Source organism: Mesoplodon bidens (assembly GCF_964165515.1).
Source record: "Mesoplodon bidens genome assembly, chromosome: 7".
Classification (NCBI taxonomy): Eukaryota; Metazoa; Chordata; class Mammalia; order Artiodactyla; family Ziphiidae; genus Mesoplodon; species Mesoplodon bidens.
This window is the reverse complement of record NC_138164.1, coordinates 105,644,813-105,933,170: the sequence shown is the minus strand read 5'-3', so window position 1 is coordinate 105,933,170 and position 288,358 is coordinate 105,644,813. Positions and strand designations below refer to the sequence as shown.

At 41.6% G+C, this 288,358-nt stretch overlaps 8 protein-coding genes, 2 long non-coding RNA genes and 2 pseudogenes across 17 annotated transcripts in view; 5 read left to right on the top strand and 7 right to left on the bottom strand.

Moving 5' to 3' along the window:
- Nucleotides 1–135, bottom strand: part of MS4A1 (membrane spanning 4-domains A1) — a 6,443-nt gene extending 6,308 nt beyond the window's left edge. The window contains exon 1 of the mRNA XM_081241403.1: nucleotides 1–135. This exon is cut by the window's left edge and continues 148 nt beyond it. The gene's annotated coding sequence lies outside the window, so the exon portion shown is untranslated.
- Nucleotides 136–38,156: 38,021 nt separating this feature from the next.
- On the bottom strand, nucleotides 38,157–44,706 carry LOC308620720 (high affinity immunoglobulin epsilon receptor subunit beta-like; the record flags this gene model as incomplete). The annotated part of the gene is made up of 7 exons (XM_081240636.1): nucleotides 38,157–38,255; nucleotides 39,121–39,219; nucleotides 39,580–39,735; nucleotides 40,262–40,318; nucleotides 41,922–42,056; nucleotides 43,395–43,518; nucleotides 44,645–44,706. The coding sequence occupies 7 exons, from the start codon at nucleotides 44,704–44,706 to the stop codon at nucleotides 38,157–38,159; spliced, it is 732 nt and encodes a 243-aa protein (XP_081096762.1).
- A 30,400-nt stretch (nucleotides 44,707–75,106) lies between these two features.
- LOC308620842 (oocyte-secreted protein 2-like) lies at nucleotides 75,107–79,072 on the bottom strand (the record flags this gene model as incomplete). Its single annotated transcript, XM_081240731.1, has 3 exons — nucleotides 75,107–75,311; nucleotides 77,109–77,212; nucleotides 78,827–79,072. 3 exons carry the CDS (start codon nucleotides 79,070–79,072, stop codon nucleotides 75,107–75,109), a joined length of 555 nt encoding a protein of 184 aa, XP_081096857.1.
- A 24,340-nt stretch (nucleotides 79,073–103,412) lies between these two features.
- LOC308620492 lies at nucleotides 103,413–202,496 on the bottom strand. The gene is made up of 5 exons (XR_014016323.1): nucleotides 202,365–202,496; nucleotides 154,805–154,938; nucleotides 131,977–132,109; nucleotides 131,821–131,874; nucleotides 103,413–111,979 (listed from the first exon to the last, which is right to left on the bottom strand). It is a non-coding gene; the product is annotated as an uncharacterized lncRNA (long non-coding RNA).
- On the top strand, nucleotides 150,759–164,341 carry TCN1 (transcobalamin 1; the record flags this gene model as incomplete). Its single annotated transcript, XM_081240082.1, has 9 exons — nucleotides 150,759–150,870; nucleotides 153,633–153,812; nucleotides 154,835–154,975; nucleotides 156,344–156,499; nucleotides 157,777–157,964; nucleotides 160,343–160,529; nucleotides 161,839–162,025; nucleotides 163,992–164,110; nucleotides 164,280–164,341. 9 exons carry the CDS (start codon nucleotides 150,759–150,761, stop codon nucleotides 164,339–164,341), a joined length of 1,332 nt encoding a protein of 443 aa, XP_081096208.1.
- Nucleotides 177,201–192,377, top strand: CBLIF (cobalamin binding intrinsic factor; the record flags this gene model as incomplete). The annotated part of the gene is made up of 9 exons (XM_081239438.1): nucleotides 177,201–177,279; nucleotides 177,977–178,153; nucleotides 178,881–179,018; nucleotides 179,410–179,550; nucleotides 181,397–181,578; nucleotides 185,685–185,862; nucleotides 187,234–187,435; nucleotides 189,579–189,697; nucleotides 192,316–192,377. 9 exons carry the CDS (start codon nucleotides 177,201–177,203, stop codon nucleotides 192,375–192,377), a joined length of 1,278 nt encoding a protein of 425 aa, XP_081095564.1.
- A 77-nt stretch (nucleotides 202,497–202,573) lies between the features above and the next one.
- MRPL16 (mitochondrial ribosomal protein L16) lies at nucleotides 202,574–206,757 on the top strand. Its single transcript, XM_081240086.1, has 4 exons — nucleotides 202,574–202,742; nucleotides 203,108–203,173; nucleotides 205,082–205,230; nucleotides 206,073–206,757. Exons 1-4 carry the CDS (start codon nucleotides 202,688–202,690, stop codon nucleotides 206,556–206,558), a joined length of 756 nt encoding a protein of 251 aa, XP_081096212.1. The 5' UTR covers nucleotides 202,574–202,687; the 3' UTR covers nucleotides 206,559–206,757.
- Nucleotides 206,758–207,092: 335 nt separating this feature from the next.
- STX3 (syntaxin 3) lies at nucleotides 207,093–250,706 on the bottom strand. Of its 3 annotated transcripts, none has more exons than XM_081240084.1 (11): nucleotides 250,481–250,706; nucleotides 233,745–233,828; nucleotides 223,338–223,437; nucleotides 222,674–222,748; nucleotides 221,475–221,542; nucleotides 218,187–218,295; nucleotides 217,266–217,339; nucleotides 217,020–217,154; nucleotides 215,156–215,266; nucleotides 213,533–213,646; nucleotides 211,657–211,741 (listed from the first exon to the last, which is right to left on the bottom strand). In XM_081240084.1, exons 1-10 carry the CDS (start codon nucleotides 250,508–250,510, stop codon nucleotides 213,563–213,565), a joined length of 870 nt encoding a protein of 289 aa, XP_081096210.1. In that variant the 5' UTR covers nucleotides 250,511–250,706; the 3' UTR covers nucleotides 211,657–211,741; nucleotides 213,533–213,562. The 3 variants fall into 3 exon arrangements, with proteins under 3 accessions (XP_081096211.1, XP_081096210.1, XP_081096209.1); XM_081240083.1 differs by having other exon boundaries at nucleotides 211,691–211,827; XM_081240085.1 differs by lacking the exons at nucleotides 211,657–211,741; nucleotides 213,533–213,646; nucleotides 215,156–215,266 and adding exons at nucleotides 207,093–209,379; nucleotides 214,924–215,034.
- On the top strand, nucleotides 250,323–256,989 carry LOC308620493. Of its 4 annotated transcripts, none has more exons than XR_014016325.1 (4): nucleotides 250,323–250,536; nucleotides 250,936–251,182; nucleotides 252,636–252,801; nucleotides 255,513–256,989. It is a non-coding gene; the product is annotated as an uncharacterized lncRNA (long non-coding RNA). The 4 variants fall into 4 exon arrangements; XR_014016326.1 differs by lacking the exons at nucleotides 250,323–250,536; nucleotides 250,936–251,182 and adding exons at nucleotides 251,193–251,503; nucleotides 252,119–252,284; XR_014016324.1 differs by lacking the exon at nucleotides 252,636–252,801.
- Nucleotides 256,990–261,279: 4,290 nt separating this feature from the next.
- On the bottom strand, nucleotides 261,280–262,269 carry LOC308620488 (olfactory receptor 10V1-like; annotated as a pseudogene). Its single transcript has one exon. The product of its transcript is annotated as an olfactory receptor 10V1-like (transcript).
- A 15,227-nt stretch (nucleotides 262,270–277,496) lies between these two features.
- Nucleotides 277,497–278,395, bottom strand: LOC308620204 (olfactory receptor 10V1-like; annotated as a pseudogene). The gene has a single exon. The product of its transcript is annotated as an olfactory receptor 10V1-like (transcript).
- A 5,209-nt stretch (nucleotides 278,396–283,604) lies between these two features.
- OR10V1 (olfactory receptor family 10 subfamily V member 1) lies at nucleotides 283,605–284,518 on the top strand (the record flags this gene model as incomplete). The annotated part of the gene is given in 3 exon segments (XM_081239781.1): nucleotides 283,605–284,326; nucleotides 284,328–284,456; nucleotides 284,458–284,518. Coding segments are annotated over 3 exon segments (912 nt in total).
- Nucleotides 284,519–288,358: the final 3,840 nt, after the last annotated feature.

Below are 288,358 nucleotides of genomic sequence, written 5' to 3'. Positions count from 1 at the left end.
TCACCCTCAAAAGTCCTAAAAATAAAACAAATAATAAAAGGAGGAGAGAGAGAACAGGATTCTTGGCAGTCTTTTATCTCGTGTTGTGCACCTGAATACTTTCCTCTGTATTCTCTCTGTGGGTGTCACTGATGGCAGACACGGCCTCTTCCTAGTCACTTTGGATCTAAAGCAAGGCCTCCTGCCATGTTCTAAGACAGGATCCAGAGGGGTCATCTCATGCAAGGGTTTATGGGCCCAGGGATCCCTGCCAGTATTCTTGACAGACACATTTGGGACATGTTTTCTCTTTGTAGAGAACATCATGCTCATATTCTGTATGTTCTGTGTGTCTGTCATTTCTGGATGCTTTTCTTGTGCTTTCATATTGGAAAATGTGTTTTGCATGGGCTCGTCCTTGTCCCTTTGCTTACATGCTTTTGTCCATTGAGATGGGCCAGAGTCACCATGATGGAGGATGGTGAAGACTGTTGGAGTCGAGAGGGGCCGAGTCCATCTTCCCTCCTCCCACTAACTCTGCCACCTTGAGTAAATCACTTCAAGGAGGCTCTTGAAGGTTCTGTGTGAGACTGTGGCCTCTGAATCAGACTGCCTAGGTTTAGATCATGATTCTTCTATTTGCTGTGAAACTCTGGGTAAGTTCTTTAAACTCTCTGGGCCTCAACTTCTTCAACTGTAAAATGGGGATAGTAATAATTCTTATCTCATAGGGTTGCTGTGTGACTTAAATTGGCTGATGGTGTGTGCATGGCTGGTTTCTTTCTGTTCAGGGATAGCTCAAATGTCAGCCTCTCAAAGAAGCCTTTCCTGAGCCCTCAATCCACAATGCATCTCTCTCACAACATCCCATTTTATTTATTTGGTAGCACTTATCACTGTGAGGAATTACTGTCAGTCTCTCCCCACTAGAATGTAAATTCCTTGTGTTCTCTCTTGTTTAGTATTCAAAATTATGCCTGGATTTAGTAGTTTCTTCATGAATATTATTGAAGAAGTAAATGTATGCAAAGCACCCATGTCTGAATCATTACTAGCTGCTTTTGTTCCTGTTCTTGTTCTTAATATTTTTACCTTTAGGAGCAGTAGTTTCTATTTTTCCCATCTGAAAAATGAGAACAATACCCCTTTCAGAGACATGTTGGGAGAAATAAATAAGTTAACATAAGTGAAAGTGCCTAGTACACAGCCAGAAAGTACTAAATGCTATTTGTACTTCGTCATGATCAATTTCTGAATAGAAATGTCCCTTTCCAGCTCTAACATTTTAAGACTGTTCTACCTTCTTCATCATGTGTTTCCCTTCAGTATTCATTTCTTTTTTTTTCTCCCGGTACGCGGGCCTCCCACTGCCGCGGCCCCTCCCGCCGCGGAGCACAGGCTCCGGACGCGCAGGCCCAGCGGCCGTGGCTCACGGGCCCAGCCGCTCCGCGGCATGTGGGATCCTCCCAGACCGGGGCACGAACCCGTGTCCCCTGCATCGGCAGGCGGACTCTCAACCACTGCGCCACCAGGGGGGCCCCAGTATTCATTTCTTTATGTCAATTACTTACATGAATTCTATTGGGTCTTTCCTGGGACCTGGAAATCTCTCTTTAGGGACACAGTTTTGGTCTTGTCTTTACTGACTGTAAGTCATGTAAGGGGCCTTGGAGGCCAAGGCTGTCTGTCCAGCTTACTTATCTTCCTGAAGTCACGCAGGGCTGGGCACCTGCAGGTATTATGGAAGACAGGGGCTCGGGAGTCTCCCAGGCCTCACATCTGTACCCACTTCCTAGTAACAAAGACACTTCACATCTGGCATGTCATCTGAGCCTCACAGGGTGGACAAGGGATGAATCGTTGCCTCTGTTTTGTAGACAGGGTAACAAGGGCACCGAGAGGTTAGGTAACTTGTTCAAAGTTACACAACCATCAGAGATTTAAAATGAGGGCTTGGACTTAGCAAACAAGGTATCTGTGGTAGCAGACTGCTTTGTCCCCCGTGGGGAATAGGAATTCAGCCTTTCTCTTATGAATCTCTTCCTTTTCCTTCAAACAGATGTGCAATTTGGATGACTATAAATCAGTTGAAAACAGAGTATCTGTCTGGGCCGTGGCTGAAAGCGAAGAGGGGAGGCTGTGGGTGCTTCACACCTGATTTTGCCCCAGCCCTAGATTACCAGCTGTCGTGTGCTCTTAGGGATCTGCTTTGCACCACAAACCACCCCACAAGACCACCAACAGGAGGGAATATTTTAATAATAGACCACTAAGGTGTTTACAGACAGATTCAGGCAGAGTTTTTAGGGCCAGTCAGACCTCAGAAACCATTCTGTTGATTTGATAAATGAGGAAACTGTGGCCCAAGGATGAGACACGCCTTGTTAAAGACCTTGCGCTTAGTGATGGAGCCAAACCAGAAAGGCAGCCCCTAGGGCTCTGAGGCTCGTGCTTTTTCTGCTGCACCTCGGGCTGGACCACATAGCTAGAGTTGTTCACTGAGCACCCACTCTGTGCTACTTAGTTCCCACTCTGCCACACCTTCCCTACTAAGTGGGCAGTTTCTTTTTTTCTGCAAGTGTGGAAATGGGGGTTCTGAGAGGTTAATTAATTTTCCCACGGTAAGTAGGGAATGAGCTGAGGTTACCACACTCCCCTCCAGAGGGCTCATTTTAATGAGGACAACTTAAAAAGCAAAGGTCATCAATTATCTGGACGGAAGGAGATGATTGGACTACCATTGTTTTAATTTCTCCTCACTTGTCATCTGCCTAAGGCTGTGTCTATATTATTAGTCAGATAAACCTTTTATGTAAACAAGTCCTACTTGGGCTTTGTCTGCCATGACTAATGGCAGTAATGACCATTGGAGGGGAGTATTTTATTTCTCTTAAAATGATGTCTCACTATGGCAACTATATTTCTACAAAGCCTTCAACACATACTACTATAAAATAGTTTATAAACACAAACATACTTGTTTCTCTATGCTACTTCATTTTTTATGGCATGTGTGTGTGTGTGTGTGTGTGTGTGTATGCATGCCAGGTCATTGTAGACTGACTGGGTAATGAAAGATTTTATTCATTTTATTCTATGGGAATATATGAAACTAGACCACACACTCATCAGGTTATTGTAGATTTGTAGCCTTACCCTATATATTTTTTTTCTTTAATTGTTCACCATGACTGTTTGTCCCACCTGTGTGTTTTCCAACACACAGTTATGCTCAAAGACTAGTTGGTACACTAGTAGTGGTTACTGATCACATTGGTCAAAATGTGGTCATAAGATTTTATTATCACTGAACTATACCAAAATCAGGACTCAGTTTATCAGCCACTGCCCTGTTTTATTACAGCAATTTCTGCAAAACTTCTTGGGTTTGTAAAAGGCACCACTATTTCCATGTCCTTCTACTGAAGAAGATCTAACAGCGTTTATGGGCTTTGGTTTGAATAATGACTTTTAGGTCTAATAATTCCATCATTTACTCAGAAGTTCAAAGCTGCCCAGCTTTTGTTACCTCCACTTCCTCCTTTGCCGCTCAGATAGTTTTGCATTTTCATCCCTTGTGGCCTCCTCTGCGCTTGTCTCTGAGGAGTAATGTTCTTAATACTTCCTTTTCCTCTGCCTTTGTTCTACAGCCCGTCTCCTTCTACTGTGACGTTAGTCCTTCAAAGAGATTGGTTGCATCTTCAATCTCTTGCTATATTTGGGGAGTATGGAGCAGAAAGAGCTAGTCCTAGCTCTGTTGCTTGCTACCTTTGTGATCTGATCTCTCTATTCAAAGTTTTGTTTTGAGAACATGAGATAATTTGCAATTTATAAACTACTAAAGGCTCAAAGAATAATTATCATCACTGGAACCTTTGTTACGATTAAAATGTGCTGCGATGTCTCCCCAGTCCCCAAACCCCTTCCTTTAACCCAGGACTGTCCCAGCCACTGCCCAGTCTCCCCAGTCCTATACTCCCAGCGTCTTAAAAGCTTACTCTCTGCTTTCACTTCCTCACTCCCCACTCACTCCTCGACACTCGGCGGCTGCTTCCTGCCAGAGCCACTCAGGTGAAACTGCCTTCTTCAAAGACTGTGCTGCAGGGTCTTCCCTGGCAGTCCAGTGGTTAAGACTCTGTGCTTCTACTGCAGGGGGCACAGATCTGATCCCTGGTTGGGGAACTAAGATCCTACAGGCCACCAAGATCCTGCATGCCACTACGACCCCGCATGCTGCGAGGTGGGGGCATAAAAGCTCCATGAGAGAAAGAACGTGCTACAAAGCCAGGCATCATCCCTCGGATGGCTTCACCTCTGTATCCCTGTCACCCAGGCTTAAAAAGTTGGAGCCGTATTCCTCTCCAGCTCCTTCATCTCCCACATGGAACCGATGGCTAAGTCAGGCAGTTTCTACCTCTGTAAAGTATCGTATTTTGCAGGTGCCAGTGTCACCTCATGAGTTTGATTCTCATTTCCTCTCCTCTCATTTCCTCTACTGGTTTAGCACAGAAATCTTGCTTTTCTGCCTTCTGTCTCTTTCTTTTCTAACCCACCCTCCACAAGGTAGCTAGATCAGACTCCCTTAAATCTCTGCTGAAGTTACACTCTTCCTGAGCTTGAACTCATCTCTGATCTGTCATTGCCTGCCGGGGAAACCCTCTATCTGGTCGCTCACAGCCTCTACGTAATTTCTTAGCCCACATCCCACTACTCCCCACGGAGCCACTGGTCTGGATGCGTCTCCTGCTTTCTTCTTTGAACCCTCTCAACTTTGAAATGCTTCTCCTCCCACCCCCTTCACTTTCAGTGCCACTGCCCATCAGACATTCACATTACCCGAGGCTCTTCCTGGCCAGGAAGTCTTCAAAGCCCACAGCTCTTTGCATTCCTTACTTGTCACCAAGGGTTTTCTTTCTCAAGTCATATTCTTAGTCCCTCGAATGGAGTGTAAATTCCTTTTGGGAACACCTTACTAGGATTACACAGGGAACCTGTTTCCTACACACTATGAACTCAAGAAATGGTAAACTGAACGGTAAACTGAACATAAAATTGAACTACTTCCTCGGGACAGGTTTAGAGACACTCAGGATGTCGGACCAAAAGGTGATTAATTTCATCTCACCGGTCAATCAGTGTGATCAAGCCATGTTATGGGAAACAGGGGAAGGGAATGTTATAAACTGGTTTCAGGAGACAAGGATGGCAGGGTTAGAGGTCGTCTTTGTCAGCCTTCATCAGATCTTCCTCTAGTCTCCAGTGCCCATTCTCTCTCTCGGTTTCTGTGATGGATTTGAGGCAGGGTTTTGTGCTCGATTTGGTGTCCACCAGTCCCCTCCAGAAAATGTTCGCCTGAGAGGCTTAACAGCTAGGGGTATTCACATTTAGTGGGATAGCTTTGGAGACAAAAGCATTTAAAGCGAGAGGCATGGAGTTATTTTCATTACAGCCGTGACTGTTTATTTTCTTATTTGGTTCGAGGCTGTTCTAAGAGTGTCAGGATTTTAGCTCATTTATTCTTCATAACGCAGTGGGTATTACTATTGCCCCCACTTTATAGGTGAGGAAACCGAGGAACATAGAGGTTTAGTAACTTGCCTGAGGTTATATGGCTTGATGATGGTAGAGCTCAGGTTTGAGCCCAGCAGGTAGTAACCATGCTTTAATCTACATGTGGCAATTTACTATTTTTGTAGATTGGCCAGGGTCATTCTAGAGAGAGAGAGAGAGAGAGAGAGAGAGAGAGAGAGAGTGAGTGGCTAAGGTAGTAGGTGGACAGCAGGCCTTGGTATCGCCTTTCCTCAAATGATGACACTATCAGAAGACCTGACCAGGGAAGCCCTAGAATTAAAGCCAAGAATCTCCAGTCTCCCAAACCATCCTATGCCTTATCTGTCACTCCCTTTTAGTCACTTAAACAAAGCAAATGGATTCCTTACCTGAGTCTCCAAGGTCTTAAGGCTCAAGGGCTGACGTGGATGCTTGCTGCTGAGTTCACTTAGACAGCTAGGTTCTCAAGTACACAGCGGGCGAGTGAGATGGACCAGACCTGGGATCGCTGATAGATACCAGGTGACAGGAAATCAGTGACTTCTGCTACCTTGGGTTTTGCCCCAATTACTTTAGTTTGATACACACTTATCAGAGCTGGAGAGGATATACAAAAAAGTTTCTGCCTTACCAGGAGGTTTCACTTCTTGAAAAAGATCCCAGGGGACTGCCGGGCGTAATTTACACTGCCTTAATTAGAAGAACTAGGTAGGCCCCCACCCTATAAGCAGGTGTGGATGGGGGGGTCCCCAAGGACATGAAGGTCTGTAGAAATTCTGCAAAGATGGGCTGTTAGGACTTTTCCCTTTTTTCTGTTACTTTTTTAGGAGTGGGTAGGTGGGAAGGAGGCATCCATGCAGAGAGATTCAAGAATTATTAAGCCCGTGCCCTTGGAAGTGTTGTGTGTATCCTCTTCAGATGGCTTCCTCATTTGCCCACACTTAGGGTTCAAGTGGGGCCATATGTCTCGTGTTGAATTTAGTAGAAATGGCCTAAAAATATATTTTGGTGCTGTGGAACATGTCCCCAGAAGCTTGAGGCAAGAGTTCCATATTTTGGGAGGTACATTGAAATAGTACTTTTACCTACAAACCCACCTTTTCCCTCCATCTGTCTAGTACCCTGGTGTCCCCTCTCTTTTCAGTCGGGGCCAGAGCTGTGTGGCCATCAAGCCCAGCACTAGATCAGGTGAGGAAATGGAGGAAGCTGGTGGCCAGGAGAGTAAACATTTGGGAGACGAATCAAAGAAAGTTTTGCCCAAAGGTATTGTATCCACTGCCCTACCATATACAACCTTTATGTTCATATTTTGGATGTTTCTTACTTTGTAATTTTCTTATCCATTGATGTATTTCATGAGTGACCCAGGGCTGTAGTTAGGTAATCGTTTGCCTAGTCTAAAGGGCTGAAACATGGCAGCTCTGTTGCTGAATCTGAGGTTAATTCATATCTTCTCTCTCACTCTCTCTCCTCTCTTCTCTATTTCTCCCTCTGCCTCTCTTTTCTTTAAGATGGTTTGGAATCAGAGGGTTAGAACCAGTGGGTAAAAGTCATTCTGGAGAGGCTGATTTGGGGGCAACATAGAAAAAAATGCCATCTCCCCACCCACCATTGGAGCAGTTCGTTAGTGGAACAGGCTAACGTTTGAATAGAGAACTTGCTGTCATCAAGTATACACAGGTAGGAGCCAGGGGGTCACCTCTCATTAATGCTATAGAGAGAAGAGAAGTGGAAACATAAGATCCGCCACCCATTTAAGGTTCCGGTTGTGGGTCTATGAATATCTGCTGAAGTGCTTGAATGGTTGGTGGTGTAGGGATGCTTATGACACAGGGTCTGAGTTGTGGATGATTGTGAGGCCAGAGGTCTGAGTCCTGGATGACGGGTGGCTGGAGGAGTGTGCCTTCATTTTAGTGACTGTGGGAGCAGGTCAGAACTTGGCAAACACATGGCATTAATGAGGGTTGAATTGGGGTTTCACATCCTTATCTCTGTGTAGGCCCTGTGTTTTTCCCCAAGCCTATCTTGGGGTGTTTGCTACTCTGGTTTGCTGCAGTGAGATCACGTAGGTGGCTTTATGTGTGATTCTTCCTGTAATAAGCTTGCATTTGAATTTATATAAACGTTCACCGTGCTGCCAATTTGGATGAATTGACCTTTCAGTGTTTGTGTTGAAATCCTCCTATGGTCTGGATTTGGATTCAGTAGGACTATCTTTATTCCATCTTTTTTTCCCCTCTGTAATGTTTGAGCATATTTTATTATGTCTATTACACATTTAATATTTCTCTCTCTCGGTTAAACCTCTTGTGATTGTCTAGTGGCTTTCCTGCTTCCAAAGGATGATTGCTTCCTTAAAGTCTACATCGAAGTTTATTAACTAACCTTTTAAGTTAATATTTGCCTCATAGGAATTTGTCTTTCTTTTATTCCCCCCACCTCCTAACACTCCCATCTTTTTTATCCTTGAGACATTTTGCCACTCTTATGAGAACTACATTCTACATCATAATTGTTTGTGTCCTTGCCCTACTCCACCATTGTCCTGTGCGTCTCTGGAAAGCAGGGCTGGTCTTTCTGACTGCCATGTTCTCTGCGGTGCTGTGAGAGCCAGTGGTCCTGATGTGGGTTTTTTTTCTCCCATCCAGATGACTATCACAATGCTACCCAGTATCAGAAAGTAATATTATGGTGTGTTCCCAACTGTTCAACAAGGCATTGGCACCCAGAATCCTTTGGTGTTAGAGGGTTTTGGTTTCAGAGAATTGGTAAAGGAGACGAAGGGTCCCTCAGAGGTGAAACTATAAAGATCTTTTTGCAAATAGAACTTGGTTATAAGTTGGAAAGTCCCAATGTTGTATTTATAAAAAAATAATTACTACTAAGGAAAATATAATTTCGAGTACCTAAGAGCTTTGTAGTTTATGAGGCCTTCCTTCTGTTCTGAGGGACTACTTGACATTAAAAAAATAACATTAGTTGAATATCTGCGTATATGCCAGGCACTGTCCATATAACACCTACAGTGTTGTAATTGTGGAAACCAAAGTTCAGTGGGAACTTCAGGGGAAACTGGCTCAAAGTCACACAGTAAGTGATAGTGACGTTTGGGAAGCAAGAAAACTTCAGTTATAAATTTAAAAGAAAACTTACCATTTTCTGAGTGGTTTTTTAAGTTCCAAACATTCACAGCATCAGTTCACATGTTTCATTTAAGGCTCACAGAAAACGCATCAGGTAAGTGTTATTATTACATTTTAGTGTAGGAATATAAGGCTCACAAAGGTGAAATAATTTGTTCAAGTCACTTTACTTTAAATGGCAAAACCAACATTTAAACCCAGGCCTGACTTAAAAACCCTTATTTACCATTAGGTGACCAGGCCTCGCACCCTTAAATATATCTCAAACCCCACCCGTCAGGACCTAACTGAGCTGCCAAATATTTTTCATAGGAACCCCACTGCCCCCCATCCCCTGCCTTCACTTATGCAACTGTAGGCCTTTCTCCTCCCAGTTTGTAGCAGAAATGAAAGCCTGCTAGTTTATTCTTTGAGTGTGCTGAGTTTTTTCTGTGCCAAAATAGGCAGAGGATAATAGGATTTGGAGGTAGGGATCTTGAATCACATCCTTGTTCTCAATCATACTCGCTTTTGTGGTCTCAGAAAAGTTAACCACTTTGAGCTTCAGTTTCACGTCTGTGCCATGGGCTAGTTATACCCCTCTCAGAGGGCGCTCATGACAGGTAACTGAGATGATGATAGAGGTAAGATCCTTAACACTTCTCCAGTATTCTGTCAGTGGAAGGCAGTATAACATCAGGCAGCTGTTCTTAAAGGGTGGTCTGGGAATCTCTGGGCGTTCTTGAGACCCTTGTAGGGGGTCTGTGACCTCAGAACAATTTTCATCATAATGCTAAGACCTTATTTCCCCTTTGCACGGGCTTACAGCAGCATTCTCCACGGGCTACAGAACATGAGACACTAGGACAGATTGAATGCAAAAGCAGCCAAGAGAATCCAGCTGTCTTCTGTTAAGCCAGAGTGAAGCAGTGGTTTCTAAGCTTTGCTCTGCATTGGAATCACCTGGGAACCTTTAAAAATTATTGATGTTCGGCTCTCACCACATTCTGATTTAATTGGTATGGGGTGGTGTGCGGTGCACTGGGCCTTCTAAAAGTTCCCCTTGAATGTGCAGTCAAATTAGATGTGGATTTGTTTTTCAGTGGGTGTAAAGTTACACAAGATGAGTCAATTCTAGAGATCTGCTGTACAGCAGAGTATTTATAGTTAATAATTCAGTATTGTGCACTTGAAAATAGGTTAAGAGGATAGACCTCATGTTAAGTGTTTTCTACCCAAAACCAAAACCAAGACCAAAGCCCCACAAAAGAACACAAGGAACATTTTGGAGGTGATGGATATGCTTAGTACCTTGGTGATGGTACCGGGGCACATGCACACATTAAATGTGTGCAGTTTTTTGGTGAATAAACTACAACTTAATAAAGCTAAAAAATAAAAATAAAAGTGTCAAGTAACCTAAAAAAAAGAGATTTGCAAAACTATATATCAGTGCCACTCTCCACACTAAATTTTTTTATTTTGGAAAATAAAGTTATTTTAGTAAAAATGTTACTTGTATTAATGGGTAATGAGTCGAATAATTTTTCAGAGTGTCAAGGGGTTCTGAGACCAGAAGTTTAAGAGACATGGGTATGTTGGTATAGAGAGTAAGATCTTGGGATCTGGAGCCAGACCACCTGTTGATACCATGACTTTGCCATTGCACACTTTGTGACCTTGGGTACATGACTTACCCTCTCTGTGCTTCAGCTTCATTGCCTGTAAAATGCGTATAATAATAAAATTTGCCCCTTAGATTTTTGTGAGATTAAATGAGCAATTTACCTAAAACGCTTAGCGTGGCACCTGGAACATTGTAGTGGCTTCCACCAATATTTGCCCTCATTATTGTTAACGATTCTAGTTGTTATAAGTGGCTAACATTGATCAATGTAGAATCTGTGGGCCAAGCCATTCTTCCAGCCAACTCATCTTTCCACACAGCAGTGGAGCAGGAACCCCTAGGTCTCTTGGAGAAAGCAGCAGGAGACATCTTGGACCTGGTCTCGCCACACCCTGGGTTCTGGTTCATTTCTCTGTTTGAACAGTGACAACCAACCCTACGTTGCTGTCCTTTTGTTCAGTGAATGCATGACTAACAAAGGAGTTGACACCAAGGCGACCATGTGATTTGGGGAGAGGAGGAGATGGCCTTAAAAAGGGGCAGGATGTGTTTTATCAGCCAAAATGTTCCCAGACCCCACTCCGTTGAGTCACTCCCCTTTGCTTCAAGGAGTTGCTGGCCTTAAGATTCTATGTTCCTCCTGGCTTTTCCTCACAAGCATAATTCATCTCTCAATAATATTATATCATGTCTTTATTCTCACAGTGCTAGTCAACAACATTCCTCACAATCACCATGGTCAGTGGGTCCCCTCAAAATTGAGAAAGACAGGGAAATGAATAATTCAATAATGCTGAAGGCCATCAACATAATCAAAATTCCCTGTAACAGAAGAAGACAAAAGAGTCCTGGTATTAGTACAGTAATACTCATGTAATAGTAATTTCTGATGATGATGAGGTAGCAGTCAGTGCCCAGGTAAGAAGAGCTCTTCCAGGTGTCTCAAGTGTATCTGACGCTTAGGAATCAAATTACTGGAGGATCATGAGAGCATGTAGCTATTTTAGCACACTGTGGTACAGCATGGCACAGCAGAGCACAGTATAGAACAGCATGTTATTTTCTAGAGAAAGTTATACAAAATCATCTACTTTCTAAATTACGTGTAGGAAATACTCCATTCCACAAATATATGCAATACAAAGAAATAATATTTAAAAAGTGGTCTGTTGGGGGCTTCCCTGGTGGCGCAGTGGTTAAGAGTCCGCCTGCTGATGCAGGAGACACGGGTTCGTGCCCCGGTCCGGGAAGATCCCACATGCCGCGGAGCGGCTGGGCCCGTGAGCCATGGCCAGTGAGCCTGCGCGTCCAGAGCCTGTGCTCTGCAACCGGAGAGGCCACAACAGTGAGAGGCCCGCGTACCAACCAAAAAAAAAAAAAAAAAAAAAGTGGTCTGTTGAAGGAGAAAGAAAGAAGATTAAGAAACATGAAAAAGGAGCAAAAATAGAAAAGGAAAGAAAAAGAGGGGAGAAGAGAAAACTACAGGCTCAGAAAAAGAGGAAAATACAGAAGACACATCAAAAGACGCTAATAGTAACTTCTTGTGTTCTTTTTGTTACCACTAAAGACCTTTAAAATATTTTGTATTTTGATAACTAAGAGCGCCTACAGGGACACACACCTTGTTAGTAATCCAGAGGCTGGACACACTTGTATTTTGCTGGCAAAGGTTTGTAAAGGTGAATATGGTTAACATTCTGTTCTGCAGTCATATTTGCATGTTTTGACTCTAGGTTGAAGAATTGTTTATGTTAGAGTCACATAGTATCTCTTGGTGTGGTTACCATAATTCATTTATTCTTTAGTGACAGGAAATAATTTATTTCCTCTTTCTCCTCTTCTTTTCTGCTTTTTGTTTGTTTGGGTGTTTTTGCCTGTTTTTTGTTTTTACTACTCTGAACAATGCTGCAATAAGCATTCTTGCGCCATATCCTTATATATAGGTGATGTAATTGCTGCGGGGATGGCTACCTGGGTTAAAGTTGTGTGTATTTTTCATATAAGTGAATGTCTCCTTGCTTTTCAAAAAGGTAGTAACAGTTCACATTTCTACCACTTATATACAATACAGGAGCATCCTTTTCACCATTTCCCTGCCAGTGGTAATTTTTTATATCTCTTTAATTTTTGCCAATCAAGTGTATGTAAATCCTCGTCCGTTGTTAATTTACTTGGCACTTCCCTACTATTGAATTTGAGCATCACTCTGAGTGTCTTTGGCTGCTACATTTGCATTTTTGTTCCTTCCTCATAATCTTTGCCCATTTTTTCATTGTTCTTGACTTTTTGTCACTTCTATTTTCTCTTTGTATATAAAAACATTAAAACTTTGCTGTTGTCTGCTTTAAAGAGAGTTTACCAATTCTTTTACCATGCCAGAGTTTTAACGTAAATATATATATTTTTTACCCTTTTTAGCTTTCTAGATCAGATATATCATACATTTCCATCACTTCAGTAAGTTCTCTAGTGTCCCTTCCTAGTCAATCTCCCTACCCCCTCTAGAGGGAACCACTATTCTGATTTCAAACACCATTTGTTAAATTTGCCTGTTAATTTTTGTATCTGAATTTGCTTGTTCAGTATAATGGATTGAATTTCATCCATGTTGCTGCATGCATCAGTATTCTATCGTTTGAATAGTCACAGTTTGTTCAGCCACTGTGTTGCTGATAGACATTTGAATTGTTTCAGGTTTTTAATTGCTATGAATAGATTTCCCAAGAACATTCTTGTATGTATTTCTGAGACATAAAATAGGTCTATGCTTAATTTTGTTAAAAGCTACCAAATAATTTTCCAAGGTGGTTGAACCATTTTACACTCCCACCAAAAATGGATAAGAATTTCATTTGCTTCACATTCCTGTCAGCACTTGGTTTTGCCAGTTCTTTTCTTTTCTTTTCTTTTTTTTTTAAGAAGATGTTGGGGGTAGGAGTTTATTAATTAATTTATTTATTTTTGCTGTGTTGGGTCTTCGTTTCTGTGCGAGGGCTTTCTCTAGTTGTGGCAAGCGGGGGCCACTCTTCATCGTGGTGCGCGGGCCTCTCACTGTCACGGCCTCTCTTGTTGCGGAGAGCACAGGCTCCAGACGCGCAGGCTCAGTAGTTGTGGCTCACGGGCGGAGTTGCTCCGCGGCATGTGGGATCCTCCCAGAGCAGAGCTCGAACCCGCGTCCCCTGCATTAGCAGGCAGATTCTCAACCACTGCGCCACCAGGGAAGCCCGCCAGTTCTTTTAATTAAAATCATTCTGGTGTATGTGCAGTGGTATCTTAATTGTGATTTTAATTTGCATTTCTTTGGTAATTAATAATGTTGAGCATATACTTACATGCTCACTAGCTATTGGTATGTCTTTCTTTGTGAACTGCTTCTTCAGGTCTTACTCATTTATTTTTTGGTCTTTTTATTATTTATTTTCTGGAGTGCTTAATATATTCTGGATATGGGTCCTTTGTCAGATATATGTATTAAGGAGATTATCTCCCATTCTGTGCCTTGCATTTTCACTTACTTTTTTTAAAAAATGGAGATATAGTTGACATATAACATTGTGTAAGTTGAAGGTGTACAACATGTTGATTTGATACATTTATATATTACACCTTAGTGTTCGTTAGCCACCACTTGTCACATCACATAATTATCATTTCTTTCTTGTGATGAGAACATTTACAATCTAATCTCTTAACAACATTGAAGTACGTAATCCAGTAGTGTTAACAGTAATCACTATGCTGTGCATTAGATCTCCAGAACTTATTCATCTTGTAAATGGAAGTTTATACCCTTTGACCAATATCTCCCCAAATCCCCTACCCGCCAGCCCGTGGTAAACACCATTCAACTCTGTTTCTATAAATTTGACTTCTTTGGATTCCATGTATAAGTGATATCATACCGTATTTGTCTTTCAATGTCTGACATACCTCACTCAGCATAATGTTCTCAAGGTACATCCATGTTGTTGGCAAATGGTAGGATTTCTTTCTTTTTCATGGCTGAATAATATTCATGTGTGTGTGTGTGTGTGTGTGTATCATATTTTCTTTATGCATTCATCCATCAGTGGATAGTTAGGTTGTTTCTATGTCTTGGCTATTGTAAATAATGCTGCAGTGAACATGGGGGTACACTTCTTGAGTTACTGTTTTAGTTTACTTTGGATAAATACCAGAGTGGAATTGCTAGATCATATAGTAGTTCTATTTTTAATTTTTTTTTAGCAACCTCCATACTGTTTTCTATAGTGGTGGCACTAATTTACTTTCCTACTAATAGTGCACAAGGGTTCCCTTTTCTTCACATTCTGGCTAACACTTGTTATTTCTTGTCTTTTTGATAAATAGCCATTCTTCCAGGTGTGAGATGATATCTCATTGTGGTTTTGATTTGCATTTTCCTGATGATTCATGATGATGAGCATCTTTTCATGTACCTATTGGCCTTTTGTATGTCCTCTGGAAAAAAAAAGTCTATTCAGACCCTCTTCCTATTTTTTAATTGGATTTATTTTTTGCTGTTGAGTTGATTGGCTTTTCAAATATATTTTCTATATTAGACCTGTGTCAGATATATTATTTGCAAATATTTTCTCCTATTCCATAGGTTGAGTTTTTATCTTATTGATGGTTTCCTTTTCTGTGCAGAAGTTTTTTAGTTTGATTTAGTTCCACCTGTTTATTTTTGCTTTTGTTGCCTTTGCTTTTGGTGTCAAATCCAAAAAATCATTACCAAGACCAATGTCAAGGAGATTACCACCTATGTTTTCCTCTAGGAGTTTTATGGTTTTAGGTCTTTCATTCAAGTCTTTAATCCATTTTGAGTTTATTTTTGTGTATGGTGTAAGATAGTGGTCCAGTTTTATTCTTTTGCATGTGACTGTCTGGTTTTTCCCAACACCATTTATTGGAGATTGTCCTTTCCTCATTGTGTATTCTTGGCTCCTTTGTCATAAATTAATTGACCATATACGTGTGGGTTTATTTCTGGGCTCTCTATTCTGTTCCACTGATCCATCTCTCTGATTTTATGCCGATACTGTACTGTTTTGATGACTATAGCTTTGTAATATGGTTAGAAATCAGGAAGTGTAATGCCTTCAGCTTTCTCTTTCTCAAGATTGCTTTGGCTATTTGTGGTCTTTTGTGGTTCCATACAAATTTTAGGATTTTTTTTTCTATATTTGTGAAAAATGCCATTGGGATTTTGGTAGGGATTGCATTGACTCTGTTGATTGCTTTGGGTAGTATGGACATTTTAATGATATTAATTCTTCTAATCCATGAGCAGGGGATATCTTTCCATTTCTTCATGTCTTCTTTAATTTCTTTAATCAATGTCATAGTTTTCAGTGTACCAATCTTTCACCTCCTTGATTAAATTTATTTCTGTACATTTTATCTTTTTTGATGCAATTTTAAACGGAATTGTTTCCTTAATGTTTCTTTCTGATAGTTTGTTATTAGTGTATAGAAATGCAACTGACTTTTGTTTATTGATTCTATATCCTACAACTTTACTGAATTTGTTTCTTAGTTTTAACAATTTTTTTTGTGGAGTATTCAGCGTTTTCTATATATAATATCATGTCATATACAAACATGCAGTTTTATTTCTTCCTTTCTGATTTGGATGCCTCTCTTCTCCCCTCCCCTCCCCTCCTCTCCCCCCTTTCCCTCCCCTACCCTCCTCTCCTCTCCCCTCCCCTCCCCTTCCCTCCCCTGCCCTCTTCTCTCTTTTCCTTCTTTACTTCTAATTGCTTGGTTTCTTTGCATAAAACATACACTGTATGACTTCAACCTTCAGTATTAATCTGTAGTTGTTTTATTTACCAATATATAGTCATTTTTATTGGTATGTGCTATAAAATGTGCATTCTATCATTGTTGGGTAAATATATCTATTAGCTCTAGTTTCTTACTTTTGATGATATCTTAAGCATTAAAGCATACCAAAATCTAAAGTTCCTCAAACCTTTACCCTCTTCTCAGGTAAAACTAAAGCCCTTAGCAAACACAAATAGCAAAAACATCATTTGCTCCCATTTCTAGTTGTATGTTAATGTTGCCTGGTATTTTAAATACTTTATTTATTTATTTATTTTTTTAAATAAAGGGTTTTGATTTTATTTATTTATTTATTTTGTGTGGTACGCGGGCCTCTCACTGCTGTGGCTTCTCCCATTGCGGAGCACAGGTTCCGGACGCGCAGGCTCAGCGGCCATGGCTCACGAGCCCAGCCGCTCCATGGCATGTGGGATCTTCCCGGACCAGGGTATGAACTCGTGTCCCCTGCATCAGCAGACGGACTCTCAACCACTGCACCACCAGGGAAGCCCTAAATACTTTATTTTTAATCCTAGTATATATTATTATTACTGCATTACACAAGCAGTATTTGTTTGTGAGTGTCCACATATTTATCCCATCCTTTGTTCTTTATTTCTTGTTGCATCTCATTGTGCTATCATTTTCCTTCTCTTTGGAGTTCATTCTTTTTTTTTTTTTTTTTAAGTTTATTTATTTATTTTTTAAATTAGTTTCTGCTTTATAACAAAGTGAATCAGTCATACATATACATCTGTTCCCACATCCCTTCCCTCATGCATCTCCCTCCCTCCCACCCTCCCCATCCCACCCCTCCAGGCGGTCACAAAGCACCGAGCTGATCTCCCTGTGCTCTGCGGCTGCTTCCCACTATCTATCTACCTTACGTTTGGTAGTGTATACACGTCCATGCCTCTCTTTCGCCTTGTCACAGCCCACCCTTCCCCCTCCCCATATCCTCAAGTCCATTCTCAAGTAGGTCTGCGTCTTCATTCCCGTTTTGCCCCTAGGTTCTTCATGACATTTTTTTTTTTAAATTCCGTATATATGTGTTAGCATACGGTATTTGTCTTTCTCTTTCTGACTAACTTCACTCTGTATGACAGACTCTAGGTCTATCCACCTCATTACAAATAGCTCAGTTTCGTTTCTTTTTATGGCTGAGTAATATTCCATTGTATATATGTGCCACATCTTCTTTATCCATTCATCCAATGATGGACACTTAGGTTGTTTCCAGCTCCGGGCTATTGTGAATAGAGCTGCAATGAACATTTTGGTACATGTCTCTTTTTGAATTATGGTTTTCTCAGGGTATATGCCCAGTAGTGGGATTGCTGGGTCATATGGTAGTTCTATTTGTAGTTTTTTAAGGAACCTCCATACAGTTCTCCATAGTGGCTGTACCAATTCACATTCCCACCAGCAGTGCAAGAGTGTTCCCTTTTCTCCACACCCTCTCCAGCATTTATTGTTTCTAGATTTCTTTTTTTTTTTTTTAATTAGTTTCTGCTTTATAACAAAGTGAATCAGTCATACATATACATCTGTTCCCACATCCCTTCCCTCATGCATCTCCCTCCCTCCCACCCTCCCCATCCCACCCCTCCAGGCGGTCACAAAGCACCGAGCTGATCTCCCTGTGCTCTGCGGCTGCTTCCCACTATCTATCTACCTTACGTTTGGTAGTGTATATATGTCCATGCCTCTCTTTCGCTTTGTCACAGCTTACCCTTCCCCCTCCCCATATCCTCAAGTCCATTCTCAAGTAGGTCTGTGTCTTTATTCTCGTTTTGCCCCTAGGTTCTTCATGACATTTTTTTTTTTTAATTCCGTATATATGTGTTAGCATACGGTATTTGTCTTTCTCTTTCTGACTAACTTCACTCTGTATGACAGACTCTAGGTCTATCCACCTCATTACAAATACCTCAGTTTCGTTTCTTTTTATGGCTGAGTAATATTCCATTGTATATATGTGCCACATCTTCTTTATCCATTCATCCGATGATGGACACTTAGGTTGTTTCCAGCTCCGGGCTATTGTGAATAGAGCTGCAATGAACATTTTGGTACATGTCTCTTTTGGAATTATGGTTTTCTCAGGGTATATGCCCAGTAGTGGGATTGCTGGGTCATATGGTAGTTCTATTTGTAGTTTTTTAAGGAACCTCCATACCGTTCTCCATAGTGGCTGTACCAATTCACATTCCCACCAGCAGTGCAAGAGTGTTCCCTTTTCTCCACACCCTCTCCAGCATTTATTGTTTCTAGATTTCTTTTTTTTTTTTTTAATTAGTTTCTGCTTTATAACAAAGTGAATCAGTCATACATATACATCTGTTCCCACATCCCTTCCCTCATGCATCTCCCTCCCTCCCACCCTCCCCATCCCACCCCTCCAGGCGGTCACAAAGCACCGAGCTGATCTCCCTGTGCTCTGCGGCTGCTTCCCACTATCTATCTACCTTACGTTTGGTAGTGTATATATGTCCATGCCTCTCTTTCGCTTTGTCACAGCTTACCCTTCCCCCTCCCCATATCCTCAAGTCCATTCTCAAGTAGGTCTGTGTCTTTATTCTCGTTTTGCCCCTAGGTTCTTCATGACATTTTTTTTTTTTAATTCCGTATATATGTGTTAGCATACGGTATTTGTCTTTCTCTTTCTGACTAACTTCACTCTGTATGACAGACTCTAGGTCTATCCACCTCATTACAAATACCTCAGTTTCGTTTCTTTTTATGGCTGAGTAATATTCCATTGTATATATGTGCCACATCTTCTTTATCCATTCATCCGATGATGGACACTTAGGTTGTTTCCAGCTCCGGGCTATTGTGAATAGAGCTGCAATGAACATTTTGGTACATGTCTCTTTTGGAATTATGGTTTTCTCAGGGTATATGCCCAGTAGTGGGATTGCTGGGTCATATGGTAGTTCTATTTGTAGTTTTTTAAGGAACCTCCATACCGTTCTCCATAGTGGCTGTACCAATTCACATTCCCACCAGCAGTGCAAGAGTGTTCCCTTTTCTCCACACCTGGAGTTCATTCTTTATTATTCCTTTAATGTGGGTCTGCAGGAGGCAAACTCAATTTTTGTATCTCTGAAAATTCTTCATATCACCTTCATTCTTGTAAGATATTTTAATGGGTAACAAAAGATGATTGGTTGGCAGTTATTTTATTCAGCATATTGAAGATATTGTTCTGCTGTCTTCTGGCTTTTACTGATGCTTTTGGGAAGTTAGCTGTCCATCCAGTTGCTTCAACTTTCTCCTTTTTGTAATTTTCATATTCTTTGAATTTTTTTTTTAGTTTTAGTTATGATTACTGAGAATTAAGAAATGAAAAGAAACCATGATTTGAAAAAAAACTCAGCAAATTGATAAAGTGCACCAAAGCATGGTGTGCAAGACTATTATCTAAGTTCAAGGTTTTAACATAAGGTTTTTCAGAGCCTTATTATTATTCAAGATAAGACCACAGAGAACTGTTTTAATGGCAATTTTATGTTAATTCATGTTTTCCAAAAATAAGACCATTGACTGTCCCTGCAAATCTTCTAGTTTGCAAATCTAGCCAGTTTCTTCCTAGACTACTGTTACTGTCCCCTAAAACCACCTTATGACTAACTCCAGCTGATGAAACCCTATTAATACCCTTCCCTACTTTCCCCTGTTGAGTCTGAGACTCTGTACTCTCCTCTGTTAACAAATTTAATAAATTAAGCTTTTAATTGTCATAGATTTTTCTAGTGGTCTTTGAAGGTGCCAGATAGTCATGGAGGCCCCAGAGGGGTCTAGCCAGACCCCTCACCCTTATGGTCCTGGTCCTTTGACTCATCTAGTGCCTATTTCACTGGATCCCAGTGAGCCTCCCTGTCTGGGGTTTGCATATCCATGCTGGTGAGGTAAGTGTAGCACTTGTCACTGATCAGGGTTTATTTGTCCTAGGACTCTGGTCTCCCAGGACTTTTTCATTATCTCTTCAGATTTGTTCTTGTTTTCTTTTTCGTCTAGTGAAGTTCTGCCAGACCTTTGCCACTAGCCATCCTGTCCACCCATCTGCGTTTTATCTATATTTTTGTATATCTATAAAAATAAGTCATAGGGCAGGAGTCATGATAGATTTTATAATTCTGTCTTCTTAGGCAGCTACAGGGACTAATGAGTGAAAGGTCTCTTTGACCAGTATCTGTTCTAGCACCAACTATCTTTAATTACTCATTAAGATCTTAGAAGACTTTTTTTAGTCTTGTCTATGTATGAGAAATTGGCTGTCAGAGAGATTCTTTTTCACAAATCCACCTGTCAGAGCCAGCTGATTTCTGATGTCAGCAGGCAGGGGCGGATTTCCAAGGCTCTCACTATTCCTAATATCTTCTTACTTCCTGGTTCATCATTGACTGAGTCCTTAGAAATTAATTCTGTGTTATATTTCAATGCATGATTTGACTCCCATTCTGAGAATATGGATTATGTAATAAATTTGTCAGTTTTTTCCACTAACAGATATGGACTATTTTCCCTTGACAGCTATTTATCATTCTTTGTCACCTTAGGCAGGAGATTGGTTATTTTGGATACTTCGTTAGAGAAAGAGTACACTTGAGCCTTGTTAGATAAGATCTTACTAACACCACCACCATCACTACCACCACATACCTTTACTGACCTAAAGCTGTAGTCCTCTAGAGTTTCTGCAGAAGTAAATGGTCCAAAAGATAGGACAGCTAAAAGACAGGTGGCCCAAGCACCTCAGAATTACCAAGTAAATTGCTTTCACTCAAGACTATTGGAACAAAACTGACACCCCCCCCCACAACAAATGACAGATGCCTTTGATGGTGATGTGCTTACCCTCTTGGCTATTTTCTCCTCTCTGTGTTAGTTCAAGGTTCTAGAATATTGATAAACAACCCTACAAACATGGTACTACCAAGATGGTCTTCTTTGAAAATTAGTATTGGCATATTTCTTCATTCATGCATGCTGATAATAAGGGACAAACTCCTAGAAAGACCCAAACCACTGAAACTAACTCAAGAAGAAATAGAAAATCTGAATATACCTATAAAAAGTAATTTTATAAATTCCCACAAAGAAAAGCCTGAGCCCAGATGACTTCACTGGTGAATTCTTCCAAACGTTTATAGAAAATTTAATACCATTACTTCACAAAATCTCCCAAAAAGTATAAGAAGGAAAGAATATTTCCCCAGCTAATTCTGTAAGGTCAGTTTTAACCAGACACAAAAAATCAAAGACATCACAAAAAAGGACAACTATAGGCCAATATCCCTTATAAATATAGAGGCAAAAGTCTTTAACAAAATACTAGAAAACTGAATCCAACAACATTTTAAAAGGGTCATGCACCATGACCAAGTGGGATTTATCCAAGGAATGTAAGGTCTATTTAAGATAAAAAAAATAAATCAATGCAATACACCATACCAATAGAATAAAGGACAAAAACCGCAAGATCATCTCAATAGGCAGAGAAAAGCATTTGACTAAATTCAACACTCATTATAAAAATGTGCAATACACTAGAAAGAGAGGAGAATGTCCTCAACCTGATAAAGTCCATCTGCAAAAAGTCCTTAGCCAACATCCATCATACTTAATGGTGAAAGACTAGATGCTTTCTCCCTAACTACAGGAAAAAGATAAGGATGTCTGCTCTTGCAACCTCAGTTCAACATTGTGCTGGATGTTCTAGCCAGGGCAATGAAGCAGAAAAAGAAAGAAAAGCATCCAGAGAGACCTTCAAGATGGCGGAGGAGTAAGACGTGGAGATCACCTTCCTCCCCACAAATACATCAGAAATACATCTACATGTGGAACAACTCCTACAGAACACCTACTGAATGCTGGCAGAAGACCTCAGACTTCCCAAAAGGCAAGAAACTCCCCACGTACCTGGATAGGGCAAAGGAAAAAAAAAAAAAAAAAAAACAGAGACAAAAGAAAAGGAATGTGACCTGCACCTCTGGGAGGGAGCTGTGAAGGACAAAAGTTTCCATACCCTAGGAAGCCCCTTCACTGGCGGAGCCGGGGGTGGGCAGCGGGGGAAGCTTCGGAGCCACAGAGGAGAGTTCAGCAACAGGGGTGCAGAGGGCAAAGCAGAGAGATTCCCGCACAGCGGATTGGTGCCGACCAGCACTCACCAGCCTCAGAGGCTTGTCTGCTCACCTGATGGGGTGGGCGGGGGCTGGGAGCTGAGGCTCGGGCTTCAGAGGTCAGATCCCAGGGAGAGGACGGGGGTTGGCTGCGTGAACACAGCCTGAACGGGGCTAGTGCAACACAGCTAGCCGAGAGGGAGTCCGGAAAAAAGTGTGGACCTGCCTAAGAGGCAAGAGACCATTGTTTCAGGGTGCGTGAGGAGAGGGGATTCAGAGCACTGCCTAAACAAGCTCCAGAGACGGGCACGAGCTGCAGCTATCAGCGTGGACACCACAGACGGGCATGAAACGCTAAGGCTGCTGCTGCAGCCAACAAGAAGCCTGTGTGCAAGCACAGATCACAATCTACACCTCCCCTACCAGAAGCCTGTGCAGCCCGCCACTTCCAGGGTCCCGTGATCCAGGGACACCTTCCCCAGGAGAACACATGGCGTGCCTCAGGCTGTAGCAATGTCACGCCAGCTTCTGCCGCTGCAGGCTCCCCCCACATCCATACCCCTCCCTCCCCCCGGCCTGAGTGAGCCAGCTGCTCACTCCTTTAACCCAGTAAGCAGCTGCTCCTTTAACCCCGTCCTGTCTGGGGGTGAGGGGAACAGACGCCCTCAGGCAACCTACAGGCAGAGGCAGGGCCAAATCCAAAGCTGAACGCCAGGAGCTGTGCAAACAAAGAAGACAAAGGGAAATTTCTCCCAGCAGCCTCAGGAGCAGCAGATTAAATCTCCACAATCAATTTGATGTACCCTGCATCTCTGGAATACCTGAATAGACAATGAATCATCCCAAGATTGAGGCAGTGGACTTTGGGAGCAACTGTGGACCGCAGTGGACTTGGGGTTTGCTTTCTGCATCTAATTGGTTTCTGTTTTTATGTTTGTCTTACTTTAGTATTTAGAGTTTATTATCATTGGTAGATTTCTTTATTGCTTTGGTTGCTGTCTTCCTTTTTTTATATATATATAGATTTTTTTTCCTTTTTCTCTTTTTGTGAATGTGTATGTGTATGCTTCATCGTGTGATTTTGTCTGTATAGCTTTGCTTTTACCATTTGTGCTAGGGTTCTGTCTGTCTTTTTTTTTTTTAGTATACGTTTTAGCACTTGTTATCATTGGTGGATTTGTTTTTTGGTTTGGTTGCTCTCTTCTTTTTTTATTATTAATTTTTTATTTTTAATAATTTTTTATTTTAATAACTTTATTTTATTTATTTATTTATTTTTTTCTCCCTTTTCTTCTGAGCCATGTGGCTGACAGGGTCTTGGTGTTCCAGCCAGGTGTCAGGCCTGTGCCTCCAAGGTGGGAGAGCCGAGTTCAGGACATTGGTCCACCAGAGACCTCCCAGGTCCATGTAATATTAAATGGCGAATGCTCTCCCAGAGATCTCCATCTCAACGCTAAGACCCAACTCCACTCAATAACCAGCAGGCTACAGTGCTGGACACCCTATGCCAAACAACTAGCAAGAAGGAACACAACCACACACATTAGCAGACAGGCTGTCTAAAATCATAATAAAGTCACAGACACCCTAAAACACACCACCGGATGTGGTCCTGCCCACCAGAAAGACAAGATCCAGCCTCATCAACCAGAACACAGGCACTAGTCCCCTCCACCAGGGAGCGTACACAACCCACTGAACCAACCTTAGCCACCGGGGGCAGACACCAAAAGAACAGGGACTACGAAGATGCAGCTTGCAAAGAGGATACCCCAAACACAGTAAGTTAAGCAAAATGAGAAGACAGAAAAACACACAGCAGATGAAGGAGCAAGGTAAAAACCCACCAGACAGAACAAATGAAGAGGAAACAGGCAGTCTACCTGAAAAAGAATTCAGAGTAATGATAGTAAAGATGATCCAAAATCTTGGAAATAGAATGGAGAAAATACAAGAAACGTTTAACAAGGACCTAGAAGAACTAAAGAGAAAAGAAACAATGATGAGCAACACAATAAATGAAATTAAAAATTCTCTAGAAGGAATCAATAGCAGAATAACTGAGGCAGAAGAACGGATAAGTAACCTGGAAGATAAAATAGTGGAAATAACTACCGCAGAGCAGAATAAAGAAAACAGAATGAAAAGAATTGAGGACAAGCTCAGAGACCTCTGGGACAACATTAAATGCACCAACATTCGAATTATAGGGGTCCCAGAAGGAGAAGAGAAAAAGGGACTGAGAAAATATTTGGGAGATTATAGTCAAAAACTTCCCTAATATGGGAAAAGAAAGAGTTAATCAAGTCCAGGAAGCACAGAGAGTCCCATACAGGATAAATCCAAGGAGAAACACACCTAGACACATATTAATCAAACTATCAAAAATTAAATCAAAGAAAAAATATTAAAAGCCACAAGGGAAAAACAACAAATAACATACAAGGGAATCCCCATAAGGTTAACAGCTGATCTTTCAGCAGAAACTCTGCAAGCCAGAAAGGAGTGGCAGGACATATTGAAACTGATGAAGGGGAAGAAACTCCAACCCAGATTACTCTACCCAGCAAGGATCTCTCATTCAGATTCGACAGAGAAATTAAAACCTTTACAGACAAGCAAAAGCTAAGAGAATTCAGCACCAGCAAACAAGCTTTACAACAAATGCTAAAGCAACTTCTCTAGGCAGGAAACACAAGGAAACGAAAAGACCTACGATAACAAACCCAAAACAATTAAGAAAATGGTAAGAGGAACATACATATAGATAATTACCTTAAATGTAAATGCGTTAAATGCTCCAACCAAAAGACATAGACTAGCTGAATGGATACAAAACAAGACCCATATATACGCTGTCTACAAGAGACCCACTTCAGACCTAGGGACAAATACAGACTGAAAGTGAGGGTATAGAAAAAGATATTCCATGCAAATGGAAATCAAAAGAAAGCTGGAGTAGCAATTCTCATATCAGAAAAAATAGACTTTAAAACAAAGACTATTACAAGAGACAAAGAAGGACACTACATAATGATCAAGGGATCAATCCAAGAAGAAGATGTAACAATTGTAAATATTTATGCACCCAACATAGGAGCACCTCAATACGTAAGGCAAATACTAACAGCCATAAAAGGGGAAATTGACAGTAACACAATCATAGTAGGGGACTTTAATACCCCAGTTTCACCAATGGACAGATCATCCAAAATAAAAATAAATAAGGAAACACAAGCTTTAAATGATATATTAAACAAGATGGACTTAATTGATATTTATAGGACATTCCATCCAAAAACAACAGAATACACTTTCTACTCAAGTGCTCATGGAACATTCTCCAGTATAGTTCATATCTTGGCTCACAAATCAAGCCTTGGTAAATTTAAGAAAATTGATCATACCAAGTATCTTTTCTGACCACAATGCTATGAGACCAGATATCAATGACAGGAAAAAATCTGTAAAAAATACAAACATACGGAGGCGAAACAATACATTACTAAATAACCAAGAGATCGCTGAAGAAATCAAAGAGGAAATTAAAAAATACCTAGAAACAAATGACAATGAAAACATGATGACCCAAAACCTATGGGATGCAGCAGAAGCAGTTCTAAGAGGGAAGTTTATAGCAATACAATCCTACCTCAAGAAACAAGAAGCATCTCAAGTAAACGACCTAACCTTACACCTAAAGCAATTAGAGAAAGAAGAAGAACAACAAAAAAAAACCCAAAGTTAGCAGAAGGAAACAAATCATAAAGGTCAGATTAGGGGCTTCTCTGGTGGTGCAGTGGTTGAGAGTCCACCTGCGGATGCAGGAGACACGGGTTCGTGCCCCGGTCCGGGAAGATCCCACATGCCATGGAGTGGCTGGGCCTGTGAGCCATGGCCACTGGGCCTGCGCATCTGGAGCCTGTGCTCTGCAACGGGAGAGGCCACAACAGTGAGAGGCCTGCGTACCACAAAAAAAAAAAAAAAAAAAAGGTCAGATCAGAAATAAATGAAAAAGAAATGGAGAAAACAATAACAAAGATCAATAAAACTAAAAGCTGGTTCTTTGAGAAGATAAACAAAATTGATAAACCATTAGCCAGACTCATCAATAAAAGAGGGAGAAGACTCAAATCAACAGAATTAGAAATGAAAAAGGAGAAGTAACAACTGGCACTGCAGAAATAAAAGGATCATGAGATTACTACAAGCAACTCTATGCCAATAAAATGGACAACCTCGGGCTTCCCTGGTGGCGCAGTGGTTGAGAGTCCGCCTGCCGATGCAGGGGACACGGGTTCGTGCCCCGGTCTGGGAAGATCCCACATGCTGCGGAGCGGCTGGGCCCATGAGCCATGGCCGTTGAGCCTGCGCGTCCGGAGCCTGTGCTCCGCAACGTGAGAGGCCACAACAGTGAGAGGCCTGTGTACCACAAAAAAAAAAAAAAAAAAAAAAAAAAAAAATGGACAACCTCAAAGAAATGGACAAATTCTTAAAAAAGCACAACCTTCCAAGACTGAACCAGGAAGAAATAGAAAATATAAACAGACCAATCACAAGCACTGAAATTGAGACTGTGATTAAAAATCTTCCAACCAACAAAAGCCCAGGACCAGATGGCTTCACAGGCGAATTCTATCAAACATTTAGAGAAGAGCTAACACCTATCCTTCTCAAACTCTTCCAAAATATAACAGAGGGAGGAATACTCCCAAACTCACTCTACGAGGCCACCATCACCCTGATATCAAAACCAGGCAAAGAGGTCACAAAGAAAGAAAACTGTAAGCCAAAATCACGATGAACATAGATGCAAAAATCCTCAACAAATACTAGCAAACAGAATCCAGCAGCACATTAAAAGGATCATAAACCCCGATCAAGTGGGGTTTATCCCAGGAATGCAGGGATTCTTCAATATACACAAATCAACCAAGGTGATAAACCATATTAACAAATTGAAGGAGAAAAACCATATGATCATCTCAGTAGATGCAGAAAAAGCTTTTGACAAAATTCAACACCCATTTATGATAAAAACCCTCCAGAAACTAGGCATAGAGAGAACTTACCGCAACATTATAGAGACCATATGTGAGAGACCCACAGCCAACATCGTTCTCAATGGTGAAAAATGAAACCATTTCCTCTAAGATCAGGAACAAGACAGGTTTGTCCACCTTCACCACTATTATTCAACATAGTTTTGGAAGTTTTAGCCTCAGCAATCAGAGAAGAAAAAGAAATAAAAGGAATCCAAATCAGAAAAGAAGAAGTAAAGCTGTCACTGTTTGAAAATGACATGATACTGTCCATAGAGAATCCTAAAGATGCTACCAGAAAACTACTAGAGCTAATCAATGAATTTGGTAAAGTAACAGGATACAAAATTAATGCCCAGAAATCTCTTGCATTCCTATACACTAATGATGAAAAATCTTAAAGAGAAATTAAGGGAACACACCCATTTACCATTGTAACAAAAAGAATAAAATACCTAGGAATAAACCTACCTAGGGAGACAAAAGACCTTTATGCAGAAAACTATAAGGCACTGATGAAAGAAATTAAAGATGATTCAAACAGATGGAGAGAGATTCCATGGTCTTGGATTGGAAGAATCAACATTGTGAAAATGACTATACTACCCAAAGCAATCTACACATTCAATGCAATCCCTGTCAAACTACCACTGGCATTTTTCACAGAAGTAGAACAAAAAATTTCACAATTTGTATGGAAACACAAAAGCCCCTGAATAGCCAAAGCGATCTTGAGCAAGAAAAATGGAGCTGGAGGAGTCAGGCTCCCTGACTTCAGACTATACTACAAAGCTACAGTAATCAAGACAGTGTGATACTGGCACAAAAACAGAAATATAGGTCAATGGAACAGGATAGAAATCCCAGAGACGAACCCACACACATATGGTCACCTTATTTTTGATAAAGGAGGCAAGAATATACAATGGAGAAAAGCCGGCCTCTTCAATAAGTGTTGCTGGGAAAACTGGACAGCTACATGTAAAAGAATGAAATTAGAGCACTCCCTAACACCATACACAAAAATGAACTCAAAATGGATTAGAAACCTAAATGTAAGGCCAGACACTATAAAACTCTTAGAGGAAAATATATGCAGAACACTCTATGACATAAATAACAGCAAGATCCTTTTTGACCCACCTCCTAGAGAAATGGAAATAAAAACAAAAATAAACAAATGGGACCTAATGAAACTTCAAAGCTTTTGCACAGAAAGGAAACTATAAACAAGACGAAAAGACAACCCTCAGAATGGGAGAAAATATTTGCAAGAAGCAACTGATAAAGGATTAATCTCCAAAATATACAAGTAGCTCATGCAGCTCAATATCAAAAAAGCAAACAACCCAATCCAAAAATGGGCAGAGAAATAGACATTTCTCCAAGGAAGATGTACAGATTGCCCACAAACACATGAAAGGATGCTCAACATCACTAATCATTAGAGAAATGCAAATCAAAGCTACAGTGAGATACCACCTCACACCAGTCAGAATGGCCATCATCAAAAAATCTACAAATAATGCTGGAGAGCGTGTGGAGAAAAGGGAACCCTCTTGCACTGTTGGTGGGAATGTAGATTGATACAGCCACTATGGAGAACAGTATGGAGGTTCCTTAAAAAACTAAAAATAGAACTATCATATGACCCAGCAATCCCACTACAGGGCATATACCCTGAGAAAACCATAATTCAAATGAGTCATGTACCACAGTGTTCATTGCAGCTCTATTTGCAATAGCCAGGACATGGAAGCAACCTGAGTGTCCATTGCTCTAGAATAAAAAGATGCAAAAGGCTGGGAGTAAAGAGTTTCAAATCATATTTAAGATAAAGGACTTGTATGTGAATATATAAAGACCTCTCAAAGTGCCATAATCAGAAAACAAACAATTCAGTCTAAAAGAAGTCAAAAGATTAGAACAGATACATCACCAAATGATGACATGAAAAGAAGCTCAAAATCATTAGTCACTGGGTAAATACAAATTAAAATCACAATGTGGTAATACTTCACATCTATTAGCATGGTAAAATTTAAAAGACTGGCCATACCAAGTGCTGGCATTGATGTTGGGAAATGGGATCTTTCATACACTGCTGGTGGAAATGTAAAATGGTACAATCACTTTGGAAACCATGTGGCAGTTTCTTAAATGTCAAACATCTTCCATATGACTCAGCCTTTTCACTTTAAGTGGAAAGGAATTTACCTAAGAGAAATTAAAGCTTGTATCCATATAAAGACTTGGACATGAATGTTCATAATAGTTTAATTTGTCAGAGCCCAAACTTGGAGGCAGTCCAAATGCCCATCAGTAGGCAAACTGATAAACAAATTGTGGTACATGCATACAATGGAATACTACTCTGTACACACAAAAACATGGATGAGCACCAAAATAAGTTTGCTGGGTGAAAGCAGCCAAATAAAAAAGAGTACCTACTTATTATAAGAGACTGCATATCTTACTACATTATGACTGGAAAAGGAAGAAAGGCAAGAAAGATAAGGTTGTTTTGCAGAGAAGTTCTCCTTTCTGCAATAATCTGTGAGGTCACCTTCTCCTACACTGGAAATGAAATCATCTTCAACACCATCACTGGTAACATACAGAACCAATATTTAACAATAACCAAGAATAAAAATTTGATGTTTAGTGACTAATCTCTGAGATGTAAATGTTGGGCCAGACATTAGGTATAGCACTATAGATCCACAAATGTAGTTGAACACTTTCACAAAGACATGGAAGAAAGACAATATTGAACCAATAGCTTGTAGTTGTACTTCCACACATACTGAACCCCTCAATTTTAGTTTTGGAGAGTCATCTCTGGTGACAGACATCTTCTTCCACCCTAGCACCCTGTTCCATTCTAAATTTCCTTCTTCCTGATAAAAGGGAACATAAATTAATGAGTAGAAAGAAAAGATGAAGGTAGTCAAAAGGTACAAAGTTCCAGTTATAAGATAAATAAATACCAGGGATGTAATGCACAACATGATAAATACAATGAACACTGCTGAATGTTACATACAAAAGTTGTTACCACAGCAAATCCTCAGAGTTCTCATCACAAGGAAAAGCTTTTTTTATTTCTTTAATTTTGTATCTATACGAGATGATGGATGCTCACTAAACTTATTATGGTACTCATCTCATGATGTATGTAAGTTGAACTATTACTGTATGTTGTACACTTTAATCTTATACAGGGCTCTATGTCAATTATATCTTAATAAAACTGGAAGAAAAAGAAATCTTCAACTCCAGAGTTTCTGTTAGGATCTTTTTTTATGATTTCTATCTCTTTGTTCAATAACTCTTTTTGTTCATGAATTGTTTCCCTGATTTCATTAAATTATTTTTCTGTTTTCTTGTACCTCCTTGAATTTGCTCAAAACAGCTATTTTGAATTCTTTATCAGCTAAATCACAAACTTTCATGCCTTTGAATTCAGCTATTAGAGGATTCTTGTTATCTTCTGGTGGTAGCGTATTTCCTTGATTCTTGATGTACCTTGGAGTTTGTGTTGCTGTTTTCTCATTTGAATCAGCAGACACCTCCTCAAATCTCTACTTGTCTTCAAGAGAGAGATACTGTTTTCTTGGTTCTGCTTGTAGCTGGTATTTCCTCCAACCCTGTGTGGATACCTGCTCCACACTTCTTACTCCTTGTGGCAAAATTCTGAAACTTGTTTGTCTTCTCTGGTTGTTACAACTCACCAAACTGGCTACTGGAAACCTCCCCTGTGTTTTTTCACATGGTGGTGCTGCAGCTCAAGTTTCAGGGTCTCCCTTGTCCACAGACCCTGACCTGTTTGAGAAGACTGTTTACTGGGGCTCTCTTGCTGCTGCACACAGTGTTGGGGAATGGGTGGATTTAGCACTTGGGGCATTGAGGTTACCCACGGGCCAGGTGGGGAACCTCAGATGAGGTTCTCCCAGCAGTGTGAGCGGGCTTCCTGCTGAGTCTAAGAGGCAGTCAGCAGGAACCATGTTCCTTAAATGCCCTTTGATATTCTTATCTATCTCTCCTGATCTCTTCTTTCTCCCAGTTATGGAGGTCCTGCCTTCATACTCAGGGTGCTGCAGGAGAGAAACAGGTTTCTCCAGCAGCATCCCCCATAGCTGTGGTAGCTGGGAACTCACTCACTGCTCTCTCTTTTTCCTGAGGGGAGAAGTCATCACTGACTACTTCATCCCCATGCTGTGCCACCTCCAGGAAGGGGCACCACTAGCAAAGTTTCTCTTGCCCTCTTCAATGTGTCCAGTTCATTTTTTTTTTTTTCTCTGATGGAAAGCTGGACTCTCTCCTTGGGAAGGCTGGACTTCTACAAAGTCTCTCTTATCTATGGATGTCTTCCCAAGTCAGCCCTCTTTTGCTTTTCCCCTGCTGGGGCTGAGAGGGACTGTGGCCAGTTAGCAAGCTCCTGCTAGCTCCACAGCCCCTACCAAGCTCAGTCTGCCTAATATCTGATGCATGGGTGGGTGGGTGAGACTCCTCCTGGGTCCCTTGGTGTATGGTGCTGAATCCCATAACTCCCTTAGAGGTACTTTTGTTCATGGATGGATTCAGAATTCGCTGTTTAAAAACGGGGACCAAAGGAGGACTGTCTTATGCTGCCATGATGCTGATGTCACTCCAACTCTCATGTTTTCTGTAGCAGGAATGAATGACCAATCCCTTGGAAGATAAGACTCATTTATTACACACTTCCCATAACTAAGCGAGGTAGTGGAGCCAAGTGGAAATAACATGGATACGAAAGACAAAGTGGCCTGGATCTAAACCCCAGTTCTGTGACCTACTGACTAAACAACCATGGGCAACTTGTTTTTATCCTTGTTGTGTAGAGAAGCTTACGGCTTTAAAAAAAGAGATATTTGCTTACCTCAAAAGTTTGTTTTAGGGCTTCCCTGGTGGCACAGTGGTTGAGAGTCCGCCTGCCGATGCAGGGGATACGAGTTCATGCCCCGGTCCAGGAAGATCCCACATGCCGCGGAGCGGCTGGGCCCGTGAGCCATGGCCGCTGGGCCTGCACGTCCGGAGCCTGTGCTCCGCAATGGGAGAGGCCACAACAGTGAGAGGCCCTCGTACCGCAAAAAAAAAAAAAAAAAAAAAGTTTGTTTTATAGATTAAGATGAAGTAACACCAGTTAGGCTTCCAGCAGAAGTCAAGACATAACAGAAGTTCAATTAAATCTTAGCTTTATTCTCTTTCTTACTCTCTTATAGGATTTAGAATTCCAGTTCAACTTTTTAATTTAATTGTTAATTTTCCATGGTGACTCCCCATCCTAGAGGTATTCTTCCTCTATGTTCTAATACAATCTTCTATTTGCCAAGTGAAACTTTCTCTATATATATTTGAATATGAACTCCTAAGAGGCAGGATTCACAGCATATTCATAACTTCCTTCCGTAGAGTGCCTTCCCTGGTCTCTTCCATGGTCCCATAACCACTTCCTCCAACCAGGAATAACAAGGTATTGTTACATCTTGTCAAGGGCTCCTGAGGAGCTGGGATAGGTTCAGGATTAGGCATCAATATTTATGCATATGCAAAAATATGTCCCATACACCAGTCTAGGCACTGGCTACATGATCTATGAACATGCATAGTACCTTTGAAGTAATTATAGTTAATATAACCATTTAAGAGATAAGAAGAATGAACTGAGATAAAATGTAAAGGGTTATTCAAGATCATAGAGCTAGTATCTAATGTAGCTTCTACAATTTGCTTCTGGGTATATTACGTTCCACGTTCACATTCTTTTTTTTTTTTTTTTTTGCGGTACGCGGGCCTCTCACTGTTGTGGCCTCTCCCGTTGCGGAGCACAGGCTCTGGACGCGCAGGCTCAGCGGCCATGGCTCACGGGCCCAGCTGCTCCGCGGCATGTGGGATCTTCCCGGACCGGGGCATGAACCCGTGTCCCCTGCATCGGCAGGCGGACTCTCAACCACTGCGCCACCAGGGAAGCCCCCACGTTCACATTCTAAACAATCCCTGCCCCGCAATGCTTTTCAACACAACCCTATGCAGGGGGCCCCAGATGCAAGTTGTTTGGGAGACGTAAGTTGAGCCCACTTGACTGTGGAGTGAGCAGAGGTTTTCCAGTGACGGGAAATACTCATGAAACACAGATGGTGACTACCAATGGCCTCTCACACCCTTGTACATATAAATTTACTTCAACACTCTAAACCAGGCTGAAATTATGAATATGGTACCCTGTTTTATTAGAAATTTTTGTAAGTAGAGCCATACCTCATAGAATGGGAATTATTTGGGAATGTTTTTTTCTGAGACAATTTTTAGAAAGAGACCTTTGATTAGCTTTTGTCAGGAGAGTTTAGAATGAATGTTGTTGTCCCAGATGTCTTTCTGGACCATACATCAAATAGCATCAAATAACTCTGATTGCTGTTGCTATTCCAGTCACAAACCTAGTAATTGTGATTACCAACAATCTTAAGTATCTAAAAGCAGGGAATATGGAAGCAGGAAGTTCAGCTGGGATTTTTTTGTTTCAAACTGCTCATTTTCAGATGGAAAAACTGAGGTCCTCGAAGGGAAAAGATGGTCCCAAGTTCACATAGCATAACAAATAAATTAGAGTCAGGGCTAACTTGTAAAATGTGACTCATGGTCCAGGTTCCTTTCAACTTTATCCTACCATTTATTGACGAGATGGCTGATAATTCTTTTTACAATCTGTTTCCTGTCTATGGGGTTGTTTATAGATTATCCCATTTGATAAAAGCATTGTTTAAAAGGAGGACTCTAGAAACTGTTCTTGGTCCTTAGCATCACTGAACTGATGCTTTGATTCCCAGTTATCCTTGATCAGTCCCCCACCCTCATGTACACACACACACAGACAAGAAATCAAGTTAAATGATTCCGATTTATTGAACAAATACCAGTGATGGAGGATACATCAAGGAGGTCATAAGTATACTAATAATACATGATAATAAATTGAGTCATGGGATAAAGTGATTATGAAGCAGGATCTTATGACTGGATGAATATGTGTGCATCAGGCCATCTTCATGGAGAAGATAACCTTTAGGTTGACATTTTAAAAAAGATAATTTGGGGCACTACATATGTGAAGAGCATGCTATTTGTGTTCTCAGTGTGTGCCTGAAGTGAGCATGTGATAAAAAGCAGGCAGGGGCAGAACAATCATCAGAATGATCTTGAGACAAAAAACGTGTGATGGGGCTTCCCTGGTGGCACAGTGGTTGGGAGTCCGCCTGCCGATGCAGGGGGCGCGGGTTCGTGCCCCGGTCCGGGAGGATCCCGCGTGCCGCAGAGCGGCTGGGCCCGTGGGCCATGGCCGCTGGGCCTGCGCGTCCGGAGCCTGTGCTCCGCAACGGGAGAGTCCACAACGGTGAGAGGCCCGCGTACAGCAAAAAAAAAAAAAAAAAATGTGTGATGTATATAGAAATACAGTCAAAGATGTGGTTAAAACATGAATGGAGTCGGGGAAAGAATGGCGTAAAATATTACACAGTATGAAGATAGACTGGATTCACTTCTAGAGGTCCTGGTGGGCCAGGTTTAGGAGTTTGGATTCGAATACATATGCCACGAAAGTGATGTGATTATAGATGATCAGTATGGTGATACAGCTGTACAGTGAAAGGGTCTGTTTTTATGCTTCTGTCAAGTTTGGAGAAACAAAATTTTAATTCCAGAAAAATGAAAATAGAAAACCTAGGGGCCTGAGGTCAGAAAAACATGACAACTCACTTAAATCATTGGTTGTGTGGTTAGGTGATCACTTTCATAATCTGGGGAAATGAACATCTACTTATCACTTTTTTATTTTGGCATCCCAAATAAATAAAATGTACTTAATTATTTCAGTAATTAATTTGTGAATAATACCCCCAGCTGATTTTTTTCAGTCCCTCCACAGGACTCTTTTACTTAGGCTAAAGGTGTGAACTACTTTTTCCTTCTCTTAAAAATAAAAATATCAACAATAACAAAATCAGTTGGCTGAACTTAATTTTTCTTCGTTATCTTCTATTCACAATCTCCTCTCTTTATTTCTTACATCACATATACCACCATAATCTCTCTCTAAATACCTCTGCAAATATTTTATTCATTTACTCATCACCAGAACCCTGTTTTGAATTTCTCTGCACCTTTTGCATGCATTCACTACTGCTATTTCTTTGCCCGATTTCTACATCTTAACTGGAATTGATTTATCACTATAGACTTTTCTCTTACCCAAGTCAGCAGATACTGTCTCTGATGATTATTTATTCTCTGTTGTCTAACCTCTCTCTACTTTGGGCTGCCTGCTATCTACTGTTTCACAGTGCATTTTTCTGCCTAATTCTCTTATATTCTACCTTACATATTTTCTTTCCTTTTCCCCTCTGATTACAGGCATGTACAGGTTAACTTGGCTTTACTTTTATCTCAAAATAATTCTCTTAGAATGTTAATCTGCTTCATTTAATAATGATCTGTCTTATAACAACACTAAATCTCTATTACCAAATTCCATCTTTACCAGCACTCTACATTGGATACCACCAGGCACTCTTAAGTTGCATTTCTCTTTGGTCTCCTAAAAATGACAGTCTAAAACTGAACTTAATCTGGGTCTGTCTGTACTCCTCACTTACTAATTCATATTTCTCACTTCCTATCATTTCTTTCAACATTACCCGTTGTTCTCTGATATTAGACTTAAACACATAATGTGTTAATCAACCAGTTGCTTCTCTAACCTTATCCTTTAATTCAACTTGTTAGCAAGAAGACCAATTACTCTTTCTCTCCGTGTTTTAGACACAATCATTTCTCTCCATTTCCACTGACTTCATTTTAGCTCATGTCTTCATTAATTTATTCTTCTTTCAAGTTCTTCATTAAGTGATCTTTCCATTATGGTTTCCATCTCACCAGATACTGAGTAACTTAATAAAACTCCCTACTGCTTATTCATCAGTCTGCAAACTACTGAACAATATTGTGTCAGTGAATGTGTTGGTGATTCATGCAATATACAGATTTTTATGAGACTTTTTGCCTTTGAAAAAATATATTATCATTGAGGGGACATAAAATATTTGCATATAGAAAGTTATATAGAGTATAAGGGGTGTGCGTATTTGATTAGAAAAACTTATCTTCTAGAGAGAGGAGCAATCAACTAGAAAAACTTAAAGAATCAGGTGAGATTTAAGATAAGCATTACAGAAAGAAGAAATTCAAGCAAGCAGAAAAGGGAAGGCAGAACATTTGAAGCTATAGGATGTTGACATGAGGTGGTCAAGCACAAAGCATTTTAAAGAGAAAGTGAAGTGGGTTTAGAAAGTGGAGACTTTAAGATAGCTTATGGTTACCAGCAGGGAAGGGTGGGGGAGAAGTATAGATTGGGAATTTGGGATTGACCATACGCACTGCTATATTTAAAATAGATAACCAACAAGGACCTATTGTAAAAAATAATAATAATAATAATAACATATGGAGGACACAATTATTTCAAAGGTAATGACATACTTTTTTCATATAGAATTGGTTAAATTTTTGTTGTTGTTTAACATAGCTGATTTCATTGAGCAATGTGGCCTTGTTTTCACTGACTACTCTTGACAGATTTGGCTCTTAGGATTAAATTTTTGTTTAAAAAAAAAGTGGGGCCTTTCAGATAAAATGGACTTAAATTTTATATCATTAGTGAATACTAAGATTTGTAGATTGCTTTATGTATATAAGAATTAATTAATTTATTAATAATTTCTTGCTCTTTTAGAGCACTTTTAATTTATACTGTGTGTGTGTGTGTGTGTGTGTGTTTCCACACACACTTTTAGTACTGGCAGGTAAATTATTCATAATATGTTAATTTTACTGATGAGAAAACCCAGATTAAGTAAAAGGTTAAATGATTTGCCACAACTCACTCAACTAATAAGCAATAGGCCTGGGATTCCAATGCAGACTCCCTGTGCTTTATAAGATCAGTGATCCTTCTAACATACCACGTTGTTTTGTCCATATAAGACCAAACACAAGCAGGAAGCATCCATTGCTAACCTGATACGGATCCACCAAAATGTTTAATACATACCTGAAGAATCTCTATTCAAACCTCCATCTGACTGTCCTCCTAACTCTATTCTTAATATATGTCAATTTGGTCTTCTTATCACCTCCAAATTCCCTTCAGAATCATTTCTTTCTCCTTTTCTACCCTACCTCTGTCTTGACCTGGTGATATACCCTCCCTGAATATTCACCCCTACACTCCATAAATTCACACTGAGCACCCACTATGGATAAAATACTGGGATACACAAAGTGAAAGAGACAGATGTGAAAAACTTTACTTAGTTGGCTCTCAGTTTATGTTTGCTGAGTGGACTTTGCCCTCAAGGTGCTTATAGTCCCGTAGGGGTGGGGGGCATATATCACATACATCTGCAACTCTTGTAAACTCTAAAAAGGGCTAAGAGACAAATATTACCAAACTGTTAAGTTTAACTCAACTCTCAACCAGCCTTCCTCTTGTTTTCTCTATTTGCACAGTTCTAGGCACAGAGTAAATGCTTATTTTTCTTGTTTTCTGTTGACGTCCCAGAAGGGGTGGGTGTGAAACAGCAACAGAAAACAAGAAAAATAGGAGACTATCGTATTTACAAATGGAGGGGGATTTAAGTGAATGGAAACAACAAAAATAGAATTTTGTCATCTGGAGAATAAATCATAATGTAAAATTGGCAGGTCACAGAAAGAATTGAAATTTTGCCAGTAGTCCCTTAAACAAAGATCTTGGCTTTCTAGATCCTTTGCTATGAATCAGAATGTTCTGGACTCATGATTCTTATGAATCAGTGGGAGAAGTTGTCTCCCCTCCATGTTCCAACTCACTGTAAATTGGTGCATAGATTTTTACTTCTTCATAAATACGATCTTCTGGAATCTGATGAGGGAAAAAATCATTCAGTATCAATCACCAAGAATTTCCTGCCACGAGAAGACTTTCTTAAGAGGCATATCTCATCTCCTTTTGCCTTTGTGAATCTCACCATCTCCCATTACACTGTAATTAATACCTCCATCTCTAACAAACCAAGCCAGATCGTCTGGCCAAGTGGGCTCAGAAGAAATTGTCAGTCATTGAGAAGTTGGTGAGATTATTTTGTGTCTGAAATTTGGTATATCTCTTGTCTTATCTCTGGAGGAAAGTGATCAGAAAAGGCAGCCAGACTTGAATGCTTCAGGCAAGTGGACAGATGGAGAGAGCGTGTTTTATCTGGAAAATCTGAGTAAATGTATGTGCATCAAGTATTGGTAATTCTTTTTCATACATCAAAGGTGTAAAATGGGTAAGACAAGTGGAAATGCAGTTGGTAGTCATGAATTAGGGAGGAGACAAGCTTGAGGTTTCAGAGCAAGTGGGAAGGTGAAAGCCAAGAAAAAAGAGCAGGAACAAATATAATGGAACTATTCTGGGAAAGCAAATAAGCCCAGATACCTGAGTGTTTCCATCACTTGCTACCTGTATATTTATCTCTCATGCTCATCAACTTCAAAGCATCTACATTTTCTAAAATGATGAAGATCCTATTTTCCTAAACTTCTCAGTCACAGGAATATACCATGAGATTTGTGAGTGGAAAATTTGATTCAAAACTTGAGATTTGGAAATCAAAGTACTGAAACTTGGAGAAATGGAATACTGAAACTGGAAGAAATGTTGCAGGAAACCCAGGCCATATTTTTAAGCAACAAAGCTCAAATTCTTTAGCTTATTGTTTAGGATTTAATATCAGGCCTCTGCCTACCTTATTTCTTTCAATTACTTCTCCAATCCCATAGACTGTGAGTGACACAGCACTGCAAAACCCCAGAATGGTGAGAAACAGGATCATTGCCACAATTTCCTGTTGAATAACAACCAACAACAACCAGAAAGACAAGTAGAGTGAGAGGGTAGGTGTCCCAGAAGTACTTTCCCTTACAGCAACCCTTGTTTTCATGACCACCCACCCTCAAGACCAGTTCCTATAAAATGACACATGGGAAAACCAGGAGATGGTTACTCAAAGCAGATGACTCCACCCTTGCAGAATTCAGCTTGGGGGGCAGGGGAAGGAGGCTGGCACATCTCTGGGTATGAGCCTCCAGAACACTGCATTATGTGATTGAGGTTTCAAGAAAGGATTGCGTTCATGGAAAGGAAAAGAAGGCGTCTTACTGAGATTAAGACCTAGAATCTTAGTCTTCCCACAAGAAATACATACAGTGGAAATAGGAGCCACAAAGCAGAAGTCTTTCTCATAAATATCCCGGCAATGGTAGATATTAGCTGAGTTCTTCTTTAGGTTAATGATCAGGATGATGATTCCTATTCCTCCAGCTATGCTGCTGACAGTGTTTGCTCCCAGACTTCCTCGTAGCTGATGACAAAGAACAACATTTAGACTTGGTCCTGCACCTGCCACAGTACTCAGTAAACCTATCTGCATTTCAGGGCTGGAGATATCCAATAAACTCTGCATTTATTTAAAATATAGATGAAAAAGGGAAATCTTGAAAATGTACTTGTGTAATAAGGACCTATAACTTTCTTGCTAGGACTGCATTCAGGAAAAGCCACATGGATACTCATAGTCTCTCCTCAAATAGACTCCTTAATTGGAAATGAGTCATTTATTTGATCATAGGACTATATTATGAGGACAGAGCATGTGTGAGGATATTTTTTCAACAAGTGTCCAAGTAGTTACATGTATTGTTTTTAAATGATACAATTGGTATTTTAATGATTTTATTTTTAGTGATTACATTAAATACAAAGTAGATTGGAAAAATATCACATATCCACATTCGCTCATAAGAGATGATGCCATATCTTTTTCAAGACTCTCAAAATTAAATTTTTCTTACCTTCTCAAGGATGGACAAAGACAGAATGCAACTCACCAGATATGTTGCATGTTTCTTTTCAGACATGACTGACAAACATCCAGAAGTAGCAAACTGTTCAAAAGGGAGGAGGAAAAAAAAAAAAGCACAGTGGGTCTCTGTTCTCCTCTGTGTCCCTTTCACCCCCATCCTCCAAGTAGAAGGTAAAGTTGTGGGTATTCTATAAAGGTCTCCTTTACTTTTTATTTATTTTTATTTTTAAATTTTATTATTTTATTTCTTTATTTCCTATAGAGAGCTTCTCAAAATTGAATGTACATATGAATTATTCGAGAGTCTTGAGTGTGCTCTTACTCAGTAAGTCCTAGATGAGGCCTGAGAGTCTTTATTTCTAGCAGGCTCCCAGGTGATGCCAACCCTGACAGTCCATGGGTCACTATTAAATATTGTAAGTTCCAGCAGCCCTGGTGCATGATTATAACACTACTCTAATTTGTTTGTAGTCATTTGCTTTCATGAGCAACTTGTGTGTTATAGTTGTCAGCTCCTTTGGGCGAGAAACGTGTGTCTGTCTCCAGAGTCTGCCATGTATCATATAGACATATAGTAATTATGAAAATGCATATGGTGAAAGATCTAGTGAAAATATCAACTAATAGCACAAATTAAAACAGGATTCCAAAGATTCAGATTGTATGATGAATTGAGAGACATCGAATAAGCTGTTTGAAATGAAAAGACAGTAAGGAAGTTTCAAATAAAATATGGCAAAGGTTCAAGGAGAGTCTTGAACGAGTGACCAGAGACCTAAGTATTTAGCAGAGTGCCAAGCCAATGTGATTAGGGTTAAAATAATATATCCTTGTGAATGAAGTGTTGATACAAAAAACAGCATGGATTAATTGAAAATAATTATGCAACTGCAAGAAGCCAGACAGTAGACAGAACATGGTGTATAATTCCATTTATATAAAACTCTAGGAAATGCAAACTAATCTATAGTGACAAAAAACAAGTGATTGCTTGAGGATGGGAAGACAGGGGTTGAGGAAGGGAAGGGTTACCAAGGGAAACAAGGAAACTTTTGGCAGTTGTGAGTATGTTCATTATATTGATGTGGTAAGGTTTTCACGTGTGTATACATGTGTCAAAATTTATCAAATTGTATACCTTAAAATGTGCCATTTATGGTATGTCAGTTATACTTCAATAAAGCTATATATTTTTGTGAGCTCATTCAGCCATCTAGTTTCTAAATAGTACAATGACTAAAAAAGATACAATGAGAAAGCACCTAAAAGAGTTTCTAGGGCACAGTAGAAGTTCCTCAGATGTCAGTCTTGTTCTCCTCACCTCAGCAACCTCTTCCCCCTCCCTTCACTAAGATAACTTTATTGACGGATAGTGTTAGGGAAATTTTCCTGAAATTGATTTCTGAAAGTTTAGTTTCAATTTTTATTAGCTAAATGCCTCTTGGGTAACATGTTTAACTTTTATTAATCCCAGGTTTCTCATCTGATAAACATGTGTTAGCATATTCAACCCAAAGTGCTTCGTAAACTGCAAATATGTAGGTATATTTACATATCTCCATCTACATATTAGAATATATTCATATATTCTAAATACTAGAATAAACAATTGGTCAGATCTGATCTGAATAAAAGAAAAGCCATGTACAGTGTTATTTCAGAGACAATTGTAGACATATACTCACAAATACTGCTCCCCAGAATGGGTAGCCTACTTTAAATGATGAAAAAAAGTCTTCTTTAAATTCTGAATTATTGAACACGGAGCAGATGATTATTCCAAAATAAAGGCATATCAAACTAATCAGAATTTGTGTTACCTGTAGAAAAATGCATAAGTTTTGTGAAATAAGAAGACGTTTTCCTAAGATTACATCAATTTCCTTATAATCAAGGCGAAATGTAAGAAATTGCTTTGGTGTCTAAGGCAGTCCTGAGAAAGTATCCAAATGCAATATTTTCCACTATCCTCTGTCCACTCTAAGAATTTATGTAGGCACGACTTAATGAAGGAATAGCCAGTACATTTCTCCTGTGTCTTTATTTACATTCTCATGGTGGACATCAATAATGGCTCTTTCCATCTAAGAGAAGATAAAGATTATAAATCCTTCACAGGATGATATTAATCAACTGGGTGTGGAGAAAAGGGAACACTCTTGCACTGCTGGTGGGAATGTGAATTGGTACAGCCACTATGGAGAACAGTATGGAGGTTCCTTAAAAAACTAAAAATAGAACTACCATATGACCCAGCAATCCCACTACTAGGCATATACCCTGAGAAAACCATAATTCAAAAAGAGGCATGTACCAAAATGTTCATTGCAGCTCTATTCACAATAGCCTGGAGCTGGAAACAACCTAAGTGTCCATCATCGGATGAATGCATAAAGAAGATGTGGCACATATATACAATGGAATATTACTCAGCCATAAAAAGAAACGAAACTGAGCTATTTGTAATGAGGTGGATAGACCTAGAGTCTGTCATACAGAGTGAAGTAAGTCAGAAAGAGAAAGACAAATACCGTATGCTAACACATATATACGGAATTTTAAAAAAAAATGTCATGAAGAACCTAGGGGTAAAACGGGAATAAAGACACAGACCTACTTGAGAATGGACTTGAGGATATGGGGAGTGGGGAGGGTAAGCTGTGACAAAGCGAAAGAGAGGCATGGACATATATACACTACCAAACGTAAGGTAGATAGATAGTGGGAAGCAGCCGCAGAGCACAGGGAGATCAGCTCGGTGCTTTGTGACCGCCTGGAGGGGTGGGATGGGGAGGGTGGGAGGGAGGGAGATGCATGAGGGGAGGGATGTGGGAACAGATGTATATGTATGACTGATTCACTTTGTTATAAAGCAGAAACTAATAAAAAAATTAATTAATTAATTAATTAATTTTAAAAATATATAAAAAAAAAACTGGCAACTGACCAGAGTTGACAGGTCCTATTTGCTATTCTTATCCTAGTCTTCATGAGGAAATGCTTCTTTTTACCCAACAGGGTGCAGTAAGTGTCAAGTTTTCGTCTACCAGGTATTTCACTCCTCATGAGTCTGAGTGGGGAAACTATGTGGATGCCAACAAATACACTTTCTTAGAGCCAGTCTTTACTCTGGTTGAGATTAGAGGAGGCTCACTCACCCCCAGGAATTCCAGCTCCTTCTTCAAAAGAGTCAGCCACGTTTGGCGTGGTGGGGATGGAGCAGCTTTCTCCAGTAAGTCGTTATCATGCAGAGATACTACTGAAAGTTCAATTTCAGGCTCACTATGAAGTTTAAACAGAAATGCAGCCATGAGAAAATTCTCTTAACTCCCTGTGCAATGCTCTCAACTGACAGCGGAATTGTGCTTGTTTATGTTTCAAAACAATCCTGCAATGAAAATCCTCATTGTAAAGTACAAGAAATTTTGAGGCTCAGAGGGTCCAAGTTAGTGGCCAAGATTACTGTCTCATCAATGATTAGATGGAACAAAAGGGAAAAAAAAAAAACCCAGGCCAAGTCTTAATCTAGAATTATTACCAGTTTCTTTCTCATTAATCTGTATTGATGCGTACAACTAAAAACAATCCAACAGACATGTTTACCTATGCATCTCTCAGTCTTTTTAACGGAAATGTATCTGAAAATATTTTGTCAATGACACACTCAATTTCATGTGCATAAAGGAATGGTTTTGAAGGATTTGTTGATCTCTATTCCTATTTTCATCCTCAGAGGAGGCTAACTGGAAATACTGTGTCTTCAGAGTCTACTCAATATTTTGCAATGATATTCAATCCAATATTGATTCCCAAAGCTCTGTCTTTAGTTTCTCCTAAAACCTTTAAGAAGAAAGTCTTAACATGTGTTAATTTTTGGTATTCGAAGGAAAACTAGACTATGCACATCTCCACCAGATTTCACTCTGGGAACATTTCCCCTCTAAACAGTGGGGCAGGATCCCACAGCTTGAGATTCACAAAGACTAACCAGAAAGAAGCCCAAGGTCATTTTGAAAAGCTTCTCTCCCTTAACACACATCAGACACATAGGCAAGAGATCGCTACTGATAGTATGGGTTGGCGAAAAAGTTCATTCGGTTTTTTCCATAACATCGTACAGAAAATTGGCCAAACCAACACAAACTCCCCTACCCCATCCCAGAATATGAACCTCTTTTGTTAGAAAACTTAAGTTGTTCCCAATTTAAAAGCTAAGTAAAAACCTTCTTCCCCATCAACCAGAGAGAACTAGTGAAAAAGTATAGCAAATAACTTCTTTATACTCTATATTTTAGTTAAACCTGATGGGTCCATGCCTATGTTCATGATTTGGCATCTCCCCAGCACTGTGACTACCTCTGGTTCACTAAGTGACTGGAAATAGAAAAAAATAATAACCTGTACCTACCTGGTGGGCCCTTGTGGGTTTGGGAGAGCAAGATCTGTTCTGCTCCCAATTTCTGTGTCCATTTTTTCATTAACTGAGCTCTATGGTGGTGAAGAACAGTGTTACGATGAGCCTTGGTGGGGTCCCTCTCACCGAGTCTCCGGATGGTCAGTTAAGATGGGTTGACTCATGACACTGATAACTATCTTCATGCTTAAGACATTGGTCAGAAAGATAATTTTCCTGGCTAAGATCAATAGGGCTTTTCTTGTTATAAGGAAGAGCAAAATTGAGTGGGCTACTGAATAGGGATGAGAGTGAAATGGGGAAATTTGAGACTCCTGGAAGATAATTCTGCCTGAAACCAGCAGGATTTACAGAACCTAAAAATGAGTCGGTTTAGTGGGGACTGAGAAGGTGAGAGAGAACCGCAGGACATAAAGAGATTGGCTTCTCTCCTGGTGCTTTCTCTGCTTGTGACCTGGTTCAGCCATTCCTATGCCAGAAGTTCTCCAATTGTCCTTGGAAGACTTGCCTTCACACATAATCTAAGGCTGAAGCACAGTTTGCAAGTATGACTGTGTCTCAGTCTCTGAATCTCTGGATTTGTCCTTGACTTCAATATTTATTGTCTTTCTCTTTCTTCCTGTCTTTTGGACAGTGTTTATATGGCTGTTTGTAGCAGATGGTCTCAGAAACTGGACAGGCAGAGTTCTAATGCCTGGGAACCATTCCTGATAGTGTGAAAGCTAAGAAGTTTTCACACTGAAGACTCCGTTGTCTACTAAAAAGTTAGGTTGACTCTCTACTGCCTTGATTTTTGTGATGGCAAGGATGGGCCTATGGAAACACTGAGGAGCATGAACTTCATAACAAATTCTATGAGTAGATCTAAGCAGCCTTGGCCTGAGCAATATGCCTAAATTAGGGTTGGAGCTAAACTGACGTGCTTATTTTAATAGCATATCTAACTAGACCATAGCAAAATGAATATACAGGTGAGATTCACAGATTTGGGACTCTTTTTTATTTCAGTTTGATTATAGACATAATCTTGAATGGCTCTTTATTAAACTATAAAGATACTACAGATTTTACCTCTGTGCATCTGTACTGTCTCTCTGGTTTGTGATAAAAATTTCTTCTCTTTCTCTAAGAAACTTAAGATATTTGTGTGAACAGGGGACACTAAAAGATATATTAGCACACCTTTCATAACAAAAATGTATTAACCCACGTGCCATCCTCCCACTGTGTCTTCCAGAATTGGTGGGCCTGACCAGTATGTTGTTGAAATTAATGAAACTCATTCACTTACACATTCCTCCAAAAGGGACTTAATGCTCCATGTCAGGCACTGTGAGCATGCAGAGATGAACACCATGGTCCCCGCCTTTGTCTGGCTGATTATCTGGCAGAGTAGAACAAAGATAAATAATATATTACCAACATGTCAGAGGCTGCTGGAACACACAGGAGGATGTACAGTTCTACCTCTTAGAGGGTATGTAGAAGTCAAGTAAGAGATTCCCAGAGAAAGTTCACATCTGAGCCAAGACTTCAAATGGTAACCTCAGGAGTTTTCATTCATCTGCCTCTCCCTCAGTGGAATTAACACCACATCTGCTAAAACAGGGCCTGAAAAAATGCCTGTTTATGGTGTTTTCTGGGAGTAGTCTATAATAGTTCATTACGTTTGCAGAGAATGATTAGAAATTAAACTTGAGTTTTAGACAGGAAACATTGAGGATGGTCTGTGGTGTTTGGACACAATGCTATTTTGTGAGAATTTTCAACAGAAGCTTGCAGCATGCAAATCAGTAACTGAGATGTATCTCGTGATCTTCAACTTGTTTCATATCTCAGTTTTCACCAGCATCTTCTTCTTACCCCCTGCTGAGATGCTTATCATCTCTGTGCCCTCACTTTTGGTCCTTATAGACATACTCTTTCATCTTTCACAATAGTAAACATTGAAACCTATGACGAAATGTCTTTTTTTTTTTTGGTGGGTGCAATATTATCAAGATGAGTTTTAACCATGCCTCTGACGGAAAGGAAGCGATAATAGCGCTCACACTTCCCTCCCACTGCATGTGTTTCCTCCTGTTGGAAGCACATCTGTCCATGCTTTTCACCCAGTCATCATCTGGCTTCCTCTTTGACAAGCAAAGTTTCTTCTCTCAGATATACACTGGGTTTACTTCCCCAAACTCAAAAGAAATTTACTTTGAGATCCCATCTGACGATTTTTTTCTCAAACTGAATGCTCAATTCACTTAAACATGCACGAATTTACATGTTGCAACTTGAAAGTTGCTATGTCTTCGAGGTATTTTCTGATACTCCCAAAGGAATCCCAGTCTCTCTCTCTCTCTCTCTCTCTTTCTCTCTCTCTCATTTCTACATCCCAGAGCCAAGTATGGCTTCAATAAATATGGTTAACAGGTGAGAGAGGCTGAGACTGATACAAGCTCCCAGTGTTCCATGGGAAACTTGGTTATTAAAACGAAGGAAATGAGAAAATATTATTTATGAAACAAGATGAGTGTTTCTCAAAGGCCTAGAGCTGAGTTCAAACTTGAAGAGAAAACCTCTGTCTCTTCATTTACATGACTTCGGAAATAGAGAAATATTTATATAAACTATCCAAGGGCTTAAAATCTTTTTGATCTGTTTCTAAAATTGGAGTTTAACTGTTGTCTCAGCCTCTAGGGCACTTAACTGCCAAGGTCCAGCACATGTTAATTCTTTATTTGCTCACACTCCTTCTATTCTCCAAAATGACACTTTTCAACAAGGAAAATTATAGGTGTGAACTGTGTTTGTCCACTTGTGACGAAGAACATCTGCTCAGAGAGGAAAATTATGAGACCTCTAGGATCATAGACAAAGTGTGGACATTAACTGTTGTATTCTTTATTATGGATCATTAGCATGTTAGCTTTCTTAAACCCATTCTTCCTTTCTACCTATCCTTCTAATATAATTATATCTGAATGTTTGTTCAAATTCATTTTTACTATTTTCAGTATTATTTCACAACTTTTAGTGATTTCCTATTCTTTATTGGCTTATTTTCTAAACATAATTTCATCTTCTAATACCTTACACATGTTGCATAAATTGCCTATCAATCCTTATTTTGCTAACCCTGGAGAGTGATGTATCACATGTTTCTTTTCCTGGAGTCCCCTGTGTCACCTCATGCTTCAGTCTGGACTGGTTGTCAGTAAACATGCCACTCAGGAATGATCCTAGGATTTCCCATTGCCCTGTTTTATACTGGATTTCCTATTTCCTGACCCCACCTTTGAAGCCAAATCCAGCCCCTGTACCCCGACACGGAATTAAATCTCAGAGACAGAGTTTTGGGTGAAGTAGCAAAGAACAGCTTCATTGCTTTGCCAGGCAAAGGAAGCAACAGCAGGCTAATGCTCTCAAAACTGTGTGTTCCAACCTGGAGGGGGGTAGTGGGGAGTTTTATCCTAATGGTTCAGAGAGGGTGTGATCAGCCCGTGGACATTCTTCTGATTGGATGGTGGGGAGGTAAGTGGGAGTCAACATCATCAACTTTCAGGTTCCAACCCATCTGGGGTCTCCGAGCTAGTGGGCAGCACACCGTTAACTTCTACCACCTAGTGGGGGTTTCAGTATCTGCAAAACAGCTCAAAGATATTGTTGTGTGTATCCCTTGAGGGGAATCAGGACCCTGCCCCAAGGCTGCACTATTGTTTCTCTTGACTGCTCCTCCCTTGTCCTGCATCCCCTCCCTTCTAATTAACAGCTGTTTGAACCTGCCCAGCTGGAACTCAGGGAAGGTCTTGGAGGCTGAATGAAGTCTATTTCCTAATCAAAGAAATGGGGGACACAGAAAGGCTTTTGTGCTCAGAAGCCCCACAGGGTCCTGTTCCATATTACCTTTTACTCTTTCTTAGTATGCTATTGCATGTTGATAGAATATATTCCCTGGTCACATGCTGAGAAACAGTATCTAGGTGGTATTTTGAGTCTTTGTTGGCCTGAGCATTTCCTTTCTCTAATACCCTTAGACTTAATTGAAATCTAAAGAGATACAGAGTTTGAACCAGAAAATATTTTTTACCCAGAATCATTCACTCCATTTTCTTCCAGCATCTAGATTTCATTTTGAGAACTTCACCATAATTTTTAATTCCAGATATTTGTATGTGCCATATATTTTCTCTCTGAAAACTTTTATAATGCCTTTTAATCCATAGAGGTAAGACATACCTAATGTTAAGATTTAATGTAAATCTTATGCATTAATTTTACTGGATAGCCAGTAACCATTTTCAAACTAGAGAGCCATGTGCTTTGTTTTAAAAAATGTTCCCATGGGGGCTTCCCTGGTAGCGCAGTGGTTGAGAGTCCGCCTGCCGATGCAGGGGACACGGGTTCGTGCCCCGGTCCGGGAAGATCCCACATGCCACGGAGCAGCTGGGCCCGTGAGCCATAGCCGCTGAGCCTGCGCGTCCGGAGCCTGTGCTCCGCAACGGGAGAGGCCACAACGGTGAGAGGCCCGCGTACCGCAAAAAAAAAAAAAAAAAGTTCCCATGGCAGTGAAATAAGTCAGACAAAGGCAAATACTGTATGATACCACTTATATGTGGAATCTAAAAAATACAACAAATTAGTGAATAAAACAAAAAAGAAGCAGACACAGATATAGACAACAAACTAGTGGTTACCAGTATGGGGAGGGGGGCAATGCAGTGGGGGGAGAGTGGAAGGTACAAACTATTGGGTGTAAAACAGGCTCAAGAATGTATTGTACAGCATGGGAAATACAGCCAATATTTTGTAATAACTGTAAGTGGAAAGTAACCTTTAAAAATTTTATAAAATATTTAAAACTTTTTTTTTTTTTTTTTTGCGGTACACAGGCCTCTCACTGTTGTGGCCTCTCCCATTGTGGAGCACAGGCTCCGGACATGCAGGCTCAGCGGCCATGGCTCACAGGCCTAGCTGCTCCGTGGCATGTGGGATCTTCACGGACCGGGGCACAAACCCGTGTCCCCTGCATCGGCAGGCGGACTCTCAACCACTGCGCCATCAGGGAAGCCCAGAAAATCGCTTTTTGAACATCACAGTAACAGTTGCCCCAGGCAAAATCTACATGTGAATGCTAAAATTAGTGGGTGAAACTTTAAGGAGAAATATGATATTTGCATAGCCTCAAAATATTCTCTGTAAAATATTTATTACGGTTGTGGTGTCAACATTTGTCTTGATATTCTTTTCTCCAGGAGGTAGAGCTCATTTCTCCTCCCCTTGAGTATGGACTGGACATATTAACTCACTTCTAATGAATAGAAGATGAAAAAGAAATAATAGTGACTTTACAGTGGAGACACCTGGCAGACCCCACCTTAATCAAGTAATGATGGTTAATTTCACCAATGATGTCATGTTGGTATCATGAATGTACTGGATGTCCTGATAAGGTGTGATGAGAAGAGCTCTTACCTATGTGGAATTCTTCCCCACCAAAAACATAAATCTATTCTAATCATGGGATAGTATCAGACAGATCCAAACTAAAGGGACATTCTACAAAACATCTAGAGAATGTTTTTCAAAAATGACAAAGTCATGAAAAGCAAGAACAGTCTTAGAAACTGTTGCAGAGGAGAAGAGACTGAGGAAACAGGACGACTACCTCCAATGTGGTACCCGGGATTGAATCCTGGGACAGGAAGGGGTCATTACTGGAAAATTTGGTGAGGCCCTAATAAAGTCTATGGCTTAGTTAATAGTGTTGTACAAGTGATAATCCCATAGTTTTGATAAATGTACCATGTTTATGTAAGATGCTAGTATTAGAGGAGGCTGGATAAAGAGTATATGGGAATGTTGCACTGGCTTTACAACTCTTATGTAAACCTCAAACCATTACAAAGTAAATAGTTAAAACTAATCAGCAATAGAAAATATGTTCAATGGTGGCCTGTACTTCCTTAACTCTTTTGCATTAAATATCTACAATAATAACTCCTCTCTCTCCCTCTTTCTCCCTCTCTCGTTCTCTCTCACGCACATATGCTCAAGAGCGAACAACATACAGAGATGAAACAGCAAATATTCTTCCTCTTTTCAATGTTGTAGAAGTTATCCATGCCAATTCAATGAGAGAAAAAATATGTAAGGACATATGTTGATCTTTAAAAAAGAAATGAAATTCCCTTCATTTGCAGATGTAAATATAACCAAGGATGAACAAGCTCTTAAAAGAAAAAAAAGTATATAATTAAAAAGAATAAGACCTGAAGGAGAAAATATAAACAATACCATTTAATATTATAAATTAAAAATATATTTCAATTCCCACCAAATTGGTCTATGATTTTAAATCAAAATTGCAAAATATTTTAGAGCTTTATAACAGGAAAAGTAAAATTAAATAATGAAGAATAATAATACAAATGTTCCTATAAATACCTTTCCTTCTACTGACGTCTATTCACCGATTGCTTGGTTTACTGTATCAGACTCCTAACCAACCTTCTTCTCTTCACTTACTCCTTCCACAACACTCTACATTGCAAGTGCAATGATATTTCTAAATTCCAAGTAAGTACATGGCCCATTCATACTTATCCAGTGGTGTGCTGGTAAATATTTAACAACTGGCTTTCCTGCACTGGAGGGTGGAGCTGGGTAGAGGAATGTGATTTGTGGTCTTTGCCAAGCTCTGTGGTGTAAACGCTTCCACCGTAGCCCACTTCAAGCTACCAAAGTTATGTTGACCTATTCTCACTGAAAATTAAAAATCAGCACTCACAAGGCAATATAAGCCAGTTCAACACCACTGCATAAATTTCCAATTAGTTGTTAAGATTCACGGAGCTGCTCTGTCATATAGTCTCCTGTGATGCATACACTTCTTCTCTCTCCAGATTGATGTCTTGCCATCTGCCCCTCACACATCAAAGTCAGACAGGCTAAAGTCTCTTGCTTGTTCCCTGAATCTCCCCAATTCTCTCTAGCTTAGAGGCTTTTGCATATATCCAGCTTCTTTTTTTCCCTTCATCGTGCTAACTCCCAGTCATCTTTAAGATCTCACTTTGGGAGAAAAGTCTTCTGAAAGATTGTCACTGACATCCCCTTTAACCTGAGTTAGAAACTCTTCCTATGAGCTTGCCAAGATTCCTACACTCTTCCTATCATAGCCCTTATGGCTCCGTGTTATAATATGTTTCTGTGGGTCTGTATCTCCCACAAAGAGCAATTGGAGTGGAGACTGTGCATCATTCTCTATTGTATGCAGAGTACATGGCACATAGTAGGCACTTTCTGAATGATTGTTGAATGGATTGAAAAACAAATTATATTTAATGTATATGTATATATTTCTTCATAAATTGTATATATTTTAGAAATATATATGTATATTCTGAAGAAGAGAGGCAAAAATTAGTAGACTATGGAAAAATCTTTGCACATTTGGTAAACAAGGAGCTGAGAGTAACTTGTGCTGTGAATTTATGGGTGTTGTGGATGGCTCAGTTCCCTATCAGTAGAAGGAAATTAATTTATAAATCAGAAATAGAAGTCCTTCAGCAGTAGATATATAAATCGGGAACCAGAGATATCAGAAAGAACATCAAATTGCTATCTGAAAAGTTAGTCATTGATGTCACTGGAGGGAATGGGAGGGGCCACAATGGAAGTGTGAGGGTTTCTACCATCTTTTCTGCACATCTGACCACAATCCCACCTCAGCCTTAACAGCACAAAAAGACTACCAATAACAGCAACATCATTATCAAGTAGTTGTGGTGCTATTTCACATTTGCTTTATTTTTACTTAGTCTTCATAACAACTGATAAGATAATTGGTACTGTAACACCTATTTTACAGGTGAGGAAAAATATGTCAGAGAGGTTAAGTAACTTGCTCGAGTTCACACAGACAGTATCAGAATTTGCACCCAGATCTGTAAGATTCTTTTTTTTTTTTTACATCTTTATTGGAGTATAATTGCTTTACAATGGTGTGTTAGTTTCTGCTTTATAACAAAGTGAATCAGTTATACATATACATATGTTCCCATATCTCTTCCCTCTTGTGTCTCCCTCCCTCCCACCCTCCCTATCCCACCCCTCCAGGTGGTCACAAAGCACGGAGCTGATCTCCCTGTACTATGCGGCTGCTTCCCACTAGCTATCTATTTTACGTTTGGTAGTGTATATATGTCCATGCCACTCTCTCACTTTGTCCCAGCTTACCCGTCCCCCTCCCCATATCCTCAAGTCCATTCTCTAGTAGGTCTGTGTCTTTAATCCTGTCTTACCCCTACGTTCTTCATGACATTTTTTTTTCTTAAATTCCATATATATGTGTTAGCATACGGTATTTGTCTTTCTCTTTCTGACTTACTTCACTCTGTATGACAGACTCTAGGTCCATCCACCTCATTACAAATAGCGCAATTTCGTTTCTTTTTATGGCTGAGTAATATTCCATTGTATATATGTGCCACATCTTCTTTATCCATTCATCTGATGATGGACACTTAGGTTGTTTCCATCTCCTGGCTATTGTAAATAGAGCTGCAATGAACATTTTGGTACATGACTCTTTTTGAATTATGGTTTTCTCAGGGTATATGCCCAGTAGTGGGATTGCTGGGTCATATGGTGGTTCTATTTGTAGTTTTTTAAGGAACCTCCATACTGTTCTCCATAGTGGCTGTATCAATTTACATTCCCACCAACAGTGCAAGAGGGTTCCCTTTTCTCTACACTCTCTCCAGCATTTGTTGTTTGTAGATTTTCTGATGACGCCCATTCTAACTGCTGTGAGGTGGTACCTCATTGTAGTTTTGATTTACATTTCTCTAATAATTAGTGATGTTGAGCAGCTTTTCATGTGCTTCTTGGCCATCTGTATGTCTTCTTTGGAGAAATGTCTACTTAGGTCTTCTACCCATATTTGGATTGGGTTGTTTGTTTTTTTTACTATTGAGCTGCATGAGCTGTTTATGTATTTTGGAGATTAATTCTTTGTCCGTTGATTTGTTTGCAAATATTTTCTCCCATTCTGACGGTTGTCTTTTCGTCTTGTTTATGGTTTCCTTTGCTGTGCAAAAGCTTTGAAGTTTCATTAGGTCCCATTTGTTTATTTTTCTTTTTATTTCCATTACTCTAGGAGGTGGATCAAAAAAGATCTTGCTGTGATTCATGTCAAAGAGTGTTCTTCCTATGTTTTCCTCTAAGAGTTTTATAGTGTCCAGTCTTACATTTAGGTCTCTGATCCATTTTGAGTTTATTTTTGTATATGGTGTTAGGGAGTGTTCTAATTTCATTCTTTTACATGCAGCTGTCCAGTTTTCCCAGCACCACTTATTGAAGAGACTGCCTTTTCTCTATTGTATATCCTTGCCTCCTTTGTCATAGATTAGTTGACCATAGGTGCGTGGGTTTATCTCTGGGCTTTCTATCTTGTTCCATTGATCTATGTTTGTGTTTTTGTGCCAGTACCATACTGTCTTGATTACTGTAGCTTTTTAGTATCATCTGATGTCAGGGAGTCTGATTCCTCCAGCTCCGTTTATTTCCCTCAAGACTGCTTTGGCTATTCAGGGTTTTTTTGTGTCTCCATACAAATTTTAAGATTTTTTGTTCTAGTTCCGTAAAATGCCATTCATAATTTGATAGGGATTGCATTGAATCTGTAGATTGCTTTAGGTAGTATAGTCATGTTCACAATATTGATTCTTCCAATCCAAGAACATGGTATATCTCTCCATCTGTTGGCATCATCTTTAATTTCTTTCATCAGTGTCTTTTAGTTTTCTGCATACAGGTCTTTTGTCTCCCTAGGTAGGTTTATTCCTAGGTACTTTATTCTTTGTGTCGCCGTGGTAAATGGGAGTGTTTCCTCAATTTCTCTTTCAGCTTTTTCATCATTAGTGTATAGGAATGCAGGAGTTTTCTGTGCATTAATTTTGTATCTTGCTACTTTACCAAATTCATTGATTAGCTCTAGTAGTTTTCGGTGGCATCTTTAGGATTCTCTACGTATAGCATCATGTATTCTTCAAACAGTGACAGTTTTACTTCTTCTTTTCTCATTTGGATTCCTCTTATTTCTTTTTCTTCTCTGATTGCCATGGCTAGGACTTCCAAAAGTATGTTGAATAATAGTGGTGAGAGTGGACATCCTTGTCTTGTTCCTGATCTTAGAGGAAATGCTTTCAGTTTTTCCCCATTGAGAATGATGTTTGCTGTGGGTGTGTTGTATATTGCCTTTATTATGTTGAGGTAGGTTCCCTGTATGCCCACTTTCTGGAGAGTTTTTATCATAAATGGGTGTTGAATTTTGTCAAAAGCCTTTTCGGCATCTATTGAGATGATCATATGGTTTTTCTTCTTCAATATGTTAATATGGTGTATCACATTGACTGATTTGCATATATTGAAGAATCCTTGCATCCCCGGGATAAATCCCACTTGATCATGGTGTATGATCCTTTTAATGTGTTGTTGGGTTCTGTTTGCTAGTATTTTGTTGAGGATTTTTGCATCTATATTCATTCAAGTGATATTGGTCTGTAAGTTTCTTTTTTTGTAGTATCTTTATGTGGTTTTGGTATCAGGGTGATGGTGGCCTCATACAATGAGTTTGGGAGTGTTCCTTCCTCTGCAATTTTTTAGAAGAGTTTGAGAAGGATGGGTGTTAGCTCTTCTCCAAATGTTTGATAGAATTCACTTGTGAAGCCATCTGGTCCTGGACTTTTGTTTGTTGGAAGATTTTTAATCACAGTTTCAATTACTTGTGATTGGTCTCTTCATATTTTCTATTTCTTCCTGGTTCAGTCTTGGAAGATTATACCTTTCTAAGAATTTGTCCATATCTTCCAGGTTGTCCATTTTATTGGCATAGAGTTGCTTGTAGTAGTCTCTTAGGATGCTTTGTATTTTTATGGTGTCTGTTGTAACTTCTTTTTCATTTCTAATTCTATTGATTTGAGTCCTCTCCCTCTTTTTCTTGATGAGTCTGGCTAATGGTTTATCAATTTTGTTTATCTTCTCAAAGAACCAGCTTTTAGTTTTATTGATCTTTGCTATTGTTTTCTTTGTTTCTATTTCTGCTCTGATCTTTATGATTTCTTTTCTTCTGCTAACTTTGGGTTTTGTTTGCTCTTCTTTCTCTAGTTCCTTTAGGTGTGAGGTTAGATTGTTTATTTGTGATTCTTCTTGTTTCTTGAGGTAGGCTTGCATAGCTATAAACTTCCCTCTTAGAACTGCTTTTGCTGCATCCCATAGGTTTTGGATCGTCGTGTTTTCATTGTCATTTGTTTGTGGTATTTTTTTATTTTGTCTTTGATTTCTTCAGTGATCTCTTGGTTATTTAGTAATGTATTGTTTAGCCACCATGTGTTTGTGTTTTTTACGTCTTTTTTCCCTGTAATTCATTTCTTGTCTCATAGCATTGTGGTCAGTAAAGATGCTTGATATGATTTCAATTTTCGTAAATGTACTGAGGCTTGATTTGTGACCGAAGATGTGACCTATACTGGAGAACATTCCATGCGCACTTGAGAAGAAAGTGTAATCTGCTGTTTTTGGATGGAATGTCCTATACATATCAATTAAATCTATCTGGTCTATTGTGTCATTTCAAGCTTCTGTTTCATTATTTATTTTCATTTTGGGTGATCTGTCCATTGGTGTATGTGAGGTGTTAAAAGTCCCCCACAATTGTTGTGTTACTGTCGATTTCCTCCTTTATAGCTGTTAGCAGCTGCCTTATGTATTGAGGTGCTCCTATGTTGGGTGCATATATATTTATAATTGTTATATCTTCTTCTTGGATTGATCCCTTGATCATTATGTAGTGTCCTTCCTTGTCTCTTGTAACATTCTTTATTTTCAAGTCTATTTTATCTGATAGGAGTATAGCTACTCCAGCTTTCTTTTGATTTCCATTTGCATGGAATAACTTTTTCCATCCCCTCGCTTTCAGTCTGTATGTGTCCCTAGGTCTGAAGTGGGTCTCTTGTAGACAGCATATATATGGGTCTTGTTTTTGTATCCATTCAGCAAGCCTGTGTCTTTTGCTTGGCATTTAATCCATTGACGTTTCAGGTAATTATCAATATGTATGTTCCTGTGGCCATTTTCTTAATTGTTTTGGGTTTGGTTTTGTAAGTTTCTTTCTTCTCTTGCGTTTCCCACTTAGAGAAGTTCCTTTAGCATTTGTTGTAGAGCTGGTTTGTTGGTGCTGAATTCTCTTAGCTTTTGCTTCTCTGTAAAGCTTTTGATTTCGCCATGGAATCTGAATGAGATCCTTGCTGGGTTAGAGTAATCTTGGTTGTAGGTTCTTCCCTTTCATCACTTTAAGTATGTCATGCCACTCCCTTCTGGCTTGTAGAGTTTCTGCTGAGAAACCAGCTGTTAACCTTATGGGAGTTCCCTTGTATGTTATTTGTCGTTTTTCCCTTGCTGCTTTCAATAATTTTTCTTTGTCTTTAAATTTTGCTAATTTGATTACTGTTTGTCTCGGCATGTTTCTCCTTGAGTTTATCCTGTATGGGACTCTCTGTGCTTCCTGGACTTGGGTGGCTATTTCCTTTCCCATGTTAGGGATGTTTTCAACTATAATCTCTTCAGATATTTTCTCAGGTCCTTTCTCTCTCTCTTCTCCTTCTGGGACCCCTATATTGTGAATGTTGTGTTTAATGTTGCCCCAGAAGTCTCTTATGCTGTCTTCATTTCTTTTCATTCTTTTTTCTTTATTCTGTTCCGCAGCAGTTAATTCCACCATTCTGTCTTCCAGGTCACTTATCCTTTCTTCTGCCTCAGTTATTCTGCTATTGATTCCTTCTAGTGTAGTTTTCATTTCAGTTATTGTATTGTTCATCTCTGTTTGTTTGTTCTTTAATTCTTCTAGGTCTTTGTTCACCATTTCTTGCATCTTCTCGATCTTTGCCTCCATTCGTTTTCCAAGGTCCTGGATAACCTTCACTATCATTATTCTGAATTCTTTTTCTGGAAGTTTGCCTAACTCCACTTCATTTAGTTGTTTTTCTGGGGTTTTATCTTGTTCCTTCATCTGGTACATAGCCCTCTGCCTTTTCATCTTGTCTATCTTTCTGTGAATGTGGTTTTTGTTCTACAGGCTGCAGGATTGTAGTTCTTCTTGCTTCTGCTGTCTGCCCTCTGGTGGATGCAGCTCTCTAAGAGGTTTTTTCAAGTTTCCTGATGAGGGGTACTGGTGGTGTAAAGAGGTGGCTGTTGCTCTGGTGGGCAGATCTCAGTAAAACTTTAATCCGCTTGACTGCTCATGGGTGGGGCTGGGTTCCCTTCCTGTTGGTTGTTTGGCCCAAGGCAACCCAACACTGGAGCCTACCTGGGCTCTTTGCTGGGGCTAATGGCAGACTCTGTGAGGGCTCACACCACGAGTACTTCCCAGAACTTCTGCTGCCAATATCCTTGTTCCTATGGTGAGCCACAGCCACCCCCAACCTATGCAGGAGACCCTCCAACACTAGCAGGTAGGTCTGGTTCAGTCTCCCCTGGGGTCACTGCTCCTTCCCCTGGGTCCCAGTGCACACACTACTTTGTGTGTGCCCTCCACGAGTGGAGTCTCTGTTTCCCCCTGTCCTGTCGACATCCTGCAATCAAATCCCACTAACCTTCATGGTCTGATTCTCTAGGAATTCCTCCTCCCGTTGCTGGACCCCCAGGTTGGGAAGCCTGACGTGGGGCTCAGAACTGTCACGCCATTGGGTGGACTTCTGTTGTATAAGTGTTCTCCAGTCTGTGAGTCACCCACCCAGCAGTTATGGGATTTGATTTTACTGTGATTGAGCCCCTCTTACCATCTCATTGTGGCTTCTCCTTTGTCTTTGGATGTGGGGTATCTTTTATGGTGAGTTCCAGTGTCCTCCTGTCGATGATTGTCCAGCAGCTAGTTGTGATTCTGGTTTTCTCACAAGAGGGAGTGAGAGCACATCCTTCTCCTCTGCCCTCTTGGTTCAGTATCCATATCCACTAATTTTTAAATTATTATTTTGACCTGCTATTAGTTCCATATCTCTAATTTTGATAAATGGAACTCTGTACATGTTCATGGCTCTCTCAAAACTTCATTCTATTTTTTAATTAATGTCTCACAGTCGTTTACCAAGCCACCCCTAAAATTTGAGAGAAAAGTTGCCAAAATACATTTCTAGCAGTGGTATCTAAGAAATTACCTACAGTCAGTGAAATTTTTTTTTTTTTGGCAGAGGGCAGGCCTCTCACTGTTGTGGCCTCTCCCTTTGCGGAGCACAGGCTCTGGACGTGCGGGCTTAGCGGCCATGGCTCACAGGCCCAGCCGCTCCGCGGCATGTGGGATCCTCCCGGACCGGGGCACAAACCCATGTCCCCTGCATCAGCAGGTGGACTCTCAACCACTGCACCACCAGGGAAGCCCACGGTCAGTGAAATTTGAATTCTCGCAGATATAGCGCTCCATATCTGATAGCCTGTATAAACGATCAAGAAAAATATGTAATTGGATGGATGGGGCAAGTTTTGTAAGGAACCCATAAAAACACCCAGAGACAGAATTATTGCTCCATTCAGAATCTGGATAGCCTGTAAGAAGCGAAAAAAGAGAATGCGTGAATGGTCAGATACTAGTGTACATTGAGAAGAGACTGTTTTATTTATTTATTTATTTTTCTTTGCCTTTATGGTTTTATTACAGGATGTTGAATATAATTCCCTGTGTTATACTGTGGGACCTTGTTGTTTATCCATTCTATATATACTAGCTTGCATCTGCTAATCCAAAACTCCCAATCCAACCCTTCCCTACCACCCTCCCCCTTGGCAACCACAAATCTATTCTCTATGTCTGTGAGTCTGTTTCTCTTTTGTAGATAAGTTCATTTGTGTCATGTTTTAGATTCTACATATAAGCGATATCATATGGTATTTGGAGAAGAGATCATTTTAATTTTCCTCAGAAAGGAGATATCAGTGCTTGAAATGGTCCAAAAAATGAAACCTAAATTAACTGGGCAAAAGCCTACTCTGGGAGGTTTCTGTTCCCTGCGATTCCCACCGATTCCAGTGGCAACATTTCATCCTCCCCTTTCCCCCCTACTTCTGCTCATTCTCACAAACTCCTTTCAGAAAGTGGCAGAAGAGTGAAGGAGATACGGCTGATGACATAGACTGGGTGGAATTGTCTTCCCAGCATACTTTGGGGCCATAATATGATGAAGACCATTCTCCACTGTTGATAGGATGTCTCCAACCATGAGGTTATGCCTCTGCATTTCTACTCCTCAGGTCTAAAATATGCCCCAGTCTTTTCTTAAAGGAACAACATTATTGATTCAGTGATGAGTAACTCAGAAATTCCCCCTTATGGGCATAAAACAAGGTTTTCCACATATTTTTTTTCTTCCATCTTTAACCGATTTTTTAACTGAGGCTGACTTACCCCAAGGGCTTTTAGTTCCTCTTGGTAATTTTATGATCAATTAATGGGCCAGTAGGCAGAATTATTCACCACCTCTGTTTCCACCTGGCTTCCTGGGACACCACCTGCCGAGGCTGCCCCTAGCTCTGCACTATCAACTTCTTGGGAGGCCATATGGGGTTGTTGATGGCTGTCATAGAAAAGAAATCCGAGATTTTGATGTTTTCCCTTTTACTACTAACTAATAATGATTTTTGAGTGCAACAAAAGGGTTCCATTTTGTCTATACATCAAAATGACTCCCCACCAATGGGGCAGAGGTGCAGAGTTTTTACATTGTTCAATTCCATTTTATCTTGGCATAGCAGGCATCATCAGACCATTATAATAGGCCGGGGCATGGCGCTTAACTTTGGAACAGTAAAAAGCCATTCCTTTTTCATTTTTACATGCATGGATATATTACGTAGTCCCTGCCTCTCTTCAATCCTGGACATCCACATACATGGTTTCACTGAGCAGTGATCTCTTATGTGAGGAAGACAGCTTTAGTCACATTCTAGTAATAATAATAGGTATCATTTATTGAATACTCACTCACTGCTATGTGCCAAGTACTGTCTATTTTCTGTATTAACATATTTAATCCCTCCAACAACTTTATGTCACAATATTATTATTCCCATTTTAAAAATGAGAAAATTGAGGCATGGACAGCTTGAACAACTTTCCCAAACTTATACAGCTCATGAGTCCAGATTCTACTTGAGACATCTTCTTTAAGGTCCAACATTTTTTAAGTCATTATATTATATAGTACTATATGGAAGATACCTTTCTGGATAGCAATACAGCACAGTGGAAAAAGTTTAAGAACCATGGAGGAGCCAATTGCAAATCCAAATCTGACCAGTTACTAGTTGTATGACCTAGTAGTGGGGATCTCAGTTTTCACATCTGTAAAATGGAAATAATTTTAATTTCGTATTAACATTGCAAAGTCCAGGCTCAAGAATTATCCCTTGGGAAATAGGTATATATTTTAGAGAGAATATCTAATATGCTAAAATGTAGGTAATGTGGGAGAGCATTGCTCTTTCATCATCAGAGAATTACTTGGTTCTATCTCCAGCTTCTTTCCTCACCACTCCCTAGCTCAAAGCTCAGTCCAGCCTTTTCTTTCTTTCAATCCTCCCAAACTCTCAAAAGTCTTGAAACTTCATCAGTACTATTCCCATCTTCCTGAAACACATTTCCCCTCAAGCTCCACCTGAATAATTTCTGCTCTTCTTCCAGCCTGAATCTCAGCCCACATGTCATACTTTGATAAAGGAAGACTTTTTTGGTCCTGGCCAAGTCTGGATGAAGCACCCCTTTTAGATACTCTCAGAATGATCTTGTCATATACTTATCAGTCTGAGCCTCAATTGACAGGAAACTTATCTGTATCTCTCTGTCTTCTCAGCGTTGAAATACCAGTCTGTCATGTGGTGGGCACTCAGTTAGTACACGTCAAATAAATAAATAAACTTTTGGTCCAGCCTGATGTAGTCATGTCTTATGGATGATAATAGAAAATATGTTTGAAAGGATTGGAACCGCTCATACAGAGAAACTCCAGAGCAGTTCTGGAGGGAGAAAATCTATTCTAAGCACTTTTTTTTTTTTTAATTGAAGTATAGTTGATTTACAGTGTTGTGTTAGTTTCATGTGAACAGCAGAGTGAGTCAGTTATATACATGTATATAACTATTTTTTTCAGATTCTTTTCCCTTATAGGTTATTACAAAATATTCAGTAGAGTTCCCTGTGCTATACAATAGGTCCTTGTTGGTTATCTATTTATTCTTACCACATTATTTAGTCTGACTTTCTAAAATAACCATAAATATCAGGGAGAATTTTCAGCCTCCAGGTAAAATCAGCCGTGTTCTATAATTTGGTCAATTTAGCTTTCTTTTTTTTTTTTTTAAATGAGAGAAGTGTGGGTTTCCTAAGAACGCCTCAGCCAAGTTCACCCATCTAGCTTTTAGCGTGTTTCAGACATTGTTCTAAGTGTTACTCATGTTCAGCAATTTACCTCTCACAATATCCATATGAAAGGGACTACTGTTATGATCCTTTCCATTTTACAGACAAGGAAGCTGAACATCAGAGGAATTAAGTACCTTGCCCAAGGCCACACAGCCAGAAATTTGAGGAGCTAGGGATCAGAAACTGTAATCTGGCTTGAGTATCATTTCTGTCCCTCTGAGCTTGTGCAGAAATTCACTCACCAAATCCCACACCTCAAGTATATGAAGACCATCCCTCATTACTAGAGCTGGCAGCCAAATTTGGGTGCAGCCATTTGGATTTAATATATCTAAGGGGTGTGTGTCTGTGTGTATGTGTATCCATGCCCACATTCTCCAAAGCAATAACTACATAATTATGTCAAGCATTTTTTTTACTATGGCATCAGAGTAACAGTCATATTCTAAGGGGAAGCCATCCTCATAGCTAAATGTTCCAAATCTCTAGTCAGCAACCAAACAAAAACGTCTGCAGACATTCTCAGTGGCCCACTGGGTGGCACCTTTGACAGACAATAAGGAAAGGGGGCTTTCTGTGGAGAGGGAATTTCTAGGATTTATCTTGGAGGCTTCAGGCATTGGCCAAATTCTTTCCTCTCAAACCCATTTCGTTGCAAGCAGGAGCCACTCAGTAAGGATCACTTATGGTGTCTTTTCTGGAAGACAGCAGCCTCTTTTGGCTCAGTCTTGATGCATCTTTGCATTAGAGGAGTCAGTGAAAATGTTTTCTTGGTGGCCTGCAGAGTGTGCTAACCACATCTGGGTCTGCGGCCTCTCGATTTCACTGTGCTCTCCCAAAGGTTGAGTGTTGATTAGGAAGCTGGTGTCAGGAGTAACTGTCTTCTGGCTTTGAGATGTTGCTAAATACATTGTTAGGACAAGAAATACAAGCAGAAATATGGGGAAATGGGTGGGAAAGTGTTGAGGAATGGAGGTAGTTATTTGCACGGTAAGAAGAGACAAAGTCGGATTATAAGAGTAGTGTCTGGGGCTTCCCTGGTGGCGCAGTGGTTGAGAGTCCGCCTGCCGATGCAGGGGACACGGGTTCGTGCCCCGGTCTGGGAAGATCCCACATGCTGCGGAGCGGCTGGGCCCGTGAGCCATGGCCGCTGAGCCTGCGCGTCCGGAGCCTGTGCTCCGCAACGGGAGAGGCCACAACAGTGAGAGGCCCGCACCGCAAAAAAAAAAAAAAAAAAAAAAAGAGTAGTGTCTGGAGAGGGAAGGGTGGTTACTTTCATTATCACATTCACTTCACACAGTCTTAGAAAGGCTAATTAATTCGCCAACAACATAAAGATGATGCAAATTGTAGTTTAAATGCATTTAATGATTACTATGTACCAGTCACCATTCTAAATGCTTCCCATGTATTCACTCCTTTCTTTCTCGTAATACCTAGCTGTTCTAGGTATAACCATTAACCCAATTTTATATAGAAAAGTATGGCATAGAAATGTTAACCAGCTTTCCCAACATCACACGGTAACCAGTCAAGCTGTGTGCAAAACTCAGGTTCTGGGTCAGGTGAAGTCAGAGTCAGGCCTGTTCCCCCAGTGGGACCTTAATTACTACGCCTCCTTTCGCTTTCAGAAGTGTCGCTGTTTAGAAGGTAAATAGTACAGTCATCCTTAATAAATAAGGTCCTGAAATAGGTGATGGAAAAATCAGAGGAACGAGGCAGGGAGTAAGGAAAGAGATAACAGGTGAAGATTCAAACCGCAATCCTTAGAGAGGTCCCAGGCAGGACCTGAGGGGGAGGCCTAGAACTGGGGTGCAGCCCCTGATCCGCATGTCAGGTTGGGAAAGTCTATGAGAAAAAGAAGAATGTTCACAGCAAACTAGGCGAAGTCCTAGTTCTAGAGACTGGAGCATAAGTGGAGACTTGGTCACAGGAAAGAGAAAGTGGTCCAGATGCCATAACCGAGAGACAGCTTGGGAAGGGGGATTGTGAACTCTGGGGCACCGAATATAAAGTGAGCAGGGGCACAGCAACCAGGAAAACGTAACGTACAGGAGCTCTGTGAACAGGGCTGGCAACGGAGCCTGGAGCAGGGCCGCTGAAGGAACTATCTGGGAGTGAAAGAAGGGACTGAATACAGAGAAGACCAAATGGAAATCATAAAGAAATAGCTAAAACGATGGCAGGAAACCTATGACCCTCCCTGCCTCATGTTAGCCAGAGCCATTACAAATAGAATATTGAAGAAGAAAGGGAGGGCAAAAAGTGCTGAAAGGGAAGAAAAGGAAGAGATATGAGGAAGTAAACCCCCCAAAAGCAGTTCCTTTCAACATACTTGTTTAAATTTAGAGCTGTAGAAAGAAAGAGCTTAGAAAGGAAGTTGCTTAAATAAGACTTCAGTTATCTCATTTGTAAATTTCAGGTCCTAGTACCCACCTCAGGGAACAGTATCAAGATTAAAGACAGAATGCACATTGAGGTCTTAGCAACTAAGGTCTTCACATGAACTCAAAATAAATAAATGAAAATGAGAAGCTTCTTCAATTCTTTAGAGAGAGAATGATTATGAGAAAGTGCTTCCAAAAGAAGATTCGTAGGGGTTTCTTCCACTTGTGTGCAATATCCCCCAATTACAGGAGGAGATGTTTTCAAGGAGGCGGGCTAGCTTTTGGTGCTGAAATATCATAATAAATAATCAAGTTCAAAATTCGAGTTGCTGATTTCCAAAAGGAAAAAATAAATCTTTATGTGAGTGGAGTCAACGTTCTAGCTGTTCATTCACAAGGGACCCATCAGACTATTTAAAAACTGATGTATTTCTCAAGACTTACTTGTCTTAATCCAGTTACTAAATAGCAATGCTTGCATTGTTGGTTTTATCCCTATACCCACGCATGCTGATGTATACACATACTTACTAAAATTATGCTCTTCTGGAGGTAATACCTTTATATGTCTTAATAAGTATATAAACTCTAGTTGAGAAAAACCATCAGTTAACCATATGAAGTCTCTGACTTTGGAATATGTTAAATGTGTTTGATTCATTGCTTATTAGCTTATAACTTTGCAAGTTTTTCAGTCACTGCTTTGAAACCATGCCCTGCTAGAAATGACACTATTCAGTGTAATTGTAAGACAATAAAAAGTTATGATAGATAAGGACTGTTGTAACTAGAGGTGGGAAACAGTGAGCCATCAAATAAAAAGATAAATAAAAGATAAAAGATAAAAAAGATAAATAAAAGATAAATAAAAAGATCAGAAATTAGGCTTGTTTCCTGTTTTGACCTCATGTTGTTTTTGGATAAAGGGGAAAATACACTTGGTAGAGGTATAGTCTTAGAATTTGAAGAAAGACATTGCATTTTAGAGTGCCTCAGGAAACCAGGAGAATTTATTATGATATTTGTTAGAAGAAAGAGAAATAGCCTAGATAAGAAAATGGTAGTGCAGTGGTTCTCAACTTTCAACTGCCCAGTGAAATTTTCTGGAGAGTTAATAAGGCATTAAATCAGTATCATTGGAGTAGACCATCCCACATGGATACTTTTTAAAATGGTCCCCAGGTTATTCTAATATGAAGCCAGATTGGGGTACCACCAGGTAAATTTGAAAGATCATTAAAATCAGATGGTTAGAGAATGAGATAGGAAAGAAAACATTAATTTCTCCAAAAAAGATTGTCCCTTCTACCAAGGTGGCTCATATACTTATTTTAGGGGAAAAAAATTGAATCTTAGCTTGGAGTTAAGCAGATTTCACTCATTGACAGCTATTTTTGTAGAACTTCATACTGATAAGTATGTTCTCTGTAATGCAAGATGGGCATTAAGTGAAGAATTACAGTTTATTCTCTCTCTCTCTTATCTATGGCTTTTTGTCTGCATTCTCCTCTGCATCAAAGGCAGCAATTATAATAAGCTTAATGCATATTATTTTATTTGTATCCTTATGAAATGCATATTTCTGTTTTACATACATACGTACATACATTTTTTTTTTCTGGGTATATGCCCAGTAGTGGGATTGCTGGGTCATATGGTAGTGGGATTGCTGGGTCATATGGTAGTTCTTTTTTTTTTTTTAACATCTTTATTGAAGTATAATTGCTCTACAATGGTGTGTTAGTTTCTGCTTTATAACAAAGTGAATCATACATTTTTAATGTACATAAATGCTACTGTGTTATAGATTTCATTTACCTCCTTTTTCTACTGAGCTCTGCCACGAATCCCCAGTCATATTTATTCTGTGTGTCCACTCTGCTGCCTTCAGCTGCTGCATCATCCTCCTTACTGCACATTGACCACTTTTCCCCTGACCAGCAATCCAGAGATGAACACCTAAATGAATCCAACCTCTCACCACTGTAATGATTGAAAGATTCTTCTCATATCCATCTTCCCTAAATCTGTGTGAAAATATTTTTGAGATATACAATTAAAACTATGGTTGCTAGACCATAGGATATGCATATAATCAATTTTGTTGATGACTGTTACATTGTATGCTCTAGAATGCCTGCACATATAATGTGCAGTAAAGTCCCCTACATAAGAACGAGTTCCGTTCTGAGAGCGCATTCGTAAGTCCAATTTGTTCATTAAGTCCAACAAAGTTAGCCTAGGCACCCAACTAACACAATCAGTTATATAGTGTACTGTAATAGGTTTATAATACTTTTCACACAAATAATACATAAAAAACAAACACAAAAAATAGAGAAAACAGATGGAGAGCAAGCTGCAATTTCACTCACGCCTGACGTTGAGGGCACAGATTCTGGTTCCCTGCTGGATTCAGTTCTATCTACCCTCTTGAAAAAACCATCCAGTGATGACTGGGTAGTAGCTCTTTTTGTCTCGTCACAGATGACACTGTAGCGCTGGATTGCATTCTGAACCACTGCTGCAGGCTTCGTGTACCATTCTATGTTCTGGTCCTGTGCCTCAAAAACTAACAGTGCCTCCTCAAATAAAGAAAATCCCCTGCCATTTCCTGCATCGTGAATCTCTTCGCTTCTTCAGTTATTTTTTCTTCCTCTTGTTTCTCCTCATCCTTTCCGTGGGCCTCCAATTCCATCAGGTCTTCATTTGTAAACTCCCCGTGTTGCACAGCAAGTTCCATTGTTACCGCGTGGCGCTTCTTAGCACTACCAGCTACATCACCGCTGCTTTTACACTTGCTTCCGGACATCCTGGTCTTGAAATAAAGATACTGTACTACTGTACTCTATACAGTAGTGTAAAGTACACAAAAGCACAGCTACTTGTAGAGGATGCACGCATGTGACAATGTACGCCACACGTGAACTAACTTACGTGATTGGACATGTGAACGCACATTTGCATCTTTGAAAGTTCGTAACTTGAGGGTTCGTATGTCCGGAACTTACTGTATGCAGTTACCTGTAGTCCTTTCCAATGGGGGAGGGACTAGAATTAAAACAGTTCCATATTTTAAAGGAACTTGAGTTCCTTTTCCTACATATGCAAAACCATATAATGTGCTCTTCTACCACCTGTACAGTCCCAGGATCAATGAAGGAAATCTCCCAAGAAGGACTCAGGTGGTGTTCTCAGCCCACCATGGTATTAGACTTCCAGTTTGCAAGTAGCCATAGATTCCTCAGGAAAAACAGCATTTCATTTGCAGGGAGCCATAGGTGATACACTCTATAGCAATCCCACCCTGACCAGTCTACCTCAGTTTATGGACCAGGTGGACCTCTGAGCATCTTCCAGTTGCTTCTTGGTAACTCATTCTCTGAGACTAAATGGGTCACCTTTTTTTGTCTCCTTCTCAGAGTCAGCCCGCAGATTTCCACTAAAGAGTTTTCTGAGCCCTTTGGTGGGCTATGCTTAAGATCCTACCTGGGTCTGTCCCTGGAGTGTGGTTGAGCCCCTCACATGGAAGTTGCCTGGGTGCCTCAATCCAAATGTCCTTAGATCCTTGATGATTTTTCCCCTCCTCATTTTTCCATCTTTCCACAAAAATCCCTGTTGGCCTCTCAATACATTTAAGAGTATATGTTTCATAGAACAATTCTAATTTTCTGATAAAACAGTACATCTCAGCCTAAAAGTCTAACTGATGTACTATTAAATGTATCCCCGTGCAGTTAGATTCCTATGGGCTGTGTAGGTCATTGTGCCTTGTAGCCAGGCTAGCATATTTTTTATGTCAGGTTCATTGAAATATAATTTACATGCAATAGATTTTCTCCTTTTTCAATTGTACAGTCCTGTGAGCTTTGACTAATGTATAAAGAAATGTAAACAGAACCATAATCAAGCTAAGAGCCACTACCAATTCTTGGAATGTTGAACTTTTCTTTTTTTTTCTTTTTTTGCTTTATAATTGAACTCTAACTCCATGATGTCACTAAAACTTACTTCCAAAGAAAAAGAATTCCTACTCTCACCTGCCCCGCTTCTCAAGGAAAACAGAAAGGTGTTTTCGAGAAGAAAATAAATCAGCATTTAAGCATATGACTTAATACTAACTCTTTGATGAGTTTTAATTATACCAAGACAGGCTTTGCCTCTAGCAAAACTGCAAACAATGTGTTGATTATTTGTGTGATTATATTGGGTTTTGTAAGTGTTCTTTGTATTTATTCCTCAATCACTTACATATAATGAAACAGACAATGAACATATAAACAAAGACCGATACTTCTCTGGAGAGTCTGGCCAAGCTACCAGCTACAAACTTACAAACACAGAATATTTAACAACAGAGACATTCTTGCAATTTTATTCATTGTTTATTTCCAATAAGGACTGGAAATGATTTAAGTGACACCTTAACCAAAATAATTATGTTAAAGCTCTGAAATCTTTGCATATTTGATTTTTAACCCTACCAGCTCTCATCATTTATTGCCCAACTCACAGGAGCCAACAATACATTTTATATGCCTTTTCCTTTCCTGGGTGATGGTGGAAGCATTAGAGGATAGGAAGGTTTCATAAAATATCTGTAGACTGAAATATTGAGCTCCTACTGCCTGGGAGGTTGTTAAGACTCATGGCTGACTCTACCTGAGTGAGAAATAAACTTTTGTCCTTTTAAGCCACTGATATTTGAGGCAGTATTATTGTAGCAGAACCTAATCAACACTGTTTGATGCAGGTGAAGAAACAAGTTTATGCTGCTTTATACAACCGGCACAATGAGACTCAAACCTGAGCTCATTTACTCCTAGATTCCAGCTGTTCCAACACAGTCAAGTTACCCTAAACTATTATTCAAGAACAGGCCAAAGACCATCATTTCCTCAACTTAAAAAAAAAAGCACACAAGTTTCTGTGAGCAAATAGGAAAAGAAAAAAGCAGTGTGTGGGAGGGAGAGGAACAGAGGGCGTACTCATATATTTTTGAATTAATTATAAAACTGAAGACTTAATTTAAATTCTTATATAGTTTCCATATATTTGAATAAGAGAGTGAAAAACATTAAAGTGAATTCAGTCAAAAAGTAGATCCCATAGTCATATTCCACCCCTTGCTTTCATTTTCTCAAATGCTATTTAAGGTGGTCTTTGATTAATTATCTAGTTACCTTGACATCTCAGCTTATCATGGGCAATGTCCTAGCCTCAGTCTTCTCAATTTTAGTAAAATTGTTACTATCCACACAATTACCTGAGCCAGACACCAAGTCGTCATGCTTGATCGTGATTTATTTCTTACCCTACTTTAAATCCATTTGGAAATTCTTTCTTCCATCTCCAAAGCATATTGAAAATTGGTCTACATATTTTCTATCTTCTCTACCACAAGCTCAGGCCATGATAACATCATCACTTGCCTTAATGTCGAATTAAATTCTTACAATGCCTCCTAATTACTGCTGTAATCCATGTTCATAGGGTAATGAGTGATTTTAAAATATAAATCAAATCATGTCACTCCCTGCTTACAACGCCTGCAATAGCTTCTCATTTCACTGAGATAAAAACTATGTTTCTACTGGTGGCCTTAAGAGGTTCCCCGTAATGATATAAGTTTTTGTGGACATGGACATTCTCTTTCTTCTTTTGGTAAATGATTAATAAATTCGTTAAAAGATAATGCATAAAGCCCAGTCACAATTAGTGGATACTTTCTTTTAGTTTTTGTGAAGGTAAAGTTAGAAGTTGTATAATTAAAAGTTAACAAAATTTAAGAGTAATTAATTTATATGTTTAACCACTGATGTGTTTTCCTCTTAAATATATAATATTCCCTGTTGTACTCTCTGAGGAAGAGAGGGAAACTAAACTGAACTCTGATTGAACCCCCATGAAATTGACATTTTTATCCATCAAAATAAGCACTTCCAAATGTTTTAAAGTAATAAATATAAATAATGCAGAGAAAAGAGAAATAACTGCATTCATGATATTTAAGGAAGGTGGGAGAGTTTGTGAAATGAAAAATGGGCCTGGATTTGTTCTAGCTTCTATTATTAAATGTTCATATGAATTTAAGACAAACTGCTTCCCCTTTCTAAGCCTACCTGACATTGCCTATATAATGAAGTGGCAGGATGAGAGGGCTCAGGGCCACCCTGCACACTCCTCATATTTTAGCACAAGAATATTGAAGAAACTTGTTACCTCATGCCCAATAATTTCCTTTGCCTTGAGCAATCACTCATCCTACTCTATATCCTCCCAAATCTGTTGGCATAAAGTAATTTTAGTTCCAGATTCAGAAAAAAGCACTCTCTGTCCATAGCTAAACTTCTTAAGTTTTATTGAGGGCTGTGGAACTGCTTTAATGGTAATTGTTTTCTAGAAACTGAAGTTCAGCAACTTAAAGCGATGGAGGCAGTAGAGTGTAGTGGTTAATGCCAGACAGATCAGGATCCAGATCACCCAGTTTTGTCTTTATTTTTTCCAGCTTTTTTAGAGGTATAATTGACAAATACAAATTATATATATTTAAGGTGTACAATGTGATGTTTTGATATCACATTATCCATTGGGAAATGATTACCATTATCAAGCTAATTATATCTATCATCTCACATAGTTAACATTTTGTGTGTGTAAGTGTTGAGAATATATAAGATCTACTCTCTTAGCAAATTTCAAGTGTACATTATTATTTATTATAGTCACTATTGCTGTACATTAGGTCTCCAGGCTTTACTTATCTTATAACTGAAAATCACACTTTGACCAACATCTCTCCATTTCTTCCACTCCCCCCCCAACCCTGACCACCACGCTTCTACTCTGTTTCCATGAGTTCAACTATTTTAGAGTCCACATTTAAGTGAGATCATGCAGCCCTTTTCTGACTCTGTCTGGCTTTTTTCACTTAGCATATTATGCTTCAGGTTCATCTTTGTTGTCACAAATGGCAGGATTTCCTTCTTTTTATGGCTGAATAGTATTCCACTTTCTAAAGATGTAGATATATAGATATATCACATCTTTATCCATTCATCCACTGATGGACAGTTAGGTTGTTTCCATATCTTGACTCTTGTGAATAATGCTGCAATAAACTTGGAAGTGCAGATATGTCTTTGATATCCTGTTTTCATTTCCTTTGGATATATATCTGGAAGTGGGATTGTTGGCTCACATGGTAATTCTATTTTTAATTATTTGAGGAACATTCATACTGTTTTCCATAGTGGCTGAAGCAATTTACATTCCTTCCAATATTGTACTAGGGTTCCCTTTTCTCCACAGCCTACTCAACACTTGTCTTCTTGAGGATAGCCATTCTAACAGGTGTAAGGTGATATCTCATTATGATTTTGATTTGCATTTCCGATGATCAGTGATGTTGAACACCTTTTCATGAACCTGTTGGCCATTTGTATGTCTTCTTTTGAGAAAAGTCTGTTCAGACTCTTTGCCCATTTTTATATCTGATTATTTGGTTTTTTTTGCCATTGAGTTGCAGGAGTTCCTTAGATCTTTTGGATGTTAATCCCTTATCAGATGTATGGTTTTTGCAAATACAGTCTCGCATTCCGTAGTTTGCCTTTTCACTTTGTTGTTTCCTTTACTGTGCAGAAGCTTTTTAGTTTGATGTAGTCTCACTTGTTTACTTTTACTTTTGTTGCTTGTACCTACAGTGCTATAAGCAAAAAATCATTGCCAAAACCAATATCATGGAGCTTTCTGCCTGTTTTCTTCTAGAGTTTTAAAGTTTCAGGTCTTCTGTTTAAGTCTTTAATCCATTTGGAGTTGATTTTTGTATATAGTGTAAAGTAAGAATCCAATTTCTTTTTTTTTTTTTTTTTGTCTGTGGGAATCCAGTTTTCCCAACATCATTTACTGAAGAGACAATTCTTTCCCCATTGTATATTTTTGGCATCTTTATTGAATATGAGTTAAAGATATATATGTGGGTTTATACCTGGACTCTCTGTTCCACTGTTCTATGTATCCATTTTTATTCTAGTACCATAATGTGTTGATTACTTTAGCTTTGTAATAAAATTTGAAATCAGGACGTGTGATGCCTCCAGCTTTGTTTTTCTTTCTCAAGATTAGTTTAGGCTCTGCAGTCTTTTGTTGTTCCATACAAATTTTGGATTTTTTTTAGGATTGTTTTTTCTTCTTTCTGTGAAAAATACCATTGGAATTTTGATAGGGATTGCATTGAATCTATAGATCACTTTAGGGGTAGGGACATTTTGACAATTCCATTACATGAACATGAGATATTATTTCATTTATTTGTACCTTCTTCAATTTCTTTCATCAATGTCCTATACTTTTCAGTATACAGATCTTTTCCCTCCTTGGTTAAATTTATTCCTAAGTATTTTATTTATTTTGCTACTATTGTAAATGCAGTTTTCTTAATTTCTTTTTCAGATAGTTCATTTTTAGTGTACAGAAACAACTAGTTTTTGTGTGTTGATTTTGTATTCTGCAACTTTACTGAATTTGTTTATTAGTTCTAACAGTTCTTTGATGGAATCTTTAGGGTTTTACATATGTTACATCATGTCATCTGCAAACAGAGATAATTTTACTTCTTCCTTTCTGATGGATACCTTTCATTTTTCTTGCCTAATTGCTCTGGCTAGGACTCTCAGTATTATATTGGATAGAAGTGGTTAGATCTGACAAAATTCAACAATCTTTCAAGATAAAAACTCAACAATTAGGTATAGAAGGAATGCACCTTAACACAAGCGACAAGCCCACAGTGAACATCATACACAACGGTTGAAAAGCTGAACGCTTTCTCTCTAAGATTAGGAACAGATCACCAAGAGAGGCCAGTTGTGCAATGCAGGCAAATTATTTAATCTATGTTTTTTGTTTTGTTTTGTTTTGTTTTTTTGCGGTACATGGGCCTCTCACTGTTGTGGCCTCTCCCTTTGCGGAGCACAGGCTCCGGACGCGCAGGCTCAACGGCCATGGCTCATGGGCCTGGCCGCTCCACGGCATGTGGGATCTTCCCGGACCGGGGCACAAACCCGTGTCCCCTGCATCGGCAGGCGGACTGTCAACCACTGCACCACCAGGAGAGCCCTCTATGTTTGTTTTCTTATCTGTGAAATTGGAATAGTAATACATAAGTCTTTGGGTTATTAGGATTAAATAAATTGTTGCAACATGCTTGAAACATTGCCTGACACACATTAAGCCTTACAAAACGATTACCTCTTCGTTGTGTATACATATATACCAAAGATAGATGCCCATTATGACAATTTAAATTCATGTAGACAACTTTAAGAAGCATCTTATTGGCAATAAGATAGCAACACTTTAAATTTTTAAAAAACTAAACAAAAAATATGTTTGCAAAATTTATTTCCAAAAGGATATAGCATCCAAAATGTACATTCGATAAGCAATTGACACACAGGGAACTTTACTCAATACTCTGTAATGACCTATATGGGAAAAGAATCTAAAAAAGAGTGGATATATGTATATGTATAACTGATTCACTTTGCTGTACAGCAGAAAGTAACACAACATTGTAAATCAACTATACTCCAATAAAAAGTCAATAAAAATTAAAAAATAAAAAAATTTAGAAGTTTTTATTGAATAACAAATGGCACACTTTTCATAATTGATATAAGAACTCTCCCTCAAATCAGGGTGCTCTTTGGTGTATTACATGGGTAGACTCCCTCTTTAGGGAAAAGAGGATAGCATAATAGCTGGTGATAAATGACCATCCAGTAAATTGCTCTAAAGTGGCAGGATGATTCCATGTCGACCTCTTCAGTCAATTATTTCAAGTGTGGAAGAATCATATCAGAGATAGAGGAAAACCTGACCTCTAGTTCCAGTTAAGGAAGTGGTTACTTAGATTCTAAGACTATAAATCTAATTTCTTTCTTTAATAATCAAATATGATGTATATTCAATTACTTTTAAGACTCAACTTTACTAATTAATTAGGAAAACCCACACAAGTTAAACTATCTTCATATAAAAGGACTTTGGCTTTCCTGGGAGTTAGTATGTTAAATTTTAGTCTCTGGCACATTTACATACCTATCTCTATTTTTTTATTCTTCAAAAAATGTATTTAGAAAATATTCATTGGAGGTTTATATCAATTAAATCCTATTGTCATTGAAGACCTATTTCTGAATCTACTCTATAGAACTAAAAATAAAATTTAATAGGTTGGGCTTCCCTGGTGGCACAGTGGTTGGGAGTCCACCTGCTGATGCAGGGGACACGGGTTCGTTCCCCGGTCTGGAAGGATCCCACATGCCGCAGAGCGGCTGGGCCCGTGAGCCATGGCCGCTGAGCCTGTGCGTCCGGAGCCTGTGCTCTGCAACAGGAGAGGCCACAGCAGTGAGAGGCCCGCGTACCGCAAAAAAAAAAAAAAAAAAAAAAAAAAAAATTAATGGGTAATAGGATTATCTGATAGTCAACATTAAATTAATAAGACATATCCCTAATAAAAAAAAGTATCTAAAAATTCACCTTCACTGAATCAGGACCTTCACTGAATTAGGGGTTTTAGGGATCAGATACCTAAAGAAAGGTTTATAGCAATTATTTTTGTATAAAACCATTGTTTTTCCAACAAAATTCATGAGCCCAATTTCCAAGTTTCAATTTCTCTGTAAATATGGAGTCAGTTTGACTAGAATTTAATAATCCTAACTCTTCTGGTGTTGTCTCAAAATCAGCAATAAAGGGACTGGGATCCAATTTTATTTCATTATCTGTAGAAACTGGTATAAGCCACACTGATTTCCTAAAGAGAAGAGAAACAAAAAGCAGATAGGGTTGGCATACTTGGTACCAGGTCTTTCTGAATCTAAATTTGGGGGCAAGCTATTTTTTTTTTTACCACTGTTTAACATCATGATCATTTTCAATATGGTTATTTAGGGGTACCCGCACCCTCTGGATAATAGATGATTTGTATTACTTGTCTTAGTAGAGTACCAAAGCACCCAGTAAAACAGACTTAGACAAATGGATCCTAAGAACAATAAAAGTTGTCAAAAGCTTAATGTGGCCCAGTATACTGGTTACAGAGGTGTGTTGTGTGTGTTGTGTGTGTGTGTGTGTGTACAGCAGTAAAGCTCATGCACCAAAAACCTAATCATATACCTTTGTTGGCCTAGCCTTCATTTTTAAGAAAGATAGCTGCAAACAATATAATAATTTTACAATCAAAATAGAAATGCCTTAGTCATCACTATTAATCTGGTAGCCTATGGAGAAGCAATAGCCCGAGGGGATTAGGTTAGAACTTTTTACATTACTCTAAGCACTGGCCAATATATAGGAATGAAAGTGTATGTGTGAGTGAGTGAGTGAGTATGTGTGTGTGTGTGTGTGTGTGTATGTGTGTGTGTGTGTGTGTACACAGAATCAACTGTTAATTTCTATTTAGGGGTCAGCTACTCCCCAGAGAATCACTGAGTCTCTCAGCCTTGGTCTTTCCTTAAAATAAGTTAAAGGGAAGATCAAGAGTATTCAACAATGTGGTTGTACTTGATGCCACTGAATTATTCCCTTAAAAATGGTAAATTTTATCTTATGTATATTTTACAACAATTAAAAATACCAATTCTCCCTCACCCACCAAAAAGGGACTCTGATGATGTTAAAAGATATTGCACATTTGCTCTGAGCTCAAAATTCTTTTTTCATGTCAGCTATTTCCATATATTAAACAAGGATAAAAGTTTTCCTTGTGGTTTTCAGGTGGTTTCTAAGATTTTTCACTCAGATTTATAACACTCAGGGTAAATACTTCAGTGGCGTGGTAAAAGTGTGTCAGGATCTACTATTCCAATGTGGAATCCTTTTGGGATTCAGCCTCTCGGTTCCACAGAACTGCAAACAAACTGCATTTAATGATAGGCTGATAAGCCTTTCCTTTCATGTATGTCCATGAGTTAGTATTAAAATGAAGAATTGGTTTTCTCTTAACTTTTTAGTCATTTACTCTCCTGACATGGAATTGAACCATAAAATATATTTGAAAAAGAGTATTACGGGGCTTCCCTGGTGGCGCAGTGGTTGGGAGTCTGCCTGCTGATGCAGGGGACGCGGGTTTGTACCCCGGTCCGGGAGGATCCCACGTGCCGCGGAGCGGCTGGGCCCGTGAGCCATGGCCGCTGAGCCTGCGCGTCTGGAGCCTGTGCTCCGCAACGGGAGAGGCCACAGCAGTGAGAGGCCCGCGTACCAAAAAAAAAAAAAATAGTATTACGAAGGAGAAAACACTGAAAGATAATATCATGTTTGATTCTTCCACTTACTAAGGTGACTGAGGATTTGCTTTAAAGTTCAGTTACTGTATATAATCTTGTGTAACTAGGTTATTTTAATGTTTTTATTCTAAAATGAATATTTTAAAATTTAAAATTAGAAATAAAAAGTACTCAAAATATTTTAAAATGCTAATTTGGTGTTCATTTGGACTTATGCTTATGAGCAAGTCATGTTATAGTCTCTAAAATCTACACTTCCACAGAAGCACATGGTAAGTAAAGGTGAAACTAACATATTCAAAAGGAGTATGGTCTACTGGACTCACCTAGAGGCAGAACATTCCAAAGGGATTTTCTGACGGTCACAATGTATATTCCTAGGGTTAAAGTACACCTCTGTTTGAAAAAGGAGAGTATCCTCCGAAACAACCTAGGAGAGCACAAAGGTTAAGTAGAAGATATTTCTAGTAACAAAGGGGGCATGTTCACATTTGAATAGGAAGTAGAAAACATTCAAGGTCTCAGAAATGGCTACTGTCACTTTCAGGTACATACAAAGGTCTGACAACCCACTGGGACAGAAAAGAGGAGTATCATCTGTAAGAGTGAACTTAAAGTACCTGGAAAAATATCTTAACAGTACATAGGAGCAAACTGAAACTGTTACTCAGAGCTCTCTTTATCATGCATTAACAAAAGGTTTTCAGTAGTTCTTCTGAGAAAGATGATTTGGAGATCAAATAACAGAGTGGTTTAAAACATAAGCTTTGGGGCTTCCCTGGTGGCGCAGTGGTTGAGAGTCTGCCTGCTAATGCAGGGGACGCGGGTTCGAGCCCTGGTCTGGGAAGATCCCACATGCCACGGAGCAACTGGACCCGTGAGCCACAACTACTGAGCCTGTGCATCTGGAGCCTGTGCTCCGCAACAGGAGAGGCCACAACACTGAGAGGCCTGCACACTGCAATGAAGAGTGGACCCCACTCGCCACAACTAGAGAAAGCCCTCACACAGAAACGAAGACCCAACACAACCAAAGATAATAAATAAAATGTGACACCTTTAAAAAAAAAAAAAAAAAAAAAAAAAAAAAAAAACATAAGCTTTGGAGGGGAATCCTCCTGTTTTGTCATCTAAACTACCACCAACTGGCTGTGCATCCCTGGGCAAATTATTAAAGCACCTTCTGAAGTTCTAGCCCCCTCATTTCTAAAATAAAGACAACATCTAATTCATAGGTGACAGTTTTAAATAGGCATTGACCCCAAATACTTTTATAGTATGAATATAAATTGTTTAAATTTGGGAATCTATGAAAAAATAACACCCCAAGATTACAACACAGTTTGTTTGTTTGTTTTTGCGGTACGCGGGCCTTTCACTGTTGTGGCCTCTCCCGTTGCGGAGCACAGGCTCCGGACGCGCAGGCTCAGCGGCCATGGCTCACAGGCCCAGCCGCTCCGCGGCATGTGGAATCTTCCCAGACCGGGGCACGAACCCGTGTCCCCTGCATCGGCAGGCGGACTCTCAACCACTGCGCCACCAGGGAAGCCCCAACAACACAGTTTTAAGATTTGTGCCTGGCAAAATAACTGACAGAGATTTTATTCCAGTAAAAATCTAGTCCCCATAGAGACACACATCCTGAAAGAGCATGGGTAAATTCAAATGATCTATTGTTGAATATAAAATACCTTCCCAGAATTGGTGACCTCTCACATTAGGAACATTGAATGGAATTTAAAACTATCTCCTGAGCTTTAGTGAAATACAACAGAAGCCTAAAGACAACTTAAAATCAGTTCACTAACCAGTCTGGAAATCCGTGCTTTAAATCTTATGCACAAAGAGGACTCAATATTCAGTGACCAAGTACGGAACCGTATTGTCGTCTATCCATAAATTACTCTAACTAGAAGCAAAATTTGTTCTTAAACAAACAAACAAAAAACAGGACAATAATTTTAGCACCAGGCATAAAATTGTGAAAAAATATCTAGGTTTGTTTTTTGTTTTTGTTTTTTTAACAGATAATCATTATTCTTACCTTTGTCCTGATCCCACAGTCATGCACAGAGTATATAAAATCGTAGGCATATGTTTGTATCCGAGTCACAGGGCAACCCGATCCCAGATATAATTCATCAGCAAATATATACAAATTGCTGCTGTACGCACATGGGCTTACGGAGGCCATCAACCAGTCCATAGAACAACTTATTTTCACTGCAGAAAGAATCATATGAGAAAATGTCAGATGTGTATTTATCTTAAGGGGGAGCTCAAAGAACATCCAGCTACGCCCTTTGTGATAAAAGATGTTCCTTTCTCTGGCAAAGGTTATCACAGCTTAAAGAACAGCATATAGAGGGTTTTCATATTACCACTACTTTCCAAAATATCTGCATAATTGTAGCCTCAAATAAGTAAATTTCAGTTATTTCACAGGGAAAAAATTCAATACACAAGAACATCATTATCTTTTAGCCCCCTGCCTCCTCTTAAAGAAATTAGATTCCAAAGAGGATGATATAGTTAGGACTACACATAAGGGACAGAAATAAACTGCAGTACATTAGAAGAGTGATGTATTCTCTGTAATACTTTTCAAAGAGGGAAAAGGAGGAAAGTTGGTATGGTAGAATCCATATCTAGAGCAACCAGAACCAGAAACCACAAGAGGAAATAGTCTGAAGAGAGAAAATCTACTGTCTGGGATGGAAGTTTTATGAAAATTTTAACGTAAAACCCATTCTATCCTCTACGTTGAGATATTCAGTAAGTCATAATAATCACTATTTCTAATTGAGTCATTCTCCCTTTGGAAATGAAGTAAAACTGTACTAGATTCTGACTTAGTGTGCTAGACAGTCATTAACCAGAGGTTCTCAGGGGATGACCAGAGTTAAATTTCATAGGTCCTTCTATTGTTCAGAAGGAAAGTAAAGATTTATTAGCTTTAGTATTTAAAGATGCATGATAAGTAGTTGGGGGGGAGGGTGTGGAACCTAATAAACTAGATGGTAAAACTGCCAAATTGGAGAAGAACAAAATAGAATGAAGGACAAAAATAAGCAAATTTCAAACAACATAGAAGGAGGCCAAAAAGGAAAAGGTAAAAAGACAAAACAACAAAAAACAAACCAAAAAAGACAAAAGCAGTAAGATGGTTGCAATAAATTACAAAGTATAGGACTTCCCTGGTGGTGCAGTCTTTAAGAATCTGCCTGCCAATGCAGGGGACACGGGTTCGAGCCCTGGTCTGGGAGGATCCTACATGCGGCAGAGCAACTAAGCCCGTGTGCCACAACTACTGAGCCTGCGCTCTAGAGCCCACGAGCCACAACTACTGAAGCCCGCGTGCCTAGAGCCCATGCTCCACAGCAAGAGAAGCCCCAGCAATGAGAAGCCCACAAAGTGCACCACAATGAAAAGTAGTCCCCGCTCACCGCAGCTAGAGAGGGCCCGTGCACAGCAATGAAGACCCAACGCAGCCAAAAATAAATAAAATTTAAATAAATAAATTACAAGTATACTAGCAATAATAATGTAAATGAACAAATGTTCAAATGTAAATGAATCATATTGTTAAAAAAAAATGAATGAACAAAATACTCTAGGCCAAATCACCAACAGAATGATGAAATAAATTGTAATGCATTTATATAATCAAATTCCATACAACATGGAAAATAAATTATAGTTATACCTATAAACATATAAATCTAAAAATAATTATGAGAAAGAAGCAAGTCACAATATACACCTTATGTATCTATTGACACAAATGAGAAATAAACACTTTTAAAAAGCTTTTTTTCCAAGCAAACAGACTATTCTTAGATATCCAGTATATATCCTATATTTATTAAGGTATTAGAATCATAATCCAAAACATGACTCTTGACCTCATCTGATACAGCCTCCTCGTGTTTTACAAAAGCTAGAGTAACAGGGTTTAAATCTTATCTTCTTATTTTGACATTAATATAAGCAACTGTAATACAACCTATCATCAAAGCTAGAATAAATACTTTAAACATGGATTTTATTTCTTAATTTTCTTTATATTCCCAGTGAAACAGAACACAGATACATATATATATTTGAATCACAGCCCTTGACGATAGTAGTACCTGCACACAGGACTTCTAGATGAACAGAAATTGCAGAATTTCTACTTTAAGAAAGGAAGAACAGGAGAGTGAAAGCCTGACTGGTAATCTCACCTTTAGGAAGACAGAGTTCTTGCTCCTGGCCGGATGGGGTTTGTATTCTGCAGACACACCTTTATTACCTTAAAAGAAACTGGTAGACTGCAATACAATATATTCATGAGTCAGTGAAGGCCACCAAAAGCAAAGATTTACAGTCAGCTTGAATATAAGTTCTGCCAATTAGACTGATTGTACTTGGAGCCTCAGACCAAGATGTAAACCGGGCTGAAATGGTTAAGTTCACTCCAGGGGGGCAATTCTACCGGGTAACTGGAACTTAAGCTACAATGGGTTGGGGTGACATTTAAGACAAATTTCCTAGACTGTCATTGGTCTCCTTAGTTACTACATATGTTCTGAATATAGCCACAACGAAAGCATTTGCACATCAATTCTCTTTGGAACCTAACAAAACCCAGAAAGTAAACAAAGGTAGTATCCTCTTGTTCCACAAGTAAGTAATTCAGTCACTGCCGAAGTCTGATCAATGCCTCCAATCCCCCACCAGCATGTCTTTAAAGGCAGAAGGAAAAAATGAAACAGCAAAGCAGTAGTAGGAGTTGGACTCAGGTATGATGATAACTAGCTATTATCTCCTACAGGAAGAATATAAGGTGATGAGTAAATTGGTAAGGGGTCCCAAGTCTAAAGCCTACTTAACAGCTGCATTTAGAGAATATCTGGTGAATGAGTATGTGGTCAGAAAAATTATTAGGAGGCAAGATTTTCTTCCTAATTCAATTTAGATAACTTGTCACTGATGCCAATCTTGATAATACATTATGTGCCAGACATTATAATTGGAGTTTATATCTCATCTAAAAATTAATTATTGGTACATGTGCTGTAAGACACACATCATAATCGTAGTTGACCTCGACCGTATACTCTTCACAGATTTACTTAGTAAACTCTTCCTCTATGGTAACTATAGAAATGCTAAGAATCAGATAATTTTTCCACAGCAAGAACTCATTAAATTCTTTCCCTATAGATGAATCTTAGTTTAGGAATTGACAACAGGTGGTCATTGGAAGAAATAAACAAGTGTCTTTAAAAATGACCATCTGATATATGTAGCTGAAAAAAACAAAGACACGAATATGAAAAGCTACATGCACCTCAATGTTCATGGTAGCATTATTTACAATTGCCAAAATAAGGAAGCAACCTAAGCATCCATCAGCAGATGAATGGATATAGAAGATGTGGTATATATATAGATATAGATATACAATAGAACACCACTCAGCCAGAAAAAAGAATAAAATCTTGCCATTTGCAGCAACATGGATGGACTTGGAGGGCACTATGCTAAATGAGATAAGTCAGACAGAGAAAGACAAATACTGTATGATATCACTTATGTGGAAGCTAAAAAATACAATGAACTAGTGAGTATAACAAAAAAGAAACAGACCCACAGATATGGAGAACAAGTTAGTGATTACTGGTGGGGAGGGGGGCATATAGGGGTGAGCAAGTGGAAGGTACAAACTATTGGGTGTAAGATAGGCTACAAGGATGTATTGTACAATATGGAGAATATAGCCAACATTTTGTAATAACTATAAATGGAGTGTAACCTTTTAAAATTATTAAAAAATAAAACTTTAAAAAAATGACCATCTGCCATCAAAATTTTAGTATCTCATACTTCTCACAAATAAGCCTAACATGACTCTAAGTAAGCTAGTCATGTGTCAGAGGGGCTAATTGTCATTTACTATCTTCTTTTCTATGTGACAGTGCTCATTTACATATCCATTGCAAAGTAATAAAATAAGATCACACAACGAAAATAGCTAGTCATTCAAATCTTGACGAGGAAAGTTCCCAAACCAGTCATAGAGACCTAGTCGGCCTTGGAGGACATCCAGGATTCTCTTAAACACTTTGGAAAATCTGAATCTTCCCAGCATGAAGAAATATTTCTACGATTAATGAGTGAGATACCTCCAGCACCATTTGAGCCTGGAAGTTCTTGGTTTTTAAGGATAAATCATCAAGAAAGTAAGAAAATATAGGGAGATGTTTAAGAAAAAAGTAGGCTTTGGAGAAGGCAGGTGTTCTACATCAGTGATTGTAACCGCCAAATCACCTCTCTCCACGTGTTCAAAATATTGTTCTAACATCAGCTAGATAAGATTACCAAGGAAATCCTTCCTAAATGAATAAATCTTAATCCAACAATTGGATTAAGATAGATTCAAAAGGGTAAGTGGATATGGACATACAGGAAGTCCATGCTTCTGGCTTCACTACTTTTTGTTCATACTAGTTTTAGGGTCAAGTTTCAGTTTGACATTCTGAGCTTGTGTCTCAAGTAGCTGAGAAATTGTTTAAGAAAAAGCCTGAGGAACATGCATAGCTGTGCATACACTAACTGAGGTAGAATCTTCCTTGCACCCAAGCATCAGGTACCATAGCCAGGCCTGAACACCCTACTCGCCCCTTCCAGATAACTGGAATTCTTCTTGACTCACAGGTCACTGCCCTTTCTCCACATGTATGGAATTAAATGATTGAAATTACTGAAATGCCAGTAATTAACTGCCACAGGGTGAGCTGCAGTAACCTAGGCATTCTGAAAGATTCATCTGAGGTAAAATGGAAGGATCAGAAACTAAATGTGGTCCTTGTTCAGAAAGGGCTTATAGGCCAAATGGGTAAGAAATTCACGTATCATTTCCCCAGAAAAGACCCCACTTCAAGCAGAAGGAAACAGGAACATCCAAGTGACTTTTAAAAAAACTTAGAGGACACAAAAAGTAATATTGAGATGCTGCCTTAGAGTAGTTGAAATTTAGTCTGGCCTTGAAGCTGGGAAGCATCTGGATAACACAAAAATATGGAGACTACTCCAGGTATAATAGAAAAGATATTGAATCAATTTATAGACAGACCAGACACTGATTTAGCTTTATCCTATTGGCTTTGCAGAACTGCTGATGAATTTAACATGAGTGAAGGTCAGATAGAATTTTAAAAAGAACAAAAGAGCAGTATCATCATCAAGGGGAAATAGAAGGGTCTGGAAGCAGGAAGGTCAGGTAAAGATCCAATCAGATATCTTACAATACCGCCAAATACTGGTAATTGGCAGTGAGTTCAAAAGGGCAGCCTAAAACATAGAGCCGAGGACTATTTCTGAAGAATCTCTGCAAATGAGGATTCAGATAGAAGATCATTACATAGAAGAAAGAAACATCTCAGACATTTAGGCAGAAAGTTAAAATGTGTCCTCAGTATCAAGACTCAAGTCCAGTTGGCCTGAAAGTATTTCTTTTCTAGCAAATGGTAAGATCAGATCTCTATAGGGAGTGGAACACCTGCTTGGAAAGATGGAAAGCAGTCATTCTGAGTAACCCGCCAAGGAAGCATTCTCTAATTCATTTACCATTGATGTTCTCAGCACAAGGCCAAATCAACGCAGCAAGGAGAATCAAGATTTCTGAAGCCATAGAGACCTCCATGTGAGCACACCCCCAGCCCAGAACTTCTTGGGAAACAGGAAGTGGTAACAGCTTAAGTGATTTTATATGGCATCCCATGCTCAGCTGCTTTCATATTGCTACTTAGTTAGATCACCCACGGGGTGGTTTCCACAGTGTCAACCAACTAAAACCTGAGACTCTCCTGATTACCCAAACCCTGATGCTCAAAGAGGCCCATCAGGTGAAAAGTACTAATTGATAACTGTGTGTGCCTGAGGCCTGTTAACATCATCTGAGAAGCTGGCAAGGCACACACTTCCAAAAAAAGCTAAAGCATAGAAAACTGTTTTCACTAGGTAATTTTCAGGTGTCATCTAATATGCTGAATAACCTATTTGAAATCAAAAGACTATCATTTCTTAATTTCTATGGGTTTGGCTGTGGAAGAATCAGCAGCAGAGATGATAAAGTGACTTTAATCCCTGAGACAGAGACCTAAAGAGAAACCGTCTTTCTTGACCTCAAGAAAATCCACAAATTCATCTCTGTTAATTCGTCCATAAATTGTTCTAGTTACTCTAGTCGGGTCAAGCCTTAAAGTTATTTGCTTACAACACAAGATATACACACACACAATATCATAAGGGTAAATATATATATTTGTCCTCATGTTCTATATACATATGTATGTATAATTTTATATATAATAAACATAAATTCATTTTAATAGTTGGAATAAAAGTTCCAGCTAAAGGTTTTTCTTGTTTTTTTCTAAAATGTCAATTGTGACATTTTTAGTTTTAAAGTGAACTTGGAAATCAAGGCTCACAGTAAATAAACTTCAAAGAATCTGAGTTGAAGGCCTATCATTGTTTTTAGTGACATCTGAATTATATTTTCAATGTTACAATCTGCTTTCAAATAAGCACGTGCACAGGACTTCCCTACGTGTCACAGAAAGGACTTTCGTTTCCAACATCACGTCCTCTAACGGAGAGTGAAACCCCAGAGCGGGGACTCACACAGTTCCTGCATCTGGAAGGCCTGGAGAACCCAGTCACCAACTACAAATACAAAAGAGAGCTGAAGAAAGACAAAGATAAGTCTGCATTATTATTTTGTCTTTCATTTTCTTTTTTCTAAAAACTTTCTCCTGATGCTATTAACATTTCTTTCATCTATTAATGTTTCTTTCATCTAAAATTCATAAACTTTACATTTATCTTCAAATCATTCCAATATAGGCATCTAATATTTTTTTCCTAAAGGCACCTGTGTCTACTAGTTAAGAGCTTAATTAGAATCAGACTAATTTCTCCACTCAGTTTATGTAAATTTGGGAAAGTTAAACAAGGCTCATGTTCATACTCTGTAAAAAGGAGATAATGATACTACGTACCTTATAAGTTTGTTTTGAATATTAAAAGAGATAAACAGTCTAGCCAAAATTAATAGTGTACAAAAAAATCATATAACACATGACTATTTTCCTCAAACTTGAGCACAGTTAATTCCAAGGTTTCCTGGGACTATTCAAAGCCACAGAACGAACAAAGTCCATTTTTCTGAAATTCCAAATTTAATTCCAAATTTTGTTGTGAAAGGATAATGGAATTTCAATATAACTTTAATGTAAAATGGGTAGAGATAAGGCAGAGATAATATATAAATCTTATTTTTAAGCAACTTCTAACTTAGAGAAATGTTGCAAATATACATAACTTATTTTTTCCTGAACATTTTGGGACTAATTTGCTAATATGATACTCCCTCGTTCCTAAATATTTTAGAGTATATTTCCTGCAAATAAGGACACTCTCCCACTGCAATGATTCTCAATATGTTGTCCTTGGATGCTGTGGGCCCACAGGATCAAAACTATTTTCATAATAATGCTAAGACATAATATGCCCTTTTCACCATGTTGACCTTTGCACAGATGTATAAAAACAATGAAGGTCAACACCACTGCCTAAGCAAGAAAGGCAGTGCCACCAAGCTGTGTTACTCATCACTGTATTCTTTACCACCACATACTCACAGTAGAAGCCAGTTTCACTTAAGAATCAAAGCAGTAAAAATTATTCATTTTATTAAATGTTGATTGACTCTTGAGTACATGTCTTTTTAATATTCTGCATGATAAAATGCGAAGTATGAATGAAGCACTTCTGCTCTGTATCAAAGCATGGAGATTATGCAATTTATTGTTTGATTTGTGAGCTGAACACCACCTTTTTTCATAGAACATCATATTTACCCGCAAGAACGACTGTCAGACAAACATTGACTATTTGCACTTGGGTTTTTGACAGATAGTTTTAGAAAGAGAATGAAATATTGGCTGGCACTTCAAAGAAAACAACTGACAGTTTTTGTATCCAGTAATAAAATTCAAGTTTACAAGCAAAATTTAGAATTTTAGAAAACTTTCATTCCCCACATTCAGAGTGCAACTGTGATTTTTTTTTTGTATTGCATAATGAAACATGTTAACATTTGGAAGTTCTGCATAACTAAGTGAACTAATATTTTCCAAATAACCAATGCATACTGTGATACAAGCATGCATGTGTAAACGTTTCATTCAAAATACAAGAGAGATCAATGGATTTTAATATAGCTATGAAATGTTCATTGATATATTTTCTGTTTCCCCACTGCAACTAACCTTGAAGAACTACCTTTTGTAGAGAATTAGTGGTATCAAACAACAGCCACAGTTATCTGGAGTATTAAAATACTCCTCCCTTTTCCAAATACATATTTGTGTGAGGCAAAGTTTTTTTCACATACTTTAACCAAAGTAACATATCACAAAGGCTTAATGTAGAAGGACATGAGAATCTAGCGGTCTTCTATTAAACTGGACTAGAGACTTGCAAACATGTAAAACAATGTTACTCTTCCATTTTTTGGGAAAATAATTATTTTTTATAAAATGCTTATTACTTATGTTAACACATGACAGGTTTATTGCAGCTATTTAAATTATTTAATAAAGATTTTTAAATTTTACTTTAATTTTTAATATGGTAATTTGCATAGAGTAAACCCACATAGACAAATTTCTTTGGAATTCTCAATATCTTAAAGACTATTTGGTGTCAGAGGTCCTGACACCAAAAGTTTGAGTATCATCCAATTCAAAAACTTAATATTAACATATTACTGGCCCTAATCCTCACACCTCTTTCAGATTTCTCCAATTGTCTCATTAATGGCCTTTATAGCAAAAAGTAATGATAAAATAAAATCCAGCTCAGACTCACATGTTGTGGTGCACGTAGCTGTCATATCTCTTTATTCTCCAACATTTCTTCAATCTTTCCTTGATTTTTCATGACCTCGACATTTGTATGTTGTACACTGCACTCAATTTGTGTTTGATATTTCTTCATCATTAGGTTTGCAGGATTATCACAACAGTGGTGTCCGGCTCTTACTGCATCCTATCAAGCGATGCTCAACTTCAATTTTTCCCATTACTGATGATGCAAATTTGGTCACTTGATTAAGGTACTGTCTTCCAGGCTTCTTCACTGTAAAGTTCCTCTTTCTCACTTTGTAATTGATTTATATTTTATGGGGAGATACTCTGAAACTGTAAATATCCTGTTCCTCATTAATCTTTCAACTTACTTGCTTATATTAGTATACACTTGTGATTTCCTATTTTATTATGTAGATTATAACTCATTACTATCATTATTTATATTTATGCTCAAATTATTTCAGATTTGACCAGGAGGAGCCCCTTGAAATAGTTCCTATATAATTTTGACATTTCTGCAGCATTCTTTGAGCACTTTCCCAATTTTTGGCACCAAAAGTTGTTCCTGGTTTAACTTGTACTTTTCCTGCCCCAGCCCTGGTGTTGGCTGTTACTCCATGGAACTCTGGTTTAAGTTGAACATGGTATTTAGGAACTGAGATGTGTGTGCTAGATGTGATCATTGCTATGGAAGGTCACTATTCCCATGGCCTGTCTGTGGATAAAACTACAAAAACAGACGTATGTTTATATGCATGCTTAGGGAGACACCTACTCAGGTGGGAATGATTGGCATCTCTGGCATTTGAAGCCAATGCTCACAATACTCGAGCTCCACGCAGTAGCAACAGGAGGTGGCTATGAAGTTATCACAGGACTAGAGGAAATCGTCTTTGGGGATGTTATGAAGAACTTCTTATGCTGTGTGGCTGACAGGGTCTTGGTGCTCCAGCCGGGTGTCAGGCCTGAGCCTCTGGGATGGGAGAGGCGAGTTCAGGACATTCATCTACCAGAGACCTCCGGGCCCCACGTAATATCAATCGGCGAGAGTTCTCCCAGAGATCTCCATCTCAACGCTAAGACCCAGCTCCGCCCAACGGCCAGCAGACTCCAGCTCTGGTTGCCCCATGCCAAACAACTAGCAAGATAGGAACACAGCCCCACCCATTAGCAGAGAGGCTGCCTAAAATCATACTAAATTCACAGACACCCCAAAACATGCCACCGAACGTGGCCCTGCCCACCAGAAAGACAAGATCTAGCCCCACCCACCAGAACACAGGCGCCAGTCCCCTCCACCAGGAAGCCTACACAGCCCACTGAACCAACCTCGCCCACTGGGGGCAGACACCAAAAACAACAGGAACTACGAACCTGCAGCCTGCGAAAAGGAGACCCCAAACACAGTAAGTTAAACAAAATAAGAAGACAGAGATATATTATGCAGCAGATGAAAGAGCAAGGTATGTGCATGCTTAGATTTACATAATTTCTATATCTGTTTCTATAACTTGAAAACCATGAGTTCAAATTCACATCTCCAATTTGAAATCAAACCTATATGGTTCATTTCAGCTTTTTTTCTATATATGTATATATATATATATATATATATATATATTTTTTTTTTTTTTTTGCGGTGCACAGACCTCTCACTGTTGTGGCCTCTCCCGTTGCGGAGCACAGGCTCCAGACGCGCAGGCTCAGCGGCCATGGCTCACGGGCCCAGCCGCTCCGCGGCATGTGGGATCCTCCCGGACCGGGGCACGAACCCGTGTCCCCTGCATCGGCAGGCAGACTCTCAACCACTGCGCCACCGGGAAGCCCACAGTCAACACCGTTTTATGGCCCACACAACTACTCCCTTTTGAGGAACGTGACTCCTCCGTTCCTCTATGAACTGTAGAAGCTGTGCTCTTGGACATCCAGCAGCACCACAGAAGTAACCCAGTTTAACAATGTCATGTGGCATTTTATTTTTATATATTTACATATTTTTAATTGGCTTTAATCGATTATAACCATGATGCCTTTGAGAAAGGCCATTTGTGTTTTTAACTTTCAAAGTGGCTACAAGTCCATGAATAAAACTTGACATACTTTACGGTATATCTGTATTTATTGGATTTCTCATGTAGCATTCTAAGCTGCTGGGCTGAGTTACCAGAAAGGTAGGAGCTGGGGGAAAGGTTATTACCAACATTGTTCTCAATAGCTATTTAGCACCCAGGTGTTGAAAACTGGTGCTAGTTGCGTGCAGGAATATGGCCAGTAAGCTTGCTTGGAAGAGAGTGAATAGAAATTGAAATCCACTAGAAGCAGAGAGAGCTCAGAAGCATGAGTGAACTGGATGTCTACTTAGATCCCCCCACCAAATTATTCTATAATACAAGCTCAGAGGGTTGGATTTTGTCTCTGTCCATGTGTTCCTCCAACAGTCACTTGGTCATACTATGACACATCCCCCAATACAAGCAATATCAACAACCCTCCCATTCTTGGTCCCAAAGATTCTGTGTCAAGTGGCTACTTGCACAGAAAATTCTGAAAATTATGATCATGTCTACCGATACCTTTTCAAAGTTTACTTCTGTCAAGATGTATCACCTTTTAAAATTTCAAAGCCATGTTACCATCTGAGGAATTTCAATCGTATGCTCTGTGGTAATGATTCAAACACAGTCACTTTCTTTGGTATAACATGGTGGAGAAGGGAAAATATCCCTAGACACAGGACAGAGTTTTTCCAAAGTCCAAACTGCCCATTGAGCTTCTGGTCATGGACCTGGATGAGTTCTTAACTGCTTAGTCAACCCTGCCCTTGTAAGCCCCACATATTTTCTGTGCAGACATTGCTAATAATAGATGTTTTCAATTTGCCTGCCTAATTGGCCTGATTTCAAGCCAAGAAAACCCACTCTCTGAAGCTGTAGTCGTCCAAGCCCAGGTCCTTTCCACTGTCATTTCTACAAGAAGCAGCTTAGTTTCTCAGTGACGGTACAGGGCACCTTGATCTCAGTCTGCCTAGGGCAAGACCAAGACTCTGAAAACTTCCCTACATAGGGCTCAGGTATTAAGAAACTGGCCAGCTGAGTCTGCATCTGTAACATCGGCAACACACCTAAAGAGACCCCCACCTAACCCCGCCTGTGTTCCCAGTGCCAGAGTTCCTGATACTTGACCAGCTAACTGTGCAACTCCCCTTTCCACCTTTTCTTCTAATGATCTTTTATTTTTACTGCTCTTAGCAATGTTTTAGTAAACAAAGCCATTCAGGGAGCAATCCAAACCCCCCGAAAGCTGCAGAAATCATGCACACAAGCCAAGATTCCAAAATAAACCTCCTCCCACCAAAAAATGTGTAGGGGGGCTTCCCTGGTGGCGCAGTGGTTGAGAGTCTGCCTGCCGATTCAGGGGACACGGGTTCGTGCCCCAGTCCGGGAAGATCCCACATGCCACGGAGCGGCTGGGCTCATGAGCCATGGCCGCTGAGCCTGCGCATCCGGAGCCTGTGCTCCGCAACGGGAGAGGCCACAACGGTGAGAGGCCCGCATACCGCAAAAAAAAAAAAAAAAAAAAATGTGTAGGGATGAATGAATAGACAGATAGATACAAAAATACATATTTTCTAGAACATGCATATTTGAAGAGGCCCACTGCAAGACTATCCCACACTGTCAATTGACTTCAGCCTAGAAGTCAATTCTATACAAAACTGTACTTGAAATAGAATCGTCAGTGATTTGGTACTTTAGTTACACTGCCACAATACCATTCATTCAGTTAACTAGTATATACTGAGAGGTTACTATGAGCAAAATATTGTTTCATGCCTAAAGAATACATGGATTTTAAAAACAAAAATCTCTTCCCTTTTTGACCTTATAACCCTAATAAGAAAAAACAAACAAAATAGAGAGGTAACATATATCATATGTGTTTAGTGCTAAGAAGGAAAAATAAAAAAGGAAAAGGGATATGAAATCTTAATGTATGTGGAATTTTAGATGGGGTGGGGAGAAAAGCACACATTTCACATTGGACTCAAAAGGTAGTCATTAAATACATTAGAAGAGTCGCCTATGGTGGAGGATGGATTGATGGATTAAATCAGTTAAATCAAGAGAGGTCTTGCATTGGCCAATGATAACAATGTGTGCTTAACTTGACCCTTGAAATCTCTTTTGGAAGTGTAACTCTAGTTTGATTTTGTCTAAAGTGGGAAGTAGATGTAGCTTTCCCAGATGGATAGCAGACTTCAAACCTGAAAAATTAACTCTAACAGCGAATAATTAGTATCTCAGCATTTCGACCAGAAGGCTTGGCATTCTTAAAATCATCCCACATGGGTAGCCCTCTACAAAGTAAAGTGGCTCTTGAACTTTATCATGCATCAGGATCACCTGGGGAGCCTGTTAAAAACACTGAATATTGGGCTTCCACTCCCAGGGTGGGACTAAGGATTTGCATTTCTAACAAGTTCCCAGGTGGTGCTGATGCTGCTACCCTGGGGACCCCACTTTGGGACCCACCCTGTAATAGTACTGAAGGTTAGCCTGTGGACAACACCCTCCCTGGCACTTCAAAAGTCCTAAAGATGACTCTCAAAATGCTTCCACTTGATTTGACACAATAACATCCTGCACTTCATACCTCAGGAGGGTGGCGTTATAAGTGTGTCAAGGGCTTTCTCTTTGTTCTCCAGAGTAATGGGTCATCATATGCATCTAAGTGTGTTATTAGGTATAAACCCACTTCAGGCTTCCCAGCTCCTCTCAACTTCTGATCACCCAAAGTGTTCTTAACCTGTGACCTAGCAATAATGCAGGCCCTTGTGGAGTTGCCTTCTACTTGTTTCTCTGGCGTAGACATGTTCTGGGAAAGTGCCAGGAATGAGTGGACTTTGGCTAATAGTAGTTTGAAAGGGTGGTGTCTTGATGACCATGAGACATTGGGCTTCCAGGCTAAGTTTGATTGTTCTTTCCTAAAAGCTGAGAATGGGTGGTTCCAATTAGCCCTAGATATCATCTTCTCGTTGGTTCCAGTCAGCATTGTTGAATAACTGATGAGCTCACACTGTTATCTCTTCTCTCAAAAATATAGTCTGAGGCTTCTCACATTTAACTGGTCTCCCCTCTTATCTCCCATTTGCTCTCATTAAGTCATCCTTGTCCTATCTGTCCTCCCTTCCTGCTCATGGTTCATCCATTCACCACTTCTCACTAAATTACATTAGTTCACGTTATCAACTATTCTCCCTTATCTAACTGCCTCTTCTCCCATCTAGAACAATACTATGTAAGTTTTCTTAGCTCCACCTTAGTCCAACCCTTCCTTTAAATCCAGAGCTTCCCTGTAGGGAAGCTCTGGATTTAAAGAAAGATGGCTGTATCTATCTTTTTTTTTTTAAACTACATTTGGTTTACAATATTATGTTAGTTTCAGGTGTACAGCTTCAGATTCTTTTCTGTTATCGGTTATTACAAGACACTGAATCTAGTTCCCTGTGCTTTACCGTAGGACCTTGTTTATCTATTTTACATATAATAATGTGTATCTACTAATCCCATACTTCTAATTTATCCTTCCACCTCCCCTTCCTCTTTGGTAACCATTAGTTTGTTTTCTAGGTCTGTGAGTCTGTTTCTGTTTTGTAAATAAGTTCATTTGTATTATTTTCTTTAGATTGCACATATAAGTGATATCATATAATATTTGTCTTTGTCTGACTTCACTTAGTATGATGATCTCTAGGTCCATCCACATTGCTGCAAGTGGCAATATTTCATTCCTTTTTATGGCTGAGAAATATCCCACTGTGTATATATACCACATCTTCTTTATCCATTCCTCTGTTGATGGACACTTAGGTTGCTTCCCTGTCTTGGCTATTGTGAATAGTGCTGCTATAAACATTGGGGTGCATGTATCTTTTCGAACTAGTGTTTGTTTTTTTTCAGATATGTGCCCAGGAGTGGGATTGCTGGATCATATGGTAATTCTATTTTTAGTTTTTTAAGAAACCTCCATACTGTTCTCCATAGTGGCTTCACCAATTTACATTCCCACCAACAGTGTAGGAGGGTTGCTTTTTCCCCACACCCTCTCCAGTATTTATTATTCTCAGACTTTTTGATGATGGCCATTCTGACTGGTGTGATGTGATACCTCATTATAGTTTTGATTTGCATTTCTCTAATAATTAGCGATGTGAGCATCTTTTCATATTCCCCCTACAGCCATCTTGGCAAAACACAGACTCAAACTGGTGTTCCACCTCCCATATAAACCTACCCAGAGACCACATATCTGATGGCTGCTCATCTAAGAACTTCAGGAAGGACATTCATAATTTTTCTTCTGCAGTTTAAATAACCTGTCTCCAATACCTCATGCAGACCATACAGGTTCTAGAGATAAGGTATCTTGACCTTAGAGAAGAGACCAATGTTATTGATATAATCATGCAGTTTGTGATGGTTAAACATATCTTAAGTGAGCCAGAGGGTTTCAAGATACTTGGTCCATCACAGACTTAGAGAATGAACTTATGGTTATCAGTGGGGAAGGATGGGGGGAAGTAATAGGGAGTTTAGGATCAACATGTACACACTGCTATAGTTAAAATGGATAACCAATGAGGACTTACTGTATAGCACAGGGAACTCTACTCAATGGTATATGGCAGCCTGGACGGGAGGGGAGTTTGGGGGAGAAGGGATACATGCATATGTATGGCTGAGTCCCTTTGCTGTGCACCTGAAACTACCACAACATTGTTAATCAGCTATACTCCAATGTAAAATAAAAAGTAAAAAAAAAAGATATTTGGTCTAATATTATTCTGGGTGTATTCGTGAGAGTGTTTCTGGATGAGAGTAACATTTGACTCTGTAAACTGAGTAAAGGAGATTGTCGGCCTAAGGTGAGTGGGCCTCATCCCTTCAGCTGAAGGCCTGAAAGAACAAAAAGGCTGAATAAGAGGGCGTGCCTTCTGCCTGACTGCTTTTGAGCTGGGATATTGGTTTTTCCTGCCTTTAGACTCAGGCTGAAACATTGGTTCTTTCTGGATCTTGAGCCTGCAGGCCTTTGGACTAGAACTACATTATCAGTTCTCCTGTGTCTCCAGCTTGCCAGCTAAAGATCTTGGGGCTTTTCAGCCTCCATAATCACATGTTATGAATTTGAGCCAATTCCCTACAAAAAAGACATACATACATCCTGTTGGTTCTGTTTCTCTGGAGAAACACATAGCTTTATAAACTTTGCTCAGTGCTAATATTCAAATGATACATTTTACTCACCTTATTAATTATTAGTACCTATAATAATAAAATACTAAATTTTAGGAGGTTTTGCTTATAAAGAGTAAAGGCTCTCCCCAGGCTGCCCAAAGTGATGGATTATTGTAGACACCTGACGGGCTTCAGTTATATTAACACAAGGCAATTGGACCTCTCACAACTTCCTGTTCCCTGGCGGATGTTGCCTTGGGGTCTGGCCAGATGAAGGTTTTTCTGGGACTGCATCTCCTTTCTTCTCTGATTTGGGCTTGCTCTGGAGAACAGCCAGGTATTTACAGAGTAATAGTAGACTTGGTGGGTAATTGATGATCAGTAATGAGGCTGCGTCTTTGACTTTCCAAATCTGAACATTTCAATTAGCCGTTACATTGCTAATAGCTAAGGGCCTACACTAAATGATCTGCTTTGGATGGTTGAGGTGGGAATGCCCTGTTTCCCCACCTGCCTTCACCCCTGGCACCTTCCTTTTTCCCATAATATCCCTTTCCCCTTTAAGGATAGCTCATCATACTGTAAAGAAAATTGGGTTGGTTAATTAGATTGAAGAAGTTTCCATATATCTGAGGTGAACAGGTTATCTTGGCTTCAGCTGTGGACAGTGATGCTTGGGAATAAACCTTGGAGAAACGTTCACAGTGTATGTATATGTATCAAATATTTGCCTTTCTCTGTCTGACTGACTTCACTTTGTATGATAATCTCCAGGTCCATCTATGTTGCTGAAAATGGCATTATTTCATTCTTGGTTTGTTACATTCTGACAACACTGTCCTTTCTGTTTTGGCAAATCGTCAACCAGGGCCTTTGCACTAAATCTCACTGCCCAGAATAACAAGTGACTTAATGTTCAAGTCACCCTCTTCCTCTCTGTGTAAAGGGAGACTACCTAGTCTACCCACCATACACGAGCCGAAAAGGGAGAATGGACAGGCCAGTTGTGTTTCTTTTTTTTTTTTTTTAACATCTTTATTGGAGTATAATTGCTTTGCAATTGTGTGTTAGTTTCTGCTTTATAACAAAGTGAATCAGCTATACATATACATATATCCCCATATCTCCTCCCTCTTGCGTCTCCCTCCCGCCCTCCCTACCCTATCCCTCTAGGTGGTCTCAAAGCACTGAGCTGATCTCCCTGTGCTGTGCGGATGCTTCCCACTAGCTATCTATTTTACATTTGGTAGTGTATATATGTCAATGCCACTGTCTCACTTCGTCCCAGCTCACCCTTCCCACTCTCTGTGTCCTCAAGTCCATTCTGTACGTCTGCGTCTTTATTCCTGTCCTGCCCCTAGGTTCTTCAGAACAATTTTTTTTTTAAGATTCCATATATGTGTGTTAGCATACGGTATTTGTTTTTCTCTTTCTGACTTACTTCACTCTGTATGACAGACTTTAGGTCCATCCACCTCACTACAAATAACTCAGTTTCGTTTCTTTTCATAGGCCAGTTGTTTTATGTGGAGTCACTTTCACAATTATAGGACTGAGATCCTCTAGTGATTGGAAATTGCCAGCAGCTAAAGATGGCTTTGGAACTGTGAACAGTTTACCCCTAAAAGCTAGTCAGTCCCACCTTAGGTAACCTTCCAGTAGTTCTATGCCTGCCTATTTTTTTTGATTTTTAATTTTATATATTTTTTACATTTTGACTGCACTGCGTGGCATGAGGGATCTTAGTTCCCCCACCAGGGATGGAACCCGTGCCCCCTGTGGTGGAAGCTCAGAGTCTTAACCACAGGACTGCCAGGAAAGTCCCTGCCTGCCTATTTAAAAGAGCAGATAATTCCTTCTCAGATTTTCCAATTTATCCTCTAATTTACCAGCAGTCCCAAATTATTCTGGGATTTAACTGCCAGATCCTATATTTCACCACCTTGTTTCTTGGCCTTTAGCAAACTTTAATGTTTCAATTATAAATATTATCTCTTTGTCTTTTGACTGGCAGGGTATTAATATCTTGAAACCACTGGTTCTCTTTGATCCTTTAGAAGTGTCATCTAGAAGACTTCATCTTTGGGCTCTCCTCTTCATCACAAGTCCAAGTTTTACTTCTGTTTAGCTCTCCTAAAACACAGCCCAGTGATCGGGGGGCTCTGTGCTTGCTTCTCACTTTCTCAGCAACAGGCAGTATCGTTCATATATTCAATCAACAAATGCATATTGAGCAGTTATTTTATTGGCTTATTCTTGGCTCTAAGCATTACAACAATGAACAAAACAGACCAAGTCTCCATTCTCATGGAGCTTATATTCTCATGCAAAGAGGACAAAATTTTAAAGAAAATAATTACTAGGTCACGGTTAGTAGTAAGAGAAAATGAATTATTGAAAAATTGCACTGGGTTAAGCTATGATCACTAGATTTCTATCCTAGCTTTGTTAATTTTGGTCAAATGACTGTATTGCTTGAGAAAATACCAAGACTAAACAGGGATACCAAGATTAGAGCAAAGGTTTTGCTTTCCAGGAATTTAAATCAGGAATAAAGGTAGTAATTATATTAGTAATTGTCCATAATTACTAATATAAATGTCCTAAGGGAGATCGTCTTCCACTTAGAACTGAAACATAAGGCATCTAAGATCTTGTTTGGGTTAATTCTCATCCACACACAGGATCACTTGGATTCTTCTTGGAGATGGGAGGGCATGTGAGTGTTCTAAAGGTAGGACTAGGAAAATCACCTTGAAAATTTGTTTTTCTCTACCAGTGAGGGTGTCTTTTATTGTTAACTGGCCCTGAGCTTCCCTGAAGTGGGACCACTGTATTATCTGACACTTTCTCTTTTCTTCCCCCCAATAGTATATGTACGATGCAGCCCCTCTTTGTTCTTGGCCAGGGTTAAGTCAACTGCATTTGATAATGGTCTACCTATGGCTTCTGATGAAGTGTTTTTGGGAGATCGATGTCCTGTAACCTCAGTGTATCAAAGATTTTATGAGTTTCAATACCATCCCACTGATTGCAACATCAGGATTGAGGTAATTAGATATCCTCCTAATTAACTAAATCATCTCAGAGACATTCAGGCTCACAAACTGCATGCCATGGGGGTTTTATTAGTTTTTTTCCCCTAATAACGAGCTAAACTGATTTTGCCAAATGTCATATCGAGGCCATGGGCAGTGAAGGAAGGTAGGAATGAACAGTATCCACTTGTCAATCAGTTGTACCTCCCTCTAGAGAATGCAAACCTAAATAAGACATGGAATTTGTCCTAATTTTAGAAAAGAACAGGCTTATTTTTTTCTTCTCTATACCAGGGGTCAGCAAATTACAGGCCACAGGCCTGATCTGGCCCACCATCTACATTTATGTGGTCCATGAGCTAAGAAAAGATTTTTTAATGTCTAAATGATTAAAAAATAACAAAAGAAGAATAATGTTTTGTGATAGGTTAAAAAGTATTTAAAATTCAAATTTCAGTGTGCCTAAATTGGGTTTTATTGGAACACAACCATGTTCATTCATTCATGCATTTACTAATTGTCTGTGGCTACTTTGACACTATAAGGGCAGAGTTGAGTAGCTGGAACAGAGGACTCATGGTCCACAAAGCCAAAAGGGTGTACGATCTAGCCCTTTACAAAACTTTGCCCATCCCTGCTCTGTAGTGTAAAAGCTAACCAAATGGCTTCACATCCCTCTAAATTTTTATAGTCTTAAGAAGCAGCCAGTCCCTCCTGGCTGTAGGCAAATGGAGGAACAGTGGGAGTGGTTGACACATCTGATGCCTCAAATGACTGCCTGACCACTTCCTGACACCTTGGCTCCCATCAGAGCTTCTGGTGCCCCTCCCTGGTTTAGGAGTCAGGATGGGTCGATCAAGGGCATCAGTCTGAGGAGGGATATGGATAGTTTGAAAGCCTCATAGGTAACTGCGATGCCTTGTGTTCACATGTCATCAGTCTTATACCACCCAACCTCCTGTGAGAAACCCTGAGGGAAGAGTCATTTCCTTTCACTTTTCTCCCCTCAAAGATTAAGAAACAAAGATTTAATGTCTTTTTAAAACAAATTTTAATATTATCTTCAAGTTCCTGTAAAAATATATATATATATATTAGGATGTTGATGAGGATGAATGGCAGGGCCAGATAAGCTAATAAGAGAGTTTCAATTATGTTAAATAATATTGAGAATAAACAAAGAAAATATGCCCCAATATTCACTGTGGCAGTCTCCAGATGATGAGGTGAAATCTTCATATGGTGTGTACTACATTTTTCACATTTCCTTAAAACACATTATTTTGGAAGACCATATAAACCTATTTAAAGTATTCTTTATAATTAGACATCTCTCACTCATCTAATATTCAAATGTTATGTTCAGCATTTTAAGGACCCCTAGAATCTAAAAAGTTTGTCAGGAGAAGTTATAAACTTTTTCCTGATAATAATAAATAACGACTTTGAAGCAATATTATTCAAGCTCAACCAGCAAGTACTCTCTCCTCGTATGAACCACACCCAAACCAGATGTTAATTCTTCTGACCACTTAGACAACGGTCCTCTGTCCCGCTGGGAAGATAGCTTTCAGTGTGGGTGTGCCCACTTTTAAGAGATGTTGACTGAACCACTAATTCCTAACAGAATCTTGAAGTCCACTTACACATGCCCTTTGTCTCATCAGGTCCTCCCAGAAGATCGTCTCCTTTTTGTATCTAAAATCATCTTTAAGTCCAAGTTCTCAGATCTTGAAGCTTCGATCCCTGTGGCCTGTGCTGTCCCTCGGTGAGTCTAGGATGCCTAACTGATGCCATGTCCTCTCAATTGCCTTAGGCTCTTGGAGGAGAGGAGAGCTGAGAGATTAAGTTACTATGACAGGGTTAACCAAAGCCTCCTGAGACCCTTTCTCTCTTGATGTCAAATTATTCTGTGTTCTTCATCTCCCAGCTCTGCAACTTATGACCAGCGTGACTTTGAGGAAGTTACTTAATAACTCTGGGCCTCAGTCTCCCCATCTTTAAAGTGGAAGTAATACTGTCTATTTCACAGAGTTGCGGTGAGGATTAAATGAGAGAATGCACGTAAAGGGGTTAGAACAGTGCTTGGCTTATAAAACACTTGCAGGACATAGTAGCTGGTGTATCATTCCATCAGTTAATTCTCTTCAATGTGGTAGAAAGCTGTGTGTAATACCAGCAGGTCTAACTTCACCATATATCTAGTAGCTCTTAGACTAAGAAATTGCTTTGTTGCAATTATATGCAGTGTCCATTATTACAAATGATACTTCTTATCTCCTAGCCAAGAATAATTGGGTATATTAGATGTTCTGATTAAATCAACAAGGGGCTGAGGGTAGGCTGATTACCATGAATTTATAGGCAAAGTAGAGTTTACTAGAATACTAGATTTAACTAGTTAAATGTGAAATATTTTAACTTCATTATCCATGGGATGGGGCTCTTATTGGCTCATTTAGACATTGCCTTTTACAGATGGTCTAAGGTCATCGAATTTTAAGTTAATGACTTCCGATCAGCCAATAGTAAATCTGGTGGTATATTTGGGAGGGACTTCTTTTATGTAAAGCTTACTAGGTTCAGTTGTTAAACCAATAACTCAGTTTCTAGAATAAAGACAGGATGACAACATATCGTAATGATGTGAAAAAGCAGGGAAAATGAGGAGTAAGGGCTTGGCTTCAGGTTCGGAGCCTCAGTCACCAGGACTTGCCAAGATCTTAATCCCATTCCTCTTTCTTTGTCTTCTTTTCTCTTTCTGTAGCCATCCAGCTCCTATAAGAATAATTATAGGAAATGATGCAAATAAACAAGGTGGCCCCTGAAAAAGACCAGGAGTAGCAAATTTATAATTTGGAAATACAATCAACTGCCAAGTTAAGGTGAGGTTAGTTAAAGTACATAGATTAATGCTGTTCAAGGATATTTTATAACAGAAAATGAGCTTTTTACAAGGAAACTGTGTAAACACATGTGCTTCCAGTTTGGGAAAGGCTGGTTAGGGCACCCCTAGATTAGTCTAGAGGTGTAGATCTTATGGGCAACCCCTTGTCTGTTTGGCATTAATTGGCATATTAACTGGTATTAACCACATGACTCAGATTATCCCTCAGGAACCACGGAGGGTGAGGCAATAAGTGAAACATTTTCACCAAAATCGATATCAATAGAATGTTAAAGAGAAATGTTTTAAAATACCAAAACCATAGAATATGGCCTTGGGTAAGGTAGATAATCCATGAGAATGTGCACTCAGAAATATCGTAAACTCAGACTCTGTCCTGAAAGGGTTAAATGCCTATCTGCCAAGAGTATATTTCCCAAATTGTATGGATTTGCCTTCCTACACAGCTGAGAAGGAAAATTCTGAATACATACAGATATATTTATTATAAACTTTGGATGTTTATATACTAGAGAGATGGTAAGCACTTTTAAAAATGTGAGATGTGTTACAGATGCTATATTAAACATGTTACATATCTCTGATATATTTCATAGTTAAGAGAAGCAAAACTATTTGTATCCCTATACATAAATAACTCCTATATTAATTTTCTTAGGACATGATCCCAAACACTACCTCTTTCTTACCTGCCCTCTCCCTCCCTCCCTGTGACTTAAGGAGGCACACTAGGTCCTCTGAGACAGAAGGTAGAGAACTACACTAGCAGATTCGGATTCCTTTCTTCTGTTTGCAAAACAACTACCTTAATATGCAGTTTTACCCCTTGAAAAAAATCACACAGCTCATCATTCTCCACCTGAGAATTTTGAAGTTGACTCAACCCTCTGTAGCACCACTGCACATTAGAAGCTGGATTTCTGTCTAAGGATCCGGTTTGTTATCTTACATTTTTAAATGTTTTAGATGATTTGTTTTTAAATGCAATGGCCCTTTGTTGTTTTATGATCCCTTATTAAGTAGGGTGTGCCTCTCTCTTTAACCTCATAAGGAATTATAAGATGCATTTTCTCCTAATAGGTTATCTATTATTATTATTTTTTAATTAATTGATTTATTTGTTTATTTATTTATTTTTGGCTACATTGGGTCTTCGTTACTGCACTTGGGCTTTTCTCTAGCTGTGGCAAGCGGCGGCTACTCTTCGTTGCGGTACGCAGGCTTATCGCTGTGGCTTCTCTTGTTGCAGAGCATGGGCTCCAGGTGGACGGGCTTCAGTACTTGAGGCATGTGGGCTCAGTAGTTGTGGCTTGCGGGATCTAGAGCGCAGGCTCAGTACTTGTGGAGCACGGACTTAGTTGCTCTGCAGCATGTGGGATCTTCCCGGACCAGGGCTCGAACCCATGTCTCCTGCATTGGCAGGCAGATTCTTAACCACTGTGCTACCAGGGAAGCCCCTATCTATTATTTCTTAACGAACTGTGCTAGGGTGCCTCATCATATGTAAAACTTGTTATATGCAGGCTTATGTTTTCATTGGTTGTTTAGTAGTTAAAGGTTAATCCTAGTTATACTGAATAACATAGCCTAGAAATCCAGCTAATTGATTTAGGACTGGTTAGAATAAGTTAAAGAACTGCTGGAAATAAATGAAGTTAGTGCTGTGGGTAAAAATTTCCTATTTCAGTCCACACTATTTATTTCCAAAATGATAAAGGAAATGGAAGACACCTAGAAATATTCTCATTTTACTGACAGGGCTTCTGATAGGCAATATGGAGAAGGGCTTAGTCCTAGATTAACAAAGCAGGTGGTAATTGCTAGGTCAAAAACGAGGGTGCTTTGATCACTAGTCCAACACCACCACCAAGTCCAAAATTAAATTAAAATCTTTTCAGTGTTCTCTGAACAGAACTTGTCCTGAATCAGGGGTATGCCTCTTCTTAGGTAATATCTGTAACTATTTCTAGAAGTGACCTGTTAATGAAAACGTAAACATCTTATCACACCCATCCTCCAGGTGCCACCAGATATTTTCACTACCTATGATCTGTAAAAATGTAATAAACAGAAACCTCAATTAAATAGAGTTGGGAGACCCGGAAGGGGGAGCTCTCACGCCCTGGGATGATAAAAGGACAACAGGAAGAAGAAACAATCCTCTTCTTTCCTGGCAGGGACTCAGCCAGTGAAAAGCCATGGAGCCTTTTTCCTCCCTGTTAAAGTGTTCTCCTTCCCTTGCTGTGGCAGGACTTGCATGTGGCTCGCCGTGGTTCCAGACCCCAGATTGCAACTCTCTGCTAGTCCCAGATAAACCCATCTTTGCTGGAGGAATAGCTGGCAGTCTATTTGTTTTGGGTCAACATATCTAAATACTATAGACCAGCATAGAAGAAAAAAAAGATCTTTTAGGCAGTGAACATAATAACAGAGTCAAATATCCCAGAGCAGAACAAATATTAGTCTCATAGTACATTGGTTACCTAGGGCTTTCATGACAAAGCACCTTAGACTGGGTGGCTTAAAAACAGAAATTTATTTTCTCACAACTCTAAGAAGCTAGAAGCCTGAGATCAAGGTGTAGGCAGGGTTTGTTTCTCCTGAGGCCTCTCTCCTTGGCTTGTAGATGGCCATCTTCTCTCTGTGTCTTCACACATGGACCTCTGTGTGTATGTGTCCCTGTCCTAATCTCCTCTTCTTATAAGGACACCAGACATAAAGAATTAGGGCCCATCCTAACAACGTCAGATAACCTTCCTCTGTTCTTTAAAGACTCTATTTCCAAACACAGTCACATTCTGATCTACTGGAGGTTAGGACTTCAATATGCAATTTTGGAGGGACACCATTCAGGCCATAACAATTCACCCTCTGGCCCCCCCAAAACCATATCCTTCTCACATGCAAAATACAGTCACCTCATCCCAACAGCCCCCCAAATCTTAACCCATTCCAACATCAACTCTTAAGACCAAAATATTAACTAAACATCATCTAAATCAAGTATAGGTGAGACTTGAGGTATGATTCATCCTGGGGCAAAATTCCTCTCCAGCTGTGATCCTGTGAAACCAGACAGGTTATCTGCTTCCAAAATACAAGGTAGAGCAAGCATAGGATAGACCTTCCCATTCCAAAAGGGAGAAATTGGAAAAGAGAAATTAGAAAGCAAGTCCAAAACCCAGCAGAGCAAATTCCATTGGATTTTAAGGCTCAAGAATAATCTTCTTTGGCTCCATGCTCTGCACTCCAGGCCCACAGGGGCAGCGGCCCCAGCCCATTGGCCCTGGGCCCTGTGGGCCTGTGGTGGCAGTGTCAGCCCTGCCAAACTCCAAATCACCTTCAGAGTTATTCTTTCCCTTTCCTTGAAGGATAATGCATGTTCAGAGTTGATAGCTCTATTGCCCTATTCTGTAGAATTCCAGAATTCTAACATCAAAGTGTCAGAAATATTGTTTTTTTCCTGGAAGCCTCTTCCCTTGGCTTGTAGATGATCATCTTCTCTGTGTCTCCATATGTGGTCTTCTCTCTGTGCATGTCTACACCCTAATCTCCTTTTCTTTACAGATGCCAGTCATACTGGATTAAGGCCAATTCACATGACCTCATTTTATATTAATTATCTCTTTAAAGACCCTATCCATAAAATCACACTTTGAGATACTAGGGGTTAGGACTTCAGTACATGAATTTGGGGGTTGGCAGAATTCAGCCCATAACACATACTTAGGTTTGTCACATAACTTCAAGACAACTGCAGGAAAGACTAGGAAATGCAGCTTTCCTGTATGCCCAACAAGAACAAATGAGATTAATAAGTATATGACTAGTCTCTATCAAAGTAGGAGAGATAAAATGTTAAATATTTTATAAGAAAAAACAAGATAAGGATTGACTATCTTTTGGATTATCCATAATATGATTTGACAAAGTAGGTTTTAACTATCTATTAGCACACCAGTTTGAAAAGACAATCACGTGGGTATACACACACACACACACACACACACACACTGGAATATTACTCAGCCATAAAAAAGAATGAAATAATGCTATTTGCAGCAACATGGATGGACCTAGAGATTATCATACTAAATAAGTCAGATGGAGAAGGACAAATATCATATGATATCATTTATATGTGGAATTTTTAAAAAAAGATAACATGAACTTATTTACAAAACAGAATAGACCCATAGACATGGAAAACAAACTTATGGTTACCAAAGAGGAAAAGGAGGGAGGAGGGATAAATTAGGAGTTTGGGATTAACATATATACGCCACTATATATAAAACAGATAACCAACAAGGACCTACTGTATAGCACAGGGAACTATACTCAATATTTTGTAATAACCTATAAGGGAAAAGAATCTGAAAAAAAATATATATATACACACATGTACATATACATATATATATATATATATATCTGAATCACTGTGCTGTACACCTGAAACTAACACAACAAATATCAGCTATACTTCATTAAAAAAAATCACATCCAATTTTATCCATGGGTTTGATACAATGTGTCTTAAATTTTTTAAAATATTTTCAATTAAAACATTAAATAAAAATAATCAGCATCAGAAACCGATAGTTTTTTGACCATTTGAATTCAGAGCATTCTATCCTGGTCAAATTTCTCCATTCATAATGCCAAGCTTCACCCTTAATATAAATATGCATAAGATAAGGAAAGACAGAAACGGGGTTGGCAAACTACAGCCTACACGAGTAAAATTTTCCTGAAACACAGCCATGTTCATTCATTTACTTAAACTGCTTTTCACTATAACATCAGAGTTGAGTTGCTGTGAAAGAAACCACAAAGTCTAAAATTCTTATTACTTGGCCCTTTCCAGAAAAAGTTTGCTGACCCCTTGTCTTGATGAAGGAAGTGTTACTAAGCCAGTGTTTCAATGTTTTATTTTGTTTGGCACTCCAGTTTTTATTACCCATGCCATCAAAGAATATCACTTGGGTTGGGCAAGAGATATGCCTATATTTGTAAAATAAAAGGACACTGAGAACTCATGTTTATTCTCTGGAAGATCAGTGTTTGGAAAGAGTATAAATGGCAGTTGAGACTCTGGAAATTAAATGCACTGAAATTATTGCTGCATGAACTCCCCCTGGAAAGTCTTTGTGTGCTCTCACGCATAGAAATATTCCAATATGAAGACTGCTGATGGAGATGAAATCCATTGAAATCCATTGACTCCGTGACCTACCTTAGCACAGTGGTTAAGAAAATAGATTCTGGATACAAGACTACTAGATTTTCATTTCTATGGACTCTTACTATCTGTGTGACATTATGTAAGCTACCTAAACTGTGTACAAATCAATGCAAAATGGGACTGTAAGAGTACCTACCTCTCTCATAGGCTTATTGGAAGCACTAAATATGTTAATACAAATACATAATTAGAAAAGTATCTGGCACATAGTAAATGCTTAATATTAGTTATAATTGAATTTATTTTTTGTTTTTTTTCTCTTGTCTACTGTTTTGTTCTACTATGTGTTGTAATTGTGAATCTCAGGAGACAGAACTCTGTTGATCATACTCTTTAGCAAGGCCAACTAGCATCATTCATCTATGTAAAGACCCTCTTATTATTTTTTTTCCTTAATTCAGCATCTCCAATTCCATATCCTACTATATAATGGTCATACTTAAAAATATTTACTATATATCCTTCCATAGTACTTTCCAAAATTTTTAACATGTGTACAAATGTGAAAAATATATTTTAATGTACATTTCTAAATAGTTTGGTGCAGTATATCTTACGGTTTTTTCTTGCATTTTTCATTTACCTGTGTTTGAGCTAAATGCATGTTTTTAAATCAAATCAAATGTATTCCTCTTTACTGTTGCATGGTATTCCCTACTATTCTTTCCCACCTCACTGGGGTCCAGCAACTGTGATCTTTCCATTTTCTCAAGCACCCAAAACGCCCTCTGTATTAGTTTCCTATGGCTACATATCACCTTAAATTTGGCAACATAAAGCAATACCACTCATTACTTCACAGTTCTATAGGTCATAAGTCCAAGCAGGCTCAACTGGGTTCTCTGTTTAGGGTCCCATGAGGCCAAAATCAAGATGTCAGCCAGGCTGGGCTTTTATTTGCAGGATCTGGGTTTGAATCTGCTTCCAGCCTCATTCAGGATGTTGACTGAATTCAGTTCCTTGGGGTTATAGACCTGAGGTCCCTGTTTCCTTGCTGGCTCTCAACCAGGCATTTCTCAGCTCCTGAAAGCTGCCTATGTGTCCTCTCACCTGGCCCCCTCCATCTTCAGAGCAGCAAGAGGGCTGATCCTTCTCACATTCCCAAATCTCGCTAATGACTGCTGCCACCAGCTAGAGAAAACTCTCTGCCTTTAAAGGGCCTGTGTGATTAGATTAGTCCCACCCAGATAATCTCCATTTTGATTAACTCAAAGTCAACTGAGGGGAAAAAAAAAATCCCCTTTGCCCTATAGAGTAACATAATTACAGGAATAACATTTCAGCATATTCACAGCTTCTACCACACCAACAGAGAAGGAGTTACCCAAGAGTGGGCCATTACAAGCCTCCACAACTCCCTAAACCTGAATCGAGAGCTCTATGACAATTTAACGGTACCTTCATAGGCCTAAAGATGACAAAGTTCTAGAAACCCTCAAATAGTACATTTTGCTTACGTGTCCCACTAATCTGCAATTTTGAGCATAAAATACCAAACTTTATGAGGTTGAGCTAATAGGACATTCTCTAATGCTGTCCAAAATGTGGTTAACTACCAACATCTGAGCATGGCTTCGGCTGCTATAACACAGGAAGCAGCCGGCCCCTCACAACTTCCTGTTTCCTGAGTGGGCTTTGGCTCAGGGTTTGACCAAATGAAGGGCTTCCTCCTACTAGGGTGGCTGCTCCTCCTTGTTTCTGAGATGTGGACTAGTTCTATAGGCCAGAAATGTATGACAATATAATTTCTGGATCTGTAAGTATCATGCAGCCATGAATATTATATACTATTGTACATCTTTGTTCATTATTGCTTTCGATATTTTATTGTATGATCATGCCACAAATTATGTATCCAGTCTTTGCTGAAGGACGTTTAACTTGCCACCAGTTGCTAGTTTTCATAATGCTGCTATTTACATCCTTGTACACAGCCCCTCCTGCGTATGTATGAGTGTTCCTGGGTCTTCTAGGGTGCAGTTCCAAGGGAGTGGAGATGCTGGGTGCATGAGCGTGTATATGTGCACACACACAGAGTATACAATTCTACTATTTCCTAGATAGTTAGCAATTCCTCAATAAAGTTATTGTACTTGTTTATTCTCCCTCTAGAGTTTCTCCACACCCTCACCAACACTTGGTTTCAGGAAACAATATTTGCCAGTCTGGAAGGGGAAAAGGGTGCTTCTGGATTTTAATTAACTGTGTCATGATTACTAATGAGATTGCTTTTTATCACATTTCCTCTTTTGTGTACTGCCTGTTGATGGCTTTTGTCCATTTTGTATCAGAATTTGTTTTATTTTTCATTTTACATTGGAGTATAGTTGATTAACAATGTTGTGATAGTTTCAGGTGTACAGCAAAGTGATTCCATTATACATATACATACATCTATCCTTTTTCAAATTCTTTACCCATTTACATTATTATAGCATATTGAGCAGAATTTGTTTTTCAATTGATTTGCATGACATTCTTTATATATTCTGGATGCTAATCCTTGTGGATTTGCAAAGTATTATGTTATTTCTTAACAGTGTTTATGGCAACTTTGGGGACAGAAATGTTAATTATTTTTTATTGTGGTAAAAATATTTAACATGAGATCTACCCTCTTAAAAAGTGTGCCATACAATATTGTTAGCTATAGGCACAATGTTGTACAACAGAGCTCTAGAACTTACTCATCTTGCCTAACTGAAACTTTGTACCTGTTAAATAAAAACTCCTCATTTCCCCTCCCCCAGTCCTGGCAACCACCATCTAACTGTCTGCTTCTATGAGTTTGAATCTTTTAGTTAAACAAATATAACTCTTTCTCTTTTTTGTGTATCTATTATATATTTTTGGTTTCTGGTTACCATGAGGTTAATAGAAAGCAACCTATATACATATATGTGATTATTTTAAGTTGCTGATCTCTTAATTTTTTTTTTTAAGATGTTGAGGGTAGAAGTTTATTAATTAATTAATTTATTTTTGCTGTGTTGGGTCTTCGTTTCTGTGCGAGAGCTTTCTCTAGTTGTGACAAGCGGGGGCCACGCTTCATCGCGGTGCACGGGCCTCTCACTATGACAGTCTCTCTTGTTGCGGAGCACAGGCTCCAGACATGCAGGCTCAGTAGTTGTGGCTCACAGGCCTAGTTGCTCCGTGGCATGTGGGATCCTCCCAGACCAGGGCTCGAACCCGTGTCCCCTGCATTAGCAGGCAGACTCTCAACCACTGTGCTACCAGGGAAGCCCTGATCTCTTAATTTTAAATGCATTTTAACAACCCTTCATTTTTACTACCCTCTCCTCATGATTACTGTTTTTGACATCATACCTTACATTTTTTGTTTTGTGTGTCCCTTAACTGCTTATTGCAGACATCATTTTACTACTTTTGTCTTTTAACCTTCCTATTAGCTTTGTACATGGTTGATTTACTACCTGTATTGTATATTTACCTTTCCTGATGAACTTTTTCCTTTCATAATTTTCATGTTTCTAGTCGTGGCCTTTTCTTTTTTGCTTAGAGAAGTCCTTTTAACATTTCTTATAAAGCTGGTTTGGTGATGCTGAACTCTTAGCTTTTGCTTGTCTGTAAATCTGAATGAGAGCCTTGCTGGGTAGAGTATTCTTGGTTGTAGGCTTTTCCCTTTCATCACTTTAACTATATCATGCCACTCCTTTCTGGCTTGTAGAGTTTCTGCTGAAAATTCAGCTGACAGCCTAGTGGGAGTTCCCTTGTATGTAACTCGTTGTTTTTCCCTTGCTGGTTTTAATATTCTCTTGTCTTTAATTTTTGCCATTTAATTACAATGTGTCTTGGTGTGGACCTCTTTGGATTAATCCTGTTTGGGACTCTCTGTGCTTTCTGGACTTGGGTGACTGTTTGCTTTGCCAGGTTAGGGAAGTTTTCAGCTATTATGTCTTCAAATATGTTCTCAGAACTTTTTCTCTTTCTCCTCCTTCTGGGACCCCTATAATGTGAATGTTAGTATGTTTGATGTTGGCCCAGAGGTCTCTTAAACTGTCCTCACTTCTTTTCATTCTCTTTTTCTGTTCGGCATCAGTGATTTCCACTACTGTCTTCCAGCTTGCTGATCTGTTCCTCTGTATCATTTAATCTACTGTTGATTCCTTCTAGTGTATTTTTCATTTCAGTTATTGTATTCTTCATCTGTTTGTGTCTTCTTTACATTTTATAACTCTTCATTAAAACCTTCTCATTCTCACTCTATTCACCCAGTCTTCTCCGGAGTTCTCTGAGCATCTTTATGATCATTACCTTGAACTCTTTATCTGTTAGATTGCCTATCTCCATTTCACTTAGTTCTTCTTTGGGGGTTTTATCTTGCTCCTTCATTTGGAACATGTTCATCTATCTCCTCATTTTGCCTAATTTGCTGTTTTTATTTTTATGTATATGGTAGGTTGATTACATTTCCCAGCCTTGGAGAAGTGGCCCTTTGTAGGTGATGTCCTATGTGTCCCAGCAGTGCACTCCCCCCTAGTCACCAGAGCTATATCCTCTAGGAATTCCCCCCCACCATGCAGGCTGTGTGGGTCCTTCTGTTGTGGTGGGCTATGAGTGGTCTTGTAGGCATGGCTGGTCCCAGGTCTGATTGGTTGCCAGGGCCTGCCTGGAGGCTGCCAGTTGCTGGTTGGCTGAGCTAGGTCATGAGAAGTCTGGCTGTGAAAATCTGGGGGTCTCTGGGGTAGTGCTGGCTCACTGGTGGGCAAAGCCGGGTTCTGGGTTGGGTAGCCGGGATTCCCAGATCTAGTGTCAGCCTCCTGGTGGGTGAGGCCAGTTCCTGACACAGCTGGCTGCAGGGTTGAGGGTGTCCTGAAGCTTGTGTCAGCCCACTGGTGAGTAGGGCTGAGATCCAGCCGGTCCCCAGACTGGTGCTGCCTACTGGTGGGCAGAGCTGTGTCCCAGACTCTCTGGCTGTAGGGCCCTGGGATATCCAGTCTAGTGCCTGCGTACTGGGCCAGGTCCTGGGCTCTGTGGTGGACAGAGCCATGCCCAGGGATGGCTGTGGGTTCAGGGATCTTAAGGCAGCCTGCCTACTAGTGGATGGGGCTGTGTCCCCACCCAGCTAGTTGCTTAGCCTGAGGCATTCCAGTATTGGTGCCTACAGGCTGGTGGGCAGGGCGGGGCAGTCCTGAGGCTAATAAGCTAGAGGGAAGATTACAAAATGGTCCTTGCCAGCACCCGTGTCCATGTGATAGAACAAGCTTCCAAAAATGGCTGCCACCAGTGTCGATGTCCCCAGGGTGAGCTCCAGTTGCCTCCTGCCTCTCTAGGAGCCTCTCCAAGATCAGCAGGTGAGTCTGACCCAGGCTCCTTTCAAATTACTGCTCTACCCTGGGTCCCAGAATGTGTGAGATCTTGTGAAAGCCCTTTAAAAGTGGAGCCTTTGTTTCCCACAGCCTCTGGGTCTCCTAAAATCAAGCCCCACTGGCCTTCAAACCCAAGTGTTCTGGGGGGCTTGTCCTCCCAGTGCAGGACCCCCAGGTTGGGGAGCCTGATGTGGGGCTTAGACCCCTTGCTCCTTGGGAAGAACTCTGAAATTGTAATTATCCTCTTGTTTGTGGGTTGCCCATTCAGGGATATGGGTCTTGACTATACCACATCCTCCCCACCTCCTACATGTTTTGTTGTGGTTCCTTCTTTATATTTCTAGTTGTAGAGGATCTTTTCTGGTAGATTCCAGTCTTTCTCATCAATAGTTGCTCTATAAATAGTTGTCATTTTTGGTGTGCCCATGAGAGGAGGTGAACTCAGGGTCTTCCTACTGTGCCATCTTGACTCAGCTCCTCAGAAGTGTCCATTTTTATTGAAGAGTAACTCCTCTGAAAGGAAAGGGAGAAAGAATTGATCAGGGGAAGTCATCAGACAAAGACTGAGACGTGACTGTATCTGTACCAGTCCAACAAGGGATTCTAAAAATTGCCCTTTAGAGGAGTCCCAGGTTGGGCAGCAATGGCTAGACCTTTGTTCCAATCTTGCTCAGGCATGGTGAACCCCCAAGAGAAGAGTATGATCCTGCTCAAAGGCTAAGGAGCAATGGAGTTAACAGCTGGAAGCTGTTCTGGGATGGGCAATGCATCTTTCCTTGAAAGGAAATATGAGCAGCACATCTGTGGATGTCACAAATAACAAATTGGTTCAACCCGAAGTACAGTCCATAAACAAAGATATATAAATAGATCTAAAGGCATGTATTTCCTTTTTCTCCCATTTTATCCAAAAAGGAGTTTCTAAAAATTGCCTTTGATTTGGTACTCAAAGAAAAATTTAACAGGCTAAGCCAAAAGAGAGGGTAAAGAGATTGATTCTGCAAGATGGCTGAGGTAAGGAAACTTACAAGTAGCATTTCTTAATATTGCTCAATGGTCATGAAGCTTTATTTAAGTACCCTGTTTCTAAAGTACTTCCAGAACAGAAATTATATTTTTTAATTGTTTGTATTGGGACACTAACTGGGGTCATTTTAAATAAGAGTTTAACCCCTAAAACTTTATTTAGAATTTTATAACCAAAACTAAGGTAAAATATCTTTCAATTCCAACATCAGTAGATACCTGGATCCTAAAAATAATACTATTAAGAGTACAAAATGGTGGTTTTGAGTGTGCAGATAACCAGTAAAGGGTAACTCAGAAGACTCCTAAAGTTAGGATTCGAAGTCTTCCTAAAAGAATTAAATGCCTGCATAACAATATGTGTTTTGAAGATTGAAATTGTCAAGTATCCATAACCATCCATAACACCAGGCATATAATACTATAAATGAATCATTGTTGTCTGAAAGACAGAGTTTGAAAGATAGAACATTCTGTCTCAAGATCTATACACAAACATTTACTCTGCTTTTCTTAGAAACAATGAACACAGGATCTGTGCTCTGTGTTTTTGTCTTTTCAGGAATCTGACTATGTACCATTGGATCATTCCCCTGTGCATCAAATGATGGGCCCTCTCTTCCATGAGAGAGAAATCTGGCCATCCACTTGCATGCTCTATGCAAGTTCCTATGCATACTCAGGAACTCTATTCCTACAGCTGCTTAAGAATTGTGCATCAAATATGCATCAAAACTTAGTAGTTTTCAGAAAGCTGTGATTCATTATGCTATAAGCCATCCCTCACTTTAAAAAATAACTTACTTCTAGTCAAAGAGGAAATTAAAAATATCTAGAGACCGGGACTTCCTTGGTGGTCTAGTGGTTAAGACTCCATGCTTCCACTGCAGGGGCACAGGTTCAATCCCTAGTTGGGGAACTAAGATCCTGCATGCCACATGGCACAGTCAAAAAGAAAAATACCTAGAGACAAATGAAAACGAAAACATGACAATCCAAAATCCATGGGAGGATGCAGCAAAGCAGTTCTATGAGGTAAGTTTATAGTGGTACAATCTTACCTCAGGACAGTTTATAGTGATACAATCTTACCTCAGGACACAAAAGAAATCTCAAATAAACAACCTAACATTAGACCTAAAGCAACTAGAGAAAGAAGAACAAACAAAACCCAAAGTTAGTAGAAGGAAAGAAATTGCGAAGATCAGAACAGAAATAAATGAAACGTACAATCTCCCAAGACTGAACTAGGAAGAAATAGAAAATATGAACAGACCAATTACAAGTGCTGAAATTGAATCTGTGATTTAAAAACTCCCAACAAACAAAAGTCCAGGACCAGATGGCTTCATAGTCAAATTCCATCAAATATTTAGAGAAGAGTTAACATCTATCCTTCTGAAACTATTCCAAGAATTGCAGAGGAAGGAATATTTCTGAACTCATTCTATGAGGCCACCATCACCCTGATACCAAAACCAGACAAAGATACTACAGAAAAAGCAAATTAGGGCTTCCCTGGTGGCACAGTGGTTGAGAGTCTGCCTGCTGATGCAGGGGACACGGGTTCGTGTCCCAGTCCAGGAGGATCCCACATGCCACAGAGCGGCTGGGCCCATGAGCCATGGCCACTGAGGCTGTGCGTCCGGAGCCTGTGCTCCGCAATGGGAGAGGCCACAGCAGTGAGAGTCCCGTGTACCGCAAAAAAAAAAAAAAAAAAAAAAAAACAAATTATATGCCAATATCACTGATGAATACAGATGCAAAAATCCTCAACAAAGTACTAGCAAACTGAATCCAACAATACATTAAAAGGGTCATACACCATGAACAAGTGGGATTTATCCCAGGGATGCAAGGATTTTTTAATATCCACCAATCAATCAGTGTGATACACTACATTAACAAATTGAGGAATAAAAACCATATGATTACCTAAATAGAAGCAGAAAAAGCTTTTGATAAAATTCAACATCCATTTATGATAAAAACTCTCCAGAAAGTGGGCATAGAGGAAACATACCTCAACATGATAATGGCCATATATAACAAACCCACAGTTAACACCACACTCAATGGTAAAAAGCTGAAAGCCTTTCCTCTAAGATCAGGAACGAGACAAGGATGTCCACTCTCACCACTTGTCTTGGAAGTCCTAGCCAAGACATGGAAGTAACCTAAATATCAATCAACAGATGAATGGATAAAGAAGATGTGGTACATATATACAATGGAATATTACTCAGCCATAAAAAAGAATGAAATAATGCCATTTGCAACAACAGGAATGGACCTAGAGAGTATCAAGTGAGATAAACCAAACAGAGAAAGACAAATATCATATGATATCACTTATTTGTGGAATCTAAGATACAAATGAACTTACATACAAAACAGAAGTAGACCCACAGACATAGAAAACAAAGTTATGTTTACCAAAGGTGAAAGGGGCTGGGAATAGCAATAAATCAGGAGTTTAGGATTAACATATACACACTACTATATATAAAATAGATCACCAACAAGGACCTACTGTATAGCACAGGGAACTGTACTCAATATTTTATAATAACCTATAAAGGAAAAGAATCTGAAAAAAATTATATATATATATGTGTGTGTGTGTGTGTGTGTATAACTGAATCACTTTGCTCTACACCTAAAACTAACACAACGTTGTAAATCCACTATACTTCAATTAGAAAAACAAAACTAAAGAGCTATACAATCTACGCTCTTATACAGCATCTGTGGCTGAACTGTGGTATTTTCTGAAATTCTACATTTGATGAGAGGCTGCCAACAGTTAAACCGGAAACTAACTGATTTGTGGGACTCAATAGGAAGTCTTACATATCCAATAAAACTCAAAAGTCTGTGTTTGGTTCCTTGGAATGTACAGCAGGACAGTTAAAAAGTGTCTATCTGCAGACACCTGATAGAACACAGAAATCTGAATGGAAGTTATCTCATATGTCATGAGAAGGTTTGCATATTTAAACTAAGAAGTTGATAACATATGAGTGCTCTTTGAAATGACCTTCATGTCTGTTGACTCTCATTTACCTTTCAACCCACTGGGGAAAAAACTGTCTTCATCTTAAAGGGTCTAGGAAGTTCTATTCACTCAATGAAGCAGAAGTTATTGGATTCAGAAGATATATATGTAAGTTATACAGAGTTTTAAATAGAGCAAGAAAACAATGTTAGGTAACCAAAAAGGATTACTTTAGAACAGTAATGTTACCACAGTTTTCAAACAGTTTAGCTGGTAATAGATGTCCTCACCATTTTGGGACATTATTGCATGATTAAGGGTATTATTGTAGCTACTCATAACTTATATGAATGATTTGGGACACTGTCTGGTAATGTAAACATCTCATTATTATGATGAAAATGTATCAAGTCCAAAACACTCCTCTGCAAACACTAAGTGGTAATAATAGTACAGTTGTACAAAAACACTTCCCAAGAATAAGTTTAGAATGGAAATTAGATATAAAATGCTATGAAGAAGGACCCCAAAAAAGGTTAAGCTCAGAGACGCAAGATGAACACTGCTACAATACAGTTGGTCCTAAGTCAAACTATTGTTTGAATTTAGTATTTTGGGGTGACCTGGAAAAAGGCAATAGTAATACCAAAAGTCTTACTACAAGTGTTTATTGTGCTTTAAATTTTTGACGTTTCTCCATTTCTGTTCACCAACACATCCATCTTCTCTTATTTTGTGGGGATAAAAATAAGTCTTTAGGGCTTCCCTGGTGGCGCAGTGGTTGAGAGTCCACCTGCCGATGCAGGGGACATGGGTTCGTACCCCAGTCCGGGAAGATCCCACATGCCACGGAGCGGCTGGGCCCGTGAGCCATGGCCGCTGAGCCTGCACGTCCGGAGCCTGTGCTCCACAACAGGAGAGGCCACAGCAGTGAAAGGCCCGCGTACCGCAAAAAAAAAAAAAAAAAAAAAGTCTTTAATTAGTTTTGAAATATGAGATCTGCAGCAAGATTGTTTCCTGCCCTCATCCCACCTATAGTGAGGCTATGGCTAGAAATGCCTGGGGCACCAACTGGGGCCACTGAGAGTTTCCCACAGACATCTCCCCTTTCAGAACCAAGGTCCTGGCTGGCCCACTATTGTGGTTTTTCTTAGGGTTGCAAGATGCCCTCAGCAATAACCATCAGGAAAGTTTGAAAGACAAGGGTTCTTACTCATAGGTCCTGGAGGGTACACAGCATATCTGGGGCCACATGATGAGGTCACAGGTAGAAAGTGAGCCCGGGCCTGGAGTTCCGCTTTTATTGGGGTCCAGGGTTGGGGACCTAGGTTTTTGCAGACACACCCTTTATTGATGAGTCTATAACGTTAGGAGTAGGAATTAAAGAGGCCAAATGGTCAGTTATCTAAGTCAATGAGAGATGGGGCCTGACTCTATCTGGTGATGTGTTTTTTTGAGATAGCCATCTTTGAAGTGGATGCATCGGTAATCAAAAGCTTAAGTCAGGCACTTGCATTATAATCCAAAAAACTGTCAGGAGTTTATACTACAAAGATATACCTTATATAATGTAGAGCTAGCCTATGTAAGCTAAGTGGGTAAAACAAAACCAAAAGAAGAGTATTTCATGACACATGAAAATTATGTGAAATTCAAATTTCAGTGTCCATAAAAAAAAGTGTTATTGAAACACAGACATGCTCATTCATTTGCATATTGTCTATTGCTACTTTTGAGCTACAATGACAGAATAGTTGCAATAGCTATCATGGTTTACAAGGCATGGCTCACAAAACCTAAAATATTTGCTATCTGCCCCTTTCCAGGAAAAGTTTGCCAACCCAACTAGAGTGTCCTGTATAGAGGATACCCCAAGTACATAAATGAAAAGGGAAAACTCACTCTTCATCTCCTACTTTAGTAAATGTCCTCATTCTTAGTAGAAAACCTACTTTTCCCTCATTCTGCATTGTTTGAAAGCAAAATTAGTAGCATAGCACCTATTACAAAGACAAATTCGGAACAAGTATTTGGACTTTATAAAAGCAAAAAGACAAAAGTGTGAGAAATGCATCCTATTCTTACCTGAATCTCAATCTCACAAGCCATGACAGGGTAAAAACAAAAAAAACAAAACAACACAACCTACCTCAAATCAGTCTGCCAACTCATGGGTCACTGGACCCAAATATAATTCATTGCTTTATACACATTTTTGAGATTCAATCTCCTCTTCCATAACTAAGGAATCAAAGTAAAAGAAGTCCCATTCTATCCCTGTTGAAATAGAAAAACATCATGTTGCAATTCTGATCCCCTTTCCCAAAAGTACTCAGGGAAACTCAGCACTGCCAGGTGACAAGAATTAAATATTCCAGTAAAGATGAGTGGTCCCTACCCCTCGGCACACAATTCTTATTCTTCACACTCTTACTTCTTTTCATCCATTAAACTCTCCCCCTTCCACCAAAAAATTGTACCCTGGAAAAAAGATTCCTTCCCCCTTTTCTATATCCATGGCTGAAAAGTCCATACAGTGGATGCTCAGTACATGTTTGTTGAAGTGATGCAGTGGTACCCAAGATAGCATAGCCTAACATCAGAACTGAGACTAACACCGGGATTGTTGACTTGGTTCAACCTGAGCCCTTGTTTGGCTCCCTCTCTGACTTGTCCAAGACTGTGTATCTATTTACCTACTTGACATGGCCACTTGTCCAGAATTCATCTTTCTGTGCAAACTGTTCATCATTAAGCAGCATCATAATCCACCTGACTACCCAGGCCCCAAATCCTAGACATTATCTTTGATCCCTCTATTTCCTTTACTCCTTCACCCTCCATATCTAGTCCACCAACAACCCCTGGTCATTGTGCTTTTCAAAAAGATCCCAAGTCTGTCCACCTGTGTGGCCACACTGACTTCCTCTTTGTCCTTGGATGGTGCCATGCTCTCTTCCACATCAGGGCTTTTGCATTTCGTGTTCCCTTAGCCTGGAATGCCCTTTCACTGAAGCACTGGTGGCTGGCATGCTCTCATCCTTTCTCAGTTTGGACATCACCCCCTTAGGAGGCCATCCCAGAACGTGCTGCTTCTAAGCCCTGCCCTTCCCCACCCAGTTTCCATTTTTACCCACCACTATCACTTTAAACCACTTGCTGCAATATGAAATTATCAATTATTTGTTATGTGTTTACTGTCTATCTTCTATGCCAGAAAGTCAGCTCCATGAGTTCAGTGGCCTTATGCTTCCTGCCAAATGCATACCTCCTGGGACCTAAAGCAGGGTCTGGGATTGAACAGGTGCTCAAACATTGTTCATTAATATGTGGGAAAGAGAAGTTTGACAAGAAAGGAAAATCACCCGTGTGTTTCCCCGTGTTCAGAGAAGAGAAATAAAAGGCATACAATATCACTTTCAAGAAAAGGAAAAAAAAAAGATTTTCTTGGATAGTGAGTTGGTTCTTGAAGATGAAAATCTCTGCTGGGAGAAGAGACAGCCTCTCAAGCTAGACTGAAAATACCTCAAGGCTCAGACCTTTTCTTTAGACTCTAGATCTTCATTCTCTGCCCCGCTCCCCTGCAGCATAGACTAGGACCCTCCCCTGCTCCCTCCACAAATACACAGGCACACACACAGGTGATCTTGGAGAGACAGCAGTGAGCAGTCCCAAAGAGAGATCTCAGTTCCCTGCCCAGGAATTCAACCTGGGCAGCCTGGATGAAAACCAGGACTCCTAGCCACTAGACCACCAGGGGCTAGAGGCTAGAAGCAAAGTTCCCCTGGCTCTTACCCCCACTGAAAGCAAGAGTGTTTCAAGGAGGCAAAAACTGTAAAAACAGGTACAAAGTTTATTATTAGAGACACAGCATAACATCTGGGAGAGCACATAGAGAAACAGTTTGTCTAAGTCAGAAGCAAGGTAGAAAGGATAGGGGCTTCCTCTCTAATGGGGAGTGCAGTCCTTCCAGGTCTTTGTTTACATTTGGCCAATTATCTTGTTTCTTTTTCACACCTGACCTGTCCTAGGACTCTCCCCAACATATATGTGCAACTTTTTGCTAAGATGGATCCCACTGCAGAGGCCTATGGGTGCATGTCCACACTTATTATGGGGTGGCACCCCCTCCCCTTTTGTTCCCCAAGGAGCCTTCCTGTGCGTATGCAGACCGGGAAGTTTTCCTTGACCTCAGGAGTGGTCATTTTATCTCTTTATTCCAGCAGAGCTCAGCTTCTGCCACTACCTTTGTCCTTGGAGTGTCTGGGTGAGAACAAAGCTTCAATTTTGCTCCACTTGACATAACACCAGCTGTCCAGCCCAGGGGCCCATCTATCTCCTACCTCACAGGGAAGAAAAACAAATACTGACTTCTCTGGGGACTTCACAACCAAACCAGACATCATGAGCTGCCTTCCCTGCAGATGGCACTGTTTCATAGGTTTAGAAGGAGCCATGAGGGCCTTTTGGAGAAGAAAAAAGTCAGGATGAACTTCCATTCGCTCATTTAACAAATCTTTGAGCATCTGTTCCAGCTGTTCCCTTGAATCTAAGATTCTTCCAACTTTAGATACACCAGTATTTTATGGACCACTAAGATGAAAGAAGCTACCAAGTAATCTGACACATTTCGTTACTTAATCTTAGAATCATTCTATGCAAATTAAAAGAGCTCTGTGGACATTTTTAATCATATCACTCACATGCTACATACAAAAGCAAATGTAAACAAAGTAGCTGGTGAAAGTAAATCCCAAAATATTTTCATCACGAGTCTGCATCTTCCAAATTGCTTCCTGGCTCAGCATCATCAGTCCCTGTTTTCTCACATAATTATCATGCTTTGAGCCATCACAAGCATTGATAATGCAGAATCTCTTAAAAGAATGCTCCACTCTTATCTCCAGAATTGCCTGTCCATCGGTGACCCCAATTTCTCAGGTGTTCATGCTGACCCTCTCTGATCTTACCAGGAGGTGTCAACAGAAAATTTCAGATCAAATTCTTCATGTGCGAGTGATCGCAGCTACAGCACACCTGTCCACCAGCCAACTGTAATGTCATTGATTATAAAGCCTCTAAAATTTGGATGTCTTATTATATGAAAAAAAAAATGTGCTTGTTAGAATGAATGAAATATGTTATATGCCAGGTTCTGTTCTAGGCACTGGAGATACAGAAGTGGGGGAAGGAATCTCCTGGAGCTGATACTATAATGAAAGGATACAGAGAATATGAAATAAATAAGTAAAATATGTATCATATTAGATGGTGATAAACACTACAAAAGGTTTAGAGCTGTACATGGGATAAAATTTAAAATAATTTTCTCAGTCAAGGAAGGCCTCACTGTATAACTGAATCACTTTACTGTACACCAGAAACTAACACAACATTGTAAATCAACTATATGTCAACAAAAAATTATAAATAAATAAATAAAACTTCACAGCACAAAAACAAAAAGCCTCACTGAGAAAGTAACATTTAGGCAGAAACCTGAAGTTGTCAGGTGAGCCAGCCATAGAAGAATAGGGGGCAGTGAGAATTCTAGGCAGATCATCAAGGTGCCAAGGTCCTAAGGCAAGAGCATGCCTGGCCTATTCAACGAATGACAAGGAGGTCAAACAGCTAAAACAGAGTGAGGGCAGACATAGCAGATGTGTGGTTGCCAAGGGAGAGGGGAGCAGGGGAGGGTTGATTTGGGAGTTTGGGATTAGCAGATGCAAACCATTATATACAGGACGGATAAACAACAAGGTCCTATTGCATAGCATAGGGAACTATATTCAATGTACTGTAATAAGCCATAATGGAAAAGAATATGAAAGAGTATACGTATGTATAACTGAATCACTTTGCTGTGCAGCAGAAATGAATACAACTTGTAAATACTTCAATAAAATAAATTTTATTTTTTATTTTATTTATTTATTTATTTATTTTTGTGGTATGCGGGCCTCTCACTGTTGTGGCCTCTCCCGTTGCGGAGCACAGGCTCCGGACACGCAGGCTCAGCGGCCATGGCTCACAGGCCCAGCCGCTCCACGGCATATGGGATCCTCCCGGACCGGGGCACGAACCCGTATCCCCTGCACCGGCAGGCGGACTCTCAACCACCGCGCCACCAGGGAGGCCCCAATAAAATAAATTTTTAAAAAATAAAGTAGAGTGAGGAGGGTGGGTTAGCCTGGTAGGAGCTGAGGGCTGGCACTCCCTAGCCCTCTTCCCTGGAATATAATAAAATCAGACTGCAGAGTGCTTCCTGGGCCATAATTAAGACTGGAGCTTTTACGGTGAGTCAGAATGGATAAATAGGCAGAGCACAGAGGTTTTTTAGGGCAATGAAATTATTCTGTGTAATACTTGAATGGTGGATACATGTCCAAACCCATAAATGTACGAGAGTGAACATTAAGGTAAACTACAGACTTCGGGTGCATATGATGAATCTACGTTCACACATCAACTTCAACAGAAGTGCTACTCTGGTGCGGGATGTTGATAATGGGAGGCTGTGTCTGGGGTGGGGCAGGGGTATATGGGAAACTCCTGTCCCTTCCTCTCAATTTTGCTGTGAACCTAAAACTGCTTTTAAAAAATTAAAATTTTTAAAAAATATAAGAATACATATGATCCCTCTCTATTAGTAGTATTTAAAAAAACACCTTTACACATATTTTTTCCTCCCATTCTCTTATTTTTGTGCATGTGATAAGAACACTTAACCTAAGATCTATCCTCTTTGCAAAATTTTAAACGTACAGTATTGTCAACTGCAGGCACTCTGGTGTACAGTAGATCTCTGGACTTATATAGCATTGGGATAACTGGATATCCACATGCAAGAGAATAAAACTGGACCCCTATGGTACACCATTCACAAAAATCAACTCAAAATGGATTAGAGACTTAAATATAAGACCTGAAACTGGAAAACTCCTAGAAGAGAACATAGAGAAGATCTTCTTGACGTTGGCCTTGGCAATGATTTCTTGGATATGACACTGAAAGCACAAGTAACAAAAGCAAAAATAGACAAATGGGACCACATCACACTAAAAAGCTTCTGCACAGCAAAGGAAACCATCAACAAAGTGAAAAGGCCACCTATGGAATGGGAGAAAATATTTGCAAACCACATATCTGATAAAGGGTTAATGTCCAAAATAGCATAAATCAATAAATAACCTGATTTTAAAATGGCCAAAGGACTTGAATAGATATTTCTCAAAAGAAGACATACAAATAACCAACACATATATGAAAAAGTGCTCAATATCACTAATCAGGGAAATGCAAAACCACAGTGAGATATCACCTCACATCCGTTAGGGTGACTGTTATCATAAAGGAAATATAACAAGTGATGGCAAGAATGTGGAGAAAAAGGAACCCTTGTGCCCTGTTGGGAGGAATATAAATTGGTGCAGCCACTATGGAAAACAGTAGGAAGAGTCTTCAAAAAATTAAAATAGGGCTTCCCTGGTGGCGCAGTGGTTGAGAATCTGCCTGCCGATGCGGGGGACGCGGGTTCGTGCCCCGGTACGGGAGGATCCCACATGCCGCGGCGCGGCTGGGCCCGTGAGCCTTGCCCCTGAGCCTGCGCGTCCAGAGCCTGTGCTCCGCAACGGGAGAGGCCGCAACAGTGAGAGGCCCGCATACCGAAAAAAAAAAAAGAAAAAAAAATTAAAATAGAACTGACATAGGATCCAGCAATCCCATTCTGGGTATATATCTAAAGGAAATGAAAACAGGATCTCAAGGAGATATCTGTCCTCTCATGTTCACTGAGGCACTATCCACAATAGCCAAGATATGGAAGCAAACTAAATGTCCATCATTGGATGAATGGATAAAGAAAATGTGATATTTACACACAAGGTGATATTAATCTTTTTAAAATAAGGAAATCCTGTCATTTGCAACTTCATGGATGAACCTGGAGTACATTATGCTAAGTGGAAGAAGCCAGACACAGAAGAACAAAAAATACATGATCCCACTTCTATGAAGAATCTAAATAACCTAAGTAATTAAACTCATAGGAGAAAGTATAATGGTGGTTACCAGGGGCTATGGCAGAAAGGAGATGCCTTAGTCACCTAACAAGGAGATGTTGGTCAAAGGGCGTAAAGTTTCCCACTGGCCTTTGTTATTAGGAGCAAATACTGTCAAAACCACCACGCTGAAGGCCCATCACTGGCAATCATTCAATTAAATCACCATCAACCCAATATTTCTCACCTATTTGGCAACAGCCCAGACCTAGTAAAAATCAAGGGACTAAGGAAAAGCAGCTCTCTTAACCACATAGAGGCTTTCATCTTGATAATGAACACTCCCAGCAAGGACTGTTCAGGAACCAGAAGGTGAAGGTTTAGGAAGCCTCGCAAGATTTTAGGCCTGTGCCTGTGCTCAGGTGCAAAGGGTTATCCACCAAAGGAAAACTTTTACAGCACGATCACTCAGCCTCCTGAAAGGAACATTTTTATGACGGCTCTGGTACTCAAAAGTATATGTAGGTCTCATACAATTAAACAGCTCTTTTTCATGTTCGTGGACCTGGGGGATCTCTGAAATTCCTGAGAGTTTGTCCTACACAGGTCAAGTGACTTATAGGGGCCTTTGTGGGATCAATTTAGGGATGCCACAAAGCTTTGTCTTAACTGATGGGGTTCTTTGATTACATACTCGAAGTCATTATTTCAGATTTAAGGTGAGTCCTCCAAAAATATTTTGTTAAAATGCATCTACCTCCCTCTGGGGCACTGAGGGGAAAAGCTACAACAGACTTGAAAGCTTTTATCCATCTAGACAGGCAAGTTGAAGGGGATTCAAACCTAGAGGACCATCCTAGCCTGCTATGGAAATAAGCTTGGTGGAATTCCACCCCCCAAAGTGAGTTCTTAATTAGCCTCAGATCAATTGAAAGTACTGTCAAATAAGAAATCCAAAACTCATTAGAAAAAAAATTATCAATTTACCTGTTCCTAGAATCCAAGAATGAAAATTAATCTCATCCTATTGATCTTGGAGAAAGGTAAAGAAATATTCTTACGGGGCTTCCCTGCTGGCGCAGTGGTTGAGAGTCCGCCTGCCGATGCAGGGGAGACGGGTTCGTGCCCCGGTCCGGGAAGATCCCACATGCCGCGGAGCGGCTGGGCCCGTGAGTCACGGCGGCCGCTGAGCCTGCGCGTCCGGAGCCTGTGCTCCGCAACGGGAAAGGCCACAACAGTGAGAGGCCCGCGTACCGAAAAAAAAAAAAAAAATTCTTACTACAGCTGTTCCCAATAGGCCTGCAGGGCTTCCCTGGTGGCACAGTGGTTGACAGTCCGCCTGCCGATGCAGGGGACGCGGGTTCGTGCCCCGGTCTGGGAAGATCCCACATGCCGCGGAGCGGCTGGGCCCGTGAGCCATGGCCGCTGAGCCTGCGCATCCGGAGCCTGTGCCCCGCAACGGGAGAGGCCACAGCAGTGAGAAGCCCGCGTAACGCAAAAAAAAAAACCACCAAAAACCAATAGGCCTGCAGTGTAGTCAAGCTTTGTATTCTGTCTCGTTGTTGACCCAATGGTGTTCATTTCCACCATGGCTACTAAACTTTCTTAAAGGACTTAAGCTACCAACAGTAAAGGATTATTATGTTTCTACTGAATTGAAAATATGACGTATCCACAATTAAGAAAACTGCTAAACAGTAGAACAGTACTGCCTGCACCTGTCAATATTAATAACATCTGTGGAAGATTAGAGTATAAAAGACACCATTCAGGTCTGGCTTTGCTTCTTGCTAGCAAAGTGAAAATGGCAATTCCACCTCTTAGGCTTTGTTCTCTGATTTGGAAAGTGAACTTGATAAAGAACACCTTGTAAAAGTGCAGACATACAAGCCAATGTTATTCGGTCTCTATATTCAAGGTGTAATTTATAAGAAAAAGAAAAAAACTTTTCAAACAACTGGAAAATGAAAGGATATAACCTTTATATGCCCACCACTCAGCTGTAACAGATTTTAACATTTTTATGTTTGTTTCAGATATATTTTAGAAATAAAACATTACAATGGAGACCCCCCACCATGTGCCCCTACTTAACGCAATTCTCCTTCCCTCTCCTGAGATGGTAACCGTCATTCCCACGCATGGTTTTACACTTTTACTAAATGAGTATATATAGATAGCGTTCGTTTTACAAATACAGCACATTTGCATATTTTTAAAGCTTTACAAGTGAGGTCATGCTAAAAATATTCTGCAACTCATCTCTAATAGTATTAAACTGACAGACCTATGGCTTATTCATTGTATCTGCTACATAGGACTTAAAGTTTGAACATATGTTGTTCTCAAAGTTTTCCATAAATTCATTCATTTAGTCATTGAAACAGTCCTAGGAGGTAGATATTATTTTCCTCCCATTATACAGATGATCAAGTGATACATGGAGGAATTAAATAACCTGCCCCGAGTCACACAGCTAGTAAGTGGCATGTAATCTGCATAGGATCAGACTCTGAGATAAGGGTTCAAAGCTCAAGATTGGTTCAAGAGGGGCACAGAAATACAATAGCTAATATTGAGGAGGGTTCCTGGTGGGAAGGTGTGCTTAATTAAGTGACAGGTGGAACCACTCACTCACCTTTCTGAAAGTCCTTTATCAACTCTATCTTTTCCAGCTTCATCTTCACTCACCATAAGAAGTCAAACTAGGGCTTCCCTGGTGGTGCAGTGGTTGAGAGTCCGCCTGCCGATGCAGGGGGCATGGGTTCATGCCCCGGTCCGGGAAGATCCCACATGCCGTGCAGCAGCTAGGCCCGTGAGCCATGGCCGCTGAGCCTGCATGTCCAGAGCCTGTGCTCTGCAGCGGGAGGGGCCGCAACAGTGAGAGGCCCGCGTACCGCAAAAAAAAAAAAAAATTCTATCAATTGTATATAAAGTATGGAAAATGGATACTGTGTGCTCCTTATTTCTGGTATTAATTAAAAATGTATTCAATAGTAAGTTCCAGTATAGCAGAATAAAGATCACCAAAAATTCACTTCTCCAAAAGGGAACCCTCCCTACACTGTTGGTAGGAATGTAAATTGGTGCAGCCACTACAGAGAACAGTATGGAGGTTCCTTTAAAAACTAAAAATAGAGTTACCATATCATCCAGGATTCCCACTCCTAGGCTTATGTCCAGAGAAAACTCTAATTCAAAAAGATACACGCACCCCAATGTTCATAGCAGCACTGTTTACAGTAGCCAAGACATGGAAGCAACCTAAATGTCCATCAACAGATGAATGGATAAAGAAGATGGGGTATATATGCACAATGGAATATTACTCAGCCATAAAAAAGAATGAAGCATTGCCATTTATAGCAACATGGATAGACCTAGGGATTATCATACTAAGTGAAGTAAATCAGATGGAGAAAGACAAATATCATACGATATCACTTAATGTGTGAAGTTTACCAAATGATACAGATGAACTTATTTACAAAACATAAGTAGACCCACAGACATACAAGACAAACTTATGGTTGCCAGAGGGGGAAAAGGTGGGGTAATGGATAAATTAGGAGTTTGGGATTAGCAGACACAAACTACTATATGCAAAATGGATAAACAACAAGGTCCAGCTGTATAGTACAGGGAACTAGATTCAACATCTTGTAATAACTACAATGGAAAAGAATCTGAAAAGAATATATATATATATATATATATATATATATATATATATATATATAAATGGAATCCCTTTGCTGTACATCAAAAACTAACAACATTGTAAATCAACTATATTTCAATTAAAATCAAAAAACAAAAACAAAAATTCACTTTTCTAAAAAATAAAAGACAAAAAAAAACCTGACAGAAACTGTCAAATTTAACTTTCTCACAATTCTAGAAATTAACCTAAGGCTTGCAGCCATCCAAGGAGCATGTATTCAAGACTAACGGTAGAATCTCAGTAAGAACAATGAGCTTTGTGACATTCTAACTTGTTCTATGCCAATTCCTATCGCCCCAGCTCCATAGTAGCCATGAAAACCAACAGCCTAGCAGAACCCAAAGAACACAGAACAGTCTGGGGCTCCCTAAAATCCCATCCCCAGAGAATTGTCATTATTTGAGCTCTCTGGAAGTTTTCCTGAAATCCTGGTCTTAATTTGACTTAACTCAAAATATGCTCAATTTGAATAGACCTAGATCAAGTAAGCAGATTGAATTAATAATTAAACACTACCCACAAAGAGAAATCCAAGCCTACATGGCTTCACTGGTGAATTCTACCAAACATTTAAAGAATTAATACCAATGCTTCACAAACTCTCCCAAGAAACAGAAGAGGACAAAACTGCTCAACTCATTCTATGAAGCCAGTATTACCCTGATACCAAAACCAGACATCACAAAAAGAACTACAGACCAATATACTGTATGAATGTAGATATGAAACTCCTTAATAAAATACTAGAAAAGTGACATACAGACAAATGGAAAACAATAGGGAGAGCCCAGAAGTAAACCATTATATATATAGTCAATTAATTTATGACAAGCCAAGAATACACATTAGGGAAAGTACAGTCTCTTTAATAAATAGTGTTGGGAAAACTGGACAGCCATATGCAAAAGAATGAACCTGGACCACTATATTACACCATATATAAAAATTAACCCAAAGTGGATCAAAGACTTGAATGTAAGATCTGAAACCATAAAACTCCTAGAAGAAAACATAGGCAATATATTTCTTGACACTGGTCTTGGCAATGTTTTTTTTGTTTTGTTTTGGATCTGACTCCAGAAGCAAAGGCAACAAAAGTAAGGATAAACAAGTGAACTACATCAAACTAAAAAACTTCTGCACAGCAAAGGAAGTCATCAATAAAATTAAAAGGCAAGCTACTGAATGGGAGAAAATATTTGTAAATCATATATCTTATTAGGGGTTAATATCCAAAATATGTAAAGAACTCATACAATTCAATAAAAAAATCCAATTTTTAAAAACAGGCAGAAGATCTGAATAGACATTTTTCCAAAGACAACATGCAGATGGCCACCAAGTACATGAAAAAATGCTCAATTATCAGGGAAATGCAAATCAAAACCACAATGAGATATCATCTCACACCTGTTAAAATGGTTATTATCAAAAAGGCAAGAAATAACAAGTGTCAGGACGTGAAGAAAAGGGAACAACTGTGCACTGTTGGTGGGAATGTAAATTGGTGCAACCACTATGGAAATCAGTATGGAAGTAAGTTCCTCAGAAAAAATTAAAAATAGAATTACCATATGATCCAGAAATTCCACTTCTGGGTACTTATATGAAGAAAATGAAAACACCAATTCAAAAAAATTTCTGCACCCCACCATGCTCACTGCAACATTGTTTACAATAGCCAAGACATGGAAACAACCTAAATGTCTACTGATGAATGAATGGATAAAGAAAATATATACACACACACATACACACACACACAAATGGAATATTATTCCAGCATAAAAAATAAAATCTCACCATTCACGACAACATGGATGGATCTTGAGGGCATTATGCTAAGTGAGATAAATCAGACAGAGAAAGACAAATACTGCATGATCTCACTTATATATGGAAAGTATACATAATATACTTAAAAAAAGCAAAAACAAACAAACAAACAAAAAAAAACCCAAGCTCACACAGAGAACAGATTGGTCAAATTGGTGATTACCAGAGGCAGGGATTGGGGGTGAGCAAAATGGGTGAAGAGGGTCAAAAGGTACAAACTTCCAGTTACAAAATCAATAAGTGATGGAGATGTAATGTACAACATAGTGACTCTAGTTAATAATACTGTATTGCATATTTTCAGTATACTTTTAAGTATATCTTGAAAGTTCTCATCACAAAAAAATGAAATTTTGAAGCTACATGTGGTGATGCATATTAACTAGACTTATCATGGTGATCATTTTGTAATATATATATATATAAATATTGAATCATTATGTTGTACACCTGAAACTAATGTAATGTTATATGTCAATTATAGCTCAATAAAAATTTTTAAAAAGAAAAGAAATTCATCCAATAAGTACATTATAAGATACGCAATATCATTAGTCACCAGGGAAATGCAAATCAAAGCTACAATAATACCATTTCACACCCTCTAAGGTTACCAGAATCCAAAAGATAGAAAATAGCAAGCATTGGCAAGGATGTAGAAAAATTGGACCCTCATACACTGCATGTAAAATGCGATAGTCACTTTGGGAAAGTCTGGCAGTTCCTCAAAAATTTAGCATTACCACGTGACCCCGCAATTTAACTTGTACATATTTACCCAAGATAATTCAAAACTTGTGCACAAATGTGCATAGCAGCACTATTCACAATAGCCAGAAAGTGGAAATAACTCAAGTGTGGTATATCCATACAATGAACTATTATTCAGCAATGAAAAGGAATTAAGTATTGATATATACTACAATATGGATAAACTTTGAAAACATGCTAAGTGAAAGAATTTAGTCACAGAAGGCTACATATTACATGATTCCATTTATATGCAATGTCGAGAATATGCTAATTTATAGAAAGAGAAATTAGATTAGAGGTTTCCAGGAGCTGAGGGAAAGCAGACTGTGGAGTGACTGCTAATGGATATGAGGTGCCTTTTGGGGGTGATTAAAATATTCTGGAATTACATAGTGATGATGATTGCACATCTTTGTAAATATACTAAAACCACTATATTGTACACTTTAAAATTTTTTAAATAAACTATTCTTCCCTACTCCATGACGGGTAGTTAAACCGAGTGATAAAGCCCTGCTTTATTTTTTTAATGCTAACTAATGGAATTCTAGATGCTACCCTTTGATGGAAAATCTTCATAATAAATAAAAGTAAACCTGAGAAAGAAATGAAGCCACCAAGGAAGAGATCCTTTGTACCATAAAACTTGTTCAAAGAATCTGACTTGGTAAGGTGTTAAACAAAAATCCCCCTCCGCCACCCCTCCACCCAGTCCTAGAACTTGAGAATTTTCAAAACCATAAACCAAATTGTTCCACACATACAAATCTCTCCTTGAAAGTATAATTTCAAAAGGGTCTTGTAATACTGAAAACTTTAAAAATGGTTTTCATGCCCTGAGAAAATAACCTTTAAAGAAATCTGTAGCTCTGATGGACTGTTTCATTTCATAGTTTTTTGTCCCTGTAATAACATTGTAGTTGTTCTCTGTGCATCGCTCTTACTATCTCTTATTTAATTGTATAAACTTTGTAAAGCCATGCTATCAATCTTTTAGCCTTTGTTGTTTTTTCCCTTATGCCCATAATAAGTCATGCTTTGAAATATGTGAAAGGTACATGAAGGCAAAAGAAATTAGAAATATGCGTACTTCAAAAAAGAAGTTGAATTAGCAAGTTTTGTGGATGTAAAGTAGTAAACTGAAGGAAACTGGAATTGTTTATATCACTCACAAACCACACACCTCTCAATAGATAGTTGAGTTATTCTCCATATAATGTTTCTCTACATACGTATTTTTTTAGTTCATGTTGTAAAACCACTGCATGTTAAGTGCAAAGTCCACTTTTTCTTCCTCCACCAAAGGTCAATGTTGAATTGCCTGAGAGTTCCGGTCAGAAAATCCAGGTTCATTCCCGCTCTCCCGCTCCCTAGTTCTATTACCTTAGACAAGGTACCTAGACTTGACTTCACTCTAGCTATATAACCACAAAGAAAAATGAAAAATAGAGGAGGTTTTACCACCAAGGATCAAAAAATTACCATCTTAGCCAATAACTCCAAGGAGTATATTTGAAAGGGCAATTATAGACCAAACTCATTCACGGACAGAGATGTAAAAATTATCAAAGTACTAGCCAATTCACCTCTCATCAAACATCCTCAGATCTTTCCTTCTGAATCCCCCTAGTGATTTCTACCTCTGACATACATTGCAATCCACAATTTTCCATTACCTCCTTCTCCCAAAGAAGGATGTAAATCTCAATTTACCAATATCTAAGCTTCAGTCCTTCCTCTGTTGGACAGCTGCATGACTTGGGGTAAACTGTTACCTTTTTAGCCTCAGTTACTTAATATGAAAACTGGGAATGATACGTTCTTTTCAGTGTTTCTAGACTTTAGGAGACCTAAGGACCAAAGATGTATGAGTGGTTGAAAAGTCATAATAAAATATATGGCAATGTATTCTCCCCAATGGGCCATGAGCCCTTCAAGGCCAATTCCTGGGTCCCATTGGTCTTTCGATTCTAAAAGTATCAAACTCAAGTGTCATAAAAATGAGCAGGTTCTTCACCTTTGGCTTTGACCTTGACTCCACCCATCTTGCACCAGCTAAGCACAGCAGCCACTGCAAGGTAAGATGGGGGGGGTAGTTTGTTATTTTGAAATGGTCACAGCTCTTACCTCTTTCTGAATCCCACACTCAATGACAAGATAATTAAACTCATACCCCTTCTCAGTTATGCTGGTGACAGGACAGCCAGTTCTCAGAGACACTTCATCAGAATGCAAGAGGCAGTCTTGACCAAGTAGAGTCAGTGGAACAACAGCCCAGAATGTAGAAGAAGTACACCCTATGGACACTGTTGAAAGAATCCAAAAAGAAAGATTCAGATAGAACTTTTTGTCCTAGAGGACACTGAAAGAAAATTTGAGCTTCTTATTAAAATATATATAGAGAGATACATATATATATTTATCTATATATATGTATATATACCCCTTAGAACACCCTTGACAGATGCAGTGTGATTGTTCAGATAAAGTCATAACAGTTGTGAGTGAAAATTAACCTCAGGTCAGACTTGCAGACTTATCTGGAGACATCCTCCATCTCCTTCACCCAGTGCCATTTCCTTTAAAACTACAGACTTAAGCTAAACGTGGGATGCTGTCTCTGCTTCACTTGCTGTGTGGGACTGCCCCGAGACTGGAGGAGTCTAAAGCTGGTATGATGGCCTTGGGTCTACATGACAAAACCAGTGTAAATGATGGGTGGGACACGAAAACAGCAGCTTCTCTGTAGCCTCTGGCCCTCCTCTAAAGCAGCCAAACACACCTTTTGTGGGTGAAGGGACAAAGGAAACCATATATTTGAGCAATATATGGTTCTGCCAATGTAATGAAGATCTGTACCTGCTGTGTCTCCTGCCTTGTATCCTTCTATAAAGCAAAATGAAGATAGTCTTAGAGTAAAGCCTATTGGCGTCTGGTGAGTCTGCCAGAAATCTGAAATCGAATCATCCACAGCTGTGGGCCCTCACTAATTCTACTACAAGGAATATATCCTAAGGAAGTTTTTAGATAGAGATGTAAAGGCATTCTTACAAATAAAGCTATCCATCACTATATTTTCATGATAAGGAAATACTAGAAATAACAAAATGTTTAAAGTCCTACATAGAAAGTGAACTTATCTAGTGACCTTTTTAATAAAGAAAGAGATACATAGTTTAGGTGAGAAACAATGACTGTAAAGTAAGCCACAGGTCTGACACATGGACAAAGTAAGTGAGTTGCAAATAAAACAACAGATATTACCAAAAAAAAAAAAAAAGAAAAGAAGAAAAAACACTAATTCAAAAAGATACATGGACCCCAATGTTCATAGCAGCATTATTTACAATTGCCAAGACATGAAGCAACCTAAATGTCCATCAACAGACATGATATGTATGTGTGTGTGTGTAGGTATACACACATATACATATATACAATGGAATACTAGTCAGCCATAAAAAAGAATGAAATTTTGCCATTTGCAGCAACATGGATGGACTTGGAGGACATTATGCTAAGTGAAATAAGTCAGACAGAGAAAGATAAACACTGTATGATATCACTTATATGTGGAATCTAAAAATATAACAAACTAGTGAATATAACAAAAAGAAGCAGACTCATAGGTATAGAGAACAAACTAGCGGTCACTGGGGGTGGGTGCATTATAGGGGTGGGAGAGTGGGAGGTATAAACTATTGGGAGTAAAGTAAGCTCAAGATTGTATTACACAACACAGAGAATATAGCCAATATTTTATAATAACTGATTAAATGGAAAGTAACCTTTAAAATAGTATAAAAGATTTTTAAGCAGATATTAAAAGATAACTTTATGACTTAGGAAAACTAAATGAGGAGAGAAAAATGAAGATCTTTGTTTCCACGCCTCGATTTAGAAGTAACACAAAAACACTCAAATAGAGTTACAGATATAGAAAACAAATTTATGGTTACCAGGGGGTAAGGGGGTGGGGGGGGATAAATTGGGAGATTGGGACTGACATACACACACTACTATATATAAACTAGATAACTAATAAGGACCTGCTGAATACCACAAGGAACACTACTCAATACTCTGTAATAAAGTATATGGGAAAAGAATCTAAAAAAGAATGGATACGTATATATGTATAACTGATTCACTTTGCCGTACACCTGAAACTAACATAACATTGTAAATCAACTATACTCCAAAAAAATTTTTTTAAATAAATAAATAAATAAAAACAAGGGGACAGGGGATGACCAGAGATAGGGGGCTGGATAATGAGTAGATCAGAATGGGACACGGAAAAGAAAGCTGAAACTTCAAGCAAGGAAATCTTTTCCCCTAGGCAGGGTGAATGCGGTGGAGAGTTGTGCAGTGAAAAATACCTACATCTAAAAGGAAAAGTAAAAAATAGCTCTTGACATCCACCAGAGGGCAGACAGCAGAAGCAAGAAGAACTACAGTCCTGCAGCCTGCAGAACAAAAACCACATTCACAGAAAGATAGACAAGATGAAAAGGCAGAGCGCTATGTACCAGATGAAGGAACAAGATAAAACCCCAGAAAAACAACTAAATGAAGTGGAGATAGGCAACATTCCAAAAAAATAATTCAGAATAATGATAGTGAAGATAATCCAAGACCTCAGAGAAAGAATGGAGGCAAAGATCGAGAAGATGCAAGAAATGTGTAACAAAAACCCAGAATTAAAGAACAAACAGAGATGAACAATACAATAACTGAAATGAAAACTACACTAGAAGGAATCAATAGCAGAATAACTGAGGCAGAAGAATGGATAACTGACCTGGAAGACAGAATGGTGGAATTCACTGCTGTGGAACAGAATAAAGAAAAAAGAATGAAAAGCAATGAAGAGAGCCTAAGAGACCTATGTGACAACATTAAACGCAACAACATTCGCATTATAGGGGTCCCAGAAGGAGAAGAGAGAGAGAAAGGACCCGAGAAAATATTTGAAGAGATTATAGTCGAAAACTTCCCTAACATGGGAAAGGAAATAGCCACCCAAGTCCAGGAAGTGCAGCGAGTCCCATACAGGATAAACCCAAGGAGAAACATGCCGAGACATATAGTAACCAAGTTGGCAAAAATCAAAGACAAAGAAAAATTATTGAAAGCAGCTAGGGAAAAATGACAAATAACATACAAGGGAACTCCCATAAGGCTAACAGCTGGTTTCTCAGCAGAAACTCTACAAGCCAGAAGGGCGTGGCATGATATACTTAAAGTGATGAAAGGGAAGAACCTACAGCCAAGATTACTCTACCTGGCAAGGATCTCATTCAGATTCGATGGAGAAATCAAAAGCTTTACAGACAAGCAAAAGCTAAGAGCATTCAGCACCACCAAACCAGCTCTACAACAAATGCTAAAGGAACTTCTCTAAGTGGGAAACGCAAGAGAAGAAAAGGACATACAAAAACAAACCCAAAACAATTAAGAAAGTGGTCATAGGAACATACATATCGATAATTACCTTAAACGTGAATGGATTAAATGCTCCAACCAAAAGACACAGGCTTGCTGAATGGATACAAAAACAAGACCCATATATATGCTGTCTACAAATGACCCACTTCAGACCTAGGGACACAGACTCAAACTGAGGGGATGGAAAAAGATTTTCCATGCAAACGGAAATCAAAAGAAACCTGGAGTAGCAATACTCATATCAGATAAAATAGACTTTAAAATAAAGAATGTTACAAGAGACAAGGAAGGACACTACATAATGATCAAGGGATCAATCCAAGAAGAAGATATAACAATTATAAATATATATGCACCCAACATAGGAGCACCTCAATACATAAGGCAACTTACACCAATGGACAGATCATCCAAGATGAAAAATAAGGAAACAGAAGCTGTAAATGACACAATAGACCAGACAGATTTCATTGATATTTATAGGACATTCCATCCAAAAACAGCAGATACACTTTCTTCTCAAGTGCGCATGGAACATTCTGAAGGATAGATCACATCTTGGGTCACAAGTCAAGCCTCAGTAAATTTAAGAAAATTGAGATCATATAAAAAATATTTTCTGACCACAGCGCTATGAGATTAGAAATGAATTACAAGGAAAACAACGTAAAAAACACAAACACATGAAGGCCAAACACATGGAGGTTACTAAATAACCAAGATCACTGAAGAATTCAAAGAGGAAATCAAAAAATACCTAGAGACAAATAACAATGAAAACACGACAATCCAAAACCTATGGGATGCAGAAAAAGCAGTTCTAAGAGGGAAGTTTATAGCAATACAATCCTACCTCAAGAAACAAGAACAATCCCAAATAAACAATATAACCTTAGACCTAAAGGAACTAGAGAAAGAAGAACAAACAAAACCCAAAGTTAGCAGAAGGAAAGAAATCATAAAGATCAGAGCAGAAATAAATGAAATAGAAAACAATAGCAAAGATCAATAAAACTAAAAGCTGGTTCTTTGAGAAGATAACCAAAATTGATAAACCATTAGCCAGACTCATCAAGCAAAAGCGGGAGAGGACTCAAATCAATAAAGTTAGAAATGAAAAAGGAGAAGTTACAACAGACACCTCAGAAATACAAAGCATCCTAAGAGACTACTACAAGCAACTCTATGCCAATAAAATGGACAACCTGGAAGAAATGGACAAATTCTTAGCAAGGTATAACCTTCCAAAACTGAACCAGGAAGAAATAGAAAATATGAAGAGACCAATCACAAGTAATGAAATTGAAACTGTGATTAAAAATCTTCCAACAAACAAAAGTCCAGGACCAGATGGCTTCACAGATGAATTCTATCAAATATTTAGGGAAGAGCTAACACCCATCCTCCTCAAACTCTTCCAAAAAATTGCAGAAGAAGGAACACTCCCAAACTCATTCTATGAGGCCACCATCACCCTGATACCAAAACCAGACAAAGATACTACAAAAAAAGAAAATTACAGACCAATATCACTGATGAATATAGATGCAAAAATCCTCAACAAAATACTAGCAAACAGAATCCAACAACACATTAAAAGGATCATACACCATGATCCAGTGGGATTTATCCCAAGGATGCAAGGATTCTTCCATATATGCAAATCAATCAATGTGATACACCATATTAACAAATTGAAGAAGAAAAACCATATGATCCTCTCAATAGATGCAGAAAAAGATTTTGACAAAATTCAACACCCATTTATATAAAAACTCTACAAAAAGTGGGCATAGAGGGAACCTACCTCAACATAATAAAGGCCACATACGAAAAACCCACAGCAAACATCATTCTCAATGGTGAAAAACTGAAAGCATTTCCTCTAAGATCAGGAACAAGACAAGGATGTCCACTCTCACCACTATTATTCAACATACTTTTGGAAGTCCTAGCCACGGCAATCAGAGAAGAAAAAGAAATAAAAGGAATACAAATTGGAAAAGAAGAAGTAAAGCTGTCACTGTTTGCAGATGACATGATACCATACATAAAGAATCCTAAAGATGCCACCTGAAAACTACTAGAGCTAATCAATGAATTTGGTAAAGTAGCAGGATACAAAATTAATGCACAGAAATCTCTTGCATTCCTATACACTAATGATGAAAAATCTGAAAAAGAAATTAAGGAAACACTCCATTTACCATTGCAACAGAAAGTATAAAATACCAAGGAATAAACCTACCTAGGGAGACAAAAGACCTGTATGCAGAAAACGATAAGACACTGATGAAAGAAATTTAAGGTAATACCAACAGATGGAGAGATATACCATGTTCTTGGACTGGAAGAATCAATACTGTGAAAATGACTATACTACCCAAAGCAATCTACAGATTCAATGCAATCCTTATCAAATTACCAATGGCATTTTTTACAGAACTAGAACAGAAAATCTTAAAATTTGTATGGAGACACACAAGACCCCGAATAGCCAGAGCAGTCCTGAGGGAAAAAAATGGAGCTGGAGGAATCAGACTCCCTGACTTCAGACTACACTACAAAGCTACAGTAATCAAGACAATATGGTACTGGCACAAAAACAGACATATAGATCAATGGAACAGGATAGAAAGCCCAGAGATAAACCCACACACCTGTGGTCAACTAATCTATGACAAAGGAGGCAAGGGTATACAATGAAGAAAAGACAGTCTCTTCAATAAGTGGTGCTGGGAAAACTGGACAGCTACATGTAAAAGAATGAAATTAGAACACTCCCTAACACCATACACTAAAATAAACTCAAAATGGATTAGAGACCTAAATGTAAGACCGGGCACTATAAAACTCTTAGAGGAAAACATAGGAAGAACACTCTTTGACATAAATCACAGCAAGGTATTTTTTGATCTACCTCCTAGAGTAATGGAAATAAAAACAAAAATAAACAAATGGGACCTAGTGAAACTTCAAAGTTTTTTCACAGCAAAGGAAACCATAAACAAGATGAAAAGACAACCCTCAGAATGGCAGAAAATATTTGCCAATGAATCAATGGACAAAGGGTTAATCTCCAAAATATGTAAACAGCTCATGCAGCTCAATAGTAAAAAAACAAACAACCCAATCCAAAAATGGGCAGAAAACCTAAATAGACATTTCTCCGAAGAAGACATACAGATGGCCAAGAAGCACATGAAAAGCTGCTCAACATCACTAATTATTAGAGAAATGAAAATCAAAACTACAATGAGGTACCACCTAACAGCAGTTAGAATGGGAACCCTCTTGCACTGTTGGTGGGAATGTAAATTGATACAGCCACTATGGAGAACAGTATGGAGGTTCCTTAAAAAACTAAAAATAAAATTACCATCTGATCCAGCAATCCCATTACTGGGCATATACCCAGAGAAAACCATAATTCAAAAAGACACATGCACCCCAATGTTCATTGCAGCACTATTTACAATAGCCAGCTCATGGAAGCAACCTACATGCCCATCGACAGACAAATAGATAAAGATGTGGTACATATATACAATGGAATATTACTCAGCCATAAAAAGGAACGAAATTGGGTCATTTGTTGAGACGTGGATGGATCTAGAGATTGTCATACAGAGTGAAGTAAGTCAGAAAGAGAAAAACAAATATATTAACACATATATGTGGAACCTAGAAAAATGGTACAGATGAACTGGTTTGCAGGGCAGAAATTGAGACACAGATGAAGAGAACAAACGTATGGACACCAAGGGGGGAAAACCGCTGTGGGGGGGGGTGGGCTGAATTGGCCGATTGGGATTGACATGTATACACTTATGTGTATAAAACTGATGACTAATAAGAACCTGCTGTATAAAAATAAATAAATAAAATTCAAAAAAACCCCAGCCCAGCTCTTCTTCTCAAGCATGAGGATAAACTAGATAAATCACTTGCTTTGGGAGGGTGGGGAGGTAGAAGGCAAAAGGGAGGAAGCAACATCACTACAGAAGTCAGGAAAATAAAATGGCAAGTCACTTCTACACAAAAGAGCACACGGCAAAAGACCCAGCAACGTCCACACCTTCAGCAAAACATGAGGGTTGCTCTTGTACCTGACTCTTGCTCAGAAAACGCCAAAATTATGCAGAAAAGTAAAGATGATCGTAACCCCACAGAAGCCTTCACGATGTCAGCCCCCAACCAAAGACCCTGGAAAAACACAGGAAATTGGTAGCACCTGGCCTGTTTTGAATAATTTTATAGCCAATGCCACACACAGCTGACTGCGTTTACAAGTCACTTTGTGCTGATTGATTTTATTTTCCAGGAATATGGATTGTTTTTGCTGATTCAAATTGCTTAATATCTGGAAAATATGGAAAGCACAAAGAATGAAATTAAACTCTTTATAAAAGCCACCATTTTTTATATTCAGAGAAAGACTTCTTTCTACCACCTGAAACTTGACATTCTCCTGATCACTCCAGTACCGAAATCAGGAATGCAAAGAAAGTGCCACCAGCGAATCTTTGAGAACTGTGACTTTTCCAGGCCCTCTGACGTTCCCGGGAGAAGATGTTCAGAGTGTCAGTGTGTGTTTATCGAATTGTTGGGGAATTACATTTAGGGAGATATTTTAAGCCAGTGGTTTTCAAACCTTAGCAGGATCAGAATCACCTGCAGGGCTTGTTAAAACACAGATGGCTAGGCTGTGCCCCAGATTCCAATTCGAGGCTGCCATGGGGCCCAAGAATGTGTGTTTCTGAAAGTTCCAGGTGATGCTGATGTGCTGGTCCCAGGACCACACTTTGAGAACCACTGACTCAGATAATATTACTTTAGAGAACCACACAGTTCAATGGCTCACAAACTTTAGGTTAATTATCAAAATTATCAGGAGGGTTACTTAAAAATGTAGATGTCTTAGTTCCACTCCAGTCCAATGGGATCTAATTGTAGCTGAAAGCTTTAGAGTACATCTGAATCACTGCAGGTTCTTCTGAAAAAATGTACATTTCTAGAGTCTAAACCAGAGGGACAAGGCCCAAGAATCTGCATTTTTAACAATTGCCCCAGGTGATTTGTGGAGGCTCATACCTTGAGAAACCTGGAGCAGAGGTCCTCAGGACTACTGATGAGGGAGGGAGGGAGGGAGGCCTCCTATTCTCCTTCAGTGATTTCCATTTCATTTTCATCTGTTTTACGTTAGAGCCTTCTTTTTTTAACCACCAACGTTATAAATCCTCTATGTACTTTGAAGTATAAGATCTTAAAATTAAATTAAAAACTAGATGTGACTAGAGGTTGCTCCATAAATGTCATCTTTGATACATCAATGAGGAATAAAAAAATGATTCCAAATCCTACTTTCCTTCATATATTTCTGGTATTTCCAACACCTATATAATATAAATGCTATAAATGTAAAACAAATGTTTTATAAATTTATAAATGTAAAAATGTATTAATTTATACATTTATAAATGTAAAACATTTATGTTATTTGTGCTAGTAGTTGTGCTCTTTTGAGGATCTGGAATGATCTAAAAGAAAACAGAGAGACCCGTCCAACCAGCATGATATTGGGCCTAATTCCAGAATCAGCAATCTGAACAAAGCCTTTCCATAAGAGGAAAAAAAAAAAAAACTTCACCCAAGGCAGCATTTCCCTCCTCCCAACTGTAGCTTCTTCTAGACATGCACATATTATAATAGGAAAAAAGTGGTGGGATAAATCAGCATGCCACCAGGCCATTGTGTATCACTTCCAGATCTGGGAAGGAAGGACCTCTGCTCATGACTCAGGCTTTAGAGGGCTTCACTCTGGCCTTCTCCACTGTGCCCTTCCCCTGAGGGAGAAGATGTGTTGGATCAAGAGGACAAGCCACCAAGAGCCCAAACCTCCAGAATTTTCTACCCAAATGGCCCTCATTTCACACCCAAGGCCCACATGGGTCTCTCCCCTGAGTCTGTGTCCTCCCTGGTGTGGGTACCCCTTGGCCCAGTGGGTGACCAAAAGGTAGTTGCCTACTAGAAATATGACCAGAGCTTGGACACGTCATTTGTAGTGTCCACACCCATGCTCTCCATGTGTGTGGGGCCCCTCACAACACAGATTGGAGTGGGATTGGGAAGAGAGGAGAAATTGGGCCACAGGCTATGGGTAGGAGAGTGAAGTGGAGTGGAGACAGATGGTGGCTCTCACCACACTGCAATGTTCCAACACAGAACTCTGAGGACTCTGAAAATTCCAAATTAAAATCTGCCTTTCTATCTCATTATGAAAGTTGGTTCGTCAAAATAGGAGGCCAGAACATATCTTGTTTAACAGTTTCTATGATTGATTTATAATTTTTATATCTGGAACATGTGCCTCCACTTGTACCCTTGCTCCTATCCCCATATATGCTGGATAGGAACGGACCTGGGCCATTTGGGCTCAGCTCAGAGTAGCTGGTCTTGGGCCATATCTACTGATCTCCTTGGAAGCTCTTAGGACCTTGTCTAGCTCAGCCAACGACCTTGAAGGACCTGGATTTTACTAGACATCTTGGTTCACCCCTCAGTGTTCACCTCTAGTAAATCAAGCAAATAAATGGAATTACATAAGTCGTGTTTAACAGCAGGTACAGAGGAGAAACAAAAGGAGTACAGATTATCTCATAGTGCATTTACCTGATTAGATAAAGAAAGACTGAATAATAAATGACTCTAACGTACTTAATACTTGGGTGACCTTGACTTCAGACCCTAGATGCTTAAATCCTGAATTCTCTCTCAACCTTGCTGGAAACCACCTCAATCTTTTACTTTTATTTTCTAGTTTGTTCCTATGTAAACTTCTAACATTTATTGCAGTGTGATTATAGGCCAATATATGTTATTAATTTATTATTTGGTTTAAGCATCTGGGGCGCTTCCTTTCAGCAATATTTGACAACCTCTAACATAGCAGGCATCCTGCATGGTGCAGTAGGAGATACAATGGTGAACAAGGAAGATTGACCCTTGCCTTTGAGGACCTCACTGGCAGGGAAACAAACACAGTTAAGAAATATTGATAATTCTGCAAGTAACTAATTGCAATTCTCGTATGTGCTACAAAGGAAAGTACAGAGTGCCAAGGGTGTAGATAACAGAGGAACATAACCGAGTCTGGAGGTGCCACGAGAGTGTCCCTGAGGAAGTACAGCCCCCCGTAACCACAAGGGATGCCTGAAACAGAGGATAATACCAAACCCTATATATACTGTTTTCCCTATACGTACATAGCTATAATAAAGTTTAATTTATAAATTAGGCACAATAAGAGATTTAGAACAATTATAACAATATACTATAATAAACAGTAGGTGAATGTGGTCTCTCTCTCCCAGAATACCTTATTGTAAGAATGTAATGCCTTTTCCATTTTAACTAAGCACTTTTCATGCACCACGGGCTTCCCTTTTGCAGTCAGAGGTGTGACAGTCAAACTAGCACGAATTTCTTTTTCCCTCTTGATAATTTCATGGGTAGAAGATTCGTTCTTACTGTAGACCTTAGCAACTTAAGCATACAATTTTTTTCTTTCCTTATTAAGTGGAGAACTTTCCTCTTTTCACTTAAAGCAAGCACGTATAGCTTCTCCTTGGCGTATGCGAATTGTTAGCATAGCGCTTTGCTACTCTGGCGCTTTGGGGCCACCATTAAGTAAATAAGGGTCACGTGAACATGAGCACTGTGATAACACAATAGTGGATCTGATAACCCTGACAGGTGCTGAGTGAGGACATCTAGAGTACGTAGATGTTTAGATTTTGGATTCTGTTGGATGTGAGAACATCTGGAGTACGTAGATGTTTAGATTTTGGATTCTGTTGGATGTGAGAACATCTGGAGTACGTAGATGTTTAGATTTTGGATTCTGTTGGATGTGAGAACATCTAGAGTACGTAGATGTTTAGATTTTGGATTCTGTTGGATGTGAGAACATCTGGAGTACGTAGCATGAGAAAAAATAATAGTTTAATACAAAGCCCTGAGAACACACAATATTTAAAGTTTAAAAATATATATATTGGTAGTGAGTACAAAGAAGGAGTAGTCAAAAAAACTGGGAGGACAACAGGGGTGGAGGTTGATGCTATTGCCACAAAAGTGATGTGGGAAATGTGTCTCAAACTGGAGAATCAACTATATTCAAAGCTTTTAAGAGTTCAGGTGGAAAAGACAACCCACAGAATGGGAGAAGTTATTTGCAAATCATATATCTGATAAGGGCCTTGTATCTACATAAGGAACTCTGCAATTCAATAATAAAAAAACAAATGTTCCAATTTAAAAATAGGCAAAGGGGGCTTCCCTGGTGGCGCAGTGGTTGAGAGTCCGCCTGCCGATGCAGGGGACATGGGTTTGTGCCCCGGTCCGGGAAGATCCCACATGCCGTGGAGCAGCTGGGCCTGTGAGCCATGGCTGCTGAGCCTGCGTGTCCGGAGCCCGTGCTCCGCAACGGGAGAGGCCACAACAGGGAGAGGCCCGTGTACCGCAAAAAAATAAAATAAATAAATAAATAAATAAGAATAGGCAAAGGATCTTTTTGGAGTGATGAAAATGTTCTACAGTTGACTGTGGTGATGGTTGCACCTATCTGTGAATGCTCATATCTGTGAACACGTGAAAGACCATTGAACTGAAAACCATGGAAACCACCTGACGTGGGTGAAATGTATAAGATGTGACTTATATCTCAAAAAAAAAAAAAGCTGTTGTTTCAAAAGGGGGCCAAGTTAAGTGAAAACTGAAATTTGTCCATTGCATTTGGAAACAATTTGTTCGTCATGTCAGCTGAGGAGTTTGAATGTGATGGTAGAAGCCGAAGACAACTGTAGAAGTTAAGAGTCTGCCAGTCACCTGTCTACTCTAAGAGCCATTCCCTGCCCTTCCTCTGCTCAGCTCTGAATCAGAGGGCTGATCCCTGCCAATATCCACCCCACATGCCACCACACCCCTCTCCTAACTGGCTTCCAGTTAGGAGTGATCAGTGGGAAGCCAGATGGTAATGATTTACAGCTGGGTCTATGGCCTGTTATCTCGCTTTCACGGATGCCTGGGAATCTGACCCTCAGTTAACTCTCCTAACGTTAACTCAAGAAATTGTTATAAATTCACCTATACCAGGTATGAAATAAATGACAATCTAGATAAAGACTACATATTGCTTTGTTGTTTCTGCCCCCAGAAAGTGAGAGCTAGTCACGTCTACTTGAGGAGGTGTATAACTAGGTAGGTATAAAAGGTGAAGAGACCCCAGCACTGCTGGTTTCCTTGAGCCAAGGTTGTCCATCTTCCTCAAGCCACTCATGGCCATGCTCGTATCAAGCACAGAGTGACCGGAACATCAGAAGCTGTGCCTGGGACTTGTAACGTCTGCTCTATGTGGATATTGTGCTTGCTGGTACTTTCACGTCCTGTATCCTTTCTTATGGCTAGGTAGACTTGATCCTGGGTGAAGCCTACTGTGCCTCATGAGTTCGATCATGAATCTGTATCCAACCTCACTGGTGCTGGTAGAGCAGAGTAGACATCGCTGGCAGGAGATTGGAGGGTGGGAGAAAAGGAGGATCTAGGGTACTTCTCCCCCTTAATCTCTCCTCATGAGACATCTCCAGTGAGGGTACCCTTGCCAGACAGCCCTACCTTCCACAGTTCCATTGGCTTCCATTGGCCCCTCCAAGTCTAGGGTAGTGACAGTCTGCAGTTGCTAAACTCTGGGGTGCCTCATCTCCTATTTACTCTTTCAGCTATTCTAAAACCCCTCATTATTAGCAGAAAATGAGATAATAATCTGTGGCATGTGGTGGCATCACACTACTTAATTTGTCACCCATTGCTTCTTACAACGATGAGCCAGCTGAAGGCAAGACTTTTGAAGATCAGCTAGCTTCTGCAGTTGGCTATGACAGCAACAATAATGATTTAGGAGAATATGGGGTGCTACTTCTGACATCATGGACCAGCTTACAGGAATAAAATTTTAAATTTAAGATCTTAAGTTCTCTGTTTGACTTATGTTCAGAAAACCAGAGACCTTCTATACAAGCCTGACAAGATGTCATTATTTCTTATACCCACAGGCCAGAGGAGGCTGAGAATTAATGCCAAGAGCTAACTGTACAGCTTGCAGAATTACAATGCAAGTATAGCTTATAGCCCACTAAAGTCTCTGTTGTAAGGATTTGATCACTGACTAGGAAGGAGTGGGATCCTAAGAATCAAGATAGGTATTTTGAATATACTTGAAAGGACCTGAGAATCTTAATCATCTACTCAATTTGAAACTTTCTTGTTCAAAGAATTAGCTTCTCCTATCCTGGCTGAACAGCCTAGGCTTCCTTTGCTTAAAGACCCTATAATAACCTAATTTGAGGCAGTTTTCCTGCAAGGATATGGCTGTTCTCCTTAAAGCCTAGACCTATGACCACTCATTTTCTCTGGAACCATCACTAGGGTTAGATCCCACTATGCCCCAGGAAGACAAGTGCAAAGTTTGATCCAACAGGAGACAGCTTAAACACAAAAATAATTACGAGATCTTTCTAATTTACATTTGCAGAAACCTAGGAAAGATATTTGGAATTGGATTCTTGGCATATTAGATCAAAGAAAACAGAATGTAATGTTGGATCATGCCAAATATTAATGTAGATGCAGTTACCAGAGACTATGAACTGTGCTAACTTTAGCTATAGGAAGTGACCCCAACATTTTACTTGGTTGAAAGCAGGACTTAATAGTGACCTACATTAGGAAGAATGAGAGGCCAGAAATGCACTGTCAAATGCTTAAGGAGATGGGAATGTTGAAGAGAATTTATATCATGTGCAACCCACTCACCTAGCCTCTCTCTTCCTTGGGAAAGTCCAGAGAATACTCTCCTAACTATGACATTAGGAAATGAACTAGTGATGGGAAATGGTTGAGAATGATAGTGAGAGACTTGACCATTGAAATTATCTCAGTCAGTCTGATGTGATCCTAAATTAGCCAAGATTAGATGACACTACTTAACCATCAAAGACAAGGTTGGAGCAATTACTATAACTGGTAACAGAACCAGAGTGACAATAGAAGTGTTTTGACTGATAGACATCAGCTAATGAATAATGAGGTAGCTAGAAATGAAATAGATGGTCAGCTTACAAAAGTATTGCTTGAAATATATAACTGGAAAAAATTCTAAGTATCACATGTCAGTTATTGACTGCTGTGTAACTAATCACTCCAAAACAGTGGAGTGGATTACAATCATTTTCTCACAAATCTATGGGTCATCAATTTGGGCTGGATTTAGCTGGATAGTTATTCTATTAATTTTGCCTGGGGTTATTCATGTTATTTTATTCATCTGGTGGCTAAACTAATGCAAAATGATCTAGAATCACTTCACTCCTTGGCGGAGGTTGGCAGGCTGATGGCTAGACTGTCTCAGTTCTCCACAATATGGCCCTTCCAGCAGGCTAGCTCATGTTCATACACATGGTGGGTCTCCAGATTCACACAACAGAACTCAGTGCAAAAGCAACTTTCAACCTTCCACTTACATCTTATTTGCTAACTTCCTATGGACCCAAGTAAGTCACATGACCAAAGTCAAGTCTAGGATTAAGGAGATCTCCTGTATGGAAATATAAATTTTACAAATGTTAGTATACAGGTGTCGCATAAAGCCTTGAGATTTAACGAGATCACTAAAGCAGAAAGAAGAGTTCCAGGAACTGAACCCTAGAATATTACAACTTTTAGAAAATCAGGCACGTTACGAGGAACCAGCAAGAGAAAACGAAAAAAGGATCACTCAGAAAGGTAGGAAAAAAACTCCATAGGGCTTCCCTGGTGGTGCAGTGGTTGAGAGTCCGCCTGCCGATGCAGGGGACACGGGTTCGTGCCCCGGTCCGGGAGGATCCCACATGCTGCGGAGCGGCTGGGCCCGTGAGCCATGGCCGCTGAGCCTGCGCATCCGGAGCCTGTGTTCCGCAACGGGAGAGGCCACAAGAGTGAGAGGCCCGCGTACGGCAAAAAAAAAAAAAAAAAAAACCCAAAAAACAAACCAAAAAAACTCCATAAAAGGATGGTGTTCCAGCCAAGTAAAGTAAGTATTTGAGGAGAAAAGAGCAATCAATCATCAGGTGAAGTAAATGAGAATTTTAAATTCACAATGAAACCAGCAGTGTGGAAGTGACTTGTGATCTTGATAAGACCAGTTTCAGCGAAAGGGTGAGGGTATTCAAGCCTAAATAGAATAGTTTTAAGCCAGAAATGAGAAAACAGTTTTTAGCTGCAGGACATTGCTTCTGATATAATAACTAGGAAATGACACATTTTTTTATTTTTCTAATTTTTATTGGAGTATAGTTCATTTACAATGTTGTGTTGGTTTCAGGTGTACAGCAAAGTGAATCAGCTATACATATACATATATCCAGTCTTTTTTTAGGTTCTTTTCCCATATAGGTCATTACAGAGTATTGAATAGAGTTCCCTGTGCTCTACAGTAGATCCTTATTCGTTATCTATTTTATATATAGTAGTGTGTATATGTCAATCCCTAACTCCCAATTTATCCCTCCCCCCCTTAGATTGGAAAACTGTGGAAGTAATGCAGACTGAATGAATTAGAGGTAGTAGAATGTGACCAATAAACGGATCTGTCCACTGTAATGGACAACAGAGGCAAACCCATCAGTGATCAACATATTAGCATTAGCAGAGGAAAAAAATGGAGGAAAAGAAGTCATAATTAAGCCCATAGCTAAGGTGACATACTCTCTTTTTTCTCAACTTTATTGAGATATAATTGACAAACAAAAATTGTATATATATTAAGGTGAACAACAAGATGATTTGATATCCATATATATTATGAAATGATCACCATAATCAAGCTAATTAACATTTCCATCATCTCACATAATACTATTTTTTTGTATGTGGGGGGATAACACGTAAGATCTACTCTTAGCAAATTTCAAGCATACAATACAGTGTTATTAACTAGAGGCACTATACTGTACATTAGATCCCCAGAATCTATTCACCTTATAACTGAAAGTTTGTACCCTTTGTCCAACATTTCCCTTTTTCCCCCAATCCCCAATCCCCGGCAACCACCATTCTACCATCTGCTTCTATGACTTTGACTTTTTTTAGATGCCACATACAAGTGATATCATACAGTATTTGTCTTTCTCTAATTTATTTCTTTTAGCATAATGCCTTCAAGGTCCATCCATTTAGTCACAAATAGTAGGATTTCCTTCTTTCTCATGGCTGAATAATATCACATTGTATATATATACCACGTTTTCTTTATCCATTCATCAGTTGACGGACACTTAGGCTGATGTCATAATCCTGGCCGTTGGCAACAACGCTGCTAAGAATGTAGGAGTACAGATATCTCTGAGATATTGTAACTGTGCTTGTTTTTCAACCAAAGAATGGTTAATAGTTAAAGCTCAGGGGTTTGGTGGACTGGTTCCTGTTTCACTTTGAGTTTTTTGCTCTGTTTCTGCCTTTGTTCTTGTTTTTACAGAACTATATGACCACTGACCCATAGAACAGATACGCTGATATGGACAATGTAATGACCACACTCAAGTTCTAATATCAGCAAGGTACCTCGTGATTAGTGTACACATCTCCGAGAGTAGAAGAGCAGCCCACCCCCAGCAAGTAGCCTGCAGCCGTCTCCTGCTTCCCTTCTTATATAAATCCTGCTAACACTTGAAGAGTTGGGAGTGGGTTCTTTCGGGCAGTAGTCCATTTTCTCCCTAGCTTGTCGGCTTCCTTAAAATAAAGCTACTTTTCCTTTACCCAATGCTTGTTTCTCAGTATTGGTTTCTTGAGCAACAAGCAACAGAAACTGAGTTCCATCACAATACTGATTTCATTTCCTTTGGATATATACCCAGAATTGAGATTGCTGAATCAAAAAATAGTTCTATTTTTAACTTCTTAAGAAAATGCCATACTGTTTTTCATAATGACTGTACCAATTTACCTTCCCACCAACATGGCACCGGGGTTCCCTTTTCTTCAAATCCTCACCAACACTTGTTACTTCTTTTCTTTTTGACAATAGCCATCCTAACAGGCGTGAGGTGATATCTCACTGTGGTTTTGATTTGCATTTCCCTCATGACAGTGATTTGAGCACCTTTTCATGTACTTACTGGCCATTTGTGTATCTTCTTTGAAAAATATCTGTTCAGGTCCTTTGCCTATATTCCAGGGGGATTATTTGGGTTTTTCGCTATTGATCTGTAGGAGTTCCTTATATATTTTAGATGTTAATACCTTATTAGGTATATGGTATCTAATAAATATTTTTTCCCCATCCCCTAGGCTGCCTCTTTATTTTGCTGATGGCTTCCTTTGCTATGCAGAAGCTTTTCAGTTTGATATAGTCCCGTTTGTTATTTTTGCTTTTGCTGTTTATGCTCTCAGTTTCATATCCAAAAAAAATCATTGCCAAGACAAATGTCAAGGAGCTTCTTCCCTATGTTTTTTGTACATGTCTGTTAGGTCTACTTATTAGTTTCATTTGGTGGTGTCACGTTTGCCTGCTTCTTTGTGAACACAAGTCTGTTTCCTTTGGTTTGCTTTCTCAATACAGTCCTCCTTGATGGCTCCACTGGCGTTGTACAACCTCCTACCTGGAACCCATAGTTTCTACATAGGAACTTTTGTCCATGGATGGCTGCTAAGATTACTATTGCTGTGGGGTTATATATGAGAGACCTCCCATTCCACCATCTTGCTGACCCAGAGCAAACATTGTAAAGCCAAACAGAGTATTCTCTAATAGTTTTTGGAAGAACTATGATAGACAATATTTCCTACATGTTGCATGTAGCATCCTTCCTGGCACACCCAAAATCCACATTTGATGTATATCTCTATGGTTTTCCTCCTGGGCTAGAAAACTCTCAGGGCATCTATCTTAGGAAAAAATCATAGGTCAAAAACCACTATGCTTAAAATAAAAAAAAATAATAAATTAAAAAAAAACACTATGCCAAAGACCTTCCCATGTGCCAGGCTCCCCCATCCTGCCTGTTCCAACTTCAGGCTTCCAACTTCTACTTCCATTTTTATATGTTGTAAGCCCTTGCCCCCATCAAATCTAATCTCTCAGGAGACATAAATAAAATACAACCAAAGGGGAATGGGAAAGAGAGAACATTACTGAAAACAGTCATTCACATAATTTATTCTCATTGGGCTGAAGGCAAGTAGGGAATATGAATCCTAAAGTTTTGGGATAGGAAACAAAGAAAAATTATTTCCTCATTCTCCCTGACTATACCTTTCAAGTCTTCTTCCTGGTTTATTACGTTATTTGGACAAACACACTTGACCACACCTCCTGACATTACTCAATATTTGCTTGAGTGAAAGAGACTGAGGCAAACTGAAGGAGCAGCTCTCACTACCTTCTGTCCATCACCCAGTAAATAGCCAGCCATGTCCTCACCATTCCTGTACACTGTTGGAGAGATGAGACCATCACACCAGCTGCACCTACTGGGGTTGCTATTGTTTTCTCTTATTCCAAGTCAACTATGCCAGATCTGTGGTGAGTATGGTTTGACCTAAAATTGCTCTAGCATGATAGTCTGAAGGCTATTGACAGGGAGCTTTGTGTAGAGTTACCTGAGAAAAGACCCTATTCCAATTCTGTATGCTGTTGGGCTCTATGAGTAATGTAAAGGGTGGCAGGAGATGGTGAGGAAAGTTCCACAATGTACGTTGTTTTAAGAGGGATCATAGATTCAACATTAACCTGACTAAGTCTTCTTCCTATGCTAAGATCCTTTCTACCACAACGGGCCTGCCCAGTAACTGTCTATTCTTGTTCATTTTCAGTGATAGAAAATTCATGACTCAGAAATTATTCAAGATCATGGAAAAGTATCTTTTGATTCTGAGATGCAATCTATTTTTCTGAAGTTCAACCTATGGGTTTTAGGTTAACTCCTTGTTTAACTATGAAGAAAAAAATAATGTTAATAATCTCTTTCAAATAACGAAGGCTGCTCTCTTTTCATTATTGAGTTCAGATATTCCAAGCTACACATCTTCTTCTTTTCAACTCTTCCCCACAGGACGTGGGTAGAAACCCATCATCTCTCCTCTGGGTGTAGGCTCCAGGGAGTATGTGATTCTATTTCAAAAATACTAACTAAGAGAAAGAAAAACTGGGTTCAGGTATAGTCTGACCCCTTAATAGCCAAATGATCCAATGTTTCTGAATTTTTTTAGCTTCATCCATAAATGGAGGATAATCAGGGAAGGGTGTTGAAGCAGGTGATTTCTTAAAGTCCGGTATAGCTCACAGGTGCATGATTTCTCTATTATAAGTCTTTACCCTGGAACTGAGCTTCAAACCAGTCCAAAGATGGTGCCACAATGTGGTGTCAGCTGCGGCTACATCTTCCTGGTCTCTACAGCCCACAAGAAGCGATCCATCCCACAGCAGAAACACTAAAGTTCCGAATCTGCCACCTCTAATTGTTCTTCCTGGCCTGTCATTTCTTCTGTTGTATCCTAAGAACAGGGGGTCTCCATGGAGGCTTTGGAGTTTCATCCATTGTACACAATAATTAACTTTGTTTTTAGTGGTTAAGGAAGCTGATTTGAGCTGTTGACCAGGAGCTAAAAAGTCTATTTCAGTGCCAGAAAATCTGCTGAACTGGATGCTTCCACGAAATCTCAGAGGTGACTCACAATTGTCCAGTTGTGCCTGTAACAAACCATGACCCTTCTACAATCACTTCCTGACTCTCTCTTTTAAAGTGAAGAAAGGTGGACAAGGAAAATAACATTTCCTGGACTCTCTAAGTATAGTGATCCTTAGAAACTCGAGTTGAGCTAGAGGTAATAATATGTACAGTATTTTATAGTTTACTTAGAGGGTTTTTTTTGTCCAGTATCCATGGAGTAGGTGTTAATATCCACCATTTCAACTGAAGTCAAGCAAGTTACATAACTTGGGACTTCCCTGGTGGTGCAGTGGTTGAGAATCCTCCTGCCAATGAAGGGGGCACAGGTTCGAGCCCTGGTCTGGGAAGACCCCACATGCCACGGAGCAACTAAGCCCGTGCACAACTACTGAAGCCTGCGCGCCTAGAGCCCATGCTCCACAACAAGAGAAGCCACCGCAGTGAGAAGCCAGCGCACCACAACAAAGAGTAGCCCCCACTCGCTGCAACTAGAGAAAGCCCGTGTGCAGAAACGAAGACCCAATGCAACCAAAAAAAAAAAAAAAGTTATGTAACTTACCCCCAGTTATAAGTTAAGGAGCAAATAATCCAGCCAAGGTCTGCCTGAACTCAGGGTTCATATTCTTCTCACTATTCCACAAACCCATGAGATAATCTGGAGATGGGTAGGATTTTCTTTTCTTTCTTTCTTTTTTTTTGCGGTACGCGGGCCTCTCACTGCTGTGGCCTCTCCCGTTGCGGAGCACAGGCTCCAGACGCGCAGGCTCAGCGGCCACGGCTCACGGGCCAAGCCGCTCCGTGGCATGTGGGATCTTCCTGGACCGGGGCACAAACCTGTGTTCCCCGCATCGGCAGGCGGACTCTCAACCACTGCGCCACCAGGGAAGCCCGCGTAGGATTTTCTTAAGATTATGGTCATAGAATATTTAGAAATGTTTTCAGTGATAGTTAACTCTTCTTATTCTCCAGTTCCTGGGGGTCTGGATTCTCCTTTTATTTCCACAATGTAATGGGACTCCCTCCATCCTTGCCCCTGGGATTTGGACACGTCGAGGCTAAAACCAGAAGGTTTAAAGGGTCCATAACGCTGAATAATGATCTTGATGCCTGGCCAGTTGGGCAATCAGACAATGCAGCTTTAGGCTCAATCACCAATGACACGTAGAATTTTTGCCTTCTTTCTCTTCTCTCTTCTTCCCTTCAGCATTAACCCAAGTGAATTAGAAGAAGATGGAGAAGGAAATAACTGAATCTAGAAAGTAGATTGGGCTAGGCTCCAATTACCAAGGTCTCTTTAAGGATACCCTCCCTAGGCCTCAAATTAGGTAACGGTACTAGATCTACCAGGCAGGACTTATATTCTGCCAGGACACAATGGTAAGGCTGAATAGTTGTTAAAATAGTTAACACTTCCATGCTGGTTGGCAAAAAAGTAATACCTGGCAGAGCGGGGCTCCAGACCCACCTTTGTATTGTTACAGCAACACTGCCAGCAACTACTGGAAGGGTCTATGTCTGTGCCATATCTGTTACTAAATCTTTGAATATCATCCCTGTTCCTAGCCCTAATATTTCATGAGTGTGTGTTTCTTATTTCCTCCCTCCCTTGCCACAGAGGTAAGCAGAGAAAACTGCTCCTATCTAAATCCTCTAGTAAACACAATGGTAAATTCAAACTATGCCAAAGGAATCCAAAGTGCCAACATCCTGCTGACCCTCAGACTTGTTCAGATTCAGAACCAAAGGCTAGAACAACAGCTGACTCAACAAATTCAAGAAGATATGAAAAGGAGAGGTGAGTGCCTATATTCCCCGGAAGAGTTAGGAAAAGACTTACCTATCTATAAGGATGATCTCCAGTGAGTTCTAAAAATTGTGTGTCCAAAACATCCCTGATACATCAGTCTTAGCTGTAGAAAACTTGAGGTGAACAGAGGTAGATATAAAATGTCGTACACATGAAACTTATTTAATGTTATAAACCAATATTACCTAAATTTAAAAAAAATCTAACACAAGTATGTAGTGGGGTGTTTTTTTGATAAAGTTCACATGAAATTCAAAAAAAAATTGAGATGACACAAAGGTACCTCAAAACATCAATCCCCTGCCACTTACTCTAGAGCTAGGCCTTCCTTCTTTGAGCCCTAAAAATCATATTCCTTCAAGAAGTTACAAGGAAAAGCAAAAGAAATTATAGACTCTCATCCATTAAGACTGCTATATGATATAGTTGAGTTCATGACCAGAGAGGGTGTGGACCACAACCAAGAAAGCTGACAGTAGAGAGGCAACCATAGAGCAACAGAGATGTGGACTGGGTTTGAGACCAGATTCCACTTTGAGCCTCTCTTTTCAATATCGAGCTTTAGCTTTCTAATGAGTATAAGGGGGAAATATACCACCCCTACCTACCTAACAATATTATTGTGAGAATTAGGAGCAGCCTGAGAGTTTGGACACTCTGTAAGGCAGAACATACAAGTCAATTATTCCTATCCAGGAAAGATGGCACCCACAAGGAGAGAAAATCCCAAGGCTTTATTATTTATCTATTTTTATTCTTTGTTCATTTTTATAAGGATTACATGATTCCAAAAAGAACCCATAATTTCATGGGAAAGATTAAGAGCTCACTTGCATTTATACAGTACTGCTAGAAAAGGCTGTTTTGGGGATAAAGAAGAGAACAATAAAATATTAGTAAAGAGTAGAACAGGAGAAAGGAGTGACAAGCAATATAAGTCTCAAGGAAGACAGGAGGCCAAAAAAATTATAAGCATGTACCTTGTTTAACTTGAATACTTTTCTTTTCAGAGTCAGAGATAACCTCAGGAGAGCTTGCCTTGGTTATCTTGGCTTTGGGAGCGTGTAATAACTCTGGTGAAGTGTTTATACGTGATGCTCGTCTGGTTAGCAAACTAGGAGAGAAATTCAAAGCAGAAATTGAGAATATGGGTGAGAATCAAATGTTCAGAGACCCTGGACATCCTTGTCTTCTCCTCCACTGATTCAGAACTGTATGAAGTTTCCCCCTACTTTTTCCATCTCCTCTTCACTTCATTCATCCCACTATACCTTTGAAGATCACTTTCCCTTCTTCCTTCTTTCAACATGCATCTTGAGTTTTCTTTTCCAATATGTTCAACTGAGCATTGACCTTACGTAGGATGATGAATGCACACACCAACACACAAACATACAGGTCACAGTTCTCTAGTCCTCCAGAAGCTTGGCATTTAGACAAATTACACCAGAAATAGCTGAGCAATACGAGACACTGTGTCACAAGTATCAAAGCATATACATATGATTTTATAATACTACAAGAGTTAAAGATGGCAAAAAGTAGTTTATCACTGGGAAAAATAGGTTGACCATCACGGCTGCTAGTGAGGTATATTTGTGCATTCTAGTCCTAACTATGTAACCACCTGAACATCAGGATAGTATTTTTTTTAAATTTTTATTGGAGTATAGTTGATTTACAATGTTGGGTTCATTTCAGGTGTACAGCAAAGTGAATCAGTTATACATATACATATATCCACTCTTTTTTAGATTTTTTCCCACATAGGTCATTACAGAGAATTGCCCTGTGCTATACAGTAGGTTCTTATTAGTTATCTATTTTATATATAGTGCTATGTATATGTCAGTCCCAATCTCCCAATTTATCCCTCCCCCCCTTATTCCTTGGTAGCCATAAGTTTGTTTTCTACATCTGTGACTCTACTTCTGTTTTGTAAATAAGTTCATTTGTACCTTTTTTTTAGATTCCACATATAAGCGATATCATATGACAGTTGTCTTTCTGTGTCTGACTTACTTCACTCAGTATGACAATCTCTAGGTTCATCCATGTTGCTGCAAATGGCATTATTTTGTTCTTTTTTATGGCTGAGTAATATTCCATTGTATATATGTACCACATCTTTATCCATTCCTCCACTGATGGACATTTATGTTGCTTCCATGTCCTGGCTATTGTAAATAGTGCTGCAATGAACATTGGGGTGCATGTATCTTTTCAAATTATGTTTTTTTTCTGGGTATATGCCTAGAAGTGGGATTGCCAGGAGTACTTTTTATACCTTTAGTGCTGAATCTCCTCAATTATAAAATGAAATGAGTTGAGTTGAATTTGGTGGCCCTTAAGAACCTTTAAATTTCTCAAGTTTGCCAATTCTATGAGCAATATCTCCCCTCTCTTATTCACCTCTCTTTAAATGTAAAGAAATGGAGATAAAGTAAGTAGAAATAAGTTTAAAATGTACTATTCCAGTACCACTTCCGTGAATAAGGCATTTCTTTTCTCTCTGCCAGAAACACACAGAGACAATCCGCTGACTAACTATTACCAGCTCAGCCTGGCCCTCTTGGCCTTGTGTCTGTTCAATGGGAACTACTCAATCACCAACGTTATTCCTTACTTCACTCCTGAAAATAAAAACTATTATTTTGGTGGCCAGTTCTCAGTAGGTGAGTCATTTAAACCCAATTCCCTTGGTTTCAAGGACATAGGCACCAATAGGCCTTGCCCTTTGAATTTTTCTACCAGTAAGTACTTGAATCTTTTCTATCCTCTTTACCCTAGTCTCCTCAGAAGAGAATTTTTGTTTAGAAGAATGGATACTGAGTAGTATTTAAGCCTCTTTATAGATGTGCAGTATAGTAGAAAGACGTGGTTCCTACTCACACTTTCCTTTGAGTAACCAACGGATGTTAACTCTTGACTTTGATTTTCCCATCTTTAAAATGAGGATAGATCATGAGACTCTTCAGATAAGACATCTTAGGAAGTATAAATATTAGAGAAAGGGAATGCAGTGGAATTCATTTATCTCAACCCTGCATCTTTCTCTAATCTACTGGGACCATTTGGATGTGCGGGATTACTTGAATAATACAACCTCTCCAGTGGTCAGGCCCAATATTTTGATCAATAAAGTGTGTATCCACCATGGAGAAGGACCAGAAATTTCCCACGGGATCAGCTTACACATCCAAAAAGAAGTCCCCTTTAGACAAGTGGTGTTGTTGCTCAGTCCCTAGGGGCCCAGAATCCACAAGCTCATTTTTCTCCAAGAAGTTCAAAGAAAACCACCATTCAGTGTCTCAGGATAGTAAGGAGAAAGTGAGCTTCTTACACTCCTTCTTCTATGAGAGAGGGAAGGCACCATGCCTAAAGAACATGGAGGAAACCAAGTAACGAGCCAGAAAAAAAATACCTTATCCTCCATTCTTCTAATCTCTTGCCTCCTCCTCCCCATTAAGTAGGTTTACTGAATAAACTGCTCTCAAGCGCTATTTCTTAATCAGTCTAATGGAAACCTTGGAACTTTACAAAGACATATTTGTTTGGAGTATTATCCTGGGTTTTCTCAATTTCTTTGCCAATATGGCAAAGATGAGAAAAAAGATGAGAACAACCAGTATGTAAAAGCAGACCATTCATGTGTTTGCACCTACAAATCCATGTGTTTCTATGACCAAGATGTGAGCTTCTGAGTACAAGGTACATGGCTATTCAACATAAGGAAGGAATCTTGCAATATTTGAGAGGTTAGTGCCAGAGGGATGACTGCTGTACCTTGAAATTCTTCTCTCCCATCATTCACGAGCATGACCAACCATCCCAGTTTGTCCAGATTTGTCCTGTTGTTAGTACTGAAAGTCCCACATACCAGGAAACTACTCAGTCCAGGGTGCACCAGGATGGTTAGTCACCCTATCACCAGTGTTTTGCTTCCTGACAGATACTGGAGCAATGGCTGTTCTTGCTCTAACCTGTGTGAAGAGGAGTATAGAAAAGGAGAAGATTGAAGCAGATATAAAGGATTTAAACAAAACCAATGTTTATATAACATCACTGGTAAATAAGATTCTGTCTGCAAAAAATGATGGTCTCTTTGGAAACATATTCAGCACAGGAGAAGCTATGCAGGTAAGTCAGAGCGTAAACCAGGAGACAGAGAATGGATTCATGGAGGAAAGCAACATCCTCATCCTCCCTTACTGGCCTCCTAAAGACTTATTATTCATTCTGTTTCCTATACTGACTTTGATTCTACTCCTGTGATTCCCCTCCCCTGCCTGAAATGTATTCTCCTCACCTTTACCTTTCCATATTTGATGCTTCTATGAAGCTCTTCCTGACTACATTTAAGAAATTCTAAAGCCTGCTACAATCTATCTTCTTGTTTCATCACATGCAGTTTCACACTTCACCATATACCATTGTTTGGCGTTTCACCTTACCTCCCAAATTAGGTTACTGGTATGGAAATAATAAGTGGTAGTGGCAGCTGGTATTTATTGACACTAAGTCATTAATGCACAACCACCCAGTGAAGAAAGAATTATTACCTCTATTTCCTAGGAAGTAATAACAATGAGTGTGAATCATGGAGTACCGGTAACTTGCCTAATAGTACAAAGCCAAAGAGCGATGCAGATCGGGATAGGACTGAAACAATTGGTTTCAAAACTCATACTCAATGCCAACACTATCCTGTATATGTTCCTTGAAGACTGAGAATTTATTCCTGCATTTACTCACTGATCTACTCAACTCTAAGAGGTAGATACAAGAGGAGATGAAGAAAGGTTTATAGAAAAAAAAAAAAAGATTTCACCGAGTCTTTGGTATGAATTTGGGTCTGCTAGGCTGACTCAGGGTGAGAGGACTTTCAAAGGGAGAGAAGAAGCAAGGACAAAGGACAAAGGCACAAAAGAACATTCCATATTTTAGGAAGATCAAAATGTTCAGCACAAGGTGCTTGGGAAAAATTACAAGATGAGGCTGATGATGTAAGCAAGGGTCCAATCATAAAGAGTGTTTATATTGTTGTTACTGTTCACACTTGATAAGTTTGAAATTAATATAAAACCGTGGTTTCCCATTCTGGCTGCACATCTGAATCACCTGGAGGAGCTTTTATAAAATACTAATGTTTACACTCCACACCAACCAGTTAATACAGAAATTTAGGGGTGGAACATGGGCCTTGGTCTTGTTTAAAAACCCTACAGGTGGTATTCATTCACAGCAGGACCAAGAGCTGCTTACCTACCAGACAGTTTATAAGAGAAGATATAATAGGATGAGGTTTTTTTTTTTTTAATATCCCACAAATGCTGGTTGACTACTTGGTTATCTTTAAGAGTCTTCAAGAAAAAATGAAAAGGAGAATGGTCCTTCCTTGAGAAACCACAGAGCAACATCTTCACGTTTAGTCCATTTTAGTCCTTGTCTTACTCGCTCTAATACCCTCTTAATTTTTCCTACCCTGTAATGCTGCTCCTTCAGTCCAGTTTATATCTGCTGCCTGGATAGTTTCTGTTCAAGAACCTGTTAGACGTCCCACTGTCAAGCAAATGATGGCAGACACCGCACCGTGAAATTCAAGAGTCTACCAATCTGGTCCCAACCTCCTTCTCCGGGCTGTCCTTCCACAATTGCCCTGAGTGTTCCCTCGACACCAGTTCTCCTAAGCCAGGAGGAATCCTCTGGGGATTTTACTAAAACGCAGATACTCTCATCATGGCCAGGCCAGGCTCTGGCCACTCCTACTTTATCCCCTTTGGTCAGGTTGTTGCCTCCTCATGTCACCTACTGAAATGTCATCATACCACCAAGCCTATTCAAGTACTGCCTTCTCCACCAAGCCTTTCTTCAGTCTCGCTAAATGTTTATGAGCTCTTCCTCTTTGGAAAGGCCATGCTGCTAGATGCTTCTCTTAGGGCATTCATCGTAGGGACTCCTTTACAAGAATCTGTTCACACTATTTATGGATTGCCTCCTATATGACAAGTACTGTTTCAGCATCAGTGATACAAGAGTAAATACGGGGCTTCCCTGGTGGCACAGTGGTTGAGAGTCCACCTGCCGATGCAGGGGACACGGGTTTGTGCCCCGGTCCAGGAAGATCCCACATGCTGCGGAGCGGCTGGGCCTGTGAGCCATGGCCGCTGAGCCTGTGCGTCCGGAGCCTGTGCTCCACAACGGGAGAGGCCACAACAGTGAGAGGCCCGTGTACTGCCAAAAAAAAAAAAAAAAGAGTAAATACGGTAGAGAAAGTCTGTTCTCATTGACGCTATGAGAGTTTGTGTGATTTAACAATTCCCACCTCCCCACCCAAACTAGCTTATAAGCTTCTTGATGGTGGGAAAGGTATTTTAGTGGTCTAAGGTGGTTCCTATGTAGTCAATGTCCAATAAAGATTTACTAAATTAGTTAGATGCAGGCTTTCCCGTTATGTGAAGTTTCTCTCATTTATTCTCATTTTCTCTCTCTCTCTCTCTCTCTCTCTCTCACGTTAGGCTCTGTTTGTCTCATCAAACTATTACAAAAATAAAGGGAATTGCCAAGAAACTCTGCACACAGTACTTCACAACATTTTTCAGGGAGCATTCCATCTGCCAATTGCTGCAGCCCAGATCTTACCTGCCCTGATGGGAAAGACCTACTTGGATGTCAACAAAAACTGTTCTTGTGCCTGCAGTCCAGGTATAGCACTAATGAGCAAACTGTTTTGCCTTTCAGCATAACACCCAAAGTGTGTGAGACTTAGGTTTCCTTAGGGACCAAAAGTGACCAGTTAAACCTCTAAAGCATAACAGTTCCCAGATAGAACTCAGAACTCAGTCCTCCATATGTGATCATAACCACCTGAGGATTTGTCCTTAACAGAGTAGTAGATACTGTTCTTGGTTCAAACACTGATGAACAAGGTAGAGTTTATTAAAGGACGTCTATCTCCAAAGGGATGTTTTCTGACTGCTGGATAGAGATTTTCTGAGCATCATTCCTGTCCTAAAAAGTATGGTGTCTCTGACTTTTCATTATGCTCAATGAGTGGTCCCTCAGAGACATAAGACATTAATGTGGAAAGAATATGGCAGTATTATAAGAAAATTGCAGCATGAATCATTAATCAGACAACTGATTTTGCAACAACGTACAAAGAAAGAAGATTTTTCCTTCTATCTATCTTGTTCATTTCTGGTTCAGGCACATGTAGGTTTAGGGATCTCAGACAAAATGTTTAACTTCTAAGCCTCAGTTTTCTACTATAAGAAATGCAAATGATAATAGTATGTAACATAGGTATTTGTAAGGACTGAAGGAGAAAATCCATGTAAAATGATTAGTACAGTGCCTGGCACATAATGTTTTCAATAAATGTTAAGAAATAAAAAGGCCAGGGATTGGGAAAAAATAGGGGAAGGGCACTAAGAAATATAAATTTCCTGTTGTACAATAAATAATTCATGGGAATATAAAGTACAGCATAGAGAATATAGTCAATAATATTGTAATAACTTTGTATGGTGACAGATGGTTACTAGACTTTCCATGGTGATCAATTCGTAATGAATATAAATGTCGAATCATTGTTTTACACCTGAAACTAACATAATATTGTATGTCAACTATACTTCAATAAAAAAATTAAAAGGCAAAAAAAAAAAAAAGGGGTGGGGTGGGGAGCATTATTGTATGCTGCACCAAAGCAAAAAAAAAAAAAAAATCAGGAGCCTCTGTGGGAAATGGTAGATGGGGCAATTGAATTGCTGAAACAGCTGGAAATTGATGCAGGCACAAGCCTGCACAAGCTAGTGAGTATGTGGTTTTAATTTGTGCTTTAGTCATATGAGAGATCTGCCCCTCGATTGCTGACCCTTGCTCCTTGTACAAACCTTCCTCTGCATAAAGGGAAAGAATCGTTGCATAGGGGTTGGAGAGGTGTGCAGACTCTAACATCATTTTTATTATTCCTTATAATAATTCTTTTCTGCCTTTCTGTCTCTGCCAGATAAATTCAACATCTCCACTGATGAGCCTGTATCTGTGACACCTACTCTCTCACCCTCGAATATTTCAGTCAATTACTCTGTGCAAATCAATGAAATTTTCAATTCTACCGAAGTCACCGTGAGAAAGGGTTCTGTCTTCCTCGATGTGATGAAGGCAGCTCAGAAACAAAATGAGGCTGCATTTCGGTATGTCTGTACATAACCTAAGGTTAAGGAATTTAATGTGATTATGACTCAGCAAGAATACATCTGCACCTGAATACAATGTACATTTAAAACACCTCTCAGTCAGTACTTTTGCTGTTCACCAACATCGCACAGCCGGGGTTAAAAAAAGGGAGGTGAAATTTTTCCTCTTCTAGCATGTAGTAAGTATTAAATTATTGTTCACTGAATAGACAAATAAGTACCAGGGATCCCTCTTCTGTCAGTAAAACTCCTTCAATAAATAGAACCTCTTAAGTCAGACATTTCGTGTCTGGAACAGTGGTTCTTAACTGTTTTTGAATCACTGACCCCTTTGAAAGTCAGACGAGTGGGATTCTCATCCCAGAAAAAGGAATATACACACAAAATGTGTCATTTTAGAAAATTTTTATTTTATATTGGAGTATAGTTGATTAACAATGATGTGTTAGTTACAGGTGTACAGCAAAGTGATTCAGTTATACCCATAAAAGTGTCCATTCTTTTAAATTGTTTTCCCATTTAGGTTATTACAGAATATTGAGCTGAGTTCCCTGTGCTATACAGTAGGTCTTTGTTGGTTATCTATTTTAAATATAGTAGTGTGTACATGTCAATCCCAAACTCCCAATCTATCTCCCACCCCCACTACCCTTTACCCTTTACCCCTGGTAACCGTAAGTTCATTCTCTAAGTCTGTGAGTGCAAAACTTGTCATTTATGTTTTTTTACATGTGCGTTTTTTTTAATTAATTAATTGTTTTTTTTGGCTGCGTTGGGTCTTCATTGCTGCATACGGGCTTTCTCTAGTTGCGTCAAGTGGGGGCTTCTCTTCGTTGTGGTGCGCTGGCTTCTCATTGCAGTGGTTTCTCTTGTTGCGGAGCATGGGCTTTAGGTGCGCGGGCTTCAGTAGCTGTGGCATGTAGGCTCAGTAGTTGTGTCTCGTGGGCTCTAGAGCACAGGCTCAGTAGTCGTGGCGCATGGGCTCTAGAGCACAGGCTCAGTAGTCGTGGCGCATGGGCTCTAGAGCACAGGCTCAGTAGCTGTGACACACGGGCTTAGTTGCTCCACGGCATGTGGGATCTTCCCAGACCAGGGATCGAACCTGTGTCCTCTGCATTGGCAGGCAGATTCTTAACCACTGCACCAGCAGGGAAGTCCCCAAAACTTGTTATTGAAATCAGAGGTTTTACAAATGCCCAGAAGCTTTTCCATGCCTCCCCCACCTTTCAGGAGGTTCATGGACTCCTAGATTAAGGTTCCCTGACCTAGAGAGTTCAAATATTAAAATTAAGATGTTGACTTTGCCTCTGAAAAATATGGCTTATTTGGCTCCTTAAACCTAACTGACAGTAGCTTATTGTGTTTAATAACATGCTGTAAGATGCAACAGAGAAAATCGTATATATATGAAAATGTATGTCTATGTGTATATATATAACTATAAAGCCTGCTTTCAAGTGTTCCCAGGAAGGTAGAGAAATGTGAGTAAAACATGTGAAAAAGACACTGACTGTGTCACTGTGTAATAAACAGGTATGAATTACTAAATTATCCTTTCCTGCTCCTCTTTCCTAAGTGCGTCTAGGACAACCAATTAACACTTTCTTGTACTGCTTTAGTGTCTTCCTCAGTTACTGTCTTGGGTAGAAGATTCGAAATTGTTGATGGCAAAGTGTCTACTATGGCAGGAAGGAGGGGCAGAAACCAGGGGAATCATTTATCTAATGTTGCATGGATTGTAGAGGGCCTGCATCAGAATGACCTGGAATGTTGATAAAATGTGCAGATTCCTGGTCCCAGCCCAGACCGACAGAATCAAGGTATCTGGGGATAGGGCCAGGAGATCTGTGTATTTTGAAGCATCTTCAAGTGATTCTTAGGTATGTTAAAGTTTGAGAAACGCCCATGGAGAGTTGCCTTCGACCATTCTAAGTTCCTGTAACCCACTCACTGTCCCCCACAGTTTCAAAATGGAGGACAGCCTATGGGGGCCCTACATCACCTCTGTTCAGGGCATAAGTGCCAGCAATAGTGACAGAACCTACTGGCAACTTCTGAGCAATGGCCAACCACTGAGCCAAGGTAAGGGAGAGTACGACAAACAACGCTACAGAGTGAGATGCCCAAAGCACTGAGGTGTGAGGGTGTAAGCTTTGGCGGGGAACGTGCCAAGGAGTTGGGAGAGCCATACCCATTATCTGATGATTTGGTGGTCAAATCATTTGACCCACTTCTTCTTCTTCCTTTTCAGGAGCTGGGAGTTATGTTGTCAAGAATGGAGAATATTTGGAGGTTCGTTGGAGCACGTACTAATAAACCCAAACCATCCTCAGCTGGGTCTAACCCTTTTGTAGTGAGATTCCATGTGGAAATTGATCTTACACCTTCCTTTTCACCTATCTCGATCCCAATAGCATAGTCAATAACCTCTAATTCTCTCTTTGCATGTTCAATAAAAGATCAACAACTATACAAAAAGAGCATGTTCTAATAATTTCATAGCAAAAGAGAATTACTATTAGAGAGAAGACTACCTCAGGAGGAAACAAAGTGAAAGAGATTAGACCCACTTGTCTGATAAACTGAGTTCTACTCAAGGTTCCCCTGCTAACTATGTGGTTGACCTTGGGCAACTGGGGAAAATGGAGATAAAGTTCTAGGTCTAATGGTGCAGCAGCAACCAATGAGATCAAGGAGAAAGTTCATAGGGAGACTGAGCTCTCTGAGACCCAGATGCAAGGGAGGAACTGAGTGGACATATTGGCCTCATACAGGCAGTGGGTAGAGAGAAAAATATTGCCCTGGAGAAAGGGTGAAATGTGAGGTTTACACATAAAAGTCAGTCCACAAAGTTTGAGGAACACTTTCATCCCCTCCTCCAGCTGCCTCCCCGGGGTCCCGCTTGTTCTCCCACATTTATTTTCCTTTCGTTTCACCATAAAAATCATCCTTATAGTCATATCGTCAAAATACACATGTAAAAACAAATGACTCCAATGTTCACTTCAGCAGGATTCACTTAAAAAAAAAAGTTGAATCATGTCTTAGCATGAGCTGGGTTACACCTTTTACTGAGTACCTGAGCTATGGGCACATTCAGTCAGGAACCAGAAGTGCCTTTAAGAAGCCGGAGGACAAAAGGTGCTTCAGATAAGGCATAAAGTAACCCATTTAAAATAACCTCCAAAAGGAAGAGCCCTTTAGGTAGAATTAGTTAACTTATTTCAAAAATGCCTTCCTCATTGCTCCTTGTGTTTTCATGATACTCTTCTCTTCTCCCCCTCCACCAGCAACCCTGACGCATTCATAGTCAGGGTTTGAACCCTCTTCCTACACACTGCATTCTGGCACTGATCTTCAACTCTCAGGTTCAGCTCTGCCCTGGCCTTCATTAACCGGGTGTGACAGATACCTTCACAACTACACAGCAAGGGATTCCATCCTCTTGGGTCTGTGTCACATCTTGAAAGCTAAGTTAGAGACAGGGGGATCTCCGTGGTACTCTGGGCATGCAGTACCAGCTGTCAGATCTATTTGTAGACTGTACAATCTATGTGAAATTGAATGCTGTCCATCACAGTGTGACCATACAGTTTGTCAGCCAGCCATAACTCTGTTAAGAGTGAAAGTGAACATTATTAATAAATATACTCAGAAAAAAAAAAAACAGATGAAAAACTGGGACTATCCTGGGAAAACCAGAACATACGGTCAATGTTGTCCATAAAGGAAGCTCAAGCAAAAAATAGAAACACAAATATGTCAAAATAACAGAAAATATTGCCCCTGAAATAACCAATGAAACGGAATCTCAATATAACAAAGTTGGACTAGGTCTCTCCAACATCCCTAACTCTCTCTCAATGATTCTAGCTCATTTTCTGTAATATTCAGTCAATACCAGTAAAGCACCCAATCTGTGTTAGACCTATTTTCCCAAATGTGGTACAAGAAATTAATCTCATTGGTATACCAACATGGAGTCAAATAATATGCCATCACAACATTAAAGTCATTTTCTTTTCAATTCTCATTTAATTCTGATTGGATTAAATATCAAACCTCATTTTATGCCACTATGTTTTCCAACACTCCCCTCTAGCACGGCTAACCTCCGTTTCTGATGGAGAAGGATGAGTTTCTCCCAGCCCATGGTCTTTAAGTAGAAGGTAGTAACACTGTTGTCTGATAGAAATGCCTTCAATCTCTGAAACAGACATGAAGGTCAATGGAATAACGTTTCTTTAGCATTCCACTAACATTGGCCAGTGAAACCTAGCTCTGGCCACACCTGCATTCTGAGAAGGTCCTATGGCTTGAGATTATGTCAGAACCTAGACTGAGTCTGAGGGGAGAAACTTACACCTGCAAAGAAGTAATCAACACAAATAAACCTTTCAGATGTCCAGAGAGAATCTCAGTGCTTTGATACCAGAATATTAGGCACAGGAAAAAACAAACAAGGAAATAAATCAATAAGTCCAGTCAAGAGTTAAACAAAGACTATCAAAACGTATGCTTTAAGAAACTATAGAGGAGATTGGTTCAAGATGGCGGAGTAGAAGGACATGCTCTCACTCCCTCTTTCGAGAACACCGGAATCACAACTAACTGCTGAACAATCATCGACAGAAAGACACTGGAACTCACCAAAAAAGATACCCGACATCCAAAGACAAAGGAGAAGCTGCAATGATACGGTAGGAGGGGCGCAATCACAATAAAATCAAATCCTGTAATTGTTGGGTGGGTGACTCACAAACTAGAGAACATTTATACCACAGAAGTCCACCCACTGGAGTGAAGGTTCTGAACCCCACATCAGGCTTCTGAACCTGGGGGTCTGGCAACAGGAGGAGGAATTCCTAGAGAATCAGACTGTGAAATTTAGTGGGATTTGATTGCAGGACTTTGACAGGACTGGGGGAAACAGAGACTCCACTCTTGGAGGACACACACAAAGTAGTGTGTTCATTGGGACCCAGGGGAAGGAGCAGTGACCCCATAGGAGACTGAACCAGACCTACCTGGTAGTGTTGGAGGGTCTTCTGCAGAGGCGGGGGGGGGTAGCTGTGCCTCACCATAAGGACAAGGACACTGGCAGCAGAAGTTCTGGGAAGTACTCCTTGGCGTGAGCCCTCCCAGAGTCCACCATTAGCTCCACCAAAGAGCCCTGCTAGACTCCAGTGTTGGGTCGCCTCAGGCCAAACAACAAACAGGGAGGGAACCCAGCCCCACCCATGAGCAGTCAAGAGGATTAAAGTTTTACTGAGCTGTGTCCACCAGAGCAACAGCCACCTCTGCCCACCAGAAGTCCCTCCCATCAGGAAACTTCCACAACCCTCTTAGATAGTCTCATCCACCAGAGGGCACACAGCAGAAGCAAGAAGAACTACAATCCTGCAGCCTGTGGAACAAAAACCACATTCACAGAAAGATAGACAAGATGAAAAGGCAGAGGGCTATGTACCAGATGAAGGAACAAGATAAAACCCCACAAAAACAACTAATGAAATGGAGATAGGCAACCTTCCAGAAAAATAATTAAGAATAATGATAGTGAAGATGATCCAGGACCTCAGAAAAAGAATGGAGGCAAAGATCGAGAAGATGCAAGAAATGTTTAAAAAGGACCTAGAAGAATTAAAGAACAAACAAACAGAGATGAACAATACAATAACTGAAATGAAAACTATACTAGAAGGAATCAATAGCAGAATAACTGAGGCAGAAGAATGGATAAGTGACCTAGAAGACAGAATGGTGTAATTCACTGCTGCAGAAGAGAATAAAGAAAAAAGAATGAAAAGAAATGAAGACAGCCAAAGAGACATCTGGGACAACATTAAACGCAATGACATTCGCATTATAGGGGTCCCAGAAGGAGAAGAGAGAGAGAAAGGACCCAAGAAAATATTTGAAGAGATTATAGTTGAAAACTTCCCTAACATAGGAAAGGAAAAAGCCACCCAACTCCCGGAAGCACAGAGAGTCCCATATAGGATAAACCCAAGGAGAAACACGCCGAGACACATAGTAATCAAACTGGCAAAAATTAAAGAAAAAGAAAAATTATTGAAAGCAGCAAGGGAAAAATGACAAATAACATACAAGGGGACTCCCATAAGGTTAACAGCTGACTTCTCAGCAGAAACTCTACAAGCCAGAAGGGCATGGCATGATATACTTAAAGTGATGAAAGGGAAGAACCTACAGCCAAGATTACTCTAGCCAGCAAGGATATCATTCAGATTCAATGAAGAAACCAAAAGCTTTACAGACAAGCAAAAGCTAAGAGAATTCAACACCACCAAACCAGCTCTACAACAAATGCTAAAGGAACTTCTCTAAGTGGGAAACACAAGAGAAGAAAAGGACCTACAAAAACAAACCCAAAACAACTAAGAAAATGGTCATAGGAACATACATATCGATAATTACCTTAAACGTGAATGGATTAAATGCTCCAGCCAAAAGACACAAGCTTGCTGAATGGATACAAAAACAAGACCCATATATATGCTGTCTACAAGAGATCCACTTCAGACCTAGGGACACACACAGACTGAAATTAAGGGGATGGAAAAAAGAGATTCCATGCAACTGGAAATCAAAAGAAAGCTGGAGTAGCAATACTCATATCAGATAAAATAGACTTTAAAATAAAGAATGTTACATGAGACAAGGAAGGACACTACATAATGATCAAGGGATTGATCCAAGAAGAAGATATAACAATTATAAATATATATATACCCAACATAGGAGCACCTCAATAGCAACTGCTAACAGCTCTAAAAGAGGAAACTGACAATAACAAAATAATAGTGGGGGACTTTAACATACACCAATGGACATATCATCCAAACAGAAAATTAAAAAGGAAACACAAGCTTTAAATGACACAATAGACCAGATAGATGTAATTGATATTTATAGGACATTCCATCCAAAAACAGCAAATTATACTTTCTTCTCAAGTGCACACGGAACATTCTCTAGGATAGATCATATCTTGGGTCACAAATCAAGCCTCAGTAAATTTAAGAAAATCGAAATCATATCAAGCATCTTTTCTGACCAGAACGCTATGAGATTAGAAATGAATTGCAGGGGAAAAAAAGGTAAAAACACACAAACACATGGAGGCTAAACAATACATTACTAAATAACCATGAGATCACTGAAGAAATCAAAGAGGAAATAAAAAAATACCTAGAGACAAATGACAACGAAAACACGATGATCCAAAACCTATGGGATGCAGCAAAAGCAGTTCTAAGAGGGAAGTTTATAGATATACAAGCCTACCTCAAGAAACAAGAAAAATCTCAAATAAACAATCCAACTTTACACCTACAGGAACTAGAGAAAGAAGAACAAACAAAACTCAAAGTTAGCAGAAGGAAAGAAATCATAAAGATCAGAGCAGAAATAAATGAAATAGAAACAAAACAATAACAAAGATCAATAAAACTAAAAGCTGGTTCTTTGAGAAGATAAACAAAATTGATAAACCATTAGCCAGACTCATCAAGAAAAAGAGGGAGAGGACTCAAATCAATAGAATTAGAAATGAAAAAGAAGTTACAACAGACACCATAGAAATACAAAGCATCCTAAGAGACTACTACAAGCAACTCTATGCCAATAAAATGGACAACCTGGAAGATATGGACAAATTCTTAGAAAGGTATAATCTTCCAAGACTGAACCAGGAAGAAATAGAAAATATGAAGAGACCAATCACAAGTAATGAAATTGAAACTGTGATTAAAAATCTTCCAACAGGGCTTCCCTGGTGGCGCAGTGGTTGAGAGTCCGCCTGCCGATGCAGGGGACACGGGTTCGTGCCCCGGTCCGGGAAGATCCCACATGCCGCGGAGCGGCTGGGCCCGTGAGCCATGGCCGTTGAGCCTGCGCGTCCGGAGCCTGTGCTCCGCAACGGGAGAGGCCACAACAGTGAGAGGCCCACGTACCACAAAAAAAAAAAAAAAAAAAAAAAAAAAAAAATCTTCCAACAAACAAAAGTCCAGGACCAGATGGCTTCACAAGTGAATTCTATCAAACATTTAGAGAAGAGCTAACACCCATCCTTCTCAAACTCTTCTAAAAAATTGCAGAGGAAGGAACACTCCCAAACTCATTGTATGAGGCCACCATCACCCTGATACCAAAACCACATAAAGATACTACAAAAAAAGAAACTTACAGACCAATATCACTTGAATGAATATAGATGCAAAAATCCTCAACAAAATACTAGCAAACAGAACCCAACAACACATTAAAAGGATCATACACCATGATCAAGTGGGATTTATCCCGGGGATGCAAGGATTCTTCAATATACGCAAATCAGTCAATGTGATACACCATATTAACATATTGAAGAAGAAAAACCATATGATCATCTCAGTAGATGCCGAAAAGGCTTTTGACAAAATTCAACACCCATTTATGATAAAAACTCTCCAGAAAGTGGGCATAGAGGGAACCTACCTCAACATAATAAAGGCCATATACAACAAACTCACAGCAGACATCATTCTCAATGGTGAAAAACTGAAAGCATTTCCTCTAAGATCAGGAACAAGACAAGGATGTCCACTCTCACCACTATTATTCAACATACTTTTGGAAGTCCTAGCCACGGCAATCAGAGAAGAAAAAGAAATAAAAGGAATACAAACTGGAAAAGAAGAAGTAAAGCTGTCACTGTTTGCAGATGACATGATACTATACATAAAGAATCCTAAAGATGCCACCCGAAAACTACTAGAGCTAATCAATGAATTTGGTAAAGTAGCAAATACAAAATTAATGCACAGAAATCTCTTGCATTCCTATACACTAATGATGAAAAATCTGAAAAAGAAATTAAGGAAACACTCCCATTTACCATTGCAACAGAAAGAATAAAATACCGAGGAATAAACCTACCTAGGGAGACAAAAGACCTGTATGCAGAAAACGATAAGACACTGATGAAAGAAATTAAAGATAGTACCAACAAATGGAGAGATATACCATGTTCTTGGATTGGAAGAATCAATATTGTGAAAATGACTATACTACCCAAAGCAATCTACAGATTCAATGCAATCCTTATCAAATTACCAATAGCATTTTTTACAGAACTAGAACAGAAAATCTTAAAATTTGTGTGGAGACACACAAGACCCCGAATAGCCAAAGCAGTCTTGAGGGAAAAAAATGGAGCTGGAGGAATCAGACTCCCTGACTTCAGACTACACTACAAAGCTACAGTAATCAAGACAATATGGTACTGGCACAAAAACAGAAATATAGATCAATGGAACAGGATAGAAAGCCCAGAGATAAACTCACGCACCTATGGTCAACTGATCTATGACAAAGGAGGCAAGGGTATACAATGAAGAAAAGACAGTCTCTTCAATAAGTGGTGCTGGGAAAACTGGACAGCTACATGTAAAAGAATGAAATTAGAACACTCCCTAACACCATACACTAAAATAAACTCAAAATGGATTAGAGACCTAAATGTAAGACCGGGCACTATAAAACTCTTAGAGGTAAACATAGGAAGAACACTCTTTGACATAAATCACAGCAAGATATTTTTTGATCTATCTCCTAGAGTAATGGAAATAAAAACAAAAATAAACAAATGGGACCTAGTGAAACTTCAAAGCTTTTGCACAGCAAAGGAAACCATAAACAAGACCAAAAGACAACCCTCAGAATGGGAGAAAATATTTGCCAATGAATCAATGGACAAAGGGTTAATCTCCAAAATATGTCAACAGCTCATGCAGCTCAATAGTAAAAAAACAAAGAACCCAATCCCAAAATGGGCAGAAGACCTAAATAGACATTTCTCCAAAGAAGACATACAGATGGCCAAGAAGCACATGAAAAGCTGCTCAACATCACTAATTATTAGAGAAATGAAAATCAAACCTACAATGAGGTACCACCTCACAGCAGTTAGAATGGGCTTCATCAGATCACCTACAAACAACAAATGCTGGAGAGGGTGTAGAGAAAAGGGAACCCTCTTGCACTGTTGGTGGGAATGTAAATTGATACAGCCACTATGGAGAACAGTATGGAGGTTCCTTAAAAAACTAAAAATAGAATTACCTTATGACCCAGCAATCCCACTACTGGGCCTATACCCAGAGAAAACCATAATTCAAAAAGACACATGCACCCCCAATGTTCATTGCAGCACTGTTTACAATAGCCAGGTCATGGAAGCAACCTAATGCCCATAGACAGACGAATGGATAAAGAAGATGTGGTACATATATACAATGGAATATTACTCAGCCATAAAAAGGAACGAAATTGGGTCATTTGTAGAGACGTGGATGCATCTAGAGACTGTCATACAGAGAGAAATAAGTCAGAAGGAGAAAAACAAATATCGTATATTAACACATATATGTGGAACCTAGAAAATGATACAGCTGAACCAGTTTGTAAAGCAGAAATTGAGATACAGAAGTAGAGAAAACACATATGGACACCAAGGGGGGAAAGCGTCGGGGGTGGGGGGTGGTGGTGGCATGAATTGGGAGATTGGGATTGACATGTATACACTGATGTGCATAAAATGGATGAATAATAAGAACCTACTGTATAAAAAAATAAATTTAATTTAATTTTAAGAAAAGAAAGTATAGCCTCTGTGGTTCCTGTTCTGAAAGTTATTTGCTAATGGAAACAACTGTGTCAACATTAGTCTTGAAGCAACCATGGCTGTAAGGTAATTTACAAGAAAGTGTATGTTCAAAGAGCAGGCACACCAGGTGTGCACGGGTTATCTCAGGACGGTTATGAGCAGGCTCTGGAACCCAAGGTCGGCACCATGCTGGTTCCTAATCCTGTATTAGATTCTTACTGCTGCTCTAACAAATTACCACAAATGTACTGGCTTAAAACAAAGATAGATATATTCTCCTACACTTCTGGAGGTCAGCAGTGTGAACTGGGACTCACTGGGCTAAAATCGAAGTGTTGAAAGGGCTGTGTTCTTCAAGAGGTTCTAGGAGAGAATGCATTTCCTTGTGTGTTCCAGCTTCTGGAGGAATTCTGCGCTCCTAAGCTCATGGCCCCGCCGCCTTCAAGGCCAGCAGTTGTATCATGCTGACCTCTGCTTCCTTCATCACATCTCCTTCTCTGACTCTAAGTCTCCTGCCTCCCTCTTTCACTTATGGACCCCTGTGATTATATTGGGTCCATCGAGATAACCTACAATAGTCTTCCTATTTTAAAGTCAGTTTAATAACGACCTTAATTCCCTTTGTTATCGACCAGGGTTTTTGGCCTCCTTAGTCAGTAGAAATTGATCAGAGGCCAGACAAGAAATTCAGGCAAGGCTTTATTGGGACCCCTGCTACAGCAGGGGGGAGCAAGAACAAGTATCATGTTCCCTTGCTAGCTCACTCCCCGAGCAGGAGCAAGCTGGTTCCTTACGTGGGGGTGAAGGTAGGGATGTGTCCGGGGCTCGGGCCGGGGGGGTGGCTAGGTGGTCTGCCCACCCCTTTGGCGGTATCGTGCACAGGAGGCATGCACAGTACCCTGCTTTTGCTCCCAACCCCCTGCTTTTGCTCCCAGCTCTTCAGAGGTGCCACTTGAGCTTGTTTGGTCTTTTTGTATTTTTTGTCCAGAATTTGCCCCAACTGCACATTCATGAAGTTATTTTTAGACCCTTATAGTTTCTTTGTATTTTGTTGCTCAGGGAGACGTTTGTCCAGGTTCAAGCGTTGCAGCACTGCACAAAGGGTCCCAGGTCCCAGCTCCCAGCCTGTCTCACCTTTACCATGTAACTTAGCATATTCACAGATTCCAGACATTAGGATATGGACGTCTTGGAGGTGGGGGAATTATTCTACTCCTTCATATGGCATACAAGGCTCTCTACCACGCAGACCAAAACTGTTTTTCTGGCTTCATCTCCCACCAAATGCTGTATAGTAGTGATATGTCGCTGTATAACAAGTCACCCTAAAGCTTAATGGCTTAAAACAACAACACTTATTATCTCACCGTTTCTTTTTTTTTTTTCACCTTTATTTATTTATTTTTTATACTTTTAATTTATTTTATTTTTGGCTGTGTTGAGTCTTCGTCTCTGTGCGAGGGCTCTCTCTAGTTGCAGCAAGCGGGGGCCACTCCCCATTGCGGCGCGCAGGCCTCCCACTATTGTGGCCTCTCCTGCTGCGGAGCACAGGCTCCAGACATGCAGGCTCAGCAGCTGTGGCTCACGGGCCCAGTCGCTCCGCAGCACGTGGGATCCTCCCAGACCAGGGCCCGAACCCGCGTCCCCCGCACCGGCAGGCAGACTCCCAACCACTGCGCCACCAGGGAAGCCCTATCTCACCGTTTCTATGGGTGAGGAATCCAGGGACAGGTTACCTGGGTCCTCTAGCTCATGGTCTTTCATGAGGCTGCAATCAAGATATAGGCTGGGGCTGCTTACATCTCAAAGCTCAACTGAGGAAGGATCTGCTTTCAAGCTCATTCTCGTGACCCGTAGCGGGATTCCTTCCTCCCTGGCTGTGGGCTGGAAGCTGCTCTCAGTTCTTGCTGCCCCGGCCCCTCCATAAGGCAGCTTACAGCGCGGCAGCTGCTTCATCAGAGCAAAAAGCAAGAAGAGCCAGAGAGACTGCAAGCAAGATGGAGCCAGTCTACTGCAACCTCATCCCATCACTTTTGCTGTATTATATTTATTAGAGGCAAGGCCAGCCCACACGCTAGAGAAGGGGATTAATTATATAAGAGCATGAATGCCAGGAGGTGGGAACATGGGTCGATGTTAGAAGCTGTCTAGCACACCCCAATACGTATCCTGTGTTCTCACCTATGAAACCACCAAATTAATCCAAGAAAGAAAAAAAAATGCCTTTTTTTCTCACCCATGCTATATATTTGTTCATTAATTCACTCATTCAAAAAGTATTCATTTGATAATGCCACATGCAGCAACATGGATGGACCTAGAGAGATTATCATATGAATATGAAGTAACTTATGATTATCATATGATTAACATATGATTATCATATGAATATGAAGTAACTTTCTAAATGAAGTAAGTCAGACAGAGAAAGACAAATATCCTAAGATACTTACATGTGGAATCTAAAATATGATACAAATGAACTTATTTACAACACAGAAACAGACTCACAGACTTAGAAAACAAACTATGGTTGCCAAAGGGGAAAAGGGGTAGGGGAGGGATAAATTAGGATTTGGGGATTAGCAGATACAAACTACTATATATAAAATAGATAAACAACAAGGTCCTACTGTATAGCACAGGGAACTATATTCAATATCCTGTAGTAAACAAAATGGAAAAGAATATGAAAAAGAATATATAACTGAATCACTCTGCTGTACACCAGAAACTAAAAAATAAAATGAAATAAATAAAATGAAATAAAATTAAAAAATAAATAAAAAATTTAAAAAAGTATTCATTTGATTCCTACTGTGAGCTGAGTAGTGTCTCAAGTACCTGGGACAAAGCAGTGAACAAAATAGATTAAGCTCCTGCCCCTTTGGAGCAGACACGCTAGTGGGGAAGGAGACAGACAGTAAGTGAACTACACATAGAGTATGACAGAGGGTGAGGCGTTAGAGCAGGTAAGGGGCATGGTGGGTGTCAGGGGGGTGAGGCTGTCTCACATGTAATGGTCTGGAAGGCTTCTCTAAAAGCTGACCTTTGAGCAGAGACATGAAAGAAGTGAGGGAGCCGCCATGAGAGGATTTGGAGTAAGGATTTCCGAGGCAGAGAGGACAGCAAGAGCAAAGGTGGCTGATGGGCTCAAGGAACAAGAAGCGCTGCTGGAACAGAGGGAACAAAGGAGAAAGTGGGTGGAGGTGAGGTCCAGAAGGAAACCAGATGCCAGATCTTACAGGGCCTGGAGGTCGTTCAAAGGAATTTGAATTTTTTTTTTTTTTTTTGCTTTTTCATCATATGGTATATTTTTTCCATTTTTATCGGAGTATAGTTGATTTACAATATTGTGTTAGTCTAAGCTGGGAGTCACTGTGAGAATGGCCTCCTAAAAGGAGCTACTTAAAATGCGGTGGTTAGAAAAAAAAAGTAGCCCCCTCCTTCATAATCTCATTATTTCCAGTTCTCTGTGTGAGGGGGAGATATACTTTGCTTTATTATACAGCTACAATTCTAAAAACATTTTTTAATATATACATATTACTTAATATAGTTCATTGAGCTCACGTTTTGCAATTACTTACTTTCAAAGATAATATCTGGGGCTTCCCTGGTGGCTCAGTGGTTGAGGGTCCGCCTGCCGTTGCAGGGGACATGGGTTCGTGCCCTGGTCTGGGAAGATCCCACATGCCGTGGAGCGGCTAGGCCCGTAAGCCATGGCTGCTGAGCCTGCACGTCCGGAGCCTGTGCTCCGCAACGGGAGAGGCCACAACAGTGAGAGGCCCGCGTACCGCAAAAGATAATAATAATAATAATATCTGAAAGCCCTGGGTGTTTGAAACTGCTTTCATCCCCAGATAAGGAAAGAGAAATCAAACAAAACGATTTATGGCCCATTGCTTTCCCAACATCAAACAACTTCAAAGAGCCTAGGCTGGAACCCAGGTCATGTCAATTTAATTCATTGCATAAAGCCAGACCTCACCTGGCTGATGCTCACTTGAGAGCCTAAGAGGGCTTATTGTAATAAAGCAAGTGCCTCAGACTGTGAGGTGGTGCCTTAGGAATCCCCCAAACCTCAATGAAGTGGTTGCCGATAAACAGCCAAGAGGCGGTCTGGGTGTGCAAAGGCTTAGGAGAAGGTCTCTCTGTTACATTCGCACATTAGCCAGCCTGCCAGGATTTTAGTAAAGGACACTTGGTCATTGCTGCCTTCACCGCATATTAAGCCCCGAGTGTCTCCTATGACTGTGCGGCCTACAGGTGACCTTCAGGCACCTTGGAGGCTCTATAGTAGGTAAACTTAGATAAGCAAATGGAAATTAGTTTTATCAGGGAGAGAGCAGTCAGCATAAGTGGTTAGGAGTGGCTGGAGGATGGGGGAGGAGGGCAGACTGTTTTACAAAGAGAAGCATATATAAGAAAGAGTAGAGAAATACTCTACTTGCAAACATTGGGACGTGCGAACGGGAGATGTGGACAGGAGAGAGTGGAATGACCCGGATCACCCTCCAACTCCTGACCCTTCTCTGGGCTATGACTGGGACCAGCACCCAGACCCGAAGCTCATGCTGTGAGTAGAGCAATTCTTCCAAGGTCAGGGAAGCAGTTACCCTGGGGATAGGCAGAAACCTCAGACACTGACGTCTGCTCATGAGATAGTGCCTGAAAACAGTGATCACTCTAGGAGTTCCAAAACGGGTGAGTCAGGGTGTGAGTGTCTGTGGTTCGTCTTTCCTGACTTAATAGCATAAGTTCTTGGAGAGGCAAGTCGGTGCATTTTACTTTAAGAGAAATGGAAATACCATTGCAGGAATGATGGTTGAAGATACAGAGAAAGACCCTCAGTGGCTGTTCTGACCAGGTACCACTACTAGTGAGAATGTTGGGTACCTGCTGAGGATAGGTCATATCCCAAATCTTTCATAGTTTTCACGTAAGAGGGAGAAAAAAATGGATGCAAGGAAATCAGTGACTTCTAGGAACATGCTAGAAATAGCATGAAATGTCTGTGAGCCATAGTGCTCGATGTTACTAAGTGAAAAATCACTTTCTTAAAGATAAGGGTTATTTGGGAAGATGTAGGGACTAACTGGCCTCAAAAGAAAAAGCCCAATGTTTTCTCCATTGCTCTTTAATAATCACTCCAAAGGGAGCATGCCTGAGGATACCAAGGCTAATCCTGTCTTCTCCTAAGAGACACAGGAAACATGTTTCTGAGAAGAGGGAATGAGGATGAGGGGTTTGGTAAACGGCTTTGTCCCTTGCAGCTGTTCCCTTAGCAGAGCAGCCCTGGGTTAATGGCATCCAAGTGCTCATGGAGAGCTCCGTGGTCAACTCTACCTTCCCAAACCCCAGCATCCTGATTGCCATGAACCTGGCCGGAGCCTACAACTTGGAGGCCCAGAAGAACCTGACTCACAAGCTCATGGACAGTGACACAGCTGGTGAGAAGCCAGGGCCCCTCTGCCTGCTCCCTAAATCTCCACCCCCAGGGCCCACCTCCATGTCCCCCCACCCCAATGCTACCTGTGATGGTACCTGAATCACCCAAACACCTTTCCCTGCATACCTGGAAGGACTCATGTGTGAAGTCAGGGCATTCACACAGGAGGGCAGTAAAGCAGAAAGAGCTCTAGATTAAATGGAAAAGAGGGGATTTCCAGGTCTGGCTCTGCCACTTACTAATTCTGTGACCTCGAACTAGTCACAGATCCCCATCAACCACACGGTCGTCATTTGCGAAATGCAAATAATTCTAATAACAATAGCACTAATAGCAGTAACAACAACAATAACAATAATAATAAAATCTCTGTTCTGCCTACCTCACAGGAGTTGCCTTGAGGTTCAAATTAGATAAACTTGAGTAAAGTTAAAATTATCTTGTAACTATACATTTTTTATATATGAATTTGTATGGGTATTCTTGCTGCTTTTCTAAACAGATACCAGGAATTCCTGACGGGATTGTCAAGTCACATAGAGGCCACTAGATTAATGGCCTACTTAATGTTTTTCCATACTTCTTTCCCTGAGAAAGATCAAAAAACTAATCACATTATTTAAAAAATCGAAATGATCTGGAAAGAAGCAGAGAGCTCAGCCTGGCCCCTGGTGCTCTCTCTCCCCTGAGAATGCCTTTGTTTAACTATATTGTTCTCTCTTCTACAGACCTTACCATTGGTCAGCTAGCCCTCACCATTATGGCCCTCAACTCCTCCTGCCAAGACCCTGGGAACAAAGTATCGATTCTACAGAGTCGAATGGAGAACTGGGCATCTTCCACTACGACCTCACCAGAAGGGAGGGGTAAGTGAGGCAAAGGGCCTTTCCTGAGAATTTTAAATCTATAAAGAAAAAGGAAGGGAGTGTGGAAGTTTAGGCAAGAGACACAAAGTACCTCTGATGATCCCACAAGTGAGATCTCCACTTCCAATCCAATGAACTAGAAAAGGCCACTATCCCAGGGAAACAGTTCTATGCCATCATTGAAGACAGCAGCATCCCTTTTATTCTGTTCGCATGCCAGATGACAGTCTTATTCTGAGACACACGGAAGTTATCTCTTGCCATATGGTATCCTTCTTTTTGCACAGGTTTTCTAGCAGTGTCTCTTTAAAAGGTTTGCCTTTTCCTTTTTCACAAATATCTTCTTTATGGTGAATGTTAGTCTTATGAAGCCCCTCTATCCCTTTCCAAGGCCTCAATACCCACGTTTCAACCTTCTATGGGCTCAGTCTGGCGATCTTGGCGCTGTGTCAGAACCACCCGGAGACGACTTTACCCATAGCAGCCCTCTTTGCCAAGAGCCTGCAGAACAATCCCACTCCCTTCAACGTGGGTGAGTAGGTCACCACTTTCACACAGTGAGCTGGGAACATCGAGGTCACTGAAGGGTAGAGTTGGAGGGAAAGTGGGAGGGAGGGAGCTTTCCATGGAAGAGGAGCTGAGGACCATGAAAATGTCTGTAAATGAGAGATACTTGGCAAATATTTGTTGGACATGTGAATTAAGGTATAAATGAAAGAGAGAAAATAAAACAGAAACCAGAACAATACTTGACATGTCTGACAGTTACAGACAAATCAGAATCTCCATGGAGAACAATAAATATGTCATCCAAGTCAGGAGTTGTTCCCAGACGAGTGATTAAATTATTAAATCAGTGTCTGGACTCAGTCCCACCCTGAACCTCCTCTTTAATTGCTGCTGACGCTTCCACACTCTATTCTTCTCGATGCTTCTCCTTACTACATCCAAATATTCTCTCTTTTTTTTTTTTTTTTTGGCTGTGCTGGGTCTTTGTTGCTGTTCGCGGGCTTTTTTTTAGTTGTGGTGACCGGGGTTGGAGCATGGGCTCTAGGTGCATGGGCTTCAGTAGTTGTGGTTCGCGGGCTCTAGAGTGCAGGCTCAGTAGTTGTGGCGCATGGGCTTCGTTGCTCCGTGGCATGTGGGATCTTCCCAGACCAGGGCTTGAACCCATGTCCCCTGCCTTGGCAGGCGGATTCTTAACCACTGCCCCACCAGGGAAGTCCCCAAATATTCTCTTTATACTAAACAGCTACTCTCTGAACACTAAACCCATAATGCTCCCCTTCAAGGATGCACTGGAACCATCTTGTTCCTTCACCCTGCAAGCACGTGGCTGCTTGTGAATGGAAGCTCTATCCTCTACCACACCATGTCCTTCTTCTGCACATAACGATCCCTTCTCTGTATGATGCCCTCTGTGGGGGCTACTGTTATGTCCCTCATTGGTGGTCATCTTTTCTCCTCTACCACTATCTAAGCAACAGTATTATCTCAGGTTTTCACCTCTTATACATGCCACATCAGCAACCTCTCTCTTTTCAGGCTTTATCAGACCGGCACACAGGTAGATATTTACTCAAGTACCCTCCCCATGGGTCAAACACAGACTGGCCTCTGTTTCCCATCTGGGACCTCATGCATTGCTGGGGCCTCTCTGCCAGTTCAGGAAATTGGGACTTCTTTGCCAACATTTTCATCCTTAATGAGGTGATGAAATTTTGGGTGGAGATTAGGGTGGGGAGGGAAAGATCGATGAAAAAAATGCCATCAGGCAAGTCTTTGATTTCTTCTGGTCTCGTCATGCCAGAGTTTGCCCATTCAGTTCACCCATAATAAGAATGAAATAATGAAAAAAGCCCTTGTGCTGGGTACTATGGGAGATGAAAATCACCGCCCTCCCCCCATCTGAGAACTCACAGGGCACAGTAACAGCAGAGAGTGCTAAGATAGCAAAACAGGCACAAACAACAAATGCCAAAGGAATCCAGAAAAGAGACGACACTTGTTGTGTGGGGTGACAGAGAGGACTTCAATGAGAGGTGGTGATGGCTGGAACTTCACCAACTGCTGACATTTTGAAAGATAAACATTGGGACAAGAGAAGTGGGATTGAAAATGCTGCTAGTCGACTTTCATTCAAAGCGTGAGCTGTGGAGTCATACAGATCTGCATTCAGGTGTGTGGCCTTAGGCAGTTACCTAACCTCTCTGAGCCTCCATTTCCTCATCCCCTAAACGGAGATAATTATAGGTCCTATTTCACAGATTGTCCTGAAGGGTAAAGGAGATAATGAACCTGGACACAATAAGCACACAAATTTTAGTTGTTCATATTGTGGTGGTGGTGGTTGTCTTATCCCGTACTGTGATTCTCAGACACAGGAGCAGTGGAGACCTTGGCTCTGACCTGTATGTACAACAAGATCCCCAGACATTCAGAGAATGGTTACAAAGACCTGTTCCGTTACGTACTAAACAATGCTGTGCAGAATATCAGCATGAGGATCCAACCCAGTGGCACCATCGGAGACCTCTACAGCACTGGCCTTGCCATGCAGGTAAATGCGTCATTGATACACTTCGCTGGGTCCATGTCCCTAAGCCTGGGTTGTAGGACCAAGAGTCCAGGCTTCTGGTAGTATCTCTGGGGAGGACCAGCTACTGTGACTAGAGGTAGACTCCTTACGGCACCTGTGCCTCAGTTTCTCTACTGGTGAAATGCAGGTATGTGTTAATTCATCCCTACCTCACAGGTAAATTATAAAATCAAATATGCATGAACTCTTTTCCCTTCCATGGGAAAAAAAAAGAAATAAATAAATCTAAGAAATATATTGGTTTATTATGAATAATGATCAGTTTGTTCATAATAATTACAGACAATTGAAAGTTTGGTGTATTAAAAAATAAGGATATTCAAGGAGGTCCTCAAAAAATTTGGAATCTTCTGATTCCATGCTGCCAATCAAGTGTTCTTTTATCAGATCTTTACCTTGATCCAAGAAAAGGTGGGATTGTATTCAAAATGATTAATGAAAATAATCTAAAACTGCCTGGACATCTAATATTTGTCAAGGTCTTTTACTATCTCAGTCTCAGTTCAACCTCACAAAGATCCCTAATATATGTCAACGCCAGATGTGTCTGGTCATCAAGTCTATGCTCAGTCCTGTTTCCCTAGTATAGAGTCTCAGGCTTGGATTCTATAAGATGCTGCTTGATATAGCTCCAAATACAACCACACACACACACACACACACACACACACACACACACACCCCTCCCCTTCCGTTGATTAGGGCAACATCTTCCCACAGAAAACACACCAATAATAACGGGGAGAGAGAACCAACTAGAATCAAAAATTAAAGGGTCATCTGTGGCCAAATCCTGTAGTCCAAACTAAGAAATTTATGCTCCAGTCTCAAAATGCCCCATGGGATTAATAGAAAAACTACATCATGACCTTCCCAACTTGGAAATCCCAAAAAACAGAGAATCATAATATTATGCTTAGTGAATTAAATCAAGCAAAGAAAGATAAGCGCTGCATGATATCACCTATATGTGGAATCTAAAAAATAATACAAATGAATGTATATGCAAAACAGAAACAGACTCATAGATATAGAAAACAAACTTGTGATTACCGAAGGGGAGAGGGAAGCGGGGAGGGACAAATTAGGGGTATAGGACGAACAGGTACAAACTACTATGCATAAAATAGATAAGCAACAAGGATATACTGTAGAGCACAGGGAATTATAGCCAGTATCTTGTAATAATCTATAATGGAGTATAATCTGCAAAAATACTGAATCACTATACCATATGCCTGAGACTAAAATAATATTGTAAATCAACTATACATCAATAAAAAATAAAGAAACAGAACCACGGAGTTACAATGCCCACCCTAAACCTAATTTAGCTCTGGACTAGTGCAGGGGGCTGGAGACTGGTCTGATATTCTATACATTATAAATTAGTGACGTAATGTAAAGCGTGGTGACTATTGTTAACAATACCGTATTATATATTTGAAAGTTACTAAGAGAGTAAATCTTAAACGTTCTCATCACAATATAAAAAATGTGAAACTATGTGTGGTGATGAATGTTAACTAGACTTACTGTGATCATTTGACAATATATACAAATATCAAATCATTTGTTACTACACCTGAAACAAATATAATGTTATATGTCAATTACATCTCAATTTAAAAAATTTTTTTTAAATTAAGATTAAAAAATGAGCAAAGGGCATAAATAGACTAGAAATTCGTTCATGTTAAACGTAAGAGTAAATACAAAGTCCCCACTCCAATGTGCCATAGGACCAACTAATGAAAAGAAAGTCAGTTTCTACATCATGTCGTGGTCAATAAAATTTTGTCAGAGAGCAAAACACTGTTTGTTTTTATGGCTGAATCATACAAAAGCTTTCCCAGGGCTCAGGTCTAGAAAGTTTTGTGGGGGAACAAAGGAAGTCTTGAAGAAATCTAAGGCAAGTTTTATTCATGACTCACTTAAAATAACCTTGCTCACCTTAGAGCCAGACAGAGAAGTGTTTGCTTTTGCTAATTTGGTTTGTGAATTCTGTTTGGGATTTTAGCACCTGCAGAGTACACCATGAAAAGCTGTACCTGGGAATTAAAGTTTTTCCTTGGAAAAAGGCAGGACCTCATCCATATCCAGATATCAAAGGCGGATTACTTGTCAGTTAGGATACATAACCTCTCCCTACCCACTGTAAGCCAGAGTTCCCAGGCAGTCTGAAGTCTGAAATCACCAGATATCATCTACTATATAAACTTTTTCTAACCTAAAATGTTCTGGTGTCAAAAACAAAGGGTTTCTAAGGCTGTAACAACTTGGGTGTGCATCCCAGATTGGCCACCATCTTAGGCAAATATTGAATTTCCTGGAATTTCATTTTCCCCATAATAGCAAAGGTATAAAAAAAGTCACAGGCACAATGTGGCATTTAATAATTATTTGTGATCTCTCCCAGTGGAAGAGAGGTGACATTTAGCTTCCTTTGCAGCCTTCACTCACCCTCTGCCAGCTGTCAGTGCCCTTCAAGTGACCTAGGCCACCCACATTGTTTCCCAGAGGCATTTCCTCCTCTTTCTTCCATAAATATTCCAACGCTTTCAAGGTTCCTCTGACAAGAACCTAACTTGGGGACATAAACTTCTTCATGCGAAGTTATTATTGACTTCTAACTGGCTAATGCATTACTCCTTTCTAAAGAGTTGGTGTTGTGATGTTTTATCCCAAGGGGATATATCTCACTTAGTGGGATTTGGCATATGAATATGGCAAGTGGACAAGATACAGATACGATTGCTGGGAAAGCCTAACTGATGCCCTTTAACCAAACTGCCCTGTAAAGGAGCCTCTGGGAAGAGCCACTGTCATGGTTACGGAGGTTAACAGAGCCTGTCAAAACTGCCTAGTTGTTCACAGTACTGCCTCTAGCTCACAGCCATTTCTGGCTCCCCTCCCTTCACCCATTTCCCATTCAAAGCTTCAAGTGAATGGGTCATCAGCAACCCCAGACCATTAACATGCTCTGGTGGATGAGTCAGCACAACCCTAAAGGCAGGGAGGTACTAAGGACAGCTTCCGCAACACACCATTACAAAATGCTTTTGCATAGCATCCCATCTGAACCTCCAATGACTGCCCCAAAGGTAGGCAGGAGCTATGATTTCTATTTTACCCGTGGGACAGAAAACTCAGCAAAGTAGAGTGACTTGCTTGGTGTATTCATCAAAACTCATTTTGCAAATAACAGAAACCCAAATAATTTTTGCTTAAGAAAAAAAAATGGAGATTTACTATTTCACATAAACTGGGGGATCCAGGGCTCGATTAGGTGATTTCAGGATTAATCAGAATAAAGGGCTCAAATCACATCAGGGATCACTCTTTCATCATCTCTCAGCCATGGTTTTTCTCATTCTCTCCTGCTGTATGGCTTCTTCAGAGTGGCTGAGAAAGATGGTCACTAGCACCTCAATGATTACTAACCCCAGCAAAGGGGAAGAAATCTTTCTCTCTCCCAATGTCTGTGTATCATGGAAGGACTCTAATTAGTGCATGTGTCCATTAATCACTGTCACCAAGAGGATAGCACTCTACGATTAGCCCAGCCCATGAGTCCACCCTTGTGGCCAGGATCGTGGAGCCTCTAGCTGACAGTACTGACATGATCAAAGAATGTGGGAAGAGTCCACAAAAGGGTGTGTAGAACAACAAAAAACGAAAGAAGTCTACTACCGTTAGATGGCCAGGTTGTCCTACAATAAAGCTTCTCCAGGAGCTTGCCTTGCCAGCTCTCATCCTCCTTCTACATGCAAGAACTGTTAGTAAATACAGCAGCCCTAATAGCACTCCCTGAAACTGAGTGTAGCTCAGATATTTATTGTGTGACTTGCTATGTGACAGACACTGAACTAAGCAGTGGGGACACAGCCGTGAATAAGACAGATGTTGTCCTGAACCTCGTGCAGCTTCGGTTTTGGACTCTGGTTGATCACAAAGATTAGTGATCAAGTCTGTCCCTTATAAGGCTAATAAAGGCCAACCCTCAGCTATACCTAATCTGTCTCTCTTTCTCTCTACCCACCCTCCCACCCCCGCCCCGGCCCCAGGCTCTCTCCGTGACACCTGAACCACCTAACAAGGAGTGGAACTGTCAGCAGACCGTGGATTCTGTACTGAATGAGATTAAGGAGGGGAAATTCCGCAACCCCATGTCCATTGCCCAAATCCTCCCTTCCCTGAAAGGCAAGACATACCTAGATGTGCCCCATGTGTCTTGCAGCCCTGGTAAGAACTCTTAACATCTGTCTCTCCCTATAAAGTGGCAACTTATGCCAGGAATGATACGTGGAGCAATTTTAAGTGGCATAAGGTCTTGTTATATCCATGACTGCCATGTAGGCAGGGCCAGTTCCCAAGAGTTGTGTGTTAGCACACAGCCATGCTGTCCTGCCCTCAGAATTCTGCTCCCACATCCACTTCATTCAACACACATTTACTGAGTACCTACTATAGGTAAATCATTTTGTTGGATGCTTGTGGAGAGAGAAGATCCATGGTCCTCACAGTAAAATAACATATGACTTCATTCATTCATTTGACAAATGCACCAAACATTAGGCAATATCTTATCATATCTGCTCTTTACAAAGTCAGGAGATGGTATGTAGACAAAAACTACAATATTTGGAAGAATGAAATAAGTATTAAACAGAAATAGAAGCCATATAGAGTGCAGAAGCAAAGAAAGTATGACCAATCATTGAGTTTGGGAAACTTAGGAGAAGAACAGAGTTGACATTTCAGCCAAGACTTGGAGATATAAAAATGTGCTCACAGCACACCAAAGGGATGGGGTGGAAATCTGGCACATTACCTTTTTATTTGAGATATCTTTATTTTATCCATTTACAAATATAATACAGAGGTACTTAAAATTCAAACATGGCAGAAATATACACCTAGAAAGTAGAGTCCTGCAAAAAAATTTATCACCCCCGAGTCTTTGGTATAGATTCCTCCAACTCTTCTTTCTCATCAAATACTAACATAAAGTATGATTCATCTTATGTTGCACGGACTTCGTGAGATAAGCAGAGATTAGTAAGCTCCTTGTCTATCTCCGTACAGAATCTACAGAGACCACAATTCAGCAATCTGACACAACCATACCAAGCATAGCCACATTCATTAACTCCTTAGGCTGCTTCCCAAAGGTTTCCCAACTTGAACAAGGTGGCCATGGAGTCCTTCCTAGGATTCTGCACCAGGTGCCCAGGTATTTTGTTAAATGGTCTGAAACGTACTACCTTTGCTTCCAGATTCTTCGGGTTAACAAAAAGCCCCAAGTGAACAGTGAGCACCGTGTAAAATACGTGACTTAGGGCTCGCAATCCTCCCTTCAGTTTCCAAATCCTTCTAACAAAATAAACGTTCGTTATGAAGCTAGCTGTCGGTTCTCCAGCTACGATCAGTTCTCTAGGATGGAACTGAGAGCTTCGTAGGTCACACCAGTTCTTCACAACAATCCACAAAGGACACAAAACCACTGTCATCTCTCCAAGTGTGTTCTGGGATAAGCTGCCAACAACAGAGCATTGGTACCTATACTACAAACCCCATAATCTTTAACAAATCTGGCCTCTTTGCTCTTCCCAGGTCATGAGGTGCAACCGACTCTACTCAACCATCCTAGCCGTGCTACTACCTCAGCATCCAATATCACCGTCAAATACACCATAAACAACCAGCTGAGGAATGTGGCACTCTTCTTCAATGAGACCATCAATGTTACTGTAAAAGGAGGATCAGTGCTACTTGTTGTCCTAGAGGAAGCACAGCGCAAAAACCCCACATTCAAGTGAGTGGCACAAGTGACATTCACCACTCCTCCCAAGCCCAACCTGAATTCCCATTCTCTCTCTTCTTCCTTCACTTTCTTGCTTTTTTCCCTTCTGATAATGTAACAGATCTTTATTTAATAGCCCCTTGAGGAGCCTGCAATCTAGTAACCAGGCAAGGCTCTCATAAAAATTAAATCATTCGAGTCAATACAAGATGGACTTTTTAAAACAGAAAGTCAAAGGAGAGAGAGCACAGTGTGGATTAGAAGAATCAAGGAAGGCTGGTGGCTTTGGACCACATTCAAAGAATAGGTACCATACGGGAAGATACGGAAGGATGGTATTCTAGGAAGAGGGGGATGGTGAGGACAAAGCACTCGAGACAGGACTGAGCAATGAGTAGACCAGCTTGACCAGACAAGAGAATACAGGACTGAATTAAATGAATGAATGATGTCTGGAAGGACAGACTGGGTGATAGATTGGGTGATATAGATTGGTGATATTCCTTACCAGGCTAAGGAATTCGGACTTCATGTTGCAGAGAAGCATTAAAAGTTTTTGAGTTAAGAAAAGTCATGTTGTAAAATGTTCATTGGTTTGTGGAAGGAGTGACAAGGAGGAAAGCTAGGGCATGACTACAGAAATGAAGCTGTAAACTGATGAGAAATTCATCTTGGAGAAATGTACTCATACCAAGGAAGATGCCCCAGGGCTCATGAGTGACTGCATGTGGGGCTCAAGAGCAAGAAGCTTCAAAACTATTGGTAGGAGTGTCAGGAAGAAAAAATGTCCTTCAGAGAAAAATCCAATTCCTTTAGATGATTAATTATGGGCATTCAAAACAGAAACATTAGGAAGCTTTTGGAGGTATAAAGCAAGTCCTAGAAAAAGAGGTCAGGACAAGCAAAAGAGATTGGGTAGTCATCTGATAGAGTTGACGACTGAAGTTAGGGACAGTGTAGTAGGTGGCAGATACAATGCTTCCAATAAACCATGAGACTGATATAATTATTCCCACTTTACAGATAGAACCACTTAGGCCCAAAATGGTTAAGTAATATTCTGAAGATCACATAACATGCAACTATTGGAATTCAGATCTAAACCCAGATTTGACTGACTCTTATGTTCTTTCTACTACCCAGTTGGGAAAGGGGAAAATACAGAAATAAATCACAAAGGAGAACATTAAACTTTGGGGAATGTTTATAGTTTGCAAAAAGAGGGAACAGCAGAGAAATATGGAGAAGCCTAAGCTATAGGAGGAGGAGGGGGAAGATGACAGGTCATGGAAAGAAAAAGAGGAGATACTTTCAAAGGAAAGATGGCCCAGTCCAAATTCTGCAGAGAGATGTCCAGAAGACTGACAAAGGCCAAGGAATAGACGAGTGACACGGGATCTATTCTCCAGGGTTAGGATAAGTACACATGTCTGCTGTCCACAGACCAGCTCCATAACTTCCCTAACTTCTGTAGAACAGGTCAAGATAAAGATCGCATTTCGAGAATACTTAATTTTCCAACAACCTGATGAATATACTTTACTTCTTCTCTAAGCTTAGCTTTAATTTTGCCTGATTTAATTTTTCCTAACTCTAAATGTAATAAACACACATAGAAGAAATTTTGAAGGGGGGAAGCATAAAGTAGAAAACAAAACATCTATAGTCTATCTACAATATAATCACCGTTGATATTTTTTATAATTTTATAGGTATTTTCTCCATGCATATTACCAATAGTTGTGATCCATAATATACGAGATAGATAGATATTTCTGATACAATGTGTATCCCACATTTTCACTTAATATTATTGCATAAGCATTTTCCCATTTCACTGAAAAATATGATTTTCATAACTGCAAGAGTCAATCTTGGATATTCATTCCATCTCTCACCTAATTTTTTTGCCCATTGTTGGACATTTACATTTTAAAAATCTGCTTATTGATAGGTTTTTTAAAAATCTGTTCATTTTATTTTTATTTAATTCCAAGTGAAGTAATTTTATGTTCATTAGTCATCTGCATTTTCTCTTTGAAACATGATTTTCTCTGATCTTTAAAGCATTTAGAAGGTCTCTATCCCTTCATCTTAACTTCTTATTGCCTGACTTAAAGTGAGGTATTAATCGTATATGATTTTATTCTTACAGATTTGAAACCACAATGACATCCTGGGGACTTATGGTCTCTTCTATTAACAATATCGCTGAAAATGTTACTGACAAGACGTATTGGCAGTTCCTGGGTGACGAAATACCTTTAAATGAAGGTGAGAGAAGAAAAGTAATGTGGGCATCTTCTCCATCGTTTGAAGGCTAAGTCTTTCATGTCCATATTTAATTTATTCATTTATTTAATCGATAAATAACTGTGAGACTCTATGTATATACAATAATTGTACATATAGCTGTTACATACGTATGTACATATGCAGATATATTATGAATATATATACAGTGTTGATAGATAGATGGATAGATAGAACAGATGGGTAGCTCCCTAAAATAGCTTTTGAAAAAAGCAAGAATCCTAACTCCACTCCGAGCCAGTGGGAAAATATCCAGTGAACAAGAAAAGTGGATTGACCTAAAGTAGTAAGAGCTAAAGAAGGAAAAAGCAGATGTGAGAAAGATTTTTTTTTTAAGTGTGTGATCTAAGAAGATGGTCAATTTGGGGTTAAAAAATTAAACACGTATGTGTAAAGCAAAAGAACAGTGAATTCATAGCCAGTGGGAAATAAATGAGAGGGATAAGATAACATCTATTAATGTAGTAACGTTATGTTATTTCATACTCACATCAACTCTGTAGGCATTAGTGACTCTTTTTACAACAAAAAAAACTAAGTCTCACAAACAAAAAAGGGACTTGCCCAAGGCATACATGTAGTACGTGATACAGCAGATTATCAAGACCACAGCTTCACTCAAAATCCATTCTTTGCCTTCTTTTGTTGTAGTGTTGTTAAAAATCACAAGAAGAATGTTTGTGTGGGGAAAGGGGGAAGAATAAAACTCAGACTTCAGCAAAACCTTAACAATCTTTAAAATGTTTGCGCAAATACTAAAATATCCTGCAACTTAAAAAGAGTACTGCTCGGGCTTCCCTGGTGGCGCAGTGGTTGAGAGTCCACCTGCAGATGCAGGGGATGCGGGTTCGTGCCCGGGTCCGGAGGATCCCATGTGTTGCGGAGCGGCTGGGCCCGTGAGCCATGGCCTCTGAGCCTGCGCGTCCGGAGCCTGTGCTCCGCAGTGGGAGAGACCACAACAGTGAGGGGCCCGCGTACCGCAAAAAAACAAAAACAAAAACAAAAAAAGAGTACTGGTCTATGTTTTTGTCGAAGGATGATGTTACCTAGTTAACCTGATGTTCATTGTCACCATTCTTTGTCAAGATGCTTCATTATCCAAGATTACAATGAGAGAGACGTTTTTCCTAGAGCCTACCATGGATGTGACAAAAAAAATCTGGCCAGTCAGAATTTGTGGAATTGCAGCACAGCATTTAAGAAAGATCTTAGAGTCACATAAGCCTTGGTTAGAATCCCTTTCTCTCTCTCTCTCTCTCTCTCTTTTTTTTTTGCCACACCATACAGCTTGCAGGATCTTAGTTCCCTGACCAGGGATCAAACCTGGGCCCAGCAGTAAAAGCGCTGAGTCCTAACCACTGCACCACCAGGGAATTCCTGAAGCCCCTTCTCTCTTTTTTTTTTTTTTTTATTATTATTATTTTTAAATTAATTAATTAATTTATTTATTTATGGCTGTGTTGGGTCTTCGTTTCTGTGCGAGGGCTTTCTCTAGTTGTGGCAAGCGGGGGCCACTCTTCATCGTGGTGCGCGGGCCTCTCACTATCGCGGCCTCTCCCGTTGCGGAGCACAGGCTCCAGACACGCAGGCTCAGCAATTGTGGCTCACGGGCCCAGTCGCTCCGCGGCATGTGGGATCCTCCCAGACCAGGGCTTGAACCCGTGTCCCCTGCATTGGCAGGCAGACTCTCAACCACTGCGCCACCAGGGAAGCCCCCCTTCTCTTATTTTCTAGCTACACTAGGCAAATAATGAATCTTCTCTGAGGCACAGTGCCCACAGCTATAATATGGAAGGAGCAATAACTATTTCTTAGCTTATTGTAAGGATTAGAAATAATGTGCTTGAAATGAGTAAATTCAGTGCCTTTTGCATGGTATTTGTTCAAAAATGCTAATCACTATCGTTATTAATTCTCTTACCACCTTCATCTCAAGAACTGCCCTGGGAATTTAAACAGGCTAATTCTCATGTCTGCCAGTTACTTTTCTTCTCTGGGGAAAAGAAAGTCCTCTGAGATCCAAAAAGATTTGGGCCTGGAATTGTCATGCTTTCTGATGCCTGGCTACTTCAGAGTTAATCATCGATTATGTCATCAGCTGTGTTTCCTGCCCAGAAAGACAAGAATGCTCAACCCACTGCCCTTCCTCACTTCTTACAAAATCTTCTCAAATGAACATGAGTTCCCGCCTTGAATGCTCTAAATTTGGCTTACATAAGCCATTTTAATAGTAACTACTTTCTTGCATACTTATTATGTGTCAGGTACTGTATGAGGCATTTGGCAGTCATTACTTCTAATCCTGAAAATAATTCTTCAGCATAAATACTAGTAGTACAACAGTGTAAATGAGGGAAGGAGGCTGGCACAAGCTAAGGGGCTTGGCCAAAGATGTGCTCCATATGGCAACTGAGAGCCTGGAAACAAGGACCCCTGAATCTCAGTTCCATGCTCCCTTCATACTAATCAACTCTATGGCGATTTTGTCTCTCTAACCAATTTAATGGGCTGGTCCCGTGGGAGGGTGGCGTGGTTATGGGCACCATGGGCACCTCGTATTGTTCTCTGCTTGTTTCCAGGAGTTGCTGACTACATACCCGTCAACAACGAGCACATCACAGCCAACTTCACAAAGTACTAAGGAGGAGAAGGATTGAGCTTCTATCAAATGTCCCCAGAGGACGGCTGGAATTATTTTTTCACCTCATTTCAAATCTGTGCAAAAAAGTCGGTATTTACAATGCTACCATATTCCTGGTTAAAACATGGAAACCACAATGTAAAATAAATGATGCAAACTTCACTGGAGTTTCAACATCTGTGACCCATGAAAGAAAAAGTCTGGCTTCTCAAGACAATGACAGCTAGTCATCATTTAAACCTAGGGTGAGGGGGAAAAGGGGACGTCTGCCTGATATTTTGGAAGGTCATTCTGATCTTCTTGATTAATTAACCAACACACTCTTTTATTCTATAAAGGAAATGATGTATCTTTACAACTTCTATTTTTATTTCTTATACCAAGTACTCCTTTTCAAATCACCTAGTGTAAACATATATATGTACACACACATTCATCCATACATAAAGTGACCAAAATTATTTCATATGAAGCTCCCAGATGGTTCAGAACTAGGTAAATCATGTTATCGATATATCACAAACTTCCATTTCCAATATTTGTTCTGTGTAAATCACATTTCAAATATATTTTATATAATTTATCTATGTATTTAATATATTAATATGAACATAGTGTGTATTTAATATTAATATAAATTTAACATATAGTATGTTTTATATATTAAATGTAGATATATAACTGTCCCATAAATAATACATATAATATTTTAGATATAAAATATAGATCTATAATTTCACCCTGTCCTACATGTGTATATAAATACTGAAGTTACAGATCTTTGGGAGAAAAATTTAAGACAATCAACTGGTAAATTCTGCTTGTTGGAGTCAACACTGGAAGAAACTTTCTAGAGAAGAATATGAACATTTGTATCAAAAGACATAAGATATACACTTTGCTCCCCCAAAGTCCTAATTCTGACATTTATAGAAAGGGGGAAATCATAAGAGGACACAGATATATATAAGGATCTAAATGTCAGCTGGGACGATTAGACAAAAAAACTTAGATATGCAGCCTCAATACATTCCTAAAACTGAAGCCCAGAAGTGGGCAGACTTCACGGCCCCATCACAGGCCTCCCCTCCTGGCATCTCAGAGCAAGAACCTGCTCTCTGGTAACAATCTGGCTCCCAGGAGAAAGAGGCGTGAACCACACAGGCCCAGATCCTCACACCCATCACGGCTATTAGGTAAGTCACTGTATCCCCGAAAAAGACCAGGGCTGTTACAATGGTAGAAACCCTCAGGGAGTGGTGAATAAGTGCTCTCTCATAACATATCATCATGTTTGTAATATGGAAAACACGGCAACAATGTGTATGTCCAAAAACAGAGCAATGCATAGGTAAACCCTGGTGGGTCTGTATGATGGGATTCTTATAAGTCACTAAAATTCATGTTGAAGATAAATACTTGATGACATGAAAAGACATTCATGCATAGCCAAGTGAAGAAATCAGACTACACGACATCACAATATCATCCGTCCCAGGGTGTGACAGTGGTTATCTCTGCATGATAGAATGATTAGTGATTGATTTTTTTTGTTTATTTGTTTCTCTGGTTTCTAAGTTTTCTCCATTCAACACATAATAATTGAGCAATGGAAATGGGGGGAAATTATTTTAAACAAAGATGACTTTTTCTCCTTTAACAAAAAATTGGGCAACCAAAGGAAGGGGTGTGTGTGTGTATTCCGCACCCAGCGTTTGCTCTAATGATAGAAACTGAAGGAAAAAGAGGGGCATGAAAGACTAGGGGGAATCTCAGGCTGGTTTCATGTATGAAAACCTCATTTTAACTACCTACCTAGTAATCAGCTGTGTTCATCTGTATTGGCAGGGGTGGGGGACAGGGGAGTGAGGTTGACAATGGGTCTGCTATGAGAAGTTGCAATTCCCCTTTGAGGAAGCACCTTAATTAAATGTAGTCTGTGTGGGTTCATTTTTGCGTAATCTGTAATGCCCCAGACTGCATTCCGTTGTTTCAGTGACTACAATAAGTGCTTTTGTGACCTCTAGTGGTCATGGCTGGTAAAGGCTAAGCCTCCTTTAGGGAGTGGTCAGTTACGCATAACCACTTTTGTGAAGTTGCAGGAGAAAGAGGAAGGAAGATTGCTACCAAATACTTTCCCCCTATTTAAAAATAGTATGGAATTAACAAAGTGGATATAGAGGGAACATACCTCTACATGATAAAGGCAAGCCTACAGCCAACATCTTACTCAAGCACGAAAAGCTGAAAGCATTTTCTCCAAGATCAGGAACAAGACAAGGATGCCTATTCTTGCCACTTTTATTCAACATAGTATTGGAAGTCCTAGTCACAGCAGTCAGACAAAGAAAAAAGAAATAAAAGGAATCCAAATTGGAAAGGAATAAATAAAACTATCGCTGTTTGCAGATGACATGATACTACACATAGAAAATTCGAGACATTACCAAATAACTAGAGCTAATAAATGAATTCAATAAAGTTGCAGGATACAAATTAATATAAAGAAATGTCATGTTTCTATATACTAACAACAAACTATCAGAACAATTAAGAAAACAATCCCACTTATAACTGCATCAAAAAGGATAAAATAAGAATAAATCTAACCAAAGAGGGAAAATACTTGTACTCAGAAAACTATAAGACACTGATCACAGAACTAGAACAAATTCTAAAATTTGTATGGAAACACAAAAGACCCTGAAGAGCCAAAGCAATTTGAGAAAGAAGAGCAAAGTTGGAGGTATCACACTCCCTGATTTCAAACTACACTTCAAAGCTACAGTAATCTAAACAGTATGGTACTGGCACAAAAAATAGATCAAAGGAACAGAATAGTGGATCCAGAAATAAACCACACTTATATGGTCAATTAAGCTACAATGAAGGAGACAAGAATATATGACGGGGAAAAGACAGCCCCTTTAAAAAATGGTTTTGGGAAAACTAACAGCTATGTGCAAAAGAATCAAGCGAGATTACTTCCTCACACCATATACAAAAATAAACTCAAAATGGATTAAAGATGTAAATGTAAGACCCGAAACCATAAAACTCCTAGAAGGAAACAGAGGCAGTAAGCTTTTTGACATCAGCTTTAGCAGTATTTTTCTGGATATGTCTCCTTAGGCAAGAGAAACAAAGGCAAAAATTTTAAAAATGGGACTACATCAAACTAGAAAGCTTTTGTACAGCAAAGGAAACTATCAATCAAGTGAAAAGGCAGCCTACTAAGTGTAAGAAGATATTTGCAAATGATGTATCTGATAAGAGATTAATATCCAAAATACACAAAGAACTCATATAACTCAACATGAAAAAAAAACACCTGATTTTAAAATGGGCAGAGGACCTGAATAGACATTTTTTTCCCAAAGAAAACAATACAGAAACCAACAGGTACATGAAAAGATGCTCAATATTGTTAATCAGCAAATCAAAACCACAACGACATACAACCTCACACCTGTCAAAATGGCTATCATCAAAAAGACAACAAATAACAAGTGTTGGCAAGGATGTGGAGAAATTAGAACCCTCGTGTACTGTTGGTAGGATTGTAAATTGATGCAGCCACTATGAAAAACCGTATGGAGTCTCCTTTAAAAATTTAAATAGAACTGCCATACGATCCAGCAATTTCACTTCTGAGTATTGACCTGATGAAGATATAAAAAAATATAATTCAAAAAGATATAAACACTGCAATGTTTATTGTAGCACTATTTACAATAGCCAAGGTATGGAAGCAACCTAGGTGTCTATCAATAGAAATCTTACCATTTGTGACAATCAAGATGGATCTAGAGGGTATTGTGCTAAGTGAAATAAGTCAGACAAAGACAAATATCGCATGATCTCACTTATATGTGGAATCTAAAAACAAACAAACAAAACAAAATGAAAACAGATTCACAGATACAGAGAACAAACAGGTGATTGCCAGAAGGGGAGCAGTGAAATAGGTGAAGGGGGTTAAGAGGTACAAACCTCAGTTATATAATAAAAAAGTCAAGGGAATATATAGCATAAGGAATGTGGTCAATAATATCGTAATAACTTTTTATGGGTCCAGATGGTTACAAGACTTATCTTGTGGGGAACATTTCATAATGTATGCAAATGTCAAGTCATTATGTAGTACACCTGAAACTAACATAATATTGTATGTCAACTATATTTCAATTAAAACAAGTTTTAAAAGGTACAAATGAATTTATCTACAAAACAGAAACAGAGTCACAGATGTAGAAAACAAACCTATGGTTACCAGGGAGTAAGGGTGGGGAGGGATAACTTGGAAGATTGGGATTGACATAGACACACTACTATATATAAAATAGATAACTAATATGGACTTACTGTACAGCACAGGAACTCTACTCAATACTCTGTAATGGCCTATATGGGAAAATAATCTAAAAAAGAGTGGATATATGTATATGTATAACTGATTAACTTTACTGTACACCTGAAACTACCACAACATTGCAAATCACCTATACTTCAATAAAAATTTTTTAAAAAACCAAAAATATTCCAAAACAACTGACTACAATTAAATTTCACAAGTAAATGATTCTTGTTCCTTTGGGTCTGGGTTTGCCAATCAGCTTTCATACAGTTGCCTGCTTCTGGAACCAAGTCCTTGACTTTGTTTGCAGGTACACTCTTTAGAGTTGTCTCAGCGATGCCAGCTTTAAGCTCTGAAACCTATGCTAATAAATCAATTTCCTGAAATACCATTAAATACATAAATAAATAAATTTTTAATAAAAAATAAAATAAAAACAATATGCAACTGTACTTGCCTTTAACCAGCTATCTGAATGACTTGTAGCAAGTTCATGATTGAGGATAACATGCTGATGAGGAGGTAGAACTAAATACTTGACTCCTCGAGCCCCTCCCAGCTGAGAGCCTGTAGTTCTTTGAAATAGCAAAAGCCTTGAGTCTTGCTCAGAAGTGCAAATGATTCTGAGATTAAAATGAACACACACACACACACAAAATATGAAGAACAAGAATTCTGGCCAAGGAAATAAAAATGGAAAGGGAGAGAAAACGGAACTTAACAAAAAGTTTTAAAATTTATCTTGAAGACCAAACATGCAAAACGTGCCATAATGTTTTTTTGCAAAGTAAAATGCAAAAATGGAGACCTTGACAAGACATATATAAAAATGTGTAATAAAGTAACAATGATTGAAACAGTGTATCACTGGTTTCAGAACAGAGAGAACATAAGAAGGGAATAAATTGTCAAAAGGAATCAAAAAAATTACGTGGGAATTTAGTACGTTATAAAGTCACATATTAAATGAGGATTTTCAACTTGGAAAAGAATTATGTTAGATCCCTACCTCTGGCCCTTATAAGCATGTGATCAGAGTCAAAAACTCTTAAGAAAATTACTGTCAGATTTTACTGCTTAAAAAAAAACGTAATGGGGAATTCCCTGGCGGTCCAGTGGTCAGACTCCTCGCTTTCACCGCCAAGGGCCCAAGTTCAATCCCTGGTCAGGGAACTAAGATCCCGCAAGCTGCGCAGCACAGGCAAAAAAAAAAAATCATAATGGTCATGCCTCAAAAAAAAATTAAGGGACATACTGAAAAATGAAAAAAACTCAAAACATATACAACTGAAGAGGAGTTAATGTACTTATACATAACAAGCAGTTTTGAATCGATAAAAAAATGAACAGTATGATTGAAAACTACACAAGCAAGCAAATCACACATATAGTAACACAAACAGACAAAAACAAATGAAACCAAAGAATGAGAAAAAGTTCAGCATTGCTAGTTATTTTTTAAAATTTTTATTGCTAGTTATTGCAAACTAAGGAACTTCCCTGGTGGTCCAGTGGTTAAGACTCCATGTTTCCAATGCAGGGACTGCGGGTTCGATCCCTGGTCTGGGAGTTAAGATCCCACTTGTTGTTTGGCCAAAAAAATAAAAAATAAAAACTAAGTATAACCAGATGTAAGTTAGATCACTAAGGAGAACTCAGAGAAGGCTATCAGAAATCAACTTTAGTTTACCTTGCTACTATTTATCGAAACCAACTCTGAAAGGCTGGTGTTTTTTTTTTGTTTTTTTTTTTGCATTTTCCCATTAATCTCTGATATTTAAAAAAAAAAGTTGTGTTGTCACTTCTAGCCACAGAAAACATATTGATTTCAGTAACTAAAATGTCCAAAACTGTGTAAAAATCAAAACTCTGAATTGCATTTGAAGGTAAAGCTGCTCCCCGCTCCCAGCTCAGCCCAACTCCAGATAGAAAGTGGTGAAAACAAAAATGGAGGCAAGGGAAGAGGTCTCTTATTTCCTCACTTCTGCACATTTACCAATCACTTAAGATCTTTTCTGCCCCTGACTCCTCATCTCTGACCCTTTTGGGATGGCTTACCGTCATGGCACCTGTTATGAGTTGACTTGTATCCTCCTCTCCCCTGAAAACAACATAAGTTGGAGTCCTAACCCCCAGCACCTCAAAATGTGGCCTTCCTTGGAGAAAGGATCTTTACTGAGGAAATCAAGTTATAGTGAGGTAATTAAGGTGGGCCCTAATCCAATAAGACTAGCGTTCTTATAAAAAGGGGGAATGTGGACACATGACAGACAAACATAGAGGGAAAATGATATGAAGAGACACAGGGAGAAGATGGCCATCTACCAGCCAAGCAGAGATCCTTCCCTACAGCCCTCAGAAGAAACCAACCCGGCTGACACCTTGATTTCACATTTCAAGCCTCCAGAACTGGGAGGCAATAAAATTCTATTGTTTAAGCCACCCAGTCTGGGGTACTTTGTTACAGCACCCAACAGTACTGACTCGGGTCCGGGTATAGTTTAAAGTATACTCTTTCTCTTAAGGTGCTTTATGGAGTCTTCAGAGGACACACACACCCCCTAACCCTAACTGCTGAGGATATCTCAGTTCCCCTGATGCAGGCAAATTCATCTCTGCTAAACGGTTGGCTGTTTGCATATAATTCTTCTCACGGGCCCTGGACATCTATCCTTACACCTCTTCCACCTTCTTTCTCCTTGTCTCTCCATGGGGTCCCGTTGGACAGGATATAAGAAAACCGTAAACCCACACACTACACTGGGGTCTGCATCTGGTCAACAGGATATTCACACCTTTGACCTGCCATCAATAGTAATGTGGCTACTTCTCTCTCCTCTGATGTCACAGGCTGCTTTGATCAGCCTCCAAACATAGACTTTCCCAAGCCTGTGTCAACACCAACCCCATTCAAACTGCAGAGGCCTCATATCAAGCTCTCTGTGTGACCCTGAAGTGTCTCTCACTAAGCTTGATGGATCACCTCATCCCTAACCACTGGAGAGGGGAAGTGAAACTCACAGTATATCAACTCTGTCCAAAGAAATCTTTATTGTCATTGCCAGTTTCCACTTCCTTTCTTGATTTTTCCAGCGCTTTTTACAGGCTGAAGGAGAGTGGGTAGCTAAGAAAAGCAAAGCCACTTCCAACCAGCTCCTTTGTAAGTCCAGCCTAGGAGGCCCAGCTCCTCACTTTGGAATACGGGGATTACCACATACCTTGGGCCCTCAGGCAATACTAAGTCAGAAGCAATTCTGCTTTAAAACCCTGTTATAAGCATAACATTGAGTGTGGTTTTTCACCTTTCATATTGGCAAAGCTCTAAAAGAACTTTCATATCCTTCCTCAGAAAGGGTGTATATAAACAGTCACGCTGAGACATTGTTGGTGAAGGCCAGTTTCACGCAATTTTATGAGGTAAAATGATTTTAAATGAACATCCCTTTGATCCAGTGATTCTTCTTTGGAAATTGCTCAAAAGAAATACCAAAACAGTACCAAAATGGTATGTATAAGGATGTTTATTACAGCATGGTCTATAATAACAGACTTGTAAATAACCTGACTAAGCCACAATAGGGAATCATTTATTATGGTGAAAAAATTCATAGGAATACCATGGATCTAGTCTGTAAACACCAAGACAAAAGCATGAACAGTAGTTGGCACTGTTCCCTCTTCTTGGCCAAACAATTAGGACTAGATCCATTCTTCGTGCCTGTTGACTTACTCCCTGAGAAATGCTGGAAATAGCTCTCGTGTAAAACTCTATTAACTCCCCAAGTTGGGACTGTCTCTAACTTAGCTGGAAAGCTCTGGAATATGTGTAGACACATTCATTTTTCTCATGGCAGTAAGGTGTGTATGTGTATGTGTGTGTGTGTGTGTGTGTGTGTGCCATTTAAGTCAACAACCGGGCCTCGGACTGGGCTACAAGTTTCTGTTATCTCTGGATGTTTAAATAAGAAGATTAAAAACTGAGGTGTTAGATAATTTTTATAAAGGTGGGAAAAATATACATCCCAGTGAGTACTGGCCTGTATAGTCCAGAAACAATGCCTGGTACCTATACTCTACTTTTTAAATTTTCAAAGTGCTCATAGAGCACTGATTCCCAAACTTGATTGGGCATTAGAATCACCCATGGGGCTAGTTCACAATAATACTTCCTGAACCCCACCTTTAGAGTTTCTTAGTAAGTGGGGACCAGATATTTACATTTTTAACAGAGGCCTCAGGAAAGTCCAAAGACCAACTTTTGGAGATGTTAGCAAATGCATTCCAATAAAAGTAAGTTCATCAAGGTTCTTAATCCTACTTTGCATCATACTAGCTGTGTAGCAAATCGTTTAATCCCTGAACTTCGGTTTCCTACAAATAACTGCCATAGAACTATCAGAAGAGGAGAGTAAATAAAGAGCTGTGAAAAATCAAAGGGAAAAATGATTTTCTGTGATCAGGGAAGACCTCAGGTCCATCCTTCGATTTTTCACAACCCTTTATTTAAACTTCTCATATCTCAACGTTAGCTATTTGTATTCTCATCATATCATCCCTACATAAATATAAATTCATAAAGGATCACCGATTTTTCATATTTGTATCCTCCATTGTACTTAACACAACTCTTACAAAGAAAAATAGACATTACAGTACTCCTTAAACGTAGAATTTTGAGTTAATTTTTAGTTATTTTAAAATAAGCAATGAGGTAGAAGTTTTAGGGCACCAAAAGACTTAGAGACCAATCAAAGAGTGATTGTACTGCAGCTTTCTTCTCCATCCAATCTTATACAATATTCAGCTTCAGATTTTTAAATGCCTGAGTACATTTGAATCTCCCACTTTCGGTGGAAGGGAGAGGGGAGCACAGAAGAGCTGCCCAGAATCCGACACGGGCTGAGGGGGCGGGGGCAGTTTAACCTTTTAAAACTGCTCTTGGGACAGAAATGATTGGCTGTAATAAAATTCACTAACCTTTTTGATACAGATTCGGTGTGTAAATAATCAAGAAGTACATAAAACTGTGGACAGGGAGAGTTCTTCCAGTAGCTTTGCGAGATTACAGGTTTTATTTGTTGCCATTTACGATATTAACCCTTGGAGAAAGACCACGCACAGATTTAGCATGATTTAAATACAACAGACATCAGCCTCAATTGGTAATCCCATCGGTATCCTAGAAGCTTGGAAAAAGACACTCTCTCTTTCTAAATATTAAAAAGCTTCATGCCCATAAAAATGATTTGCCCAACATTCTCCCAGAATAATTATACCTTTTTTCATTTTAACTTGATATCGAGTCATACTGTCCGTTCACTGGGGTCTGTGGAGTCACACCGACTGTGCTCAAATACTGATTGTACTGTTTTCCTGCTGTGTGACCCTAGGAAAGTTAAATCCTTTGACCTTCGAGATGGAATCTGCAAAGTGGGTGTAATGACTTACTTATCGCATGGATTCGTTGGGAACACTAGACGCAAGGATAAGGTACTCATCGCCCGACACAGTGCAAGAGCCCAGTAAATGCTAAGACAGTGATGAGTCCTTCGCTTTTTTCTAACGTCTTGCGGGAGAGAAGGGGGCTAGAGACGCGGCGTAATGTAGTGAATTGTAAGGAACCAACTTACCATATGAACCCAGGCTTTCTCAGCATGGTACTTCGCGGAGAGAACTCCCCGCCCTGCCACCCTCATCTCCGGAGAGACCCCAGAAAGCACGCGGGGCGGGACCCGCACACACCAGGCCGGAACCCAGGTTCCGAGGCTCCGGTTTCTTCCGCTTCCACCCGCCCTCACTGCAGGGGGGACCGGTGTGAACGCAACTTCCGGCCCGACCAGGTCGGGGCCGGAGCCGGTTCCGGCGTGGCTCGAGAGTGCCGCGTTCCCTTCCCGCGTCGAAGTGTTCGCTGCGGTCGCCGTGGGGAGCCCGACGCGACCGCACGCGCGTGACCATGTGGCGGCTGCTGGCTCGCGCCCGTGCGCCCGTCCTGCGGGCGCCTTTGTTAGGTCAGAAGTCCCCTGTTCCCTCCAGGCCTTGCCTTTCTCCACACCCCTACCCCGCATCGGGTATCTCGCACAGTCCCAAGACTCTGCGCACGGTTGCGGAAGCACGGGGAAGGGGCTGCGCTTTGCTGCCGCCCCTCCCGCCATAAGATTCGTGCAAAAGGGTCAACAGCGTTCGTGCAACCTGGGGATCGGCGCCCAGAGTCCCCGGCTTGTCATTTGGGGGCGAGGGGCAGTGCCTGTGAGCCCCTTTAGTGGAACCCATGTCCCAAACCCACAGGACACCTCTGTCAGGAGCATATCTGGCCCAGAGTATACCAAGCCCTGGCCTTCTGGCCTTCGTCGTTTAACTTGATCTGTCTTTGTAGATTCTTGGTCAGCGCCGCCCGCCAGCGCTGGCCTAAAGACGCTGCTCCCGGTGCCAGCTTTTGAAGGTGAGAGCTTATCCGTTTTCCTGTTTGTAAGCCTTTTCTGTGATGGAACCCAGCAGAGGATAGGTAAAGAGTAGGAGTGTTCTTGTGCCCCCTGTCCCCACTCACCCATTCAGTAATTATGTGTTGAAGGCATACTGTATGCCAGGCAGTGTTCTAAACGCTAGAGAAAAATCGAAGAACAAGAGACTCAAAAAGGCTCCTGCTTTTAGGGAGCCAACCTGTCATGGAATATCTCCCCTATGGCCTACCACGGGTGCGTGGCCCACAGCTGCCCACTCAGCTAAACCTAACTGGCCTCAATTTAGACTTTTGATGTTTTCTCCAAATGAGGTTACACATGTGCAGTCAGTAACAATATTATGTGAAAAGCATTAATTTGTTAATATAAACAATTAAGGTAAGCCACAATTTGGTATATCTAACTTACCTTTTTTTTTTTAATATATTGGAAATCTCAAAAAAATGAAAGGGGCCTTGACTTCTGAAGGCCTTATCTTCTACACATAATTGTGAAACTACTACATGCACTGGAGTACATATGGCCATGGAGGAAAGAGAAAGCATTACTAAGTTTCTCTGTAGCTACATACAGAAATGGCAGGGGGCAGTTTCTGTAGCCCTTAAAGTCTCCTGTTTTATATTGGACTCCATCACAGAGCCATGCTTGTTTTACTATAGAAATACTTTAGATGACTTACAAGTTAATTTTTTTTTCCATATTGTCAAAACGTCAGACGTGGTAAAGACGTAGTATGTCTGGCCCTCACCCAGCAACCACATTGTAGTACAGGCCTCAGCATGAAAAGCCCCTGTATATATAAAGGAAAGAGCACTGATCAAAGGAGTACTGGGTTGTAAGTTTCCCAACAAGCATGTGGCGGAGCAGGAGAACTTAGGTATTTTGATGTACAATATAGTATCCCTTCCACTACCTCTGTTATCAGAGAGGCAGTGTGGTATTTTTTCTTAAGTGACATAGTGTCTAGCTTTGCTGTTTTGACTGGATGACCCGAACCAAATTATAAAATGTCTCTGGGCCTGAAGTTCCTCTTCTATAAAATGGAGATTAAAAATACTACCTGCCTGGGCCTCCCTGGTGGCGCAGTGGTTGAGAGTCTGCCTGCCGATGCAGGGGATACGGGTTCGTGCCCTGGTCTGGGAGGATCCCATATGCCGCGGAGCGGCTGGGCCCGTGAGCCGTGGCCGCTGAGCCTGTGCATCCGGAGCCTGTGCTCCGCAACGGGAGAGGCCACAACAGTGAGAGGCCGGCATACCGCAAAAAAAAAAAAAAAAAAAAAAATACTACCTGCCTAATGTTCTGTTTCTTGATGTGGATGATAGTTATGTGGGTATGTTTGTGTGTTCACTTTGTGATAATTCACACTTTTTATGGGGCCCTTTGATACATGTGTGTTAAACTTTTAAAGGTTTAAAAATATTAAAAAGGAAGCCCTAAAAGATACCAAGGCTATCAAGTTGTTTTAAAGATGAAATGAGATAATGCATGTATAGCATTCAGCTCAATTCCAGCACTTAGTAAACATTCACACACACACAAAAATGTTACCTAGTGTTATTTTGTGACATTCTCCTATCTTTATACCTTTTCTAATGGTCCCTTTTTCAGTGTTAGGTACAGAGTCGGCATTTTAAAAAAGCATTTGGGTTTGAAGGTTAAAACTCTGCTCTCTTAAAAGGTTCAAAAACATTTGCATCAACCACTGTTGTAATCAGAAGATTCCAGTGTCAGTGAAAGCATCCACAAGATAAACCTAACACACTTTTGGAATTGTTGTTGAGTGGTAACTTTAAGACTTTGACCTGATTGTTATAAATCTTTCTAGGAAGAAAATGAGTCCTTTGAGATGTGTGGTTTGACTTATTCTTGGTTGTCTGTGCTCCTTTTAGATGTTTCCATTCCTGAAAGGCCCAAGCTTAGATTTGTTGAAAGGGTACCACTTGTGCCAAAAGTGAGAAGAGAGCCTAAAAATCTGAGTGACATAAGGGGACCTTCCACTGAAGCCACTGAGTTCACTGAAGGCAGTTTTGCGATCTTGGTGAGTCCAGCGTCAAGCGGCTACAGGATGGAAGCCAGGGATTAAAGTAGACTCCTTGAGTGCATTCTCATCTCTTCCTCCACAGATTTTACTAGAACTGCCACTAGTTGCTCTTTAAACTGATGAGGACCCAGTAAGCATTAAGTCATAAATGTTTTTTGTTTTACGTAGAGTGAAAATAATGTAAAAGCAGAAGGAAGAGGGTACCTAATTTACCCCTTAATTAGACCATGAGATTTTCTCAAGCCTCTGGTCAAAATAAAACTATCCATGTTTTAGTACGTGGGACAGACGTTTCCTTACTCATTAAGTAGCTTCCGTGAAGACTTGACGTCAGTACCTACACAAATGGCTATGGACAAGGATTTAGTTCCCATCAGGCAGCCAGAGTGATGTTTTTTAACGTCCGATTCCCACAGCCTGCATGATCAGCCCCTGCCATCCTTTCAGAACTCAGTCTGTTCCCCATTCCTCTCTCTACCCCGGCCACACTGGCTTCTGCCCAGACTCACCAAGCCATTTGCTGCGCCAAAGCCTTCACCTGTGCCGTTCCTCTGCCTGGAACACTCATCTGTTTCCCCTTGGCTGGTTTGTTCCATTCTGGCCCCAGCTATAAAGGTCACCTCCTCAAAGAGGTCTTCCCTGGCTATCCATTGAAGAGGGTCCACCCTTGTTCCCATTACTGTACCCTAGGCTTTTCCTCCATGGTACTTACTAGAACTTATATTTTTACTTTCATGTGTATCATTGAAGCCACAGTTAACATAAAAGAAGAGACATAATAGATCCCATGAAGGATATCTAAATCCCCATATGTTTCTAATTCTTCCATTTACTTTTAGGCACTGGGTGGCGGTTACCTCCATTGGGGGCATTTTGAAATGATGCGCCTCACAATCAACCGGTCTATGGACCCCAAGAACATGTTTGCCTTATGGCGGGTACCAGCCCCTTTCAAGCCCATCACCCGCAAGGGTATGGGACAGCGCATGGGGGGCGGCAAAGGTGCCATCGATCACTACGTGACCCCCGTGAAGGCTGGCCGCCTTATAGTAGAGATGGGCGGGCGTTGCGAATTCCAAGAGGTACAGGGTTTCCTCGACCAGGTTGCCCACAAGTTGCCCTTCCCCGCAAAGGCCGTGAGCCGTGAGACTCTAGAGAAGATGTGGAAAGATCAAGAAGAACGAGAACGGAACAACCAAAACCCCTGGACCTTTGAGCGCATTGTCACCGCCAACATGCTGGGGATACGGAAGGTGCTGAGCCCCTACGACCTGACCCATAAGGGGCGATACTGGGGCAAGTTCTACATGCCCGAGCGTGTGTAGTGAGGATTGTAAGCAGGAAACGGACACAGGCCGTTTATTCCCCTCAGCCAGTCCTTCAAGTCTTTGGGTAGCTCTGATGTCATAACCAAGGAGCAGCATATGAGTAGATGCTTTCTGAAAAGCTGTGCATTATTCTGTCAGGTTTTTTTAAGTGCATTATATTTATATTAAATAAAGTTTGAGCATCACCTCAAGACGATGTAACTTCTCATTGGTCACTAATTCCCTTAAATGATTAAGAACCAGGCCTGACTGACTGTTTGTTTGGAGCTCTGATTCTCCCCGGCTATAAGATAAATGTCTTCGAGGCTGAAGCAAATGTTTGCATCGCCGACCTCTGATTCAAGTCGGACTTAATGTCTGTACTGCCTTTTATATATACACACTTAAGGAGCTAGTTTCTATGACATTTTACTAGTTACAGACTTTTAATGTTTTTGGAAAAGCAAAGAAAACAACAGTACATAGGTTAATTGATTCAACATATTTATTTATGCCCAGCTACCCATCTTCTCTCAATCTTAGACGGGGGGATGTTGGACAGCACGGCAACAGACATCCCCTTGCCTTTTACCAAAAGGAACTGATAGAAACAAAACCTGAATTGTGTGGTCTTTCCTAGGCCTGAAACCCTCTGGGGATGGTGGGTATTTGGCTCTATATCTGTGTCCCTACAGGTCCTAGCACAGTGCAGGGTGCCACACAGCACTCAAATCATTACTGTTGAATGAACAAGGGCCCTGGGTGATTCAAAGCCACGTGGTTCCAGCTCCCTGTTTGCCTTTAACAAAATTCATCTATTTTTTCAGAGCTAGCCAGCAATGGTTTCTATCCTGTATTCAAACCAAAGGAAATACAGATTGATAGGAAAAATATTAAACCATTTGCTTTGAAAGTGGGCAGAAAGCAGCACACTGACTAGAATGTCAATTTTTTAAATCCCACTTTCTTAAAAAGTAAGACCTCTGGCAAATAATTTACTTTGAAAAGTACAAATGTAAGCAGTTATGTGGTCCTCGAGAATTGTATACCGTGATTTTTTAATATATTTTTAGTGAACCTCTTGTACTATAACTAATCACTAAATTGCATTAGAACACACCTGAACCTTGAATTGGGGACAGTGTTTGGAACAGTTTCTTGTACACAAGTTGCTGGCCAACAAAGCCAGTTTCAGCTGGCAACGTGAATCAGTGACAAGGGGTGTGAGTGACAGCCTCGTTTTTCTGACCTTTGTCACCTCTTGTTTGTTAGGGTTCACAGAGCATGGTATTCGTGACTGTTGGGCGTTCAATCACAGCATGACGTGTTTCTTTTGGGGTCCACATTTAATTACTGAACCACAATCCGGGGGCCAGCCATCTCTGCAAAGTAAGAGGCCGCTGACAACTCTCTCACCACCTCCCGTAAAAAAAAGGACTTTAAAGTATATGTTGTGAAAGTGGGGCCTGCTGTGCTGCTGCGTGGGTGGATCGACCATTCCCAGGCATTTCTACACAGCCTGTGACAGAGACCATTTCCCACTGATGCCTTAAAGCGTTTAAGAGGCAAGTCCAAGGACTCGGCCATAGCAGAAATCAGAGCTTAATTTCAGATAAAGTCAACAGACTCGAGCAGCTATAAGCGGCGGGCACTGTGCTAAGCACTGGGGACACAGCAGTGAGGGAGATGTGCCTGGGGCCTATCGTTAGACAATCACACCTCGGAGAATGTTGGACCCTGAAGAAGGAAGGAGACAGAGCGTTGGTCAAAGGTGAGACCTAGAACTGGAATAGCAGAAGTAACAAGTGCCCTGATCCTGACTGACTCCCAGCAGTTAAAATCAGATCCTGATGAGCGGGCGTGCTTCAGCCATAACGTCCGCGTGGGCTCTGGCTCCAAGTTTATTTCCTAAACAGGTACGTATGCTTTCTCCTCTACCCTGCAGTCTCCTCCTTTAACCATCCTCCTAACCTGCTACACAGTGCTGTACTCCCTGTTCCGAATTCACCCCTGCCTGCCACCCAAGTCCATATTTTTGTAAATCTCCCTTTGCGTAACTTTTAACTGGTAGGTGGTCGAGGTCCTGTGTCCTAAGAGGTTTCATAATGGAAAGAAGAGCTTTTGAGGAATCTGCAGCGGAGAAGGGATGGCACCACAGAGGTGGAAGAAGAATCGAAAATGCCAAGTGAGCATCCATCTGTGAGGACTGAAGGGGATAACAAAAACGGAGAGAAAAAAATCATAGATTATACAGCAAAACGTGTGGGGCTAGGATCACCAAGCCTGTCTACAGGGGTAAGGAACTACTCACAAGGCTGCAAAACCTGTCCTAACCTCATAAGGGGAAAATTTTATTGATATTTACTTTGGGCTCCCTGTGTGGCCCTCTTCCAAAGAGTTCAGGGTGCTTCTAATGTAATAATGAATTCTTTCTCCTCTGCCGTTCCCACATGCCAATGCCCAGGTTTCACGACAGGAAATCAACACCCTTACGCAAAGCATTCTGAACAAAACACTCTGCTACCAGACCTGCTTACAGGACAGACTGCCACCTTCTGTCTCCCCGTCTACCTATTCCCTACCAACTCCCTCTTCACTCGTTTTTCTTGGTTTTCTCCAACCTTTATTCCAGCACCCAATCCCACACATATTAAGGCACCTGGTGACAACCAAAGCCCTCAGGACACAAGCATCTTGAGCGAAAACAGGCCTGACCCTCCCCACAGATGGCTCACCTGTTTTGTTTTGGGTTTTTTTTTTTTCAGGCAAATATGCCCCCAATAGTAGAAGCTAAGATGATCGCAAGGATAACACAGCAGATCATGATCATTATCTTCTTCTGCTCATCCAGACAAGGAAAGAAAGAGCACGTGAGAAACAGTGTCACTGCAGAGGGGGTTCCAGAGGAAGGGAGACAAGGGTGGGTCTGGGCATGGAAGCAGATGTGAAGGTAAAGGGAGATGGATCTGGCTTCTAGAACCCAGGGTACTAAGAGAAATGTTACTTCTCGGTGAGAGACGCAAAAATCAGGTCAACAGCAAGCTCAGAGGATGTTTCGTATGTTGTTCTGCCTTCCAGCTGCCATCATATCAGATTTACGCCCCTTCCCCCCAGAGCCAGATACTCTCAGTGAGTCAGCTGAAGTCTTTTGGGGGGGAATTCCTTGAAATCTAAGACTCAAATACAGTTACACTGCACTCTATGAGAGTTAAACCATTTTCAAAAATTAGAACTTCTGATCCATCTGATCTAGCACATGGTTAAAAAAAAATTTAACCCCTTTCCGAAACCTAAATGAAAGTCACCACATGGTGGCAGCCACCAAGTGTTTTACAGGGACATAGAGCCAGAACTGTTTCACAATCAAAGTAATTTATTTTTAAATTAGCAATAAAATAATCAAGTTTACATTTTTAAAAAAAAAAGTACAAAGAAAGAACAAAAATCCCTTCACTTGTATTCCAAACTATAAGCCCCAGGCCTCAATCTCAGGAGAGCAAAGATCTGTCTGTGATTGAAGCTTGTCTGCCTCGTTGCCGGGGCCAGGCCTGTTGGACATCACAGCCATAGGCAAGAGGGCGTCCCCTTGGCTCTGTCCAAGTGCTGGGCAATGATTAGATGTAATCATTCCTTTGCAGAGGAAGCCAATGGACCATGCCTGGGTTAGGGTGCTTACCCTGTCCTAGAAGGCATTAAAGTCAAAGCTGAAATATCAATCCGGGAGGCTGGCAGAGACCAGCAGGGAATCTAAGGGGCTCACACTGGCTCAGCACGGTCACTACACTTAAAAATTTCCTGGCTTCTGTTTGCTCCATGACAAGTGGGGGCGACAAAGCATCTATGAAGCTCATTAATGTGGGAGCAGGTACAGCTGCTGAGTAGACCCTGGCCTCCCCGAGCTGACTCCGCCCTGGAGACAGGACGTCCCAAAGGTCATATGAACGGTACCAAATTGCTGTGGGACGTTCTCAGGACAAGCCTAGCCCAGGCAGCAAGTGGGGAGAGGTGTTGAGCTTGTCCCACCTTCTGTCTGCTAAAAACCTAATGGGGATCAAGTTAGTCCTCACCCCAACCATCTGTGATTCTCCGAGCGCTTGTGAAGAAAACAGCAGGTTTCCCGATGCTGTGGGAAGATCACATTTCTACTGTGATTCATTTGCAGGTAAGCAAATGTCTCTTACCTAATTTTTAGCCTAGCTCAAGTTATTTTTTTGAGGTTATAATATTCTCATTTCCAGTTTCCTACTTCCTGAGAGACACATACATATATGTACATACATCTCACACACACGATTATAAAAATACACTTGGAACACATGAAATGACTGAATACTCATACTCGCCCCAGTCTGAAACATTCCCAGAGCCTGAGACTCAAGCACCTCTTCCCTGGCCTAATTTTAGTGCCTGGTTATTCTGGGCCTCAAGGCAATGGCTTCACAAAGCATCACTCTAACAGTAAACAGCCAGTTCCCAAGACTGAGACACAGAAACAGTTACTCCATACCCCCAGCCTTTACAGACGGTAACCTCAGACGACTGTCTCATGGCAGCACCTCCTTGAGTCAACATGAGGGAGTACAACATAGACAGAGATCGAGTTGGCCATCGAGCTGAACACACTAAGAGCTTAATTTGAGGCTGAATTTCAAACAAGAAGTCAGCTTCCAAGACCAGAACGACCTCTGCCAGTCCCTCCTACTTTCAGGACAGGGACAACGAGCCATGAGGACTGGGATCCTGCCAGGTAGAAGACTCGGGTCCAAGCCTTATTGTTGCCAAACTTGGAAGAATCCCCTTGCTTTGTTAAAGATAGCCCCCCACCACCACCAAAAAAGATACACTGCGACTCTGGGGAGGAGAACACTCCATGAGGTAGAAAATACAGCACCTTGGGGAGGTCTCAGGTAGGCTCTCCAAGGTGCAGGGCATAATTTGACACATCAGAGGGGAGAGGGAGAAGCTGGGGCAGTTCCTACGGTCCAGGAGGAGGTGCTTCAGAGTTGGTGGGGCAGGAGAAGGTTCTGAGGGCTGCATCAGTAGTTTAGATTTCTCCTGGGCTAGATTGCTTGCTGGGTCAGGTCCAAGGTTGGTTACATGAAAACAAGGGAACAGGTCCCACTCTCTCTCAGGAAGGCCATTCACACTCCGTTCCCATCTGAAGACAAGGGCGGCCACACCAGGCTGGGGTGAAATGGGCTCTACAAGAGGCAGGGGGAGGAGGAGCTGGTCAGCGCCCAGGGTGGCGGCGAAGAGCAACAGTAAGGCTCGGCCACAAGCCACACACCTAGAAGGTGGAGAGGAGAGATCAGAAACAGCTGCAGAAAGAGAACAATGGAAAACTCAGCACAAACCCAAGAAGTCCAACAAGCACACCCACGACAGGGCCTGGAATTAAATACTCCCCCGTACAAGAAACAAAAAGCCCTGTTAGGAGAGGCAAAAAAATAGGAACATCCCTGGGCCTTTTACAGCCCTTCCCAGGGGCTGTTGCGTTACTGTGGAAGGACTTATGGGAAGAGAGGCACCATTGCTGGTGAAAAACACCTGTTCTGCCTGTGGGGCTCCCATCAGCACCTTTCGAATACAAGTTTCAGAAGCTTGCTGGCACTAGAATCATCTTCTCCTTAGTCCCCCTATCCCCCACTAACCTTAGAAGGCAGAAAGGCACAGTGAAAAAAGATGCAGAAAAGTTCAGGCGTCACACCTGCTCTGCCTTGCAAGCTGTGTAGGCTTTGGGCAAGTTCCTAATTTCACTGAGCTTCACAAAGCTTCCCCAATGAAGATGGGGTGATGATGTTATCCTAGAACACAACTGGGGAGCATAAACATATTCAGAAAAATAATACTTAAGAAGTCAAGGAAGTCTTCACAGTGCCAATAACTAGATGATTCTTGTCATGCTGCTGCTGTACACATGAAACCCTGATTCAGTGGTCGGCTCTATTCTTTTTACCAGATTTTAAAGAAATTAATATCCTGAATTTTAAAGTTGCTATTGGGACTTCCCTGGTGATCCAGTGGTTAAGAATCCGCCTTCCAATGCAGGGGACATGGGTTCAATCCCTGGTCAGGGAACTAAGATCCCACATGCCACAGGGCGACTAAGCCCACACACTCTAGAGCCGATGCGCCGCGACTACTGAGCCCGCGCGGCACAACGGAAGTTCCCACATGCCACAACAAAGATCCCACATGCCACAACTAAGACCTGACACAGCCAAATAAATATTTTTTTTTAAGTTGCTATCCTCTAAAGTTCTCTAGACTTTGTAGATGATGATAAATGGCCACCTTGTTTTACAAAGAGAAGCTAGGTCCACTATTAGCTGTGTGTTCAAACATGCCCCTGTTACCTAACTTCTCTAAGCCTGAGCATCTTCATCTGTAAAATAGGGATGATAATAGCACCTGTCTCATGCGGGTGACGTGAGGACTCAGTGATGCATACGTAAGGTGTTTAGTACATTGTCTGATACAACCCCGCCCTCAAAAATGTTAGCTACTCTTATCATTCGAGATCCAACCAGTCAACCACAAACAAAACCCTACAGACCCAAATCCCGATTCAAAGCTTCATTTACACTGAAAAGGATACGGAAGGCAAAGCCCAAGATACCTGAAAGCCAGTAATAACTCACAAGATGAACCCTAGATCCCAGACATAGACTGCACTGAACTGAGAGGAGCAGGCTTGCTGGGGAAGGGGAGTGAAAATGAGGTGCTCGGAAAATGAGGGACGGTGTTGAAACAGGACAAGAGCGGGGACAGAACCCACAGAATAGGAACAAACAGGAAACCCAACCCCTGTATGCAGCCAGGACCCAAGAATAGGAAGTTACACAGATGAAAGAACACACAGGTACTGAAGTCTTAGAGCGCTCGGCGTGTCCAAGGACAACCACAGGGGGAAGAAGCAGAATTTTAAATCCCAGGCTCATTTCTCAAGAGGGAGCCAATCCAGAGTCCCCGAGTACCTTCCATTTACTTACATTTCAGGGCAGCAGCCTCCCGGGCCGCCCTTACTTCAGCCCAACGGAAAGTCCAATAACCAACGCTAAAATGCCCAGCAACACAACCACTACCACAATGATAATTATCAATTTCTGGAGAGAGGGATAAGAGAAATAAAAACAAGTCATTATTACAAACAAGCAGAAAGCCACAGTAAGTCATCCAAAACCCAACCCCTCTGCCTCTACATAGGAGGCATCTTATCAATCCAAATAAATGAAATAAAAAGCCAACATCTCTACATAAAGACACTCTATTAGGATATTTTGTTTCTTAAATTACTTCTGCACTAGCAATGCCAGCAGATGGAAATATGGAGTTTCCATCAGCTCTCAGCTCACACGGCAGCCTTCCTATGTGCACAGATATAAGGGCAACCATAATGGGGTCTCCAAGCAGCAACAGGCCAAGATAGAAGTGACTAATTTGTTCCTTTTCAAGAAGGAGTATAAAGACATTTTTGACATAGTCCTAATTACAAACGTCTGTCCATCTCTCCCCCAAAGTACATTCCCACCTGCCAAACCCAGTACAGTGACTGGGGATCAGGAAGTATGGTTACAGTCCTGTTGCAAACCAGCCTGGATTCATCATGTAAAATAACTTCCCAGCTTCCCAGATACCTGCCCAAGCAGTAGGTAAAGTTGGAAGAAAAAGAAAGAATTGAAGAACAAACATATCAGAGCCCAAGAGAAATAGAAAAGAGCAGGCTAAAAAGCAAAAACCACCAGAGCTAGCCACCATAGTCACTAGGTAGAGAAGCTTAGAAGTCCTCAGGTGACAGGGGCACCAGAACTAGAGGTGGGGGGCGGGCAGTGGAGACAGGATGGAAAGAGCTTGATTGAAAGCTGAATTTGAATCCTGGTTCCTATGCTTCCTAGGTGGCCCGAAGCCAATTACTTAACCTCTGATTCTCAACTGTTTCATCTATAAAGGAGAAATAATAGGTGCTCCCAAGATACAAGGTAATGTTCACATAGCCATCAGCACACCACTGGGTTCATGATAGAGGAAAAGAGACCAAGTGGGGCAGGGCTTGGGCTACCGGTGTGGAAGGCAATGAAGGGAAGGTTTCTGAAGAGCAGGAGTCAAGTGTAACAGCTGAAGGGACCGTGAGCTCTGTCCAGGGGATTAGCAACACCTGGGCAGTGATACAGAGCTGCCTGCAAATGTGGGTTCTGGGTAGAGAGCACGTGAGCCAGATCCATGCAAGGCACACCTGGCAAGGAGGGGCAGCTATTCTCTAGGGAAAGCTGAGGTAGGCTTTTGGATGGGGCCAAGACGGAGGGAAGGCACGGGCTCAAGGACACGGGTGGGGGCGGCCAGAGAGAGGAGAAGCCGGTCGGTCCAGCTGGGACTAAGGGCTCACCCTCCGAGCTTCACTCTGATACTTGACAGCCTTTTTGGTATCTGCCACGGCCCGCTCCACGAAGCCCACTGACTGGTCCATGTTGTTCTCAATACGATCAATCATGGCTCCCTTTCCGTGGATGCAAGAGGTGGGTCCAGCAGAAAGAGGGACGGGGAGAGGGAGGAGAGAAAGAGCGAGAGACGGCGCGCACGGTGGACTCTCTTCTCCGAAGGCAGCAGGAGAGGCTCACCTTCCGGGCCTGACCCTGGTACTTCACGGCTCTTTTTGTTTCCTCCCGAGCCTTCTCCACGTGGTCCACCGTGTGCATGACATTCAACTCTATGTTATCTAACATCTCACCCTGCAAAGGACAAACACTAGTCACACCCAGGAAGCCCACCCCAGGACAGTCCTAGCTCACATGAGAAAGGGGTTCTCTTTCTTTTCAGCACCAAGAAGAGCATCTGGAAACTTTAACATGCAGCCTTCTGTGGGGCAAACTTGCACAACTTCCCCGTGATTACCTGTGGTTCCCCAGGCCTTGGTGGCTGTCACTCATTCCAGAAACATTCACTCAGTTACTCCTCTGTGACAAGCACTGCACTGGGCACCTGGAGCACACTGTCTAGATGGCTGGAATATTCTGAAGGATCCCGCCACTTTTTTTTTTTAAGTATGTGAAGAGAGAAGCCAAGGTATTGGGTTGGCCAAAGAGTTCATTTGGGTTTTTCTATAACATCTCACGGAAAAACCCAAACCAACTTTTTGGCCAACCCAATACATCTATCTCATGTTCTTAGGGCATTGCCAGGATGCTGGCTTCTTCCTGGTCATTCAGACATGAACCAAGTTCATTCGGCCTGAACTGAGTTCATTCACTACTATAGAACAGTGCCCAGCACACAGCAGGTGCTCAACAAACAGCTGAGGTGGGAACAGTTGCTTTCTCTAAGGCACTCCCAGGTCCCGTAAGTGACAGACATTGGTTTTACCTGAGTTATCTGGTTAAGAGACAGCAGCCTCTTAATAAGATTCCCAACCTTTGCCCAGCTCTTACTTCCTGCCCAGAAGTTTGGTCTCTCCAATTGATTTCTGTGCATCTTAGGACAGGAATTCCCTTCACCCACCTAGACCTTCCTCAACCCAACCCATGGCGTTATGGCAGTCTCTACACAGAGAACAGAACTTACCATCACTTGAATCTCAAACCAGTTCCTCGGCAAGGCAGTGTGGGGAGAAAAAAGAAGAGTAGGGATGGAGGGGCAGGAGAAATGGTCTCAAAGGCCGCAAGGGGGTGGAAGAAAGGCACCCGAGCCCAGAGCAGGGAACTGATGTCAAAATCAGCCAAGTGGTGCTCGGGCTTCAGTTAGGTTTCCTTCTACAAAGGAAGCAGTTTTCAATCCTCTCCAGGTGGCAGAGACACTGGGAGTTCCTGGTAATAGTGGCACCAGACCATGACACAGTGGGGAATTTAACTGCGTCATAAGAACCAGGAGACATGTGACTATGTGACACTGATACCATATGCTGGGGACAGAGCCATCCATCCCTGAGCAGGCTTACCCGGGACAAAACAGACTGTCAAGCTAAGCACTGTGAGAGTTTCAAGTTTTTCTGTAAATATCACTTCGCTGTCCCTTCAATCCTTGTGTTGTCTGCTCTTGTTCCTTAGCAAAAACTGTCACCATTTGTGGAAAAACACACATACAGAAGAAACATACAAAAACCTCTGTTAAACCTAACTTTTCACCATAAACTGGGGAAAAGGCCCCATGTTTTCAATGTCACCAGTGAAACAGTTCCTATCAGGAGATGGTTTTAAGGCATCACCATTAAGAACCCATATCTCTAATTTAAAAAAGACAACGATCCTGAGGCTGGAGGGAACCAGGTACTTGACAGAGCACATCAAACCCCATACTAATTAGAAATGACTTCCAGGCCAAAGTAACAGGCATGAATGATGAGGCTGCGATTGCCCAAAATGTCAGCATCTACCACGCAAGTTCCCAGTGATTCTCCCACCCCACCCGGCTTTCCAGGAGTCCCGTCTCGCCCTTCTCAGGAAGCCCCGGGCTTCCTCTCCTCCCTGCCCACGCGGTACCCACTGTTACCTGGTTCTCCACCAGCATGGCGATGTCCACGAACATGTCGTGAAGCTCCTTGATGCTGCTCTCCAGCCTCACGATGTCCTTGTGCCGTCCCTCGATCTCACTGAGGGCTTGCTTGGAAATCTGAGAGTCGATGATCTAGGCCGAGACCAACCATCTGCCATCACGCCCACCGCAGCCTCACCACACCCCGCCCACCGCCCCGCCCTCCCTGCCTCTGCAGCCCAGCCCGCCCCCACCACCACTCACCCCCGAGGTGAAGATGGCAGGGTTCCCACTCTCCAGCATCTCCTCCAGCTCCTCATCTGTTGTCTTTCTGCCGGCTTTATAACAAAAGGAGGAGAGCATCAAATGTAAGACCAAAGCTCACCATTTCAAAAGTTCCCTGAAAATGGGAATACAGTAAGTTCACTCTAAAGACCATGGCCTTACGAGCCTCCTGACTCTCCTTTCTCTGGATTTCTCCCCTAATCCAATCCATCCGCAACATTATCAGCAGTTACCTTCCTGAAGCCCACGTCTGATTACATTCCTTTCCGGCTCAGAATGTCTCCTGGCCCCCTTCACTGCACCACAGAGTCCAGGGTCCTCAGGACGAGGGGCCGGTTCCCGGGTGAGCCCTCCCTCCATCCGCCTTAACCTCGCCCTGCTCCACCCAAACGCGCCCTGTTCCCAGGCCCTGGACGGCCTCTCCTCCCTGAACACGCATGCTTTGCTCCGCCTGCGCCCTTGTTCACTCGGTTCCTGCACTCAAAGCACTTTCCGCCCTGTGGGGCCCTGCAGTCCGGTTTCTGATTCCTAAAGGGCGTGGCTGTAGTAACTTCTTTATTCCTCATGGCAACTAGCACCATTCTCTGCTGTCAAACAGGCAGCAAAAGATGTCCTGAGCCCCAAGGAGTGCAGCTGTGTAGCAAGTGCTTCCTTCATGGATGCAGAAACGCTGGTTCCCACGGCAATCAAACGACTCGGGCCTGGTAACTCCGAGCCATCTTTCAGCCTAAGACGCAACGTCCAGGATGCACCAGTGCTGTGTCCTCAGCTCGGGCACAGAAGAGAAGGCAGAAGCCACCAGCGGGGCTGCTGCTCCCTCTCCCCGGGCCTCACGACGGGGGACGGACAAGCCCGTGGCAGGAAGGGTGAAGGGGCACAGGCCAAACTTCAAACACGCACTGATCTCGAGCTGCCGCTGGATTCGCCCTTTGCTGCGTTCACGGAAGTCCACCTGAGCCTCGTTGTATTTGGTCATCACCTCCACAAACTTCCGGGAGAGGACGGAGTGCTGTGGGAGCAAGGTGAAATGCTGTGAGCCCCCAGGAGGCGAGGGAGGGGAAGGTCCACAACTCTCATAGAACCCCAGCCCCGATGCAGCCTCATCTACAGCAGCACTGGTCCTGGAACAGAAGACCAGGGACAGCTCATGGTGGGAATGTAAACGGGTGCAGTCACTGGAAAACAGGATGGAGGTTTCTCAAAAAACTAAAAACAGAACTACCATATGACCCAACAATTCCACTCCTGGGTATATATCAAAAAACTCCAAAACATTAATTTGCAAAGATACTTGTACCCCAATGTTCATAGCAGCATTATTTACAACTGTCAAGCAACCTAAGTGTCCATCAACAGATGAATGGATAAAGAAAACGTGGTATAGATATCTATATATCTATGGAATACTACTCAGACATAAAAAAAAAAAAGAATGAAATTTTGCCATTTGCAGCAACATGGATGGACTTGGGAGGCATAAGTGAAATAAGTCAGAGAAAGACAAATACTGTATGATATCACTTATATGTGGAATCTAAAAAATACAGCAAACTAGTGAATATAACAGAAAAGCAGCAGGCTCACAGATAAGGAGAATGAACTAGTGGTTACCAGTGGGGCGGGAAGGGCAACATAGGGGTGAGGGAGTGAGAGGTACAAACTATTGGGTGTAAGGCAGGCTCAAGGATGTACCGTACAACACAGGGAATACAGCCAACATTTGCTCATAACTGTAAATGGAAAGTAACCTTTCAAAATTGTATAAAAACGAAAACAGAACAAAACAAAAAACAAAGACCAGGTACAAGACTCAGTTTTTTGGTTTCCTAACTTTACACCGTTGGAAAAGTCGGCTGACCTTTCCAAAGCATGTTTTCAGTACCTATTAACCTGTCTTGCTGAACTCCTATAGTAATTGTGAGGCCAAAGGAGATACCTTGTGAATCTCAGAGGCCCTGTTTTCTAAAGCTGCCAGACTCTCTCCTACATCCAAAGATCCTTGAGTTGTTACTCAAACTGACCTCCCCAACTTTTCTTGCTTCTGACTCAGTGCCTTCAGTCAATGGCCCTGGTGCCTAAACTCCAATCTTTATCATTTTTTTTCCTTACCCACCTCTCAGCATCAAGCCCTACTGGTTTTTCCTTTGCAAAATCACCAATATCTATGCTTTTTTCAAACCAACTACCACCAGGCAAATTCAGACCGAAATCATTGCAAAACCCAACTAGAGATCCACCTGCCTCTTGCCTCTTTCCCACTCTGATCCAGTTTTCAAATGGTTCCCATGTTATCCTCCTAACAAACTGCAACCCAAAGTAAATGCATACAGGCTACTCAGTCAGATCCAAACTCCCCGGACTGTAGCCAAAGGCCTCTGGAATATGGTGCTATGTTCTCTACCAAAAACTCAACGTCCACTATCCCATGACAAACTTTTTTCTCTAGACAGGCTGCTCTCTTCACGTCTGCCCCCTCACACCCACACCCACCCCCGCTGCTACCAACCCACCCAGGCACACACACACACCACTCCTGCCCCCATGCCTCTAAGGAGAACCTCTCCCCGAGCCTGTCCATGCTGGCATCTTGCCCACCAAGGCCCAGCCTCCTCTGGCCACCCCAGTTTTTCCCGAGATCGTCTGATGCTGGGAGCACATGCATTTGATCCGGTCTTCATACACGTTCTCCCACGGGTCTTATATCATAGTTTCCTTGTGCTACTTGAACATCGTGCCAGTTCAAGGACAAGGATCATATCTTTGATGACCACCAAACAGCCTGACTCCAAACTGGACAACTAATGACCAACAGTCTTCAGAGAGAAGACTTCAGTTTCCTCACCTGTAAACCAAGGAGGCTCACTAAACCCTCAGCAGTGCTCTGGGAGCCTCAGGCACCTCCTTAGAGGACAATGTGAGAGGGGCCACCAGCTGGACTCGGCCCTGTCCCCCACCTCAACCTGAGCAGCTCCCCTCCATCAGTTCCTCAAATTGAGTTCCAATCAGTGGTTGTTGGTTGTTTGTTTTTTGTTTTAAAGGCTCCATAGCTAGAAAAGGGAACCCTCCTACACTGTTGGTGGGAATGTAAATTGGTGCAGCCACTATGGAGAACAGTATGAAGGTTCCTTAAAAAACTAAAAATAGGGTTACCATATGATCCAGCAATCCCACTCCCCAGCATATATCTGGAAAAGACAAAAACTCTAATTCGAAAAGATACATGCACCCCAACATTCATAGCAGCACTATTTACAATAGCCCAAGACATGGAAGCAACCTAAATGCCCATCAACAGAGGAACTGATAAAGAAGATGTGGTACATATATACAATGGAATACTACTCAGCCATAAAAAAGAATGAAATAATGCCATTTGCAGCAACATGAATGGACCTAGAGATTATCATACTAAGTGAAGTAAGTCAGACAGAGAAAGACAAACGTATCACTTATATGTGGAATCTAAAAAATAATACAAATGAATTTATTTACAAAACAGAAGCACAGACATGACTCACAGACATAGAAAACAAACTATGGTTACCAAAGGGGGAAGGGGGGAGAATAAATGAGGAATATGGGATTAACAGATACACACTACTATATATAAAATAGATAAACAACAAGGATTTACTGTATCACACAGGGAACTATATTCGATATCTTATAATAACCTATAATGCAAAAGAATCTGAAAAAGAAGCATATATATATATATATATATATATATGCAAAACTGAATTACTTTGCTGTACACCTAAAACCAACACAGTATTGTAAATCAACTATACTTCAATAAAGATTTTAAAAAGGGACTTCTCCGGTGGCACAGTGGTTAAAAATCCGCCTGCCAATGCAGGGGACATGGGTTCGAGCCCTGGTCCAGGAAGATCCCACATGCCGCGGAGCAACTAAGCCCGTGAGCCACAACTACTGAAGCCCGCACACCTAGAGCCCGTGTTCCATAACAAGAGAAGCCACTGCAATGAGAAGCCCGTGCACCACAACGAAGAGTAGCCCCCGCTCGCCACAGCTAGAGAAAGCCCACACGCAGCAACAAGACCCAACACAGCCAAAAATAAATAAATTTATTAAAAAAAATTTTTTTTAATTAAGAAGACTCCACAGCTAAGAAAAAAAAAATTAAAAGATTGGACTAGATGGTTGTTAGACCAGGGAAAATCTCACCTGGGATTTCCGAATCCGAAGGTCTGCTGACGACCGGACCTCGTCTTCTTCAATATGCCTCTCCATGCCTGGATGGGAGAGGAGGTTATTCTAGCAACGCATCTGCTGCTCTCCTCCAAGAAACACACTGTGCAGTGCGGCCTCCTCTCTCTTTCTCACACACCCGGCCCAGGAGACGTTAACAGCAGGCAGGTCCAGTCTCAAAAGGTCAGCTCACACCTGAGCCACGTGACCTGCGTTCCACCACCTTTACTACTGCCGGGTCTTCTTCCTTGGACACCTCTCAGCACAGTGGTTAACACCATGAGTCTCTGTCACTAAGAGACTCGGACTCAAATCCTTACCCCTTAGCAGCCATGTAACTTTGGAAAAGCCACTTAACCTCTCGTAGTGTTCCTGTTCTCTCGTCTGTAAAATGGAATGAACAGCAGTGCCCCCCTAGCAACACCAACGTGAAAATTAAATGAGAATGCACACAGAGGCCTTGGCACACGATCACGGCTACGACTGGAAGCTGCCACTAACGACTTCCACCTCCACCCGCATGAAAACAGGCAGCACAGTCTGTTGGGGGGAAGAAATGATAAATGAGGCTGAGCAATGCTGCTTTCACTCTCAGACCAACAGCATGCACTCGTCACCAAGTACAGTGGGGCAAGAATGCAGATGATAGCCATGGAGCTAAGGAACCTTCTGGGCGCCCAGAGGAACTGAATCTACGACAGTGGCTTCACTGAACAATGCCCGAAATTGAGGGGTGGGCATGGGGGTGATGGGAGGGTGATACCTGGCCCCCAAGAAATGTCTCCAGAGTCTATAATCCATCTGGCATCCATACATCACTAACATCACTGCTCAAATGTTACGTAGGTGCTGGGGAAGGAAATGGGACCAGGAAGAGAAAAGTCGAGGGACTAAGCTAAAGGACCAAGTCACCCAAATATCCAATAGCTGAAAGCACACTTTCATTCCCATCTCCGAACTTCAATTCTGGACTCTCTCAACCACAGTGATGACTCGAGAGCAGGTAAACTGTCTGGGGCTATAATAGGTCATTCCAGGGACAGTGCCCAGACCACAAGCAGAGACGGCAAGGGTGGTGTCACTCCCGTCAGGAAGAGTTTCGGTCCAGAAGGGCTGGACCCCGGATGTGAGACGGATGGTGGGAGTACTGCCCGCTCCCTTTGTTCCTTTCTTACTCTTCAGTTTGTTCCGGACATTGTTGGCCCTTTTCTTGATCTCAGTCGTGAGCTGCTCCAGGTCATCCTTGGTTTCTGGGTAAACAAATGCAGGCAGAGTCACTTAGAAGAGACTGAAAGCTTAGTCAGCTACAACAATCAACAGAGGAGGTGGGGAGCTTTCTCAGGTGCCCATGGCCCAGAGCAGTATGTATCCCGGTGGGCTCTCAAGACATCTGTCATTAGAATCACAGAAAGCTTATTTTTAAAAGGCATTTTTTTCCCTGGCATCCTACCCCAGAACTACAGAATAAAAACACCTCGTGGAAAAATAGGGGGGTACTGGGGAAGCATTTCAGGCAGAGGAAATAGCACAGGGGCAGTGGTGGGTGGGACAGAGATGAGGTATCTCAGCAGCTGTAAGAGCCATTGCCAGCCATGAGAGGGTCTAGCTGGGAAGGAGAGGAGAGTTTGGCTAAATGGGTTGGACCATGAAGAGAAGAGGTAACCGTAGCAGAGCAGTGACCAGGAGAGGGTAGAGGAGGACGGGAGATGACATGGCGCGTATGTTAGTGTAAGGTAATACACCCCCCCACCCCTGCTGCTCACAGAGGGAGGAAACCAAGGCCCAGCCCCAGTGGCCAAGGGTCACTGTTGGGTGATTCAGCCCCGAGTCAACACTCACTTGGCTCTGGAATGGGTGCAGACAGAATGATACTGTAGAGCTTCTTAGCTTCCTCCACGTGCTCTGAGATCTTGTCAATGTTGAGTCGAGTTTCCTCGATCTATAGTTAGAAAGATGATAGCCTCTGTCATCAAGAGGAAGAATATAGCCATGACTGAGATGAAAACAGAGCTCCCTGCCCACCTTCTGGGTTGGTGGAAGCAGATGGTGACAGGAAATGTCTTCTGAGGACCAGTGAGCCCAGTGAGTACCCTTCCCATAGTCAGAGAAACGAACGTAAACAGAGCAGTCATTGAAGACCCGTCCTCATTGCTCCCTGAGAGGAAGTACGTTTACTCACCTTGGATGGGAAGATCCCAGCCAGAGTCAGGAAGAGCCAGGACAACCCATGAGGAATAATCAGTGAAGGGTCAAGAAACCTTACCAGGCAGATCCCCAGCTCCTCCAAAAGTGGAGCAGCAGAAAGTGAGGACAGGAGAGAGGGAAAAAGGAAAGAAAAAAAGGGAAAGGGAGAGAACAAACCTGGAGAGTGAGAAACACAGAGAGAAGAATGAGAGGAAGAGAAAGACAAAAACAGAGATGAAGAAGAGAGAAAGAGAGAGAGAGACGAAGCAATGACCATCTCAGGAGATGCTGAACTTCTCTTGGACATGTGTTCTGGGGAAACGCCTCTTACTAGCTGATCGCCTTAGACGATCAAGACCCAGGAGCTCAAGCCGTGGACCATTTCTGCCCATTTCTGAGGTTCCTAACTGTACAAGGTGTGTATCAGAAAGTACTTCTAGCTGCGCCTCATTCCCAGATGGAACACCGTCCCAGGACGCTGCTGCCTGAGCATTTAAGTTCAGTCTTGGCTCCCTCTTCAAAGGCACCGGCTGTCCTGGCACCACGGCCTCTGCTGCGGTGCCAGTGCATACGCAGGCAGCAGCACATGCCAAAGAGACCTCAAAACCCACCACATCTACCTGCCTCACTTCCACAAAGAGGGGCACATCAACACGGCCACAGTCAACAAACAGAAATCTTGTAAAATGCCAAAGAGTAGGATCTTAACACCTGAGATACAACGAAAATACAACTCAATATGCAGCTTCCGGCAGCCCTTTCTTCTGGTGAATAATTCACTTAAAAAAAAAAAAAAAACCCTGATCACAGCTCTCCAAACTACAAAGAAATAAAACTTGAGTTCTCTACCCCTCAAATTAGTATTTTTGACAGTGGAGCGGGGATTTGACCCTCTACAAATATGGGTTAGCCAAAAAGTTCCTTTGGGTTTTTCCCATAAGATGTTGCAGAAAACTCGAACGAACTTTTTGGCCAACCCAGTATATTGGCTTTGATGCATCATAGTTTGAGAATGGAATTACTTGCTTAAAGATACAGAATAAACAAAACAAAACAAAAAACAAACAAACAGAAAAACCAAAAAGAAAGACACAGAATAAATTTTCAGTCTAATAATATCATCAGAGTGTAAATACAAATACAAGTAGCTACCCAAACATTTGTGAAGCATTTTCACAGCTGGCAAAACAATCCATAGCATTTCATTCAGATCATTATTGAAATGAAGAAACTAAGGTTAAAGAGGTCAGAGGTCACAGGGTTGGTGGTAGGGACAGCACTCAAATGGTGCTCTCCAGGGTCCGACTGGGGTGCCTTTTCCATTAGAGCTAAGACAATGTTTTTGGCTTCTTCATACTGCTTCACTTTCAGCAGCATCCCAAGCCTACCCAGTTATCAAAAAGGCCTGTGTTATCACCTGTGAACGCTGGTGGCTCTAGGGGTGTAACCACCTCAGACTCAGGGCCTCGGGGGACCCAGAAATTGCCACCTTACCCTTCCCTCTCTCTTCATCTCTCCCATCAAACACTGACTCCTCTTCCAACTCCTAAAGTGTCAGTGCATCACACCACATTTCCATGTCCATCACGTGACTGTCTTGCCAGGGCAATTACATTGTATAAAACAGGACTGAGAAAAAAGACTTTCTAGAATAACATGTCCTCGCCATTTTAAAATGAATTTTAACAACGGAACTGATCACCCTATTTTCAAGACGGCAGAGGCCTAAGGTTTTGTATGTTCAACGGATTGCATGTCTTAGAAAATAGCTCCTGGAATATTATTTCATCAAGTGAAGAGCATCCTGACCCAAAGCTGGGTCAGTGGTAGGGAGACGAGGTAGGAAGTTTTTAGGATGAGACTGTTGGACCCCAAGCTTAGAGTCGCTCCAGGCACTTGGAGACCAGATGGTAAACGGCTTATCTGGCCCGACAGACGGGAGCACTGGGCCTCGGGCTCCATCCTCAACCTGCCCGCAGAACTTTCCAGGTCAGGGTCCTCCACCCCCACCTCCAGTCATCCTCCACCCACGGCAGCTGCTCTCTTCCCTCTGTCCTCAACCACCTCACCATTTGGAGGTATTTCAGGGACTCTGATTTAGTAATCTAGTAATTTAGTCAGGTCACCAAATAACCTCAGAATCCCTTCAGGACTTCAGGATGGGCAACTGGCCGATCACAGAGCTTTTCTTTTTTTTAAAACTTTGTGTCTGTGTTTTTTCTTGCAAGTGTTAGTTTTTCTCGAAGGTGACTTTCTGAGTATTTCATGGTAGCAAGTAGACATGCAATTAATTTCCTCTTGTGCATTTGCCAGACAACCCAATATCGGGGCAGGGGGACAGGGCTAGCAGGAAATCTGCCAGTGCTGAATCTAAAAGCTCAAGTGCTATTTGTCTGTGTGTTTGTTTGGGGTTGTTTTAAATAGACTGACATTACCCTGCACAATAATATATTAAGAACTAAACCCGATTTAACATATACCTGTCCCAGAAACAAGGCCCTTCACTGGATGTCTGTGAAGTCACCATCACTATCTCCTTTTTATGCACGAGAGCACTGCAGCTCAAAGAAATTGAGGAAGTCAGTCAAGCCCGTAACTGCAGAAAGAGGCAAAACCGAGGTTTGAACCAAGGCAACTGTTAAATCCAAACCCTGTCTCCTGAACCAGGTGAAGGTGCAAGAATCACCTACGGGAAGCTCTCTCTCTTCTCTCCCAGGTCCCGTGTGTATTCAGCCTGTGTCAGGTGAGTGTGTGAGATCCACTCACCAGTTCTGTGAGACTGGCTCAATGGCCTTTGACTCACATCATGTGCCTTATTTCTTTGTTCTCCAACCAAGGCTCCCTGTAGAGAGCTTTTTACACAAGGAGTGCTCAAGCAACTCAGTCAAGTTGCTGACTGAGGGAACCAATCTGCAAGTTTTTTTTTTTTTATTGCCATGCTAAATTTGCAGCTAATACATCCCCAATGCCCACTTATTGTTTGTTACTTTTTAAAATGTATTTTTCAATGATTTGTCAGTAATGGGGCAATCTAGATAGCACAGCTTAAGAAAATAAGTTAGAATCATACCAGGTTCACGTTCTGGCTCCACCCCTTAGCAGTTTTTTTGACCTTGAACAAGCCACTTACCCTCTCTGAGCCCCAGTTCTCTCATCTGTGAAATGAGGATTATCATATTTCCCACTTCCTAGAGTTTGTGTGGGCATTAAATGAGATAAGATATGTCAAAGGCTTAACACAAAGTACACGCTCAATAAACATCAGATGGTGATAAAGACAAAAACAGCCAGCAACTACTGCACATTTATTGTGTGCCAGATACTACGCTGAGCCTTTACAAGCAATGTCTCATTTAATCCTCACAGCAGTGCTAATGTTAACAAAATGTTCTGTGATGTCAGTAGCCACCCAAGGAAATCCAGTAAGGACAGCAAGTCAACCACTCTTCACATTGGGTGTCTGCATCATGGGACCAACTACAATTACCACAGTATATAGGCTGCCCTCTGTATCCTCAAGTTCTGCATCCATGGATTCAACCAACCCCGGATCGAAAATACTCAGGGGGAAAAAAAAAATTCCAGAATGTTCGAAAAAGCAAAACTCAAATTTACCACACTAGCAACTATTTAACATAGCATTTACATTGTATTTATAACTATTTACATAGCACTTACATTGTATTAGGTATCATAAGTAATCTAGAGATGATTTAAGGTATACAGGTGTGTGTAGATGATATGCAAATACTATACCATTTTATATGAGACTTGAGCATCCACAGACTTGGTATCCATGGGGGTCCTGGAACCAATTCCCCCCACCCCCGCAGATACCGAGGAAGGACTGTACTAATCACCATCATCTAACTAAAAGGAGGGAGTTATTTTCAAGGCATGGATGGCCTCTTCCCTCTGGACCTAATTAGCCAGTGGAATCTAATCCAGTGTAATGTAATGTAATCTAATCTAATCTAAAAGCAGAGAAAGTACTACTTTGGAGACTGGCAGGTGCCGTGGGGTAAGGTATAAGGCTTTGTCTCTTCTACCTAAAATGTCTCTGCCTCCCCTAAATTCCCATGTGCCTTGTACCTCTAAGTTAGGCATTAAATCTTACATATTTATTTATTGAAAACTTATTATATGTCACCTTTTTAAGGTGACAAAAGTAATGGGGTTGTAAGAATCAAATAAATGATTCCTGCTTTGCACAATTCATATACTTTTACTTTTCTCCAAAAATAGCAAAATCCGAAACAGTCCTTGTATTAGAAGTTCTCAGTGAAGTCCTCTTTGATTTGTTTGCTTCTTTGCTTTGGAAAACAAACATTGACAAGAAGGGACAGAGAAAGGTCTCAGTCAGCCAAGCAACAGAAGTCAAGTCCCTCAAGGGGTTTTATCAAGACTGAGAGTAGTATTTCAACTCTCCTTTTATGAATGAAAAGAAACATATGATCTCAGAGTTATACTGACCGGTGAAAAGTAGTAGTCTGGGACAATCACCTCAAATCAATTAAGTGTATCTGGGCTTTGCATCACTCAAAGTAGGGTCAGGAAAATAAAAACCTATCTAGTTATTTTAACCGAAGTAGTTGGGTGGTTTGGGTAGTTTTCCTCCCTCATAAAAGGACTTCTGAGCTTTTCTAGCTGCCTACTAGAAAATACAGGGAATTCTTGACACAGAGATCCAAGAGCTGAGAAGCCAAACAGAGGATGGTGAGGCACTCTGGAAATGAGCAACAGCAGGTTGGAGGGACGAAGAAGGAAGGCAGGGTCACCAGGGCCCCTCTGATGGCAGCCAGATGATGGTGGAGTCAACCGGCAGAACAGGACCATGGAGGAGGGTCTATGGAGTGAAAGTTGAGGCCGTGGAGGAGATGCGTCTGGGAGGAAAACCGTAGCTTCATCCCCCGACCTTGACTCTTCCGCAGTGCCTCCCCTGGGTCAAACACCCCAAAAGCCAGTTGGCAAGGGAACCTGGGCAATGAGTACCTTGCAATACAGAGCAGAGTACAGGGAGGGCAGGGAACGGACCTGAGGGTAAACAGGCAAATGACCGGCAAGGGCTTCCTGCCTGCCTATGGAAAGAGCCCAGAAACGCAGAACCTACCAGCCCACCTAGTCATCCAAAGATGCTACTTCAAGAACGAGTTGGAGAGTATTTAACCTGCTAGATTCAACTTAATGCCTAGATTTCCAAGTTACATCCACTTTGAGGATCTTCGTTTTAACAGACATCACAAGACTGATCATCTCTCAGTTCCGCTAACCAGCCACTGCTCCACCCGTCTTGTTCCCCTCAGGCGCCTGGATCCCCATCACTATGCCAAGCACATGGTGTCCCTCAGTAGACGTTTGTTCAATGGATAAATGAATGTAAGTAACTCCAGGGGTAAGCTTGCTTCATACACCACTGCCAGATTGCCTCATATACCTTTCTTAAGCGCATCCAAGAAAGAAAACTTTATAATAGCATTTTCTGAAATCTATTCATTCATTTTGCTAACTGAAGTTACATGTCAGAAAGGGTTCTATGAAAAAAATAAGTGTTGAGATCGGTAAGTTAACCAGGTTTCTTTATTATAGGACTTCTTAGCATCTTTGATAAGTTCATGTGCATTTTCAATCTCCATGGGAGGAAAAGATTATGAAGTGTTTCTCAAACATGTTTGATCACAGAAATCTTTCTGCATCTCATACTGCCATCCAAATAGCCATCCCCACCTGCCCCTGCCCTTTCTTGTTAACAGAACTCTGATTTTGTTTGGGCAGCAATATTGCCAGCCCCAGAGGATGAATCATGATCGGTTCTATGGCAATCCTGACAATCCTGCCCCTTTGCTAAGTTCTCACTTTCCTGGTCTCCATTCTAGAAAAGAGTGGCCATGACCATGTGATCCACTGCTGGCCAAAGAGCCACAGGGGAAGTCAGTGTGGAGGATTTGGGTAGTTTTCCTCCCTGATCAAAGGATTTCTGAACTTTTCTAGCTGCCTGCTCTCTCACTGCCTGTGATGCTGGTGTAGGATGATGGCATGTGGAGCTGTGACTCTGGTGGTTTTAAAACATGGCACAAATTCTTCAATCTCCTCATTGAGAGGTGGTATCTATGTACTGCTCTCTTGAATCTGGTGGGCTTGTGACTGCTTCGACAACAGAGTACGATACAAGTGATGGGCTGTATGACTTCCGCAGCTACAATGCTTGTCTTGGAGCCCAAAGCCTCCTCCACCAAACCGATGACCGTGAGCTGGTCATGCTGAGGAGCCCGTGCCACAGAAAGAGGTCAAGTACAGGTGCTCCTTTGACTCACCCTACTTCAGGCACCAGATGCTTGAATTAAGAAGTCTCTGAGATTCCAGGGGCTTCCCTGGTGGTCCAGTGGCTAAGACTCTGTGTTCGCAGTGCAGGGGGCCCGGGTGTGATCCCTGGTCAGGGAACTAGATCCCACATGCCGCAACTAAGATTTGGCATGTTGCAACTAAGAGTCTGCAACCTGCAACTAAAAGATCCCACATGCTGCAACTAAGACCCAGCACAGCCAAATAAATAGATAAACAAATATTAAAAAAAAAAAAAAGTCTCTGAGATTCCAGACTCTAGCTATTCAAGGCCCCAGAAACTATGCAGCAAAAATAACCCACCTCCGGGAGCTCCCTCGTGGCGCAGTGGTTAAGGGACTCGGCACTTTCACTGCTGGGGCCCGTGTTCAATCTCTGGATGGGGAACTGAGAGATCCTACAAGTCACGAGGGCACAGCCCCCGCCCCCCCAAAAAAAAACCCACCTTCACTGGGCCCTGTCTGAATTCCTAATCCACAGAATCCATCAGTATTACAGAGCGGTTGCTTTACCCCACTAACTGGTAAGGTGATTTGTTACATAGCAGGCAGACTCCATCTCTCAATCCTGCCCTCTCAGGCAGGTTCTGTTTCCTCTAAAACTCTGCACTCCCTGCCGACTGAACAAAGAGACCAAGGAAAATACAGACAACTACAAATTAGACAAAAAAATCTAAGGTTTATCATTTACTAGACCCTGGCTTTTTAACAGCCAAGGAGGCCTAAACACCCAAGAGTCAACTCTTTTCTATAATAACTGGGAGGCTGGAGAAGCCATTTGAGTTTTACGGGGCAAAGCACATTTTGAAAACATCCTGATCTTGTGACTTCATCTGTACCTTGCAAATGCCTCTCTGACCAAGCTGTGATTCACACCATCAGTCCTCAGCAAATAACCAGGGGTGACCTACTTGCTGAAAGCAGTCCAAAAGGTACCTTTTGTCCCAAGAGTGCATTCCCAAGAAATCTACACAGCTGTCAATGTATCCTGCAGGATGTACCGCGTGTATTCCTTAGACACATATAGAGGGAAACCTTTTCATTTCCCTAAATCCTTATTATCTGGAATGCACTTTAACCCACCTTCAAGGATATTTCCAGACCACATTCTCTAAAGTAAACTTTGTGGTCTATTTATTCACAAATACACTGGAACAGAATGGTGATGAGAACTAAAATTTACTGAAGACATACTTACTGTAGGTCAGGCACTGTGCGGGTACATCCGTATACTTTCTCATTTTATGTTTATAACAACCAGCAGGTAATACCTCTAGGCCTGTTTTAGAGGAAACTGGGGTTTAGAGCAGTTCAACAACTTTTCCAAAGCTATACCACTGTAACAGGCAGAGCTGAAATTTAGACCGGGATCCGTGGGGTGCCAGAGCTGCACAATCTCTTTCCATGATGGGCTCCCTCCCGCCTCTGCCCCACTCCAATACTGATCCTCTCTGTGCTCTATCTACATGAGTACAGAGGAAAGTAACATTTACCTAAGCCCCCTCTAAGCACTTTCTGAGTGCTGGCTCCTTTCATCCCCAACAAATCTGTCTGGTGAGTATTTTTCTCACCATTTCACAGCTAAACCCACAGAGACTTAGAGAAAAGTTAAGGCGTGTGCCCAAGATCACACAGTTAGTGGCAGGTAGGGAACTATGTCCAAAAAATCATGCTCTTTCCACTCCACCATGCTGTCCCCTTCTCCACCCTAAATATGATAGGGCTTTTTTATTTCCTAAATGATAGAAAAGCATTTAACTAAGAGAAAGCAATACAAAAAGCAGCAGCCCTCGAGACCTTGTTAAGTCCCCCAAAATAACTACCATCCATCTGGTGCTGTTCTGTTCAGATGATGCTTTCCAGATGTACAACCTTCATGTGATCTCATGTGATCCTCACAACAGCCTTGAAAGGTAAGTACTGCCATTCCCAGTTTCCAGAGCAGGAATCAAAATCCAGCTGGGTTAAGGAACCTGACCAAGGTTAACTGCTATTAAAGGCCTGAGGATAGACTCAGACCAGGTCTTGGAGGCCAAGGCCCACCATCTTCCCACCTCACAAGGAGTACTGCCTCTCGGGGCCCCTCTTACGGGTTCAGAAAAGAGGTAGGACACTGCTAATGGAGAAGAATCCTTATCCTAGGAAAGAAGTTAATGTAACTGGTTCTCTAAGGCAAGATCAGAGGGATGAGCTACAATGATGTCATGCATCTCCTTAAGTCCACCCCCAGCACTGAACAGAAAGACCTTTTCCTTCCACGGTCCACACCTAGAACAATACTGGACTCACAAAACTCAAGCATTGTTTGATCTCACTATGACTCCTCCACCAAAGAGATGGACCCACCCATGGAGAGGGTGGGGATCTGTGCAGTATTCACAGCCAACTTCCCAATCAGGTCAGCACACACTCAAGTTTGCTCTGAAACCCGCTTGTGACTCTCACAGATGAAGTGGCATAAGCCATCAAGTCCTAAAAGAACTAGAGGGTGGCTAGAGGGTGGCTTTTCCACACTCACAATCCAGATGACAGGAAGCACCCACATCTCCCCTGCAAAAAGAATATGACGCCTTTTTATATATGCAATAAAAAGCCTAAATAAAGAAACCATAATATGGTGGCAGAAACTTCAGTGCCGGAACTTCTTGTGGCTTGGTTTGGTTTTATTGAAACACATGGAATGTTTTACAAACACTAATCCATTTAATCCTCCTAATAGCCCTATGGGGAATTACATTATCAATCCCAATGTACAGATAAGGAAACCAAGCCTGTTAAGGAAACGTTCACAAGATCAACAGCTGTCAGAAGCAGGGCTAAGATTTGAACCCAAATTTCCCTGGCTTCAAAGGCTGTGTTTCTGTCCGTGATACACAACGTCCCCCACCCCCCCACCCAAGCTTCCCATCATTGACTGTCTACCACAGCACCTTCCAACAGTACCCTCTACATCAAAGACTATGTGAATCTCTACACACAGGACACCCATGTTTGCCTCTGCTGAATTTCGAAAAAAATAAACTGGTGGTTTCTTGGTTTCTCAGTTATCACCAGAAAAGTCAAAGGGATTGAATTTTTGGAAACAACAATTCTGATCTACCCGAATCACAGGCCTAAAAATGCAATGAAATGCAATTTTTTTTTCCCACACTTGTGGCTGGGCCCCCAGGGTTGGTTCTGTATTTAAACTATGTAATTCAGGCAAGAAAGGATATCATTAAAATGTTGTCATGTAGCATAAGACTTTAAAAGCATCTCTTTAGGGCTTCCCTGGTGGCGCAGTGGTTGAGAGTCCGCCTGCCGATGCAGGGGACACGGGTTCGTGCCCCGGTCCGGGAAGATCCCACATGCCACGGAGCGGCTAGGCCCGTGAGCCATGGCCGCTGAGCCTGTGCGTCCGGAGCCTGTGCTCCGCAAGGGGAGAGGCCACAACAGTGAGAGGCCCACGTAACAAAAAAAAATAAAATAAAATAAATAAATAAATAAATAAAAGCATCTCTTTAATATATATAATTTACCTTCTCCTGACTTTCTCGATAAGATTAAAAATCCTCCCAAGTACTGAAGAAACTCTCCTTGTAACTTCTTGGTGTGTCCATTCCACCCCAGCAAAAGACTGACTTTCCTCTGCTACCCTTGAAAGATCTGGGGGGTTTTATTCTTTACTAAGGAAGTTGTGTTTCCTTATGTCCATTCAGAAAAAAAATACAGGAAGGACACCTACCTCAGAAAAGAACTCATCCATGAAAGCTGTGTTGTCAATAGCAATCTCGACCTCATCTGCATCATCATCCTGTGTCAGCTGCTTCTGTGAGAGACAAAAAGGAGGGTGAGACCAAAAGCACTGGAAATAACGCACAGCACTGAATGCTCACTAAAGACCAGGAGCTATATCTGCAGTGAACATTTTACATACATATCTCCTTTAAAACTCAGAACAGCTCTGTGATGTATCAAACTCCGATGTCACACTGTCTGAGTTTAAATCCTAGCTCCACACTTACTGATATTTTACAGGGGGATGAGGGGAAGAAGGGAGCAAGTTACTAAACTCGCTGTGCCTAGGTTTCCTTATCTGTAAAGTGCTAATAAGAACACCACTTATGTCATAGGTTCGTTTACAAAATAAATGAGGTAATGAATATAAAACACTTTGGCACAGTGCCTGGCATAGTGTAACTACTCAATAAATATTATGTTTTGGTGGTGGTGGTGGTGGTGGTATTGGTGATGTTACTATAACTCACTCCAGTTGGAGAACATAAAACAGAGAGGTTAAGTAACTTGGCCGAAGTCACACAGCTAAAATGTTGGAGACAGGCAGATTCTAGCCCATCCTTTGGATTTGGACCATATGTTCCTAAACTCTTCTCCACAATGTTCAGATGCATGACCTACCCTACCGGGGATCTGTATTAAAACAGTCCCAATTCCTCCAAAGCACTAGCTTCAAATCATCACAGTAGGAGCAAACATTTTCCTGTTTTCAGAAACCACCTACTGCAAAGGAAACAGCACTGTGTGCTGTTCCCTGTCAGAGCTCATGTTTATGGGGAAAAGGAAGCTCTCTCGGCAGCCCCCAGGAACCCCCAGGGACCCCGGCTTTCTTAATCTCATTCAGCTACCTCTACAAAAGCACAAAACGGCTATCTAAAGGAAGTGCTTCCATTCCCACCCAGCTAAAGGGCCTCAGCGGCTTCTGCATTCTTCCCAGATGCTCCTCCCAGACGACTGCTGCATTACACACAGCCCACCTCTAAGCAAGGAAGAACTGGTTGTTGGGAGTGGAGGTGGGCAGGGGGTGAACCCCTTGACACCTGCTTCTCCACACCCTTCAGTGGCCTTTGGCCTCCTAAGCCAAGACGTGTCACTCTCAACATGGGAACTCCACCAGCAAGGAAAGCCACCAAGGACCTCTTTCCTTCCCCTGCTACCATCCCCCAGACCTGCTACAGCAGATGGAGTTACCGGGAATTCCCACTGAAATCTGGGACTCTCCAGCCATCCGGGGAGCCTCTTCTGACTGGATCCTCTGTAATCTCATTCTCTGGCTTGTCTGCAACCATCAGCAACCCAAGCTTAATAGCCACATTCAAAGGAACTGAATCTGAGGACACTGCCACAGCCCCTAACAATCACCTTCCTAAAACTTAGGACTGATCCCGTCCTTTTGCCACTTGAAGTCGTTCAGTGATAGTTCATCTCCCAGGACTGAAAGTCCCAAAGCCTAACAGAGCACATGGGGCCCTTTAAGATCCAGTCCCGCCCACATTTCTCCCTCTGTGATGCATCTCTGGACCAGGCGCTTGGAAACTCCTAGCACTTCCTGGACACACCATTCTTTCATATTGCTGAACTGTCACATAAGGACTTCTTCCTGAAATGCATTTGTCCAGCTGGCAAAATTTTACTGAGCCTTTAAAACTCAATCTCGAACAAACTTCTCCCTGATCTGACACTCCCCGACCCCCCATGCAAACTTGAAAACCTCCCTGAGCTCCCAGTGCATTTTGTGCCAACCTTCCACAGCATCAATCCCAGCCCTCTATTAATTATCCCTTCACTTATCTATCCTTCCCCACTGACTGTAAACTCCTGGAGGGTCAGGGTTGCCTTCGGTACCCACTGGAGAAGATACTTTGAGTGTGTGCCTGCCCAGAACACCTCCCTTTGTGAAGATAACCCCGACCTTCCCCACATGATTCTGGGAAGGTTATCAATCACCACCCAAGCTCTCTGAGGATTCTGAATTGTGAAATGAACAGAGCCAAGTCAACCTATAGCAGCACCCAACAGAGATACCTGCTTGGTGCCCAGGGCTACCCTTGTTTCTGTCCTCCCGAACCCACCCCTTGGCTTAGAGCTAGTTCTACAGACCTTCCCCAGTATTCTTTCAATGAGCCCAACAGTATTCTTGTAATGCTGTTTTTTATTCATTTAGCCAGAACCGGCTTCTGTCACTTGTAATTAAAATTACTTGTACTTGGGAATTCCCTGGAGGCCCAGTGGTTAGGATCGGCTCTTTCACTGCTGAGGGCCTGGGTTTGATCCCTGGTCGGGGAACTAAGATCCCACAAGCCATGGGGAGCGGCCAAAAAAAAATAAATTGGTAAAATAAAATTACTTGTACTTGTCTTTCATTAACTTATTCCGCATGTATACTGAGCACTTACCATACGCTATACATGTAACGGAAACTTAATCAATTCTAGTTGAATAAATAACCCCTACCAGAGACCAGCAGCCTGGATCCACCCAGCAGTTTCTAAAGTGTGAGATAAAATGCTCCTTTTATCAACTATCATCAATACTTGGGCCTCTCAGCAGCCTCCAGAGAGCTCCATCTCCCAAAAAGGATCTCGGAGATCCTCACTAGAAAATAGGAACCTGGTCTCCCCCCAGGAAGGTGAGTTAACAAGCATTTGTTGAGTTTCCTCTCTTTGGAGGTCTTGTAGTATCCCCACTGAGGGGATATATCCCATGTATGTGTGTGTGTAGACACACATGAGGATGTCAACTCAGTTTTCTTCAGATAGGTACACGTGCTATGGAAATGGGATGAGGCTGCCATCGTGGGATGGACTAAGGGAAGGTTTTGGAAGCTGGGAACACCTGTGCCCTGAAGCATGGGACACAGGCCCCCCTAGCCCTCCATCATAACATGCACTTTTGAGACCCCTGGAATTTGTACAGGGATTCCCCACCCAAGACGGCCACATGTTGGCTTTGAACAGGCTCTAACAGGGCAGCCTGGGCCACCTCCAGGGAGAGGACACGTGAACTGGGAAAAAAGAAGTCTTGGGTCACCCACAACTGAAGTCCAAAACCTGTTATTACCAATAACTGGCTGTGAGACCTCTGTCAAGTCCCTTACTGACCCGAGTTTACCTGTAAATGGTAATAACACCATATACTTTATGACTTTTACGAGGCTTGGAAGAGTTCACACGTGGAAAGCTTCTAGCACAACACAGGGCACACAGCAGTGCCTAATAAGTGTCAGTTTCCCCATCACCTAGTTGTAAAGACGCGATGTCTAAAAGGGTGTGTTCTCCTCTGCGGAAAGTGCTCACACAAAGGCTTAGTCAAGAAGATCGATTCTGCAGCATCAGGACCACCAGGGTCCTATAACTGGCTTCACCTCATGCTGGTCACTGAGCCTTAAATACTGGGCTCAACATTTCTGAGCTTCAATTTCCTTATCTACAAAACAGGAACAAAAGTGTCCACCAGGGCTTTTGTGAGGATTAAATAAGATAATAATTTTAAGTTCCTTACACAACGAATAGCACATGATAACATCTCAATAAAACAACCATACATAAGATCCAGCAAAGTCATCTTCTCTATAGCTTTAATCTGGATCTAAGTACCCTTAAACAGCAAAGAAATAGAACTTTTAGAGCTGAATGCAACCCTACAGATTCGATCATCAAATTCTCTCACTTAAGAGTTGGGTAAACCAAGGCCCAAGACCAAATAATGAGCTACTGGAGCAGCCAGGAATAGAACCCAGGTTTCTTTTTTTTTTTTTTTTTTTGCGGTACGCGGGCCTCTCACTGTTGTGGCCTCTCCCGTTGCGGAGCACAGGCTCCGGATGTGCAGGCTCAGCGGCCACGGCTCACAGGCCCAGCCGCTCTGCGGCATGTGGGATCTTCCCGGACCGGGGCACGAACCCGTGTCCCCTGCATCGGCAGGCGGACTCTCAACCACTGCGCCACCAGGGAAGCCCAAACCCAGGTTTCTTGATTCCCATCTTCCCGTGCAGAGTTTTCCCACTGCAGTGTGCTGCCTCCAAAATATAAAATAACAATGGCAACAAAAGCAACAAAGTTTAGTCCAGATCAGAAAATTCCAGAAAAAGGCCATCATCCCAGGTGATCTGAGTCGCGTGATGCTGGAACCAGGCTTCTCCGTAAGAGGATCTACCAGATCCCAGGGCAAGGGTCCTTCCCCTCTGACACGTCCGTGCTCGTGCTCTTACAGGCCAAGAGGCCTCAGGGACCCCAAGGGCAAGGAAATCACATGATGCACTTTATCTTCAGCCCACATGGCTGGGCACAGCCAAGAAGAGAACTTTGGCATCTTTATCAAAGCATCAAGGCATGTGATAATAGGACCGTCAGAGTAGCTGCAACATCAGCTGCAGTAAAAAACGTACATGAGAACCACAAGCCCCACCATCCACTTCCTCTCCCCCGACCTCCTGCTGCCTCTCCTGCCAAGAGATGGGAGATACCACCAGTGACTCAGGCAGCACTGAGCTCGAATCTGGGCTCCCTCCCCCGCCCCCCACCCCTCACATGCACCCCAAAACTCAGTGAGGACAGCCAGGGCTATGGCTCCCTCTCTGGACACAGTGGAAAGAGTTCAGGGGCCCAGGACTCAACTCAACCTGCAATTAATCTCACCCAACCTCACTGCCTTTCCCTCAGCTGCCTTCTCTGTCATCCTTAGTCTGTTCGACTGTGGGTCCCTCTTCATCAGCTCTTTTAATAAAAATAGTTGCCACCTGCAGAGCCCCTAGGAGGTGCTGGGTGGCCGGCACACTCTGGCTGCTTCACGTACGCTGTGTCAATGAACCCCTCCTAAATTCTGTCATTGAGAACCTGCAGGACAGAGAAGTTCTCATCTATTCATGGCCTCCCAGCTACTGATGTGCAGAGTTGGGGCTCACACTTCGGTGGTTGGTCCTGAGCCCTTGTTAATTGCACTGCACCCCACTCACAGCAGCCCAGCCCTGCAGAAAGCGGGGCTGAGAGAAAGGCGCTGGGGGCCTTGGGGACAGCACTTGTCTCCACTAAGCCTTGGTTTTCTCACCAAGTAAGGAGCTTAGCTTTCCAATGAGGCTTTGTGGAACCCCAGGAGACCTCCGGGGTGCCTCAGAAACCACGCCGGGGGTGGGGGGGACTTGCCTGGTGGCACAGTAGTTAAGAATCTACCTGCCAATGGAGGGGACACGGATTCGAACCCTGGTCCGGGAAGATCCCACATGTCGCGGAGCAACTAAGCCGTGCGCCACAACTACTGAGCCTGCACTCTTAGCCCGCGAGCCACAGCTACTGGAGCCCATGTGCTGCAACTACTGAAGCCCGTGCACCTAGAGCCCGTGCTCTGCAACAAGAGAAGGCACCGCAATGAGAAGCCCGTGCACCGCAATGAAGAGTAGCCCCTGCTCGCCGCAACTAGAGAAAGCCCGCGCACAGCAAAGAAGACCCAGTGCAGCCATACATACATACATACATACATACATACATAAATGTATTAAAAAAAAAAAAAGAAGAAGAAGAAACCACTGGGGGAAGTCAAGCAGGTTGGCCCGCACCCCCTCTTCAATCTGCACAGCTTCATTTTCATCTGCTTTTTACACTGAGGTTGAACATAAGATTTCATTTTCAGAACGAGGCCTCTTACCAAGAGAGAAACAGGAAAGAAGGGAGGGAGGAAAACAGGAAGGGAGAAAGAAAGAAGCAAGCGTAGCTAGCTGGGAAACCACCGAAGTAAAGGAACGGATGCCTTCTAAAGAAAAGGGAAAGAAGAGGGGCTCCCCTCTCTCCTTTACAAGTTAAAACATGGCTGCAACGTACGTTTAAATCACCAGCAATTCCTTAAGGCTCATTACAAATCAGAGGGGCAAGACAGAAGGAACAAAGAAAGAGACAAAAAAAAAAAAAAAAAAAACCCACCATCCCAAATGAAGAGGTCACCGCTTGCTGGCTCTCCGATGCCCTCCCTGCCTCAGGTATCAGACCCCAGAAAGAGGAGAGGGTCCCTGGACAAGAGGGGAGACCCAGGAGCCCTCGGGAAAGTTTTGGGGCGAAGGAAATACTAACAGAAAGGATGGGACCAGCAGTCTGGACTAGGAAGGAGCATCTGGTCCTGATTCCCCCTTGTGGGGTACTGAAGGACTGTGGCCGGTGGGAACAGGTGAGCACAGATTCCCGCACCTCCTTCTCTGAACATGTAAATAGCTCTTTGCTCGGGGCTATAAACTCTTCTTTATAAACCCAGATCTTCACCCAATAAATCCGATTCAAAGAGACAAGGACGCATGATTTTTCTTGTCCCTGCAGCCTACTTCGCCCACCAGCCTCCTTCCAGGATGAGGGACTGTGGATTCCCAAAGACAAATACCACCACGTCCAAGGATTCCAAACACACACTCATGCCCGTGCACCCTCGGCCCAACATCTGGTTTTTCCAGTCTCTCTTCTCTAATTAAAAGAGTCAGGGGCTTCCCTGGTGGCGCAGTGGTTGAGAGTCCGCCTGCCGATGCAGGGGACACGGGTTTGTGCCCTGGTCCGGGAAGATCCCACATGCCGCGGAGCGGCTGGGCCCGTGAGCCATGGCCGCTGAGCCTGCGCGTCCGGAGACCGTGCTCCGCAACGGGAGAGGCCACAACAGTGAGAGACCCGCATACCGCAAAAAAAAAAAAGAGCCAGAAATTCTGAGGAAGTGTCAGCTCTGAATAGGCACTCAGGGTTCTCTGTCCCCCATTTGAGAGTCAGAGGGACCTTCTCTATGCCCCTTCTCCCTCCTACACTGTGGTCTCTTTCAGCAAAACCCTCCCAGAGGGAACGCTTCCCCTTTCCACTGACTGCCTCTTCCCGTAACACCTGCGATAGAGGAAATCAAGCGATAACGGTACCCCGGGTGAGTCTCGCACTTTTACTTTCAAGATGTTGTTCTGGCTGAACAGTCTGAGGCAAGAATTGGCCTCATTTGGAAATGAAGACACTGAGGAATAAACCCAAGGCCAGTGAGTCGCTGGACAACTGAACAAGAGGCAAAGTCCCTGATGGCCCTGCTCCATGCGTTCTGCCATAACAATGATACCACCAGATAACACGTGTATTTTGTTGCAGGCACTCTTGTGGTTTCACACATATTATTTAATTCTCACGGCAACCTTATGAGGGACAAACAGGACTTTCCCCATTGACAGCGGAGATAACTACTTAATTAGAGGAAATAACTTGTCCCAGGTGATTCAGCTAATAAGTGGCAGAGTCAGGACTCAAAAGCAGGTCTGTGGGCGCCAAGAGCCCCAGTTCTTACCCTCTACACTCTATTTGAAGATGCCCTTCCCATGCTGGATCAGAAAAACGCCCTCACTTATTTCAGGGGACGCTGCAATGTCAGTACAACGAAAATGATCTAATCTATAAGCATGAATGAAAAAAGATAGCAGTGCAGATAATCCCATGAATGTGCAGGTATGTGGAGCTATATCTGACTGCCTGAGTTGAAAACCCAGCTCTGCCCCGTAAGTAGCTGTGTGACCTTAAACAAGTGACTTAACCTCTCTGAGACTCGGTTTCCTTGTTTGTTGCATGAATAATCTGCTCATAGAACTGTTGTGAGGATTAAATTAGTGAATGCATGTGAAGTGTTTAGAGCAATGCTGGGTACATGTTAAACTCCCAAGACCATGCCACGCAGACAGTTTTCTCTAAAAAGTTTCTGCAAAAGATGCAACTCTAATGCCAATACTCAGAAGGTGGAAGCAGGACCCTTAGAATGAGCTAAATTATAGTTCATTTATTTGAATGAAGTCATTTCTCTACTATGTGGATTTAAAGAAATAAACCTCCTTCCTGAATTTTGCTTCTGCGACATTCTCACCAATTTTGACCTTTACTACTCTCATTATCATTCATTTCTTTTTTTTTTTTCTCTACGCGGGCCTCTCACTGCTGTGGCCTCTCCCATTGCGGAGCACAGGCTCCAGACACGCAGGCTCAGTGGCCATGGCTCACGGGCCCAGCCGCTCCACGGCATGTGGGATCTTCCCGGACCGGGGCACGAACCCGTGTCCCCGGCATCGGCAGGCGGACTCTCAACCACTGCGCCACCAGGGAAGCCCCATTCCTTTCTAAATAGTTTGTCATTTCCATTTTGGTTTCTTTTGAACCCAAGTGTTATTTTGAAAGGTGGTTTTAAATTTCCAAAGTGGGTAAACCTGGGGAGGACTATGACTGTATTGTTAATTTCTAATTTTATTATATCAACCTCAGGGAGCATGGCCTATATGACTTAACATTTTGTGGAATTTGACATTTTATTTATGTCTTAATACATGGTATTTTTTAATCTTCTATGTGTGCTTGAAAAGATCTTGCTTTCCATTTGTTGGGTACAAAAATCATCAGTTTCATCCCCACATGCCATGTTAATTCCTCTGCTTTTGTTTCTCAGGACCTGAGCTAGGTCTAGAGAAGGAGCAGTGAAAAGGGATGGAAGTTCATCTAAAGAGAGGAAGGAGGAAAAACAGAACAAAAATGCCCTGTGGGCAGATGTCGTCTATAATGATGAGTAAACTGTGGCTAGGGAGGTTAATTCATCCAGAATCACGCGGCTAGTAAGGAACAAACCCAGGGCTGGAACCCTGCTTGGTCCAACCCAGTGTTCACAGTGGATTATTTTAAAAGAAGGATCCTGGGGTCTCATAACCGACCACCTCGCCTACTACATTCTCCTTCTCACCCACTACAAGGTCCCATCCACAATAAGAGATCCATCTGTCCACTGACTCAGCCAACAGTATTTACTGAACATCTATCATTTCCCAAGCAATAGTACAGAACGCTGGAGAAACACAGACCAAACTCAGCACACCCTGCCCTTCGGGACCTCATGGTCTCAAATGGGAGGCAGACAGGCACACAGGTCATTGCAATGCCACGTGGTAAATGATGACAGCACTTAGCACAAGGAATTGTACACCCAGGAGAAGATGGGGCACCCAACGTCACCTGAATTCAAGGCGGAGCCCAGGGAAGGGGGAGGTATTAGAAAATGGATGCAAAGGTGACTTCTCGGGGAAATTTTGAAGGTTGCATGGATTTACGCAAAGGATACCTACAGGAAGTCCATTTGGGGTGAGAAGACCACACCTTTTCCTGCTTTCCCTCTCGCCCCAGGAGCATTCAAGAAGATTCAAAGATTACCCTCTTCTTCTTCCTCCCCTACCATAGCCTTCTCCACTCTTTCCCGACTTCCTCCCTCTCCTCCCACCCCCCACTGCCCCCTCAGCACCCCACAGTATCCAGTTGCCAAGGATACAAAAAGGAGGAAGGAGCTCACAGTGTCTTCTCTAGTCCATCCTCAGCCTCCTCCTCAACTTCCTTTCAGCCTCTGTCCCACAAGCCCCTCCCCCTCATGATCCTCCCAGAGCACTTCACTAATAGTTATAATACCTAACAGTTACTGGGCACCACCCTGGGATGAGGATTCTAAGATATGTGCCTTATATTTATTTACCAAGGCATTTAATCTCTACAAGGATCTTCTGGGGACCCTCCCCACCTTACAGCTGAGAAAACTAAAGCCTAAGGATGCAAGCAACCTCCCCAAGACCACGCAGACAGTGAGTGCCAGAGCCGGGAGGAGAGCCCAGGCAGTTTGCTGCAGAGCCCTTGTTCTCCACCACCACGGAATGATGCCTCTTAACAGCAAACCCCACCCCCAGCTGTAGCCTGCAGCCCGCCCCCCTCCACCCCCGCCCCCTCCGCAAACATCCAAAGCACTAAAACACAGATGCCGTACCAAAGAGGTCGTGATAAACAAGGAAAGACTGAGAAACTGTCGCAGCTCAGAGGACGCTGCAGAAACATGACACCTCAATGAAATGCATTACCTTGGGTGGGCTCCTAGATCAGAAAAAGGGACATCCATGGGAAAACAAGTGGAATCTAAATAAAGTCTAGAGCTTAGTGAATAGCAATGTACCAAGGTCAGTCTCTCAGTTTCGACAAACGTACCATCATAACTTGAGATATTAACAATGGAGGAAACCCAGTAGACAGGAACTCTCTGTACTATCCTTGTAACCTTTCTGTAAATCTACAATTAGTCTAGAATAAAACGTTTATTTCTAAAAAAAGCAATCTTGCTGCTGTACCGCGTTGCCCTGACCCAGGCAGCTAAACATACCCAGATAGTATATGCTCCACTAATCTCTTTGGGTGGGGACTGAACCTTACCCACGTCTCCAGATGGAGACAGGAGAACGTTGCCATGGACACGGCCCAATGCCAGAAAACAGGCTGACCTAACAGTGGAGACAGTGATGAGGGGAGGAAGCTACAAAGGGGCCTAATGTAAAAGGCTGGAGGTAAGGCCCCTCGGGACTACAGAATCTCCCAGCAAGTTCATTTGTAGAATATGCCCGTTCATCCACTGGATAGCAAGGTTTACAGCTTTCTGAGCTGTGGGCTGGGACGTGAAAACACAGGGGAAATGAGGCGTGTGTGGTCTGGGCTCTCAGAGAGGAGGTTTCACATAACGTTACGTGGCTGCTTTTACGTATCGACAAAAATAAAGATTTGTGGAAGCCCAGGGAAGGCCTGGTGAATGCCAGATCTGGAAGCTTCCTTGCAGCGATGACATTGGAACTGAGCCTTGAGGGACGCAGAAGATTTTCCAGGGAAAGAACGAGGTTGCTAGAGTTTCACCGTGGTATCCACATCTTCTCCTTCATGGTCTTTCTGAAAAGGGGCAACCCTCCGTGAGGTGTTGGGCTGGGGTACAGCTAGGAGCCTTGGAACTCATCCATCCTCATCCTGGAGGACAGAACAGTGACCTCTGGCTTCGTCAGCACATTCATGGGTTCCCTGAGTACACGCTGCACTTCAAGCAGGTAAAGTTGCACCAACCCAGAGGGGACGGAAAGTCCTAGTGATGAATCCGGGGTGTGTAAGGAAAGGCCAAGGTGCTGTTGATCAGTCAATGGACAAGTGTTTACTAGGGAACTACCATGCAGAGTGCTGGCCCTAGGACCCCAGAAGAACGTCCCATCAGCCACCACATCAAGGGCATACAGTGTAGTTGGGGAGATGATTATATACAGTGTAGGGTGATATAAATAAGCAAGACAGACTTGTTCAATTCTTCATCTCACCACTTACCAGCTGGGGAATCTCAATCTCAATCTGAGCCTCAATTCCCTTAGTTGTAAAATGGCAATAATATATAACACCATCTTGCCTTGTGGGGTTCAGAGGGTTAGAGACAAGGTGTGTAAGGCACCGAACACAAGTCCTTTCCGACAGTAAGTAGCAGCTCAATAAATGATCATTGTTACTGCAGTTGATACAGTGACACCAACAAGTAATAGAGCCATCGATCTTAAAGATGACAGGACCTAGGAGGCAAAAGAGTCCAACCCATAAAAAACAGATGGGAGGTGGTCTCAAGCCCACTCCATGGTAAGAAAAAACCCCGCTGACTTAACAGAAGTATCAATATTTCACTGCAAAGCAACATGCAGCCCATGAGGGCTGCCGGCATGGAGGGGGCATATTCTAGGCTGCGTTTAGGGAGCGTTACCTATAAAGTGAGTTTGGGAAGATGGGCAGGAATTTTGACAAAAGGGGAAAGGAGCCCTGAAGGGAGAGAAAACAACATGAACAATCGTTTCTCCCCCGGCTCCTGCCAGCCCCCCACCCCCAGCCTCCCCGCCCCCCTCCCAGGAATAAAAATAACACTAATCCCCTGCTCTCAGCCAAGCATTTTCTCTCTGGCTTCTGGCTGATGGGTCTGTAATCCCTACTCAATCCCTATCACTGTCATCTCAGCCCTGCTCATGGCAGAACAGCTCTCCCAGGGGATGAATCCTGCCAGGGAGAAGGAGGAAGTGAGGAAGGAACCACCGACCAGTCACCAATCTTATCACCGAAGGATGGAATCTCAATGGGGAGAGTTTCCAGGCAGGGTGTTACAACCTGGCCATGATCCAAAGCACCTGGCACGTAGTAGGGGCTCATTAAATAGTCTTGGAAGGAATTAGGCTCTAAAGGGGACGTACAGCTCCATGTTTCTGATGGTTATACTATAACCGTGCTCCTGAGGAACTCAAATGGGGGCACTTCAAAGGGGGAAGGAGGCCAAGGACAAGCCATTTAAGATGCAGCAGGACACAAGACAGAACAGAAAGAGTGCAAAAGTCAGTCTGGTCTTTAGGGCCTCCGGTGGTTGATTTCATTAGCGTGTCCTTATTGGCGCTGGCTGTGGAGGAACCAGTACACCCCAAGATGTTTCCAGTTCCCTACAGATCAATCTCCACAGGGATCCAAAGTCCTTGCCCTCCATTCCGTACATCACTGCTTCTCTATGAGCATTAATCTATCTTTGATGTTGGGGGTTCTCTTTTCATGGAATATACCCCTTTGTTTTCCCTATATGACCATGTATTCTTTCTGTATAAGAACTCTGCCTAGAATTCCCTGGCGGTCCAGTGGTTAGGACTCCGTGTTTTCACTGCAGTGGACCGGGTTCGATCCCTGGTCGGGGAGCTAAGATCCCACAAGCCACGCGGCATGGCCAAAAGAAGTAAATAACTCTGCCTAACAGGATGCCCAGCAGTATGCTAGGCACATAGAGGTCAAAAAGCACCGATCGTGTTGTTTGTGTGAAGCACTCGCCAACGGGAGAACGGGTGAGAAAATCCAGGATCCTTGCCTTTCTTAGGAGACTCCCCGTGCCTCTGAAGGAATTAGATTTCAGCCTTAACACGGACTTGAACAGGAGCATCACTTCTTCTGCGAAGAGCCCCCAGGCCCTAGTGCCCTGTCCCCAGGGGCTGGCCAACAGGGTCTTCCTGCGGTTGCTTCTGTCCCAAGGATGGGACACTGTGTCTGTTTCTTCTGTGTCTCCCTAGCTGACTGTGACCTCCCTAAGGCCCAGGAGTATGTGTTCACCAGCATTACCATCCCCATCCCCAGCACCTATCAGAGGGCTTAGGACATAGTAGGCACTCGGTTTTTTTTTTTTTCTTTTTTGGCTGTGTTGGGTCTTCATTGCTGCGCACCCGCTTTCTCAAGTCGCAGCGAGCGGGGGTCACTCCTTGTTGCAGTGCACGGGCTTCTCATTGTGGTGGCTTCTCTTGTTGCGGAGCACGGGCTCTAGGTGCACGGGCTTCAGTAGTTGCAGCACGTGGGCTCAGTAGTTGTGGCTCCCAGGCTCTAGAGCGCAGGCTCAGTAGTTGTGACGCAGGGGCTTAGTTGCTCCGCAGCATGTGGGATCTTCCCGGACCAGGGCTCAAACCCGTGTCCCCTGCACTGGCGGGCGGATTCTTAACCACTGCGCCACCAGGGAAGTCCCTCCGTAAACATTTGCTGAATTAAAAGAGGGCCAGGCAAGAGGTTCCTGGATGGGAATTGTCTGGACTCAGCGGATCCAAAGTTCAGCTGGTGAGAAATCAGGAGGAACCGCCTTGTGAGACAGGCTGGGTGTAGGCACCGCACATTCCTGGCAAGCGGGTCTGATGTCCCTGAAAGGGCAGGCTGCTGGGATGGCCAGCCAGGAGGAGCCATGCAAGAGATAAAATGAGTCAGGGCTTGTGACTGTAGCCTCAGGAAGGTGTGCCCTTCAGTGTGGATGCTGCTCCCAGCAGGTCACGTTTGGGGAACTCGAATTTACTGTGGTGGGTGATTATCACGGATTATCTCGTTTCACCCTCAGTGACCCTATAGGGAGGGTACGATGATCCACTTTACAGGAGCGACTCTGAGACCTCAGTCCTATGGACGTCAGAGCCTCCCAGTGCTTGGGACAGGCTCACAATGAAGCATTTCTAGAAACACACATCGTCAGAGTTGATGGAGGCCTTGAACCTCCTCATGTGCTTCCCCCCTCCCTCCAAGAACACTCAGATTCCTACAACATGCAACATCCCAACAAGCTTCTTGCCTCCCTCCCATGTCCTGCCAGCCCAGCCCAGCCCATCCTCGGGCAGCTCTGACTACCAAAAACGCTTTCTACAGAGCCCTCACGTCTGCCCATCAGCCTCGCTTCTTCACGTCTTCTCCTCTTATCTACTCGAGCAGAGCTAATCCCCTGCACGTGACAGCTCTCCAGCTATCCGGAGGCAGTTAACGCCTCGCCTCCCCCAGAGTTTAGAAGGAGCCCCACAGACAGAGATTGCACCAGGCTCAGGGTAAAATTGGTTTCATGAAGTTAGCAAACGTTGATAAAAGGAATCAGAGAGACAAGATGGTTATCTTGTTGCTGGTGGGGGGGCGCGGGGTGTCTCTCTCCCAGGGGAAGGAGGGGCTGGTTAGGGGAGCCAAAAGCCATCTAAACCTTAACAACAAACAGTCTTCAAGAAAAACGTTAATATTGCCGGAAGGGGCTTCTGAGATCAACCAGACTCCTTGCTTTCCAAAGGGGGACTGGAGGAGCAGAGAGTTAAAGTGACACCAAGGAACACAGCTCTTAAAGGGCAAAGCCACAACTGGAATCCCTTGAACCCACAGCCGGGGCCTCTTGCACAGTGTTACCACCCATCTCCCTGCTCCACAGGGCTGGAACAGCACCTGTGATGTCAGAACAGCACTGCCATCATAACGGCGCCATCTACAATCTCACTTCCACCACATCCCCAAGAGGGAAAGGGAGAAACACAGCATTAGCTCCATTTTACAGAAGGTAACAGTGAGGCTCGGAGAAGCAAAGGGACTTGCTTGGGTTCCCCGGCAAAGTGAATTTATACTTGGAACTCAAAGTTCAGTTAAGGCTCTGTGCTGTTTGTTGGCAATGGCCGTTGAAAGGGCCGTGGGAGGGACTTCCCTGGCGGTCCCGTGGTTAGGACTCCACGCTCTCACTGCCGAGAGCACAGGTTCCATCCCTGGTCGGGGAACTAAGACACCGCAAGCCGGACATGGAATGGACTTCCTAACGCAAGGAAGGGCGCCACCTCCGCCTGCTGTCCAGTTCTGCATTGTTTCGGGACTGCCGGCTGCGCGCTCCAGGAAGATCTTCAAAACCACGCTCTTCTTCCCTTTCTGCCGCCCCAGTCAGCGTGCTCCAGGGCGAGAGGGGTCAGCAGCCTGGGTTCCTCCCCCAGCTGAGCCCTCACCAGCTCTGTGACCTGGGGCGTCCCTCCTTCCCAGTCTGAGCTCTAGTTTCCTCACCTTTAAAAACAGAGGCAATCAATTCTGCCCTGACAGTAAACGGGATGTTATGAGGCTCAGATGACAATGAGCAAGTAGGAGGCTGGGAGGCTCACTGCCACCATCGGTGCCACCAAGGCTGCCCCTTGGCCACCAAGGCTGCCCCTTGGCCTCCGTCACTTCCCCATCACCCCCACCTCCTCCACAGCCCTACTACCTAGAGCAGGTAAGAGGGTCAAGAAGGTCTCAGCCAAGACAACGGAGGAGAAAGAAAAATAACTGTGACATCAGCCCAGAAGCCCCTCACACTTGAACCAGGCTCTATTTTTCCGAAGAGCTTTCGCAGTGACGAGCATAAGATTTACCGTTGCTTAGTCCTGCATGTGCCAGGCACCATACAAAGGGCTCTGCATACTCTCTTGGGCTTAGTCCTCACAACTACCCATTTGACAGATGACAAAACTTCGGCTCCAAGGTTAAGTACGGGATGGCTGGTACGTAGTGGAGCCAGAAGGCAAACCCAGTTCTATCCAGTCCCCTGTTCCCCAACCTTTAATGTGCTCATGATCACCCGGGGAGATTTATGAATAATCAGATTCTGATTCCATAGGTCCAGACTGAGGCCTAAGCTTCTGCGCTTCTGACAAACTCCCAAGTAGATGGACTACTTTGTATCACGGGCTACATTTTAAATTCCGTTAAGACAGAGCCTGAGTCACCCAATCCCCGGGGCTTAGCACTGGGCCTGCCCCATAGAATACACTCAATAATTATTTGTTCAATGAATCCGTGAATGTTGGACTTAATCCATGCTTTAACACTTCTCTATACGAAGCCCCATTATATCATTTGATCTCATAACAAATCTCTAAGGCATATCAATCTCCCTTTGACAGATAAGGAAACAGGCTCAAAAGAGTACAGTAGCCTAAGGTTTTACAGCTTTTGTGCAGCAGAACCGGAAACGATCTACCTGCAGATCCTTGGCCCTGACCACAGCTGTCCCAAGGATGGGGGTGGGCGTGGGAGGGGGAATTAATCATTACAGACAGCTGGGTGGTGAGGAGCTGGCCCCCATCCAGGCACGTGACCAGCTCACAGCTCGGGAGGTCACCCACTAGAGCTGCTCTCCGGGGGCGAGGGCAGTCGTCTCAGCGTCCCCCAAGAGAGAAACGAGGAGGAGCGTGGGAGGAGGCGGGTACTGGGCACAGTGCCAGGCAGCATTGGGCAGGTGGTGAGTGCCCCTTGACCTCACAGAGAGCCCCGCTGGACCCAAGCACCCACCACCTCCCGCGGATCCCATCTCTAGACTGATGCTGTCCAGCTTGGGGGGCGGGGAGGAGACTAGAGGCATCCAGGGAAATTGCAGCCTAGCGATGAATCACCGGCACATGACCCCAGAGAGGAGGGGTGGGTGCGTCTGGGGCTTGGGGAGGACAGGCCTTGCGCCCGCCCCGCACTCCCCCCGCCCAGCCTCGATTTGGGGGAGCGAGGGAAGCCCCTCTCCCGCGCAGCTCCACCCCCGCAGCCCCCGGCCCGCCCGGTTCCCGGGTGCGGCGGGACTCACGGCCTTCAGCTGCTCCAGCCGGTCCTTCATCCTGGTGCCCAGGCGCCCGGAGGCAGGTGAGCGCGTCCCAGGTGAGCGGCCGGAAGTGGCGGCCGGGCCCGGCCAGGACGGAGGAGCAGGCGGAGGCGGGCGGCGGCCGCGGGCGAGAAGGAGCGTCCGAGGCCACTGGAGACTCCGCCGCGCCGCCCCCTCCGGCCCAGCCGGCGCAGCGCGCTCCAAATCCGGCTCCCCGGCCGGCGCCGGCGCGCAGCGCTGATCCGCCCGGCGGACCCGCCCCTTACCTGGGCCGCGCCCCGCGCTCCTCCTTAAAGGGCCAGTGCCCCGCCGCCGCCCGGCCACCTTTCGCGCCTCTCACTCCACCTCCCCTAGCTCCAGGTGCCCCGATGGAGCAGCACTGGGAGATCCCGCCGCGAATGGGTCTGTCTGACCTCAATTCCAACCTTTCCATTCAACAGCCATTCACTACCTGTGCCGGGCTCTGTGCTAGGATCCAGCCCTCAACAGACTGATTCATTGCTAGGCGGCGCCCACATCCCATAAACGAGGAACTCTGAGACAACGTGATTCGTGCTATAACAGGTGGGAGAGAGAGAGCAATTAATTCTGCCTGGAGGAAGGGCATTCCAAGTAAAGGAATGCGCACGGTCCGGGGGACTGCGTGCTGGAGCTGAAAGAGTGTGTTCCTCGTGGAAATAACTGGAGGTGAGGAGGGGTGGGGAAGGCTGGGACGAAGAATTTGGATTTTATGCTGTTGGCAATGGGGATCCTTAAGAGAAATGCAAGCAGTTCAAGGATGAAGTCAGAACACCTGCCACTAACAAAGTGTGTACCTTTGGAAAGTTATTGTTTCTCTAGGGGACTCCGTTTCTGTATCTATAAATCAGAGATATTACCCACTTCCCAGTTTGCTGTGGGGCTTTGCTGACAGAGGAGGAATGACTGATTCGTCACCTGTGGAGCAGAGAGCTGTAAGAGAAGGATGTGTGTATTGGAAAGCTTAAGCTTTCCTACCTGATCCCCTAGGTGAGCAGTACCTGATCCCACTTTCTGAAAAGTGGGCGGTTTCTTCGCACTGCCCCTCCGTCTTTCTCCCCTCCCCGGCCCCACACCTCCACCCTCTCTTCCCTCTTCCCTCTTTATCTTCCTTCTTGGGAACAGATGACATATCCAGCAGATATGGAGTGGAGCTCAATAAATAGGACTGACAGGCCTAAGATTCAATCCTCAAATCAGGGAAAGAATCTGAGCTCTGCATCCAGATTAAAGGGCTGTAGGACTTTCTTGGTGGTGCCGTGGTTAAGAATCCGCCTGCCAGTGCAGGGGACACGGGTTCAAGCCCTGGTCCGGGAAGATCCCACATGCCAGGGAGCAGCTAAGCCCGTGTGCCACAACTACTGAGCCTGCGCTCTAGAGCCCTCGCGCTACAACTACTTAAGCCCGCAACAAGGGAAGCAGCCACCGTAATGGGAAGCCCGTGCACCACAACGAAGAGTAGCCCCCGCTCACCGCAACTAGAGAAAGCCCGCGTGCAGCAACGAAGACCCAACGCAGCCAAAAATAAATAAATATATATATTTTTAAAGGGCTGTAAATATTTTCGTAATTCTAACAGAACTTTGCCCTGTTCTGCAATCTTAGCGCTTGCTCCGTGCTGACTTCATCCCCTCCCATGAAGATATGGTCTGTAATCCTCGCTCTAGTTCTGCACACTTCCTTCTACCCGAGGCGTTCGCTAGGTGAATTAATTTCCAGTCTTTGGTAAAGGGAAGGCTTCTGCGCCCCCTGGTGGTCAGAAATGGAAACGGTAAGCTAATCAGAAACCGCATTCCACCTCCTTTCCTTAACAAATTTTTGTTAATGGGGATAGTTAAGTTTCCGCGCTTCAGGAAAAGAGAGTCTTCTGAGGAGACAGATATGTGAACAACTCTTTATATTAGACGTCTGAAAAGGACCACAGGAAATGATCAAGGGTGGCCATTCAGCCTCTGCCTGAATGCATTTTAATTTTTTCATTTTTTTCAAACACTCTCAAGCATCTTCTCTGGTTGAACAGTTCCAAGTGTTGTTTAAGTGTTTTGTTATATGAAACAAAAATTTTCCTTCCTATAACTTCCACCACTGTTTCTTTCTCTTTGCCTTTGTCCAAACATTGAAGAAATTTAATCTGTCCTTCGCAAGACGGGCTTTCCATGAAGGGACAGTAGCTATGGAACCACAGAACGATTGCTGACACACAGCCAGGAGGACTGAGTTCGAGACACAGTTTCTGCCACAAAACAGCTGTCACTTGACATCACACAATCTATTCTCTCATCTGTGAGGTAAGGAGGCTGATCAAAACTAGTGATTCTCGAACTTTGCAAGATCAAGAACATCATACATTCTTTTTTTAAATTTTTATTTTTTTTGTTTTTTAATAGTGTTTATTTATTTTTACTTGTTGACAGTTTGCTCTATTTATTTATTTATTTATGGCTGTGTTGTGTCTTCGTTTCTCTGCGAGGGCTTTCTCTAGTTGTGACAAGCGGGGGCCACTCTTCATCGCGGTGCGCGGGCCTCTCACTATCGCGGCCTCTCTTGTTGCAGAGCACAGGCTCCAGACGCGCAGGCTCAGTAGTTGTGGCTCACGGGCCCAGTTGCTCCGCGGCATGTGGGATCCTCCCAGACCAGGGCTCGAACCCGTGTCCCCTGCATTGGCAGGCAGATTCTCAACCACTGCGCCACCAGGGAAGCCCAAGAACATCATACATTCTTAATTTTCATTTGTGGATATCTTGTTTTGAATGATTCCATATCCCTTAGAAAATACATTTACTAGGTAATCAGAATTTGGTTTCCTCAAACTCATAGATACAGAGAACAGATGATTGCCAGAGATGGGGGGCGGGGAGCAAAATGGGTGAAGGGAGTCGAAAGGTACAAACTTCAAATTATAAAATATGTAAGTCCTGGGGATGTAATGTACAGCATGGTGACTACAGTTAATAATACTGTATTGTATATTTGGAGTTGCTAACAGACTAGATCCTAAAAGTTCTTATCAAGGGTCCTCTCTGCTATTGTCAAACTTGTTTTTATAAACTCCTGTTTTATATTTTATTCTGGTATATCAATCTTGAGTACTTTATTGTCAGGTCTTCATTGGTAACCCCCTTCCCTATGACAGTACAGTGTGTACTCAATTTTGGAGCATGGAAAATACATGTACTTGTTTTGTACCTGTAGTTTGGATATATACTTGACATCTTTGTGCTTTGGTCTTTCAAAAATTTTAAGGCTGTAATGAGGAGTCACATTTACAATCATCAATATATTCTCTACAGTTCTCTACAGTGAATATGCTCCCTTAATTAAATCATGATGCTGGGGGAAAAAAAGTTCTTATCAAAACAAAAACAAAGTTGTAACTATGTGAGGTGATGGATATATTGTGGTTATCATTTTGGGATTAACATGTACACACTACTATATAGAAGATAGATAACCAACAAGAACCTACTGTATAGCACAGGGAACTCTATACTCAGTGGTAACCTATATGGGAAAAGAATCTGAAAAGGAATGGGCATATGTATATGTATAACTGAATTACTTTGCTGTACACCTGAAACTAACACATTATAAATCAACTATACACGAATAAAATTTTTTTAAAAATCATTATGTTGCACACCTTAAACTAATGCAATGTTATATGTCAATATATATTTCAATAAAACTAGGAAACAAAAAAGAAATTTGGTTTCCTAGGAGAGGATGTTTCCATGAAGGGGAAAAAAAATGACATTTTGGTTAGCCTATGTGGCCATAACAGAAATGACCATTTGATTTTCCTTAACCTTTTTACACATTGAAAACAGCATAAAGACCGCTCTTAACTGCACGTAGAGTCCAGGAACCCAGGAAGGGAAGCATCAGCAGAGTTCTCTTCTTATGACATTCTATTCGAAGGGAGTTGTCACAGACTTCAAGCCTTTTTTAAAAAACTCCTGTTAGGTATGAACCCTATTTTGTTCATTTTCTATTAATATTTGCTCTTCCATGACAGGCAGAAGTCTGGATTGCAGCAGCTAGTTGTGTAAAGTAAACTGAAGAAAGTCAAGTTACTGAGGGACAAGGGACCTGGGTGAGGAGAGGCCATGGGCTGGTGAGGAAGACTCTGACATTGAGCCCAAGTGGACTGTAGGGTCTCCACGTAGATGGACAGTGACTTAAGGTTCCAGGCTTAGTAGGATCCCCTCCTCTCTGATGTATTTTTATTTTTCTGCTCTACCAGGGTGCTTGGTTTCCCACCATGTCTAGTGCGTAGCTGTTTCCCCACTAAACAAATATAGCAGGATTAAATCAAGTGTTTGCATTTTGGCTATAGATAAGTCAGCCAACACTTAATTTCACCTTTACAAACAAACCAAAAAGAAGATCCTGGGGTCTGGGGCTCCGCTTCCCTCTCTCTCTCTTTCCTCTAAGCCTGTTTCTTTCCCACTGGAGAAAAGCACTGAGCCTTACCCCACCTTGACCCTCAGGGCCTGCTGAGGAACAGGTGAGACCACTTTCTGGCTATTGTACCTGGAGGCAGTGTCCCCAGGGTGCGGTGTTCAATAGAAAGAGATAAAGGAGCTAGAAAATTGAAAGGGAATGTCCTTTCTTTTTTTTTTTTTTTCTTGGTACGCAGGCCTCTCACTGTTGTGGCCTCTCCCGTTGCAGAGCACAGGCTCCGGATGCGCAGGCTCAGCGGCCATGGCTCACTGGGCCCAGCCGCTCCTCGGCATGTGGGATCTTCCCGGACCGGGGCACGAACCCGTGTCCCCTGCATCAGCAAGTGGACTCTCAACCACTGTGCCACCAGGGAAGCCCAGAGAAGATCTTTTCTGTTCCCCACAGCAGTTCTTCCCCACTGCAGGGAGGATGGAGAATATACTTCCTGACTTGTAGTTTTCACCCCCTTACAGTTTGTATTAGTTATCTATTGCCACATAACAAATTACCTTAAAACAGCTTGAAACAACATTACCCTCTGGTTTCTGTGATTCAGGAATCCAGGTGCAGTTTAGCTGGGTGCCTCTGCCTCAAGACTGCAATTAAGGTGTTGGCTGGAGGCTGCGTCTCATCTCATGGCTTGACTGGGAAAGGATCTGCTTCCAAAGTCACTCACGTGGTTGCCAGCAAGATTCAGTTCTTCAAGGGCTGTACTTCACCCTGTGGGCCTCTTCATAGGGCAGCTCACAACAGGGCAGCTGAATTCCATCAGCCCAAGCAGGTGAGAGGGATAGAGAAAGAGAGAGAAAAGCCAAAGTGTTTCTATAACCTAATCTCGGCTGTGACATCACTTTTGCCATACTGTATCGATTAAAAGAGAAGCCCTAGGGCTTCCCTGGTGGCGCAGTGGTTGAGAGTCCGCCTGCCGATGCAGGGGACACGGGTTCGTGCCCCGGTCTGGGAAGATCCCACATGCTGCGGAGCAACTAGGCCCGTGAGCCATGGCTGCTGAGCCTGCGCGTCCGGAGCCTGTGCTCCGCAACGGGAGAGGCCACAACAGTGAGAGGCCCACATACCGCAAAAAAAAAAAAAAAAAGAGAGAGAGAGAAGTCCTAAGTTCAGCCCATACTCAAGGCCAGGAGATTACATAAGGGGATGAAGACGGAGAGCCATCTCAGCAGCTGCCTAGGACACAATTCAAATCCCAAGTTCATGCCAGAGTTACGCTTTTTCACCTCAGAGCTCTCTTCTCCCCTGTATCTGAACCGGACAACTCTGACCCATTCTAGGATTGTGTCCCTCACACATGCTTCCCTGACAGCCTGGACTTGAAGATAGCCCTACCACACTGTGTAACCTGGTCTACCTCCTGTACCTTCCATGAGCTCCGTGAGGTCAGCAGCCTTGTCTTTCCTTTTCACTAATGCGAACCCAGACCCCAGCCTCGGCCCCAAAACGTCATTGTAGGCACTCAGTTAGGGTTTACCAAATTAATTAAATGAAGCTTCTTGTCATATGGCTCCATTATGTCTTTCTTCTGATTAAAACTCATCAGTGGCTCCTTATTACAAGATTAAGGAGTCCAGACTCTTCTTGGAATGGCATTCAAGCCCTTGCGCAGTCTGGCCCCAGCCCAAGGTACTGTCACTCCCTGACACACACAGCCCCACCTTCAGCCTCCTCAAACACCCACCTCTTCTCTGCATCTAACATGCCCAGGATTTCCCACCCATCTCTGCCTGATTTGTCCTTTTTCCATTTCATGTCTGACAAATCCCTACTCCCCCTTCAAGACCGAGGCCTTCTCCAGTTCACGTCTCCTTGGCCCTCTGCCCTCCCACCCCAAACAGTACTTGTTCAGATCTATTTTAAAAGCAGGGCTTCGCTGGTGGCGCAGTGGTTGAGAGTCCACCTGCTGCTGCAGGGGACACGGGTTCGTGCCCTGGTCCGGGAAGATCCCACATGCCGCAGAGCGGCTGGGCCCCTGAGCCATGGCCGCTGAGCCTGCGCGTCCGGAGCCTGTGCTCCACAACAGGAGAGGCCACAACAGTGAGAGGCCCGCATACCGCAAAAAAAAAAAAATGAAGCAAACCCTGGGTTGTCTTATACCTCGTTGCTTACATATCTGTTGAGAGCAACGACCAGGTATTATGTTATTCACCTTCCAGGGGTACTGTGAGGTAGGTGCACTGCAATTATTTGGAGGATAAATCAAGGAATAGTTGACTGCTGTTCTTATGTAGTGTGTGACTACACATACACACACACACACACACACACACACACACACACACACACACACTCCCTAGGGATTCTCCTCTCCTCTCCTTAAGGAGGAAAGAAGATCCTTCCTGGATCTTAAAACTAAATGCAATTGCAACTCCCTGTGTCACTAAACTGTGTGTTTAAAACAATGTATTTTAAAGACATAGAGGACAGACTTGTGGTTGCCAAGGACGAGGGGGATGGGTGGGGAAGGGATGAAGGGGGAGTTCGGAATTAGCCGATGCAAAATATTATATACAGAATGGATAAATAACAAGGTCCTACTGTAGAGCACAGGGAACTATATTCAATATCCTGTAATAAACCATAATGGAAAAGAATATGAAAGATGTATATATATATATAACTGAATCACTTTGCTATACATTAGAAATTAATACCACATTGTAAATCAACTATACTTCAATAAAATAAATTTTTAAAAAATAATGTGCTTTGTTTATAAAGATGTTTTATATCATGTTGTTCAGATGTTTTCCTAACACGAATCTCCCTATACCACATACCTATACCTGTGATTTAACAATATAAATAATTTGCACCATATTCATTTGTTTTTATGTTTATACAAACTCCTTAATCCCTGGAGCCCTCAAGCACAGAGTTCTCCGAGGAGCCTGGCAAGGTAAGTGGGAAGACTCAGTGAGGAAGCCTCAAGCAGAGAAGCCTGCTGTTACAGCTGAGCTGCAGAAGACATGCTTGTTTCTTACAACACCTGTGAAACACCTATCAAGAGTAACAGGATAAACATAGGGAAACCTTAGGTGAAAGGAATTGAACACTTATGTCTTTAAACTTTTGGTATTTAAAAAGATGAGCCATCTAGTGTATTTCTCCATGTCGATGTTTGAATAACCATGTGCACCTTTTATTATCCTTTTACAGTTTGGGGTTTTTTTTCCTTGGAGATCTCACAATAACTCGGGGAGACAGAGTAGATAGTATTGTCCCCATTTTATCATGCAACTGAATTGTTAGAAAAATGAAGCGATTTTCCCAAGCTCTTATTGGACAGTCATAGCATGTTGGGAGAGTGGTTTTGTGCCCAGGCTTTTGTGACCACGCTGCCCAGGTCAAATCTCAGTTTTATGTTTACTGGCTGTGTGACCTTGAACAAGTTACTTAGCCTCCCTGTGTCTCAGTTTCCTTATATGTAAGCAGAGATAATAATAACACGCATTTCATGGGTTATTATGATGATAAATGGGTTGATATATGGCAATCATTAATTCCCTTATTCAATCACTGGAAAAGAAGACTGCTGACTCATAACTACACTGTTTTCTCAAAGAGCGTGGGGAACTGAAAAGTGCCTGGAATATTTCAATCACTAGTGAAATTGCCCTCTTTTTATCCCGTCAGCCTTAGCCACGGCAGCATTTTCCAAAGTAGATTCAACAAGATAAAATATTTCCTAAGAGATTCCAAGGAATAAAAGAGTTTGGTGGTGACAATTTAGAAAACATGCAACACGCATCCCTCATCTTGGAGTGTCATGACTGCACGTTTGCACAGTGCAGGCACTGAATAAACCTGCAGTAAACCACTAGTTTTATTTTGATCAGCATAGTATTCTTCACATTTGTTTGACCGTATAATGTTTATTTCCCCCAAACACCTATTATTCAACAGGATTGGTGTCCTACAGGTAGTAACACTGACCTAGTAGAACACTGCAGTAGAACATAGGAGGAGCAGCAAGCCTCTGTAAGTGCACCAAAGAAGATCCTTTTGGGTTCTCGTCTTTCAAAAGAGCAAGGTGACATTTCAGCTTCAGGTCATATGACTTCTGGTCATGGTTTCTGCCCTGTAGGCCTGTGATACACGTCAGAAAAAAATAAAAGAAAAATGTCATGGCACACGTGTTATGCTTTTCCAGGTAGGGAAACAGAGGCTGTGTCCCTACGTAGCTGATTCCCTTGTTTTTGTGCCCTCACAGTTCTCTCCTCCAGAAATGTCCTTCCTGCCCCTCTGCGTACATGCAGACCTGAAGACCTGGCATGGTGCCGCTCGTGTGCCACCTTCCCCATCAAACTAACCTGGATTCCCTTCACGGACCCTCCTTTGGTGGCTCATAGCATTGTCTCACTTGGCCCTTGGTGTCATCGTGGTGTATGTTCTCATATACTGCTCGACTTTTAACTTCCTTCCAGGCAGGAGCTGCCTCTTCCTTACCTTTCCATTTCCTGTTCCACCTACCACAGGTGGGAGCATAGTACACAGCAGAGTTCAATAAATCATTGCTTACTGTCTTTTTCAATGTCGCTGAATAAATAAATCCCTCAGTAATCAACAGGTAGAAGAATGAGTGAGCTTCCTCTACCTTACAAAAAGATAGTAAAGCATCTATGTTCTGCTGCCGTTGCCTTGAGACAAATGGTCATCATCAGAATGATCATCATCCTACTCAGACTGCTCGGAACCGTATGAATGAGTTCTTTCACCTCCTCAATGTATCCAGTCAGTGTCTGTCTTCACAGAATTAGCTCTGTTTTACCTGAATCCAGTTTTGAACCAACACTACCTCTCTTCTACACCAAGGGGCTTAGTGAACAAAGCAATTTTTCCATATTATGCATACTTAGCATAATACATACACTAGTCTTAGTCCATTTGGGCTGCCGTAACACAATACCACAGACTGGTGGCTTTATAAACAAGAGAAATTTATTTCTCACAATTTTGGATGCTAGGAGTCTAAGATTAGGGTACCAGCGTGGTTGGGTAAAGGCCCTTTTCCAGGTCACAGACTTCTCATTGTATCCTCACATGGCTGAAGGAGCTAGGGAGCTCTAAGGGGTCTCTTTTATAAGGGGACTAATCCCATTCATGAGGGCTCTACCCTTATGACCTAAGCACCTCCCAAAGGCCCCGTCTTTTAATGTCATCACACTGGGCATTAGTAGTTCAACATGTGAATTTGGAAGGAACACAAATATTCAGGCCATATCAACTAGGGGTAGGCAGAAAGGGAGAATATGAGATAAATGTGTATGCGTGTGTGTGTGTGTGTGTGTGTGTGTGTGTGTGTGTGTACAAGAGAGCGAGAACGAGAGAAGAAAGGGACAGAGAATAAATGGATAAAGGGAGAGGGATTTGGAAGCAGACTAATAGAGTCAGAGATTGAGATGGAGACAGATTAGCTCCAGGTATAAAGTTAAATAAAGAGAAACTAACAAAACTTTAAACTAACAAAACTGCATTCTGCTGGCCGTCATGGCCTATGACAGGTTCGTGGCCATCTGCCACCCTTTGCGTTACACCCTCGTGATGAGCTGGTGATTTTGTGCCCGCCTGGCCCTGGGCTCTCTGGTGTTGGGGTTCATCTTGGCCATGCAGCTGAAAACTTTAAAACTCTAGTGCTTTCCCTATCACTTTTCCCTGGAAGATAATTTAGGATGAAAGATAAATAATTCAAAGCGGCACAAACTCAGCATTTACATAATGGGAATCATGACTGGGATGGTCCTGGTTTGATTTGCCTCTTATTCTTGGCCCTGCCCCTGCCCATACATGCAATGCTAAGAACCTGAGAACTACATCTGGAGAGATGTCCAAAGCAGAACACAGACTTTCCACTTGATGCTGAGGATAGTGATAATGACGTACACTGCTACATCTCCCTCTAAAAGTCACAAAGTAGGGACTTCCCTGGTGGTCCAGCCATTAAGACTCCATGCTTCCACTGCAGGGGGCGCAGGTTCAATCCTTGGTTGGGGAAATAAGACCCCACATGCCCTGCGGCAAAATAATAATAATAATAAATGGAAGTCACAAAGTATTTCCACTTAATATATCTTTTGATCATCATAACTATCCCAGAATTTAGGTCTTGTGGGCATTTTAATCCCAATTTTAGAGATGAGGAGTCTAAGAATGAGAAAAGGAAAATGCCTTTTCAAAAATAATATAACCAGGAAGAAGTAACAGTGTAAAACCAATGACCTCTTAGCCCCTGTCTCCCATCTTTCAGAGAGCATACCCATTTGTCTCTACTCAGCAACGTTACAGAGGAACATCCAGGGTGTTTGTTGTGTTTAGGATGACAGGAACCTCATCAATGCTCTCTTCAAAGCATCCTTAAGCTCTCTGTTCCTCATGCTGTAGATCAAGGGGTTCAGCATAGGGGTGATGAATGTGTAAACCACAGACACTACCTGGCCCCTCTCTGGAGAGTAGCTGGAGCTGGGGCACAGGTGGATGAGGCTCACACCCCCATACTGGAGCAGAACCATAGTCAGGTGGGAGAAGGTTGAGAAGGCCATGTGCTTCCCCTCCACAGAGCGGATCTTCAGGATGGCAGCCACGATGAAGACATAGGACAGGGTGATAAGCAGGAAGGGGATGGTGAGGACAGTGACACCAACCACAAACAGAGTGGCCTCGTGGACCCAGGTATCTGCACAGGCCAATCTCATAACAGGAAGGACATCACAATAGAACACACTGATTTCTTTGCTCCTACAGAAGGGGAGTTGGAAGATGAGCACAGTCAGCTGCATGGCCAAGATGAACCCCAACACCAGACAGCCCAGGGCCAGTCGGGCACAAAATCACCAGCTCATCACGAGGGTGTAACGCAAAGGGTGGCAGATGGCCACGAACCTGTCATAGGCCATGACGGCCAGCAGAATGCAGTCAGCGCTGCCCAGGAATATGAAGAAGAACATCTGAGCACCACAGCCAGGCAAGGAGATGAGGGTTTTCTCCATGGACAGGGTGCTTGTCAGAGTCAGAGGGGCAAAGGTGGAAGAGTAGCAGATCTCCAGAGCTGCCAAGTTGGTGAGGAAGAAGTACATGGGGGTGTGGAGAGAACGGTCAATCCAGCTGATGAGAGAAATGGAGAGGTTGCCGCTGACGCGGACCAGGTACATAATCAGGAAGGTCACGAAAATCAGCATCTGTACCTCGGGGAGTTTGGAGAAGGGGTGGAAGTGGAAGTGAATCATTCCAGTCTGGTTTGCATCCTCCATGTATTCAATGCATCGGGCCTGCTAATGGCACAGGCGCTGCCCCCTGAGGATACATAAATGTCAGGACACAGGGCTCCTGCTGGATGACCCATTCAGCTCCTGGCCTCTCCCTTCCTTCCTCAACTAAAACCATCTTTACCTCCAAATTTAGCAACTTACTTCTACAACAGCTTTTTTGTTGTTGTAATCACCCAGAAGTAGCTCCCCACTGAAATCTTTTTTTTTAATTGTGGTAAAATATACATTACATAATATTTATCATTTTAACCATGTGTAAGTGTACAATTCAGTGACATTAAATACATTCACAATGTTGTATAACCATCACCCCTATCTATACCCAAAACTTTTCTATCATCCCCAACAAAAACTCTACGCAATAAACTAACGATCTCCTCCACGATCTCCTCCTCCCAGCTCCTAGCTACCTCAATCCTACTTTGTCTCAGTGAATTTGCCTGTTCTACGTACCTCATGTAAGTAGAATCATATAGTATTTGTCCTTCGGTGTCTGGCTTATTTCACTAAGCATAATGTTTTCAAGGTCCATCCATGTGATAGCTTATATCAAAATTATGTTTCTTTTCAGGCTTCCCTGGTGGCGCAGTGGTTGAGAGTCCACCTGCCAATGCAGGGGACGCGGGTTCGTGCCCCGGTCCGGGAAGATCCCACATGCCGCGGAGCGGCTGGGCCCGTGAGCCATGGCCGCTGAGCCTGTGAGTCCGGAGACTGTGCTCCACAACGGGAGAGGCCACAACAGGGAGAGGCCCGCGTACCTCAAAAAAAAAATTATGTTCCTTTTCATGCCTGAATAATATCCCATCGTATGTGTGTATGCCACATTTTGCTATTCATTCATCTGTTCGTGGACGCTTGGATTGTTTCCACATTTTGGCTATTGTGAATAATGCTGCTATGAAAATTGGTGTATGAATATCTGTTCAAGTCAGCAATGAAATGTCAACCCACAATATACTATTCCTAGACCACAAATCTCTACACCCTCAATCCCTTGTCTGGTTGTCATTGACCAACAGTAGGACCTTGAACAACTTGCTGAAGCTTTCTGTTTCAATTTCTTCATCTGTAAAGACAACAGTAGGACACAGCAGGTAGGATTGCTGTGAGAAGTAAATGTGTCTGGCCCCTAGGAAACTCTCCAAAAATGTTAGCAATCATCAATACTATTCTTCTTCTACCTTTTCAAGACCACCTTTGATGCCTCCAGTTCCCCCAAATAAGCCTCCTTTGGGCTTTCCTCCATGCCCCATCCAACCAAGATCTATGGTCCATCTCTTTCATCAGTCTTTTACCAATACTGTCACTGTCTTCAGTTCCTTGATCTTCTGCCAACCCTGTTACCTTCTGTAATATCCAGCATCTTCATTCCAGGCTGAACATGACTAAAGAAGATCACAAAATTCTGCTGACTGGTGCAACGGTAGGGTTAGAGAGGTATTATCAACCCCAGTGCTGTCCCCAAGGCTCTCAGTCAGCTGCTCCTTCAGGTCCCAAGACCGGGGCAAATTTCCCTGGTCTCTTTAAGACCTCTCTTCTGCTACCTCCTCTTTCACCAACAGTAATGACCCAGCATCCAACTTCACTGAAAAAAAGAACAGAAGCTACCTGGAGGCAACTCATCATCATGCTCACCAGCTCTAGACCCACAACATTCTCCCTCCATATACCCAATAGCAAATCCCCATATGCCTCTCTAGAAGTGTTCCCTCTCCTCTGCAAAGCTAGTGGTCTCAGTCCCTCCTGCCTCCTCTGTGATATTGCTTCACAATCATTCAGTCTGTCTCCAGTATCTGCTTCTGCTCCACCTCTACAGCAACTTTACCTCTCATGGCAAAAAGCAACTTCCCTTAATCTTATATCATCTTCTAAAGGCTCCCTGTCTCCTTTGCATTTCAACCATTTCCTATTCTTTCTTTAGCACAGTCTGGTTCCAGTCTTACAGCCAGAGACCACTCTAATGAAGGTCACCAATGACTTCCAAATTGCTGAATCCAGTGGCTACTTTTTGACTTGATCTCTGTTGCACTGGAGGCTCCCTTTTCCTTGAAATTCCTCACCCAAGGACTCTGTGATGCTATTCTACCCAAACTTTTTTCCCACCTCTCTGGACACTATGTTTCCATCACTTTTGGAGACTGCTCTTCCTCTTAGTGTTATGCAAAGGGAAGGTTTTGTTGGTTAATCTAGGTCTACCCCTCAAGATCCACTCTCCACCCTGCTCTGCTGCCTGGGAGGCTGGTCACTAAGGACTGAATCATCTGAGCTCACTCACCCTGTGGCTTCTGGTTGGATGTGGCCAATGAAGGTACTTGAAGGAAAATAAAGAGTAGCACAAAGGTATGTAGGGTATTTATCCCTCTCCCCATACACACACCACTACCCCCTTCTCCCTCTACCATGATGGTTCTATGACCACAGCTCTTGTTGCGTGGCCCATCTTCCATGGCTTCAGTTTTTGCTGGGCTCCAGTAACAGTGTCCTCTCACCTTGTCACTTCAGGCCCAAGGATGCAAACAGTTTCCTACCATTGCTAGCCCTGAGTGCCTCACCATCCCTTATAGTGTAACAAGGAAAAATAAATCTGAGTCCATATTGGATCTTTTTCTTTTCATTTAACATTTGTTTTCTATTGTTTTTGCTACAAGTTAATCACTAAAGTGTTGCCTATACGCTTAAAGTATACATAATGGCCCATCTCTGGGAACCCTGCCCCCCATGCCTGAGCTTAAGCTAAAATACCTTTGTTTAGCTCACAGGAAACATCCTGACCAGGCCCACTCATGAATGGCTGCAGGAAAGAAGAAATTAACACCTTCTTGGGAAGCTGGCTGGAACCAGGAAATATTTGCAACAATTTATTGCCTTTTTTACTTTATCTCCTCATCTTCCCCTTTGTTCTATAGAAGAAACTAGCATCCAAACCCTAGCAAGATGGTTCTTTGGGACATGAGTCCACCATCTTCTCAGTCTGCTGGCTTTCTGAATAAAATCACTGTTCCTTGCCCCAACAACTCGTCTCTCGATTTATTGTCCTGTCTTGCGGTGAACAGTCCGAGCTTGGACTTGGTAACAGTAAGTGCCCTTAATTCTGCCCTCACTTCTATAAATGGTCCCCAAATTAAATGCCAAGTCCTGTCCATATGACTAGCATAGAGAACGTTAACAGACGATTGTTGAATGCATAAAGGAAAAGAATCTTATATTTTAATTTATTTTAAAATCTCTTTATCCAGTTTTCTTTCTGCTGCCCATGGTCGGTAGGAAAGAATTTCAGGACAAGTTTACATGGTATCCAAAACAACATACCCTGACTACACACACACACCAATACATCATATCTACTGTAGAAACAAAAACTGACACTTGGCCTTGCGTCCAATGATTAAGTGTCAATACTTCACATGCCACAGTAAGTGGGGTGGTGGGGGGGACACTTTGCACCCTGAGTTAAACCAAAACTAACAGGATCACCTGACTGGTTTTGTTCCCCCCACCAAAGAATGTATTTTGCTTACTTTTGCTGTGCTGATGTCTGAAGATATATCACAACCTTTATGAGTATGATAATCATGTAAGGACATTGTTGTTTTCCACCACAAACAGAATAATGCAACCTTAGTATTCTTGCTGATTTGCAATTTTTTCCTTTGAATATTTGTTGTGTTTTTTATTCTGGCAGGCCGGTACTTTTAAAGTCTGGCTCCCTGCGTGTTTTGCAAGTTTTTCTTTCCTTTTCTAAATGCTTCTGCCTCTGTACTGTCATCTGTTGGGCACAGCCTTGTGTGGGGTAAGAGGGTTGGAAGATGGGTGGAATCATAGTGGGAAATTTTTCACTTGGAAGTTTCTAAGACTATTGTTCCTTGAGAATTTTAATTCCTTTTCTAGAAGCAGCATTGGAGCACACACCTGCCTGCCTCTCTTCCTACTTTGGGTAAAGACGACCAACACACCCTCTACCCCAAATAATCTTCGTGAATTAGACATTAAGGGACAAGTCGGGCACAAGAAAGAGAACTATTATCTATAACCAGGGATCTCACCACTCCTTTAATGATGTGTTTGCCTCTGTGATCACTTGTGTATCTCTGTCCCCTCCATGAACCTCAACTCCACGAGGGCAGGGACTGATTGGATTCTGTTCTTCACTAATACCCAGGACCTAGCACAATACTAGGTACCATGTAACTTTGTATTGACATGAACACTGGAGAGCTACTGAGGTTCTATCAATGTCAATGACTGCTACCCAGTACTTTTTTTTTTTTTTTTTTTGCGGTATGTGGGCCTCTCACTGTTGTGGCCTCTCCCATTGCGGAGCACAGGCTCCGGACGCGCAGGCTCAGCAGCCATGGCTCACGGGCCCAGCCGCTCCGCGGCATGTGGGATCTTCCCAGACCGGGGCACGAACCCGTGTCCCCTGCATCGGCAGGCGGACTCTCAACCACTGCGCCACCTGGGAAGCCCTACCCAGTACTTTTGAAGTAGAAGTAATAATCTTCAGTTTAGTACTCTGATGCTAAAAGAGCATATCCCTTCTAGAAGGAAAATCAGCAATTTTCAAGAAATTATATGTGTTGAATCACTACCCTCACATTGAAGGATCTGTCCTGAGGTAATAGTTTGGAATATGGAGCCAAATACATAAAGATATGTGCAGTGTGCTTTGATAATAATTTTTATAAGGAAACACAACAAATACTTAACAAGAGGTGACATTCTAGTCACTTGAGGTGTATTAATATGATGAACTGTCATATTGACATTAAAATTGTTATAATTATAAGGTTTAATACAGTGAGAAAGTGCTTACAATATAATGTTAAATGAAGAAAATGAAAAGGCAACATTGCATGCGGAACATGACACCAATTCTGCTACCAGTCTAAAAGGAAACAATAAACTCTCAATGGTGTTTTAGAGAAAAATGGGAGATGACTATTTTCTTCATGCTTTTCTCCATTTTTCAAACTTTCTGTGAAGAATATGTGTTTATTTTTAACATTACAAATGTTATTGCTTTTTAAAATTCCCATTTGAAAGGCAAGGACACTGAAGTACATAACATACCCCTAGTTATACAACCAGGAATTGTCAGAATGAGGATTAACGCCTAAATATAGCCACAAAATCTGCACACTTGCCAATGATGTTGTCCAAGATTGTTCTAAATCTAGTTATTTATTTATGTGCTTGTTCATTTCCAGACATACCACAACCTTGACTTGGGCTGAGTTTGTTGTTAAGTAGTTAACCTTCCTTCCTTCCTTCCTTCCTACCTTCCTTTCTTCCTTTCTTCTTCCTTCCCTTTCTTTTCCATCCCTTCCCTTCTTCTACTTTCCTTTCCCTCTCTCTTTCTTTTCTTTACCCTCATCTCTTTTTAAAGTCAACCTTTCAGATTTAGCTCATCATTCTAGCCCATTGAGATCTTATGGAGAATTACAATTCTTTACTCCAACAAATAATCAATTTCTCCCCATTGTCATCTACAAATTTAATGAACATGCTTCCCAAAGCTATAACTGTGCATTAGACCATAGCTCAAGGAAGCCACATCCCTCAAGCATATTGCCCTTAATATCCCTAAAAATTTTCTTCAGAATATCAGTCAGTTTTCAAATCAGTTTAAAAATACAAGGCTCAGGCTTCCCTGGTGGCGCAGTGGTTGAGAGTCCGCCTGCTGATGCAGGGGACACGGGTTCGTGCCCCAGTCCAGGAAGATCCCACATGCCACGGAGCGGCTAGGCCTGTGAGCCACGGCCGCTGACCCTGCGCGTCCGGAGCCTGTGCTCCACAACGGGAGAGGCCACAACAGTGAGAGGCCCGCGTACCGAAAAAAAAAAAAAAATACAAGGCTCTCTGTGTGGAATATCTCTGGAACACTTAAAAACTACAGTGAATTCCACTGCAACAAACAATCACATTGTTTATACAATGGATGTTCAACATACCTGGGATAAAGACTCACCTGACTTCTCAGTGCATTCCCCACACCCTCACCCAGACACATACATTTCTCTCTTAATGAAAACATATAAGTCATCCTACTTGTCTGTGAGAGCTACCTAATTCGTTTCCCTTTTTACCTTAGCTGCTAGGAAGGCCAAAACTAAGTTTTATATTCAATGACTTAGCATTTCTCAGCCCCAATACCTTCATTTCTATTTAACTTTTGTCTTTTATACTGCCTTTTATAAGTTGATCTTGATCTCATTGTAGCTAGGGTTTTACCATAAGGCACTCTATTTTTAGGAGCATTCAAAGAATAATAAATATATTATACAAATAAAAAATTATTCTTGCCTTTTGTGTCTTCATCCAAGGCACTGAAGAGTCAGTGAGAAATCTCTCCCTTCTTTACTCCCAGGTTTACTCCTCCTCTGGGGTCTTCTCAATGGGATAAAAATAACAATACTGTGAGCTTTGGTTGTGGTTAAACGTTCTCTTCCACTGTCTGCTTTATCCTGCCTTTGCTATTACACAGTTTCTTGCTACGTGAATCAGGAAATGCCAGACCTCTTCTTACCCAGGAACTATAAACCCTCAGTAACACTGCATCCTCTTTTTTTTTTTTTTTTTTTTTTTGCGGTACACGGGCCTCTCACTGTTGTGGCCTCTCCCGTTGCGGAGCACAGGCTCCGGACGCACAGGCTCAGCGGCCATGGCTCACGGGCCCAGCCGCTCCATGGCATGTGGGATCTTCCCGGACCGGGGCATGAACCTGTGTCCCCTGCATCGGCAGGGGGACTCTCAACCACTGTGCCACCAGGGAAGCCCACATTGCATCCTCTTTGATGAGTCTCTTTTGTGGCACCAGCACTGCCTCCAAAGACATGGCATTCTTCACACAGAGCGCCCTTCCTTTTCCGTAAAGACCTTTGCATACTCATCTACCTTCTCCCCTCACTGAGTGTAATTAATAGGACTGTTCGTGCATTCACTTATTTGACAAGAATTTATCTAGAAGCTACTATCAACTAGGCATTGGGTGTGTCACTTGAAAACTGAGCAGATTACACTATGTTTTCTGGGTGTCCCAACAAAGCATGTAGTCCTCTTTGAACAACTCTCTCATACTCGTCTCAGACAACCTAGGAAATGGGACACATTTCTGTCTCTCTAGGGAGAGACAGAGTTTCCTTCTCTCACCCTCAGCAGTGGAGTGTCTTTTGAAGACTTGTTTCTTGTTAGTATATTTGACATCAACAGTGTCACATCATTAGCTCCAGGAGGTTAAACTAATGTTCCAATTCATTTGTATCTCCACACGAGGAAGCCCCTCGCAGGATCAGGAAAGCCCAAGGTCAGTAGGGTTCATTGGTTCATTCCCCAGGGTCTAGACCACACAACAACTCAATCAGCCTGGTCTTCCCTTACCCTCCTTACCTTCTGCCTAGAGAGGTTGGCAGCCACATCCTTCCCTGAGGCTGAGTGAAGCCCAAGGTGGGGACTTTGGGATTTGCAGAGTCAGAATTCTGGGTTCTTTATCAACTCTCACCCCTTCTCATCTCATTTCCGGAGAATTCCCTGCCTACTTTGGTTCAACCAAGCCCCAAGAGGCTATCTTAGCTTTTAACTTGACCATCCCCTGTAGGTCAATATTTGAACACAAACAGGAATTGTTTAGGGACATGATATTCTAAACTGGTCTAATTGCTGCTAGACTTAGCTATATTTTAATTATTGCCTAAATTTTTACTCTCCAAGTTTGAGGTAGTTTAGAAAGACATACAGTTTGTTTGTTTTTTAAATTTATTTATTTTTTCATTTTTGGCTGCATTGGGTCTTTGTTGCTGCACGCGGGCTTTCTCTAGTTGCGGTGAGCAGGGGCTACTCTTCGTGCGGTGTGTGGTCTTCTCATTGCGGTGGCCTCTCTTGTTGTGGAGCGTGGGCTCTAGGCGCGCGGGCTTCAGTAGTTGTGGCATGCAGGCTCAGTAGCTGTGGCGCATGGGATTAGTTGCTCCGTGGCATGTGGGATCTTCCCGGACCAGGGCTCGAACCTGCGTCCCCTGCATTGATTGGCAGGCGGGTTCTTAACCACTGCACCACCAGGGAAGTCCAAGACATACAGTTTTAATTTATTCAATTAGAGGTTAATTTTGTGTACCTAGACAAATTCTACGGATCCTTCAAAACTCAGCCAAGTGTCACCTGTTACATGAAGCCTTATTCTGATACACACACCTTCCCCCACACTCCTCCAAAAACGAATTACTCCCTGATCCATGCTCCATGGTGGCTTTGTGCCCGCCCCAGTTATAGCATTTATCACTCTGCATTGTGTTTATACACTCATTTTTCAACCTCTACTAGGATAGGTCCTCAATGGGGGTGACTAGTTCAACTCAGTTCAATTGCATCTCATCACCTAGTATGGAGCTAAGCACCTAATGGATGTCTAGTATTCATCGATTGCAGAATGTTATAGCACTGGGCATTCCTTTATTTATTCACCAATATCATCGAAGACCCTATCACACTCCCTATAAATTATGTGTTTTATACCAGCGGCCGCTAGTGATTTTGGTCAAGGCCATTATAAAATGTAGAAACAAAATTTTTTCAAAGTTTGGCCATTCACGAACAACCTTCATGATTTATGTTTTATCTAACTTATCGTATAATTTACTTAATGTTTTTCTTGACTTAAATTCAGCTCACTCACTTTAAAAAAAAATTTTTGGCTGCATTGGGTCTTCATTGTGGTGTGCAGGCTTATCACTGCAGTGGCTTCTCTTGTTGCGGAGCATGGGCTCTAGGCGTGCGGGCTTCAGTAGTTGTGGCGCGTGGGCTCAGTAGCTGTGGCTCGCAGACTCTAGAGCGCAGGCTCACTGGTTGTGGCGCACAGGCTTAGTTGCTCTGCAGCATGTGGGATCTTCCCAGACCATGGCTCGAACCCATGTCCCCTGCGTTGGCAGGCAGATTCCTAACCACTGCGACACCAGGGAAGTCCCTCTCTCACTTTTTTTTTTAATGTAACAACATCATTGTACTGGCTATATTTTTTATCCCTCACTTTTAAATAAATACAAAAAATAATGTTTAGATGCTCATGTATGTATCACCGAAAACTTTCATCTCAAGGACAAGTAGCTCTGAAAACTCTGGAAATATTGTTGAAATGAAGGCCTACAGGTGTATGTGTGTGTGAGAGAGACAGAGATTGAGAGAGAGAGAGAGAGAGAGAGAGAGAGAGAATTTGGCAGGAGTTTGTCAAAGTAATCTTGAAAGAAAAATGCAAAACAATTCCAGAAGAAACAACCACGAGCCACTTGAAAGTCTAATTGTGTATATACTGAGCTGGGACATATTTTAGCAAGTACCAGTGGTCCACTCAGAGAAGAACAAACAAAGCCACTCTGTTGCTCTGGAGCAGAGGCTGCAAGCTGCTGACCCACACGCTACACATAGGCGATGGATGGCTTTTCAGATGGTTTGTGTTCAGCAATTTTGTTACACTGCTCAACACTTCAGAATGCTATATAACAGAACAGCTGCCGTGCTGGAGCTGGAACTCACTTTATTTGGAGCCTAGACCCTTTCCACTGCAGCCAGAGCCACAGTCATCTCTGAGTGACACCGCAGGCCGTATCTGGCAGTCTACTTTTTAATTGCAGCCACACAAAAAATGTTTAACCTTTCTTCTTTAAGTTCTCCATTTTTGCCTCTCAGTTCCATTTCTCCCTCTCTCCATTTCTTCTGGCTTTCTTTCTCTTCCTTTTTTCCTAGTCCCCTGTGATTTTCTATTTGCTGAATTTAATGTGCCTATACGTTACAGGTGCTAAGTAATTATTCATTTTTAAAAGGCTGTAGGGAGAAAAATCTACTGACTCTGAAACCATGCCCCATAGGGCTAACAGAAATTGGTGACTCACAGAAATTCTTGAACTTGTCTTAAAGCTTGCTAGAAACCCCTCTGCCTGGTGCCTGCCTTCACTGAGCAAATTCACCTTAATTATTTTGCTGCAAATTGCATACCCTCCAAGCTTCGCGTAGCCTAAACAGTAAGATGTTTGCCCTAGGAACTTGGAGTCCACTGTGTGTAGTTCTGCTTCTAGCTGGCTGAGACTGGTTGGGACCACTGACCCTAAAACTGGGCCTGTGCAGGTGTCTAATGACCTTCTAACATCACAAGGCCAAAAACTCCACCCTCAAATCATGCTTAACTCCAACATTTTGAACACACATCCCACGAAGAAGCATGTAACTCAGATATGCCTGTGCAGAACACCAATTACCTCACCTTTTCCCTACCTCAAATAACCTTTCCCCATGTCTAAGACCACCTTGGTTCTTTTCTTTTTTCTTTCTTTTTTGGCTGTGTTGGGTCTTCATTGCTGCACGCGGGCTTTCTCTAGTTGCAGCGAGCGAGGGCTACTCTTCGATGTGGTGCGCGGGCTTCTCATTGCCGTGGCTTCTCTTGTTGTGGAGCACGGGCTCTAGGTGCTTGGGCTTCAGTAGTCGTGGCACGCGGGCTCAGTAGTTGTGGCTCGCGGGCTCTAGAGCACAGGCTCAGTAGTTGTGGCGCACGGGCTTAGTTGCTCCGCGGCATGTGGGATCTTCCCGGATCAGGGCTCGAACCCGTGTCCCCTGCATTGGCAGGCAGATTCCTAACTACTGTGCTACCAGGGAAGTCTACCTTGGTTCTTTATCCCATAAATATCTCAGGCCCCTGGCCTTCAGGGAGATGGAGCTGAGACTGGTTTTTCTGTCTCATTTCCTTTCTTGGCTGTCTTGTGAATAAACCTTTTCTTTGCTGCAAATCTTGGCATCTCAGTGTTTTGACTTGCTGCATGTCAAGCAAACAACCTGGTTCGGTAACAACTCCTTAGTGACACTAGCTTTTAGTCATCTTCTGATCCTTCTTCTAGAATCAGACTCCATGGAGTTTAGATGAGAAAAGGACTGTACCCAGTGAGGCCACAAAGCTATTTCTATGACCAATGCATCATTTTCTCCCAGGATGCTCTCTCCACGTTCCCCACTGGTTCACTGAGTCTTTCCAGCTGTTACAGAACCAAAACTTGGGTCTGCTCGCCCACACACAGTAAAGCCAATCTACTGACACCAGGTTGTGGTGAAGGAAAGTGGAACGCTTATTGTAAGGCGCCATACAAGGAGTCCAGGACAGCTAATGCTCAAAAAGCCGAACTCCCTGATTGGTTTCAGCAAAGCCATTTTAAAGGCAAGGTGAGGGAGGGGAGTCCCAGGGTATGTGATCAGCTCGTGCACAATTCTCTGATTGGTTGATGGTGAGGTAACAAGGCAGTGTCACAGGGGTTAAACATTATCAGTCCACGAAGACATGAGGCTACATGCTCATGGTCATCAAGTAGTTCATTTCTTCCATTTGGTGGTGGTTTTAGCATCTGTAAAAAACTCAGGAAATGTGCATCAGATACTATGATCTAGGTACTTCAGAAAGGAGCTAAAGCAGAGGATATGGGGAAGAGGTCTGCCCTGGGAAGGCCCCCTAGGGTCCTGCTCAGGTACACAGCTGACCCCAACATTCAACCTGGTTCTCCCAAACGCAATTGAAAACCACAGTGGACATAGTTGACAGGTATGTGCGGTGTCTCTGTGGGCTGAAGGGGGCCAGTGAAACTTGCTGTTTCTCAGTGGGGCCTTGACCTTTATCCTGACTCACATCTCACCTCTCCAGGAAGAAGAAGCAGAGACATGCTCCAGCAAATGCTGTGTGGCCCCAAAGATCTTTTTTTTTTCCTAAGAGGAAAGATCAATAGTGGCGAGGTCTGAATGTCACGACAAAAAAATCGTTTCTTCTATTTGATCTTGAAGTTTTTTTAGTTCCCAGGTCAAACTTATCTGGGTAACAATCAAATCTTAAAATATATCTGAAAGGATTTGTGTTTGGTAATGCGAAGAGGGTATGGGTCTAACTGGCTGCATTTTCAGTTTGCTCACCTGTTTTACTTCCTCACAGCCTGGTTTCTGTCACAACAGACTCATTTCATCAAGACCCTGCTTGAGGAAAATAGTGTTTGTGAAAGCACTTCCTGAAAGACACGCTTGCCTATCAGGTTCTAACAGTTTTAGGTTTATTCCCTAAACTAAAATCAAGTTGGAACAGCAGAGAGCTGTATTCTTTTGTTGACTGTGATCATTCCTTTCAGAACTGCGTTAAGTGACTTGAACATCAGTGTCACTCCATCAGTTTACATTGAGAATTAGCCCTAGAAAATTCATTTCAAATTTACTGTATGTTATACTGGTTAAGGTCACAGGCTCTGGAATGAAACTGTGCCAGCACTTACTGCCTGTGTGATCTTGGGAAGATGACTTAACCTCTCAGAACTTCAGCTCTTTATGTGTGAAATGGGGATAATAATGGTACCTATCTCCTAAGACTTTGTGGGATTCAAGTAAGTTACTGTGTACTAAGCACCTAAAACAATATCTGGCTCATACTTCAGGGCTCAATAAGTGATAGCTAGTGTTATTATTATAATTGTTGGTATGTTGTAAAATGTGCTGTATTCTCTTTTGAAAAGCAGTAAGAAAAGATTCTTTTACATCTGAGATTTAACCCAAAAAAGTGTTAAATTTCTCCCTATGTCTAGAAATTATACGACCTTTGAAGCTCTCAAATTTAATTGTATTTTATTTTTTACTTTGGCTACTAGGAAGCTAGATACCTGTAGGTGACCACTATTATAAACTGCAGAGAAGCACATGGTTTACATTTCTTTTTGTTTGTTTGTTTTTGTTTTTATTTTTGGCTGTGTTGGGTCTTCGTTGCTGTGTGCGGGCTTTCTCTAGTTGCGGCGAGCAGGGGCTACTCTTCGTTGCAGCGCGCGGACTTTTCATTGTCGTGGCTTCTAGGCACGCAGCCTTCAGTAGTTGTGGCGCATGGGCTTAGCTGCTCTGCAGTATGCGGAATCCTCCCGGGCCAGGGCTCGAACCCGTGTCCCCTGCATTGGCAGGTGGACTCCCAACCACTGCACCACCAGGGAAGCCCATGGTTTACATTTCTGCATAGAAATCTTACTACTATATTCTTCCTGAATTTTGCCTTTACCCTGATCTTCTTGACTATGCGGGTTTTTTTGGGTTCTTTTTGTTTTTTTGTTTTTTTGTTTTTGGCTGTGCTGTGTCTTTGTAGATGCACGTGGGCTTTCTCTAATTGAGACAAGCGGGAGCTACTCTTCGTTGCGGTGCACGGGCTTCTCATTGCGGTGGCTTCTCTTGCTGCAGAGCACGGGCTCTAGGCGCTCCGGCTTCAGTAGTTGCAGCATGTCGGCTCAGTAGTTGTGGCGTACTGGCTTAGTTGCTCCACCGCATGTGGGATCTTCCCGGACCAGGGATCAAACCCGTGTCCCCTGCATTGGCAGGTGGATTCTTAACCACTGGACCACTAGGGAAGTCCTGACAGTGTGTTTTTAACTTTTGTATTCAATGTATTTCTAAGCCGCTTCACATCTTTTGTATAAGGATATTGGGAATAGAATAAATTAAAAATAATTAGAGAAATAACTTAATTTCAACAAATATCATTGTTATCAATAAAATATTTATTGACTCTCCACACTAGCACTGTTCAAAATTCTGCATGCTCCCGTACTTCTTTTTTTTTTTTTTTTGCAGTACACGGGCCTCTCACTGTTGTGGCCTCTCCCGTTGCGGAGCACAGGCTCCGGACGCGCAGGCTCAGCGGCCATGGCTCACGGGCCCAGCCGCTCCGCAGCATGTGGGATCTTCTCAGACTGGGGCACGAACCCTCGTCCCCTGCATTGGCACGCGGACTCTCAACCACTGCGCCACCAGGAAAGCCCACTCCTGTACTGCTTAATGTTGCTGCCTGGCCAAGGGTCCCAAGAATTCTTGTCATCAGGTTTTCATACTGTTTTTCCCCTTTTTCCCCTTTCTTGTGTGTAGCACAATCAGATATGGAATAGGGTGGCTTTTTATCATCTATTGCATTTGCAACATCAAGAAAAGAATGGGCTTCTTTTCTTTTTCTCTTTAAGGATATGGTATCTTGGAAATATGTTTCCCTGCTCTCAATCCTCCTTCTGGTCCTCTCCACCAATCTCCACGACAGCCCTGCTCATTGGCTATTGTTGTTTTGGGATTCTCCTGCAAGGATCACAGGAGCCAGTCTCCTGCCATGAGAAGCAGATGACACTACTGAGATAGGCTGGGACCTGGGACCCTTTACCAGAGTGCTTGCCCCTGGACAAACATCTCCTTGAGCAACAGAATACAAAGAAACTATAAGGGACTAAAAATAACTGTAAGCATGCACAGTTGGGGCAATTATGAACCATAGGATACAAAAAGGCCACAAACCAACTGCCACTTCTGAGGTGCTGGGATCAAAAGCAGGGTATTGCGCATGATCCATGGGCACGGCACTGCCAAGTGGGTGGGCAGACCACCTAAGCTACACCTCCTGCCCAACCCATGGACCTGCCCCCACTTGCTACCACATTTAAGGACCCAAGCAGCTCCTTTCTGGAGCAAGCAAGGGCACCTGTTACTTATTTTCTCTCCCTCATGCTGCAGCACAAGCCCCAATAAAGACGTGCCTGAAATTCTCGTCTGGCCTCTTATCAATTTCTATTGATTAAAGAGCACAAGGGCCTGGGTCAGTAACACTACTGTTACAAAGGAGAACAAACCTGACTCCATATTGAATCTATTCCTTTAGCTCTAGACTTTGTGCTCTGTTGCCTGTGCTTAGTCATGCTGGCTCTGCACCTCTGTAAGAGAATGTTACCTACAGCCTGAAATGTGCAGGACGGCCCATTCTCGAAACATCTGCTTTATCAACTGCTGTCATCACCTTATCCATCCAATCATTCTCTCCTTCACTGACATTCCTGTGCTCGTCCTTATTCTAAGCACTATGGTGAGAGAGGAGGCCGGGTTTGTAGGCAATCTAGGGTTTCATCATTGGAATCTAATACAAAGTGGATGAATTAGTACTGATGAGCATTTCACAGGCGAGACAGCCATGGGACAGTCATCTCTCCACTCCCTCCTTTTTCCTTTTGAGCTTCCTGTCCTTCAGATCATGTCCCTACTTCTGATTTGAGGAATATTTTTTCTAAGAAGGAATATTTCTGGCTCCCTGATCAAGTACATTCTTGCCATAGTCTCCTCACTGCGTTAGTCACTTCTTGATTCCTTATGCTATAGACCAAGGGGTTCAGCACTGGTGAGAAAAAGTTGTAGACAACAGACACTGCCTGGCCCTCTTCTGGGGAGGAGCTGGAGCTGGGGCACAGGTAGATAAGGGTTCAACACCCATACTGCAGGAGAACCACCATGAGGTGGGAGGAACTAGTGGAGAAGGCCCGGCGTCTTCCCTGGGCTGAATCCATCCTCACGATGGTGGCCACAATGCAGCCATAGGAGAGGCAGATAAGGAGCAAGGGAATGGCCACAGCGGCCACACTGATGGCATAGAGAGCTGCCTCGTGCCTGTGGGTGTCTGCACAGGCCAGGCGCATAACGGCAGGCGTGTCACAGAAGTGATAGATTTCACTGTGGCCACAGAATGAAAGGTGGCAGATCAGAATGGTCAAAGGCAGCACCAACAGGAATCCCAGACCTAAAGAACCTAAAGTCATCTGCCCACAGAGCTGCCAACTCATGATGAGGTTGTAATGCAATGGATGACAGACTTCCATGTACCTGTCATAGGCCATGACAGCAAGAAAGACACAGTCAGATTCCCCAAGAAGGATGGAGAAGAACATCTGGGCTCCACAGCCAGGGAGAGAGATAAGTATCCTCCCCATGGAAAGGATGCCAGCCAGAGTCAAGGGAGCAATGTTGATGGAGTAGCCAATCTCCAGCATGGCCAGTGCAAAGAGGAAGAAGTACACTGGGGTATGGAGGGAGTGTTCTCACCAGACTGTGAGCCCAGTGGTGACATTTCCAATGAGGCTTCCTGGGTACAACAGCAAGAAGGCCATGAATATGAGGGACACCACTGCCTGGTCTGTTGAGAAGGGGTGGAAGTGGAAATGGACCGCTCCGGTCTGGTTGTGCTCTTCCATTAGCCCTGGTACCAGGAAGGACATCACGGGCAAAGTGATCCTCCTGTGTCCTTGAGCTTGTCTGTGTTAGAAACACAGTTTGCAATCATTGATTCCTTACCTTCATTGCTTCCTTTGGAGTTCAGTTAAGGTGATCTTGCCTCCTGCCCTGCTTAATCTACTAGCTGTGTGACCTTGGAGAAGTTATGGACATCAGCGTTCTCCTTTTAAACATGGGAAGGGTGTGACACACACCTCGGAGAGGTGGTGTCTGAGAGTGCCATGCCCCATGCCAGCCATGCAATAGAATGGTTCTCAACAGGGTTTCCTTCCAATTGCATTTTTTCCTTGATCTCCATTCCTCTTTTTTTTTTTTTTAAAGCAAACCTTCCTGAACATTCTCATGCCTCTTCATTACTATGATTGTCCAATCACCCCCAGGACACCTTAAAAGTACATATTTGTACAAAGAGCATATGATTCTCATATCAAGCCTAAAAGGCTGGCAACACAGGTGTTTCCTTTACCTGTTTTACAAAGGTGGAAACCGGAAGCCCAGGTAAGTTAAACAGCTCACACTGCTATCCTCCCCATCCCCAAACTCGCAATTTTGTTATGGTATTTTTTATTTTTGTTTTTTTTCTTAAACTTTGAACAATCCAATTTTGTTCTGTTTTGTTTTACCAAGTACTAACCCTACTCTTGTTTTATCTTCTTTCTCATATCTGCCTTCATTTGCATTATTACGGTGTCCACCCTAAATAAGGCTTTCATCTCCTCATGTTTAGCTCACTGCCCACCAACCCAACTTATCATACTTTTACATTAACCTCTCTTAAACACTTTTAAAATCATATTACTCTACTCTGACCCTAAACTTAAAAAGCAAAGGAACCTCAAGTTTATTAGTCAATTATACCTCGATAAAACTGAAGAAAAAATAATAAAGGAATCTCTTATTCTTGTGATATCACATACAATTATCACAAAATAATTTTATAAGTGAAACTAGCATAACTTACCTGGGGTATAACTTCAGGAGATCCCTCAATGACCAAAATCCACTGTTCCATCTCACCCACCACACCTTTGTTCTAAATCGTTCAGTCCTTATGCACGACTCTTAAATTTTGTTTTAATTTGCTGCAAGGTAGACTTGCACATACGCAAAAATACTTTCTTGTGTTTATGGATTACCTTTTCAATGATATTCAAACAGCCGAAGGTAGCGGCCTACAGAAGGGTCTTTGCATTGATCTTCTCAGGGGGATTCTCAGAGAGGCTGGGCCATGCCAAAAACACTTTCCTGCTGAAATAGAGGGGCAGGGCCAAAAACATATGCAAATTAAAACGTTCAACCACCATTGTTTTTTTTGTGTAACAAGTGAACCAACTTTTACCATTGTGTTTTCTTTTTCTTTTTTTTTTTTTTTCTGCCGTACGCGGGCCTCTCACTGTTGTGGCCTCTCCCATTGCTTGCGGAGCACGGGCTCCGGACGCGCAGGCTCAGCGGCCATGGCTCACAGGCCCAGCCGCTCCGCGGCATGTAGGATCTTCCCGGACCGGGGCACAAACCCGTGTCCCCTGCATCGGCAGGCGGACTCTCAACCACTGTGCCACCAGGGAAGCCCCATTGTGTTTTCTTTTGGTTTAGTTGTTAACAATGATCCCCAGGGCTGGCAAAGTTCTGGACAAATGAGCATTACCAAGCTCGCTGGTGGAGAGGTGAGAGGTTCAACACTTTGGGAAAATAATAATATTTTTAAATGCTCATGTTTTGTCAAAATATTGACAGTTTTCCAAGGTGAGTAATGCATACCTAAGTATTCATAGTACTATCCTCTTATTTTGTAGATTAGAAATTTGCCAAATAGAAAATTAGCATTTGAGTTTAGTTATCACACTTCGGGAGTCTAAAATTAGAAATTAATCTGAAATTAGAATGACAATGACAACAAAAACCTTTATATACAAGGTAAAAATCATAGCATAATTTTAATAGGGAATAATGAAGACAACTTAATACGGAATGCTAGATTCAGTTGATGAAATACTATGCGATTGTTTAAAGTTATATTTATAAAGACAGTGTAATAACATGAAGATATCTGTGATATAATACTAAACAGAAAATGAGATTTAAAAAATTAGGATCACCACACTGTAGAAAGAATGCACTCTGAGTGATGAGCCTGAAAAGTGTTTTTCCTGTTCTATATTTTCTAATATTCTTTAATAAACATCAATATTCTTATCATTTTAATTAATTGCAAACTTATAACATGACAAAAGGAGAAACAAGCATTGTTGTCCTCAAACTGTGGAGTACAATATTTTGCAAATTCTTAAAGCAAAGTAAACAATTTATACAGAAATTAAGAAAAAAGTTTGTCTAACCACAACTGATCATTATATTTTCGATAAGAAAAGTGTCATTCCATGAATGCACAGTTCATCCTTCATTCAGGTAACTTATCATCAATCACCCCTGGAATGGAATTGAAGGAAGTTTGTTTTTCTAGCCAGGCTGCTTTCCCGGAATGCCTACTGCAGAACAATCCCTGTGCATCAGCTATTCTGTGGAAACATCTGAACCAAAGCCATCATGGCCAGAAGCACCAAGCACCTCAAAGGAAAGTGCTGATTTGGAAGCTTGAAACTGGCTCTTTCACACTTGGTACATGGTCAACACATTCCTTTCACTCTACCCTGTTCACTCTTGAGTTATTTGTGTATATGCCTGTCTCCCTGGCTGCACAATACACTATTAGCATCTTTTTTTTTTTTTTTTTTTGCAGTACACGGGCCTCTCACTGCTGTGGCCTCTCCCGTTGTGGAGCACAGGCTCCGGATGCGCAGGCTCAGCGGCCATGGCTCATAGGCCCAGCCGCTCCATGGCATGTGGGATCTTCCCGGACCGGGGCACGAACCCGTGTCCCCTGCATCGGCAGGCGGACTGTCAACCACTGTGCCACCAGGGAAGCCCTACTATTAGCATCTTTGAGGGCAGCTTCTATATTTCGTTTGCCTTAACACACATACTCACACATAATTTGCATATAGTAAATGCAACTCAATTTTTTTAAAATAATGAAGCCAACTTGACCAAGCCAAGTATCCTGAGTCACAGCAGGGAAAACTGTAAAACAAAATAAAACTAAAATGCCAGCTAATGGGTATTGAGTGTCTCTTAATGTCCACTGCATTTCAAATAGTAATGACTGACATTTATTGGGTGTCAGGGATTATTCCAAGCACTTTATGCCAATTAACTCATTTGCTCCTCCAAATAAACTTATGAGGTAGGAGCCATTATTGTCCTTATTTTACAGATGAGAAAAACCAAAGCACAGACTCCAACCCTGGTCAAATACTGCAGATTGTACACACTTAACCACTACTCCGTGTTGGCTTGTCATGAACATGTCCTCGTATTTATCTCCTTTGCAGGTTTCAGCTTTGTATATATGGACTTGGGGAAGAATAATGATTTCCTATATTCTATCTATAGGAGACAGTACATCATCTCCTAGTTGGGAATCTTTAAAAAAAATTAGACACTTAATATTCCTACTGCTGGGAATTAATTCTAAAGAAGCAAGTCAAAGGGATGAAAAGGTATTCATATAAAGCTATTTCTAGTAGTATTGTTTCTGTATCTAAAAGAAAGAAGCAGATCACACAACATATAGGGAACAAAAATATCTAACTGTTCTATAGTCATTAAATAATATAGTGTATGAATTCAGTGCATTAAAAGGCCTTCACTAAGAAAAGAATCCAGAATAGTGATGAAAACCTTAATGAGGAGGTAAAAGACCCACACACTGAAAACTATAAAACATTGATGAAAGAAATTAACTATGACACAAATAAATGAAATGATAACCCATGTTCATGAATTGGAAGAATTAATATTTTCAAAATGTCTGTGCTACTCAAACTTATCTACAGATGCATGCAATTCCTATCAAGATTCCAATGGCATTTTTCACAGAAGTAGAAAAAACAATCCTAGAACTCAAATGGAAGGAACCACAAAAGATCCCAGAGCAAAAGCAATCTTGAACAGTAAGAACAAAGCTGGAGATATCACACTTCCTGATTTTTAATTATAATACAAAGGTGTAGAAATTAAAATAGTATGGTACTGGCACAAAAACAGACACATTGACCAATGGAACATATATACATTAGTCAGCCCAATAAAGAATGAAATCCTGCCATCTGTGACAGCAAGCATGAAGCTGGAGGAGATTATGCTAAGTGAAATAAGCTAGACAGAAAAACAAGTGGTGATATCACTTATATGTGGAATCTAAAAAAAAGTTGAACTCATAGAAACAGAGAGAAGTGTGGCTACCCAAGGATCAGGGAGCAGGGGGAATAGGGAGATGCTGGCCAAAGGGTATAAGCTTTCAGTTATAAGACGAATAAATTCCAGAGACCTAATGTACAACATGGTGACTAAATTTAACAGTAATGCATTGTATACTTGAAATTTTCTAAGCGAGTAGATATTGTGTTCTCAACACACACAAAGAAACAACTATATGAGATGAAAGTTATACTAATTAGCTTGATCGTGGTAATCATTTCACAATGTATAACAAAATGTCACATTGTACACCTTAAATACATACAAATTTTATTTGTCAGTTATAACTCAACAAAGCTGAAAAATAAAATATTGAGCATAAGTATCTGTATTGGAAGGAAGGTTGAATAATTGGTAGCTCTTAACATTCTCTGAACCATATGAATTTTACAGTGTTTTCTCCATAAACCCCACAATAATCCTTTTAAAGCTAATAAAGTGTTATGTAACATAATGAATACTGCATATGCATTATCTCATTGAATCTCCACAACTTCTCTGTGAGAGGGGAACAGTACTATCATTGCCACTTTACAGATAAGGTAACCAAGGCTTAGAAAATGTAATTAATGTACCCAAGGACACACATATAGTCAGTGGCTGAGCCAAGGTTTGCATCCGAGTCTGTCTGAATTAGACCTACTTTATCTATTTTGTAACTTTGAACTTTACATTGACTTTATTCATTAATTCATTCAGCAAATACTTCTTGGAAAACTTTCTCTATTAGGTACTATGCTAGGCACTGGAATTAAAGCAAAGATCATCAAAATCCCCACCACTGAGGATCTCTCAGTCTTCAGTACTTGAGGGTAAAGGTGGCAAATGTACAAATTATAATGTTCCATGATCTGCTTTAAAATGAAAGTGTGCACATAATTGCCAAAGTACTTCCATGAATGGAAACGTTGGGAAAGCATCATATTAAATGAGAGGTACCTAGAGACTGTGTCATCTTCCCTTTTTGTAGGTCCAATGCCGTACCCATGGAAGAAATAAATAAAACTGCAAAGATACAATTCTTCTTTCGTCCATTCTCAGCTGACCCAAAGGTACAGGTGGTGATTTCTGTGGCCTTCCTGGTGATGTACCTGACCAGCCTCAGTGGAAATGCCATCATTGTAGTTATTGTCCAGATCAACCACTCTCTCCACAACCCCATGTACTTTTTCCTGGCTAACTTGGCAGTTCTGGAAATCTTCTATACATCTTCCATTGCCCCACTGGCCTTGGCAAACCTTCTTTCAATGGGCAAAACTCCTGTTGCTATCACTGGATGTGGCACCCAAATGTCTTTCTTTGTCTTCTTGGGTGGGGTTGATTGTGTCCTGCTTGCAGTCATGGCTTATGACCAGTTTATAGCAATCTGCTACCCTCTACGATACACCCTCATCATGAGCTGGCCCTTGTGTGTGGAGTTGACGGTAGGATCCCTGGTACTGGGGTTCCTGCTGTCGCTACCACTGACTATTTTAATCTTCCATCTCCCATTCTGCAACAACAGCAAAATCTACCACTTCTACTGTGATATGCCTGCCGTCACGCGCCTGGCTTGTGCAGACATGCACGTTCACCAAACTGCTCTGTATGTCATCAGCTTCATCGTCCTAAGCATCCCCCTCTCAGTAATCTCCATCTCCTACGTCTTCATCGTGGAAGCCATTTTACAGATCCAGTCAGCAGAAGGGCACCACCGAGCCTTCCTCACCTTCCTCTCACATCTTAGTGGTCCTCCTGCAGTATGGCTGCACCAGCTTTATATACTTGTCCCCCAGTTCCAGCTACTCTCCTGAGATGGAGCGGGTGGTGTCTGTGGTCTACACTTTTATCACTCCCATTTAAAACCCATTTAAACAAGGAATTGAAAGATGCCCTAAGGAGGGCACTAAGCAAGTTCTAGGTAGGATGGTTCTGCGACTTATTTAAATCAGGACACTTCTGAGAATGAAATGGGATGCGATTAATAATGCTGGGATGATATACATGAGCCAGGACTGTCCTCAACAAACTGAGACATAGTATTCTAGAAGAATAATGAATGCACTGGAGGAAATGAATACTAGTAATTGAAATAAAGCTTTATCACATAGGGCAACATGATGTCCTGGACATGGATGGAGGAGCTTCAGCATTTATTTATTGGACCTCTACTGCATACTAGGTACTTTATGTGGGTTATCTCACTCAGCCTATAATAAGTATCATTGTCTTCATTTTTAGAAAAGAAAACTAAAGTAGCTAACAAAAGACATATCCAGGATGAGAACACAAGTATTCGGAAATCTAAAGACTAAGCTGTCTTCACACAATGACACTCTCCTTGTTCTAAGCTCTGCCAGTAAGAATATACGTTACCTTGTGCAAATTTCTCCATCTCTTTAGACTTCAGTTTCCTTATTTATGAAGTGGCAGAGATGTGTTCCTTCCAAGGTCATAACATTATGTTCTAAATATTGGCCCAGCAGACCCTGAATGGGAAAAAAAAAAAAAGAGGCTTTGCAGTTAGCCAAAGGAAGGAGGAATTTTTTTTACATTTCCTGTTTTGTTAACCAAAATGAAAACTCATGATTCTGTTCATAATGTTTAAAGAGCACCCCAGTAATAAAAAGCATAGTAATAATGGAGAAAATGTTATTTAATTTAATAAGTGAAAATATAGGAGAGGAAGAAAGTGGGCACCATTGAATTTGGATTCCTTGAGGATCTCTTCTGTCTCAGAGAGTGTTCCAGACTCTGCTTGAGCTTCCAAGGAGAGAGATCATTAACTTGTAAGACACTCCATTCCTCACTGGACAACTCCAGTTATTAAAGTACTGTACCTTATCTTGAGCTAAAGTCTATCTACAAACAACTTCCTCCCACTGATCCTGTTTTCCCCTCTAAGAGCTCCCTTCTACATAACAGCGCTTCACATGTATTAGGACCGATTGTGCATCTTCTATAAGTCTTCAGTCCTCTTTTCTCTAGAGCAAGTTCTCCATCAACTTTTCCTCCAGGAGATTACATATTTTTTTGAATTTTTGAATTTTATTTAATTTATTTTTTATACAGCGGTTTCTTATTAGTTATCTATTTTATACATATTAGTGTATACATGTCAGTCCCAATCTCCCAATTCATCCCACCACCCCGACCCCTCCCACCACTTCCCTCCCTTGGTGTCCATATATTTGTTCTCTGCATCTGTGTCTCTATTTCTGCCCTGCAAACCGGTTCATCTGTACCATTTTCCAGGAGATTATATTTGAACCCTCTCATCATACAAGTCACCTTCTAGATTTTCCCTAGTGCCATATTCTTCTACGAATTTTCAGAGATAAACAAAATACACTGGGAATATTTTGTTCTGGGGAACTGCTACTTTTACCTGTGAACTATATTTCTATTAATTCATCTTGATCATTTTAGTCTCATAAATATGGTATCAAATATAGTTTTCATATGGCTTTCAATGCTGCCTTATCATAATTTATTTTACTAATATACATGGAGGACTTTTCATTTAATACTGATATATTGTGTTTTTATTAGTTTTGGCCAAGTGACTAAACTGACAAGTCATCTTCAGGATTTATTTTATTCATCATAATTTTGTGTCATGGTCAAAATTGCAATCATATTTCATTTCCTTTGTCTAAGTCATTAACAAATATCTAAAATAGGACAGGATGAATGCAGCATCTATGGTAGTCCTCCTCTTTGAGAACTTTTGTCCAACTAGATAGAAACCTGCTCAGTTAATACCATCTGCGGTACACTGGCACAATTATGATCCCCACCCCCTGTAGACCCCATCATCCTGTACACATGTTTTTAGGTGACCCCTGTCACCCATGGATATGTGACTTGCTTTGTTGCAGGCAGAGGCTTTACCCTTACCCTTTGGAGCCTGTCCTCTCTTGCTGCCCTGAGACTGACATGTGAAGAAACCAGGCCTAGAATGACACCTTGTAGAACACAAATTGGATGCCAAGTTGAGGCTCCCTAGACCAATTCTAGTCAATCCACCAGATGACTGCAGCCACATTAGTGACCCCAGTAAGACCAGCAGAAGAACTGCCCAGTTGAGCTAGGTCAAAATGCTGACCCACAGAAACCTGGGCAAATAAAAGGATTGATATTTTAAGCCTTTAAGTTTGGAGTGGTTTCTTTTGCAGCAAAAAATAACCAATTCGCCATCCAATCTATAATAAACCATCTCTCCAAGAAGGACATCATAGGAAGCATATCAAATCCTTTCATACAATCAAAATACACTGTAGCACTTATATAAACTTAACCATTTAGAAGCCTTATTTTTAAAGTGAGGTGCATTTGTCTTCAGTAACTTCCTATGGGCTCTTAGTCATCACCAGATTTTTCAAATGCTTACAAGTTATCTGCCCAATCATGCACATCCAGAATTTTACCAGAGACTGGCATTGAGAGAGCTATTTTATTGTTTGGAAACCCACGAGTAAAATAAGTCAGAAAGAGAAAGACAAATATTATATGTTATCACTTACACATGGAATATAAAAAATAAAACAAACTAGTGAATATATCAAAAAAGAAACAGACTCACAGATATAGAGAACAAACTAGTGGTTACCAGTGGGGAGAGAGAAGAATGAGGGGCACGGTAGGAGAGGGGATTAGGAGGTACAGACTACTATGTATAAATTAAATAAGCTACAAGGATATATTGTACAGCACAGGGAATATAGCCAATATCTTATAATAACTAGAGTATAATCTATAAAAATTGTGACTCACAATGTTGTACACCTGAACCTTAAATAATATTGTAAATCAACTATATCTCAATTTTTTTTAATTAAAGGAAAAAAGAGAAATGAGCGCTCCTTTTGCAGCACATATACTAAAATTGGAATGATACTGAGAAGATTAGCATGGTCCTTGTGCAAGGATCCCACACAAATTTGTGAAGTGTTCTATATTTTTAAAAACAAAAAAGCAAACTCATAGATACAGAGAACACATGGGTGGTTGTCAGAGGTGGGTGGGGCAGGGGGAGAGGAGGCAAAATGGGTGAAGGGAGGGGTCAAAAGCTACAAAATTCCAGTTACAAAAATAAATAAGTCCTAGGGATGTAATGTACAGCATGGTGAGTATAGTTAATAATACTGAATTGTACATTTACAAGTTACTAAGAGAGTAGAATTTAAAAGTTCTCATCATGAGAAAAATAAATTTGTAACTATGTGTGGTGACAGATATTAACTAGACTTGTTGTGATGATCATTTTGCAATATATACAAATATTGAATCATTATGTCTTATACCTGAAACTAATATAATATGTCGATTATATCTCTATAAAAAATAAAGAAAATTAGAAATAAAAGAAATGTGCATGATAGGAATGTGGACAGCAGATAACCAGCTAGGCTGTGTGTGTGCATGTGTGTGTGTGTTAATTATAAATTACAAACTTGAATATTCTCCATGTGTTTGACTTGTATGGGACAATTTTCTGATCTGTATTTTGCCAGTCCAATTAGACAGCCCACCTACCCAGGGGTATGGTACTAGATGGTCTTTGACTTTTGCAGTTGATGTACAACTTGTGGAAGCAACTTGGCCTGTACATAATCTGTTCCAACCACCATCTGGTGAGTGTTCACAAACTTCAGAACCTAAAAGGATTTAGACTTCCTAGACTCCCTAACAACTTAGGATGTTATTTAATTTCCACCACTCAGATGCAATCCCTCAAGACATGAATTAAAACTGAGTA

Excerpts from the sequence above, each read along its gene's own strand:
- MRPL16 (XM_081240086.1), top strand. The coding sequence starts at position 202,688 with ATGTGGCGGCTGCTGGCTCGCGCCCGTGCGCCCGTCCTGCGGGCGCCT. Across the intron at positions 202,743-203,107 it reads CCTGCGGGCGCCTTTGTTAG|ATTCTTGGTCAGCGCCGCCC; the intron begins GTCAGAAGTCCC and ends CTGTCTTTGTAG. Across the intron at positions 205,231-206,072 it reads AAGGCAGTTTTGCGATCTTG|GCACTGGGTGGCGGTTACCT; the intron begins GTGAGTCCAGCG and ends ATTTACTTTTAG.
- STX3 (XM_081240084.1), bottom strand. The coding sequence starts at position 250,510 with ATGAAGGACCGGCTGGAGCAGCTGAAGGCC. Across the intron at positions 222,749-223,337 it reads TGCACCCATTCCAGAGCCAA|AAACCAAGGATGACCTGGAG; the intron begins GTGAGTGTTGAC and ends TTGTTTACCCAG. Across the intron at positions 221,543-222,673 it reads TGTCCGGAACAAACTGAAGA|GCATGGAGAGGCATATTGAA; the intron begins GTAAGAAAGGAA and ends TCTCCCATCCAG.